Source organism: Rattus norvegicus, chromosome 2 (assembly GCF_021556685.1).
Source record: "Rattus norvegicus strain SHRSP/BbbUtx chromosome 2, alternate assembly SHRSP_T2T, whole genome shotgun sequence".
Taxonomy (NCBI): domain Eukaryota; kingdom Metazoa; phylum Chordata; class Mammalia; order Rodentia; family Muridae; genus Rattus; species Rattus norvegicus.
In genome coordinates, this window is record NC_141535.1 from 223,554,471 (window position 1) to 223,842,828 (window position 288,358).

General features: G+C 42.0%; 4 protein-coding genes, 2 long non-coding RNA genes and 1 pseudogene across 24 annotated transcripts in view; 4 read left to right on the top strand and 3 right to left on the bottom strand.

Annotated features, from left to right (window-relative positions):
- Positions 1 to 10,113: 10,113 nt before the first annotated feature.
- Npnt (nephronectin) lies at positions 10,114 to 78,343 on the bottom strand. Of its 4 annotated transcripts, XM_087634104.1 has the most exons (14): positions 78,139 to 78,343; positions 76,246 to 76,346; positions 59,916 to 59,966; positions 47,567 to 47,659; positions 44,242 to 44,334; positions 39,791 to 39,910; positions 37,999 to 38,118; positions 36,630 to 36,764; positions 36,253 to 36,375; positions 33,717 to 34,103; positions 20,126 to 20,212; positions 19,499 to 19,597; positions 14,210 to 14,466; positions 10,114 to 12,879 (listed from the first exon to the last, which is right to left on the bottom strand). In XM_087634104.1, exons 1-14 carry the CDS (start codon positions 78,207 to 78,209, stop codon positions 12,796 to 12,798), a joined length of 1,821 nt encoding a protein of 606 aa, XP_087490230.1. In that variant the 5' UTR covers positions 78,210 to 78,343; the 3' UTR covers positions 10,114 to 12,795.
- A 122-nt stretch (positions 78,344 to 78,465) lies between these two features.
- LOC102548236 (uncharacterized) lies at positions 78,466 to 154,701 on the top strand. 4 transcript variants are annotated; one of them, XR_015676951.1, is made up of 4 exons: positions 78,466 to 78,656; positions 92,249 to 93,680; positions 116,053 to 116,151; positions 117,550 to 117,685. It is a non-coding gene; the product is annotated as an uncharacterized LOC102548236 (long non-coding RNA). The 4 variants fall into 4 exon arrangements; XR_015676952.1 differs by lacking the exons at positions 116,053 to 116,151; positions 117,550 to 117,685 and adding an exon at positions 152,290 to 154,701; XR_015676953.1 differs by lacking the exons at positions 116,053 to 116,151; positions 117,550 to 117,685 and adding an exon at positions 121,366 to 122,285.
- Meak7-ps1 (MTOR associated protein, eak-7 homolog, pseudogene 1) lies at positions 78,905 to 82,956 on the top strand (annotated as a pseudogene).
- On the bottom strand, positions 118,278 to 210,397 carry Gstcd (glutathione S-transferase, C-terminal domain containing). Of its 10 annotated transcripts, none has more exons than XR_015664937.1 (12): positions 210,193 to 210,397; positions 204,101 to 204,538; positions 202,842 to 203,309; positions 193,413 to 193,664; positions 191,666 to 191,759; positions 134,151 to 134,266; positions 133,953 to 133,997; positions 132,214 to 132,342; positions 127,800 to 127,933; positions 125,906 to 125,936; positions 122,075 to 122,188; positions 118,278 to 119,099 (listed from the first exon to the last, which is right to left on the bottom strand). XR_015664937.1 is itself a non-coding variant. In NM_001395013.1 (12 exons), exons 2-12 carry the CDS (start codon positions 204,515 to 204,517, stop codon positions 118,963 to 118,965), a joined length of 1,893 nt encoding a protein of 630 aa, NP_001381942.1. In that variant the 5' UTR covers positions 204,518 to 204,538; positions 210,193 to 210,364; the 3' UTR covers positions 118,278 to 118,962. The 10 variants fall into 10 exon arrangements, 7 of the variants coding, with proteins under 7 accessions (NP_001381942.1, NP_001381941.1, NP_001381940.1 ...); XR_015664936.1 differs by lacking the exon at positions 210,193 to 210,397 and adding an exon at positions 209,902 to 210,139; XR_015664938.1 differs by lacking the exon at positions 210,193 to 210,397 and adding an exon at positions 208,331 to 208,494.
- Ints12 (integrator complex subunit 12) lies at positions 210,250 to 227,602 on the top strand. Of its 3 annotated transcripts, none has more exons than XM_087620591.1 (8): positions 210,250 to 211,404; positions 214,270 to 214,317; positions 214,866 to 215,030; positions 215,674 to 215,826; positions 217,828 to 218,012; positions 220,061 to 220,220; positions 224,306 to 224,452; positions 225,473 to 227,602. In XM_087620591.1, exons 2-8 carry the CDS (start codon positions 214,309 to 214,311, stop codon positions 226,055 to 226,057), a joined length of 1,404 nt encoding a protein of 467 aa, XP_087476717.1. In that variant the 5' UTR covers positions 210,250 to 211,404; positions 214,270 to 214,308; the 3' UTR covers positions 226,058 to 227,602.
- Positions 227,603 to 228,316: 714 nt separating this feature from the next.
- Arhgef38 (Rho guanine nucleotide exchange factor 38) overlaps positions 228,317 to 288,358 on the bottom strand; it is a 131,263-nt gene continuing 71,221 nt past the window's right edge. The window contains 11 exon segments of one of the 2 annotated variants that reach the window (NM_001427634.1): positions 228,317 to 233,103; positions 240,606 to 240,847; positions 240,962 to 241,160; positions 242,224 to 242,367; positions 254,175 to 254,486; positions 257,358 to 257,474; positions 258,802 to 258,906; positions 263,123 to 263,256; positions 264,505 to 264,704; positions 272,596 to 272,613; positions 279,251 to 279,398. In NM_001427634.1, the coding sequence (NP_001414563.1) occupies positions 232,918 to 233,103; positions 240,606 to 240,847; positions 240,962 to 241,160; positions 242,224 to 242,367; positions 254,175 to 254,486; positions 257,358 to 257,474; positions 258,802 to 258,906; positions 263,123 to 263,256; positions 264,505 to 264,704; positions 272,596 to 272,613; positions 279,251 to 279,398 (1,805 nt within the window). In that variant the 3' untranslated portion in view covers positions 228,317 to 232,917. 2 annotated transcript variants of the gene reach the window in all.
- LOC147996557 (uncharacterized) overlaps positions 282,484 to 288,358 on the top strand; it is a 20,823-nt gene continuing 14,948 nt past the window's right edge. Inside the window, exons 1-2 of the long non-coding RNA XR_015676954.1 lie at positions 282,484 to 282,549; positions 284,397 to 284,551. This is a non-coding gene — a long non-coding RNA (uncharacterized LOC147996557). The remainder of the gene's footprint in view (positions 282,550 to 284,396; positions 284,552 to 288,358) is intronic.

Consider the following 288,358-nt stretch of genomic DNA (forward strand, 5'->3'; position numbering starts at 1 on the left):
ATAAAAGAGTAGAAGATATTCATCCAACTGTCCCAAATCCTTACAACCTACTCAGTACTCTGCCACCCACACATACTTGGCATATGGTCCTAGACCTAAAAGATGCTTTCTTCTGCCTCTGGCTGAGCCCAGAAAGTCAACCTTTATTCGCCTTTGAATGGAAGATCCAGATTTGGGACTTTCGGGCCAGTTGACCTGGACTAGGCTGCCACAGGGGTTTAAGAACAGCCCCACACTTTTTGACGAGGCTCTACATCGGGACTTGGCTGATTTTCGAGTCCAGCAACCCTCTCTCATACTCTTGCAGTACATAGATGACCTTCTTTTGGCAGCTGCCACCGAACTGGCCTGCCGCTTGGGGACAGAATCCCTCTTGCAGACTTTGGGGCATCTAGGCTACCGGGGCTCGGTGAAGTAGGCCCAGATATGTCAAACCCGGGCCACTTATCTGGGTACCAGCTAAAAATGGACAGAGGTGGCTGACTGCAGCTCACAAACAAACTGTGGCAGGCATTCCGGTCCCGAAGAGCCCCCGTCAATTAAGGGAATTTTTAGGTACGGCAGGATTTTGTCGCCTCTGGATTCCAGGGTATGCCGAAATGGCCGCTCCCCTGTACCCACTCACCAAGCAGGGAACACTTTTTCAGTGGGGACTGGAACAACAGGAGGCCTTTGACAACATCAAGCGGGCCCTGTTGTCCTCCCCTGCCCTTGGTCTTCCTGACATTACCAAGCCCTTTGAGTTGTTTGTAGATGAGAGGCAAGGTTATGCAAAGGGGGTCCTCACACAAAGATTGGGGCCCTGGAAATGACCAGTGGCCTATTTGCCAAAGAAGCTAGACCCCGTTGCCCCCGGGTGGCCACCTTGCCTAAGGATGGTAGCAGCAATTGCTCTCCTAACTAAAGATGCTAGTAAACTGACTCTAGGACAGCCTCTGACTATCTTGGCGCCCCATGCGGTTGAGGCCCTGATAAAACAGCCTCCCGACCGTTGGCTCTCTAACTCTCGCATGACACATTACCAAGCCTTACTGCTAGATATGGAAAAGGTCCAGTTTGGACCGGTGGTGGCTCTGAATCCGGCCACCCTACTCCCCCTGCCAGAGGAAGCCGAACAACATGACTGCCTCCAGATTTTAGCAGAAACGCATGGGACCAAACCAGACCTGATGGATCAGCCTCTCCTGAATGCTGACTACACTTGGTATACAGACGGCAGCAGTTATGTGATGAACGGGGAGCAGAGGGCCAGAGCTGCGGTCACCACCGAAGACGAGGTAATCTGGGCAAGTGCCCTACCTGCAGGCACCTCTGCACAACGGGCCGAGCTCATCGCCCTGACACAGGCACTCAGAATGGCAGAAGGTAAGAGGCTAAACGCGTATACCGACAGCTGTTATGCCTTTGCTATCACACACATTCATGGAGAGATTTATCGAAGGCGGGGACTGCTTACATCAGAAGGAAAAGAAATCAAAAATAAAGCTGAGATCCTAGCTCTTTTAAAGGCACTATTTTTACCAAAAAGACTGAGTATTATGCATTGCCCAGGACACCAGAAGGGACAGAACCCGGAAGCCCGGGGAAACCGGTTGGCGGACACCTCGGCCCGGGAGGCCGCAGAGGGAGGACAAGTCCTGACTCTGACCAGTACAGATGACAATGAACGAATTTCCCCATGGCCATATGATCAGGAGGACATAAACCTCCTAAAGAAAATGGGGGCCATATACTATCCTCAGCTGGAATGGTGGGTCTATAATAAAAAGATTGTCATGCCTGCAAAAATGACGCTTGAACTAATATCTTACCTGCATAAATTAACCCACTTGGGAATCAAAAAGATGAAGACCCTCCTAGAGCAGGAGGAAGTTGGTTTCCACTTCCTGAGACAGGACCAGGCCCTGCGTGAGGTGACTGAAAACTGTAAAGCCTGTGCCCAGGTTAATCCAGGAAAAGCAAAGAATGGCACCGGGGCCCGTCCAAGAGGGCATCGCCCTGGCACCCATTGGGAGATTGATTTTACTGAAATTAGACCAGGTATGTACGGTATTATCCCCTGGTGTTTGTAGACACCTTCTCAGGATGGGTTTCCCCACCAAGCATGAGACTGCAAAGATAGTCACCAAGAAGCTTCTTGAAGAAATCTTTCCCAGGTATGACATGCCCCAAGTATTGGGGTCGGACAACGGGCCTGCTTTCGTCTCCCGGGTAAGTCAGTTGGTGGCCAAGTTACTGGGGATTGATTAGAAATTACATTGTGCATATAGACCCCAGAGTTCAGGACAGGTAGAACGTATGAATAGAACAATTAAGGAGACTTTATCCAAACTTACGCTTGCAACTGGCTCAAAGGATTGGGTTTCCCTCCTTCCCCTGGTTCTATATCGGGCCTGGAACACACCAGGCCCCCATGGTTTGACTCCTTTTGAAATAATGTATGGGGCACCACCCCCATTTTATTGACTTCTTTGATTCAAACATTGCTGATTTTGCTAATAGCCCTTCCCTAGAAGCTCATCTACAAGCTTTGCAAATCGTGCAGAGAGACATCTGGAGACCCCTAGCTGCTGCCTATCAGGACAGACTTGATCAACCGGCAGTACCTCACCCGTTCCAGATTGGGGACCTCGTGTGGGTACGCAGACACCAGACCAAGAATCTCAAGCCACGGTGGAAAGGACCCTACACCGTCCTCCTGACCACGCCAACAGCCCTAAAGGTAGACGGGATCGCTGCTTGGATCCACGTGTCTCACGTCAAGGCAGCCTGACTGGAGGAAAAAGCTGACCAAGGCATCGCACCCCAGACATGGAAGGTTCAACGCACCCAAAACCCTTTAAAGCTACAATTTACACGCTCCTGATGCTGATCACTCTGGGCCTGTGCTGGGAGGGGGCTGACGGACAACCAAGTCCTCATCAGGTTGTCAACCTCTCTTGGGTCATAGGAAACCTAGAGACCGGGTGGACGCAGGTGCTGGCCAACGGCGTTCACTCTCCCGGCACTTGGTGGCCTACTCTAACTTTTGATTTATGTCAGCTGGCTAAAGATTCGTAGGGGTGCACCGAAAGGTCTCCCCGCAATTCCTACCCCCCCTGCTGACATTCTAGCTGGTATATCTGCCCTGGAGGGAAAAGGACTGCCCAGTGTGGGGGGCCAGAGACCTTTTACTGTACTAAGTGGGGATGTGAGACCTATACTAATGGGCATTGGAAAGCCAAGGGGGGAGATCTTGTGACCTTTACCGGCCCAATTGGGGAATCTAACATCCAAATAAAATTCACTGAAGCAGGAAAGAGACATGATTGGGAATCTGGGGTGCAGTGGGGTCTTCGCCTCTATACCCCTGGGCAAACCCATCCTGGCCTGTTATTTTCTCTCCAGTTAGTTCGAGAGTGGATTGCCCCAACAGTGGGACCCAACTTGGTCCTTAAGGACCAAAGACCCCCCTTGCTCCTAGCACCAGCCTGATTGCCTAGACTCACTCAAGCCCCTGACGATGTCTCTGTGACCCCTTCCTTCACAAGTGGGGGTTTCGCCTCTCCGACCCCTCAACCACCAGGCACAGGAGACCAGCTACTCAATTTGGTGACTGGTGCATATCTAACCCTCACTTATTCAGATCCATTTAGAACCCAAGAGTGCTGGTTGTGCCTTGTTTCTAGCCCGCCTTATTATGAAGGAGTGGCGGTTTGGGGAAATTACACCAATCAGAGTACGGCCCCGGACAGCTGTTCTGCCAGCCTTGGCCATAAATTGACTCTCCCTGAGGTCACAGGACAGGGACTCTGCATAGGAAATGTGCCTCTCACTCACCGGGCACTCTGCAATGCCACTAAGAGAGTCCCCACTGGAAAATATTACTTGGCTGCTCCGCCTGGTACTTATTGGGCCTGTAATACTGGTTTAACCTCGTGTATTTCGGCCATCGTCTTCAATCAGACTTCTGATTATTGTGTAGTGACAGAGATCTGGCCCAAAGTTATCTACCACGAGCCCGAGTATGTATACTCTTATTTTGAGGGACAGACTCGATTTAGGCGGGAACCCCTAACTCTGACTCTGGCTTTACTAATTGGAGGAATCACCTTGGGAGGAATGGCTACAGGTATAGGGACAAGAAATACCGCCCTTATAGAGACAGGCCATTTCCGCCAGCTGCAGGCAGCTATGAACGCAGATTTAAAAGCCATTGAAGAATCTGTAAGTGCATTAGAAAAGTCCTTGACATCTCTATCGGAGGTGGTCCTCCAAAACAGAAGGGGGCTAGATATGATGTTTCTCCGTGAAGGAGGACAGTGTGCCACCTTGAAGGAAGAATGTTGCTTCTATGCAGATCATACAGGAATAGTAAAAGACACCATGGCTAAGCTTCGAGAATGCTTAGCCCAGAGACAAAAGCTGTTTGAGTCCCAACAGGGGTGGTTCGAAGGGTGGTTTAATCGATCCCCTTGGTTTGCTACTCTGCTGTCAACCTTGATGGGACCCCTAATTATTCCTCTCTTAATCCTCCTTCTTGGCCATCTTAAAGAGATTGGTGCAGTTTATAAAGGACAGACTCTCAGTCATTCAAACCTTCGTGCTGACACAGCAGTATCAGATGGTGAGACAACAGGAGACAGAGTACCTTAACCAGGTTGAATGAAAGATTCCACTCAACGGTAAAAGAGAATGGGGGAACGAAAGACCCTCCTTCCGGAAAGGGAATTGTACAAGACTAAGGCCCACAACTATAGAAGTAAAAAGTAAGTTTTTAGATACACAGACTCAGAATTAAAACAAGCCTGGAAAAGTCCAGATGTGTCCAAGCTTTGTGGGACAAGCTGACCCATCATTTAGACAAAACAGACCATAAAAAGAAAACAAAATGCAGAGACCAGATTAAATTATTGGTATCCCTTCATGGCCCACCTGGCAAGAGAAGATAAGCCCCTGACTTCCCGGACACCCTGACCAGCGTGAACTCTTCTGCCAACTCATTGGTATGATTATAGCCAAATTAGGTAACATACACTTGTGCCTCACTTAATCCACCAATCAAGTATCTGTAACCATGCATTTGCTTCTGTAAGCCTGCTTCTGCTCTTCAGAATCCTATAAAAACCCGTCCCTAGCTATGCTAGGCGCGCCAGTCCTCCGAATTGACTGAGACGCTCACAGATACCTGTGTATCCTGATCAATAAACCCTCTTGCAGATTGCGGCCTGTGGACTCGGACTGGTCACTGGGCTTGAGGATCTCCCTCCTGAGGGAAGATTCTCTCTGAGGGTCTTTCAGATGTGCCTTTTAAATTTGCAAGTTGCTTCACAAAAGGCTTGAAAACAAAAATGCAGAAAAGGCACAGGGTCTGATCTCCTTGGGTACACAGATAAATGCCAGCCATTCCTTGAATTTTTGTTTTTCAAAGTAAAGTTGCTAGCGTTGTGTAACAAAACTCCTAAATCTTTATTGTGAGCCCCGAGACCCCTCACTGATACTAACATGGAGCCTATGAAGTTTCAGATTGTAATTTCCCTGAGTCTTAATTGATATAAATGTCTCCAATTAATTTACCCAAAGATCTAAAGACACCCTGTCACCAGAACCTTCTACTTATCGCTGAAACACCTGGTGGATCTTTGTGAAATTATCTGATGGGGTCTAGGAGGCTCTCTACCCTTTAATATTCACTTGTTCCTTAGCAAGCCACTCAATCTCAAGTCTACCGTGGGAAGCAACAATTTCTATGTCCTTAGATTCCAGTCAGGGCTAAATAAGACACTATGGAAGCCAGCGGACACATTTTCAGAGCATATACAAATGTTGCAAGTCACGTGGATGGCAAAACAACCCAGGTTCTCCTGATACAGAGGTAGCCCCAACTCGGTGGTGAGCCTTCTGGCCTGCAAAACACTAGGTGCAGAGCTGGCTGGGAAAAACCACTCCACAGACTGAGGCAGGACAGGGGATTCACTTTTGTTTGAAATGCACAGCGGCCATCTCCAAAATGAGGTCCCTTTAGATGTGGTGGTCATCAGCGTCGGGACAGCTGATAGGCGGTGAAAGCCAAAATGCTGCTGAGCTCCAGGGTCTGACTCTCGGTCTGGGCTGAGCTTGAGGATCTTCTAACAAGTTCCGAGGTGGTGCTGACTACAGGGATTCAGGCACTGGCTTGGGAAAAGATGGTGGGGCTTGCTCCTTGGGGGACTCCATGGGGGACTTTCTGTAGGAGAGATCGGGCTCTGTAGAAACGTGCTAAGGAGACTCTTTCAGGGTAACGAACATAAGGAGGGCAGCCTCGTTATGGAAATTAGCTTCAACTAGCCCTAGGCGGGCTGCTCCTCACAGGTGGGACTTGTGTGACTGAGCACAGTAACTGGAGAGGCAAAAGTATTCAATTGTTTCTGATGATTGTGAAAGTCCAAGCTTTTCATCCCTTCTCAGTCACCTATCCTGCTCTTCAAATGATTCAATGACTTTAGGTCCACAAGAACCAAGGTGTCTTCTGAAAAACAAACAAACAAACAAACAAACAAACACCCAACCAACCAACCAAACAAACAAAAAACTATCTCATTTAACAATAGATTTGAAACCGTGCACCAAAATACAGTCCTACAGAAAGATAACAGAGAAACTAGTCTGTGCCAGTGTGATAGCTTTTGCTCTGTTGTGTAAAATGCCTGGGTGTTAAGTCACCAAGAGTTCACTCTTTTATCTCCAAATTGAAAGTAGTGTCATTCACAATACTGTGCATTTCCACACAGAGGAGGCAATGCATTTAGAACTGTCAAAGACTGGAATAGATAAGAAAAAGGAAAATAGAAAATGGGCAGGTTTTGAGACCCAATGAAATTAATAAAGGAGCATTTTCGCCCAGAGAAGGAAGGAATTAGGGAAGTGGAGGTTTGTGGGTCGACCACCAATAGTTGGCTGTAACTCATACACTGGGGCTAAAGTAACCTCACAGTCAGTGACTAGGTCAGCCAGGGACTGGCTCATAGATGCCATGGGAGAAGCCTCAGGGACGTGAGAAAACACAACTACCAAATTCTACCCTGGTCCTGGTTCTGCTCGGTGCGGATAGAGATTGCGAGAAGGGTACTCGGGTTTCCTAAGTACATTTAAGGAGCTGTAGTAGGAACTGGGGCTGGGGGTGTGCTGACGTGGAGTCACCTCTGTGGGTGATGAAAGTACAGATGTCAAGTAAACCTGATTCTCAGGCTAACCTGTGCCAGGGTGACCTACAGAACTTGCTGTGGTGGTGCTGGGCCCACCTCAAGCTCTGCCTCCCGTAGGTCTGATGTGGATGGAGGTGGAGAAGTTTCATTTCTAACACATCCCTGTATTAATGTTGGTTAGGAAACCACATCTCTTGTGTTGATTTAAGCATTTAGGATAATCAACTTAAAAAGTAGAAACTTATCTGGGCTCAAATTTCAGTCTACGGTCCTCCGGCAGTGGTTTGCTTAGAGCCTGTTGAGGGGTAGGGAGCCAGTGGTGGGCTCCCTTCATGCTCACTTCATGGCAGACGGGATGCAGAAGGAGGGAGACAAGCAGGGCAGGGATTCCTACCGTCCTACTCGAAGACACACCCCAAATGACGTAAGACCTTCTGCTGGCCCTGCTCCTTAAAGTGTCTCCATCACCAACGGTACCAAGTGGGACCAAGCCCCAAACACCCCAGCCTCTGGGGGACAGTGTAGATTCAAACCAGAGCACTTTGAAAATTTCTTTTTTAGATCAGGTTTTTTGTTTTTCAACTTTGGCACTGCTGCTCTTTGAGGCCTGATAATCGGTTGCTGTGTAGATCTGTGTCCTGTGCTTTGCAGGATATTAATAGAGACCAGGTTTCTGTTCATGAGACACCAGTAGCGCCCAAAGGTGCGATAACCAAAATAAATTCTCCAGTCTCTTTAAATGCTCCGTGAGGGTCAACACCACCCACAGCTTTAGGTTAATATAACGCACAGGGTGAAACTCAGCAAGGCAATGCAGGGTGTGATCTTGAGTGAGGAATAGTGAGTCTCAGCCTACAAGGTAGGGATCTATGTGCTGTAAACTGAAGTGGCCTGTTCGTGTTAAGGCCTCATACTTTGGCTTCTAAAGATCCCAGAAAAATCAAGTTGGAGCTATAAATTCCAAATTTCTTTGAAGCTTCTGCATCCTGGAATTCTAAAATAATAAAATAAAATAAAATAAAATGCTAAGGGCTCTCTCCTACATATTTCCAGATCATTCATCTCTTTAGAATGTACATTTCCTGAATCTCTCTCTCTCTCTCTCTCTCTCTCTCTCTCTCTCTCTCTCTCTCTCTCGTGTGTGTGTGTGTGTGTGTGCACGCGCGCATGTGTGTGTGTGCATGTGTATGGGGGCGTGCACGTGCATTAATTCTTTTAATTTTTTAAGACAGGGTCCTTCATTATGTAGTCTAAGCTGCCTTGAACTCATGCTCTCCCTGCCTGCACACCCCACTTGCCCCACACTGATGCCACAAATCTGTGCTGCCAGCTTGGTTCATTTATATTTGTGTTTTCAATTATGAGTTCCTGCTATCTGTTCAAACAATGTTCTGTACCAGGTAGGTGTGTGTGTGTGTGTTGCTCATACTTTTTCAGAAAAAGTATTATTAATATGGCTTAGTGGTTTATTAATGTAGATCTTGCAAACACTGACCTTCAGCCCATCCAATACTAAACACTAATGAAGTCCCCACCCAGTTCACTGCCACTAAAGCCTTGTCACCCACATTATGGCACCTGGATCAACAGGGCAGGCATCACCTAGAATCACATTAGAAATACATTAGAAGCAGAGAATCTTGAGCCCCATCCCTGCCAGGCTGAACTGGGAGTTTAAATATACCTGCAGGGGATCCCCAGGTGCTGTGACACTCAGAAAGCTCAAGTCCTCAAGTCCCCTCAGCCTCAGAACCCTCAATGCATATTTCAGAATGCTAATTCTGCTTCTGTGTTTTTGAAAAATGTCCCTTCCCATCTCTAGACCAAAACACCTCATGGGAAATTCTTCTCAGCATTGGTCCCCAGGGCCACACATGTTGCTCAATTGTGTGTTACCACTACACCCCGATCTCCCTTATACCTGCTTCCCCCAACCTTTGAGGGCTCAGCAGAGCTTCAACTGGATCTTGAAGGAGTTAGAAAGAATCCCTGAGATAGGAGAGCAGACATGAATTGGAGGACTTGGGTTCCAGCAGTTAAAGAGAACTCTTGAGTATGGCAAAGAACGAAAACATTCAGCGTTGCTGGAACATGGTCCAAGAATGAAGTTGCATGAGGGGAATTCTTAGTGCTTTTGAGAAAACAAGTCTTGTGACGTCAGCCTCTTCAAAACACGGAACTGTTCTTGGAGTTTTTGTGCTCCTCCCAGGTGTAGTGGACCGGAGTGCTTACCTCAGATTACTCATTATTGTTGGCTACTGTTACTCAATTGTATGTTTAAAGTATCCTTGTGGAAAACATGTTTTTGCCATGTGCAGATTGTCATGGTGATCATATACACCTTGGACTCAAGAGAACGTTACTCATGGATTTCTCTAGAGCAGTGATAAGTGTGTTCTCCCTAATTCTGTGTAAAGACTTCTATTCCTGTATGTCTTCATCTTGTTCCTTTACAGTTGGTTTTCTTTCCACTAGGAAGTGCTTGGGGGATGAAGTGTTATAAATTAACAAAATCACTAATAAAAGGTTTACGTGATTCATAATATCTACCTAAGTATTTACCTATAGCCTATCTTGGCATATAAAGCAATGTTTTCAGTAAATTACAAAATGTAACTAATTTACTGGGGTAAGCATGGGTCCCAGTGGCCCAATCTCTCTCCTGTCTGGGCATGTGATGGATGGGCTTCATATTTTTTTTTTTGGTTCTTTTTTTCAGAGCTGGGGACCGAACCCAGGGCCTTGAGCTTCCTAGGCAAGCACTCTACCACTGAGCTAAATCCCCAACTCCGGGCTTCATATTTTTATGAAGAAACTTTAGTGATATCTGTGTTTGCACACATCCAGGTGGTAAAAAAAAAATTTGAGCATGGCTTTGCAACAGCAGTGTGTTACCTCGGAAGCCCAGTCACAAAAATCAAAAGTCAAAACGCCAGGAAGAGACGAGTAGCACTATTAACAGTGTTTTATTTACAAAGATTGCTTTTGTTCGTCCATTTTGAAAACCACAAACATTTTTCACTTTAGAAAACATTAAATAATAAACAAGATGTTCTACAGTACTTTGGATAACTTCTTCCACCAGTGCAATGTCTTATTGGCACCTAAGTGTGAACTTCTCAATTACTTTCCCCTTTCTTCTTCTGCTGTGCAGTTACATGACCAAACAGGAAATGGATCATGAAAAAATGGACCTAAGAGCATTTTAGGTGTTCTTCTACATCAGAAACTCCAACCCTGCCTCTATTGAGCTAAACGGCCAAGTCCCTTGGACCTGTTCAGAAAGCATTACCGGCTTGTGGAACTTGGAAGGCTCCCAGTGAGAAAGTGAGCCACGGGAAGAGGTGACGGGGAGGGCTAACGGTGCTGTGGTTGACACGACCTCAGTAGCCATGTTAACTTGTCAATGCAAACCAGAGGCAATGCACCAGACAAAATCTCTCAGTCATGTTTCTTGGGATCTCTGAAGAACAAGTCTAAGCACCTACTCAACAAACCATGGGGGGTTGCACCTTACCCTGGAATAAAACACTAGCACCGCCATATTAGGACATCAGTGAGAGAGGACAGCACCTGTGTGACACAACCTCTCCAGGAGTAAATAATTTGGGGATTTGTTCTTTTAATACTGCTAGGTTGGCTGTTGAGTGAAGAGCATTTTAGTGAGCTCGACCTTTCCTTTTGAACCCTTCCCAGCAGGAGGTCAAGAGCCAAAAGCCTAACTTAGAGCTCAGCCCAGACCACTTAGTTTCGTTCTGAAGATTGCCCTTGTTATGGACAACTGTGAGGACCAAAGCGTCTTCTAGATCCCACAATTCGGTAATTTACCTTGAAATAAGTGCACCTTAAATACATAAAATTTTATGTAGTTTTGTTTCAATGGAGGGAAGGGAGAGAGAAGATGGAGAGGAAAAGAAGAAAACAGTGAGGGGGGGGAGAGAGATGGAGATATAAGTAAAGGGAAGGAAGAGAGAGAGACGGAGAGACTGAGGGAGAGACAGGGAGAGAGAGAGAGAGAGAGAGAGAGAGAGAGAGAGAGAGAGAGAGAGAGAGAGAGAACAAATATGACTCACACTTGTTTTTTGTAAAGGATTGGGCTCAGCAACTGTCCCTGCCAGGAAATGCCCCCTCACACTCTACCCTAACCCTGTTTCCTCTGGTCCTATTCTCAGTACACATGGAGAACGGCTGCTCTCCAAGCTCTCGGTGCCAACCGTTCGCAGCCTGGAAGAGCACCCATGGTCTGCCCCTCAGTCTTCTCTTCTCCAGGCGGAACATTCCCAGTTCCTTTAGCTTTTCACCATAGATCTTTTTTTCCAACCCTTTAATCATCTGTATGTCTCCTGGCAAAGACAGCAGAAAAATATTTCGATTACTTAATCAGAAATGAGAGAGCTGTAAGGAGAAAGTTGACTCGTTAAAGTTATGCGTTTTTAATACAGAGAGGTCTGACAGGGAGGAGACGCAGTTGGAGCTCTGTGGATATTAAAATTCCAATCTTGTTCTTTAGTGCGTGAGTGTCCTTCCAGCATTGCGTGCATCGCCTCAGTGCACAGACCGGCTTCCCATCCCAGCCTCAGGTAACATCGTGAGCTACACTCGTGGAAACCTTGCCAATTTAAAGCTCATTAGAAACTCCTGTCTCATGGACCTTCCCCTAGTTGTCCACTCCCCCCACACAGTATCTTTACAAAGCTTCTTACCAATGGAGGTGAGTAACAATGGTAAAAGCTGTTGGTTTATAGGGGTTTTATATATTAACTGCAGGTCCTCTCTTCCCTTAATGGTCTACTCTCTTCTGCATAGATCAAGCTCAAGGACATAGAAAGAAAGCCATTACTCCACTACCAGACAGTTGCACACCTCTGCTAGTTTTCTTGCTGCCAGTTTAAGGTCATAGATGACAGGTCACCATTTATTTTTTAACTCAGGGGATCATAAGCTGCCTTTGACCTTGCAACTAGAGTCTGTGAATATTTAGGAACACGTAAATACTTATATTAATAGCACATTTACACAAACACAGTACTACTAATCAGAAATTCCATGCCCACCCTATATAACTGTCTTTAATAGAAAGACACAGTTTACAAGAATAAATGTATCTTAATATGTTGTGCACCTTCCGTTAAAAAGTGTATGGCAGTAAAAGTCAGAGTTGAGGTCAGGCCAGAAGTAACTTAAGTGAAAAGGGTACACTAATTTCACAAGCACGCTGCACATCGTACTGTAAGCCAAGTCAATACTACTCATGGTACAACACTGGACAGATCGCAGAATAGCATTTGCACAGAATGAAACGTCTCCCGTAATTGGCTAGCAGGCCCACTCTGTAATCCCGATGAAGGATGGCACGGGTCACACACACCAAAGTCCTTCCTAAAGAAGACACAGGTAGAAGGTACCACCCCAGAGGGGCCTGGAGGTGTCTCCAGATGCTCCTGAACTTCGAGAGTGTCACCGGTCACTGGGATTGCACAAAAACAGGCCACCAAGACCTGAGTCACCAAGCAGCCTTCCTCCTGATCCACTCCTGCCCTGGGCCTGATCAGAGGGAGATGAGAAGGCAAGCATTGGGAAACAAGGGAAAGCGACAAATTCACTGCGAGCTGGGGCGCTGCCAATGGTCTTCTCAGCAGCGACCTCTTTTCAAGCTCACATCATCCAATCCAATCTCCCCCGTGTGACCACGCCTTTTTTCACCTTTGAAGATGACCTAAGGAGAGAACGCATACACTGGTCAGGCCTCCTCTGCCCCTTTCCCAGTGCTCACTCTTGGAGCGTGCTAAGGCAACCCTTCCCCCAAACCGGAAGTTCGGAGTTCTATGGCAAACAGAAGCCCTAGAGCGCAAGGGCGCCTGGTCCTAGTTCCGTATGCCCTCTGACCGATCGTCAAACAGCTCACCGGACCCAAGTACCCGGAATCAGTTACTCTTCAAACTGGCATTCTCACTGTACACTAGTTTACTGCAGGAATGCTTGCAAAATGGACGATGGTCAAAGATTGCCGAGGTTTAGAAGGAAGAAGAGTGGAGTGAGGGGTAAAGCTGAGAAATTAAAGCTAAAGAGCTGCAAGGTGCAGGTCTCTCAGCCTGTCTTGGTTTTCTCTCGATAATGTCCCCTCACCGCCCACCCTGTGCGACAGAGCCATAATCGAAGTATACCAATGCTTTGATTGTGTAACTCTCAGCTCCAGGAGACCTCACGCTTTCATAGTTTATCCTCTGTAGGGTATCCCTACTCCCTTAAAACCAGACAAACCTCCAATACCATGGCTTGGAGCCATGCGTTTTAAGGAAACAAAGGCAAACGGCACACACAGACCTCTAACAGCACCCCCCCCAAAGCTGTAATGGGGTCTCTGGGTCTAATGTGGCCTCAAGAAACTCTTAAGAATGATGTAGACACTTCAGGGCACAATTGTATAAGCATCTACGTCGAGATGACATTTTCTGAAATTCGCCCATATTTGCTGGGATGTGACAGATCATATTCTCACTACCCAGAACTTGGTTACTGGAAATAGAATTTAAAAATTAATACGATTTATATCCCCACTCAATGCCTCCACTATAGCCCACCCTGAACAACACTGTTCAACCCCGGATCTGGGCTCCTCCCTGGAGCTGTTTAGCTCTTATCTCTGGGCCAAAGGGGTAAACAAACTTCAAAGAGGAGTTCTTAAACCTAGAAAGAAGGGCTACCTAGTTAAAGTTGGGAGGTTAAGGAATCGAAGGTAAAGAAGAAACAGGCACTGCTGATCACAGCACTCGAGACCCTGGATGTGTTTATCAGCTTCCTCTTTCAAGTTTTCTATTGCTAACTTTCTCTCAGTGAGAAGAGTTGGTCTTCAGGATGGGGTGTGAGTGTGGGGGTGAGGAGATTGCGATGAAGAAGGATGGAGAACTAGAGAAGAGTCTCAGGAAGAGAGGATGAATGGAGCTCTCCAGGAAAAGCCACACAACGCTGGGCCTGGGTTGTACAGAGCCAGGCTTCCTGCTGGGCTCTCCTAAGAAAGCAGAGCGCCTGCTTCGGGGTCTACTTACGCTTTTGACGTCAGCCCCTCGCAAGGTGATCTGGGTTTGCCTCCAGCCATGGCCACCATTTCTTCCCCACAGGGCTGATCCGTGGGTACCATGTTTTCTCACAAACACCTGCAGGGCGCCCGAGTGCAGCCCAGTCACCTTGTGCCTAAAGGACAGGCACAGGTCCCCTGAATGCATGAGGTGGCCGAGAGGTAACACCAAGCGGGCAGCCTTTCCCCCCGGGGCTTTGGCTGCAGACACTGTGAGGTACTGTCCACCTGGAACGGCAAAGGAAGCCTCTTTCTAGCATAAGCTGCACCGACAGGAGGTTTTTAATAAACTTCACACTGTAACGTTCATTGATAAAGGATCCCAGCTCTTTATGAAGGAAAAACAGCTCATTTCTGTGCCTGGTGCACATGCTATGGTGTTTACGAATAACGCCCGCGTACTTTACCCAGAGAGAACAAAGACAACATATCAGGATTTCATGATTAGGACCCGAAACTGGCTGTTTCCTTAGCATAGGGTCAGACACCCCTAGGTACACACATTCACTGCCTTCTGATCCTTACCAACTCTGCTGTCAGGCATCCCACACTGGACAAGTGGAAATGACCCAAAATTTCCCAGATAAAATTTACTTGTGGGTAAGTAATCTCAGGGCAATAAAACACACAGCATTATATCTCCTTATTCTCTCCTCCCTCCACTTAAAAGCCTAGTCCTAAAGTATGGAAGGATAACTTGAAAAACTGTTTGCTATCCTTCTCACACGGGGACACAGCTAACACACAGCTAACCTAGGAAGACACACAGGTAGCCTAGAGAAATTCTCTGAACCTTCCTGGGGTATCAATTTTATTTGGAGGTTATGGCCTAAAAGACACAGACACAGACACAGACACACACACACACACACACACACACACAGACACACACACACAAATTAATAACTATATATCTGTTTGTGCACACACACAAATTAATAACTGTATACCTGTGTGTCTATGTGTCTGAATGTCTGTTTTGTTACATCTAAGAGAACATAAAAACTTAATAAATAAAAGCCCTCCACTCTTGACAAGTCACCTTCGCCAACCTCAGACTCCAACATCAATAGAACTTTCATCTCTCTTTTGCTAGAAAAGTGCAATTAAAAAAAGTGTTAAGCACCAGTAAAATGGGGGCTGCTGCTTTGCAAAAGGAAATTATGAGTGTTTCGAAAGTCAGTGCTTGTACCGATGACAATCCCTTCAGGCGTTGTTTTGTCACAGGCCATTGAGAGTTTCAACACTGACTGGTCCACAGCAAGAATGTGGCTGGAAGATGTATCTGCTGTGGGAAAAACCTTATTTCCTTCTCAGTTCAGAGACAGAACTTAAGCTTTATTTCTACAAGACATGAACAGAGACTTGGGATGTCTTCTTATTCAAGTGTGTTACACTTATTCTCTATCAAGCTCCTGTTGGCACTCTCCTAGCTAACAAAGGACTTTGAGAACCAATGCACCCTTGCTCTGTGCTAAGTCCTCCCTGTAGGCTGCAAAAGCTGAGGCTGGCCAGTCCCAGCCACACCTCAAACCTCCCCACCAGCATCCTAGGACGGAGTGGGTAAAATTAAAGTTATTTGTTGGATAAAGGGCCGATGTTCCAAAAAAAAAATAGCAAAAAAAGTACCAGGAATTTTCTGACTCATGTACCCAAGTCAATAAAAACACAAAGGTTTGGTTCCCTCCTTCCTTATCTTGGCTCCCTTTCCTCACATATTGACACCCCCAAATACTGGGCCAAAATTTTTATGTGCATGTTAAGGGTCTAGCTAAGGCTGCTTCTGTGGTCGAGACTGGGGTAAGATTATTACAGTGAACCTGCAAGGTTTAAGAAAGCAGGGATTATCTTAAGCCCTATGGAATGTCTGCTAATACCATTTTCGAGACACTGCATGCAGACAGCACACCTAAGGAACCAAGGTGCCCAAGATTCCAACAACCCTTTTCTACACATATTCAAAACTCTGAACAATGTAACAGTGATGAGTAAAGCTGCTTCCCTCCTTCCTCCACACAGCCGTGCTGACTTGGGTTTACGTTTTCTTTAATTTTGTTGCCTGGGTGACTAATTGCCGGGAGGAGAGGGGACGTCCACATGCCATAGGTCAGAGGTGTATGGTCAGAATTCCCCAGCATACTCTGAGGACCGATTCCGAAGGGCATACTGACGTGAGCTGCTCACCTGCTCCATCCCCCGGCTCTCCGCCACCTTTTGGTCTTTCCACCCTTTTCTCCAATCTAAAAACTTGTTTGCCAATTCCCTCGGGGTTACACGGCATGTTTTCTGCAGAACCACAGACCCTTACAGCCAGATTAAGAGGTCATCTCATCTCACATGACACTTTAGTCCTTTAACCACATCTTAGCAGAGGCCACCCCACCAGATCTCTCCAGCAGAAAGCCTTTCTTTCTAGTAGCTCTACTGAAAGTTCTTTTTTGAGAGTTTAAATCCATCTACTTTGTTTTCTGGCACAGGTCCTATTTCTTATGCCCGTTTGAATCACAAAAAAACAACTGGTCGACCTTGGGTCAAATGTTTCAAAACAGTACGCTCGATTTCTTCCTCTCCAGGTTAAACATTCTGGCCTTCACCCACTTTTCACAAGTAAAGGAAGATACATCTTGCCGTCCAGACCATTTTTTCCTGAATGGTGTGCAACTAAGTCTCAGATGAGAAAGGCTCCCCAGAAGTGGACCAATCATTTCACCATAGCATATTTAACACTGTGGAAAAGGACCACACCAATAGGCATAGTTTTCAAACAACCGTCATGGGATTCGCCCCTGCCTTCCTTATGTCCTAAACTCTTTTTTTTTTTCCAGAGCTGGGGACCAAACCCAGGGCCTTGCCCTTGCTAGGCAAGCGCTCTACCACTGAGCTAAATCCCCAACTTGTCCTAAACTCTTATGACCTTCACATTTAGGGCTTTCCACAGTTGTGGTTGATTTCTAGAGCTTGAGTCATGCTTACCATCAGAGTTTATCCCTGGGTGTAGCCCATTAACCTAACTTCTTGGATGATGGTGGTTCTGTTATCACACACAATGGCTTTCTCTCCACTCTTGAGTCGGTTTTTTGTTTTATAAAAACTAGGAAAACAGCCTCTAGGAGGCACACTTGTGCTCAGGTGTTAGCCCAGCTAAGTTGCTGCCATGGTCTTTCCATTTGCTCTGCTCTAACACAGTCCGATTGACCACTTAAGATCTTCTCCCCTATTGTTCAACTTTCCGTCTGTCTCCTAGGAGAGGACAATCTGACCCACAACCTGAAATGCCTGAGAGTGTGGTAACAGCAAAAGGCGCTGAAAAGAAGTACATGGTCCTAAAAAAGTGTTCTGAAAGTCAGTTTAGTTTGCTTTATGAGGACTGTTACAAACAGCCCGTTTCTACAAAACTAATGGATTCTTTTAAACTTAGCATGAATGCATGCACCTTCGTGCTTGTATCTTACCCTTCATGGTGTACCTTACTCAAACAAGTTACTCACTATGGCAGTGAACATTACTGATGCGCTCCTCACCCAAGCCTGCAGATGATCTTTCTGTTGTGCATCACTACAAGTCGGCAGTCCGACCCAGTTGCCCTTAGAGGCCTGATATACTAACTGTATCAGGAACTGGCTCACGGGTGCTGCTGCTCCAGGCACCGAACTGAGTCTGCATCTAATACATTTCTTTAGCTTTGTGGCCTGAGGAGGCTTAACATTTGCCTCAGGGGATCCATGCCTCTCTTGTGAGATAGAGACAGTATGACATGATTCACTGGATGGAGACGAGGATTAAATAAAATTAGTAAGGTGAAGAGTCTGCAGGCATAGCAGGCATTAACCTCTGTTGAGTCTTTATTTATAGACACTTGTGACAGTGACATTATGCTTGGAGTTTACCCTATGAGTAACTCGAGACATAGAGATGAGTGCAGTTAAATTATATGTGGTAATATATCACTTTTTATAATGAAAACAGATCTCGTGTGTGTGTGTGTGTGTGTGTGTGTGTGTGTGTGTGTTTTGAAACAAATTCCTCTGTATGGCCTTGGCTATTCTGAACCTCACTCTCTGTAGACCAGGGTGGACTTAAATTCAGAGATCCACCTGCTTCTGCCTGCCAAGTGCTGGGATTAAAGGCATGCACTCCTGCTACCAAGTTACAACAACAAATCTTAAAAACTATGTCAATTTATTGGGCATTCACATCTTAACAGTTTACCTCAAATATTTATTCTTAAATATCTTTTGATTTTAATTCCATATTTTTTCAATTATATCTCATTCAATTTTAGAAGCTCTAGTGAAAGTAGTTTGAACTAATTATTTGAAGCAGAAGGACACTCTAAGCACTATTGGGATCCTTGGGGGAACCAACTGCCATCCCTCAGACCTGCGTGCCACAAAGCCCCACTCACCCGCACCACTGTTAGATTAGATTCTAAGTGCTCACAAACTAGCTTTTCTGTATTGTGTTCTGAAGACACTGTGGCATATGAAAACTAGGCTTTAGATGCACATACAGTGGCACTTTCCCTTCATACCGTGTGTGTCTTAGTCTCAGACGTTAGAGCCAAAGGAAAAGCAGAACCTAGATTCTCACCCTTCCGTTAAGTTGGCTTCACTCACAAAAACCATGTAATTACAGAGGGAAGGAAGAGTCCAGTGTGGTGCCCTCCTTCTTGAAACAAAGCAAAATACTGAATGAGCGCTGAGTGCTTACATTAGTGAGCACTGAACAGTTTCCAGGTCCACCGCCTTCCCAAGAGCCTACATCTGAACTCAGCTTTGTAATAAGCTTCTCTCGGGAGCAGCATGGCAGCCTGGACTCTTCCCCCTAGGATGTGACTTACAGCAAGTTGTTTCCAGAGGGCCACTGCGCTGTGTAATTTTCACACTTCAGTTTCAATTTCTCCATCATCTACAGCTCAAATCTTCATTAACAAACCAAGGGGCATAACTGACCAAAAATACACGGTAGGAACTGTTGGCCTGGGGGACAGGCCACTGTGTTACTGATTTTGCACAGAGGAAATGGGTGTGGCCAAATATTTTGAAAATCCTGATGCTAGGACAAGTCTAAATGCTATTTACCAGGCTTTTTGAGGCAAACCATTTGGCTTCCTGATTAACTACCGGCGTCCCATGCTATGAGTCTACTGGACAGTTAACAGATCTCCTCTCTTAAAGAAGATGGGTACATAATAGGGACAATTTTTTAGTGGTCAGAAGAATCAAACAGAAACAAGAGGTGTTACGTTATGTGGTTTTACCTGCTGGGTCCCTGGTTGGCTCCCAGTGCAAGTCGCTATCCTTTTCTCTGATCCATCCACAAAGTCCATGGTCAAAATTACAGCTGTGTATGAGAATGCCTGCAAGGAGGTGGGCAGAGAGACAAAATGACAAACTTAACAAACCACAGCCGGCGACAGCAGACAATAGGTATTGGTACAGCAGGAGTTTTCTCCCATCCAAACTTAACATCCCAACAGAACACCTTGCCCGGAGCCCAAAAGGAAACGATGTGCCTCTTTTTGACAGCAAATCTTTTGCCAGCACAACTGGAATAGATGCTCAGCTGAGAAAACAGAACCAAGAGTGCTCCCAACTCATGACCCCGTGGGGTTGTCACTGTGAAAATATGACTTCCGTCTCACAACTCAAACAGCGCTTGAGTGTGATTTTAAAAGAGAACGATGACTCATAATTATTTTTGCTCGAGTGATTTAACCAACCGAGTTGTTAAATACCACAGAAGAGAAGATTCGCCTAACTTCCCTAGATGTGCCTGGTGACCCACACAGTACTTCCTCAGACTGAAGAAAGCCATTATTTTGCATCCCAGCAGAAACAAACAATTGAAAGTTCTTTTCTTGGGACTGGAATACAGCGGTGTCTACCTGGGTCGTCCTTCGCTTCCTCATCAGCGCTGACTCCTCTTTCGATTTCAAATATTTCAAACAGGTCATTCGAAGGCTGCCTCGGAACTGCAAGAGAGAGGGCGATGGTTGGCTGGGCTTTTGTAAATAGACCTTGCAACGATACCACATCTTTAGCAGGAGCAAGGAGAAAGCCTACGTGTTTCATTTCATTTTATATGAAGAGTGATACAACTTGCTGTGCACAGATTTATTCTCTAACATTTACCTGGATATAAATGAAACAAAACATAATTTGCAAAAGGTTTAAAATTCTAAGCAAGGACAAGTCAATGGGCCAGGGCGACGGCTCATTTGGTAGAGCACCTGTTATGTTTGAGTTCTGAGTTTGGATCCCTGGCCCCCATGTAAAAAGCCGTGACAGGGGAACACACCCATAACTTCAGTGCTGTGGGTCCGAGACAGGAGGATCCCTGAAATTATTTGACCAATCTGCCTGGCCAGTGAGAACTTCTGGTTTGGTTTTATCTCAAAGAACAAGGGGAAGGCAACTGCTCGCAAATCTTTATTACTGAAGCCGCCTGTTTGTCCTCATTGCTGGTGTGGCTGATGTTGCTGAGTTTAAACTCAAAGATGCTGCTTCGCCTTCACTCAGCTCTACCTCCATGCCAGACGTAAAAGGCGTGGCTCCCTCTTCTCCTCAACTCCCTCCTCCCAGTGGCCGTGGAAACATATAGCTTGCCTGCCTTGTTGTTTCTCTCTCAGCCACTGATAAAATTATCCTCGAGCTTCAAAAAATATAACTGAATGAATAAACAAAAAGGAAGGGGACAGTAACAAAAAGACACCCATGTTGACCTCTGTTTTCTCTATACACATATACTCACGTGTATGCACACACATGGACACATACATATAACACACACGGAGAGACATGGGGGAGGGGAGAACGAGTATTCATTCAGAAAAAAATGATATGAAACAACTTCTATGTTTTAGCAAAAATTGTGAAGTTCATCTCTGTGAAAGAGGCATTAGTGGATAGCTTGGTGTTTTCTCGAAGCACCTACTTCCCTCAAAGGAACTCTGCACATCAGTGTACACTAGTCCACACTTATTTCCGCAGCCTTCCTGATCTCAGCAGGTTCCCCAACTCCTGTAAGATCACATACAGGAGCTTTCCTGGTGAGCACTAATCCTCCACACAACAAAATACACAACCCTTCCAAGCATGCCGTTCATTTCCACACCCGACACTGGTTCTCTTTTTCCTGCTAATTAACCTGAAGGAGTATCCCCTTTCCTTCCAGGCCCAGCATAAATCTCAGAGAAAGCTGAAAACTTCCTACCCTTGGCAGAATTAAATTCCTCTCCACCAATCACCAGACCAACAACTCACCAATAGTCCCGTTTGCATATTTCCATTCTGTGCATTGTAAGGAGCTGCAGACACACACACACACACACACACACACACACACACACACACACACACACACACAAACACACACCCATCTCTCTGCTAGTCCCTGAGTGAGGTCCTCAATGGCATCAATCACATCCAATTCACATTGGCATTTCCAGGACTCGACCTGGTGATCACTGAGGAACTGCAAAGAACCTGTCAGAAACCCATGTTCTCTGTCAACTCCCTTCACTAACTGTCACCCGTGGGTTACGGCTTAAGAATGCACTTCAAAAGGACTGACACATTTAAACCCTTGCTTATGCATTGATTCAATGTATATTTGATTCTAACCCAACGCCAAGCCCCACGATGGGCACCGACCGACCAGACAGTGAGGAGAGTGAACAAGACCCACAAGGACCCGGGTCCTATGGAGCTGGAATTCTAATGGCAGACACTGACATCAAGCATGGAGATGAACAAGCATCAAAAGCTTTGAAAAGGAGCAGGAAAGAAAAGCATGCCGGAAGATGCCATGAAGAACAGCTGGTCAGAGAACAGAGAGCGCCTTGGGAAAGCTGTGGTCAGGAGGGGAATTCTTGCCCAGAGGCCAGGGAGTCCTTACTCCCCTCTCTTTGCTACAAGTTTAATTAATACTTTATTTTTATAAGACAAGGAATAAAAGACATAGACTACCATAAAACGGATGACATTCAAGTTATGTTATTCTTGTTAGCCAGCACTTTTAAAACTGACGGTTTGTAACTATTTGCAACTGTTTTTAGCTCACTACATCTGGACCGTCCTCCGACTTTTGTTTCAAAAGTTAAAGCGGGAGTGACTTCCTATTTCACACCACACCACACCACACACACACACACACACACACACACACACACACACACACACACACACACTGACAGGGACGACAGAATCCAAAGAATAAACCCTGTGGATAGGCTGCTCACTGGTCCCTAGGGCTGCTGAATGACTGACAGCAATTCCGTCCAATGACAGCTTTCCTTTCCTCATTTTCAGACTCTTAGAGAACACCTTCCTTACTAGCCACAGCATTTTAGGTAAATGTGCTTCACTTCTCATGACGGCGGAAGTTATAAAAAACATTAGGACACAATTGTCTGTTCTCTCCAGTTACATAAATGGAAAAGCTCAGCCCCTGTGGTGTAGAGTCTGAGGGCATATTATGACAGCTCCCCCATGGCACCCCCTAAAGGCTTGTCCAATGGCATTTGTTTGTCTCGTGCTGTGTCCCGGTGCTCTGACCCGTGAGGCTGTTTTATCAAGGACGATCAGGTTTTCTCCAGACAGAACTGTGCAAACTGAAAGAGAAACAAAAACAACAAAACCAGGGTGATGAAGATGATGCTTTGGGCACACAGTGGTGGAGAGAGGCCACGGGACGTGGATAAAGAGAGAGGGACAAGATGAAGCGTTTGCAAAAGGGCACTAGCAAAGCCTCAGGTGGCTCTGTAAGACTTCAGACCCTCCCAACAATTATTTAATTAACGGTGATGATCACGGATACGCATTCCAGAGGATTCGCCTGCCCAATGTGCTCAGCGCCCGTCTATGCTTACAGCGAGCGTTGTGGGCTGTATTTTCCTCACCACATCAGTGTGACTCACTAGGAACGTCACATTGAAGTGTCAACAGAGGCTACAGCACCCTGCCTGGCATGGCGTATGAAAGTATCATCTGAAATTAGCATGGAAACTTGAGTAGTGTCTCAACAACGTATTAAAAACGTTTTTGTTAAAGACAAGAAAATAGGGTCATCAGGAATACGTTAATAATGTGGTAGTCTGAACGTTGAAAGTTAAGTGACTCTTTATATTTGCTGGTTCATTTAGTCTTTTATAACTTTCTATTTTGAGGTCGCTAAAAAGAAAAGGTTTTAATATGAACGAACCCTAAAAGATCCGAAAAAGGAGGTGTTCGTAAGGACATCGCCGCACATCAACAACGTATTTGATGTTTGTATCTTGATCAAAGGACGCTGAGGAGTGTTGCTGTCCGGTGTAAGCCAGGTTATAACACTGAAGTGTCTGTGAAATCCAAATGCTTTCTTTGATTCAAGGGAGCAATTTTAATGGGTATAGAAAATACCAATGAAAAATCTGAGAACAGGCGAGCGATGATAGATACGGTTTCTCATGACTCTGCCTGACTTGGCATTTTGGCTAGTACTTGCCTTAGATATACAACCCGCAGAATCAAATCTGATACTGTTTTAGACCCAGAAGGGTGTGATATAAACATGAAAAAGAATAAAAGGTGTCAACAATGTCCCCGTGTATCCATTTTCTTCCCCTCAAGGGCCCCCACTCACTGGGTGATCCATCAAAATGCAGTGTCCATGAGGTGCAGGGCACTGGGCTAAGCATCTTAAGGCAACGGACGTATTCTACTCCTACCTTCATCCAACCTGCATTCCTGAGGTGAGGATCACATAATGGGGGCTTTAATGGAAGAGGGAAGGATGGTGCTTAGGTGCGGGTATGACAGGTAAAGTCTGGCAAAGCTCACCCAGGAAGGGGAGATGCTGAAACTCTCTGAGAAGTGATGTTTGTGCTAAGATCTGAAGGAAGAGTTTTATGATTGAAGGCCCTGGAGAATAAAGGGCGGGACCCCGGTCAGCTGAAGAGCTTGGAGGAGGGGCAGAGCACAGGAGGAAAAGCTCAAATGAACGGCAGCCGCACAAGGACTGTTTAAAGCCTTGCTGAAACGTTGGAGTTCATCTTGGTTTTACAGCGGTGGCTGGGGAAGGGCTGCCTGGTAAAATTATCATTCTGCTGCAGCCTGGAGACAGTGCGAGCAGAAAGCGTCTATGACTTACTATAAAGAATGCCCACGTGCATAGAGCACTCTCCAGAAGTTTTTCTGACATTATTCAATACTGCACCAATAAAAACATTCTTGTGGTGGGGTGGTAGATGGCTTTAATCCCAACACTTGGAAGGTGGAGGCGAGCAGATCTGTATGAGTTCAAGGCCAGTGTGGCCTATAGAGGGAGTTACACGATACCCAGCTACATAGTGAGGCCCAGTCTCAAAATGGATGGATGGGTGGATGGATGGATGGATGGATGGATGGATGGATGGAAGGAAAGAAAGAAAGAAAGATGGATGGATGATAGATAAATAGAGCAGCCTTGCTTATTGTTGATAGATAGGTAGACAGACAGACAGATAGACAGACAGACAGATGGATGGATCTGGTTTGTTGTTTCTGTATAACTAAAAGAAAGAAGGTACTGTCCCCATGTATGGAGACTGTGGGATACAGAGAGTACTAATCCCAATATAACAACTGTGGGATATAGAGGGGACTAAGCCCAAAGCTGAAGACTGAGGGATGTCAGTATGATCTCAGTGGGCTAAGGACACAGGACTGTCTCACGATGGCTGCAGAGTCCCGGTGCCCATGGGGAAAGCAGCTCTGAAAAGAAGCCATCCTCACAAAAACTGCTGTCCTGGTAAATTCTACTATGCACGGTCTCTCCAGGGCCGTCGTGATCATACCCACATGTAGTCTACATTGATAAAGAAGGTTTCGCAAGCAGTCAGCTGCAGTTTTTACCCGGTAAAACCTTAAGAGTCAATGCAGAGAAGAAAATGTAAACATAATGGGTCGTACCTCCCACGGCCAAGCTGCTCGCAAACCTGTAAGTATTATTCCTCAAGGGCAGGTTTTCATTCTCAGCTTCTGTTGAAGGTGGTTTGTCTGACACGGCCCAGGCCAATTCTGGCATTTGTTGTTGGACTAAAGATAACAGATAACCCTGCCTTGAATTCTTTCTGAGCGTAGAGGTTTGCTGCACAAAAGAGAGGTTTGGATGTTATCCAACCCTATTCTAACATCTTTTAGGTCGGGGAGGAACCCACCTAGATATTTTCAAAGCCAACAGGGTAAAGGATGGAAATAAATGGTCAAGGCTTTATGGGGTATTATTCCTTCCTCTTCCTCCTGCTCCTGCTCCCAGTGTAGAACATACTCAGCAGAGAGAAGAACATAAAAAGATCAGAAATGAGTTTGCGATCTCCTTATTCTCACCTAAGAAATGTCTTAGGCAAATAATGGTTGCTGAGCCCCTACAGAAATAGGATCGTGCTTGCCGGCACTTTATCTCACAGGGAGGACCTGCAGGTCAGAAGACAGCCCGAGAGCAATGAACAGAACTGGCAAAATTTACCTCCCTGGTGAAAGGTTGGGTGTGCCTTTTAGATATTTCAGAGTAACGCAAAGGCACTACCCTAGGAACTCCTAAGAAGACTGAGACTCTAAATCTTGGTTCTCCACTAAGCATGGCTATAAGAATTAAGAGACTATCCCACAGGCCAGATCCTCCTGCCCTCTTCAAAGCCAAAGCAAACCATAAAGGCTACGCTCCCCCAGGTCAGCGTGCACACCACACAGGTGTTGAGAAAAGGCCCAATAGGGCTCCTGGAACTGAGCATAGCACATGTGAGCATGGAGCCCGCCTACTGTACAAGACGGGTGTGGCTTAAGGAGAGGGGAGCTTCTGCGTCTCCCGCCTCATCAAACCTTTCATTTAAGCCAGCTGGACAGATTCATCTCTCGGGGGACAACTATCACTATATCCACAGTGAAGAAGCCGGGGGTGTGGTCTCTATTTTAACAGCTGTTTAACCTTGCATGTGCTATGAATACCCGATCTATACACTAAGTTCTGGTTACTTGGTATAGACCAAGTACATGCAAAGTAGCTAGCTTCTATTTTCATTTTCTCGGCTCACACTTGTAAATCAAGTCAATTCGTTTGGAAAAGATAGCGTTCGTCCAAAATAGCATTAAAACTGTAGTGAACCGGAAAAAAAAAAAGCATCAAAAAATTAGTCCTCACTAGAATGCATGGCTTCTCTTATGAACTATTAGAGAAGGCTGTTATTACTATACAAATGAATCCAGTATCAGCGGGCATAGAAACAGCTAATGTTCTTATGTGATAATCACTGGGACATATGTTTTGCATGGACCTTGGAATCTAACTCACAAAGCTGCCCGGAGAAGTGCATATTACAGCTACCTCAATACTCAGATGCAGAAACAGACAGAAGAATTCAGCAACGTGCCCCCAAACACGGTCCTTTTAATTATAACTCTAGAAGCAAACGTGCACGGAGCTTTAAAAACTTCTGATCTCATCGTTCACTAAGAACTCAATTTGTACTTCCTGAGAAAAGCCATTTTTTTAAAACCAGTCACCACAGGATCCTATTAAAATACAAATCAAAAAATCTTGAAAACTCTCAGAATCCACAGCACCAGACCCTGACCTGTGAGCAATGGCAACTCGCTTCTCTAAAGAACTGGCAGATTTCGTCTTGGAGAGACATTAGCATCGTTATGGGGTCTCTGCAGGTCTTGCAATCTGAGGACCTTCTCAGCCCTCTGCCGAAACAATCATTTACTCAATGAACAGTCAGATGAGAAGAGAGACTAAAATAGGTCCATGGCTAAAAATGCTAGGATCTACAGACTACAATATCTGTAGAAGAAAAAAAATAATAGAAAGAAAACAAGACAAAACAAAAACCCCAAAGACAGCATGGCACAGCACAGCAGTCAGGAGAAGGAAGCGATTTTCCACTTTCCGTTTGCTACTTGGGTGTTCAACCCATTTGTCAGTTCTACAACAGCGCCAGCAACAACACTGGTTCACGGACATGGCCACTTAGGACAGAATTCGGTAGAGGTTAATTATATTATATTCTATAATCTTGAGTCTATAACAACTTTCCCTGTGTTTTATAATGGTACAGATGGTAAATGTCTACTTTGCAATTATTGTATTTTGAACATCCTACAGCTGGCTAATTCTGTTTAGGCAAGATGAGGTGGAAAGGGGTTGCCACTGGGGCTTAGAGAGCCCTGCCACACAGTCCGGCCTGCAATGTACCAACAGCGTACCTGTGTGTGTGGGGGAAATGCAGTCTGAGGTCCTATCGTAGCCCCATTGAATTAGCATCTTCATTTCACTAAGACTCGTATATAATCTGTACATACACTGAAGACCCGAGACAGTGTGCATGAGTGTATAGTCCCCAGAGAAGCCTTAAGTAAGTATCTTAGTTTATTCTAGTTCAACTTGAATGCTGAAAACACTTTTTTGGGGGAAAAGTATGTCCGCTGGCCCAAGTGATACTATATTCCTTTTAGTAATCTGAGTCTTTTGGCTGAAATTGGCCAGTTACGTCGCATTCTATTCTAAAGACGTCTTTGAGGAGTTTGAAGTTAATAAAACCCATAGTAGATTTTGGAAAACTAGAGATGTTTCAAATGAAACTGGCATGATTAAGAACCAGAATCCCCTGGGGTACTTTCTTAAAAACTACAACCCCATTCCTCACGCTTCCTTGGGGAGAGTAGGAGTGTATTACCACTACCCTCTCCTAACGAGTCATTGTTACCGTAAATCACGGTTATCCTTAATGACAACAATGGAGAGCTTAAAAATCACTGCATGGGGATAACAAGAAGGCAATGAAAATCACTCAAAGCACCAGAAATATCATATATCCGTGGTTATTACATTGGAATTTCTTTCTTCCAGACCATCATATACATATGGAGCCATGCATTTTATATCCAATTCGGGTAAAATGGTATATATTTACTTTTTTTAGTTAGCATATCTAAAACATGGATCCTTTTCCAAGTAACTTTTAAAATGCATGTGTCTTTCTTTCATTTGCTTTGCTATTGCATCAGGATCCATTCTCCTGCAACTTCTTCTGCTAAGACCTTTATCATCTTTGTTCTTACACAGCTCTACCTCTGTGGACAGAAGGGTCTTGCTTTTGTGTTTAGTCCCAGTTTCCTAGTGATCCCCTGAGTTCAGAGAGGCACACTACCATTCAAATCTGTTTTTCTGCTCTTGTCTGCTTCATACATGACTCTCTCCACCACACTATCTAAGAAGGGCCTCGTTAGTCTCGGCGTGGCCTTCAACGCAAGCTACTTAGTCAGGACTCTTGGTTACCGTGGTGAGTGCTCCCCAGCCTGCCTAGTTCAGCCAAGACAGGAGCAGACAACTGGTTGCAGAGAATTCTAATCCAAGGAGTTAAATAATCCCATAGTTAAATCTATCTGAAGATGTTACGCCCTGTAAGGAGGCTTCTCCTAGAGACTTACAGTGACATTAGCTCATTAAAGTTTTGAGGAACCTGACAGCTAACACACCTAGTTAGCGTAGCTAAACTTGGTGTTTCTTAATGCATTTGACCTCGGAACTTGCACAACATTTCAGGTAGCTAATGGCCCATGAAATACACTTAGAGAAACACTGCTTGTCCCAGTGATGGAAGAACAACGTCATGCTTTGTCAGGGACATTAGTGCAGTTCAAACCAGCCTATTAGCTAGTTTGCAATTAGGTCTGAAAACACATCTGCTTAGCTTTCTAGTTCTATTAACAAGAAATCTTTAGGATCCCTTAGGTTTTCGACCCTCAGCCTGTGGGTCGCAACCCCTTTATCAACCACATCAGCCAAAAATATTAGCATTAGGATTCTTAACAGTAGCAAAAGTAGGGTTGGGGTGATCACAACCTGAGGAACTGTATCAAAGGGTCATAGCATTAGGAAGGTTGAGGACCACTGCCCTAGCCTATTCTTATTCTGAAACAGGTGCTTAATATTTCATATCCTACACGAAAGGTGACTTTTTAATATGGTTCTTCTCCCCACCACAGTTAAAGTAAATAAGTACAGTAAGAGGTCATTGTTCATACACTTCTTACTTGAATTCCCTCTGACCTTAAACCCACTCGGTGCAAAAGAAGGCCTGGCTCTCACCTGTGGAGGCAGTAAACAGAGCATTTGAGCAACTCTGCAAACCCGTAAAATACCAGAGAGATGAAGCAAAACAAGGCTTCCTGCTTCAGTGTATTTTAAAAAGAGTCCTGGAGGGAATCCATTCCAAGGGCCTCAGCCTGCCTTCATATTCTTTTTCTACAATTTATACTAAGTCTCAGCATCAGGCTGAAGATTTAAAAGCACACTGGATGTAGAATTTTCTAGAGCATGTTTATTGCCAGTGGCTATGCTGCCCTAGTTGAGGTAAAAGTAAATCTGTGATCTGAAATAACGGGTCATTTGGAAGGCAGAACCAAGAAGTAGAATATAGCTGCAATAAGATAGACGCACAGAACACATGAAACTCAAGAAGGATGACCAAAATGCGAACGCTTCACTCCTTCTTTAAAAGGGGAACAAGAATACCCTTGGCAGGGAATAGGGAGGCAAAGTTTAGAACAGAGGCAGAAGGAACACCCATTCAGAGCCTGCCCCACATGTGGCCCATACATATACAGCCACCCAATTAGACAAGATGGATGAAGCAAAGAAGTGCAGGCAGACAGGAGCCGGATGTAGATCTCTCCTGAGAGACACAACCAGAATACAGCAAATACATAGGTGAATGCCAGCAGCAAACCACTGAACTGAGAATAGGACCCCCGTTGAAGGAATCAGAGAAAGGACTGGAAGAGCTTGAAGGGGCTCAAGACCCCATATGAACAACAATGCCAAGCAACCAGAGCTTCCAGGGACTAAGCCACTACCTAAAGACTATACATGGACTGACCCTGGACTCTGACCTCATAGGTAGCAATGAATATCCTAGTAAGATCACCAGTGGAAGGGGAAGCCCTGGGTCCTGCTAAGACTGAACCCCCAGTGAACTAGATTGTTGGGGGGAGGGCGGCAATGGGGGGAGGATGGGGAGGGAAACACGCATATAGAAGGGGAGGGGCTAGGGGGATGTTGGCCAGGAAATTGGGAAGGGAATAACAATGGAAATGTAAATAAGAAATACTCAAGTTGGTTGGGGATTTAGCTCAGTGGTAGAGCGCTTGCCTAGGAAGCACAAGGCCCTGGGTTCGGTCCCCAGCTCCGGAAAAAAAAAGAAATACTCAAGTTAATAAAGATAAAAAAAAAGAAACAAAGTTCAAACTACTTAGAAAGAGGTGATTCATTTTCTGAAGTATGTCTTGAAGGACTTGGGAAGTAAATCTTAAAACAAAAGCCTAGTGCCATTACCTCTGAGTCTACAAAAATATTATGATTTCATAAATTTAGGTTAGATATAAGGATGTCTCAGCTATGATCTGGGCTATGGGAAGGAACAATGGAGATAACAGGGGTGACTTGGAGCATCCCCATAAAGCTGATATAAGAATAAGACTCTTGGATACCTAAGTAATGTTACTTTAGTACTGTTTCTAGGCCCCTAATTAAAATTCCCAGAGACTCCAGCGATTATCACAAGAACCACTTATTTGAAGTTTAAAACAAATGTTTGCAATCCTGTATCCTTTTCCCCTGTAGCGATAGCAAAGGAACAAATGTTGGTGTTGACGGACTCTTTGCAAACCCACGTTGTTTCATAAGCCTTTTTTCCATTCAAAATAATTATGACTTTTTAAGCAGACAAACTTTATATGATAAAATTATAAAGTAAATTTCCTTTTAACAAACTTGGAGAGCTAGGAAACAGACACATGCTTTGAGATAACTGTTCGAAATGGATAACATCTAAATGATGTTAACACAAAAACTTTCCTGTTAACATCAATACATTTTACCATGGACAGAACCCTTCATTGTGTAACATACAACACCAGCACCTGATTATGTTTCTAAAAATCTGGAAAGTACTTCATTTCATAAATCATCTAGATTATGGATATATGATAGATTTTGGATCTATAAACCGGGAGAAAGAAGACTTGGTCTAGAGGGCACAAGTTTGTGGCCAAGAAACAGTGATGTCTTACAGTGATAGTCATTTTTTAAATTAAAAAAAAATTAGTTGAGCTAAAAATGTGCTAACATTTCTTTTTTATTTTCACAGTGAATAGATAATTTGTTTCTTTTTTCTGAATAAAAAGCTTGGTTGCTTTTTCACATTTTAAGAATATATGTAATAACCACAAGAAACCAAGTTAAGGTGTCTCCAGAATCCTCTCCCGTGCATGAACCAAACTGAAGAGATTGCTGGAGATGAAGGGAGAGTGAATTTGCTCCTGCAAGGCTCTGTGTGGTATGTGACAGCCTTGGCACAGGACCAAGGTGCTCTCCCAGGGCATGTCCTTAGGATCCACCATCGCAGACAGTGCTCTGAACACTCACTGGAGCTTTGCCCCTCCCCCAGACCCCTGAGTCTTACACCACTGGGTCCTACAGGTGAACTATTTTTAATTCATGTATGTGTATCTCTATGTGAAGACTAAGAGCATTCAGAAGAACTATTTAAAAAGAAAAACTACTAAAAAGAATAACCAGAAAGACACCCTCTCTATTAGTGTGCATATTTATGTTGCCAACTTTTCATGGCCAATAAAGTGAGCAAAATAAAGCACATATCATACTTGACTGAGACATGAGTAAGACCACATTATGAGTAAAACAACGATCGCTAAGAAATAGGAAAGTTCAAAGGGAGGAGAGAGAGAACACAGAGAGAAAAATCATAAAACCAATTTTAAAAAGAGATATGCACTTATGAAATGTATATTTTGAGAGCTACCATCTAGTTCTCCTAAAACTTATGAAGATTTCCTGAAACATGTATGACCACAATAGAACGAATTTCAATCTCCCTTTAAATGGACAACAGCCAAAAATCAACAACAACAAAAAACCCAGATAATCTTAAGTAGGCAAAAACCGCTTACGTCCTGTCTTGTGAGGAATAGCAACTGTCACAGGGGACTGGGGAGATGGTTCAGTCAGTACAGTGCTCAAGTTGAACCTGGAAATCAGGTTAAAAATACAGGGGTAGGCCTGGTGATGTACACGTGTAAGCACCACACTGGAGAGTCAGATAGAATCATGTACGCTGATAGCCAGCCAGCCTAGCCTACTGGGCAATTCCAGACCAATGAGAGACACTGTCTCAAAAGACAAAAGTGGTTGACTGAACTTAAGAAATAACACCCAAAGTTGTCCCATGGTTTCCATATGCACACACACTCAAGTGGATATATACCTGCACACACATGTACACACACACACACACACACACACACACACACACACACACACACACACACGAAAAAATTATAAGCATTCTATTTATGTCAAAAATATATACAAGGTCGTTTAATTTAATAAAATTTCCTCATCATGGGGGGAAAAGCATAGAGCAAATTGATAATAAGGAAAGAAAGGTAAAGGGGGAGGTACACCTCATGACATGGTAAGCTAATCATAAGTGAATGGAAACATGGCAAGGGAACAGAGTAGATGGTATGAATATGCCGATCTTAGTCTGGGATGAGAAAGCAATCTTTTCTTTCACACTTGCTGGCCCCCATTGAGGGTTCTACCCTCTGCTCAGTACCTGTGAAGGCCAAGGAGTCTTAAATGTGACCCATCTCCATGCTACACCAGCTAACAGCCAGTATGAGGGGAGACGCTCGGCCCCATCCCCTTGAGGTAACCCTCCAGTTGGCAGTCTATACTGCTTCCTGCTCCAGTGTCCTCTTTGTTCTGCCTTCTTTAGCCTCTCCTCCTTCATCCCCTGTCCAGTCTCACTCAGGAAACCATAAAAGTTGCATATCACAAACCTGACCCCTGCACGCCACTCCTTTAACAGTCTACGGAAATCCCGTTCACTGACATAGTACCCCAACCTTTGCAAGCCCAATATCTAACACAGTCTATCACCCCCAAAAAGATGCTCAAACAATTTTCCCTGAATGAATGGACAGTTAGGTTAAACACCATTAGACGTAGTAAGTTTCCCACAGTTGAACATTGAGAATCCCCCACGTTGGAGCGATCTGTGCTCGCTACCTGATGTTTGTAAGAGTCCTTCCTGTCTACACACAGTCATTCCGACTTGCCCGGTCATACTAACTCTTCACATGGCTTTCTACCACCACACGCCAGTCACCATGAATGAGCCTCAAACACCTAACTCTTTTTAGAAGTTGGTTTTACTAAAAAAGATTGCCTAGGGTTGAAGGCCATCTTAAAGGGTCTACTAAAAAGACACCACCAACTGCAGTTCCAGTTCCGGGAAATCCAATGCCCTCTTCTGACCTATGCAAGCTCCTAACATGGGCAGGGTGCACATTACACATGTGTAGGCAACACTCATTCACATAAAACACACTGAATAGAGCTTTTAAAAGGAAATGATTTATGCGGCTTACTGAACACATCTCCTCTGGGTTTCTGGGGATCCGTCTGTATCCTGTTGTCGACGGTGACTACTTGTGTAGCAGGTGCCACAGTGGTGGGGCTGGTGGCTGGCCTTTCTGGGGTTGGTGGTAGTGGGGTTGTTCTGAGCTCTGTTGGGAGGGGTGGCGGGGGTGGTGGAGTAGGCTGTGGTGTTGGGTTTGGTGTAGGTCTTGCTGTTGGCTTGGAGGTGGGCCTGTTGGTAATGACAGGAGGAGGAATATATGGTGTCTTCAGGGGCCACCTAGTACTTCCAGCATCGGGAATCCTATTAGCGTATCCTCCATCACCCTTTAAGATTGTACCATTTCTCTCTGGCATATGAATTGGACCTGAAGGTTCAATCATGACTTTCGGGATATCTGAAAAAAAAAATCCAAAAACGTAAATTAGTATGTAAACACGTCTCTCTAAGAGCTGCGATGGGAACGTGTGATGAAAACACAGGCACAGAGACACCTCATGGTAATTGAGTCCTATTTTCCACAGTCTTGTCTATGAGAAGTCACACTACTTTCTTAATAACAAATGTGTGTGTGTGTGTGTGTGTGTGTGTGTGTGTTTGGTGTGTGTGTGTGGTATGTGTGTGTGTGTGGTGTGTGTGTGTGGTGTGTGTGGTGTGGTGTGTGTGTGTGTGTGTGGTGTGTGTGTGTGTGTGTGGGGTGTGGTGTGTGTGTGTGTGGTGTGTTTGGTGTGTGTGTGTGTGGTGTGTGTGTGTGTGTGGTATGTGTGTGTGTGTGGTGTGTGTGGTGTGTGTGTGTGGTGTGTGTGGTATGTGTGTGTGTGTGTGTGTGTGGTGTGTGTGTGTGTATGGTGTGTGTGTGTGGTGTGTGTGTGTGTGTGTGGTGTGGTGTGTGTGTGTGTGGTATGTGTGTGTGTGGTGTGATGTGTGTGTGTGTATGTGGTGTGTGTGTGTGGTGTGTGTGTGTGTGGTATGTGTGTGTGTGGTGTGTGTGTGTGTGGTGTGTGTGTGTGTGGTGTGGTGTGTGTGTGTGTGGTGTGATGTGTGTGTGCGTGTGGTATGTATGTGTGGTGTGTGTGTGTGGTGTGTGTGTGTGTGTGGTGTGTATGTGTGTGTGGTGTGTTTGGTGTGTGTGTGTGGTGTGTGTGTGTGGTGTGGTGTGTGTGTGTGGTATGTGTGTGTGTGGTGTGTGTGGTGTGGTGTGTGTGTGTGGTGTGTGTGTGTGTGTGTGGTGGTGTGTGTGTGTGTGTGTGTGGTATGTGTGTGTGTGGTGTGTGTGTGTGTGTGGTGTGTGTGTGTGTGTGGTGTGTGTGTGTGGTGTGTTTGGTGTGTGTGTGTGGTATGTGTGTGGTGTGTGTGTGGTGTGTGTGTGGTGTGTGTGTGTGGTATGTGTGTGTGTGTGGTGTGTGTGGTGTGGTGTGTGTGGGTGTGTGTGTGTGTTAGGATATATGCAAAAACATATTGGTATTTCCATAATGAATATGTATTATTTGACACACAAAAATGTTTCAATATTTATAAAGCAGTAGCAACAGAAATCAGTAGTTTTCCAAGTTATGGAAAGAGATCACTTTTGAGAGAAGTGAGTCTGTGCTGTGTCCTCTCCTGCCTGTGTGTTAGGTAACGGTGCTCAGAGATCTACGAGCGAGGGAGAGGCTTTCCTCACCTACACTTTAGATGTATTAACTTACGCAAAAAAAAAAAAAATCAGTCTTATAGTTGGCTTTGCATCACTGATTTATATTTGCTTTCTAAAATGACACTTTTCCGAAGTTAAAAAAAATTATCTGCGGAATATGTCCCATTGATAATCTTTACCAAAGAGAATCAATATTTAATCTGCCTGGAATGACAGCCTCCAGAGTAGGAATGACTTCGCCACACTCCAAACCCTTTCAATCCACAGGATTTCATGCCCCGTGATTTTTCAGTAAATATTTTACTCAGGAAATTTTTAAAAATTATCTAGTGTTACATGAAACGTGTGGCAAATTATGGCGTTCGGTTTGTCGAACTTTCATCTTCAAGGGCATGCGTTTTTCATGTTTGTCTGGTAACCCACTACTCTAAAGATAACTTAGGAAAATTTAAAAGCAAAGCAGTTTTAAATGTAGAGAAAATAAACATTGGGATTACTTTCAGTAGTAGAGTTAAGAGGCACCAAAGCAAAAGAGAAACACGTAGAATATATCCAGTTATCACAATGCAACACTAACAACGGTTATTTACTTCAGATTCAACACACTTTAATTCCCAGGGAGGGCTCCATCTCCCCCCACCACCACTACCACCAAAGGAAGCAATTCCTAGACTTTACTCAGGAAATTCTAAAGATTTTATAACCAGACTGCATTAGAGTCTTTTTAAAGAAGTTTTCCAAAGTTACCCAATAACTGATTTTACTGTTTATAGAAGACCAGGCTAATACTAGTTAGGTATGAAACACTGTGCCTTCAATAACCAACTGTGTCCCTCATCTTCCTTGGTGATGGCCTTTATGCTACCCCGTATTTCCTGAGGAAATGCTAGTGGGAGGGGGCGTTACTCACACACACAGTTCAGTCCGTCCCCCTCATATCCATCTTTACATTGGCACTTGTAGGAGCCATGTATGTTGTAGCATCGAGCATAGCTGCTGCACTGGTGTTGTCCAAGGGAGCACTCGTCAATGTCTGCGACAGGGGCGGAAGCACAAGCAGAGGGTCACAACGGTGGCACGAAACACACAGCATTACAGAGGTCCCCAGAAAAACGGCGGTGAACAGACAAGTACCAGTGGCTCCAGAATGACTGGTGGGTTAAGGTGACATTGTTCCTTCAATGCCTCTCCCCTCCCCTGTCCCTGACAGTCCAGCTATGACCACACCTGACGACTTCTCAATGCTACGGGAAGTAAGAGTACACAGGGATGGGACAGTTTCATTACCGTGACATTGATATTTGCCTCCAATGTACATGAGGTCGAAACCAGTATGACACTTGCAGATGTAGCTCCCAAACGTGTTGACGCACTGCCTAAACCGGGGGCAGGAGACTCTTCCAGTCGCACACTCGTCGATATCTAAAACACAAGTCAATCACATCTTAGGAAGAGCAAAGACGGGCGCTCATCAAAACTGGGATCCCCCGCTACCCCTGCAACACATTCCACATCCGAACGTCCCCCAAACAAAAAATTCCACACCTCCAGCTTTCACCTCACCCTCCTCAGCTGAACTCGTCTGTTCTCACAGCCAGCAGCAGTAGATGTAACGCCGTCTACTCAGTTGCTTGAACTGGAAGCCTGCGTGCTAAGCCTCTTGCCAACAACTCCTAAACCACCACGAAGTCCTGCTATTTCTACCTCTGAAAGATTGCTGGAATCGTCTAGCATCTTCCACCGTCCCATTCCTACTCAGTATCCCCCAACTCAGACTCAAACAAGTCTTCAAACTGGGCTGCCAATCTTATCTCCTCCAGTCACTTCACCTCTCCACAGGCTCCTTAAATTTATTTTAAATTTCCTCTGTATGACTGCTTTGACTGCACGTAGATGTGTGCACCACGTGCCTGTCTTGTGCTTAAGGAGGCCAGAGACAGTAGGATCCCCCTAGAACTGGAGTTGCAGATGGCTATGATGTGCTTTGTCAGTGCTGGGAATCCTGGAAGCCCATGCTCTTAGCCGGCTGCCTCTCCCGTCCCTTGGCACGTTCTTTCTATAGCTAATAGCCCCGGTCTAACTTTAGGAATTCCCTAAGGATGATTTTCTTAGACAGGCCTTTTAGTTTTGTTTCTCTTCCTACCTTCTGCTAGCACTTAGCTAGGCCAGTCATTTTATTGAGTATTATTTATTTTCCGTCTTCCCCACTAGGAGGTCAACTTCTTATGGACCAAAACCTCATGTGCTTTGCCCAATGCTATGCAGCCAGCCCTTAACAGAGTCTTGAATAAAGCAACGACTTAACAAATGGGTCTTAATGTGAATAGCTCCATGCAGGAGACTCCGGCGAGCTCTTCTGAACTCGGAACACATGATCTCATTCACCACTGTAATGGTTTTGTGTGCTATTATTTACATTGCAAGAAAAGGGGGACCCAAGCTCCAAGAGGAGTAGTTCTTTTCCTAAGTTTACATAGCTAGTCTGCAGCTCAGCCAGGCTTAGAAAGTCCAAACTCTGCCATAATCTAAGCTGCGATCTTAATGCTCTAGGGGAACGCTAAGTATGCCCTGTGGTACAACACACGTAATGGCATAGCCTTGGTGATCTGCTCAGCCCCACAGTATCTCCTGACAGATGCTTCATGAGTGCACTCACCCACACAGGTCCTCCCATCAGGAGCTAGCTGCAGGCCAGGGGAAGGACATTGGCATCGGATTTGGCCTTTGATCACATCACAGCCATACTGACAGTTTGCCATGGAACACGAGAGAGCACCTGGGAAGAGAGCGAATGAGCAGCTGCCTCCAAGAGGTAGAAGGCATCTGTAACTCCTGCACTTTGCTCACGTGTCCAGCTATAGGTGGTGAGGGGGTCAGTTAACCAGCCTTCTAAGAAGGGCAAAGCAGGAGAGAAAGACGCTCTTGGACCAGGGGATGATTGAAAAGTAAGCCCGACCCATCATCACCCGGAGCAGCCCTTTGATGCTTTAGAAGGACTGGCAGGTAGAGATAAAGCTCTCTCTGACACATATTGTTCAGGTCAAGCTGAGGTCTTTCTCCAGATTACTTTAGTCGAGGGCTCTTCCTAACCAGAATATGGAATTAACTGTCTCCGTTCCATATTCAAATCCTCTATAGGACAAAAGAAGATTCCCTATCGAGCCCCACAGTGTTAGGGGACTCTGGAACCACGGTCAAATGCCACTAAAATATAGTTTCATCAACCAAAAGTTCCAGTGATATGTCTGTATAGCACTAAATAAGATTAGGGACTGTTGTTTTCTATATCAAATTCAACTAAATCAGGCCACTACTTGCTGATTATCGTAGAAATGTAAATTTTTGGCTTACAGAGAAGTTTACAGTAGGGACGATCTTAGAAATACATTCCAATGCTAACAGAGACCGTCGCACAATTATCCCTGATAAAGACACATGTGAAATGGACGCCTTCAGGCCCGGGGATGTAGCTCAGTTGGTAGATGCTCGCCCAGCCCGCAGGACATCTCCAACTCCAGCAACACATCAAACCAACTGTGGCAGTGCATGCCAATGATCTGCACTCGGGAGGCAGCGGGCTAAACACACACACACACACACACACACACACACACACATACACACACATGCACACATACACACACATACACACACATGCACACATACACGCACATACACACACATACACACATGCACACACACACATGCACACACACACATGCACACACACACAGACACACACATACACAGACACACACACAGACACACACATACACACACATACACACACATACACACACATACACACACATATACACACACATGCACACATACATGCACATACACACACATGCACACATACACGCACATACACATACACACACATACACACACGCATACATACACGCACACACAAACACTCACACACATGCACACACACAAATGCACACACACACACACACTATGTTCAAGGCTGGGATATGTGAGACCATACTTATAAAAAAATCATTTTTTTCCTAATGTTATATTCATTTCCACTTAAAACAGTTTTTTTTGGATAGTTCTCAAATCCTATAAAAATGAACTGAGAAATATTTATGAACAGACTGGATGAATTCTCTGTAAGCAATGCCCCCAGCGATAGTTAAAATTCTTTGACCTGGAGAACACTGGGTGGGGAAGCCCGATGAAAAAAACATTAGATGTGATTCCTGCTCTAGATAGGATTTATAACCCCATTTAATGTTGGCCTGCACAATAAGAGGAATGTCATGTATATCAATGTGCACCTCTGGCTTTGATTCTTAGTTCCTTGGGCATGCACACAAACACATTCACGCATCCTGTTGGGTAGAGATGAAGAGGCAGCTTCCCTAAAGGCAGACTACGGAAGCATGTCAGAGATCAAGCCCAGAGCGCTTGGAAAACAGTTAAGATTCTTGACATACTTGAGCAGGACCCGTCCGGCATCAGCATGTATCCGTTGAGACAGTAGCACTTGTAGCTGCCGAAGGTGTTCATGCACCTGTGCTTGCAGGGCCGAGGCTTCAGGCCACACTCGTTTAAATCTGTGAACAGTGAGGAGTTAAAGCACACACATCACGACCTCGGCACTGATGGAAAACGTTCCAAACACTCCTCAATGGGGAAGATGAAGGTGAAGAGTGGGTCAAGACAGTGAAATTATCACTTCTGTGACAGATAAAGTCCGTTGTGTCATCTGAACTCGAATATTACTTTGGGAGCAACCAGATGTTGCTTGGGACCAATGGGTCTCTGAACCTTAGGGACAGTTGGGAGCATTCTCCTCGCAGACCTGCAATTCTAATTATAGACCTGTCTGTAGTTCCTACAGAAAACAGCACACTCAGCCCCTGGCTAGAGCTGCTCTGTTGTCTGGGCAACTGCTACTAAGCTCACAGTATCTATGCTCTGCCATTAGAACCACTCCTGCTAATGGAACTCCTGCTAACGCTACTAAAAAGGAAACTACGTGACACGTTCCACTTCACAAAGAATGTGCAAAATGTTAAAACATCAGAATGATCTGACCTGTTCAAAGGGCAGCTCTGCTTCCAAAAAACCTGCATGGATCAGACTGACTGCTAGTGTGGTTTTGTTTCTTTTCTTGTTCAACTTGAGAGGTGCTACACGGACTTCAGATGGGAGAAAATTCAGCTCCGTGTTTGCTAATCCATTCAAGTCGCAAAACAAGCTTTTCAAAGCTTTTCAACGTGTTTTTGTTCGTGTGGCAGTTAAGCGGAGCATGTGGGGACACTAAGGGACAAAACGTCATTATGTATTTTATGTTTGCTGGCTTAAGTATCAATGGGAAATTAATGAGTCCCACAATATAGAAATTTTCCAGCACAATTTGTACACTGCCTCAAGTTAACATAAAATTCAGTGACATAAAACCATGAAATAGTAATGCCCACCATATAGACCTCATTAAGGAGAAATGCGACCACATGTTCACTGTGTCTGGGAACAGCAGCCTAAGTGTATGATTAGCAAAAATTAATTATCAATGTATCCATATCACCAGAAAGAAACACAGATAATATACCTAGTTACAAAGCTGTTTCCTAATTGAATGGAAGTTAAGTCTAATCTACTCCTTTACCTGAGGTCTGAGATATTTCACTGAAACCTGCAGTTAGACTGGGTGCTAAAGTCACCGAATGAATAGTTCACTTCAAAATATTTTTCACACTTACTGAGTCTCCAACTTGGTCTTTTTTCTGCCCTTACTCCAGTGTAAGCACATTGGCAGCGGGGCAAATTCTAGAAAGGTTAGACAAACACGGCAAAGACCTTAGCCATTTCCTGTGCTTTCTGCAGTTTTTCATCTTATTATCTCTTGCCTGGTCCGAGGCTTTCAAAGCAGAACCACATTTTAAGTGTTTTTTTTTTTTTAAAAAGAATCCCCCTTCACAGAAGGTACTGTGAAGATTTCTGTATCAAAAACGTTGACCTCTGGGTCTGTTGAAAGCTTCAGGAATGAACATGGCGGCCCGAGGTGAAATTCTCCTGCCTGTTCATCCTCTTCTGCCTTGTCTTAGAAAGGATATTAATCATTTGCATCAGGAAAATCTTTCTTAGTTCCTAAAAGTTTTCTTAGCATCCTTAACATCAATCCTATTGAGTAATACAGGCCTTTATGGCTCCCTGGAGACAACTTAAAAAGCTGAGTATGAGAGAGAATCTTTTTCTTTCTGTGCTCAAAAGCCACAAAATAGAGTACGATATGACTCTGTATTTCAAGGGAAGGCTATTGATGGCTTTTTATAGTGTCAATTAAGAGTCCCTAGTTTATTTTTAGAGAGCAACAGAAACTTCTGGGGGTTCCTTACTGGAACCAATAGCTGTTTATAACCAGGGCAAGCAAACAAGCCAGGAGGATTGGAAGCCTGTGGGAGTCTCTCTGACACCCACCCCAGCTTAAAGCTGAAGCCAACTGGAGGCAGCACAACCTGGTCTAGTGCTGGTCAGTGAGGCCCTTCCCATGCCTTTGGGATTCTATCCTGTTTGCCAGAGGTCTAAAAGGTCTTTAATCCATATTTATCTCTTCCTTCCCATGGGAAAAGTGCTGTGTGGTTAGGAATCATGAAACTGGAAGGATATGAAAACTAACCGTTGTGTGAAGGATGCCAACAGGTAACTCTCCAGAATTGAGGACTCTGGTGTGGTACGAGTGAGGAAGGACTCAGTTTTCTTTAAGTTCATTGTCACTGAGAGTCTGACAATGGACTTGGTTTTTCTTCTTCCTCTTCCTCCTCTTTCCCCTCCTTTCCCCCTCTCTCTTTGAGGGTGGGTCACAAAGGTTGGAGGACTGGGAAGTGAGTGTGATCAGGGTTCATGAAGCAAAATTCCCAAATAATCAATAAAAAATAATATGTAAAAAAAGAACAAACTTTCTTTTGTCATGGTTTTAAAAATTCTGAAAATTTGTTCTATGAAAAAATATGGAAAAAGGAGGAAAACAGAAAGTATCCAATGGGTAAACATGAGGAGATATTGGTTCTGTTAGCTGATATTAAAAGCTATGTAATAACTCAGGCATGTGGCAACAACTTGAGAAATTGCTCCGGCAGCTGTTAAAGGACTGCATGGCATTCCCTTGACAGGTGGGTGGTGTAACGTCCCTGATGACTGCCTGGCCCCATCTCCAACACAGTCCCCCTCAGCAGAACCACTATAGACATAGCAAAACAGGGTCCAGCCTGTGAGGAGGGAACATCAAAGCTCCTGGCATCTTGCTGAAGAACCTCTTTGCCCTCCATGTTCTTCAGGGTTTTTAGTCTACAATTATCCCACCTTATTTCTGTGTTGACCCAAAGCCGTACAAAATTGAGTCGACGTGTGATAAATGTGGTACTCACAACTGTATTTTTATCAAATCAACTCTGAAAATTTAAATGACACTTTCAAATTACGGTGGTAAAATGTCCTTAGAGCAAGCACGGAAGACTCCCCTTGGTCCTCACTGCCTTATAGAAGATTAAAAGCTGGTAAATGAATCTAGAAAATAAACCTTAGTGCTTCTATTTTAAAGGTTTCTTTAATCTTACCCTGGAAACATAGTATAGATCTATAATAAAATTATAATGAACTCTATCATTCACATGTCTTATACGAAAGGAGCAATGTTATCCCTTATATCCAAACACTTTAAATACTACGCATGTAATTGGTGAACAACGTTATCATCACAGCTACATTTAAGCAGGCTGGTGGATTCAGGAGCGAGGAGCGGGAAGGTTGGGGGTGAGAAGGAAGCTGGTCTAGAACAGAAATGCAAGCTGCATAGCATCATTATTTGACTTCAGGACAAAAAGAGTCAGAAACTGTATTAGCACGCAGACAATGAAAGGTACCTTGAAAAACCTGGGAGAGAGTCCTCAAACAAAATAGCCTCTCAATTTTTATAGAAAGCCACCTTCCATCTGCTTTAACACATCTGGACTTTCCTCCTTTGATGCTTAAATTGCATGATGTTTCAGAAATCTAACCTTTGAGACTTTATCCCACTAAAGTAAGGTCACAGGTGAATCGATGTCTAATTATCGACAACCTTAACTCCCTTAATTATGAGCAACTTTGAAGTGAACACCATTGTTCTGGCCTCTTGTACAGAGCAAGTACAAATTTAGCAAGTTGTAGAGACCACAATTTTTTTTTTTACCAACTATTTCAGTTATTCGAAGTTAAGCATATGTGTGGGTAAAGATAAAATCTAGAATGAGAAAGTGATCCTACCACCTTACTCCCCTTCAGATTTTTTTCATCCCAGTGGAGACTCTTTCTGGGTGAACAAGTTCATAGCAGCCCCCCAGACAAGCAGGTCAAGAACGTCCTTCCTGTTCCCCTACAACAAACTGGCGATAAGACTGAGATGCGTCCAACAGCAATCTAACTAATGAACAACTAATTAGGATCAGAACTCCACTCTTTGGCCATTACAGTGTGTACACCAAAAGAAAGAGGCCACGGTGTGGTCTGATTTCTCAACAAACCTAAAAACCCCATATCCCAGACTGTGAGAGAAGAATTCCTTTTAAAATCTACCTGGGAAAAGTCACCCAGACCTTTGTAGAAGAACTGTTGATTCCTCCTGCCTATGAAAGAAAAAGCTGTCTTGAAATCTGATTTTTGGGGAAAGGTTTCCAAACTCAGAGAGGAGGAGGAAAGTAGCCATTCGTGATACAGGAAGAGGAGAGAAAGCTCCCTGGAAAGCAAGGAGAATCAGCAACAGGTGACCACTCCCAACAGCCTGCTTCACATGCTCAGGCTGAAGGCTGGGTGGCCCTGCACCAGTCTTCATTGCAAGACATCACAAAACCGCAGGAAGCCTTGCAGGTAGGAGCAGCGACCACCTGAGACAACGTACGCTCACCCCTTGAAGGTACACTTGTGGCTTGATGATCCGGGGGTTGGAAAAGAGGCTGTTCACTGCCTTGGTCAAGAGGAGTTGGGTGGAAGGGCTCGTCTTCACGGCAGGGAGAAGGTAATAAGAGTCAGCTTTGAACTGATGTCAGTTTTAGCCCTAAAAATCTTCACAAGTATATATTACGCAATTACAAAAGGTTGGTGGAGCTTAACAGGGCTCTGGCTACTTCATGACTCATTTCCAATTGTTCTCTCTCATTATTTTCCTCTCTAAAAGTTTATGATAGTTTCCTTGCCAAAGAAAAATTATAAATTAATAATCCACCATTTTCATACCATTAAAAAACAAACAACAAAAAAGATGGCGTATGACCCTTATCAACAGGAGCTAGACAACAAAACCACATTATACAAATACTGACATAACCAACTAACCCTGTGAAATATTAAAGTTTAAATGACCGGTTTTAAGACCAATCTTATCTTGTTACATCGCTAATAGTAGTTTAAAATATTCCCAAGCAATGCACAAATGCTCATTTGCATATGGGTTTTACCTAAATCATAACATAACAGACATCATGCTTTTATTCAAGAATAAAAACAAATGCCAGGTTTGGTTCACGTTGAACTAGAGTGCTTTCTGCGTCACAACCCACTCTGTCTATGGACCACTTAACCTCCTAAATCAAAGGCACATTTGTTCCTGGGGTTGGAACTTTTAGAAAGCAAGGTTGTTGTTGATAACACCATAGTTAGGGTGAAAGCGCTTCCAAGTGTGCTCGGCAAGGCAATCGGCCTTCTGCTGTTCTCAGTACACCCGGACTTAATGTCTGCTTCTACATCGGGGTTCTATGCTGTTCTTTCCTTGGGATGAGGAAATAGACACATGGAACAGAAACCAGCCCAAAACTACTTAGTAATCAATGCTTATAAAGCATTTCTTTTGAAATTAATATGAAAGTCCATTTAGAAAAATGTCTTAATTTCTAAATATATATATATATATGTATATATATATGATGACATGATATGTTTACATGCTAAGAATCTCCAGGTGATATAATAATTTACATGCCAAAAGGAATTCTCCAGTGGGCCAACTGTAAAAGGATTATTTATAATAGTTTTCTCTCTTGGATGGGGCAGATTTGTTGGGTAGAAATGCTTGAGGAGGAAATGGGCATGAAGAGCATTACTGAAGAATAACAAGGAGAGAGCCAATGAGTAAATAGAATCTTGACAGAATTTGAGTTGGAATTCCACCCACTGTAACAGGCAGTGTATGTCTGATAGAGTATTCTAACGATTTCAAAACCCTAAGTTCATATCTGATGTTAGAGCAACAAGTCCAAAGAAGAGAGACCCCCCCAGATCAGCCTGTGTGTGCAGACTGTGAAACCCAGAGCTCCAAGGTCAGCCTGTGTGTGCAGACTGAAACCCAGAGCTCCCCGGTCAGCCTGTGTGTGCAGACTGTGAAACCCAGAGCTCCAAGGTCAGCCTGTGTGTGCAGACTGTGAAACCCAGAGCTCCAAGGTCAGCCTGTGTGTGCAGACTGTGAAACCCAGAGCTCCAAGGTCAGTCTGTGTGTGCAGACTGTGACACCCAGAGCTCCCAGATCAGCCTGTGTGTGCAGACTATGAAACCCAGAGCTCCAAGGTCAGCCTGTGTGTGCAGACTATGAAACCCAGCCAGTTGAAAGCATAGCTTGCCCTGTCATTCTGGTCACACGAAGGCATCTCTTAAGTCCGAGTGTCTGTCATTCAAGAGCTTTTTTTTTTTTTAATTCCACCAAGCAGGTTTCCAAGGCTGCTTCTGAAGCGGATGTGACCTGTAGTGAGATTACCTTACCCCAGTGCATAACTAATCACATGCTAATTTCCAGTTATGTGAGATTATTTCAAATTTACTGCTTACTGACACTTCTTCCCTTGAGGAAAAAAAACAATCTTTTGATTTCCTGTATCTCTGAGGCATACTTTATGAATATGTGTAGGCCCAGATAAAAAGCGTTAATTTATTGCATGGTAAGTCTGCACAACTTGCTCTAGTAAGGTTTATGGGGACTCCAGGCTGAGCTCACACTTACCCAGGTCATTACTCCCAGCTTGTAAGGGACAGGCTCAGTCTATGGGCTCAGACTACATAAGATGTGATACCAGAAATCTCCAAGGGACTCTCTTACATCCCTGTGACTCTTAAGACCAAGAGTCCTGTGTGACTCTGCCATTCAGTTAGTGAGTAGGTAATATGCACTTAGCAAATAAGAGTCCATGCTGATAGTCCTCAGGAACCCAGAAATCAAAGAGGCTGCAAAGTCCTTGCTGCCCGAGAATGAACCATGCATTTTGGGATGCACCCTGACTGCTGGTTTTGCAGGGTTGCCAAACTCACACACATTTGAAAAATGTGAGCTTTTTTATTTGTTTGTTTGTTTGTTCGTTTTTTGTTTTCAAGTAAGCATAACTCTTATCTCTTCAAGTGAAAGTGAACATAAACTTTTCTTTCTTTTTAGCTTTTTAACCCTAACAGTTTGAGTTTGCAGGTACAGTTAATTAAGAAGAGGAGCCTTGTGTGGAAGGCTGTGGAGGAAGAGTGGTGTAATCGAGTGTACAGTGGTAATTTTTCACTGAAAATTAGCCCAGCAAAACGAATACAGACTGTGTAAGTCAGAGCTCAAAGCCAACCCAGCTTTTCTCAGCTGGTTCTGTTTACTCAGGCAGGACACCTAATATCTCTGACCTTTGGTCTTTTCAAGTGAAAAATGCAATCAGTTTTGTTATTACCTATATAATTAAGTATAACAAATGGTATTTCACTTCCTCAAAGGCATACCAACTCATCAGAGGAGAAAGAAGAAATTCTAGAATGTAAGACTTTTAAAATCATATGTATGTATGTATGTATGTATTTTTGTTTTATTTGTGTGTGTGTTATGAGTTGGTGGGGGTCCATGTGCCATGGCACATGCATAGAGGCCAGGGGACAACTCTGTAAATTAATTCTCCCTTCCACCTTTATGTGGGCTCTAAGGCTCAAACTCAAGTCACCAGGTTCGCCCAGGAAGAGCTTTTATCTGCCGATCTCTCTCGCAGCCCCAGAATAGAAAAATTAAGTTACAGATATCACCATTTGCTTCTTCACAAACAAATTCTAATGAGTATCCAAGAATACAAGTAAGGGGACATCCTTTTGGAAAATGTATTTACCTTTTATGCTTAACTCTTTCACAGTTGGGAGTAACAGCTAGGAAAATGGCTGGGGAGGGGGGAGAATTTGGAATTCTTTGTGTCAGGGAGAGAGGTGCCAGGGCTTCCACAGGGTAGGCCTACCTTGGTTGCAGGTTTTCCCAGCAAATCCAGGGTGACATTTGCACTTGTTTGGCCCGACGCACTCTCCGTGTTTGCACTGTGGTTGGCACACAGCTGTGGAAAGAGGACAGTGTGTGTCAATCCTGGGTCAGCAGTGCAGCCCCCACAAAACACTAAGGTCAAGCCCAGTGTGATGATGTGAAACTAACACCCTACAGTGAAGTAGCAAAAGTTACGAAACCACTGTTTCTTTCTGATGCCTACACCACAAACATGGATATAAGAACTTATCGTATATGTATCACTTGGGGATGAAAAATTTTGTCACCTGAGTATACTGCTTAAATAATAAAGGTAAACACATACCTTTACAAAAATATTCACACACAATTTCAAAACTTACTCTCCCAAGTACACGTCAACAAAACGTTTAGTCTGCACTTATTAGGTTTCTATAAATCAATGGAGTCTTCCAGGATGTGACTTGATAGCAAAGCGCTGTCCTAGTATGTAGGAGACCCTTGGTTTGATCAACAATATGGTCAAAACCCAAAAACACACAAATTTCTTATTAAATAACAATGTATTATTTTATAGGCAATGATAGCCTATGAATAAAGTGGTTAAAAATGAAACAAACAAAAATGAAGTTCTTCATTACTTCTATTCACAGATATTCTCATCATCTTGATCCTTCTTAACCCTGGCGTGGATTACAGTGTATTTGTTTTTTTTTTTTTCCAATTTATATTGGCTCGTTATCTAATCACTATTTATATAGTGGCTTCTCGTCAAAATTGAAGGTTCCCTGTTTAACCTTATTCTTCTCTTAACAACCACATTCACTCTCTCAAGAACGCAAGTCTTCTCCCAGCTGACAAGTTGTCTTGTATCAGTGCTATTTCATGGGGGATCCTTTGCATACTGGGGGCATCCGACAATGGCTAAAGACATTTTGCAGTTTGCTGGCAGATAGGGCATAGACAACGTCCTATGTTCAGATGTTCTACCCACAAATAAGTTATCTAAATGATACCAGAACATCATGGAGCCACTCATGGGAAAGACCGCTCTAGTATACCCAATATGCTCATGATGTTATTATAATAGATTCTCTAATATGAAAAGTAACAGCGTGATTTCTGACTTCAAGGAGCTGACAATCTATTTAAAGACAAAACTATTCCATGTTCCTTTTAACATTTAAAGTGTGTGTGTGTGTGTGTGTGTGTGTGTGTGTGTGTGTGTAGAGAACATCAGATCCCTTAGAGCTGGAGTTATAGGCTATTGTGAGCTACCTAACATGGGTGTTGTGAACCAAATTTGGGTCCTCTACAATAGTAATCCACACCCTTAAAACACCGAGCCATCACTCCAGTCTCGTGGCACGTTCTCAACTCAAGACAATAGTTATTCATGGGCATAATGGTGAGCAAATACCCAATGTGTAAAGACAGCACCACACATGGGCTCGGACAGAAAGCCTCATAAAAACAAGTGAGCTAGACAGGGAAGCTTGGGAACAGCAAAGAAAGAAGATCAGCCACAGAGAGGAGAAATGCACAGCAAAAGTCAACCCAAGGTGAGAGAGGTCAGTCGAGAAGTCTGGGTAGCTAACAAGACGAGCGAATGCCCACGGAAGAACTAGAACATGTGGTCTAGAACTAGACCAATGGAGTACTACTCAGCTATCGAAAACAATGACATCATGAAATTCATAGGCACATGGATGGAACTAGAAAATATCATCCTGAGTGAGGTAACCCAATCAAAAAAAAAAATCACACGTGGTATGCACTCACTGATAAGTGAATATAAGCCCAAAAGCTCGAATTAACCAAGATATAATTCACAGACCACATGACGCTCAAGAAGAAGGATGACCAAAGAGTGGATGCTTCAGTGCTCCTTAAAAGAGGGAACAAAAATATTCATCGGAGAGGATATGGAGACAAAATTTGGAGCAGAGACAGAAGGCATTGCCATTCAGAGCCTGCCCCACCTGGGGATCCAGCCCATATATATACAGCCACCAAAACTAGACAATATTGATGAAGCCAAGAAGTGCATGCCTAACAGAGCATGACAAATACAGAGACAAATGCTAGCAGCAAACCATTGAATTGAGAACGGGTCCCTGGTGGAGGAATTAGAGAAAGGATTGAAGGAGCTGAAGGGGCTTGCAACCCCATAAGAACAATACCAACAACCAGAGCTCCCAGGGACTAAACCACTCCCAAAGACTACACATGGACAGACCCATGGCTCCAGCTGCATATGTAGCAGAAGATGGCCTTGTTGGGCACCAATGGGAGGAGAGGCTCTTGGTTCTGCCAAGGCTGGACCCCCAGTGTAAGGGACTGTCAGGGCAGGGAGGCAGGAAGAGGGGTGGTTGGGGAGGGGGAACACGCTGATAGAAGAAGGGGAGGGGGATGGGATAGGGGGCTTATGGCCAGGAAACTGGGAAAGGGAATAATATTTGAAATGTAAATAAAAATATCCAATAAAAATTTTTTATAAAGGAAGAAATATCAAGAAGGAGGAAGAGGAGGAGGAGGAGGAGCAACCCATCATGCTTCGAATGAGATGACAGCATTCCTAAGCTACCAGCCCAACGAGTGATGCTTTATCTGCAGGAAATGGGAAGTTTCTGACTATCAGGATCGGGAGAATTACTGTATAAATATTAATGGTGTGAGGGGTGGTGAAGCGTTCAAGAGGTAAAGGGAGCAATCAGGTCCGAGAAGTTCGAGTTCGGGCAGGACTTAGGCAACCATGATTTGTGTTCGTGACAGGAAGAGATGAACTTTGGTAACCAGCAAGAGCAAAGCAGATAGGCCCTGAGCTAGGGCAATACCATCAGCCATGCCTCTGCCTTCTGAAGCCTTGGGCACCACTTCCTTCTCTGCAGCCCATGCTGTGCTCCACTCTGGGATGTGCTTCTGGTTTCCTCAGACAATTCTCAAATACTCCCTTTGACACTCCTGCAACCGACCTACACTGTAGGTTTGTTTTGGACATTCCCTGGCTGAGCTCTCCCTGGTATTTCGCAGGGCATGCTCGCCCTGTCTCTGTCAGCCTATTCGTTATGGTAACTAGGTCTGTACTGCAGCTTCAAAGCCCACAGAAGTGGATGGACAGAATGAAGAGAAAAGAATGTGGAGGTTTCTTAATCTCGGACTTCAGACACGGCATTCATTCAAAGGGGAAGGCCAGTGTTCATTTCTCTGAGAAGCCAATGAACTTTCTAGAAAGCTTTCTAGTATCACTTCCAGTGAATGGTAGATTTACTGAATGAAGATTTTTTTGAAGGAAGTCCTCCAAACATGGCTCTCTGTAATATTTTGGCCTCATCATTAAGAAATGCAACTTCGAAAGACTTGATTTAGAGAGAAAATATCCTAGGACTGTTAAGGTGGATCAACAGGTAAGGGTGCGTGCCACCAAGTCCAGTGACCTGAGCTCGGTCTCAAGGACCTATATTTTAGAAGAGAACCACCAACTCCCACAAGCCGTCCTCTGACTTCCACAGGCACCACGGCACGTGCGCGTGCACATGCATACCTGAATAAACAAATACTTTCTAAAAAGTAGCACTTTTTAGAAAGTAATACTTTCCATTGATTATGACATTTTTATATCTGAATATCAACTACATAATCAAGTCTGTTGAGGCCCCCAGAACATTCTATTTTCCTTAAAAATTAACATTGTATATATGTTATATGTGAGTCAAAGTGATAACTCCCTAGGGTAACTAGGATGTGAAAATATCTGAAGATATGGAAAGGTAGCTTTAAAACGACCTGTATACATGGAGGACACTTGAGGGCACAGACTTGTGGCCTCCAGGTCGGTATTGACCTGGGACCAGCTGATGGCCATCCATTCATGGTTTTGGGTGCCTTTTACTCACAAAGGGTCTTTTGTCCTCTCTCCTGTTTTATTTGCTCTCAGCAGGATGCCCTAATCTTAGAAGCATCAAATGCACACATTCCAAGAGGTCAGGCTGTTAATGGTTCTGCTAGGTTTGGGGACTCAGCATTTTAAAGAAAATGGCTGATTACATTTCTACCTGAAGTAACCAGTGGTTACAGATTACCCAGAAGCTATTAAACTGGAGAAAACACAGAGAGCTGACGCAATTACTTCACAGAAAATTAAAACTGTTTACAAAACTTTTCATAAAAGGACTTCCCCTCCCCCCACCCGCACCCCACCCCCAACCCCATCTCCAGATCTTGATTCTATCAAGATCTATCCAGGTCTGGGATAGAAGTTGGTAAGTAGGCATCAAACATTTATTACACTCGATACACACATATGGATAGGTGGGGGAGTGACTAATTTTGTTTAGGCCATGCCAGAAGCCAGGATTAGAGAATTTCAAAGCGGGAGAGGAATGTGGACAACTGCTGTAAGCACAGAGCCTCAAGTCTGAACTAGGACCATAGAGAACAAACGTCCAGAGGAAGTTGTAGTGGAGACTACAGGCAAAGACTTCTCTGTGTGAACAGGCGGGAGAGGGGAAGGCAGGGAGGGGATTCTCACCAAGTGGGACTTGTCCTTTAGGCTATCCCCTGAAGTGCTTAGCTCGCAGATGAGAGGCGAGCCAGCCCCAGAAAGAATGGGCCAGCAGAAGGCTTTGGATCCCCGCCTTTCCGTTTTCTTTTTGCCTTACTACAGAATGTCTTTTGGCTGTTATTTCATAGCGTACGGTAAGTTTACAATGGAAAATTACATTTTCCATTCTCCTTGGCAGATAGGAGTAACCATAGGACTCCATTCGGCCTAATTTATAATATAAACAGAAGTCACTGAGTGGAGTCATTAGGATGCTACTTAGGGGAGCTTGTCTGTGTTCCTGCTGGCAATGGAGCTACAGCTCTTTTCAGTGATCTTGAAAATGAAAAGAAAGATAGAGAAGGATTCATAACATCTGCCCATTCCTTCTGTCACTGTCACACCCAGCCAAATACAATCCTGACTGGTCTTGAACACCAGGCTCTGGAATATGAACTTAACAACCTACTCTTACCAAGGGTATTTTGTTCTGCTTTTGTGATAACACAGTCAGAAGTCCTGTTAGAAACTTCTATATAGAAATAAAACACACCATGATTTTTATATCTACAATGCCACATACGCAAGCTTGCAAAGAGCTTCATTAATATGTATAAGTAACCAGACAGCACACGCCCACTTCAAAAACTACACAGAAGTGGCTCCCCACTTGTGTAAACTGGCCTGCCTTGTGATAACTAATTCCATTGTAATGTGGCTTTAGGGACAGAAGAAAACTGCATGCATAAACTCTGCTACTCAGTGAATGGAGGTATCCGCCTGACTGAAGAGGGAGGTGACCCAAACCGTCAACAGGAGACAATGCACGGAGCCTGGAAGAAATAAACTACAGATAATCAGAGAGGCCTAGCTGGGCTCTCCGCTCTCTGTGAAGCTTGGGAACAGGAGAGAGGGTCCACACTTGATTCAGGGACAGTAAGTAAAGGTCTCATAAAGATCACTGATCTGATAGATTTTTCTCCCTTCAAGATCAGTACACAGAGGTACGTCACACTCAAAACATGCCCCAATATTCCTGCCACACAGTTCTTCCACATCCCCGAGTCCAAGCTTCTCACCTTTGAGCCTACTCTAAAATTTTACTCAGAGTCATCCTGACTGTTGCAGCCAGGATTCTGAAAGCTCAACAGTGCATGCGTTCTTGTTCTGACAAAAATTTTTCATCTATCTTTCCAAAGCTAGGTTGACAATCTCTCTTACTAATCATAAATGTTTCATACCCATGTGACTTACACTGGCCATCAAAGGGACACGGTCTGGATTAATAAGGACAAGCTGAGATGCTAAGAGGACAGCTGTTCTGGAAGGCGGTGAGGACAAAGCCAATCCAAGCTCTATCCTTGACAAGGATTTTCTTAATATAAGAAGGCCTTTGAGTCCTTGAGTGCCATCTGTCATCTTGACATGGTGCCATGCCTTCTCCTCCAGGTCATTCTCCTTAGAAACAAGGTGACAAAAGACATTCAAGAGCAGAGGAGAAAGAACAACTGTAGAGAGCTCCCATAATTCCCTGTTACTCCATGGACTGGATTGGGGTAGATTTGGGGGGGAGGGGTCCAAATATGAGGAAAATCTCATTTTCAAAGCACAGTTGACCTTGGAAGAGAAAACGCTGCTAAAAGTGATGTGAAATCCCTCACTGCTTATTAATAGAACCTAGAAGGAACGGAGGCAGAGTCTATAAAGATCTACTGGAAAGGGCCCCAAGCCATCACATCACATGCAGAACGAAACCCACCCAGCAAGATCTCCAGAGGGAAACAACTCTAAGTTTGTCCCAAATACCGTATTCAACAAGTTCGAAACGTTAAATTCCTCCTGTAATTAAAAACAGTGTAAAGTACCCCTAATTCTTATCTAAAAGGCTATCTAGTAAATGTTCTCTTGAACACTAAACTAAAAACCGTTTCACGTGGCTGAATTTCTCCATGTAATGCCCGTATAAGGCAGGAAAGATGTGGCCATTGCCACTGACTCGGCTCAGACCAAATGAATTGAACCATGGTCTTGGTTCGGGCCAATGTTTAATCTACTCCTCTGGTGGATTCATAAAGAGGAAGGCCAGCGTGTGAGGTAATTTGGACATAGGAAAGAGAGGTTATGATAAAGCACTAACAGAAAGGAATGAGAGCTGAGTATGGTGTTCCAATGTTCAAAAGGTTCACTGACATGTGAGTCAAGCTGCAGATGCACTGTTTCAAAAATTAAATCAGCATTAAGACTGTGCCTAGACTAATATGATGTGAGATATTTGTAATTTTGACTATTTGGGTTTCTCTTTTAAGAAAATTACTAGTTGTTCCCAACTTGACGGATAGAAAATCTTAGGCAAATGTTGATGCCCTAAATGTCCATTAGTACGAAATTGGTTAAATAAGACAGGGGCTGGGGATTTAGCTCAGTGGTAGAGCGCCTGCCTAGGAAGCGCAAGGCCCTGGGTTCGGTCCCCAGCTCTGAAAAAAAGAACCCCCCCCCAAAAAAAAAGACAGGGCACAATGGTCCTTTTCCCTCTAGCATGTGGACTTCAATCCAGGCCTAAGCCACCATTAGAGGCCCTCCCTAGACTCTGATTTTGGGGTGGTGTTCTCTGTATATTCACTCCTTGACTCCCTTCATTTGGCTTGCCTAATCACCCCTGACTGAGCACTTGGGGTAGCACTGAGCACTTGGGATAGCATTCAAGCCACATTGTATGTCTGAATTCTTCCCGGACCACACGCGTTTGACTGAGGTTCCCAAGAAGCAACGCTCTGAAGACTCTGTGCTGTACCCTGAGTGCCACTCTCCCCTTGTCTGTTAGGCTTACACCTAACACTCAATTCTACCCTCACTATCTACAAAGCTTGCTTTAGCCTCTTGTCCTAAGTCCAGCCCTCCTCGGGACTCTTTTGAAGCCTCTACATATATGTCTGTTATAAACCACAATATAGATGTTTACATATACATATTTCACAGTATATTTTAAGAATTTCAGAAATCTGGCTCCCAGACCTTGAGTTCTTTAAATATATAAAAGTTCCTCTGAAACACAATGCAGTCTTCTGACAAAGACAGCCGTGACAGGTACACAAAGGTGTTGAAAGAAGACAGCAGAATTTCTCTGCACGGAGGTGGAAGACAGAAAGAAGCCAGGGGCTGTCTTCAGGATTGAGCACTGAATCCGAACGGAGTAGGAATTTATCATGTGGGCGGGGGGGGGGGGGGGGGAGGGGACTCAGAGTGAGTAGCAGAAGAGTGGTCAGAAAGGCATAGGCAGCAACAGAGATTCTGCACCCAAAGGAGCAGTGCAACAGGGAGAGAGAGAGAGAGAGAGAGAGAGAGAGAGAGAGAGAGAGAGAGAGAGAGACTATGTATGCTCAGTAGAGTGAAAACATGTAAATCAACTTTCTTTTTAAACCTTAAGAGAGAGTTAACGCAATATTAAGTTGCAAGAGAGGCAGAGTAAAGATGTTTATTTTCACAGTAAATTGTCCTTCCTAAAAATCTGCTCATGAAAATTATATCTTCTTCACGTTTGTTGTCTTTGGAGACAGGGTCTCTACGAAACTCTGCCTGGCCTGGAACTCGACACACAGATCCACCCCTGCCTCCCAAGTGCTGAAATTAAATGTGTGTGTGCCACCAGGCCTGGCATACTGCACTGACTGGACGGCACGCTGCAGAAGCTACTCCACTGGGTGTACTGGTATCTAAAACACTGGCTCGCTCACCTTCAGGGGCTGACACTACAGCAGAAGAAATAATGTTGGTCCATAAACCACCAGAATAGCCAAGGGTGCATGACCCAGGCTCCATGCAAATGTAATAACAATGTAGAGAAGGGACCGAGCTCAGCTTTAACCGTAGGGACAGCATACAAAAGAAAGAGGGGTGTGAGCTGAGGCTTGACTGAGTCAGGAAGACACACAAACTCCAAAAGCAACCCCACCTGTCCTTCCCAGCAACCGTTCACTTTCCTCCAAATATCCATCTATAATTAGAAATGCTAGTAACATAAAATAGAAAAGGCCAACCAGGGGAAAGACAATCTGCTTATAGAGGATGACTTTTTCCCCCCGCCCTTGGAATAAAGAGATGCTGAATCATTGCTTCCATTCAAATGCAGGCCAAGGGGTGAACTAGACGGCACTTTCACACCAACCCAACAAGAGCTTTTAGGAAGCACTTCAGCAAATATGATCTTGCCTGCAGCACATTCTTCTACTTCAAGATGATCCTCTGCCAGGTATCTGTGACAATTAACAAGTTGGCTGGAAAGGTCCAAGAGCACAAAGGAAGATATAAGTAGTCAGCGGTGGGGGACCCAGAATCACCCTGTGCCCACCATACTCTGGAATACATTAAACTTTTCCATTTCAAAGTCTCACAAGTGTTCCACACACATTGAACACGACCCAAAGTGGTGTCAACATCTGCACCTTCTCCAGTGTCCTCCAGTTCACCAAAGAACACACAGGAAACTTTTGAGTCCTTGATTCCATTCTTCTTCATGGTCTTCCACAACAGCCACTTTGTTGGAATGAGTACGCACCAGTCCCTGAGCTAAATGCTCTGTAAATATCTTCTCATTTAATCCTCGTTTAAAATTCCAGCATGGGAGGAGTCTGATCTGCCTTTTTGCTGAAATGACGTTGTACTCAGAAAAGATCCTCAGGAAACGCCGCCCCACCGCTGCCTTCAGGCTGTGAGTCCCCATCCATTCCATTCGGTCTCAGGATTTTTCAGTGCCTTACTATCTTTTCGATTCCACTCCTTACAACCAGGTCTAACTTTTCGCCTCGCTCCGTAAAACCGCCAGCTCTGAACCTCAAATAGTTAGCCCTTAAACTGCCAAAGAGGAAGTTCCAAAATTAGCCCCAAACCTCAAATGTCTGCAGGAGCCAGGCATCTGCCCTGGAGGCAGTGAGCCTAGGTAAAATGGAGAGCGCAGGCTCCTTCCGTCTGGGCTGCTTAACGCTCTAGCCCACGGGTTCCCTGAAGCGATGCCAAGTTACCAATTTTCAACACTGTCTGTGAAATCCACATTTCCTGTGGAACACTGACAATTTCAAAAACAAGCTAAAACACCCTGACCAGAAAGAAATTCACCTATAGCTTAGGTTTGGCTCATCGGCACCAACTCCTACCCTCTAAAGTAGTTACAATTTCCTTGATTGAAGTCTTGACTGTGGTCCTGTATGACCCTGTGGTCAACGCTCATCTTCTTAGTATGACGTCAAAGGCTCCTGAGACATTCCTACTTGCTTCTCTTACCAGCATTCTCCTTCAAGCATTCACCCTAGTGAACTGGGATGTTTACGCTCCCTGGGATACGCTCATTTTGGCTTCAGAGACCTTTGTGCAGCTTTCTGTTTTCCAAGAGTGCCCTTCACTTGCCTTATCCAAGACAACTTAGCTGGGCCGTCACAGCCTGTCACTCCTGGTCTACAGTGCTGTCCACTGAGAGGCACGTTCACAGTGTCCAACGTCATTTACATAGCACTACAATACATCTCTCTCACCCAGTGCTACCACGGACCTTAACCACTGGTGCTGAGAGCTTAAGATCAAGGGTGTAATTCTCTATTGAACAGGTGAGTTGACTGAACACCATGGAACCTAAGGACTACTAATCGCTCCTACTCAGAAGGGATAGACTCTTCCCTTGAACTTCCTCAACTCTCCTTCAATTGTCATTTGTTGTTATTGGGGGAGGGGAGCCACACATGTGAGGGCATGAGTGCCGCGGTGTGCACGTGCAGTCAATTCTTTCCTGCCTACCTTTATAAAGGTTCTGGGAGTTGAACTCAGGTTACCTGCCAGGTGGCATGTGCCCACAGAGCCATCCCATCTGCCTACCCTCAACACTTCATCCCTAACTTCTTTCCTATGTTAGAATTATAAAAGGAATGAAGACTGAACCCTTATCTGACTGAGGTCCTTAAGAGCAAAGATTCATGCTCTGTTCATCTCCGTGCAGAGATGGCTCCTAACTTTAGCTCCTAGTGAATCACGGTAGCTGTAAGTGCTAAGGTTCCAGAGGGCAACTCTACTTCCTTCTATATATTTAAGGGCAAACGCTGTGAGCTAACCAAAACCATCCCACTGAGGGCTTCATGCAAAGACACTATTCACAACAGGGGAAAGAAGTGGTACGAACCAAAGGCAGCACTCCAGCAAAGGACTTTATTCTAGCAATGAACAACTAGAAAAATGTCCTACTTCCTATTAACTCTTGCTAAAGATGAGCATGGGAAATAAAAGGCGATTTAAATGTGATGCTCTTCACCGTACAATGCTGGGAGGGAAAGACAGCTCGGAGCTCTGTTTGTGATCTTTGTTTGGACGAACACATTCATCCAGAACTGTTTAAACATTAGTTGACATATCAGTGTGGATGGGGGAAAGTCACAGCACTCACCCCTAGATCAAAAGCTGCAGACAGAGACTACTACGGGGAGAGAGAGAGAGGGAGAATTAGTCCTCCCCAGGGAGGAGCTCCCTCAATAGTTATCCAATATCAAGTGGTCAGTCTTAAAACCATGCACATAAAAGCAACCCTAAATGGACCCCGTAGCTTGTTTTTATATGTTTATTTGCACATACATATGTAACCATAATTAAAGGTCCATCAATATGGGGGGAGGGGTGAGAGAGGTTCAAAGAAGGAGAGAATAATGTAATTATATTGTACTTAAAGAATTTTAAAAGGAAATTGTTCTTAAATGTTGAATCTGGCAGTCCACACCTGTAATCCCAGTCGTTGGGGGCGGGGTGGGGCTGTCAGGGCAGGAGGAGTCAGAATTTGACGACAGCCTGGGCTATTTAGAGAGTTTATTTAAAACTGACCAGGGGTACATAGAGACACCTGACTACCAGATAGGGAAGGGGGAAGGAGGAAGGTAGGGGAGGAAGAAGGGAGGGAGGAAGAGGAGAACAGAAAAGAAAAAAAAAAGGAAAAGGAGAAGAATTTGTTCTATAGCCAGCAGTCTACTGATGGCTTGAAACCCGCCCAAATAAAGAACTATTAATTTTTTCACCAGATGTTCTTATTGAAATCCTACCTTCCAACCGTCTCCAGGGACGTGGGACACCGCCAGCATCCATGTTGTGGTGCCTCCTTAGAACTGACCACACACTGAAATCTGGTATTACCTTGCCCAAATTGTTCACTGACGTTGTGAAGGTCTTGCTAAGTGACCTTACTCAGTACACAAAGGTTTTAACCAAGGAACACTCTTGCGCCGAAGCAGCAGGAGAAAGGTATGGTCAATATACAACTTGTTTGATACAAGAAAAATATTTCTTACCTGAATTGTTCCACAGAGAATTAATAAACAGGAGAAACATAATTCCCACAGGTTAGTGGTGGGCTGGCATTAGTAATTTCACTTGGTAGACTTTATATACATACATACATACATACATACATACATACATACATACATACATGCATGCATACATAATACATACTGCATACACACTACATACATACATACATAATACATACTGCATACATACTACACATATACATACTACATACATACATACTACATACATACATACATACACATGGAATTCTTAAAGTATTAAAAGTTTAAACTGTCTTTTAGGTTAGAGTGGAGGTCAGTTTATTAAGGAAAACACAAAGCAAAATAGAACATCCCACTTCTCTGGGAATAGAGTTTCCCCCAAGAAAGACACTCAAAACCAAGTAATGTTAAGTCTTTATAAAGAATCACTTAGATGTTATGGCCTTCAAGACATGTATTAGCCAAAATTATGTCAAGAAATATGTTCCTCTAACCTTTGAGCTGGCACCTTATCCTTGCTAGTCTCTGCCTTAAGACGTAGAAAGCTGCAAAACAAATGGCCAAAAAAAGAAATTCCAGATCTTTTCTCTGTAAGGAGGCGGGGCTCGGGTATGACCAACTTGTTACATTCCGGGAGACTTACACACATTCAACTTTCAGTGCTTTTCTGAAACAACAACAAAAAAAATCTAGGACATGTTTAAAATAGTAATATTTTAGTCATCATTTTGTTATTAGAAAACATTTTGTAACAAAAATATTAAGGCAAAAATATTAAATATTCGACCTTTTTTCAGTGTGTGTGTTGGGGGAGGGGCATTTGCAGGTGCACCACAGTGCTCATGTGGAAATTAGAAGTCAACTTGTTGGAACTGGTTCTCTCCTTCAGCCCCGTGGGCTCCAAGGATCAAAGTCAGGTCCCCAGGGCCAGCAGCAAGTATCTTTACCCAATGAGCAACAGGGACAGTCATCTACATTCCAAACTCTAAGGAACGATTTCAGAGCTTTTACAACATTGTATCTTCCAATAGTTTATTTTTTAAAACACTGATCGAGGATTTCTAGACTCAGTATCCTTTTATTTAAATGAATTTTGGATAAAGGAACTGAAAAAAAAAAAAAAAAAGACCAACGTCGACTCAGTCGGTCCCAGGTTGGTAGTTCGTACGTCGCCATTGTTCACTTACCTTTTCCTCATTTACCGCACGCTCCCTTTTCTCTCCAGCTTTGGGAAAAACACAGTAAAGTTTGTCTTCTCCCCTTTCACAGCACTGTCTCCTTGCACGGCTGCTTTGGTTGTCAATAGCAACAAGAACTAACTGTAAAACCCCAGCCATTTCCCTTGGAGATGCACAAACATCCAGTTCCATGAAAATTAAGGGAAGAAATCTAAAACGTTACAAACAACGGTCAGTGTTGGCCCAGCCTAGAGTCCTGGAGTGAGAGAAGAGATGGCTTCTATTACATCTCGTTTTGGATGAATGCTTTAAAACATAAAACATCCACTTTAACACATGATCGTTTTGTGTGTTTGTCTAATTTGAGGGAGTCTTTTGGGGGGATAATAGAAGCAAAATTTACAGGACAGATTCGATTCAATCAATGTAATAACTTAGTCATCCATCCGGAATGACTGCAAAGTATCATTAAAGGAAAACGCTGCATTTGTTTGCTGGTTTTTCGGTTTGTTGTTTATATGTGGTTTCTGCACATGCATGTATGCATGTAGGCATGTGTGTTGTATGCAGGAGTATGGGGGTTTGCATGCCAGCGTAAGCACATGTAGAGGCCAGAAGAGGACACTGGCTGTCTTCCTCTACTGCTCTTTCTCTGCCTTACTGCCTTGAGATAGTCTCTTACTGAACTGAAGCTGGTCTTTCTGGCCATGCTGACTGGCCATCACACTCCCTCCTCGGATCTGCCTGTTTCTGTCTCCTAGTAATGCTGGAGTTATAGGAACTCACCATCAAGCGTGGCTTCTTGTTTTAATGGGTGCAGAGGATTCAAGCTCGGGCTCTTCTGTTTGTACTTACCCACCGCTCTATCTCCCGGCCCTGGGTTGCTAGATCTCTTTCAAGCTGGTTGTGTTTATAACTTGCATTTTGTTTTTATTGCCTTTAATTTTAAAAGAGTTCACCATATGTTGACAGAGACCTATTTGTTTAAATAGAATAATTCGATGCATCAAGTATCATCTAAAGAAATACTGAAAATAAATCAAAGCATTGAGAACATTCTGGATGGCATATTTAGAAGCTGGGTTTATGGCCATGATTATGCATGGGAAAGAAAATGTAAGAGAATACTATTTCTTCAATACATTCAATAACCAACTTTGAATAATTTATTTGCAAAACTATTTTAAACCATTTTAAACAAAAGAAAAAAAAGAGTCACAAAAGGCTAGAAAACATCATTATTTTCAAGGTAGCGTATCAGCACCACACAGCCCAGTGGTTCCGTATAGTCTATTTCCCTATAGTAGCTCAAGGCTGGGTCACATTTTTCTTAATTAACACAAGGTAACCTGGAAGTACTTGATTTGGTAAATTGATTGGTATTGGTACGTGGACCTCTTAAGGCTTCCAGCTTAAATCTCAGCCAATGTCCCACATTCTAGAATTCACATTTTCAAAACCACACAAAACTTCTTTTTAAGTTAAAGAAATATTAGACATGGGGTAGATGGCTTACAGAAAGTTTCTGGGTTCTAATCTCCCCTGATAGACAAGGACATTTTTTGTAGGCAACCTACAGCACAAGTTTTGAAAAGTTGCCAAAAATGCATCCCCTGCCTGGGCTCCGTGTCTTAGTGCTGTGTGAGAAGCGCTCAAACGGAGTTCAAATGGAGCAGGCCGTAACACATGGGAAACATGTCCCACTTTCTCCTGATAATTTGTTCCTCCACAGCTATTGTAAAATGGCCATGGGTGAAACCGGATGTAGCTCTCTCCTGAGAGACACAGCCAGAATACACAAATACATAGGCAAATGCCAGCAGCAAACCACTGAACTGAGAACGGGACCCCCATTGAAGGAATCAGAGAAAGGACTGGAAGAGCTTGAAGGGGCTCGAGACCCCATATGAACAACAATGCCAACCAACCAGAGCTTCCAGGGACTAAGCCACTACCTAAAGACTATACATGGACTGACCCTGGGCTCCAATCTCATAGATAGCAATGAATAGCCTAGTAAGGGCACCAGTGGAAGGGGGAGCCCTTGGCCCTGCCAAGACTGAACCCCCAGTGAACGTGATTGTTGGGGGGAGGGCGGTAATGGGGGAGGATGGGGAGGGGAAGCCCATATAGAAGGGGAGGGGGAGGGGTTAGGGGGATGTTGGCCCAGAAACTGGGAAGGGGAATAACAGTTGAAATGTAAATAAGAAATACCCAAGATGATGATGATAATAATAATAATAATAATAATAATAATAATGATAATAATAAGCAGTCAACATGGCCTGCAATGCCTGGTTTGTATTTCAGGACTCAGTAGTCTTTCCTACCTCCATTCATCTGAGACTTCTGATAATTCACACTTTGCTACAAACCCTTAAAATCACTATGCACGTGGATGAGTTTATGAAACTGTTATGCACTAAATAAACTATTACGTGACTGGCTCTTCTTGCCTGCTGAGCACAGCTTTGTGGATTTGGAGACCGTCCTGAGGTTCGGGCAATGTTAAAGAGGAAGGGGAGACAAACTCCGGTGGTAAAGTGTGTACCTAGCATGCGTGTGAGCCTTGGGCTTGACTTCCAGCAATGTAAGACAATCTTCGAAGGCATGCATGCTCCGAAGCATTCGGGGGGAAGATATAGAAGGATCACAAGTCTGAGGGCAGCTTCGGCTCCATGGTGGGAGTAGTGAGGACAGAAAACAGAGAGACCTGAGAAGAAGCCAGACAAGGGAGAGGGCACAAAACCTGAACTCACACTCACAGCACATATCTGCTTGTTTGCAGTTTGCTTTATAGTAAATAATTGTGAGCCGTCCAACTGCTAGGCTGCTTAAAACCTTGGGAAGAACAATTAAGTACTATACATGAGGTAGACTGAGGCACAGAGCCTCTTAAACATGTGGCCCAACGGGCCAGGTGCCAACTGGGACAAGCATGAGAGGGAAAGGAAGACAGGTCATGTCACCCTTGAGCTACCTGCCAAATCTTAACCACCAGCCACAAAGTCTACATGCTCTCAAAAGCTGTCCCTGCCCAGCCTTAAGTTGTAGCGTTCTCATTGTCAAAGACTTGGCAGGAATCTGGGGAAATCTCTTCACAGTCTAACAGTGATCTTGGCACAGTTTACACGCAAACACGCAGAATGACAGACAGCAGAACACAGGAATCTAAGAACCCAGGAGAGTGCAGCTTTCAGGATGCTTCGTCGTGACTATTAAAGATAAAGAATTCATTAGCTCAGAGAACAGAGCATTTAGCAACCCTACACATCATTTCTTTGCAATTTTATACTTTTCTTTCCTAAAAAAAAAACTGTTTTAAAACCCAATTTAAAAAAAAATGAAACAGCATATATTTTAATACCTAGCCATATGTAGATAGATATTAAGGGGAGAATTTAATGCATTGATGAGCTTTAATTCCAACCTGAAAAAAAAAAAAACCTCTCAAAATACAAAATACCATACAATGTAGAAAACTCAAGTATCCAGTAAAAAAAATTAAGTAATGTAAGTTTATCCTAGTAGAGAAGATACTAAAGAATTTTGGGTTATAGGAAATTTATGTTTAGAAAGTCTGGGACTGGAAGGATAGCTCGGTGATTAAGAGCACATGCTGCCCTTGCAGAGAACCCGATGGGCCCCCAACATCCACGCTGAGTTGCTCACAACCACCTGCAACTGTAGTTCCAGGGCACCCAGCGCATGCACCTCAATGTGCACTCATGTGCATGTACCCACCCCCTGACTCTCCCCATCCCCATACACACTTTTAAAAATTAAAGACTGGGGCTGGAAAGATGGCTCAGCGATTAAGGGCACTGGCTGCTCTTCTAGAGGACCCAGGTTTGGTTCCCAGCCCCTCACGACAGCTCACAACCTTCTGCTACTCCAGTTCCAGGGGATCTGATGGCCTCTTCTGGCCTGCATGGACACCAGAATCTGCATGTCCTCCAGAACCAAGGACAGGTTGCTTAGTCATACGTGCATGCAAAACACTCGTGTATGTATATAATAAAAATAAAAGTTAATTTTTTATAAAAAAAGAAAATTTCTAAAACAATGTAAAGTTGGTTGGGTAGATAGGACGGATCTGAGAGTGACTGGGGAAAGAAAATTCATGATCAAAATAGACTGTAGAAAAAAGCTTCTCAGTTAAATAAAAGAAAAAAACTATACGTAGAACAGTTCCTGTCAATTTAGCAGCCCCTACCTTTTAACATTTAGGAAATTCATTAAAACTGGGTTTGATACTTAGAACTTATGAAAATAAGACTAAAGGTTGTTGGTGTTTGTGTTTTTGTTGTTTTGACAACAACTTGCTGTGTGGGTCTGGCTGTCCTGATCTCACTCTATACATCAGCATGTCCTGGAATGCATGGAAATCTGCCTGGTTCTGCCTCTCGATTACTGGGACCAATGATGTGCACCCCCATGACTAGGAGAAATAACACTGACTTCACAAAGTATACGTTAATCTAAGAACTGCTGGACATTTTTCTTCCTTTTGTGTACACTAGCACACATTTAAACTGGGATGAAATAGCTCATAAGGTTTCAGAGCCCATGAATAATATCTATGACGGATATTGGTCAAGGCAAGCAGCCCTGACCAACCACAGGATCTGACCTCTGATCGTGTTTTAGCAGGGAAGCAGCCAGAGAAACTGGACAAAGTTCTGGAGAACTTATGCCGTTACTCCACAGAGTGGGGAGAGAGAAATTGACTTTAAATTTCACTGACAAAAGTCATCTATATCAACCTCTTAGTCAATCCTCATTTCCCAGAGTGGGCACCTACCCATGCTAGCCCTTGGGGGGCTGGAGAGATGGCTCAGCGGTTAAGAACACTGACTGCTCTTCCAGAGGCCCTGAGTTCAATTCCCAGCAACCACATGGTGACTCACAATCATCTGTCCTGGGATTCCATGCCCTCTTCTGTTGTGTCTTTAGACAGCAACGGTGTACTCAAATACATAGAATAAATAAAGTCTTTAAAAAAAAAAAAAGCTCCCTTGGGAAGTGATACTATTTGTTCTCCAGAAGCAGTACCACATTCTAGACTAAGCTCTAGTCTCTAGGAGACAGTCCTTGTTCCTTATTAATCTCTCTAGAAGTGTCTAAATAGTTTTAAGATTTTTCACTTTTTGTATAACAGCAGCATAAATTAAAATTCTTCTGTACAAATAATTGTGATATTTGTGTCTACCTTCCAGAACGATATTGCTTTAGCAATTTTATTGAAACTTAAATCCATTATAAAAACTATGAAACGATATGGAATAAATGAACAGAAGAAGTATGTGAGCATTTACCACACATCATAATAACTCTTCTGGGCGGTAACATATTCCCTTTGCTGGCTTTAATGGGAACTTTATTATGACCATAATTGTCTCTTTAATTACATATTAATAAGTGAGGACATAAAAAAAAACCTAAAACAATGTTATAGTACATTAAAGTAGAAAATTATACTTGGGATTACTTAACCAAATTGGTATCACTTAACGAAATGCTAACAACATGTACTTTTTCAGTAAAGTAAAATTGCTTTGCTTCTTGTCCTGACATGTTCCTAGGAAGGACTAACAACCACTTTAGACCAATGCAACTGATTTTTTTCTTTCTCCCAATCCAAACTGTCTTGGCTGTCTACTGTTTTCGGAGGACAAACCTTTCATTGGCTGTCATAAAGTTCTCCAGGGCTGTTGGAGATGAGAATCCAAGCAGCTCGGACTGCTGCTTCGTGTCTGGGGAGCAGAAGTCTCTGCTTCCTTCCTGGATTAGTGCCCTCTCAGAACACACACCATCTTTTTGTTATTATCTGGGCTTTTATGATGATGGGTTTCAGAGAGACAGAAAGACTGAAGGAGGGAGAGAAGGAGGAACGGGGGAGAGGAAGAGAAATTCTTAAAGGGTGTCTGTGCACCGGGATTTCAGGTCCCATTGTCAAAGGAGCTTGGTGAGGAGTCCGTGGGAATCAGCCTTTCCTCTGGCTGCAGTGAAAGGGGAAGACTTAAATTTGGGCTCCGGATTATCCTACGCTCAGCACGTTCCTCACGCTGTGCTTCTACTCTAGTCAAGCCTAAGTGGTTTAGATGGAGCAGCCCTCTGTCAGGTCCAGCAGACAGATTAGAAGATAGAGTAGGCTTCGTGAGAACTCCTGTATGAGGCTTCGGAGAAATGAGCACAGGCAAGAAACCAGCACTCAGGGGTTGGGGATTTAGCTCAGTGGTAGAGCGCTTGCCTAGCATGCGCAAAGCCCTGGGTTCGGTCCCCAGCTCCGGAAAAAAAAAAAAGAAAAGAAAAGAAAAGAAACCAGCACTCCACTGCTTCCCTGCCATTAGCCACTGGAATAAGGCGGGCAAACGGTGCCCGGATGTAACGTCCATGTTTGTCTCTGTATCCCAAACCATCATTTGTGTGGACCTGATAGGTGCACGTGAGATTGGGATGAGTTTATATGCTGACACCTAGTGAGTACAAATTAATGTGAGAACTTCCCACTGATTTCTCTCCAGAATCTGCAGTGCCCCTGGTCACCTCCCTACCTTCACCCACAGAGCTGGCCTCCTCCTCTCTGTCTCCCACCTTTTACTTAAACATTTCCTACTCTTAAAAAAAAAGATGACCTAGCAAGCGCAAGGCCTTGGGTTCGGTCCCCAGCTCCCAAAAAAAAAAAGATGAAAAGGATTTGAAAAGCATCATTTTCCAAACAAGAGAGGACATAAACATATTGGAATAAGGAGATCAGTCTACTTCTGTTTCAAGACATCATCATCAAAAGGACCAAAAGTAGAAAGTGACTAAGTAGAAAAAAAATCTCCTTATAAAATCGGCCATGATTTATTCTCCTTTTAATTATATTTTTATAAAGAAAATGCAGAGTAAAATTAAGGCTCTCTTAATGTCAAAACAGGCTATCGCTGTAGAATTTCCCCATATTTAGTTGTAGAGGACGGCGGTGATGGCAGACGTCCAGATGGACATTGTCACGTATCTTGTAAAAACACGACACTGAAAATGACCTTCCTGCATATAAGCAGGAGCTTATTACTGTATGTCCGTCTGATGGCAAACTGTGAAGCCATTTAAAAGACTGAGTCAGGTTTACCTCAGACCTGTAAGGACTGGTCCTTAACCACTTTTGTAAAGGCACAGAGAGTTTCCATTTATGCTACATCTAGGCAAAAAGTGAAAAATCGTAAAACCATTTAGACGTTTCTGCAGAGATTAGTAAGACAACAATGGTTGTCCACCAGAGACAAGAGCTTAGTGTCAAGAGAACACAAAGGTAAGAAATACGTACGGCTAGTGCAGCTCCAGTGGGCTCTCCCTCCCTCCCTCCCTCCTGCCCTTCACATCTCCTTCTCAACTTTTTACTTAAATATCCATTTCTTAGCTTTTCTTTTTAAACAGAAGCTGCAGTATATACAGAACTTAACAGGATGAGGCAATAGAAAAAGCAAAGCCTGTACTCTGTAGCTTTAGAAGCGTCTTGAACAGTGCTTTCGGTCTTTTTGTCACACTGTGTCCCCAGACAGATTCCACTCCCTGATCTACATCACGGATCCAGTACACCAGCACTCACCACAGGCACACTGGATTACGGCCGAAGTTGAAAGATAGTAGGCTCGATTCTTGAAAGAGAATGTGAATCCTTCTTACGGGTAGAGAGAGGCTCTATGCTCATAAAACTAAACTATATAAATGGCTGCAAACCAGGAGGAGATTTTGGCCAATGGACAAATTTCAGTCCATGCTGCTGCCAACGGTCAAAAGTCACTGGCCTAAGGAGAAACATTAAACTGGGATTAAACTAGGATCAGACTAATGCCAGGCTTCCTTGGAAGAAAGTAGAGAAGAAAAGTCCTAAGAGCAAGCGACAAGCAACAGGTCAGCCTCTGGATCCAGCGTAACCACTGAGAAGCCACTCTCCAGCTGACCGAAGCTAAGAATACATACATGGTTTTCGGACACACACGGAAAACTGCCTACGTACTAGGAGACTGAAACTCAGCATTCCTCAGCGTTATGACCAAGTTATTGTAGAAGCGGCACATGGATCTAGCAGGAGGGGACTGCTTAATTAATTACAGGACAGCCACACAAAGGAATCCTTCGGATCCACAAGAAGGAGGCTTTCCCCATACAGATGATAAGGAAATGGCTTTAAGACGTTCTTCGAAGAGGGCACAGGGCAGTTTATCTACTAGGCTGAATTTGTACAAAGCGGGCAGGTGGTAGGGGAGACAGGGAAGTTACCCAGAATATGAAAACTATGTCTGAAGGCTACATAGGGTCACCTGATAACACTTACGTCTCAGAGGAATGGTTATCTGAGGAAGCGAGTACATTTTCCTTTCTAAATAAATTAAGATTCTTTAAAAAAAAGTGTTGGGAAAGAAGTAAAAGCCTACGTACAACGGAAAGGAAAAGGCACACTCTGTTTTGTAGCTCTTACACTAAAATTGGAACAACACAGGAAAGACTCGTGTGGCCCCGTGCAAGCAGGGCACACACATTTGTTAAGTGTTTTATCGTTTTTGCATCAACAGCACTGATCACCTCAAAGCTTGACTTGAACTGCCCAGAGCACCAGGCACTCAAGGAGGGCATCTGGGGAGAAAAGCACAGCTGCTGTGAACAGAAGAGTCAGTTCCTAAGTAGCAGGCACCACACTGCTCCTTGGTCCCTGTGTGAGAGCTTGTGTTCACCCATCAGCGTGGCCCCGGTGTGTGAGGACAGGCTTGGCAGATGACGTTCAAGAGTCTTACGCTGCTTTCCTTTCACTCAGCCTGAGAAGTACTAAAACTTCTCATCTGTAAAGGCCAGAGCCGCCCGAATCCCCTGTAGGAAGGAGCTTGGGAAATCGGTGGCTTTTAATGGTATTACTTCAAAGATCAGTTCTAGTCGGGGAAAGAAGGGAAAGAGGAAAGGCGTTTCTTTAAAACCAAACACTGAAGACTCCACACACTCAAAAACTACCTGTTTAAAAAGGTCAAGATTCTTCAACAACCGCTTTGTGCTTGGAATCTGCATTCCGAGACCACTCGAAGCCACTCAAGAACAAGGCGTTCCTAAATAGCCCTTCCAGGAAGTGGTGGGTGAAAAACCTTTGACGAACCCAGATTCACTTCCTAAGGATTTGAGGGCTCAGGTTTGGTGACATAATTCTAAAATTGCCCCCAGCCTTGTTTTTTATTCCTCCCTTAAAAGCAAACAAAAGAGACTCTGTGACCTAACCTCGTAATTGGGAGAGGAGGGTAATGAGCTCAGGTGGGATATGCTCAGCTCCATGAAGCTGACAGAGGTGCCTGCCAGCAGTCTCTCATATAGCCCAGACAGCACCCCCACCCCAGGTCCCCAGTTATTCCTGGAGTCCTCGTGATTGAACAGTCGTAAACTGTTATATTTGTAAGATATAATCCACGCTCGGCAAAGTTCTTTCATTTGTTAGCTACCAGTGGAAAGGTGTTTGCTAGGAGCAATGTGGGCATTGGGTTCTGTGTGGGCATTATGAGTTTGTGCACTGTGTAAAGTTTACCCTTGTGTCATTCAAACGGTGATTTCTCTGCCCTCATATCTTGTTTTTTTTTTTTTTTTTTTGGTTCTTTTTTTCGGAGCTGGGGACCGAACCCAGGGCCTTGCACTTCCTAGGCAAGCGCTCTACCACTGAGCTAAATCCCCAACCTCTTCGTATCTTGTTTTAATCCGGGCATGGCATTGGGATGTGTATACCAAGAATCTCCTGCCTCAAGTTTATGCAAACAGTTTTCTTACCATTTATTCTCTGCCTTGTCAATAAATGCTGACCATCCAATGGCTGGGCAGAAGAGAGAATAGGGCAGGATGTCCGCTAGTGGGAGTGAGAAGGGCAGATATGCTGGGAAGAAAGAGGATTTGGAGTCATGAAAGGAGGGTCCGAAGATCCAGATTAATAATAACATTCAAGTATCATGGGATGGGGCTGGGAGGGAGCCAGATTGGCACAGAAGGTAAGGATGGATCATTTAACTGCTCGCTATGGAGGTACAGTTTTAAATAAATCTTGGTTTCTCTGTGCAGTTATTGGTGACTGACATAGGGTAAATAAATACAGCCACTGATTAATTCACTGTTTACATTTATATTAAGAATGATCCTTTAACGGCTCTGGGTGGCATGGGCAGGAAATATGCGGATGGCTCCCATGTCCACAGGGCTGTGAGGGGAATAATATGTGTAACTTTCCAAAGATGGCTTTTCATTTAAGGACCGCGAAGTGCTGCTTGGTGGCAGCGTACTTGCCCAGCCCGTGCAAGACCCAGGGTTTTATCCTCAGGGCTGAAAAGAAGAATTTTCTAATTTCTAAGTTTCTAATTTACTCCTAACTATCTTAAAGAGGGTGTCCGAAACCTAAATTACCAAAGACACAGTTTATGGAAATGTAGGAATGAGGACAGCAAGTCAATGACCTGTGGAAGGATCAAAAAAAAAACTAATAAATCATATTCTTCTGCCAAGACTCAGTTTCTGAGCAAAGACCTAAGAAAGTAGCAATCACAAAATTTAAGCATCTCCGTTACTGTCTCACAATCCTGTGTCTTCATCAAACGGCCTCTTAGCTGGAATGCGGAAACAGTCCAGTACTGTGCTGCTCAATCTTCCCTGTACCCACAACCACTGACCAGCAACACATCCCCTAACTCCGATAATTAGAAAACCTCTAACGGCTTCAGCTTTGCTATTCCATGGTGGGTGCCTTCTTTATTAACCTTAAGAAGTCTTCGCGTGAGCTCCCTGTGACTAGAGACATGCCAGGGGGATGGAGTCTAGAACTAACGGCAGTCTGTCTGTCTGTGGGTGCAGGTGTTTCGTCTCTCCCAACTCGCCAGTGGAAACACAGTAAGGAATCCGCATTGCTCTGCTCTTAAGGATAAAGGATACAAAACCACTTTAATCCACGTCATTGCCTTTAGTTCCCTGACAGCTGAGGACTCTGAACCTGGAATGAGCTGCACTTTGAACCTTCCTTTGCATCTTTAGAAAGCATACTCGAGAAAAAAAATACTACGCTCATAAAATGAAGAAATTGAAGCGCTTAGTACCAGACACTGTGTTCTTTCTCATCATAGAAATTCTCTGGTGGAGTTTACAGGAAGTCTTCCTTGGAGATCTGCTAATGGCTAAGCAGGTACAAAAGTGGGGGTTTGAGCTCAAGGCCCCAACGTATCTAGTGCGTTTACTTGTGTGTACTGCATGATGAGCCTTTAAAGTGAGATATAAAAACCCAAGAAACCTCAACTACAGAAGTCGCTACTTGGCAGAAGGAGAGAAAAAGTTGACATAATTAATATGAAATGTGCTTTTGAAAGGATGGGGAAGCTAAAGTACAGGAAATCATAAGCGAGAGTCAAATACGTTGTGACAGTAACTGAGAGACCAAGTTCTGTGCCCTGTAAACATATAGCCACCAATACATAGGTGACCGCAAGAGAATTTCATTGGATAAGAATGAGCCCCGTAAATATTCAATGCATTTGAAGCCCAAGACAAGTAGAAAATCAAATGTGTAATTTTCAATGTGGAAGAGATCTATTTATGAGCCAAGAACACACACACAAAAAAAAGGAGTCAAAGAAGAGAAAGACGCCAAAGATCTAACCCAAAAATGAACTATGAAAACACAACCTGCCTATTTCTGGAAACTGCTGTGCCTTTTCAGCATGGCAGGAATGCTAGGATTGGACTCCGGGTGGCACAGGGAGGGGATATGAGGACAGACCCCATGCCCACTGGGCTGTTCCTCTACTCTGTCCTTCAATAGTCCTGGAGAGGAAGATAGCCAGTCCCTGTGTCAACTGTGGTTTTGTGGCTAATGGTAGGAAGCCAGACAGGAGGTCAGACAATTCCATGCCCCTGCAATGTGAATCTCTTCAAACAAGTTCAGGAAAGGAGAGCAAGCAGGACATGCGGAATGTTTTGTGTAGAGCATGGGACTCAGGTGACGGTTGGGTCAAAACATGTCACAAACGTTCAACCGAGGGGAGTAGACACTCACTGAAGGGCCTCTGCACAAAGGCCATAAAATCCAGTAGACAACATAATGTGGGTACCACTTTCCCCCACTAACACGTCCACCTAGAGATAAGCTGAAAGGCTCTGTGTAACAACACAGGTAGTTACGGTTAGCGTAAGCCTTTTGAAAGAAAATTCCAAAGTGAGATAATCAGAGGAGAGCCAAGGCACCTTCGATAAGGAAGTAACGTGGAAAAAGAACACTTAGATTAGTTAGAGGGTCAGAGAGTCCAAAACATTTTTCACCCCAGAGTGTTTTAGAACGAGGTCAGAAATCACAGAGGTTAACTGACAACCAGACTTATTTCAACCGAATTTTTAATGTAAAGGTTGTAAAGGCGTGTGAGACAGTCAGAGCTGTTCAGACACTGCATTCGTCCCACAGTCCTCTTCCTGGTGCTGCTCTGCCCCATCCAGCTGACCTCTTGCCCTCACATTCCTCTCCCTCAGATCAAAACAAAGGAAGGCAGACTCAGCAGCCGACAGGAGACATTTGGACCATCTAAGATTTGGCAAAAGAAAAACAAACAGAAGAACACTTCTACCCCTGGGTTCATCTTCAGAGTCTCACCATCTTTACTGCTAATGGCTGAGGCTGCTTTTCAATGTAAAGGGCCTTCATTTCACTGAACCAGGGGAACTTGGTTAAACGTCTTTTCATCTGGCCAGTACAAGTGTGGATTTTTCCTGATGGAAGAACACAGAATCTGATAGCGTGTGTGTGTGTGTGTGTGTATGTGTGTGTGTGTGTGTGTATACATATACATATATACCTTTCCCTTGCCCTCCGGTGCTGTAGTCACCATTGACCATGACCAAGTGGAACTGTAGCATTTGCTCAGGCCAGGAACAATTCCTGGTGCTTTACAAACGATACCTCATTTTAGCGTTCTGTGTCGTGAAGGTACGTGAGACTTCAGAATGATTTCAGAGATAAAGAAAATGAGGCGGAAGCACAGGGAACGAGTGAACTGCTCAGCCTGGGTGACACAGTCAAGAGGGCCAAACTGGAATTTAAAACCAGGCTGTCTAGAATCGGAGTCTATGCTGGCCTCAGATATGCTGGCTCCCCAACTTCGTCACACCTCAGATGACCCATGACACGTGCAAGACAGTCTAACACACACTCAACGTGGCCACTTCTGTCTTCCGTTTCTATGTTACACTTTCCTCACGTTCTCGGGAACAACAAAGAGGGGAAGGGGCAGACTGAATGCCGCCACTTTGCATTCTTGTAGGAACGAAATGACGATTTGAAGCTGACAGTGTCCCCAGTCTGTTAGGAAAGGCGTGGGAGACAGAAGAGTCTAGGAGATCTCTCAGATGATCACACTTCAGAATACGCTGCGACTTTAAAGGGCCTCTGTGCTTGTTCAGATGCAGATTTGCCAAGCCAGTGCGTACTTAAGATACTTTAATTACTTCATACAGAAAAATAGAGCAGCTCCTAGTGTGGCTTGGGGAATTCCACAACAGGACGTCTCGAGAGCCCATGGGGTTTTTACCCTAGAATTATTTCGACACACCTGGCATCGAACCTACATTCTCCCAATCTCTGCCTCCAGGGCAGGGGCGAAGGCATCACCCACTGCTGCTAGGGCATTCTGCCGGGGCACGCCTCCTTGACCTGGGTAGGGCTGGGCGACAGCATGGACCTCGAGGTCCTTCAGAGTTAGAGTAGCCCGTCTCCCGAAAGCTATAGCAGAGACGGAGGCCAATGAGCTTCTTCCTGCAAGGAGGTTGACATGCTTTCACCTGGGATGCATTGTTTCCCTGTTGGGCCAAGAGAGATGCTCCTTCCTCTCCACCTTCTGGCAATTCAGCCTGGTGACTCAGCAGCCTTTATACCTGCGAGCCTCTGACTGCCAATCCTTCTAACACTGCCGTGCGTTTGGCAGAAAGCTACTTCCTACCCGGGTGCCAGTCCTGTCTTGGACCATCTTCCCTCGGAAACAATGCTAAACTGACTAACCAGTGAGAGCCAGTGACACTGCCTGGTCTTTCCCTGTGCTAGAAACTAGAAACTCCATCTCTCTTAAGCGGGAAGCAAAGATCTGAATGAGCCCAGGGCCAGTGCTCACAAGTAATAAGAAGTCAATCACTAGTTCTCTTCTCTGCCTATTCTCAACCAAAGACAACAGCCTGAATGTCCACTAGTCAACCTGTGGCAATCACCCTCCTTCCTCAGCCAGGTCGAACATCGGTGGATTATGGATAGCAGCTGAGGGGACTCTTTACCTTTTTGATTCCCCTCAGTCAGCCAGTCCATCCGTAGGCCAGGCTCCTCCATTGCCCTCTGGCTTTTACAATCATCCTTCTCTGTGACACTTCATGATTGACAAGGTGGAAGTCCCACCGGAGACCCCACCTCAGTCCCCCATCATCTCAACAGATGCTATGCTCAACAGATGTCTTAGAAAGCCACTTGATGGTTTAGGTGGGATGTGCCTCTTTTTGGAGGGTGAAGGGAAAACAGGAAGGCCAGGATAAATTTTTGAGATCCAGATCTAAGTAAAAATCTGAGAAATGTGCTAAATCCCTCAAATTTTTGTTGATGACTAGGAATTTTATCATTAAAGTATCTATTCTGATTGCGAATAAAGTAGAAATCAGTGCTCTGATTTGGCGCCTGCTATATGTATGATTTTGATCAATTATGGAATTTATAAATGTTTTCCAGATGTTTCCTAACTTCTCTTCATAAGACTTGAAGGGGCTGGAGAGATGGATCAATGGTTAAGAGTGCTGACTGCACTTCCAGAGGTCATGAGTTCAATTCCCAGCAATCACAAGGTGGCTCACAACCATCTGTAATGTGATCTGTTGCCCTCTTCTGGCACAAAGGTGTAAATGTAGATGGAGTGCTCATACTACAAATTTTGAGAGAGAGGGAGAGAGAAAGAGAGAAAGAGAGAGAGAGAGAGAGAGAGAGCGAGCTCTTGAAAATGGCAGATGGCCACCTTACACAACAGCGCTGGTGGAGGGTTTTCAAGGACTCTTAAGTTCCCGGTTTATTTAGTGTAAATATTGTCTAGACTCACTATCTCATCGTCATCTCAGAGCTTGGAGCAAAGGAAGGGAACTGAAAACAAAAGTTTAAGTGGGCAGACCGAGGCTGGAGAGATGGAGAGATGACTCGATGGTTAAGAGCACTGACTGCTCTTCCAGAGGACCTGGGTTCAATTCCTGGCACCCACACGCTGGCTCACAGCCATCGGTAACTCCAGTTTCAGGGGATCTTCCAGCACCAGGTACTCAAGTGGTGCACATGCATGCAGTCAAAACAACCGTACACATAAAACAATAAAATACGTCGGACAACACAGTAAGAGGCTCTCTGGAAAGGCAAAGCCAGCACTACAACACAGGCGCCTCTACTTGGAAAGGAATAAAGGTGTGGGTCAGATCTGCACAGCTAAGACTTGTTCAGTAATGGCAGGCTCTCCAAAGTAAAGTCTAGAACCATGGCAAAAAGACACACCCCATACCCCTGTAAACCCCCCGCCCCCGCCCCCGCTCCCGCCCCCGCCTCCGCCCCCGCCCCCACCGTGGAACAGGAGCCTCCAGCCCTGATACTCACGTTGACACTGTCCCCAGGACTGGCGAGCCCAGCCCCAGCAGCAGTCAATCCTGCCACCATAGCGACATAGGCCAATGGAAGATACTATTTGCCTGGGCCACCTATCAAACAAACAAAATATTTAAAATAAATAAAGACACTTGAGATTTAAAATAATTTCTTCTTTGTTTTATTTAGGAAAAAAAAACAATTCTTAAGCCACACCCAGCAATTTTCTACAAACTCTTTACTGCCTGCAGGAATTTGAGGAAAAGACACCTTCTCAGTAATAGTTCTACAGTGATCTAACTTCTAATTGCAAAATTAAATGTACACACACCCAGCCCACAGGAGGAGGGAGAAGAAACCGTGTTGGCTGCAACCAAGAAACCTCAGGGCACTGATGGTTTCTGAAAACTTGGAATAAAACAGATTAGCCAGCCTCACAGCTGCTGGGGGTGGGGCGGGGTGGGGGGCAGTTTTGATTAATGCACCCGAATGTGGAAGCACGCTGAATAACAACAGATCTGTCAAAGCCGAAAGAATTCTTGCTTCGTATAAAGGGCAGATAAAGAAATGGGCAAGAAAAGGAGATTTATTGAAGAATCAAATGCAACCAAGCTCTTTCTATACAACTGCCCTCTCCCACCCACTGCAGCCGCACGGAAGCCTGAAACCAAACCGTGGAGAGTGTATCAAGTGTCCTCGTGTTTTACAAGCCGTCTGCATCAGCAATTTACACTATTTCCCTCTCCAGTGTGAAATATACCCAAAGAGACTGCAAGTTTAAGATGCACATTTATGCGCCGGTTCACACTTAACACCTGTGACTGTTATCCTGTTTAGATTCACACCCACCGGACTTTCTGGACCCAAAACCGAACTGTTTTGGACGCCTTTAAAAGCTATTACAAGTGCGTGTGTGCTTCTTTGCAAATGCGTGTGCCCCACTGCAAATCCAAATGTGGGCCAAGAATTGCTTTTGGAAAATAAAAGGCTTAGCCTCTGGCTGCTTTCCACTTTTCTTTAAACTCTTTATCTTTTCTATTCATCTTCGCTTTACCCTCAGGCTTGAAGTACAAAACAACCCCAACTTCTATTTCCTCCGACCAGGTGGTGAACCCGAAGCGGTGCCTTTTGCTTCTGCGCGCTCTGTGGCTTTTCCTCTGGTCCCCTCCAGGGGACAGGAAAGCCAATCAATCCTGGAATTGATTCGTTCCAAGATTGCAGGTAAAACAGGTGTGGCATCTTCAAGCCAGCACTGGGATAAGCTCTGAGGGATGGGGACAGGGCTGGGTGGTGGTGTAAGCCAGCAGGACGCCTGTCCAACTGAGGCTTTCAGTGGGGACTGAGGGGAGGGACCCTCGTGCAGAGCTCATGATCTCTAGGGAAATCGCGCGGCGGGCTGCCTTTGGGGGGGGGGGGGGACAAGCTGAGTGACAGTAGAGGTTGCTGGGACCTGTCAGAGCATGCAGCAGTCAGGCCCCGCCAGGTCTGAGAGTGGTGCTGCGTGGTACACACACACACACTCAAGGAGAGAGACAGAGAGAGAGACAGAGAGACAGAGAGACGGACGGACACACGAAGCGCCTCCTTCCAGTACTCATGTTGAGCTTCTGTACCCACACGCCCCCAGAAACCAAACGGGGAGCCCTCAGGTGCCATTTGTTCCCGAGACGGTCCTCGCCGCCACCCTTTGTCGAACAGCCAGGTCACCTGCAAGTTTCCCCTCCGGACACAGTCCACCCTGATCACTGGCTTCGGGCTATAGGGACGCTCTACGCATCACCTATGCCCCGGTGCCTGCTCGCGTTCAGCACACACGGGGCACGAGCCTCTCTCTCCCCAGTCTCGAGCCGGGCTGAGCGACTCAGGTCCCTGCGGGAAGAGGAGGGCGCCCGGGACCCGCCTTACCTCCCGTCGAAGTCGGCAGCCACCTGCAGGTAGAGCGAGGACGCTAGCACCGCCACTAGGAGCACAGCCATGCCGGCCGACCAGGACGCCAGGGCGCTGGGGGGGGTTGCGGGAAGCTGCGCGTCCCGGGATCTCTCGGCCGCCTTCGGCGCGGCACCCGCGGCTGCTGGGACGCACTGGGCGCGGCGCGCAGCCGGGCAGGTCTGCGGCTGGCTGGCAGAGCCCCTCCGGCTCCCTCCAGGCAAGGGGAGGCGCTGCGGCGGGAGCCGCGCCGCCCGCGGGGAGGGGCGAGGCGGGAGGGACGCGCCGCGCCGCCCGCCGCCCTCCCTGCCCCGCCGCCCTGGTGCCCTGGGCGCGCGCTGGGGCTCGCCCCTCCCCGGGCCCCCAGGGCAGGGGCGGCTCAGGGGCGGGGATGCGGCGCGCAGGCAGCCTCTGCCACGAGTGGCGCTTGCCCCCAACTGAAGAAAAGTTGCGAGCAGAGCAAGGGAGAGGGAGTGCCGGGTGACCTGCCTGAAAGGGTGAGCCCAACCGCCACAGGCGCCTTCTGCGGGGTAGACAGGTGCCCCCCCCCCACACACACACACACAGAGGCAGGCTACAGTGGAGAACCCAACTTTTCCTGCACCTACAAGGGAGAGGTTCCTGAGCAGATTAATGGAGGCAGACCCAGATTGCTTCTCCTATGGAGCTGAAATAGCCCGTGAGCCTTTGAACTGAAAAAAAAAAGGGGGGGGGGTCGGCTCTCAGATTGGATTCTGAAGAAGAAATGTGGAAAACTGTGCAGCTCCACTCCGTGCACCCTGTGGGTAGGACAGGTGCCCCACCCCGGGGGAAGGGGAGTCAGTCACCACTTAGAACGCCTGTGTAGCTGGTCTTGAGGGGACCTCTTTGGAATCATTTGAAGTAGTTATTGTGCTATGGTTGCGGAGTAAAAAGCATTATACCAAAGGACTGAAAATACGCGATTTTCATAAAATATACGTTCAAACTTAAATCCTTCCTGTTCTTAAACCATACCCTCAATGGCTGGCTATCCTGTCCTCTCTTCTCAGTCTATGGTCTCCTGGTCTGGCACCCTCTAGGCATGGCCACGCATTAAAGACATTGTCTGTATAACCAAATCTCACTTCCTGGCTCAAAAATCCCCCGAAAAGCCAAACATGAATACTATTTAAAACTCTTATCTTCCCTTTGCCCCCCTGTATGAGACTTCTCTCTTACAGCACACTTTGTTTATCTATGTCTTCTTTCTGCCTACTATAAACTCTCCAAGAAGAGCTATCTTTGTTCAGCGCCTACCACATTTGCCTGGCACACAGTAGGTGCTTAGAAATGTTTGTCGATAGTATTTGCTACCATACATTCAAATGTCACCCCAACCTCGTCTTTTTTGAGGTTTCTGCTACTTCAAATTGTTAATGAGAAGTTCTGGGCCAGTTTGGTTACACTATCCTGATTTATCAGTATGTGTAAAAACAGGAGTTTTCTGCAAGAAAAGGAAAAATAATGGTTCTTTGATTTCCAAGTTGTTTCCGTTAGCAAAACAAGTTTCTATTTTAATCTCAGAAAATTATCCCGGCCAGTTCAGGCTTGGGACATTGTTTTAGGCAAACAGCTTGGTGTTATCTATTTCAGACGCTTCTAACAAAGTCCAGAAAAATGTTAAGAGTCAAAATATTTTTTTTTCTGCAGAAAAGTCAAATGTTTGTCAATGTAATGTAGGCTTGCTTCCGGACCCCACTGGCTACTCTGGACCCCACTGGCTACTCCTTGGTGGCCTGCATTGATTATTGGCTCCTGTCAGGTTACTGAAGGAGCTCCATCTGCACAGTGGATATTTGAGTTAACCTACAGGCTAAAGAATAAATACACAAGAGGGAAAAAGAGTGACAGGAGGAAATAAGATAGCGTCTGCACGCTTCTCTGATATGGGTAGTTTTTTTTTGGTCAAGATAACCCTCCATCGTCCTTCACTTAAATAATCTCCACTTATACATTTTGGACTCATGGTTACATATTTTTTGCTTGTCTTCTATTATATGGACTTCTGTAATATTACACTTCTCCAAGAGCGGCTCTTGGTGAATTACTTTGTAATTGCCTCTCTGCCAACAGGAAGTGCTTCCTGGGTGCTCAGCACACTGATTGGCACAAGGCTTAACTAGGTCCGTGGGGTTGGACTGGCAGGCTACTGCCTGGTGCGCATTAGCTCCTGCCTTGAGGAAGTGGTTATTGCATCAGGGTCTTGTATCACGGTTTGAGGACACCATAGAGGATTTCCATGGTGTATCAGGTCATTGTGTTAAAATTAACGAGCACCGGTGATTGCGTTGTGCCAGGAAATATTTGAGAGCCCCAAAAATGCTATCAAGGAACCGATTCTGATGCACTCACATTAGGGTCTCTTTAATCAGGCTCCACCCTGGACCACACCACTATCTCTGATGCAGGAGAATGGGAGTCTCCGAGCCCAGTTTCAGGCAAGCATTTGTAGAGGCAAGAAGAGGGTGTCTAACCTGGCACGCATCTGACTGGGCGACCATTATGGCCTTTAACATAATTGACTGGTGCTGGGAGCCAAACCATAAACTTAACTTCTGTTTTCCTCCTGGTTGGTGGTTGTTAGGAAGTGAAGTGTCAGGGGCAGACTTGTAACCTGGGGGTGCAGATTTGTTGGGGTATAACCTGGAAGCTGGTGCTGCTCGCAGGTTTTGGGGGGGTGGGGGTAACCTGGAAACCGGTGTTAGGCACAGGTCTTGTTGAGGGGTAGCCTGGAAACGGGTGCTAGGAAGCAGCCAGTCAGTTAACTTGAGTTCAACCTGAGGTCAGGTTTTCTAAGATAAAGTCCAAAAGGTCTCTCCATTGAAAGGGGGAAAAAAAAAAAAAAAAAACAATGGGATTCCCGTGTCACTTCACCGTCTCGGTCATTCTTGTTTGTTGAGTATTGGAGATTAAATCCAAGGTTTCATGCATATTTCAGCCTTCAAACGCACTAGCAAGAATGACATCAAATGTTCTGCTTTGAGCACTTAACCTGCAGGGCAAACCTTTGGTTAGATTTCCCGACACTCCTTACAGGGAGCAATCCCAGCTTCCTCACGTACACATAGATATCTGCCGTTGGTGGCCCAGTGATAGAAAAGACTGATGAGAATCAAATATCTAACTTTCAACCTCCTGAAATCCATTATTTAGTCCTTTTATCCCAACAAATATTCATCACAGAGTCTACGAACAGTCATTTCTGGGTACAAAGATTTCAGCTGGAGACAAGATCAAGTTTGCCCTGAGAGAGTTTATAGCCCAGTGAAGGAGCAGGGAAGGGGTTCAGTGAAGAGAGCAGGAGGGTGGAGGGTCTATGGAGGGGAAGGGGATGGCATTTGAAATGTAAATACATAAAATATCCAATAAAAATAAAATAAAATGCTTACTTACCCCTCTTACTCTTTGTTCTTCTCTGTTCTTGTCTCCTTCCCACTTCCCACCATGTGCCTTTCCTCTCCTACTCTCCTCTCATTAAACCTCTCCGTGTGGAAAAAAAATTAAAAGAAAAAAATAGCCTTGTCAAGGAGGCTCTATCCCCAGCGATGGCCACCAGACCATACCACAGCATGTGGAGGCTGAAGCTGACCAACAGGGCACCTGGGAGTTGCAGGAGCATTTCCAGGGAGCACTTCCTGTCCCACCTGCTGAAAGGGAGCCGTGAGGAGAAGAGCCTTAAGGTTATGAAAATGATCTCAGCTGCAGAGGCTCCTACAAAGACCAGAGATGTCCAGGAGTTCACAGAGGACCTTGTGACCTCTGTGGTACACGTGCTGACCCACCAGCATGAGCTTCGAGGCTGAACCTGGAGGAAATCCATGATAGTTGATGGTTGCCTAGCTGCTCTCGGAGATGAAGTTTCAAGATGGCCACAAGTTTCTGGGCCCTCAGCGCCCAGACCAGGTCTGCGATCAAGCCACGATCAAGAAATGGGTGTTCCAAGTCTCTTGCCTGGGCATGTTTCTGAGTATTGTCATTCACAGGGGCCTATGCCTCCTGGGCTCATCCTTTGACTTTTCCACGCTGGTCCCTGAGTGCCACATGGACCAAGAGGCGGGGTGTGTTGGAGAGCATTCTGGATGTGCTGTCCGTCATCTACTTCAGCTCCCACCTGGCCATAGAGCATCAGCACAGCTGCCGACTGCTGTTCGCTCAGCTCCACTGGCGAGCGTCTCCCAGCTGTGCTAGGGTCCCAGCCTGATTGTCCTTGAGAACAGGGATGGCTATGTCTTTGGTGGTTTTGCCTCCTGCTCTTGAGAAGTTAAGCCTCAGTTCCAAGGGGACAACAAATGTTTCCTGCTCTCCACCCCCTGCCTCAGACTGGCCATGTACATGCACACAAGCTACTATAACCACTTCTGTACTTGAATTACAGACGGCAGACCATGCCCAACGGATTGGGCGTGGGTGGGCAGCACCATTTCTTTGGGCTTTGGGTGGCTGCCGACTTTGGGAAAGGACACAGCAAGGCTAAGCCCACATGTACCGCCTACAACAGGTCACGGCTCTCTGCCCAGGAGGACTTCCAGTTTCATTAAGATGAAGGTGTGGAGACTTGGCAACCTCTTAAAGACCCATCAGGGCAAGAACAGGAAGAGCACCCTGGACTCAAATCCTGACAGCCATAGCCTGTTGGGGATCAGTGGACAGGCTCGGGACATTGAGAAACCACAGGAAGTCCCCAAGGATGAGGACTGAAACTCCTGGACAGAGCTTCTGGGAGCAGCGGCTGGGACTCCCCAATGCAGACTCATCCCTGCTGGGTGAGCAGAGAGAGCTCTTCTTACCCTTGGTCCTCACTCCTGCTTAGCCTTAACACAGCCATATGGTTGCACCCAGGCCATCGGGGACATACTTAATCAGAACACAGCGATGCCAAGAAAGACCCCTCTGAAGCCGTAATTGATGGGTGTTGCCCCTCAGGGCCCCTGAGCACAGGTTAGAACCTTGGTCTTAAACTTTGTTTTTTGGGCTGGGGAGATGGCTCAGCGGTTAAGAGCACTGACTGCTCTTCCAGAGGTCCTGAGTTCAATTCCCAGCAACCACATGGTGGCTCACAACCATCTGTAATGAGATCTGATGCCTTCTTCTGGTGTGTCTGAAGAGAGTGACAATGTACTCACATAAAAGAAAGAAAAAAAGGAAGGAAGAGAGAAAGAAAGAAAGAAAGAAAGAAAGAAAGAAAGAAAGAAAGAAAGAAAGAGAGAGAGAGAAAGCAAGCAAGCTGAGCAAGTGTTGGAAAGCAAGCCAGTAAGCAGCATTTCTCTACTATGTCCTTTAAACAAATTTTTTTTGCTTTTTGTCTTCTGTCTTTTGTCCATGGTATTCAAAGACAAAGAGGCTTGAAACCTGCTGGGACTGGTGGTTGGTTGTTGGGGCACACATCCTTGCCTTGTGAGGAGGCACCATGCTTGGCCTTTGCTCTGGGGTCCCTGTAAGTGTCCCCGATGGCCATCATGAGTGGAAAGACACGGGGTGCTTAGCTGAACATCTTGGTACTCTGTGAGAACATCCACACTCCCCCAGCATGGAATTTCTGGGTTTGTAGCTGAAGATCTGAAGGAAATGTCTCTGGGGCTTCCCATAGGGGTCCCATCTAGCTTTCTCAAAACGTTTAAAGTAAATCTGATGAACAAGTGGGAAAACCCACTATTTACCCAGAAACCAAGACTTTACTGTGCTGCTAACCCAATTATGGAACCTGAGACCTTTGGGGAGACTTGAAACCTGTGTGCTTGCCTAATGTGTGAAGAAGAGGCTGATGTCAGTGGTGGGTGATGTCCAGCCCTGGCTTCTCAGGAGGAGGACGGACCATGGGACAGCATAGGCTCACTTCGGACAGACAGGAGATGACTCAGATGGCCAGGCTGCCCATGTCACTGTGAGTGATGGCTGCCCAGCTCCATCTACCCAGAGGAGCTGTGGGCCTCTGAGACCTCTATGTTTTGTTTTGTCTTCTGTTATAAACATCAACCTTTATGGAGCTGGCACAAGTTTGACTTTTGCATATACAGTTTGCCTCAATCAAAAACCAAAAGCCACAGTAAAGTCGGCTATGCACATTTTTCCTGTTCTGCATTTTAGCCTACGAAGCTCCTGAAATACTCCACATAGCAAACTTGAGCATGACAGGAGGGCTGAGGCCAGACCTACCAACAGAAGTGCCACTTCTATGGGCAGAGGGCTTGGCATATGGTGCTGACAAGGGCTGGGCCAAGTTCGTTTTCATGGTAAGAAGCCAGTTGTCAGTGGGATGTGGGATAGAGATAGAAAACACTAGAATCCCCAGACAAAGCCAGTGTAACGTCACAGAACTGGGTCCCTGTGCCATGGAGTGTCTTTTGTTTTGCTCTGTTTGGGTTGTTGTTATTTTGTTATTTTGCCCCCCACTCCCATCCCCCGAGACAGGATTTGTCTGTATAGCCCTGGCTCTCCTCCAGCAAGCCAACAAGTCAGCCTTCAACTCAGAGATGCGCCTGCCTCTGCCCGCCAAGGGCAGGGATTAAAGCTGTGTACCACCACCCCCTGGCAAGTGGCAAGTGATCTTTGTTTTAAATAAAAATGTAGTCATGTCAAAAAAGAGGGGAAAGAGGAAACTCTCTCACTCACCGCCCTCCTTCAACTGGCACCTCATTGAAGGCTTGAGCTTTTGTGGCTTTAAGGAATTCAAAGGGAACAGACAACGGTTTCAGGCCAGATTCATGGATTCCATGGCAACTAGGCTTCCTTAAACCCCCATAAGCCTGGGGTCTAGTTGCTCCCAGGCCATTTCTTTGTGCAGATAACCACAGCTAACAGCGAATCTAGGCCTAGTCTCTCAGCCTCCGTCCATTTCTTCCTTCTACCCACACCTTCCTCTCTCTCATCTGTATAAAGGCCACCTTGAGGCCGGCAGACACACAAGCTCTTTGGGAGGACAGCACCCTGACTTGCACCGTCCCTTTATTTCCATTAACTTTTAAGGCATAAAAGTAACGCTTCAATCTCACAGACCCCAAACTTCTAGCATTCCCACTTCCTTTGCTTTTTGCCTATAAAAGTGCTCGGTTCCAAGCTGAACTTTCCTCCGATGCCTTACCAAAAGCAATAATGAACAACAACAACAACAAAAAAATCACACTAACCACCTCATTTTTGTTTTTTAGATATGTACTTGATACATCTGTACCTTGATCTGGTGGGAGACAGAATCAGCTCCTCAGAGCTGTCGTTGGGCCTCCACACATGAACACAAACAATAATAATGGAATTGTTTAAAAACATTGATATCCAAACATGGTAGAAAAACTTTCTCCCACGTACATCTAATCTCAGATATAAGCCTCAAGGCTAAAACACTGAACCCAGGGTGGGCAAATATAGTCTAGTAACATATTGGAAGAAGCCATTTCTTAATTATTTGTTTATTTTATGTATATGAATACACTGCAGTTGTCCTTAGATACATCAGATCCCATTATAGATGGTTGTGGACCACCACGTGGTTGGTAGGAATTGAACTCAGGACCTCTGGAAGAGCAGGCCTAACCACTGAGCCATCTCTCCAGCCCCCAGAAGAAGCTATTTTAAGAAAGTTAATTTCTGTGTCCCACGTGGTCCTTGGTTCACAAACTACCTTCCCTCCTGCATGAGAATTTGACCAATGCTCGCATTCTAGCTCCTTTCCTCTTTCAACCTAAAAAGGTAACACCCATACTGCCCATAAAAATGGCTTCATGGAGAAGTGCATCCAATGAATAGTACACCGTCACATTGGGCACGGCTTACGTGGCTTTTCTGTGCTGACTCCATGGAGGGACCCTGGACATCATGCCTATAATGTTGTCTCAGAGATGCTCCAGACAGGATAAGGTGCTTACGCCCAGGCAGTTACACCTATGTAATGATGCTTTTCTTTACATTTTGCACCCGAGATCAACTGCTGTGTGAGCTGTATGCTGAAGAGGAGCGCTGGGTGCTCCTGTGCAGGCACAGGGTGGTCCCCACCCTTTATCCTTCAGAGAAGGCAGGTGATAGGTGTGGTCATGATAGTCTCTCGGGCTCAGCTGTTTACTTACCTAAGAAGAACTCCTGAGAACATGATGCAACCCATGGAGCCATGTAACCTCATTAAGGATGGTTATGTTAACTATCTGTAGAACAGATATGTATTTGAACAGGATGGAGTCATATCTCAAACTAAAGCAGAAAGACTGTATACCGAAGTCCCGGAAAAGGTTTTATTGATGTTAAAAAAAATGAGGGAATGGGCTTTTATCTTTCTTTTAATTCTGGGATTTGATACAATTAGGGAAAATACATTTTGAAGGCATAAAGCCATTTTCTCTTATTTGACAAATAAGTGACATGTTGTGATAATTATTTAATCTGTCACAGGTTTCCACGGGTTCCCACCCCCACCTTTAATCATTCAGTTCCCAGATAAAAGACGCACAACTCATATTTATAATAAGCCTTTAATGCCCTAGAACCGGCAGTTATCTACCCTCTAAGCTATAAGAATCCACTTGCCCTTCAATCACCCTGTTATAACTCGCCATGTTCTATCTGAGCAGCTCTTAACTCCAATTGGCCAGCCCTCAAGGCCATGTTTTCATGACTCACCTAACCCATGGTGTCTTCTCCTCCCCTTTCCTTCTCTCTCTCCTCCTCATGGTCTCTCATCTGACCACAAGCCTGGGAACCCAAACCTTACCTACCTCTCTTCTTCCCCACTATAGGCTGTAGGCATCTTTATTCACCAATCAGGGATAACCTGGGGCGGGTGTTACATAGCATCACTTGAGTCTACCTGCAGGTTCTCTCATCCCTGGGGCATCCAGGCCTTGGGGGTCAGTACTTAGCACTACCATACATAGCAAAAGCCCAAACCTGGATGGTGACACGGTTATGGAACCAGACCAAAGGAGTAGGGGCTTGAGAGGGTGGAGAAAACTTCAACAAGCAAGATGTCTTGATGCTCTTCCAGACAACGGAATTCTATTCCCAGCACACGTGTTTGATGGCTCACAACCACCGCCTCCAACTCCACTGCCAGGGCTCCAGTGACCTCTTATGACCTCTGCAAGAACCTGTGAACACCCAGCGTACACACACACACACACACACACACACTCACACACACACACACAGAGACACACATACACATACACAGAGACACACACACAGAGACACACACACAGAGACACACAGACACACACACAGATACACACTCACACACACTCACACACACACAGACACACACACATACACACACATACACATACACAGAGACACACACACAGATACACACTCACACACACACACACTCAAACTCACACACATACACACACACAGACACACACATACACAGAGACACACACACAGATACACACTCACACACACACACACTCAAACTCACACACACACTCACACACACACAGACACACACATACACAGAGACACACACACAGATACACACTCACACACACACTCAAACTCAGACACACACTCACACACACACAGAGACATACACACACAGATACACACACATAGACACACACAGATGCATACACACAGACACACACAGACACACACACAGATGCATACACACACAGACACACACACACAGAGACACATAGACACACACAGACACACACACACAGAGACACACACACACATACACATAGACACACACTCACACACACACACACTCACACACACACTCACACACACAGAGACACACACATTCACACACACACAGACACACACGCACACTCATACACACACTCACACACACTCACACACACACATTAAAAAGACACTTTAAAATAAAACGAATCTATTATAGTTTGATGTCATGGTACATAGGTGTAATTCTCATGTCTGAGGAAGCTAAGGTCAGAGAACTGCTTGAATTCAATAGAACTCGGGCAACATAATGAGACCCTGTCTCAAGACAAAAACAAAATTGTGGGAAAATAATATTCTATTAACTACTTAGTTATAAAAATTAGTAATATGAATAAACACATATATAAGCATTAAAATATAATGAAATCATCAAAATTTAATAATCCGAAGTTTTATGTTTGTTTTCTCCTTATAAGCCAAAGCATTACTCTGTTAGCTAATAAACAAATGAGGCATGGTTATTTCAAATTCCAAGTAGTTCTCATCCATTTTCAAAAAATTGCGAGAGGTAATAGAAGGAAGGCTTTATTCGCTGTCCTCTGGATTCTACTTGAATTTAGTTGGAATCATCAAAGTAGCTGGAAACACGGAACAACACATTGTAAAGCAGCTCCCGGAGCTCTAAGATAGTGTTCTACTCCGTTTCATACTCCTCGGCCCCTTTTTGTGTCACAGGTGTTTTTACTCACAAAAAGCAAACAAACATGATTTATCTTGTTTACTTATAAAGAAGGGAAGATTGTTCTATGTTTATAAGATGCGTTTCATATCCCAGAATTAGGCATGGTGATGGCCCTTACCTTCTGTAACGCACTATCCTTGGACCCACAGTAAAAAATTCTTTTCACTTTAGTAAGTTCAGAGCAGACTGGGCAGGTCTCCTGAACAACCTTCTGCAATCTACCGTGAGGGAACATGAGCCTCCTGCAAGTCTCTTGCCTTTGAAACAAACTCTTATGAGAGTTGTCTACATAGTAGCATTTAGAATTACCTGGGAGACAGGCTTCTGGGCGTGCCCCCAGGGGATTGTCTTGATTACGCTAATTAAGGTGGGAAGATCCCCACACCACACCATTGGTGGGTGGTACCATTTCCAGGCCAGGAGCAAGGGAGCTGAGCAGAGGCATGAATTCATGACCTTGGCTTCCTGATTGTGGATGTCGTAAGAACAGTTGCTTCGAGCTCCTACCAACTTGGCTTCACTGACCTGATGGACTGTGCTTTTGAACTTTGAGTCAGAATGAACCCTTTCTCCCCGTGTCATTCTTGTCAGGGTGTTTTACTCCGGCGGAAGGAAAAGAAAGTATGCCACCCTGCTCACTTCATCTTATTTTATCTTGCCCTGTAGATGGAATGATAGACGGATCAGGGATGCATCAGAAATAGCTTTATGTTGGGCCCCAAACTAGCTGAGACTTGACAGAGATGCTAAAGCTGTCAGACCTTGCCAAGCAGAGTTTGTCAAAAGACCAACATGAAAAAAAAAATTAAAAAGACAGTAAATGCTAATAGATGCCAAAGGGAAGGCAGTGCCACGCAGCGCCTGTCACTCTTCTTTACCAAGGAAAACGGAGCATTGGAGAACAGGGAACATGTAAAGTGAGTCATAAATTTTGCAACTCGGTTTTCAACGAAGGAATTGAATTGGAGAGTATGATGGCCCGACTTTCTCTGAGGCGGCATATATCTAAGTTGATAGTGTAATTAACATCGAGCTTAAATGTCGGCAGACTCAGCAGCATGAGCACAAATCTTGGGATGAAGTGTTTCAAGGAAGACGTCATCCGAAAATGCTCCCTTGCTATGGCTGCCCTTACACACGTAGGACTTTTAACATTTAACAGCTTCTGTCTTAGGTGTATCTAATCGAAGCAAGCTTATGATGGTTACTTAAAGGAAACTTACTTATGGATCGTGAGGAGTTAGAGTTGGGAATGGAAGAGTCTTCAGGAACTGGTGTTTCTTTCTCTGGGGCTACACATTCTTGTGCCTGTGTTTTTCTATTGTCTCTACTTCATCCCCATCCAGTCTGCAAACTGGCTGTCCTCATGGCCCTTCAAGGCTCTGCCTCCAGTCACTCTCCTTCTTCTGGGCCTTGGGTTCATGTCTAGTCACATTACAATCCAAAAAGGGACTCCAGCTCTCAAGAGAGAAATACTCAGCCTTGCCTAGTTTTCAGATGGGTGCCTATCTTTTGCCTGATCAGAGAAGATTGATTTTATTTGGTATTACCATGAGAAGAACTCAAGCCTGAATGTAGGTGAGGAAGGTCTAGAAAAGCAGAGGAGAAACCTAACGTGTACCTAGAGTGCTGTGAGCTGGACACCATGTTTGAGAATATCAGAAAAACATAACGAACACATTCATATACCACGGCACCAGGGAAAACGGACACATTAAGGGGAATATTTGCTGTATTTGTGAACGATTCACCATTAAGTTATTACAGTATTTATTTTATGCAAATGTGTGCCTGAGTGTTTATAAGTCTGTGCCCCACATGAGTTTCTGGTGTCCAAAGAGGCAAGAAAGGGACATCAGATTCCCTGGAGTTACAAACAGTTGTGAGCTGCTGTGTGGAAACTGAGACCTGAGCACAGGTCCTCCTTAAGAGTAGCAAGTGCTGGGGTTGGGGATTTAGCTCAGTGGTAGAGCGCTTGCCTAGGAAGTGCAAGGCCCTGGGTTCGGTCCCCAGCTCCGAAAAAAAAAAGAACCAAAAAAAAAAAAAAAAGAGTAGCAAGTGCTCTTAACTGCTAAGCCATCTCCAGCCCCACTGAGTTTTATGTCAATAAATTTATTTCCATTAATTATGTGACATGCTAGATATAAAATGTTAGTAGCTTTGGATGTTAAGCAAAGGTTTTCAGGTCAAATGCTGATAAAGTTTTGTATTTAAAAAAATCACTTGGTGTGACAAATTTTTGTAGATAATGCTGTTAGTACTCATGCTGGAAACAAGTGTCAAACCATGGTTTTATTTACTTATTTTAATTTTAATTAGTTTACTTATTTAATTAAGTGGCACTGCTGAGGGGCCCTGTGTCTGTGGAGGTCAGAGGGCAATTTGCAGGAATCTTCCTTCTTTCTACCTTTCAGGTCCCAGGGGTCACCAGGTTTTGGGGCAGGCACCTTTACTCACTTAACCACGTTGTCAGCCCTCAACCCATGATGCCTCTTTACTGTGATGTACCCTAATAGAGGCAATGTGAAAAACCTCAGAACTCTGAGTGGAGAGACCATTTTACATGTTTCCTCTGATACCTTTACATCTGCCTTTGGCATAAACTAGAATGGGCCTAGCTCAGGAAGTTTCTAGAAGCTGGGCCGAGGCATAGGTGTTCAGTTTCAGTTACCTAGGAGGTTGAGGTGGAAGTACTACTTGAGATAGAAAGTTCTAGACCACGCTGGGCAATGTGGTAAAACAAAAAAGCAAAACCAAACCAATCAACCACACGAATGAGAAGAACCCAGTCAGGCGCGGCAGCCCACAACTGTAGGCCTGCACTTCCAGCTCTTGGGAGGTGCGGGTCAGTTCAGGGCCAGTTGGGCTTTATACCAAAACCAAAAGCAACAGAAAGTTCCTAGAGAAGCAGCTCCTGCTGCCACCATTGCCCTGAAGCAGAGCAAACACTGCTCAGTGTGCAGGCCTGTCCAGCCCCAGTTTGGAGGCCTCAGTGGAGTCAAGGAATGTAGGCAGCTGGATTGACTCGCCCATCCCAAGATCACCTCTTCAGGATCAGAATCCATCTCTGGGACAAACAGTTTCACTGAGATGACATTCTCTAACTTGAATAAACAAAACTTGAATAAGAAAACCTGGATTTTTTTTTTAAAAAGACGAAAGTCAAATCTTTTTTTTTTTTTACCTTTTCCGATAAACTATAGAATGTGAAATCTTTTAAATATTAAAATGATTGCATCCATTTTATTTTTTTTAAAGATTTATTCATTTATTATATATAAGTACACTGTAGCTGTCTTCAGATACACCAGAAGAGAGAATCGGATCTCTTTACAGATGGTTGTGAGCCACCATGTGGTTGCTGGGAATTGAGCTCATGACCTCTGGAAGAGCAGTCGGGTGCTCTTAACCGCTGAGCCATCTCTCCAGCCCAAAAGATTGCTTTTTTTTTTTTTTTTTTGGTTCTTTTTGTCGGAGCTGGGGTCCGAACCCAGGGCCTTGCGCTTCCTAGGTAAGCGCTCTACCACTGAGCTAAATCCCCGATTGCATCCATTTTAAAAAAAATAAATGGTCGCCTATCACACGGTAGTGGAGAAATAATTTACGTGAGTGTACAGTTGGAAATGTTTTCTGAAAGTTTTAAAACTGGGGTTTTAAAGAACATATCTCCGATAAGGTTTGAAGTTAATCCTACCCATTATTCTGCCTTTGTAGTCTGTTTGGAGGCGTGCGTGATGGATCTGTCTGCCGTCCAGTCAATGCCCCCGTATCACCCTGGAAGCGATTCATGTTTGCATCCTGCACATCTAATGTCCACAGAGTACTTTGCGGCTGTCATCTTCAGCTAAAGAAAATTGTGTCCTGTGCTGCTCTCACAGTTGAAGACGTCTCATTCTATATTCAACCGCGATTTCTTATGAAAGATGATTTTCCAGAGGGAGGAACAAAGGATCTGGCTGAACAGTAACGCTAGGCATACACTCCCCTGACCTTTACTTGGAGAGAAGGGAAGGGAATTGGGAACTTGAGCAGAACTTGCAGTTCATTTTCAGAAAAAAACCACACTGCTAGTGGTTTGGCATCCCCTGGTTTTCAGGGGAGGGATCTTGGACCCAGTGAGCGAGGTTCAGTAAGTCATCCAGGTCGCTAGCCAAGAAGAAGGAGAGACTGGGCTGTAACTCGGTCTTGACTCATTTCAAAGCCCTGTGCAGGGTGCCTTGTTCACTGCACCCTGTGCTGTAGTGATTTTACAGACTGTAGATTCATAGAGCAAATGTGTGTCTGTAACACGACTATGGAAATACTTCATCCTGAAGTGTGTATATACTAGCGTGGTGGGGTGATAGAAATGTCCTTATTCTATCAGTACAAAACCGCATTCTCGGTAATACTGGGACAATCCACTTTCTGCTGTAAAGGAGGAGATAATAAACTCCACTAAGGCCTGAGTTAGCGATGCTAACACGGACCCACGGGCACTGGAATGTGATCACGTGACACTATCACGGAGGCGTCTGCGCATCCTCCAACTGACAGGGCTGCAAAGGTCTGCTCAAAGGAACATTGTTTTAGACTTTGGGGCTCTGCAGGCATTCTTACTGGAGAAAGGAGACTCGAGAGTCACAGTTAACCGACTGGGTGAAACCTAAGAGCTAGGGGACGTAGAGATCAGTGCTTAAAGGTGCTTATGGCATAGGAGGATTCCCACTGGAGCAAACTAGTTAGCTAGGGTCACCCTATTAATGAGCCTGAGTTCACCTGGGAGAACCTGTCTCAGTTAATAAGATAGAGAGTAATGAAGAAAGGCTTCCGACACTAACTGGCCCCCACGCTTAGCATGTAACTCTACACGTGTATATACAATACATATGAACACACATATACACAAGTAAACACACACCATACATAGTGGTTTAAATACGTTTGACCCAGGAAGCAGCACTATTAACAGGCATGACCCTGTTGGAGGAAGTGTGTCACTGTGGGGATAGGCTTTGAGGCCCTCCTCCTAGCTGCCTAGAAGCCAGTCTTCTCCTGCGTCCCTTCAGAACAAGATGCAGAACTCTCAGCTCCTTCTCCAGCCCGATGCCTGCCTGGACACTGCCATGCTCCCGCCTTGATGATAATGGACTGAACCTCTGAACCTGTAAGTCAGCCCCAATGAAATGTTGTCATTTATAAGAGTTGCCTTTATCATGTGATTCTTCACAAGAATGGAAACCCTAACTAAGACACCACACATTCATACATGTAAGAACAAACAGAGAGTGCTAAGAATAGACCCAGGAGTGTCTTTGCCTCAGATCAGCTCTCGACTACTGAAAACCAAGGCAGGTTTTGATTAAGTTTATGAAGAAAGAGTGGGCAAGAAAGTGGTTTGCTCAGCACAGTAGAAGGCCTCTGAGTCAGAGGTTAGCATTATCCTCCTGGTCTCTGTCTGAGCCAGGCTCTCGGACCTTCCAGGTACCTTATTTATAAGGGAATTTCCTTAGAGACAAGTGCTATTCACCTTTCATTACAAGGCCAAAACTGGCCCCGAAGATGAGAGAGATACTGACATAGAAGATGTTTTAGAAGTGTTTGCACAAATATTTTTCTTAAATACTAACAAAAGGACATATTTCTAAGGCTAATAAATCCATGATTTTTATATTTGTGTTTTAAAGTGGAGAGGCTAGTCAATTACCTAAGTATTTTCAGTGATCTTATTGTGGTTACTCAATGCATATCCCTAATTGTATTCATGCATAAGTGGGATGGAAAAAATAGGAGAAGGGTTGCATTGGAAAAGCATTGGAAAATTTCTTTATTTGTCTTCAGACAAGGATTTTTTAGTTAGTTAGTTAGGGTTTCACACGGCCCAGGTTGATGTCAGGCTTCCTTGTGTGCTACCTTGAGTTAATTGTGACCTTGAACTTTTGATTCTCCTACCTCTACCTCCAGAGTGCTGGAAGCAAGAACAAGAGTCACCATGTCAGGGGTACGCAGTACTGGAAACTGAACTTAGGGACTCATAGATGCTATGCAAGTACTCTAACTGGGCTGATGTCCTAGACCAGATAGCAATTAAAGATATTTTTAGAGCTATTGAGTACATGTATGCCCAGGGTGTACATGTACCAGTACACAGACCATGGCACATGTGTAAAGGTAAGAGGAGAACGTTGTGTGGTTGGTTCTAGCTTCCCACCTATCTATGTGTTCTGTGGATTGAACTCAGATCATTAGACCCACATAGCATCTTTACCCACGGGACCATCTAGCCCAGCCCAGATAACTGGCTTTTGAAACTCTCCATTTATTCGAATATTTGCTTCAGTAAATCTAAAGTAGGGAATAACAACAAGGTGGCTTTAATGAAGACATCTGTGACAGTATGTGACGGGGTAGGCGCTGGGTTGGAGCTGCAGTGAGTAACTGTTATAGCTCTCCCACTTAGGAACCTTCTCAGTGAAGGTCGTGTAGTAAGACCGTCCTTCAGACAATGCTGCTAATCCCGGTGTGTTTCCCAGTTGTCACTGCCAATCAGGACCAGGACGTCTGTTATTTGAGGTTGCTATTTTTTCCATGCTGTAGTGACAGGTGCCAATGTCTGTTCAGTTCCTAAACCCATGTAGGGGAATCAAGATGCTCAAGATAGGAGAGCTTTAAGGAGAAATGAGAAAGAAATAGTGGATCCCCTGGGATAACTCATCCCTAGGATGCTAGACTAGAATGTTCTGAATGAGGTTTATAGCCTTTCTCGTGGGTTCATAGCTGTGGATTGATGTTAGCAGGGTGGCTCCTGGTAAAAGATGGAGGACTTTCCCGGCTCGTGTTCTGTGGCTCTTCAGTTCGTCTTCCTCATCCCAGCCCATGAATCTACCTGGTAGAAATAGCTATGGACTCATGGCCTTAGATAATAGAGCCAGCTCTTTCTGCTCATTGCTATTTCAGAATGAAACTCAGGGACATGGAGTGATCACTGTAAATCACAATGGATACTAAAAATCGCCATCTACAAATGTAGCTAGGGAAAGGAATCTTACATTTGCAGTGCTTAGGAGATGAAAAATACTCGTGAACAGTTCACTTGGAAGGAAACAGGAAACATGATAGTAAAACTCAAAAGTTAACGGCTGCCTGTAATCCAGGCAGAAGCATCATGAGTTGGCAGCCAGCTTGGGCTATACAGTGAGCAGCCCTGTCCTTAAAGAAGAACTAACTGCTCTGGGTCCCACTCCCTAGAGGTAAATACTGCAACTGTATGCTAACTCCTGAATGTATGCATGACATTCAGGATTAGTGACAAACAAGAAACCAGCTGTATTCAAAGTGTGTCCATGAGACCACAGTTCATTGTCATGGCACAGCTACATAGCTCTGGGCAGGACACTTTCAAGTGACAGCTTTCTAAGCAGGAGGAAAGGGAATGGGACACAATCAACACAGCCATCTCCTTCTCCTTCCCAGAGGCCTAAGCAGACTTCTAAGATCTCCCTCAGGTAAAACAAGTAAATGGTCATTGGTTAGGCAGATACCAATTGTTGCCTCAATATTAACCATTGTTCAGAAATTGAGAGACTACACGCACACACACACACACACACACGCACACACACACACACACGCACACACACACACACACACACATATATATATATGTATATTCATGCATACTTGCCTAACTATCATATTTGTTCAGACAATTGTGACGTAATGATTGCCACACAATAACTTCTTCACTTTGCTTATTATATTATTGTTATTATGATTATGATTATGATTATATTTTTTGAGACAGCAGACATTTTCAAAATGAGAGTTATTTCCCAACAGCCACTACATTTTGCTTGACCAGTCCCTTTTAAACTGACACTGTCACACGAAGAGGTTATTTCAGAGTTCCTTTGAAATGATATAAGAATTATTGTGGGCTGAAGCAAATTCCATTTAAACAGAGTGAGATGGTTCTGGAAATAACAGCTAGGTGAATAAATGTTTGCCTTCTGATGAGTATCTAGCCACAAATATTTTCTAATCATGCTAATATGCGGGCAGAAATAAGAGGGTTGGGTATTAAACATTTTTGGTGTATTTGTACAAAATATCATGTTAGCAAGTGAATTTTAAATTGTTGACAGATTTCTGGAGGGAAAAAATGGCCTCACTGATTGTTTCCTGGCTTGAGCTGCCCTGAGGAGGAGGGATATGGCAGGCGAGGTAATGTAGATGCTCAGGACATTTCTTCTCCTCTTAGGCACAAATGCATGGAAGGCAGTACAGGAGAAAGAACTCAGAGGAGGAAGTCCTTTAGTTCCCTGTGACAGGGTCCTGAGCCAGGACCTGAAGTGAACAGACACCGCTGGGAACCCAGCCCTCATAGCCCTTTGCCTGGTGGGGCTGGCTGTTCCCAGTCCCTAAGGCCAAGTAGTGAAACAGTTTGCCTTTTTTGGTTAAAATCTCTATCTTTCAGTCTCATTTTCGCATTGTCATCATTAATCTCAAAATGTGTTGCTAAGTATGAAAATATGATTATATGTGACAAGTTATTAACTTCCCAGACTTTATGTCCTTTAGTTGCCAGACAAGGACCGGGAATGAGATGAGAGCTAACATCTCTTCCAGATTTGAAGTGCTGAGACCGGCCTAGGTTTCTGGAATTAGCTGATCACCAGAGGCATCTGGGGGAGGTTAGAAAGCAAAATTCATGGGCCACCTCTCTGGTTTCGATTCATTCATTCAGCTAGCAGTCACTGAGGGTCTTGGGTTAAATGCTGAGGACACAGCCATGGAAGACAGCCTGATCCTGCCCCATTATTTACAGGAAGGGCAGATGAACCCAGTTTTGAAACACAGCTCTGAAAGCTACAGTTCGGAGAGGCAAAGTGTCAGGCCAAAAGTGCACACAAAAGATGCTTCTAAGGATCTTCTTTTTCTTGGCCTTTAGTAGCTTTATTATCTGAAAGGCGCTTCTACTTTTTACTATAACTTCTAAGTAGTTTCTCTAAAATATGTGTGTGTGCGTGTGCGTGTGCCTGTGCGTGTGTGTGTGTGTGTTACAAACGTAAATGTTAACCAGAAGAAAGCATGCAATAGATGTAGATATATCAGCCGATATTAGGAGTGGTTTTAACAAATTAACATTGGTTCTTGATTGGCTCGCTATAGATATCAGCATAAGTCGAAAGAAAATTATATTTGGTTTGCAATGAGAGTGATATTTTATTTTAGATTTTTTTTATACAAATAAACTAATTGTTGTGTAACTTGAGTGATACTAAATTCTATTTCCTCCTCGGTGAATTGTATAATTTTACCTATTTCCACGTGTCTCACAGCCAGTGTTTTATTTGTGAAGGGACACCACAGCCACGGCAACTCTTATCAAAGAAAGCACTTAACTGGGGATTGCATACAGTTTAGTCTATTCTCATGGTGGTGGGAAGCCTGGTGGCACTCAGGCAGACACGGTACTGGAGAAATAGCTGAGAGTTCTCCATCCAGATCTGCAGGCAGCAGGAAGAAGGAGAACTAGGCTTAGCATGGGCTTTTGACTTCAAAGCAGGGACCCACTTCTTCCAACAAGGCCACACACAACTACTAACCCTCTCAAGTAACACCACTTCCTAAAGACCAAGCATTCAAACACGTGAGCCTGTGGGGGCCATTCCCATTCAAACCATCGCACCAGATACAATACTTTGAATTAAGATTAAATATTTTACCTTGTGATCTATGTTTCATGCTTGCTGAGTTATTCAACTTTACTTCCTTTTAAATGATATTAGTAATGTAAAACAAGTGAAAAATATTTCTTTTTAAGCCTCCCAAATTACAAATTGAACAGGAAAAAACAACTTGACCTAGTTCAGGGAGCGAAACTACAGGAAACAGTAAAGTTAAATGCCTTTCAAGGAGCTGTCACAAGTGAACCCTTAATTGCTTACCTAGCGAATTAGAATCTTTATCATAATTTCCCCATCGATACCTATATTCCAATATATTCAGATGAAAAAAGAGATAACTTTTAAACAGTCTATAGATGTTCAAATCAAGGCTCCAGTTAGGTGGTGTGCCTTACCTCATTATTACTGTTAGAGCCAAGCAGAGCCTGGATGATTTACAAAGAAATGTATTTTCCCACAGTTTTAGAGGGTAAGAAGTCCAAGACCAAGTGTTTGGTGAGGTCTCCTGTGTTGCCAAGATGTTGTTTCTTGCTGCTAGAGAATCTAAGGCATGGTCAAGTCATGCATCAAAGACACGTTCACTAAAGCAGGGAGCAAGGAGCCATAATTATACTCTCTTGTACTTTCTGCCTTCTGATTTTCTCCTGATGCTTCCTCAGCTTCCTGGGGTCAGGGACACTGCAATGTGCCCACCTTGATGATAATGGATGGAACCTCTGAACCTTTAAACCAGCCCCAATTAAATGTTGCCTAAGCAGGGAATAGAGAGGCAAAGATTAAAACAGAGACAGAAGGAACACCCATTCAGAGCCTGCCTCACATGTGGCCCATACATATACAGCCACCCAATTAGACAGGATGGATGAAGCAAAGAAGTGCAGGCCGACAGGAGCCGGATGTAGATCTCTCCTGAGAGACACAGCCAGAATACAGCAAATACAGAGGTGAATGCCAGCAGCAAACCACTGAACTGAGAACAGGACCCCCATTGAAGGAATCAGAGAAAGAACTGGAAGGGCTTGAAGGGGCTCGAGACCCCTTATGAACAACAATGCCAAGCAACCAGAGCTTCCAGGGACTAAGCCACTACCTAAAGACTATACATGGGCTGACCCTGGACTCTGACCTCATAGGTAGCAATGAATATCCTAGTAAGATCACCAGTGGAAGGGGAAGCCCTTGGTCCTGAACCCCCAGTGAACGTGATTGTTGGGGGGAGGGCGGCAATGGGGGGAGGATGGGGAGGGGAACACCCATAAAGAAGGGGAGGGGAGGGATTAGGGGGATGTTTGCCCGGAAACCGGGAAAGGGAATAACACTCGAAATGTAAATAAGAAATACTCAAGTTAATAAAAAAAAAATGTTGCCTAAGAGTTGCCTTGGTCATGGTGTCTGTTCACAGCAGTAAAACCCTAACTAAGACAATCCCCTTCTAAGGAGAACACTTGAGACCTCACACCAGAATCTGAGAATCACAAGGTGATGGACTGGTCACTAGTTTTCAAAGTGATAAACTAGCAGTTTTAAAGCAGAACATCTAAAAACGTCCGATTTCCATCTGGTTGGCTCATGTGAGAAAGTCAGCAAAAGTGTGAGGCAGGAGACTGGTGTTAACTCTTATTTTTACTTCTAGTTTCTGATTTATGGTAAACACCAACCATTAGTGTGTTTGCAGTTATTTTTGAGATACTAGGATCATCTTTATTCGTCACAAATTCTATCATATACAATATATGAATAACTTGAGGATTAGGAGGAGACTAGTGAAACGAGTATAAGGTGTGCTTCTGCATTATGCCACTAGCTGCTTTTCCGTCACAATTCCTAGAGCATATAAAATCACCAACAGCTTCAAGTCTGGGTGTATTTTCTTTTTGAGACATTTTGTACCTCAGGATGCCCTGATCTTTGGCCTATTTCCATATCTATCAGACTATCTGTCCTCATTTGATAAGACCACTGGAAATACTAGCCTCTGCCCCTAGTGACACAATTTACATTTATTTTGTTGTGAGATAGCCAGTCTTGATTTTAAGTGTGCTACAAACACTCAGAGTTTTTCCCTTCTCTTCCCTCTCCTCCCCTTTCTCCTCACATTTCTTCTCCTAATCCTAATTTTTACAGTCTCCCCGTGTTGCCTAGGTTGGCCTGGAATTGCTGAGGTCAAATGATCTCTTGTCTAGGCCTCAGTAGGTTAGGCCTATAGACATGCACAATCACTTCCCACATGAATAATCTCATTTCAGAGAATGGTACTTCCTTTCTATCACTCTCCTCTGAGAACTGGCTTCTCCCTTCAAGACTGTTATAGGATACTATTTTTATTAGAAATGACTTTATGGTATTTGCTTTTGCTGCAGTCAGTGCTAAAACAGTGAACAAAGGCGACATGGAGAGGGAAGGGTTTATTTGGCTTATAGGTTACAGTCATCGTTTGGAGAAGTGGAGGCAGGAATACAAGGTAGGAACCCAGAGGCAGGAATTGAAGCCAAGACCAGAGAGGAATACTGCTTACTGGTTTGGATTGGATTCCTCTGTATTGCTTACTACCTTGTGTGTGTGTGTGTGTGTGTGTGTGTGTGTGTGTGTGTGTGTGTGTGTTGTTGTTGTTGTTGTTGTTGTTGTTTTAATTTTTTCTTTTTTACTTATTCACTTTACATCCTACTCACTGCACCCTTCCCGGTCACCACTTCCCACAATCCTTCCCCTATCTCTATTCCCTTTCTCCTCTGAGCAAGTGGGGGTCACCCTGATTATCCACCCTCCCCTACCCTGACACTTCATGTCTCTTAGAGCCTAGGTGCCTGCTTTCCCACTGAGGCCGGACAAGGCAGCAGAGCTAAAAGAACAAATCCCACAATACAGGCAGAAGCTCTTGGTATAGCCCCCACTACAGTTGTTCAGGACCCACATGAAGACCAAGCTGTACAACTACTGCATATGGACAAGAGGCCTAGGTCCAGTCTGTGTATGTTCTTTGGTTGGTGGTTCAGGTTAATTGACTCTGTTGGTCTTCCTGTGGAGTTCCTATCAGCTTTGGGACCCACAATTCTTCCTTCTATTCTTCAGTAAGAATCTCCAAACTCCATCCACTGTTGTATTGTGGGTATCTCTATCTGTTTGAGTCAGCTGCTGGGTGACCCTCTCAGAGGACAACTTGCTCCTGTCTGCAAGCATAACAGAGTATCATTAATAGTGTTAGGGATTGGTGCTTGTCCAGGGGTTGGGTCTGTAGTTGGGCTGGTTATTGGTTGGCCATTCATTCCCTCAGTCGCTGCTCCATTCTCCAAGCCTGCACTACTTGTTGACAGGATACACGTGGGGTTGGAGTTTTGTGGGAGGGTTGGTGTCTCTCTACTGGGCTTCCTGCCTGGCTACAGGAGGTGGCCTCTTCAGTTTCCTTATCCCAAAGAATGTTGTGAGTCACAGCTAAGGTCAACTCCATTGATTCTTGGGAGCTTCCCTTATTCCACCTTTCTTATGCAGCCTAGATCCACAGTAAGCTGGACTCTTCTATGCCAATTATCAGAACATGCCGCAACGACATGATTGCAGAGCGATATGATCTAGATAATCATTCAGCTGAGGTTCTCTCTTTTCAGGTGACTATGCTTGTGTTGACAGCTGAGGTTAATTATGAAAGTTTTCTTTACTCGTTTTGCATTTATTGTTCTCACTATTACCACTTACAGTGTGTGTGTGTGTGTGTGTGTGTGTGTGTGTGTGTCTAGTATATAGTAGTGTATTGCTTTAAGTGTTGGGTCAAGGTGTTAAGACAATCTCATTTTCTATCTTTATAAAGTCTGACAACATTATGCATCAAGGACAAGGTCAGGGTAGGCATGGACAAAGCAGTGAATTCTGAAAAAGGCTACAGGCAAGATTAAACTTTTCATTAGATTTAGGGAGATGGGCGACTTCCATGAGGATCAGAGTCATGTCTTCTGCTCTACGAGAGGTATGGGAGGTTCCAGAGGAAAGAGCTGTCCTTGGGCAGTGGACTGCAAACTTGAGGGTCCCCATAGACTCTTCTAAATTTAAAGATGGCATTACGTTGCCCAACTAGATATCATGGACAACTTCTCAAAATATGGGAAGCTTAGGCTGGAGGCTCTGTCTCAGGAATGGGCTCAATTTTACTTTCCTATAAGCAATATTGGTTAGGATGAGCCATTGATACTTAATCGAATATCAGTAATTGATGAGTTATCAATAGTTGATTGATAAAGGTACTACACCTGTAAAATGCATGATCAATGCCCATCAGGAAAGCAGTGAAAATAAGAGACCATGGATACCATGTGATACTAAAATTATAACTAGAGACTAATGAAACTTACATCTAAAATTTTTTTCCTGAGGGCTGGGGAGACTGATCAGCTGGGTAAAGGCAATTGCTGTCCAGGCCTGACAACCTGAGATGGCTGGGTTGCTAGAACCCGCATGAAGGTGGAAGGAGATTCTACAACGTTGTCCTCTGTGTGCACGATCTGACACGTACGCTCTGCTCCAGCCTAAGAGAAATGAAACAGATTCCTTGAGTATTTACCGAATTTCCCATTCTTTCCACAATTCTTTGGGTCAGTTTTGTACACTTTCTATATGCTTTAAAACCTAATGCTCACGTATGGCAGATTAGTTCTTAAATCTATGGTCACAAAACTCCCGAGAACCTGTTGGTAAAATGTGTACCCTCTTAGCAGCAGAATACAGGCATACGATATGGGATACACAGGTGGATCCTGTGTATTGAGTCACAGGATAAGGGCACTCTAGAATAAGATATTCTCATTCTTGATCAGTGACTTTCAATTAACCATTTAACTCAGGTCAGTAAACAGTTTTGTGAAAATTGCAACACTTTACGCACTTTTACATTTAGTGTGAGATCTCCATGGAAACTACTCAGCTCTGCTTATGTAGCACAAAATCACCCATAGAAAGGTCCAGTGGGCTCCCAAACCCCGTGGGAGAGAGAGTTTACCGCCGAGACAGGTGGGCACTATTGAGACTGCAGAGGGGAAGAGACCACCAACACTGCCCACCCCTGCCCACATCCCTGGCCCAAGAGGAAACTGTATACTGCCTCTGGGTTCCCTTGGATAAGGGCACAGGAGCAGGAAATCTGCTGCATCTGAGACACCTCCAGAACCTGAAGGGACCGACCGGATAAACAGTTCTCTGCACCCAAATCCTGTGGGAGGGAGAGCTAAACCTTCAGAGAGGCAGACACACCTGGGAAACCAGAAGAAACTACACTCGGCCCATATCTCTGACTCCAGAGGAAAACACCAAACGTCATCTGGAACCCTGGTACACGGAAGCTCCGGGAAAGGCGGCGCAGATCTTCCTGGTTGCTGCCGCCGCGGAGAACTCATAAGCAACACCCCACGAGCAAACTTGAGCCTCGGGACCACAGATAAGACAAAACTTCCAGCTCCAAGTGACCTGCCTGGTGAACTCAAGACACAGGCCCACAGGAACAGCTGAAGACCTCTAGAGAGGAAAAACTACACACCCGAAAGCAGAACACTCTGTCCCCATAACTGGCTGAAAGAAAACAGGAAAACAGGTCTACAGCACTCCTGACACACAGGCTTATTGGACAGTCTAGCCACTGTCAGAAATAGCAGAACAAAGTAACACTAGAGATAATCTGATGGCGAGAGGCAAGCACAGGAACCCAAGCAACAGAAACCAAGACTACATGGCATCATCGGAGCCCAATTCTCCCACCAAAGCAAACAGGGAATATCCAAACACACCAGAAAAGCAAGATCTAGTTTCAAAATCATATTTGATCATGATGCTGGAGGACTTCAAGAAAGACATGAAGAACTCCCTTAGAGAAACACAGGAAAACATAAATAAACAAGTAGAAGCCTATAGAGAGGAATCACAAAAATCCCTGAAAGAATTCCAGGAAAACACAATCAAACAATTGAAGGAATTAAAAATGGAAATAGAAGCAACCAAGAAAGAACACATGGAAACAACCCTGGATATAGAAAACCAAAAGAAGAGACAAGGAGCTGTAGATACAAGCATCACCAACGGAATACAAGAGATAGAAGAGAGAATCTCAGGAGCAGAAGATTTCATAGAAATCATTGACTCAACTGTCAAAGATAATGTAAAGGGGAAAAAGCTACTGGTCCAAAACATACAGGAAATCCAGGACTCAATGAGAAGATCAAACCTAAGGATAATAGGTATAGAAGAGAGTAAAGACTCCCAGCTCAAAGGACCAGTAAATATCTTCAACAAAATCATAGAAGAAAACTTCCCTAACCTAAAAAAAGAGATACCCATAGGCATACAAGAAGCCTACAGAACTCCAAATAGATTGGACCAGAAAAGAAACACCTCCCGACACATAATAGTCAAAACACCAAACGCACAAAATAAAGAAAGAATATTAAAAGCAGTAAGGGAAAAAGGTGAAGTAACATATAAAGGCAGACCTATCAGAATCACACCAGACTTTTCGCCAGAGACTATGAAAGCCAGAAGATCCTGGACAGATGTCATACAGACCCTAAGAGAACATAAATGCCAGCCCAGGTTACTGTATCCTGCAAAACTCTCAATTAACGTACATGGAGAAACCAAGATATTCCATGACAAAACCAAATTTACACAATTTCTTTCTACAAATCCAGCACTACAAAGGATAATAAATGGTAAAGCCCAACATAAGGAGGCAAGCTACACCCTAGAAAAAGCAAGAAACTAATCTTCTTAGCAACAAAACAAAGAGAAGAAAAGCACACAAACATAACCTCACATTCAAATATGAATAGAACAGGAAGCAATAATCACTATTCCTTAATATCTCTCAACATCAATGGTCTCAACTCCCCAATAAAAAGACATAGATTAACAAACTGGATACACAATGAGGACCCTGTATTCTGCTGCCTACAGAAAACACACCTCAGAGACAAAGACAGAAACTACCTCAGAGTGAAAGGCTGGAAATCAACTTTCCAAGCAAATGGTCAGAAGAAGCAAGCTGGAGTAGCCACTCTAATATCAAATAAAATCAATTTTCAACTAAAAGTTATCAAAAAAAGATAAGGAAGGACACTTCATATTCATCAAAGGAAAAATCCACCAAGATGAACTCTCAATCCTAAATATCTATGCCCCAAATACAAGGGCACCTACATACGTAAAAGAAACCTTACTAAAGCTCAAAACACACATTGCACCTCACACAATAATAGTAGGAGATTTCAACACCCCTCTCTCATCAATGGACAGATCATGGAAACAGAAATTAAACAGAGACATAGACAGACTAAGAGAAGTCATGAACCAAATGGCCTTAACAGATAATTTTAGAACATTCTATCCTAAAACAAAAGGATATACATTTTTCTCAGCTCCTCATGGTACTTTCTCCAAAATTGACCATATAATTGGTCAAAAAATGGGCCTCAACAGGTACAGAAAGATAGAAATAATCCCATGCATGCTATCAGACCACCACGGCCTAAAGCTGGTTTTCAATAACAATAAGGGAAGAACGCCCACATATACGTGGAAATTGAACAATGCTCTACTCAATGGTAACCTGGTCAAGAAAGAAATTAAAGACTTCTTAGAATTTAATGAAAATGAAGGTACAACATACCCAAACTTATGGGACACAATGAAAGCTGTGCTAAGAGGAAAACTCATAGCGCTGAGTGCCTGCAGAAAGAAACAGAAGAGAGCATATGTCACCAGCTTGACAGCACACCTAAAAGCTCTAGAACAAAAAGAAGCAAATACACCCAGGAGGAGTAGAAGACAGGAAATAATCAAACTCAGAGCTGAAATCAGCCAAGTAGAAACAAAAAGGACCATAGAAAGAATCAACAGAACCAAAAGTTGGTTTTTGAGAAAATCAACAAGATAGATAAACCCTTAGCCAGGCTAAGGAGAGGACTCAGAGAGCGTGTCCAAATTAACAAAATCAGAAATGAAAAGGGAGACATAACTACAGATTCAGAGGAAATTCAAAAAATCATCAGATCTTACTATAAAACCCTATATTCAACAAAACTTGAAAATCTGCAGGAAATGGACAATTTCCTAGACAGATACCAGGTACCGAAGTTAAATCAGGAACAGATAAACCAGTTAAACAACCCCATAACCCCTAAGGAAATAGAAGCAGTCATTAAAGGTCTCCCAACCAAAAAGAGCCCAGGTCCAGACGGGTTTAGTGCAGAATTCTATCAGACCTTCATAGAAGACCTCATACCAATACTATCCAAACTATTCCACAAAATTGAAACAGATGGAGCACTACCGAATTCCTTCTATGAAGCCACAATTACTCTTATACCTAAACCACACAAAGACCCAACTAAGAAAGAGAACTTCAGACCAATTTCCCTTATGAATATCGACGCAAAAATACTCAATAAAATTCTGGCAAACGGAATCCAAGAGCACTTCAAAACAATCATCCACCATGATCAAGTAGGCTTCATCCCAGGCATACAGGGATGGTTTAATATACGGAAAACCATCAACGTGATCCATTATATAAACAAACTGAAAGAACAAAACCACATGATCATTTCATTAGACGCTGAGAAAGCATTTGACAAAAATCAACACCCCTTCATGATAAAAGTTCTGGAAAGAATAGGAATTCAACGCCCATACCTAAACATAGTAAAAGCCATATACAGCAAACCAGTAGCTAACATCAAACTAAATGGAGAGAAACTTGAAGCAATCCCACTAAAATCAGGGACTAAACAAGGCTGCCCACTCTCTCCCTACTTATTCAATATAGTTCTTGAAGTTCTAGCCAGAGCAATCAGACAACAGAAGGAAATCAAGGGGATTCAGATTGGTAAAGAAGAAGTCAAAATATCACTATTTGCAGATGATATGATAGTATATTTAAGTGATCCCAAAAGTTCCACCAGAGAACTACTAAAGCTGATAAACAACTTCAGCAAAGTGGCTGGGTATAAAATTAACTCAAATAAATCAGTAGCCTTCCTCTACACAAAAGAGAAACAAGCAGACAAAGAAATTAGGGAAACGACACCCTTCATAATAGACCCAAACAATATAAAGTACCTCGGTGTGACTTTAACCAAGCAAGTAAAAGATCTGTACAATAAGAACTTCAAGACTCTGAAGAAAGAAATTGAAGAAGACCTCAGAAGATGGAAAGATCTCCCATGCTCATGGATTGGCAGGATTAATATAGTAAAAATGGCCATTTTACCAAAAGCGATCTACAGATTCAATGCAATCCCCATCAAAATACCTATCAATTCTTCAAAGAGTTAGACAGAACAATTTGCAAATTCATCTGGAATAACAAAACACCCAGGATAGTTAAACTATTCTCAACAATAAAAGGACTTCAGGGGATATCACTATCCCTGAACTCAAGCAATATTACAGAGCAATAGTGATAAAAACTGCATGGTATTGGTACCGAGACAGACAGATAGACCAATGGAACAGAATTGAAGACCCAGAAATGAACCCACACACCTATGGTCACTTGATTTTTGACAAAGGAGCCAAAACCATCCAATGGAAAAAAGATAGCATTTTCAGCAAATGGTGCTCGTTCAACTGGAAGTCAATATGTAGAAAAATGCAGATCGATCCATGCTTATCACCCTGTACAAAGCTTAAGTCCAAGTGGATCAAGGACCTCCACATCAAACCAGACACACTCAAACTAATAGAAGAAAAACTAGGGAAGCATCTGGAACACATGGGCACTGGAAAAAAATTTCCTAAACAAAACACCAATGGCTTACGCTCTAAGATCAAGAATCGACAAATGGGATCTCATAAAACTGCAAAGCTTTTGTAAGGCAAAGGACACTGTGGTTAGGACAAAACGGCAACCAACAGATTGGGAAAAGATCTTTACCAATCCTACAACAGAGGCCTTATATCCAAAATATACAAAGAACTCAAGAAGTTAGACCGCAGGGAAACAAATAACCCTATTAAAAAATGGGGTTCAGAGCTAAACAAAGAATTCACAGCTGAGGAATGCCGAATGGCTGAGAAACACCTAAAGAAATGTTCAACATCTTTAGTCATAAGGGAAATGCAAATCAAAACAACCCTGAGATTTCACCTCACACCAGTGAGAATGGCTAAGATCAGAAACTCAGGTGACAACAGATGCTGGCGAGGATGCGGAGAAAGAGGAACACTCCTCCATTGTTGGTGGGATTGCAGACTGGTACAACCATTCTGGAAATCAGTCTGGAGGTTCCTCAGAAAATTGGACATTGAACTGCCTGAGGATCCAGCTATACCTCTCTTGGACATATATCCAAAAGATGCCCTAACATATAAAAAAGACACATGCTCCACTATGTTCATTGCAGCCTTATTTATAATAGCCAGAAGCTGGAAAGAACCCAGATGCCCTTCAACAGAGGAATGGATACAGAAAATGTGGTACATCTACACAATGGAATATTACTTAGCTATCAAAAACAACGACTTTATGAAATTCGTAGGCAAATGGTTGGAACTGGAAAATATCATCCTGAGTGAGCTAACCCAATCACAGAAAGACATACATGGTATGCACTCATTGATAAGTGGCTATTAGCCCAAAATGCTTGAATTACCCTAGATGCCTAGAACACATGAAACTCAAGACGGATGATCAAAATGTGAATGGTTCACTCCTTCTTTAAAAGGGGAACAAGAATACCCTTGGCAGGGAAGAGAGAGGCAAAGATTAAAACAGAGACTGAAGTAACACCCATTCAGAGCCTGCCCCACATGTGGCCCATACATATACAGCCACCCAATTAGACAAGATGGATGAAGCAAAGAAGTGCAGGGCGACAGGAGCCGGGTGTAGATCTCTCCTGAGAGACACAGCCAGAATACAGCAAATAAAGAGGCGAATGCCAGCAGCAAACCACTGAACTGAGAATAGGTTCCCTGTTGAAGGAATCAGAGAAAGAACTGGAAGAGCTTGAAGGGGCTCGAGACCCCATATGTACAACAATGCCAAGCAACCAGAGCTTCCAGGGACTAAGCCACCACCTAAAGACTATACATGGAGTGACTCTGGACTCTGACCTCATAGGTAGCAATGAATATCCTAGTAAGAGCACCAGTGGAAGGGGAAGCCCTGGGTCTTGCTAAGACTGAACCCCCAGTGAACTAGACTGGTGGGGGGAGGGCGGCAATGGGGGAAGGGTTGGGAGGGGAACACCCATAAGGAAGGGGAGGGGAGAGGGGGATGTTTGCCCGGATACCGGGAAAGGGAATAACACTCGAAATGTATATAAGAAATACTCAAGTTAATAAAAAAAAAGAAATGTATATAAGAAATACTCAAGTTAATAAAAAAAATAAAATGTAAAAAAAATAAAAATAAAATAAAATAAAAAAAATAAAAAAAAAACTCAGGGGACAGCAAATGCTAGCGAGGATGCGGAGAAAGAGGAACACTCCTCCATTGTTGGTGGGATTGCATACTGGTACAACCATTCTGGAAATCAGTCTGGAGGTTCCTCAGAAAATTGGACATTGAACTACCTGAGGATCCAGCTATACCTCTCTTGGGCATATACCCACAAGATTCCCCAACATATATAAAAGACATGTGCTCCACTATGTTCATTGCAGCCTTATTTATAATAGCCAGAAGCTGGAATGAACCCAGATGCCCTTCAACAGAGGAATGGATACAGAAAATGTGGTACATCTACACAATGGAATATTACTCAGCTATCAAAAACAATGCCTTTATGAAATTCATAGGCAAATGGTTGGAACTGGAAAATACCATCCTGAGTGAGGTAACCCAATCACAGAAAAACACACATGGTATGCACTCATTGATAAGTGGCTATTAGCCCAAATGCTTGAATTACCCTAGATGCCTAGAACACATGAAACTCAAGACGGATGATCAAAATGTGAATGCTTCACTCCTTCTTTAAAAGGGGGAACAAGAATACCCTTGGCAGGGAAGAGAGAGGCAAAGATTAAAACAGACACAGAAGGAACATCCATTCAGAGCCTGCCTCACATGTGGCCCATACATATACAGCCACCCAATTAGACAGGATGGATGAAGCAAAGAAGTGGAGACCGACAGGAGCCGGATGTAGATCGCTCCTGAGAGACACAGCCAGAATACAGCAAATATAGAGGCGAATGCCAGCAGCAAACCACTGAACTGAGAATAGGTCCCCTATTGAAGGAATCAGAGAAAGAACTGGAAGAGCTTGAAGGGGCTCGAGACCCCAAAAGTACAACAATGCCAAGCAACCAGAGCTTCCAGGGCCTAAGCCACTACCTAAAGACTATACATGGACTGACCCTGGACTCTGACCCCATAGGTAGCAATGAATATCCTAGTAAGAGCACCAGTGGAAGGGGAAGCCCTGGGTCCTGCTAAGACTGAACCCCCAGTGAACGTGATTGTTGGGGGTAGGGTGGGGAGGGGAACACCCATAAAGAAAGGGAGGGGGAGGGATTAGGGGGATGTTTGCCGGGAAACCGGGAAAGGGAATAATATTCAAAATGTAAATAAGAAATACTCAAGTTAATAAAAATAAAATAAAATAAAATAAAGTTCCAATGGGTGTAACTGAGCATGGCAACACATATTATTATCTGGGGGACAACATGAAGAGTTCAAGGCTTCTGATCCTTGTCTATTGATACTGGGTCTCAATCTCTTTTAAGGCGATACAGTAATGTGGATCAGTGGTAGAGTGCTTGCCTAGCATATGCAAAGTCCTGGGATCAATACTCAGCACTAAAACAGACAGAAGGGAACAAATCCAAGTGCAGACAGCTGAGGGGTTATTTTTTAACCAACTCTTGTTAGTGAGGAAGTAGCACAGTGTTTGCCTGTGGCGTTGTGGCTGAAATGTGGGCACCTACTATTTCATTCTGTTCAGACTGGTTACAAGTGGAAGGTGCTTCCCCCCTGGCCCACAGGGCTCTTGTGGAACAAGAGGGCAGAGAGGAGAAAGCCTCATCTTTAGCATCTAAAAGGGATGTGCCCTACAGTGTTGCTTTACTGACCGTAGTAGGGAGTCCGGTCTGCAGTTCTGCCTGTCTCTCCATTACACGGAGCATAAATGAAAATCAGAAGCAACCCTGAAGGTCAGGTAGGGGATGTGGTTTTGGTTCAGCTGGAACTCTGCTGTCCTCTTTTCTCAGGAACCACAAAGATCTTTTTAAAATTTCCTCCTCCTGCCTCCCAAAGCTACATTCTACAGACTTTCAACACCAGGGCCCTGCATGGTGTGGAGGAGGGGGAGCACTGTGCCTTTGCAAAGACTTTGTTGTGTGCACATCTCTGCATTCCTTGGGGTGCGGTGGGGTCTGTCCATCTTAGTGTCTGGTTTGATAGAGTGTGATTTAGCCTTTGATTATTAAGTACTTCTAGTTTCTTGGGACTCCCAAAGAAACCTGTACCACGCAAAACAGGGAACCAAGGAGTTGACATTGCTTGATGTCTTTGCAGGTCACTGATGTATCTATCTTCCTACAAAATATAACAGGCAATAACTTGTCAATAAAGCATTCCTTTGGAGGAGAACCCACTTCCATTTTTTGGTGTGTCTTTAGGATAATGAAAAAAGAGTGGGGAGCAAATGCACCATTCCTTACTCCCATAAACCATGGCTTTGGGATGGGGAGCTGGTAGGGGACAATAACATACAAGTCCCAAGTTTTTGGTGTGCATATAAAGGGAGAGAACTGTGTACAAGCTGCATCTCTGTGTGAGACCAGAGGTGCGAGCCAGGCGTTCAGTTAAGGAGCTTGCCGTACATTGTCAAGACTGATTCCGAGGAAGGGGTTTGTCCCAGTGACCATCTGGTTTTGCTGAGAGGTTGGGTCTGAAATGTGGCGAACTGAAAATCTTTGAGAGTACTGTGGACTCCAGCAAGTGGAGTAAGTAGAACCAGGGAACACTTCAAGGGCTCATACTGGGGAAAAGCAACCATATCCAGGAACTCACCTGGTGGAAATGGGCACTGGAGAGAGCAGCATCTTGAGTCCCACCTAGAGAAGATAGTTACTCTAGTGTGCAATAACCCTTCCAAGGAATCTGTAGAAGGCACGATCTGTAGATCAGGAGTCATGTGCAATGGTGAGCAACTGAAGACTCTTAAGTGCTTAGTCAACAGGCCAGGTTGGAGTTGTTGGCAAGAACAGAAGGGCTGAGAGAGTCAGAGGGAGATCAAAGACTTGGTCTGTTGCATGCACACCTCTGCTCACCTTTGGGGTGAGATGATGACTGTCCATCTCAGTGTCTGGTTTGATAGAGTGTGATGTATCCTTTGATTATCAAGCATTCCTGGTTTCTTTGGAAACTTTCAATACTGCACTTCATACTGGATGAGTCCAGATGGCAGGGCAGCAAGTGGATCTGTGCTAGGAAGTCTGAATTTACCCTAGGCTACGTTGGAAGGCAGTCTCATGCACTGGAACCATTAAGCAGATACTTTAAATAATCCGTGGGTAAGAGACTGCCTGTCAGGCTTTGTGGGTTCATGGTTGTGTTATGGACCCAGTCCTCAGACCTTTGTAGTTGTACCTTAAGGAAGATGTGTTCCTCTAAGCAACCTTGGTTGTAATAAAATGAGGTTTGCTGAAAATCTTTGAGAGTACTGTGGACTGCGGCTAACGGAGTGAGTAGAGCCAGGGCACATTTCGAGGACTCGTACTGGGAAGGAGCAACCATATCTGAAATAGGAATGGGTGGTGGAACCTCTTAATCAGATAAAGGGGTAAGATAAAGTACTTACCATTAAAGGCAAATACGAGAACCCCCTCAAATTCTTAACCACTGCCAGCATTTACCAGAAATCTTCCTGTCATACACACTCTTAAAGATTGGTTCTTTAGCCACGTGTGGTGGTACATACCTTCAATCCCAGCATTTAGGAGGCAGAGGCAGGTGGATTTCTTTTGAGTTTGAGACTACCCTGGTCTACAAAGAGAGTTCCAAGATAGCCTGGGCTACACAGAGAAAACTCATATCAAAATAAATGAATTATTAAAGTAAAAAAAGTGGAGAACTCATAAACACACACACACACACACACACACACACACACACACACACACACACACACTAAACCATTGTAAAAGGGCAGCAGTTACGAGATCTCCTGAGTGCCTATGGGCAAGGCATACCCTAAGATGCTCCTTTCTGTCAGGTTTGGCCACAGACTCTCAGTAAACATTTACTAACCATCAATAGGCCTTCCTTCCGGCTCATCCTGAGAGAGATTCATGGTTGTTTCTCACCAGTAATACAAATTTACAGCACGCGTAGGAAAACACAGAGAATTGAGTATAATTTTCTGTGCACCCAAATTCTCCAAAGTTTTAGTTCATGGCTCATTTCTGAGAGAAGGTCTCACGATGTAGCTCTGGCTTAGAATTCATGACATAGAAGAGGCTTGCCCCGAACTCACAGAATTCCATTGAACTCTTCATCCCAAGTGCTGCGAATAAGGGTATGTGTCACCAACGCCTGATGGACTAGTGACTTTTCTATTGCTAAGATAAACCATCACAAAAGAAAGGATTTAGTCTAGTTTATGATTTCAGATGGATAGAATCCATGATAGCTAAATGAAAGAATAGCTGAGAGCTCACATCTTGAGACAGCCATGGTGCAGAAAGAGAGCACTAGAAATCTTTTGAAACCTCAAAGCCTGCCCCCAGTGACGCATCTTCTCTTGAGGGCCACACCTCCTAATTCTTCTAAAACAGTTCCAGCAAGCAAGTATTCAAATATATGAGCCTATGGGAGCCACTGTCATTCAAACAGCTGACATGTACTGCATATTCTATATTTCTAAAATTTGTTGTTGAAAAATGCTTTTTGATATGTACAGCAAAAGCCTCCAAGAACTACAATAATGTGTCAAAAATCTATATAGTGAATATCTATACATTTGAGATGTCGAAAGATAAAAGCTTGTAAGTACCTTGCTGATGGCTGCCAGCAAAGTCTTCATAGAGAAGAAATATTGTCAGTTTAACCTTATCTATTAGGATAGCAGTCCCAGGAAAACCAAAAGGAGATCTCATTTATCTTGGCTCTAGGACGTTTAGGTGATTCAGTGTATTAGGTAATAAATTTAGAAAATATGATTCAGACAGTGTAACTATTGGATACGAGCACAATTACCTAGAGGGTAAAATAAAAAAAAAAGATGTTTTCAAAGTCAGCTAGCTGCCTAGCTTTAAAATTTATGACTAGTCTAAGTCAAGAAATGAAGAATCAACCCAGAAAATCTCTAAGAAAATGCAACTTTAAACAGAAATGGAACTTTAAAAAGAAGTGGAAAACCCCAATATACCAACAATTATCAAGGAAAAATACAGCTTACCTCTAATTCCTATCCTTCTAACCTAAACATATTAAAGAAAGACAGTTCCAGGCTCCAGGGATGATTCAGAGGTTAAGAGCACAGACTGCTCTTCCACAAACCATTTCAATTCCCAGTACCCACACAGCAGTTCACAACTGTCTGTAACTGTAGTTCCGAGGGATCTGATGGAGAAAATGTATCCTATGACAGTATTGTGAAATAAAAGTAATAATATATTAGATTTTTATTTAAAGCCACCCACTGTAAGAAAATCAGGCTGGTTTAGAGATAGAAATGTAAAGACCAATACCATTAAACAATTAGAAGTGTGTGTGTGTGTGTGTGTGTGTGTGTGTGTGTGTGTGTGTGTGTACAAGAGGGTCAGGTTCCATCTTGAGCTGGCAGAACTGAGCACTGCTGTCCATGCGGTACTGACTTTACAGGCACGGGAATGAGGGAATTGTGAAAACATGCGCTAAGGTTCACCAGGCTGCTGAGCCCAGGCACGGTTGTGGCAGCGGCAAATTCTCTACAAGGCCTGGAGGAGCCACTGCATAGGTGAAACCTAAATTGCAGTAAACCCAGGACATGGGCAATGATAATCTATGATGTAGAATTATGAGCTGAAATAAAGTATTTCTTCCCCGTTGGTGTGTGTGATATTTTCTATTGTGAGTTTGTGGTGTCTGGTCAGCTGCAGCACTGACTGTGACTAATGAGACCAGAATAAATGGAACAAAACTTTTGCTCTCCTGGGACAATGAATGTTACTTAGCTGGGGCTGAGAGAGGAGTGGTGATTAAGAAGAGACCAGCATCACTGAGACGAAATCTTCCGGGAAGGGTTTTCTCGGGGTCAACACACAGAAGCTGCGCTCCAGAGGGGACTAAGGCTGTGCCTGCTGTGGCAGCTGAGTTGTTAATCTGTAAGTTTCACAGGTCACAGTAATATCGGCGAAAGTCCAGCCTTCGCAGTAAAAGCCCTAGAATTAGAGGTCGTGTTCAGAAGCTGAGACTTGGCACCATGTGGCAGGGTCGGAATCTCCAGAGTCAGCCCAGGGGAGGCAAGTGAGGAGAGCCGGCCCAGTTGCGGTGGCGATCCCAGCATTTTGGGAATGACCGTACTGCGGGGTCGCCAGCAAGGACAACGGCATGCAGAGTGGAGCTGTGAGCTGTGGGTGGCAGACTCGGAAAGGAAATAGCTGCCCAGCCATTAGGAGCCCAGAGGGTCGAGAGTGGGTTCCGGGCACCAAGTCCTTAAGTCTTCACACCGCTGAACTTTGCCTTGGTTCCTCCCTCTTGGAGTTAGGAAGTACTTCACTTATTTTGACTTTGCAGGAGCCCACAGTTGATGGCTGAACTTTTGAAGAGACTCTGGAGTTTTAGGATGACTGGGCATTTTTAGAGAGACTGGATATTTTAGAGAGGCCTGAGCATTGAAAGTGGTTGAATTTTTAAATAATGCGGGGCTTTTATCTTCACAGATTTCATATTACAGAGAAACCCTGAAAACGTGAAGAATGTAGCAAAGCTTCTTCGACCCTCATTGGACTCGTTTTTAACTATATTTCTGCGTGCGTCTGGTACGTGTACGCAAATGCAGGTGGTCTCGGAGGGCAGAAGAGGGTACTCTACTCCCGAGGGCTGGAGTTACTGGTGTTACTGAGCTGTATTTTGATCACAATGTCGAACTCAGTTCCTCGGCAAGAACAGCATATGCTTTTAACCACCGAGCCATTTCTCCAGTCCTTTATCACTAGTTAGCATAACTACTTTTATTGGGAAGTTCTGATCGTTGCAACTTTCTTGACCCATGAGACTAAATATTTAGTTATTAGCTCATTATTTTGTGTATGAGTCTTAAGAATACTTTATTTTCTTGAATGATGGGAATTCGCCTGCCCAGGTAAGATGAAGTAGCCCAGCTTTACTAAACCCTTTTCCTCGTCAGCCTGAGAAGTTAATGAAAGATGAGTTCTGGTGGAAGACACAGATAGAGGGGAGCCACGTTGGGGTGAGACCAGATTACCTCCTGAGATTACTGTCATTGAAACACTCTTCCCCTTGCTTCCTGTCCTTTTATGTGCGAGTGTCTTGGCCATGTTGTTTTAAAAGAGCAACTGCGGGCACCTGCATCTATTACCAACCACACCACCATGCCTTGCTGAGAACATCTGTGGGAGCTCATTGGACCCCCTCCCTGGCTGTCTCCCTGCCCCATAACTATTACACAAGCTTTCTGTCTGGAAGAGAGGGCTGCTTAGAGTCATCTGAGGACTGAAGAGAACTCTACAGAGGGTTTCTCAGTCATCATCCAAGAAGCCTCCTAGTGCAGGAGATGGGAACTAAGACAGAGACCCATAACTGGACACCGACAGATTTTGGAACACTCAGTCCTTAATGGGAAGTCACCTCAGACTCCTTGTCTCTGGACTCAGGAAGTCAGGAGAAGAGGAGGTGGGAAGACTAAGAAGCAGAGGGGATGGGTAACTGCAACAGAACAATGTCTTCACGACCACAGACTCCCATCCCTAATCATAAGTTGTCTACAATTGACACTCATTTTCAAAGGAAAAATTTGTTTTCTCCAGTAGAGTTTCACCGGGTATATTAACCACACTTAACCTACACCCAGTCATAGATAGCCAACACAACACAAACTCAATGGTATTTCTGTAGACATTTTGCCTTGTGTTGCTTTGTTTGGACAGTCTCTCTCTCTCTCTCTCTCTCTCTCTCTCTCTCTCTCTCTCTCTCTCTCTTTTGAAATTGTAAGTTGATTACAATCCTTCCTTTTCCTCCCTCCAAATCTTCGCACACCCCTCTCTGTTCTCCTTCATGTTTTTTTCAGTCTTACTAGTCTTTTGATTGTTTATTATAGTTTCTGATATTTTTGTGTTTTTACATTTTTCTGTGTTTCTTTTTTTCCCCTCTGTGTGTTTCTTTTTTAAAGACTCTAATATTTTGTTTCCTTTCTACAGAGAGAGAGAAATAAAGGGTGTGGAGTTGACTGGCTGAGGTGGGAAGGATCCGAGATGAGTCAAGGGAGGAGAGCCATGTCCACAATATATTGTATGAAAAGTTTCTTCAATTAAATAAAACGGGAATACAAATCTATGTATTATATTGTATTAAAATCAAATCTCAATTTAAAAAGAAGTGGAGCAGGATGTAGTTAACAGTACCAATGGATGAAATACTTATGTCTGAGGACCGTTTCTCATCTTGAATCACCTCATGAAAGGACGAAGCTCCCTCCCCATCCATGCTGCCTGTTAAGTCATCTGTGTATTTAAAATAAAGCATAGTGGCAGCTTGATAAAATCCTTAGTTTTTCTTAAGAAATGAAAACATCAAGATAGAATAAATAATCTTAACGCTAATACGGCAGGACTTATAGTTAGCAGCACACAGGAGATAGATGTCTGCATCCGTAATTGAAAAAGCTGGCTGCTGGAAAGAAAACGTGGGCAGGGAGTGCCGACCAAATAAGCTTGAGCGTCTCCACACCTCACACCCAAACACAAGGCTATCCATGATGGCATGGTATATAGGATGGAACTGGCTGTTTTTTTTTTTTTTTTTTTTTTTTTTCTGGGTTTTTCTTTCTAGATCTATGAGATCTCCTTTGGTAGGCAATGCAATGTACCTTAATGTAATTCATTCTTGTATTTTCAGTGAAAACAAGGCCAGGGTTCTGAGAACAGTAGACTGCTAGCATTTGTTATTTACTTGTTGTAACTAAACAGAGCATAAATTTACTGTTCAGTTAAAATTTATATCTAAATTCCACTTTTAGAATGTATAATTTAGTGCAATTGACTTATAAATTTTCATGCGAAGTCTTCAACCAGCAATAAACTTATTTGTTAATTTATGGGACATATATTTAAAGGAGGATAGTACATGATATGCAAATTCAACCAATCTCAGATTTAAAAAAAGGAAAAATCACATCGAATTTACCATCCTAGATTTAAAAAATCTATACAAAAGATACATTGTTAAAACTATAAAAAACCACAACCACCTCGAGTTTAGTTTTGATCACCAAGTATGAATATCAAAAGGTTATAAAATGAAGGCTGTGAGCGCATGGCTTGAGTATCCCACTGACACGATCAGGAAAAGGTCTGAGGAAATGGTTCTGCTGACGGAATCTTGGCCACTGAGAATGATTCTTTTGGCAGCTAAGGCTTCAGGGGATTCCCTCGAGCAAGGCAGTCATCCTTCTGCACACAGAGCCAGAGCATCCCTCTTCCAAGATCTTCCTGTAGCTTTTTCAACAGGCTCAAGACACTCAGCGCTGCTTCCACTAACACACCAACTTCCTGAATGCCCCTGGGCGCTCCTCATGAAGCCCATGGCAAAGCATCAAGTGTGTGTGCCCCATTCTACACGGGGACGCCCACGATCATGTTATTTTTGGGAGAGCAGCTCTCTGGCTCCATAGAAATCACTTGGACAGAGTAGCCCTGTTCTTCTGCTGCTGTTGCACGGTCCAGATCCACCAGGCACATACACTGCTTCCCTAAAACAAGGAAACACAGCTTGAGACACTTACACGCAATGTGACTTTCATGCATACACAGGAATCTGCAGTGACAGTACCCGTCGGTGCTGTGGCAAAGGCCATGTTCCCGGCAGTACTGTATCCTTAAGCTTAGATTTGATCAGTGTGAAGACACGCTTCCCAGACTTATCTTGGCCAACTTTTTAAAATGTACTCATAAGTGTATTTCAAATTGCAACTAAACATTCTACTTTATACTTTGGTCAAAAACCCATTTTAAGACCAATGCTCTCCATTCCTATAAAGTGACATTATTAGTAATATTCTTTAAAAAATCTGTCTCTGAGGAAATCTAAAGTAATACGCTGACGAATAGCCATCTAAAAGACATTTCACATTTCTACCTGTAGTTTTATAATATAATAAAGAAATGCAAAGTATCTGAGGAGACTCGTGACCATGTGCTCGTTACTGCAGGCAGATATGTGATGCTGAGTGTAGCGATTCTTTTCAGCGCTTACCTCATCATGCTGCTGGCTTCCTATTTCCTTTGCAATGTTCAAGAAACAAAAGAGGAAAAATTCCCAAAGTAGATGAGGAAAAACTGAGTTGAGGCTTCCTATACTGAAGCATTACCTGCTTTTATAATCTGAACTGTTGTCCATTTAATATCTATGTTTTTCATTTTCTTGAGAGAGGTGGCTGAGTGCAGTGTCTCATTCCTTCCACTCTTCTTTGATAATTACAACAGTGCTTAAACATCACTTTCCCATGCAGTAGCTTACGGGAGCCTGCTGAAGTGACGTCAGCAGTCAGGGTATATCACTAAGACAGAAAACCTCTTGTGTGAAATGTGGGACACTTAGAGACAAAACAAAAGCAGGAACAGCTCAAATCAGGGAGCAAGAATAAGTCAGAGACTCAGATTCACAAGGTTGGTGTTATATGCTTCCTTAAAAGGACTTGCAGCATGACGATCAAACTGTGTTAGAAACTGATACGAAAAGAGGTATTTAGAATGCCATTTAGAAAGGAAAACAAAGCCATCTCCTCACCAACAGCTAGGCAGTTGGTTTCTCTCTGCCCAGAACACTTCCCTGGAGAGTGTGTGCTTCCCATCTGTGTCTCAGTTCAAATGAAACACTCGGTTAGAACGGTTAGAACGCATGCTCCGCATTCCTTCAGGACCCACCCTGGGTTTACGAGGCAGCTCACTGACTCTTGGCTTGGGTCCCAGTGCAGTTAGTTTTTCCTTTTTATTCTGTAGAAGAACCTCGTAGTTTCCCATGCTAAGTGTTAATACAACTGAAATCCAGTTGTTGGCAACCTACCTTTTGGGTAAATTTTCTAAAAATGTTTATCAAGCATGGAAGTGGCAAGAACTATGACAAACTCTGGCTTTGTTTGCACCCTTACCCTCCCCACTTCCCTTTAGCCATCTTGCCAGATGGGCTTCTGCTCCAACCCTGACAATATCCCTTCAGTCACTGCTCCCACTTGACACTGAAAACTGACATTGATTCAGGACAGCAACCGCGACTCTATTGATCTCTATGGTTTGAATGCCACAGTTAGGCATTAGCATGAGGTAGAGGTAGGCTGGTACTGTGGGAGTGGGTTCATCATTGGGAGTGTGGGCTTCTTACAAAGGGACAAGCTTGGTCACACCTCAGGAAAGCATTCCCTTGCTTGACTGTGCTTGCTCACCCACTCTAGGTCTGCCTTTCTCTTTTGGCATTTGACACCTTCTACAATGGTGTGAGTCACCAAGAAGACTCCCGTCAGATTTAACCCTTTGACCTCTAGAACAGTGGGCCGGATCAATGTCTGTTGAGTATAAAGACGGAGCCCTACAGACTAAGATAGGCATCTAGTGGAATTATAATAAGCGTGCATCACGCCGACTTAAAGAAATCAGAAATGGAAAGTCAGAAGGAGGAATAGGAAAAGAAACCAAAATGAGACGCTTCAGGCAAGAGATGGCCGTTGTGGGCAGGGTGGGGGGGCAGGAAAGGAAGACCCTTAGCTGTAGGTCTCTGCCTTTCCTAGTGTGAGCACCTCACTATGCCGACTTTAGAACTTAAAGGTAATTATTTATCATATAACATCTTCTCGAGTACAAACTACTTCAGTAGGGCTCAAAAAAATGTCAATCCCCTCAAGTACAGATAGCAAAAAGGAGGCCATGTTGGAATTCTAGAGAGTAGGACAATGCCCACTGTGGAGTTTCTGAGAAAAAAATTGAGATTCGATCTAATCCTTACCTGCTTATACTCTGTTTTAGACCCCAAATATCTAGTGATGTGAAGGAGCTGAGAGTCGGTACTGCAGAAGAGGACAAGAACTCTGTGTCTGGACCCAGATAACCTGCAGGCACAGCGTGGCTGTGGCACCTGCTGATGAGACTCAGCCCTGTCACTGTGAAATATAAACAACTGTGTCCACCTAACTCATTTCCAGTGTTAGGTGCATGACAACAGTCGCCATTATTCTTCTAAACAAAAGTTTACTTTTCTAAAGTCAAGTCTTTGATGGATCTATTCTTTGAAACAGTCTGGGTAATATACAGTACTACAAATGATGAATGTATGGGGCTATGATCAATAATGTGTACGTATACTTTTATTTAAGAAAGACACACTATCAATCTTTATACATTCCTAGTTAATCAGCTTTGGCATATGGAGTTGACATTTACATTTTTGTTATTTTCTTTGTGACTCTGGATAGATCCTGAAGTTCATAACAGTAGGAAAGATTTAATGTGAAATCTATTCATTAGTATGACACTGAAATGGATTTAAAGACACAGATGCTAACCAAGATGTGACAAGTTGTCATAGTTATAAAACTGTCAATGTGCATTACAGTTCCTGGGAAGAAGTTGTCTTGACGATAACTGGGCCAGGGTCTTCCCCAAACAGCCCCTAAGCATTCCCTGGCAGGCACCCTGGGCAGATCCTCGTCAGCAGCTGCTTGGTGACAACACATACCTATGAGTCTCCGCTGGGGTGGCAGCTGCATAGCTGTCTGATCTGCAAATCTGCAGAGGAGCATGTGTTCCTAAAAGGAGCATCAACAGCATGTGGGTTTATTCTGATTTAGTGCTTCAGAGTTAGAAAACAGAGAAAGCAAAAACAAAATGAATACACAACTTCAATTATTCTGGAATTCATTCAATAAAAAATGCTGTACAAATCCAACAGCTGAACAGAGCAGTCCTAAGACTATTTACTCAGTGACTTCTTCCCTTCAAGCTGACTGTGTTTCAGATCTATTTAAGAACAGATACAGAGAGAGACCTCAAGCCATATTACCTAGCTGTTCTTATCCTGTAAACAGGACCAGGTAGTTACATTGTGAAATTATAACGTGTTAAGCGAAAAAAAATCAATTTTCTTAAATTTTCCTTTCTAAAGGTCCTCTGGATCTCTTGCATGGGTCTTTAAGAAGAAGCATGATGTGGCTTCTTATGTCACCCAAAGACAAAGAAGCCAGTTGCAGCAGTTTGGATGGAATTAGACCCCATAGACACTATTAGGAAGTGTGGCTTCATTGGAGGAAGTGTGTCACTGTGGAGGTGGGCTAGGAGGTCTTAAATGTGCTCACGCCAAACCTAGTGAGACAGTCTCCTGCCTACAGACCAAAACGTAGAACTCTTAGCAATTCCTCCAACACCATGTCTGTCACATCTGCTGCCATGCTTCCCAGCGTGATGATAATGGACTTAATCTCCGAAACTGTAAGCCCTAATTAAATGTCTGCCTTCATAAGAGTTACCTTGGTCATGGTATCTCTTCACAGAAATAACACCCTGACCATGACACAGTTATTCTCCAGGACTCCAGCACAGCTCTGGCTATCCTCAAGGATATTCCTTTTTATTTAGGACCTGAGGGGATGGGAGGGAGATTGATTCTGCTGTATAACAACTTTAGGAAAGGGGACATCAATGAAGAAAAAGAAGCTGTAAAAGGACAGAGGCAGGGTTTGTGCCGTACAGGCAGTATTGTACAACTGTGCATCCACAGGCAGCTAAAGCTAGTCATAAGCAACAGTACAGGCCCTGCTCCTTTGACACCTAGAGCAGCTGTAGAGCCAAAGTGAAGCAGGGTGAACGCAGATCGATCATCTGTATTCTTAGTACTCAGGACTTAAAATTCAAGGTCCCTCCTCCCCAAGACAGAGTCTCCCTAGTAGGCTGGCCTAAAACTTGTAATCCTCCTGCCTCAGCCTCTAAGTATGAAGTCTCTATTTTTCAATCAGGTAAATTAAATGATTTTTTAAAAAATAATAAGGGTGCCTTTGTTCTGACTTTTATGTATTAAAACAATTTAAGAATTACTATAAAATTTAATGGTAATGCCCCAGAAATTAATGAAGTAGTTTGAATAAGTAAATTTTATAAAGCCCCTGAAACTGGCTAGCATCTAAATGGAACAAAAGATTTGAGAATTCTACAATCTGAAAAAGCAAGAAAAAGTATTTCCTTTGTCCACATGGGTTTCTAAACAGAATGTCAGTATAGGTCATGCTGATGTAATCAGATCTTTAGGTGGGGTCCACTGCACTGTGCTAATCGAGCTCGATCTCTCTCTCTCTCTCTCTCTCTCTCTCTCTCTCTCTCTCTCTCTCTCTCTCTCATTTTCTTTACTTACATTTCAAATGTTATCTCCTTTCCTGATTTCCCCCTGGAATCCCCTTATCCCTTCCCCCCTCCCCCTGCCTCTATGAGTGCTCCCCCACCCACCTGCCCGCTCCCTCCTACCTCCCCACCCTGGCATTGAGCCTTCACAGGGCCAAAGGCCTCTTTTCTCATTGATGCCCAACAAGGCCATTCTCTGCTACATATGTGGCTGGAGCCATGGGTCCCTCCATGTGTACTCTTTGGTTGGTGGTTTAGTTTCTGGGAGCTCTGGGGGGTCTGATTGATTGATATTGATATTTTTGTTCTTCCTATGGGGTCGAAAACCTCTTCATTTCTGTTCTCTTTAATACAAGGTTCTGAAAGTGCAAGGCACATGTACGTGTTCTTAGTACCTGCTGGCTAACTTCACATGGAGAATAAAACCACCTAATTAGTTCTCAAAATCTCTAAGCAGTAAGTAATGAAGCTCTAGGAAGTAAGTGGATACCACTTGTCATGGTGTCCAAGAAGGAAAGACACCTCTAAGACATTACACCTGACCTTTTGAGGGCTGGCTATGCTACTCGAGCAGCTCCTGAGAGTGCTGGAGTGATAGCCAATACATCCTGTTCACTAGAGTAGGGGAGTGGGGGGCCTCTATCCTCTGGGCCAGGGTACCCCACGTCTCTTTACAGTTGTGTAAATTATTTCCCAGCCCAAGACCAAGGTAGCCTTTTTCACCTCCTGTCCACACTCCCCGAACTCCCAGCATTTTTATAACTAGAACCTTGTGAGTGAAAGAAGGGGAGTCCTAATGTTTGCCCTCTAGACCTAGTAGTTCCCTAGGATATGAACACTGTAACCTGGCCAGCAAAGGCTGGCCATGTTCTGGTTCTAGATGAAGGCATGAGAAGAGAACCCCCTCCCCCCTCTGTGGGTCTCTATGACTGCTCATATGAGGCAGTGAGGAAGGGAAGTGCTGTAGGAGGTGGAAGATAGGGCAGGAAGTGGGCATTTAGGAAGCACAAAGACATGCTTAAAAAGAAAATGCTGTCAGGGTGGTAGAAGTGAGTGTTCAATGAGACTGCATTTCATGGTTAGAGGAAATAAAAGTACTACACTGTCAGCCTGGCCCATAAAGTGAAACAACGTTCCACAGTGTTTATGTAAAAAGTGGGATTAATTAAATTAAAATTCAAACGGATTATGGAGCTTTAACAGATCTTTATATTTAGCTCAGACACTGCTTCTTATATTATGCTTGTCATGCTCTTTGGCAGTTGTTATGGGTGATGTTCAGGAGGGTGGAAACTGCTCTGCTCAAGTTAGAGCCTCAAAGCTATCTCACTACTTCTGAGAGAAAGATTTCCAGGATTTCTTGAGTTTCTGTAAGCAAGAACCGACCGCTTTTGTTCCAGGTCAGGGCCTGACAAACTTTGGTGCCATCAGACTGGGAACTACCTTTGGGCAGCTCGTACCTGAGAACATGAGAACAACACAAAGGACAAGGACACTGGAGAATGCGTAGGGACAGAGGCAGGCGCAGACAAACACATGACTTTTTATAGAAAGCCTCCCTCTATTCCAGATTATCTTTCAAAGCATGTCAGTCGAGTGAATGGCCTTTCCCTGTGAAGTGAGGGATGGCCCAGGCTGGCCCACTTCCTGAGAGGCAGGCCTCAGGGCATCAGCATGAAGACAGCAGGACTCTGGCTCCTGCTCCTCTATAAGCAACAGCTGGCTCTCATCCCTGTCAGGAACCTTAATTCTGTCAGATTTACATGCCAGCTAACTTGTAAACTTGTATGTAAGCAGGGGAGAAAAAAATATGACTCTCAGACCCTTTCCAAATCTCACTCACTCTTCAAAGATTTAATCTGAATTTAAAATAATTTAAAGCCATATTAGATATTTTTGAGTCATCCAATATATCTATAGATTTAGAAGACAAAATTTGGGATGGAAAATATGAAAGATCAAAAGTTGTATAGGAAGGAGTCACAGTGGTTCATGTCTGTAATCCAGCATTCAAGAGGCTGAGGCAAGAGTGCTGCTGCCATGAGCTGGAAGCCAGCTTGGTTTTGCAAATAATGAGTTCCAGAATACAGGGTAAAAGCCTGTCTCAAACAAAATAACAGAACCCTGACTGCACAAACAAGTATAATCACAGGACACCTAGATCTGTTAAAAAGCTTACCTTGTATGATAAAGTGTTCTTGAATTTTTCACTAGAATGGGAAACAAAAAAAGAATTAGTTATCATTTTAATGTAAAGAATGTCAAATAACCTGAACTATAAATAAAAATATGTATTGTATCTGAAGAATATAAAAGGCTATCCCAAATGCAGAACTACTTCAACCTGAGATGTGTTCATGGAAAGATAAGATCAGGGTACCAGAATCTATGAATTCAAGAATTCATGCCACAGGTTGTTAATTCTGCAGAGAACACAACCACTTTTGACTTTTCCCACACACACAGGCTGTGCTGCTGTGCGGTGTGGTTCTAGTGATTCACGTGATGCGAGGCCAATGGATCAGGAGGCAGCGCCATTGAGAGATACTCTGTTCCTCCTAGCTCCCCAGGAAGGGGTAGCATGCCAGGCAGTGCGCTGTGGGAAGAGCCCTGCCATGAGGCTGAGGGAGGGCAGTGACAGAGGCAAGAGCCTTTCGTGCTGCTTGTGTGGGAAGGGGTGGGCAGAGTTGTGAAACAGACAAAGGTGAGTTTAATGGGCTCTGGAATGCAGAGCTGACCCTAACTGCTTGGCCCTGAGCAGGGGATGCTCCATGACTGTATAAAGCTTGACAAAGAATGTGGTCAAGATAGGGCTCTCTCTCTACTGGTTGGTTTGTATAGGTAAGTTGTAGACAGACTGTTTATTTAAATGTCAAACATCAGAAAAAAATTAACCAGAAATCAAAGCTTTTATAACTGATAAAGGTAACATGCGTTTCACATGGTCTATTATAGTGTTCTAGTCCCACTCCATTAACTCAACAAAAATAGGCTTGTTTATGATATGAACTTCACTAGTATCAATTAGTCATTTGTGATTTTACATATTTTAGAAACAAACATCTATAATTCATCCTCTACCTTTGGAGAATCGGCTAGTTTTTATGCATAAAGAAATAAATGTCCTGAATTTATTCCGAGTTCTAAGGACACGGAGCAAAATGACAGTAAATCTACAAGGCTATAAAAAAGGTGACATGAAATTGAGATTTTTAAATCAGTAAAACAGGGATATAAATCTGAGTAGGTCACGTTAATATTCTTATGCTGCTGTTAGATTTACATATTTCATAATGCACTAAAAAGCCACACATTTTATCAGATTACATATATAAATATATTATATATACAAATATTATCTATCAATGATTTCTTTAATTTTTTTCCCTCAGCTTGTGAACTAAGAACAAAATAATAGAATAGGAAAATATCTGTTTCATACTGTTACTTATACTAGACATCTTAATTCTAATAAAAATTTCTATGGTTCCTAAAGATAATTATGTGATTGATTTTGTGTCCTACAGAGCTGCTCTGATACAGGGCAGAAGTTCCAAAACTAATGTTTTTAGCTTCTGATTCTCAATTACTATGAACCACGAGACTGAAATGTCACACATACGTTAACTCCACTGTCTCTTATGAAGTGTGGTTCTAGTTTCATTAGAACACAGGGAGGTGAGGAAGCCAACAGACTTCTATTGGTCTGGCTCCTAGACAGACTTGTTTCTAACAGTATCTAAAAGAAAAGGCAGTGACAAGACAGGAGAGCTATTCTTTTTAATCCTGTTCATGAATTCAAATCTCACTGCAACCTTATTTTTTTTATGTTTTGTCTTTTTTTTTTTTTTTTTTTTTTGAGACAGGGTTTCTCTGTGTAGCCTTGGTTGTCCTGGAACTGGATTTGTAGCCCAAGCTGACCTCAGACTCACAGAGTCTGCCTCTGCCTTCTGAGTGTTAGGATTAAGGGCGTGTGTTGTCATCACCTGGCTTTCACCGCAACATTATTTAAACAAGTCTTGTGTACCAACTCACACCCATATTGGTGTCTTGTGTAAAACACTAAACTTTACCTTTTTGGGAAATTAAACTTTGATGTGTTCTGAATGAACCCGTAACAGCAGGGGCACGTGATGAAGGAAGCTCGTGTTTGGATGCAGCGCTGGATCACCATGTCTGTTGCCACTCCACAAGCGTGCAAAGCCACCTGGAGAACAGAAGCAGACCTTAGCACACAGCTTCCTCTCAGTACTTAGACGGAACCTGAGCTCAGCTCACAAGACCTTCAGTGAGGCGAGACGTGAGTAGGAGGAGGCGAACATCTCACAGCAGAAGGGGGCGTGCACTTGACCACTGCCCAGTGTTTGCCAGAGGAGTTCAGAGCAACCTAGAGAGGGCGTCACTGAGCAAAAGTGGGCATATTTGAGCATTCATGGAAACAGACATTGATTCAGTATTTAAAATATCAAATGTGTGAGCCAATAATGATACTTCAAAAAGAAAGCCAACAGGTTATTCATGGTAGAGAGCCAGCCCCTTTTGATAACTGGGAAATATTGAGAAAGAACTATTTTTTACTACATCCACCATATGTGCGGGTAACCATTTGTTGATAATGGAATGGAAAGGACAGAATGATAAAGTAGACTAATGCCATTCTGGGTTTTTAATTTATAGAAGGCAGGGAGGGTGAGTGATTACAAATGTGGCTAATGTAGAGACAACCAGACACACCACTAGTGCCCGTGATATAGTCTAACCCCTAACTGAGGCAGAGTCTAATTACACTTATGGCCAGGGTAAGAGGAGAGCCAGGATGTGCGGAGTAGCATCCACAGGGGGAGAACTAGAAGGATGTGTGACTAGGCTCTGCAAACAAACTGCAGGGAAAAAAGTGAGCCGGGGCAGTCCCCTAAAGACACCTAGAACTTACATAAAATGACTTTTGCAGCTGTGACTATGGTTACAGTTCAAGGACTGTCTTCAACAATATGGGTGGATTCAATCTACTTACATGCACTCTTAAGGGCAGAGAATTATACAAGGGAGGGACCCAGGGAGACAGTGCAGGAGGTCAGACAAATGTAAACCAAGGCCTGGACAGCACCACAGCAGGGTTCCAAGAGAAGAGAACCAGGGACCATGAGTGGCTTCCACAGTTGAGGATTCTTACACACAGTCAGGAGGAAACCATGGACCTCAGGTATATAACTGCAGGAAGCCAGGTGCTAAGTATCTCAGAATAAAATATAAAACAGTGGCTCTTATTCAATGCTCTGTTATAGTACCAATCCTGGTATAGTACCAGTTATAGTACCAGTTATAGTACCAGTCCTGGAATAAATCTAAAATTCTGGTTATAACTAATGTGTAGCTCACTGTGTCCGACAACACATAGCATGAACAGAAACAGAACACTTTACAAGCAAAAGCACAGAAGCCCTGTATAAGATCCAGTAACACATGGTGGAATGTCTGTGTCCTTAGAATGCAGAGCCCAGCATGGAGGTGCATATCTGTAAATTCCAAGACTTTGGAGGGGTAGGTAGGTCAGGAGCTCAAGGCTATCCTTGGCTCTATAATGAGTTCAAGGCTAGCTTGAGCTATACATGACTTGTCTCAAAAAAATAAAAGACAAGCAAAAATAAAGAAGTCTAGACAGAAAAAGGTGGGGAGGGTTATAAGATGAGGTGGCATTTAAGGAGGGCCTTTAAGAATAGAAAGGATTAAAGAAAGAAGAAGATGAAGACTATCACCTAGACTGGTCAAAAAGCAGGAACTACTGAGTGTCTAAACCCAGTGATCAATCTGTATACAATCTGGGCTCAGGGAACACTGTGGACGCTACAGCGGGAACATGAAGAGCCACAGAGTAGGCCAACTACTGCGAGGTAATGTCTTCTAATAATGACAGCCAGGGGCACCCAGGAAATCTTAACAATGTGGCCTTCTAAACAAGAGCCATGCAGTAGGAGCAGCAGCTGATATGACAACATAGATGGGGAAAGCCTCGCAAATCCTTACTCCTAGATTAAGAGCTGTTAATGGCTGCTCAGGGAGGGAGAATCTGTCTTCTCCAAGGAGCAGCCTCTGCACAGGTATACAATCCCAAGTGGTCGTCCTAAAAACATATACATGCAAGCAATGACACTAAACGACTCAGCAGGCTGTAGTCACATAAACATACATATGTATATATGTCACAATAACCCACAAGGAAGAGGTCACAAAGTTGAGAAGGATTGGGGCCGGCATGGAGGGCATAGAGGCTATTATGGAAATAATGTAAAATACAGTACTCAAAAATATTAATACATCTTAAAATAACATAGCACTAATGTTATACTTTAACAAATAATTTTTTATTAAAAGCATTCTTTAAATGTTTAATAATCAACATTTATTCAAATCAGGGATCATATATCTCAAAATAATAAAAAGTTTACAAAAACTGTTTTTGGATGCTTCTTATTTTAGAAAAGAATATATTTTTCCTTATGTCATATATGAGTCTTTAAAATCAGAACCAGAATTAATAAAATAGTATTCATATAATAATGAAATATTTGTTTTGAAGGGAAAATACAAATAATCTATGGCTGACAATGGTTCCATTTGTTTATTTATTTATATATTTATTTACTTACTTATCTTCTTTATGGTGGTGCAAGAGTGATATGCATTCAGTGACCAACACCATGTTTGAAGGTGAGCCTTCCTGGGCTAACAGTACACACACACAAGGAGCCTCTGTGTTGCTAGAGAAGCGCAGTGCAGACCGTAAACAGCGATGTGATCACAGAGCACATGGCACTCCTTACAGATTTGCTATAACAATCTATGACACTCAGCCGTTGAGTGTGTCATGTGCATTTCCTACTTATGGCAGCTCCATTATTGGCTTATCAGGATCTAAGTCCATAAAAGTCAAGGTGCATATGCCCGTGTCACATCCAAAGAAATACATGTTTATAATCTTTTAACATGTATTTCACATATTGATTTCTATATGGATTGCTTAGATATTTGTATATATAAGAATAGTATATTAAGTGTAGTCTCTTAAAACAGTAAGACCAATAAACAAGAAAATCATAAAGCATACAGGGGCAGCCAAAGTAATCATAGAAGGGAAAAATATCCATGACATATATAACAATGAAATATAGAGAAAAATACTTATTTTATAAGAACACACATATTTTAATTGATACTGCTATATTATATACTTGGAAATTATAAAAATATCTGAATGACTTCACAGCTCTACCCCAAAAGATAATCAGAACCAGGATCAGTGAGGTGAAAATGCCCTGCTGGAGAGGTGAGTGCAGGGTCGCAATCCCTGTCACCTCAAATATTTACCACATCCATACAGGACATAAGTTGTAGGCCTGTTAGGCTGGAAAAAGGGACATCACACCTTCAATATTTTCAGTAGTCAGTGTTTAAGATGTGAATTTTAGTAACAAAAGTCAAGCACCGCCATTTCTGAACTCCAGAAGTGGGTCACAGGTCTATCCAGTAAGACGTGAACACACAGTAGGATGAAGCAGTGGCCCAGCCATACATCAATGTGCTTTGAGAAACATGGAGGGGTCTAGCAAAGTTACATGCATTACACAAATAAGAATATGCTTATAACTAAGAAAAAATTATTACAATGTTCAGGCAAAGAAGGATGTAGGTTGTACTGGCTCCCCAAGGCTGACACAAGCATAAACCAGCATTTGTGTGTGTGCATAAATAAGTAATACAGGCCAAAAGGCATTTATAATACTCATCCCTCTAGAACACAAGAATAAGTATTCATGAGACAGCTTTTTTCATATTACTATTTTGAGCATGTATTCATATTAAATAAAACTTTTTAGACCTCAATGAAGAACAAATTCCACAAAAATCCAAAACCCGAAGAATAAGTCAGCTATGAGCTGGCCTCTGAATTATTTTTACTATAACTTAGTCTAATGATTCAAAACTAGAACCACAATACTTGGAAGAGCAAAATAACATGCAGTTATCAAATCCGCGTTAAAGGGCCACTATATAAAGGTAATTTAGTATTTACAGGTTATTAACAAGTTATCTTCCCTTATGGCTTTCACTTTGTTTTATGTTCTTCTGCGAGCTCATCAAGAATGCTAAGGCTGTGCTAACACTGTTCTCGGCACCGAACACTTCTAGGGCAACAGATGAAGTTCTTGTGCAGATATTATCGGCCACACAACGGAGAAGGGCTGTGAGCGCAGTAATGAGTGTTATGTTACACCCTACACCCGATAGGTAAGGTATAAGATATTATCGGCCACACAACGGAGAAGGGTTGTGAGCACAGTAATGAGTTATGCTACAGCCAATAGGTAAGGTATAAGAAGCCATGTATCTCTTTGTTTAGGAAAGAATACAAAATTGACTTTTTAGTTGATTTAAGGAACAAAATTATTATTTAGGTAATTAGAGAAACTGGAATTATGGACTACTTACCCCAATGTCAAACACTCCTGTAAAATACTCCATATTTGCTTGAATGAACCAGATATTGCTTAAACCAAGTTCGTCACTTCTCTTCTTAGCACGAATTAGTGATATTTCCTTGTTCTCTATTAATGTGACCTAGATTTTATGTAGAAAAAAATTCTGTATACTCAGTAACACAATTCAGACATTAACATCCAGCATTAATACTATACTTCATATTTTAAAAATATAGAATGTCTTTACTAATTCTCTATCCTGTATGACAGTTCACCTGGCACAAAAATGAGCAATGCATTGAAGTCTAAAGTTCTGCATGGAATGATATGTGTGAAAGAAAGAGAAGTCACAGTGTGCTGTGTGTTCAGTTAAGACACGAGGGTGAGCAGAGCTCATACTTGATGACTAAGGCAGGCTGTCATGGAGAAATAATTATTAATGGAGGTCTCTAGAATGAACACAATTAGCTAAGGGAATGGCTCACCCTAAGGAAGCTTATGGTACATCAGTACTTAAAGAACTGAGAAAACAAACAGTGTTTGGCATGGTACCAATGAGACTGAGAAAGAGAGGCAGCGGGTAGGGATGGAGATGAGGTGGAAGAAGGGTCAGAGGGCCAGGCAGTGTACTTAAGATAAAACAAGGCTCCAGTGCTGCGGTGAACAGCAGGCTTTGGTGGGGAAGGCCAGAGCTGCCAGGAGCTTCCAGCGGTAACCACAGGTAGTCCGTACATTGCTGTTACGGTCGTTAATCATTTTGTTTTTGCCTTGTGTACATTCTATAGAAAAGTACTTTGTCACTTTACATAAAACACCTGACACACAGATACACTTTCTAGTTTTATCTACCTGAAGCCCTCTCCCAGTCAGTCTATCTAAGTTTCCAGAAGAATCACTAGGAAAGGGGAACAATTTTCCTTCTACCCACACTGCTTCTCAGGACTCTGCTCCACGAGCACTTCCTCTCAGCCAATCATAATAGTGAGCGCTTCCTCTCAGCCAATCATAACACTGTTTCTGCAACAGTACAAAGGCTTGCCTCTTCGCCTCGGACTTTCATTTTGTTCTTTATTCTCTGAGGCAGTGGCTGTCAAGCCTCGCTAATGCTGTGACCCTTTAACACAGCTTCTCATGTTGTAGTGACCCCAACCACAAAATTATTTTGTTGTTACTTCATAACTGTAATCCTGTTACTGTTATGACTTGTACGTAAATATTTTTGGAGACAGAAGCTTGCCAAAGGGGTTGCGACCTGCAGGTTGAGAAGGGCGGCTCTAAGGAAAGAAAACAAACCCACCCCAGTCGTCATTTTCCCGTCAGGCGTCTGACTACCTGTCAGCTCTCTACCTTTTTCAGTCGTTACAGGGACTGAAGAGCTGAAACTGTGCCCCAGTTGAATTTATATATATTTAAAATGACACTTTTCACCAAATAGTTTATGTTAAAATGTGGTCCTTGGAAACATTTCTAGTTATGATTGTGTGTATCATATGCTTTTTATTCAATAACGTAATAGGTATATCTTTTATTTAACACACACTTTTAAAAATACTGATAACTCTACTGTGGTCTTACTTTCCTTCTGCCCCCAATTAAGATCCTAATCTTAGGAGTTCCGAGGAAAATATGTGGCACATAATTGACTTGGTGAGTAAGTAATTAGAAATGCAAAGAGTTAAGATTAGGCAGACGTGGCCGAGTTGTGCTGAGCTGAATGAACTGCTCCATGCTGTGCATTATTAACCTTACCTGGCACAGGGGCAGTACATGCGCGAGAACAATTCCAACATGGCCCTGAAAGTAAGACAGAACAGTTAGCTTCGGTCCCCACAGCTTCTGTTCACTGTTAGTCAATGATCTTGTCAAATAAAATCATGACCTTGAATGATGTAGCAAGGTCTTATGATCTCGGGAAGGCTAAATAAAGGACAAGAGGAGACACGATACCCCACCACTGCAGAAATCCACAATTCTGTCACCAGGTTTGGCACGATCGAGCACCAGATAGGCGAGGTTGTTTAATTGTTGCTGCTTCCTCAAAGCTCGATCAGTGGACATTTTACCTGGGGGACATAAGAGATGGAGAAGACAGTTAGCAGCATGAGGGACCGATGAGACAGAACGGACATACTGCTAGGACAGAGAGGAGTATCATATGTGTGTGGGTCCATACGTACATCACACATATGTCATATGTGTGTGGGTCCATACGTACATCACACACATGCAAGAGTGAACTACAGATTTCAGGTGTTAATGTGAGAGAGCTAGAAAAGCAGAACTCAAGAGATTAGCTCTAATTTTGATATTATTTTAATTAATAAGTACTTGGGTGTTTGACCCGGGTTGGTGGAGGTATTTGGAGAGGTCTTAGTACATTTAGGAGGGGAGCCTTGCGGGAAGAAGTATGTTGCTGGGAGGCAGGGAAACCTTACTTAGTGTTTACAGCTCTACCCCACTTCCCATATCACTCTTTGCCTCCTGTATGTTGATGGCGCTGTGACTGGTCTGCTGCCTGTCCCTGCTGTATACTTTCCGAGCCGTAGTGGACATTCCCTCTGGAACTAAAAGCAGAAATGTACTGTTCCTTTTATAGGTAGTTCTTGGTCCTGGGATTTTGTCTCTGCAACAGAAAAGCCACTAATGCTATCTGACTTTTCTTTCAATAAAGACAAGACTCTTCTAAAGAGTACAAGTAATATCTGAAACATTACATTCAGAATCATAAAGGGCTTAATCTATTTGAATGCATGAAGAAACTTTAGTCCTTCATTGCTCTCAGAGATATACTGTGAAGACAACCAACTTTAACACTGCTTAAATCTCCTTATAGAGTTGTAAGAACACTAATTATTTTATATCCTTGAACTCTGATTTCCTTTGGTGGAACCCTGAGAAACCAGGGAACATAGGTGTCACACAGTCAGAACTGTATCAGTGGTTACTGTATTGAGAGGGAAAATGGATTTTCTTATTCCCACATCAAAGCTTCCTTTCCTCATGAGTCAGACATCAAAAGTTAATGCAATTAGGGACTAAACATAGGCATTTCTGAGTACGGGGCCAGCAATAGTAGAACACTGTAACTTTTCTTTCGAAGTCTATTGTGGGATCCCAAAACATCCCTAGAAGATGAATGGCACTGTTGCTTGTTTTATGTCTAAAACACACTCCTTCAGTGTGGTAACATACATGTAAGATTATCGAGACTTTCCTGCTCCGCTTTAACAGAAAAAGAATTTTTTCTCTTATTTTCCTTGTCCTATTTTACGTCTTTCTTGTGTTATTAAATCAAATATTAAAATTAGGAAAAAAAGGAAATTATAATCTTCAACATCAAAAGTAACATTCACATGCATATATACACACCTCAAATTCTTAACTACATGTAGGTTGATGTTATTATGCAGGTGAAGGCAGACAAGATAAAACGAGGCCTGTCATTGAACGAATGGAAGGGAGGTGGAAGGAACAGAGTTTTAGAAGGAGAGGAGAATCTCGAGAGAAGGAGCTGGGAGAATCAAGACGGTGATGGAGAAGGATGACCCAGATCCTGGTGGGCTTGAATCTAGGTGGGAGGTTTATATCCTTATCAATTGGTTGTGAGTTTATTGTGTGGATGTATTGTGGATTGAGAATTTAAATCTGACTGTTGAGTTACACTTTGTTGAGTCCTGATTTCACTGGGTTGTTGGGAGTGTGAGTAGAGTCTGTGCCAGGGAGCCATGATAGGCCAGCCCATGCTGGACTTCTAGAGTCCCGATTTTACCGGGTAGCTGGAACCAGAGTTTGTGGCTAGCAGAGAGCCGAGGGAGAGATACTAATCTGAGATAAATTATGATTAGTTCCATTTAGCCCCACAGGTGCTGGAGCTAACTCTAAAGACCAGTGTGGCAGGTGCCACTCTGGAACGGTTCTCGGACCACCTGGCTCAGAGAGTACTTAGGGGCAGCATGGAGCGCTGAGATAAATTAGCGCTGGTTCCTATGGTGTGACTTCCCCGGTGAGAGAGAGCCTGGGAGAAAAGCGCAGAGTGGTATGAGAGAGAACAAGTTGAGCCGCCTAATTTTTTTACTGCAACAACTACACACACACACACACACACACACACACACACACACACACACACAGACACACACACACAGACAGACACACACAGACAGACACACACACACAGACACACACAGACACACACACAGACACACACACACAGACACACACACAGACACACACAGACACACACACAGACACACACACAGACACACACACACAGACAGACACACACAGACAGACACACGCACACAGACAGACACACACACACAGACACACACACACAGACACACACACACAGACACACACACACATTAAATGTTTATGTATGCAACATGGTTTCGAAAACCTGTGTTCTTTTTGACAATATGAATTTTTACATATTCTTGATTTTTTTTTACCATATCTAACTTGAATCTCAAACAGGAGTTTGACAATCTAGTGACCTCATTTGTGAGGACAGTTTAATGTGGCTTTTTATTTTAAAAGAATAATCATTTCCCTCTAATAATGTAATTATAAACATTTATACACACAATAAATAACTACTCTTGTAGTATTATCCGTCATGAAAAGTGTCCAAGCTTTATCAGGACAATTTTCAAACACACAGCACAACTGAAAACAACTTAACAGTGAACACTCTTTGCATTAGTTCTCATTATTGCAACAAAATACCCAGGGCAGGCTTACCTCTGAGGGGAAAGTAGTTCACTTATCATTAGAGGCTCAGAGTCCACCATGACAGCACTAGCTGTTGTGAGGGACCACAGCAATGACAGAATAAAAGAACACAGGGGGAGGCAGAATGCTCCAGACTCAGATATTGCGGTTGGGCTGGCTTCTTAAGCAGCAGCAAACAAAACTCATTTATCAACTGATGGGTTTACTGCAGCCATGAAATGTTAAGAGGTCAGAAGACAACTGGCTTGGGAGTCAGTCTCTTAGTTTCTGATGTGAGTTTTAGGGGAAGAACTTAAGTCATTAGGATTGGCAGCAAGCATCTTTCCTGGCTTAACTATCCTGCTGGCCCAGGCTCAGACTTTTGTAACAGCTTTTCGTTTTTAGAACTTACCAGAAGACCAGCACATTCATCTTGGAGCAACAGCGTAATGAACTATGACCTCCCATTAGTAATACCTGCTACAAACAACGTCAAAAGCATGGCAGACTCTACGCCTTCCACGTAGCTTCTACCATTAACAATTCATTGTACGTGATGCACCATACTCCTGTCTACCTCTCCCGCTAACCATCCCAATTTGGTTTCGTTTGGAATAAGAGAGTAAGAGTATGGGAATGAAGGTTGGTAAGAAGGGTTGGTGGGTAAAGATGCTGGCCTCCAGGCCTGACAGTGACCTGAGTTTGATCTTGAGACTCAAGTATGGAAGGAGGCAAATCTTCTACACTGTCCTCTGATTGTCATGTGTACTTCATGGAGCACACATGTACGTGCACACACATAATTAAAGTAAGAATAAAGGAGAAGGAAAAATGGCAAAATCAGAAGACAAAACACAAGTAAATCTACTTTGAGCTTGGTTGAGGGCTGGAGTTCCAACTAAGTGGCCACAGTGAGGCAGAGTGAACACAGACAGTTATGCCTTTGTCCTATTTGTGGAGCTTCATAAAACAAAGTCAAAAGGAACCATCTTTTTATTTTTTAAAGAATTACTTGACAGAAAAGATGAAAATTAAATAGAAAGTCTAGCTGTGAATCATATAAAGTGCTTCTAGGAAAAACATAGAATGGCCTAACTCCTTCCTCATGGGTGTTCTAAAAACAAGCTCTTATGAAGATTTGTCTTTGTAAGGCTGTCTTTGCAAGTAAACATGTCTTTGCCACAATGAAGTGACGACAAAGCACTTTCAGACTTGTGTTTAGTGGAGGGACTACCAAGTACACACAGTCTTCACAGAGGCTGAGCCGAACCACAGCAGCCAGATCCCCAGACACTTTAAAAACTGCCTCCCATAGAACGTTCTCTCTTCTCATTCCAGATTTATAAATATTAGGACGCTCTTGGAAATGTGAACAGGATCTCACGTATATTCTATTCGGTATTAATTTAAAAACCAAATCCTACTTTGTATTTTTACTCAGTGTCCTTGTGTCTAAAAATTATAAAACTGTAATCTACTTTTAGCTTCGATACAAATGACAGTCCTGTCACTGCAGTGGAACAAGAATCCAAGTCGATGACGTTTGAATACTCATGATGTCATGACTCTTCTGCACTGGGCTCTTTGTCTCTCTCACATTAGGATGTGTTCGACCATTTAGACAATGTAATTCTTTCTATCTTGTTGTACAGTGAGGAAAACAAGGTTTCTAGGTCAAGAAGAAGACTTGTTTAAAAAAAAAAAGGAAAAGAAAAAGAAAAAGAAAACCAAAGCAAGAAACAGGCGAAGGGATTGCCCTGGGTGGATGCCCGCTGGGGTCTGGGACATTCTCGATGTTTTCTTCCTTGGCTTGAAGCACCAATGTACCCTGCATGTTATAACTTGCTTATATAAAAAAGTTCAGAAAATGGTTGGGTTAAACACATATTAAACTTCACTAAAGATTCTTTTTTTGTTTTGTTTTTGAGCATTTCTCTAAGCTACAGTGAAATCACATTGTATCAATCTAAAAATAAAAGTATTCTGAAGAGAAAGACTGAAAATTAGTAGTTTAGTGACTTTAAAAACACACCTCTACTTGAGAGACTATACAACCAGGAAAGCAAAGTTACTCCACGTCTCTGCGTGGGGCCTCTCTAGAGAGCCAGGAACCAAATGAAGAACCTTTGGTGATGGTGGCAGGGGAGACAATCAGGACTCTCCATGTTTCCCCAAAGGCCTGACTGATAAATAGTGTTAAGAAAGTCTTTATCATGCTGAACAGGGAGATGGAGTGAAGCCCAGGTTTCTGCTTAGGTTAGCTATGGCTGCTCTGCCTGGAGCAGTAACCTCCATCATGCCTACTACTCATTATATGCTGAGCCCAGATCTTCTCAAAATGTACAAGACACAGTATCTACCCTTAAGGTACAACCTAGGACTTAGCAAGGTTTATGTACTGAAGAGAAACATCAATGCTTGATGCACTAAAAGAAGTCTTCACAGAGACCTAGAAGGACAGAAATTTGTAAGTGAAGGAGGAGGCCTGCCAAGAACAATCCAGCTGCTTTAGTGGAAATCCACAATGAGCTAAGCTGGGAGGGAAGGGATTCCCAGAGGCCTGAAGCTACAAGCAGGGCGGGGGGGGGGGGGGGGAACCGCTGGTGATTTTTGCCCTTTTCCATCCTAAACAAAACCTGGCCGCCCAGTCTTTAATATGCCATGTGCTTAAACGTTAAGGCCCAAGTCTGCCTTAATAGACATACTATTATTCTTGAAGGTATACACTAAAGATGTTCTTTAAAAATGCTAGCCTGAAACATTTTTATTAGAGATAATATGAGATTTCATAAAAATTCTGGAGCATTCAACCTCAACTGTTATTCACTGTCATAAGTGAGAGAATTAAGAAATCAGAATTGATCAGATAACCCACTGAGTCATTTTGAACCATGGAGTTGGAGACCATGAGTCTCCTGGGCTCCCTGCTGGACTTTCCTTCTTCCGTGGTTGCCTCCTGCAGTGTTACATTTTGTCTGTGCTCAGTAGTAATCAGAGAGTGAGCTCTACCTGGATGTGCTGACTGAAAACTCTTCAAAACTACCCAGACATTTCTCTCCTTTGTTTAAGTACTTTCAAGGCTCCCCTCTGCTTTAAGACAAAACAGAAACAAACCAACTAACCAAAACCTTACTTCTTGGTAAGAAAAAGCCTTTAATGGCTGGGTACTCAAAAGATTAGCCACTGTCACCTCTGCCACTTCCAATGCATCCTCCTGTTTTAGCTGCGTCACACTTGATCTGCTGCATCAGTCCCTTTATGCTATGATCTTTTGTTTTAAGTCTCTCTGTTTCATTTTGGACTTCAGGAGCCTCATCCCTTCCCTCATCCCACACTATATTGGGAGTACACTACTTTCGAAATAACATGTAAAAGACAATAACAAAAAGGTTATTTTAAAAACTTTTTGCTAGTATTCAAAATAACTAGTACTGTGTACTATAAAACATACTGCCATTAACAGGTGAATGTTAGACATCCTTAGTCATCAGGGAAATGCAAATCCAAACAACCTGAGATTCCACCTCACACCAGTCAGAATGGCTAAGATCAAAAACTCAGGGGACAGCAGATGCTGGCGAGGATGTGGAGAAAGAGGAACACTCCTCCATTGTTGGTGGGATTGCAAACTGGTACAATCACTCTGGAAATCAGTCTGGAGGTTCCTCAGAAAATTTGACATAGTACTACCTGAGGATCCAGCTATACCACTTCTGGGCATATACCCAAAAGATGCTCCAACATATAACAAAGACACGTGCTCCACTATGTTCATAGCAGCCTTATTTATAATAGCCAGAAGCTGGAAAGAACCCAGATGTCCTTCATCAGAGGAATGGATACAGAAAATGTGGTACATTTACACAATGGAGTACTACTCAACTATTAAAAACAATGACTTCATGAAATTCATAGGAAAATGGATAGAACTAGAAAAAACCATCCTGAGTGAGGTAACCCAATCACAAAAGAACATGCATGGTATGAACTCACTGATAAATGGATATTAGCTCAAAAGCTAAGAATACCCAAGATATAATCCACAGACTACATGAAGTTCAAGAAGGAAGACCAAAGTGTGGATGTTTTCATCCTTCTTAGAAGAGAGAATAAAATATTCACAGGAGGAAATTCAGAAACAAAGTGTGGAGTAGAGACTGAGGTCATCATCCAGAGATGGCCCCACCCGGGGATCCATCCTATATACTGTCACCGAACCCAGACAATACTGTGGATGCCAAGAAGTGCAAACTGACAGGAATCTGATATAGCTGTCTCCTGGAAGGCTCTGCCAGAGCCTGAGAAATACAGAGTCAGATGCTCTCAACCAACCATTGGTTTGAAAATGCCCCCCACCCTCCAATGGAGGAGTCAGAAAAGGACTGAAGGAGCTGAAGGGGTTTTCAAACCCATAGGAAGAACAACAATATCAACCAACCAGAAGCCCCAGAGATTAAGCCACCAACCAAAGAGTACACATGGAGGGTCCTATAGCTCCAGCCACATATGTAGCAAAGGATGGCCTTATCAGGCATCAGTGAGAGGACAGGCCCTTGGCCCTGTGAAGGCTCAATGCCCCCATGTAGGGAAATGCCAATGCAAGGAGGGAGTGGGTAGGTGGGGGAACACCCTCATAGAAGAAGGGGGAGGGCAGAAGGGATAGGGGGACTCCAGAGGGAAAATTGGGAAAGGGATAACATTTGAAATGTAAGTAAAGAAAATATCCAATTTTTTTAAAAAAAGTGGACATTCCCTGTTAAGTGAAGAAAAAAAAAGGTGAAAACTTAGATATAATGGTATCTAGTCACAACTTAGTTTTATAATGCGGCAGAAAAGAGACATTAGTCAAAACTGCTTCTGTCTCTCTGAAACATAAATGGTTCTTCCTGCAACTGTATGAACTTAAGTCTCAATTGAATGAAAAGACTATTATGAGATTGACAGGCATGTAACAGATACTTGATAATGTTTTTAAGTGTATTATTAAATGCTTTAATTGCATTTCAATTTAGTGTGCTAAAGTTTTCAAGTTTTGTGTATGAAAAAGTTAGGTATCGATGCTCTGATTGTATTTATTGAGACAGCAAAATCAATCATGGAAGCGTTTTAAGTAGGAAAAAAAATTTCAGAAAATTCTTGTGAGAGAATGAGAGTCACACTTACATTTGGAGACAGCATGCCAGAGATCCTAAGACTTTAAGTGGTCGGTCCTTTGGGCTAAAAAGTTATTTGCATGCTGGCATCACTAATCCTCCTGGACACATAGACCCCAGTGACCATATCCTCCAGTAGTGTGTTCTTAGTAACCGTCTCATACCTCTGTGCCCACCCGCACACCCTACAGCTCAGCCTATGAGATCATTAACCCTACTTGTGTCACGGGACCACGGTTGCATCATGTGATCTTCACTAGTATAATTTTACTGCATATAAAATTAAGAGTACTTGACAATTATTACAAAAGACGGAGATGGAAATTCATAACCTCAAGAGAGGCCACTTTATACTTCCTAAATGAATAATGCTTTTGGAAAGGCCACACAATACACAGGTCCGGCAACCAACATGGCCTGTACAAAGAAAACTATTCCAGAAAATGCTAGGGATCCAAGCACGTACAAGGAATGGGTCTGCCTTGATGAGTCTTACTGTAGGATAGCTCGTTGCCATAGTATAGTTACTTCCTATAGGATACCCCGAGAGCTTATGAAATGTACGTTGTTAATGATGTATAACGTATACGTAACAACAACAAGCATATGCATAAACCTAAGCATGGAAATGTTTATAACACTTTCTACTGCAATCTCGGGAGCCTGCACATTTAATGCATCATCACCTAGAAACTCTCGGATTGCCAATGTGAAGGACAGTCCTGTAGTTTACAAGCGAGGACAATGCACGTCTACAGGACAATTAGCAGTTGCTACAGTCACAGGCTGGGGCTCGATGAAGGACCTCTAAAGTCAGTTTCAACCTTCTTCCCAACATGCCGCATTCGTCATCTTAAACGGATGAAGGACTGTTAGAGCTCAGCGCATCATCACCTTTCCTCGTGGGCTAGAGCTCAAAAAAACGAGCTGTGTGTTTTACTCGAAGTAGGTAATTCCTCTAGAAATTACATATTAGGGAGACATTTAATTCTTCAGAACCAGTCATAAAATGCATTTTATTTCAGTATTCTTTCTAAGCAAAAATTCATCCAGCAGGGTTAACAGCAAGAAGGCTCAGTTCATGTTGTGAAAGTCAATTTAGGAATAAAGCATTAGCGGCCTCATAAATCACATTTAATAAATTGACCTTGTAGTGTAACCATTTCCAAAAAGCCATTTCTCCACCTTGGGACTTTAGTAACCTTTTGGATTTTATAGAAAGGACACAGGAGGTTGAGCAATCAATTTGTAGCAAAATCGGATTATTAAGGAAGAAAGAAATGAAAACAGATTGAGAAGATCTTGAATGGTACAGTACTGTGGATGCAGACTAAAAATAGCGACACCCTCACCTTTTCAAGCCTGTCTCTACGCTATCTTTTAGAAGGCTGAGAGCGAGAATGTTTAGGTGTACTGTTTAGGTATTCTTTTCAGTGTGCTTATAACAAAATCATTTATCTGAGATATTTTTATTCTTTTTAAGTTAAAACCACAATATATTTCAAGTTGTTCACAAGACCAAAACTTTTAGAATTAAAAAGTTAACTTTGGAAAACAGTTGCTCATTTTTCATTTTAGAAACTGAAGTTAACAACATAAAAGTATTTTATTTAACTTCTTAAGGCCAAATAATTCTTACTTAGATTCCAACTTGTAGCTAGACATAATCAGAGGAAGTGGTATTCTGGTGACCCCGAATGCGGAGTGCTAACTTTCTCAGAATCCAGTCGTTGTTTGTTTGTTTGTTTGAAAAAGTATCCAGGAGTAATTGAGATTAGGTAGTTGGGGAAGCTCTCAATGAATAAGTAACCAAACTGAGTTCTGAAGACTGCAAAGAAGTAAGAAACAGGGGATAAGAAAGTTGTCCTAAATCCTGGGGAGGTATCTAGTTTGGGTATTATTGCTGGGAAGAGACACCATGACCGAGGTAACTCATAAAGGAAAACATTTAATTGGGGTTGGCTTCCAGTTTCAGAGGTTTAGTCCGTTACCCCCATGGTGGGAAGCCTGGCACCATCCAAGCAGACATAGTGCTAGAAAAGGAGCTGAGAGTTCTACATCTTGGCAGCAGAAGGGAACTGTGTTCCACACTGGGAGAAGCTTGAGCATCTAGGACTTCAGAGCCCATCCTGACAGGGACACACTTCCTCCAACAAGGCCACACCTACTCCAGCAAGGCCACACCTACTCCAGCAAGGCCACACCTACTCCAGCAAGGCCACACCTCCTAATAGGGTCACCACCTACTGGCCAAGTATTCAAGCACGTGAGTCTATGGGTGCCATATCCATTTAAACCACTACAGGATGTATAGATACAAGTCTTTGAGTGGAAGAGATCTGGAGATGCTGTGAGAAGCCATCATGACAATTATAGTGTATGTAACATTAATGCACACACTATACAGCCATGACGTGGGTATTCTTTTTTTTTTTTTAAAGATTTATTCATTTATTATATATAAGTCCACTGAAACTGTCTTCAGATACACCAGACAAGGGCATCAGATCTCTTTACAGATGGTTGTGAGCCACCACTTGGTTGCCGGGAATCGAACCCAGGACCCCTGGAAGAGCAGACGGTGCTCTTAACCACTGAGCCATCTCTCCAGCCCGACATGGGTATTCTTATGTGCCGGTACTGGAAACAGCAGTGATCACATGGTGCTGAGCATGCTGTGCTGCCCACTGCATTCTCCCTCACAACAGCTCACAAAGCTGCCTCTGCTTTTTGACGTTTGAGAGGCACGAGTGTAATGAAGATAGTTCACATTACTTACGACTGTGATAATTTAATAGGATTCCGACCCTGACAGACCAGGACCTACCTATGTATGCTCTTATGTATCAGATATGGAATCATACTCTGTATCAGCAAAGTATTGAGTAAGGCTTAAATATACACAGACCTATGAATATGTTTGCTATATAGTGGGTTTATTCTCTTTACAAACATTTCTCTACTTTTGTATATTCTATATTGTCTCCCCTACAGATTGTTACTATGTTTAATCTGTATTTTTAAAACCAGGTTAAGTTTAATCATTAAGTCTAATTCTTTGATATTTTCATAATGAAATCTCATAATTAGCAGGAAACATAAGGTCTTTTTTTTTTCTATGAGACCCATGTGGCAGATGTTGAAATGTGTGTAAACAGCATTGATTTAGTTAAAAATCAGAAAGATTAGTTAGAAGTTTCCTTGGTATTATTCTATGTAAAGGGTGTTGTCTTCTTTGCACCATGGTGTTAATACTGCTTTTATGACTTTACTGGTTGGATTTTTCAAAAAGATTCATTTTATTTTTATTTATGTATATGTATATCTCTGTGAATATATGCTGTGTGTGTGTGTGTGTGTGTGTGTGTGTGTGTGTGTGTGTCACCCTGGAGTTCAGAAGAAGGTTGGATTCCCTGGAGCTGGAATTGTGGGTAGTCGTGAACTTAATACAGGTGCTGGGAATGAACGCTGGTCATGTGGAGGATTGAGGAGAGCTCTTAACCATGGACCATCTTTCCAGCTCCATGAATCACCTTTTAACCATATTCTTAGAACATCTCTCCATCCACTTGGTGACCTCAAATGAAACATGAACAAAACCTAAAATTATTTATCTTACATTATGAAATCTTTTTTTCCCTTCTGGTAGTTCTTGTTTGATTATAGGATTGGATTGTTATTGGGTAATGATGTGTATCTCAGTCCACACCTTTACTAGTCATCACTCACACTACTGCAACAGTCTTCTGGGTTTTTGTTGTTGTTGTTTTGTGCTCTGAGATTGGGTCTTACTACGTAGCCAGCACTTGAAGTCCTGTCACAGCCCCAGAAGGCTGAGGTTACAGGCATTCATCACCATGACTGGCCTGCAATAGTCTTCTAAGTAAAATGGGTCCTATATTTTCATCCTTTCTTGCTCATTCTTTCTATACACGCGGGTCACAGGGCCGTGATTCTCTGGTACAGCTCACTCCCTGCCACTCCTTTAACTCTCAAATACTTATTAATTTTTGATGAGATGTTTCTAAACATTTAGACCTTTAAACATGGTATTTGTTTCTCCACGACTATCAGAATTTCAGATATTAGAAATCACTTATGAAACATGAGTTTCTCGAGGTATTAAGAGACAGTAGCTAGGGAGAGTCTCAGGTTAAGAGCACTTGCTACTCTTGTAGAGGACCTACGTTCCCAGCACCCACACGGAGACTAACAACTATCCTTAGCTATAGTTCCAGGGGATGTGGTAACCATTTCTGGCCTCCTTGGGCACTAGGCACGCACATAGGCATGCACACAAAACACATATGTACATGCATTTATGTAAAATTTACAAATCCTTTAAAAAAGACATTGAGAAGAGAAACATAATGAGTTTCACCGTGAAATGCATGTAGTCTCCTCTGCTTCCTCTGGAGAGAACCTTATTCAAAACATCAAATAAAAATCCCAGAAAGAAGCAATTCATACGTTTTAAGTCGCATGCTGTCTGCAAGAGTATGAGAAAATTTATGCCACACTGGTATGTCTTACTTAGGATAGGAATTATTCTTTTGTTTAAAGTCTCGTCTTGACGCTGTATATGCTAGCTCTCTACCTGTCCTTTGCTTGGCATCTCACTTTGCAGACAGGCTGTCAAGGTCTGATACCTGAGTTCATAATTTACTTTACCTAACAATGACCACACAGATCAAGAGTAATGATGCTGGCAACTTAATCATAGCAGTATATGATTATACTTGTTATATTTCATTACTAATTATTGTTAAGGACAATGTGGTTGTTTGAATATTCTTGGCCCAGGAGTGGCACTATTTGGAAGTATGGCCTTGTTGGAGGAAGTGTGTCACTTTGGGTGTTGGCTTTAAGACCCTGCTCCTAACCAAATGAGAGCCAGTCTTCTAGCAGCCTTCAGATGAAGATGTAGAACTCTCAGCTCCTCCTGCACCATGCCTGCCTGGATGCTGCCATGTTCCCTCCTTGATGATAATGGACTGAACCTCTGAACTTGTAAGGCCAGCCCCAATTAAATGTTGTCCTTATAAGAGTTGTCTTGGCCCTGGTGTCCATTCACAACAGTAACACCCAAACTAAGACAGGCAATAAAAAAACTCAAACAGTCATCCTGAGTGAGGCAACTTAGACCCAAAAGGACATGCAGGGTATGTTCTCACTAATAAGTGGATGTTAGCTTAAAAAAAAAGTATGGAATATCCAAGATACAGTCCACAGAACTCAAAAAAGTCAATAAGTTGAAGGGCCCAAGTGAGGATACCTCAGTCCCACTTGGGTGGGAGAAGAAAGCAACTATGAGACGGGAGGGAGGGAAGAACAGGGGAGAGAAAGGAGATGGGGCTGGGAGAGAGGGGGAAATGATCTGGTATTGGGTGGGGGAAAAGGACTAAAGCTCTGAGGGCCAGCAGAAAGAATGGAAACAGGTGACCTCTGGAGGAAGGAGGTTGGGAAGACCCTCTAGAATGTACCAGAGACCTGGGAAATGAGAGACTCTCTGGACTCAAAGGGTGGGACCCTAGATGAAATGCCCTACAGTGGGGAGAGGGAACTTGTTGAACCCATCTTCAGTAGAAAGACAGGGCATCAAGTGAAGGATGGGGTTGCTATCCCACAGTCAAAACTCTGACCCATAATTCTTCCTGTCTGAAAGAAATGAAGGGAAGGAAATGGAGAAGAGTCTGAGGAAAAGAAGATCCAGCAACTGGCCCAAGTGAGATCCAGCTCAAGGGGAGGTCCAAGACCTGACACCATTACTGAAGCTGTGGGGCACTCACAAAAAGGGACCTATCATGGCTGCTCCCCAAAAGACCCAACAAGCAGCTGAAAGAGTCAGATGCAGATATGTGCACTCAACCAATGAACAGAAGCTGTTGACCCCTCTGGTTGAATTAGGGAAAGGCTGGAGGAAGCTGAGGAGGAGGGAAATCCTGTAGGAGGACCAGCAGTCTCAATTAATCTGGACTCCCGAGGTCTCTCAGACACTGGATCACCAACCAGGCAGCACACACTATTTGATATGAGGCTCCCAACACATATACAGCAGAGGACTCCCAGGTCTCGGTTCAATCAGAGAAGATGCACCTGACCCTCAAGAGACTGGAGGCCCTGAAAGTTTAGAAGTCTGGTGGAGGTAGGGTGGGGTAGGGACATCCTTGTGGAGAAGGGGGTGAGAGTTGGGAGGAGATATGAGATGTAGAACAGTTGGAAGGTAGACTAGGAGGGGAATAAAATCTGGAGTATAAAAATAAATAAAAAATTAAAAAAGTCTCAAACATAAGGGGAAGGAAAGGGGAGGAAGTTAAGGGAGAGAATATGAGGAGGGAAGCTAACAGTGAGGGCCACTTGAGAGGTCATAAGGAAACCTACTATAGTAGAAGTTCTTAAATATGTGTATGTATATGAAAGAAATCGGCAGATAATGGGGAGACAAAGCTTCCATTAGACATGGTTACATCTAATTGACCTGTTAGCTGGAGGTGCCCCAAGGAAATCCCCAAACAACTCAGGCTACTGCCAAAACAACTACTGCTAAATGCAACAAATATACATCATTGAACATGGCGAGGCTGGGCTGGTGTCTCACTAGAGTCTTCACCCCTACTGACTAGTGTGCACAGTACTGGAAGGTACTCCACACGCTACTAGAGAAGCGTAAACACAAACCCTGCTGAAAACTGTGATCTGCCATGGTGACCTGCCTGCATGATACCGTGGACACTAGTGCACCCAAGTTGCAGGAGTAACCAAACACTATCTCCCTGGACTTAAGACCCACTCCGTGAGATGGAGCCCATGTCTGACAGAGAATAGAGATGGCATGGACCTAGGAAAAAACCAAACACTATTGTTCTGCTAAAGGAACACAGCAATATGACTGCTATTCCTATACACCAATGCCTCATTCAGCCATCATCAGAGAAGCTTTCCACTGCACACGATGGGAACTAACACAGAAACCCACAACTGGACAATGTGTAGAGAATGAGAGACCTTGAAGCACTCGGTCATAAATGGGATGTCTTCGTCAAATCCCATCTCAGGGCTCAGGGAACTTAGCAGAAGAGCAAAGATTGTGAGAGCCAGAGACAAAGATAACCAAGAAAGCAGTGTTTTCCAGACACAACAGGGCCAGTTTACATCTGAACTCAGAGACGGAAGCAGCACGCACAAGGCCTGCACAGACCCCAACTAGAGGGCAGCCCGGGGCTGAGAAGGGGAAGTGGACAAGAAGCTATCTCCAGTTAGCAACCACTGGCAAAGGAAAATTAGTTTCTCAGTAGGGGTCTCACAAACCATAAGGGCAGGCCATAGGAGTGGCAGTAGGTGTCCAACACAAAATAAACTCAAAGGTATTGAGTTGTCTATATTGTTTTATCACTTTTAACCATACCGGTTTTTGTTTATATATTATTGTTTCCATGAATTTCCATGGGTGTGAAATGAGTTACATGTCTGTGAGTCTGGGTTTCTCCCAAGCTCTTCTCAGTTCCTTTTGATTTTCTTTTATTTGTTTTTGTTTTAGCCCTGTTTGTTTGTTTTTTATATTTGCTTGTTTGTTTTCTAAGAAGGGTATAGGGAGGTGTTGGGAGGAGATGAGGGAGGGAAACTGATCAGAATATATTGTATAAAAATAATTTTATTTTCAATAAAAAATAAAAAAGTCAAATATATTACTAATTTCAGTATTTCTTCTTAGATAGTGACTACAAAGATATATACATAATGCAATTTTAAAAAGTATTCTGAAAATATAGAATTGTAGGGCTTACCATATTCAATATACATTTAATGTTTAAAAAATAGGCTGTACTTCAGAAGTATATTTATGATAATATAATGCTTAACATTTTCCCTTCCTGGATATACAGAAAATACAATTTAAATACGTTACAATCTTTAAAATCTGCCATCAAATGTTATAGATTAGCATGACAGTATAAAGGCATTTGTACTCACACCCACATATCTAAAAACATTCAGAACCAGCATAACAATCTCTTTAGTCTGAAACACAGAACAGTATTTTTGTGACTGCTAAGGAACTTCTAAGATGTAAGGTATTATATACTTGTGGTTCTTTATTTCCACAGAGAATCCAAATAAACAGAAGAGAAAGCACCAGAAACATGGCAGTTAGTCAAACACTTCTGTCAGCTTCCACAATTTTCATCTTACCATCCTGTGATTAGTTTTCACTTGAAAGAAGAGAAAAAAAGGCTGAACTTTCTCCCTTTATAGTTAATACAAAATAAGCATTAAGAAGGAAAGCAAAATAAATATTACGATGAAACTTTTAAAATTAGTAAATTAATGACATTTAAAAAACTGTATTTTCACTTATAATAAAAAGCAACAACCGTAAGTTAGTGTACAGGACTAAGGGATTGCCTTTTAAGGTTTCAGAACCAAGCAGTGAGAAAGACAGATAGGATTAATACTAAGAAGCGAAACTATGAATAACTTACTGATTTACACAACCCATAAAAGCACCATTTCTTTGCTAACTTGTGTAATTGAAAATTTGGAAGCAATGTTTCATGAAGAAAGAACATCAATCATAAAGTTAAAAGACTTTTTGGAAGGGGGAAAGGCTCTTTCTTTACATCATTGTGCGGGACAGTTTTATGTCAATGTGACACAAGCTAAAATCTTCTGAGGACAGAAACTCGACTGAGCAAAGGCCTTTGTAAGACTCCACAAGCCTGGAGTGCATTTTCTTAACCAGTGATTGATATGTGAGGGGTGGGGGTTGGCGGGGGAGGAGGCAGCCCAATGTGAATAGAGCCATCCCTGGGCTGGTGGTCCTGGTTCCGTAAGGAAGCAGGCTGACGTGGCCTTGAAAAGTGAGCCAGGAAGCAGCACCCCTTTGTGGCCTCTGCATCAGTGCCTGCCTCCAGGTTCCCACCCTGTTTGGGTTCCTGCCTCCCTCAGTGATGAGCAGCACTGGGAAGTGTGAAGTGAATAAGCCCTTTCCTCCCTTATTGTCATGATGTTTCACCACAGCAGCATAAACACTGCTGCCAGGACAAACATTAGACAAGACTAAAAGGGATTCAAACCAGTAATTCAACAGATGTTTGCTAAGTGAGCACTGTTGTCAAGGCTGGTATAATGGCTCCTGGTGACAGAGGTCACACATCTACTAGATATACAAAACCAAACACATACACCACGGCGACGAGTTGAAGAACAAAGGAGAGGTAAGGAGGAGACTTGCTGCATATATGGCGATCTGAGAGAACCTGTCTGATGACATACAGCATTTGAATGAAGAATGTGGGGGATATAAATTATCCGGGGAACAAAGGTGGTAAAGAGGAGGCTGGCACAAAAGAAGGCTAAGAAGTATCTGGGGTATGGAATATGCAAACCTTTACAATCTACGAGGAAGCTTTCGAGTTTACACAGAATTAGATGCATTTGGGAGTATATAGATATATTAAAAAGATTTCTGTAAGCAAGCAAGAGGAGGAAAAGGAACTAGAAACGGTGCCAAGTACTATAAAGGCGGCTTACCCGTAGGCCCGGAAGACAGCAGTGCTGAGAGGAACACAGACACCTGAGGTGCGAGCTCCCGAGGCTTCAGTGAAGAACAAGGACTCTTCGTAACCAGGCTGCAGGCAAAGCGAGACTCTGGCACAGAACCTTGTCTGTATTTTCCCCATGCCTTGAGTATTTATACAGACTAAACTAAAAAGCCATTCATGCCTTGGGGGCTGGAGAACTGGCTCAGGGGTAAAGAGCAGGGGCTGCTCTCATAGAGCACTCGAGTTTAGCTCCTAGCACTCACATGATAGATCATTCAGGTTACTGGGTGACCTCTTCTGGCCTCCTCAGGCTCCGGGCATGCACGCAGTACACATGCTAACATACAGGCAAAACACTCATACACGTAAAATAAAAATGCATCACTGGAAAACAAAGTAATGTACTCATCTGTTTACTAGACAAGTGCCTCCTTTGCATAGAAGAGTAAGAAAGGAGCTGTGTGGGCAGAAGCCCACCCAGGTGACTGGTGAAAGGTGAGCGCCGGAAGGGTGCATTCCCTGCTCTTCACAGAAAGCTGCTGCTGTTGTGATCCAGACAGCCAAAGGTCCACCCCAAGCTGGTAGCTGAACTTGGCATCGCTAAGTCATGTGCTCACGGTTTTAGAAAAAAGAGCTCTAAGATTTTGGGAGTCATTGACTTTTCCTTCATGATTTCAGAGAACTGCCGAGGCCAGGCAAAGTGTGGCAAGGCTGGAGTCTCCTGCTACCAGTCACCAAGAGGCCATAGCATGGAGTTGTAAAGATGATACATGGGCCGTGGTGGAGACCTCAAGATGCTGGAGATGCCAGGATCATCTGCCAACAAAGCTACATGAAGGGAGTATAACCAGCCTGAGAGAGAGGAATATTGGAGACAGCAAAGCCGGAGGCGGGAGACATTGTGAGGCCGTGGTAGATTCATGCTAACTGAAATAATAGGATGTTTAAGCCGGATGGCCCACTAGTGTTTTATTACGTGATGTACATGATTGAGATAGAAAATAAAGACTACTGAAAGCACGAAAAGATAAGAATAGTGTACAGTGAAAGGCTTGTGCTCAAACAGGAACATGGCCAGAGGGCCCATTAGGTCTGCATACTGAGGCAGGCGTGTTGGTTTCTGACAGAAGCATGTAGAAACTCTAATTGTTTCTATCTCGGTGAATTAAGATGGAGAGAAGTATAGAAAGTTTAAAAAGAGATAATGTAAAAGTTATATAATGTTTTGAACTGACTGAACAATCTGTGTGTAACAATCATTACTAAGTGTTGGCTGGTGTCATTATGCAGGTGAAGGCAGACAAGATAAAATGAGGCCTGTCATTGGATGAGAAGGGAGGGAGGCAGGAACAGAGGTTTTAGAAGGCAGGGAGCAGGCAAGAGAGGGGGCAGGAGCAAGGCAGGAGTTGACAGAACATGGCGGCAGATGTTAAGATTCTCTGTGTATAGTTACAGGTTGTTACGACTATTTTTAAGGGATGGGTGTGTGCAGGATTTTGTGTTGTCTATATGGGCAAATTATACCTTATCAGTTGGATCAGAGGATATTGTGTGGTGTGTTCTTTCATGTGCTGACTTGATTGAGTTTCAAGAGAGTGTACGGTGGCAGGACGCACTGGGCCTGCCTAGGATTGAGATGGCTATGCCCGGCGTGGTGACAGCCCTCCCTGGGAACTAGATGGGTGGAGAGATTGCTGCCGGGGTCAGAGAGTACTTGGGAGCAGCGTGGAGCCACTGAGATGAGTTAGTGCTAGTGCCCATGGCCCGCTGGAGCCGTAACTAGGGAGGGCCTGACCGACCGCCAGGGTATGCGCAGGAACTGGTCGCGCCATTTTTATTTTTTACTGAAGCAACTAAAGCCTCTCTTCCTTAGACAAAGATCTGCTTCTTGATAAAGATGGAGGAAACCTTAGAACTCATTTAGCCAAGTCAGTTATTTTATAGTGAACAAAAACCACCACATGAATTCCTCTTATAACTAATAGGTTTGAGAATAAAAGTTATATGGAAATAATGAATTATTGAAGTGACTAAGGATGGAAATATTACTAAGGATCTCACTGTGTATTGGAATCCTGTGAGTAATATGTTAGACACATTATCCACTGTTAGTCCTGAGTGCTGACAATCCCCTATATAAAACCACATAATTGAAGGCACTGAACCCCCACCGTACAGAGGGAGGGCTCAGAAGTCTGTTTGCTGTCCTCACAGTAGCACGGTTCTTCCATGAATGGGGAACAGGATGTGGGTAATGAAGTTTTCTGAGTTAGCCTTATTTTAAAAACCTCTCAGTGAGACTGAAAACGAGGATACCCTATCCAACTCTGTCCTGCGTGTGTACTGGTTTGTGTCCAGTAGATTATCTGGTATGGTTATTGACTCAGACACTTCAGTTAGACTACGGCCTAACAAGAAGGCTCCTAAGGGTATAGTGCCGACAGTACCAGACACCGAGAAAAGACCTGAGCTATACAAGGGAAGAAGGAACACGGGCAGGGTTGGGGATTTAGCTCAGTGGTAGAGTGCTTGCCTAGCAAGCGCAAGGCCCTGGGTTCGGTCCCCAGCTCCGGAAAAAAAAAAAAAAGAAAAAGAAAAGAAGGAACTTGGGCAGAAACTGAGTACTGAAGCCAACGGGACTCAATGCTGATAGCGAAGGTAGTGGGAAAGTGTCTAGGAAAATTTTGCACCCACAGATGAACAACAGGGGCTCAGACGCCAATGTAAGAAACAGGAAGCAAAAGGAAGGGGTCAGAATTAAGCAGCAACTTATGAATTCTCAAATAACAAGGGGAGTGTAAGAAGTGAAGCTTTCCCTGCTTCTTCCCAGGGCAGGGCCCATCTTTAATCCCCTCCTGACCCACTTGTATTCAGCACTGAAAAGCTGGCATTGTTTGCCTGGAGAATTAGCTTTTAAGGAGATTAGCTCCAGGAAAAGTAAAAAACCAAAAAAAAGCATATAGTGACTCTGATATAAGGCACTACTTTGTATTCTGTTCATAAAGTATCTGTTTCAAAAGATGCCCGCATCTCTCAATCAAATATTCTGTATGTTTCCAGAATTATAAGTAAAATTAAAATTATTATATGAAAAATCTTTATAAATGTCCATGTGCCTTAAAATTCTAACCAATGGGAAGCCGAGTCCTCTCATTCATTTGCAATATATAGGAAATGAAAATTACTATATTTCCTTTATGCTCTGAGATGTCAGCATTAAATCATTATTTATAGATTATAATGCAATGAGAAGGCAAACACAATGGGAGACTCAGAATATCCTAAATCTGCACACAGGCTTTCTTAGAGTTGAATTAACCCTTTAGGAAAGTCTTCCACAGAAACCTCACAGAGGCACAAATTAGCTTTTCCTCAGCCTTGCAAGTTTTAGCACTCCTTTTACATAACAAAGTTTTGGTAAAATTCTTTGTAGCTATACGGAAATGAAGTTCAAAGTTTATCTTATTTACCTGTGCAAGTAAAAATAAACACAATTATTTAGTCATAAAGGATAAATCATGTTTTGCAGCAGAACAACCCCACTCTGAAAGGATGCTGCTCATTCATGATGACGAGGGAACAAAGATGGTCCCAACCCCACATTTCTACAAATTTCCCAGAGCTCATAGTTAATGTTTCCTCTAGAATTTAATGTAGTATGGTTACTGTAATTATGCTTTTCACTAATCCTAAGAATAACGAATTTCAGATATGTTACTGCATAATATCTGAAATTAATAGCATAGCATAATTTAGGGAGTTAGACTTCTATTTCATAATACTGCACATACTAAAAAATTTAATATAAAATTTTCCTTAGAAAAATGAACACTGTTTCAAATGTGCTTATTTTATATTTTATCTGGTAATAACAATGATGATAAGTCACCTATCTAAATATCTTTGAAAAGCTTCTCTAAACATTTAAATATTTATGATCAGTACAAATAATAATATTCTTTAAACATTTAAGTATTTCTAGATAACAAAAGCATACCAAACGTGACCCAAAGTAGTGTTAAACATTTTAATACATAAACATGCATATTAAGCACATGTAAGTCATACACAATGTAAAATGGAAACGGAGGTATCTAGTAATTAGTTTATAAATAGAACATTATTAATTCTTCTGTATTACTATGTGTATGCCCCTAACAATAGGGTTCTCCTTCAATTCCTGCCTTTGAAGAATTACTATTCTACATTTGTGTTCACCAATAGACTGGCTTCTCTTAACTGCTCCTGTCTAGCTACTCATCTTAATACTGTTACTATTTAGCCCAGGATACTTGTAAGTCTTATAAGGATCCTAAGGACACATTGTGCAGCTTGAATTCCTCATTTAGTATTATACTCCCAAGTTCTATCTATGATGATATAGTAAGTGAAACTTTATTTCAGTACGTGATTTTATTATAGAATTATTTGCCCATCTTTTGTGACAATCATGTGGGATGTTTCTTTTTCTGCTATTATAAAAAATTCACCAAGTATTTTTTACAATTTGAAACATTTACATTCAGTTATATGTTTTTAGACACCCTGGAGGTCAACTTGAACACAATCTAGGCTTTCTTTGTGTGTATGCACTTTTCTGTGCAGATTACCTGAATTCACATGAGTGGAGGCCAAAGGCTAATGTTGGGATGTCATCCTCAACTGTTTCCTCATTTCATTCTCTTGAGAAAGGATCTCTAACCTAACCTGCAGCTCAAGGAGACGCTGGCAAACAAGTCCCAGGAACCCACCTGTGCCTGTGACCCTCTCATCACTGGGTCATAGGGAGGGACACTACTACTGGTATTTACATGGGAACTAAGATTCACACTCAGGTCTTTATACGTATATACATTCATATGTATACATATTGCCCCCTGAGTCCTCTCCCTAGCCTCATAATTTAGTCTTTCTTTAATGACTCTCACTATATTTGTAAATATTATTTATGTACAACACAGCATTATAATAAAGCAGCCACTGAACTATATTTACTAATTTATGAGAATTGGTCTATTTAGACCGATTTCTCTATCCATTCTCATGCTACGCTTAAAAACAAGTGTTTTTTGTTTGTTTCCATATTTATTGTAAAAAAAAAAAAAAACAAACCTCCACTTTCAGTTTTCTTTTTGTAGGCCTGGAAGACAGCCAATGAAATTTAAGAGCAATGCTAAGAAAGGAAAAACAGACGCAATTGAAAGGTGGAGTGGGGCCATTTCTTGCAGAGAGGTGGACTACCATATGGAATGATACACTACTACTGAGGAACGACAGTTTGGCATTTCATGTCTGGTTCACGCATTCATTAGCTAGTTGACCTTGTCAAGTTACTAATCTTCAGAGTGTTTGCTTTCCCTCTACAATTTAGATAAAAAACTTTCCATATGAATAGTGAGAAATAATTACAATCATAGCATACATATTATTGTAGCTTTCAAACTTATAGAAAATACTTCCTTATAAAATACTTCCTTACAAAACAGGAATGCTGTAACATAAAGTCTAGGCAATAAGTTAAGAAACCTAAATATCAGGTTGAGAACAAAAGAAAAATAAATTAAGAATACTGAAATATGAGGAGTATGGAGAGCGAGACAATGAAAAGTTGTCGACTGAACATGAGTATACATGGAGAAAAATACAGAATAAGTGGAATAAAAATTGTATTTTAAGGTATTCCTATGGAAGACAAGGTTCTTAGAAAGGAAATGGGTATGGATTATCCTGGGAGAGAAGCACACTTTCCTTCTGCAGCACAATGATCAGAAAGATACTACTGACTGTGTTGTATCACCCCACCAACTGAACTTAAACAGGCTTTACTGGGACGCGTACTCCTGAGACCATGGCATCTAGGCATGATAATAAGTTGTCTACACACAGATAGAATGGTTAGCCAACCATCTTCATCACCATATGACCACCATACAATGGAGGAATAGAAAAAACAGAAAGACAACGTGATGAAAAAGAAAAAATGAGATGTAGTAAAGCAGCGTATCCAAACAGAAAGTGTGAGCAAAACAGACGTTCACAGCTGTTACCAAACTAGACAGCTGTCAAAGAATTTATAATGTCATCAACAATGTAAAGGGACTAAGTGTTTGAATTAGTCAAATGAGCTACAGGTGTGTGTGTGTGTGTGTGTGCGTGTATGTGTGTGTACACGCGTGTGCATGTAAGTCACTACCTAGAGCTGACAAGGGAGCACTCTCCTAAGAGTATGCTATTGAGTATAGTTTTAAGCTACCGCCTTTTTCTCTGGAGGGGGACGTGATCCTGCCTACTAAAAATGCAGGGTGGAGGGTGGAGTAAGGACTGAGGGATGGCCAACCAATTACCGGCCCAACTAGAGACTCATCCCCTGGGCAAGCACCAATTGCTGACACTATTAATGATACTCTCTCGGGCTTGAAGACAGGAGCCCAGCATGGGTATCCTCAGAGAGGCTCTACCTAGCAGCTGACTTAGACAGATGCAGAGACCCTCAGCCAAACACTGGATGGAGCTTGGGGATTCTCATAGAAGAACAGGAGGAAGAAGTGCAGGCCGAAGGGGTAGAAACTTCACAGGAAGACCACACAGTCACTAACCTAGATCCTTGGGGCTTTCAGAGACCAACCAAAGAGCATGCACAGGCTGGACCTAGGCTTCCTATGTAGGAGATGTGCTGCTCCGTCTTCAGGTGGGTTTTGAACAACCGGAACGGAAGCTATTCCAAAAACTATTGCCTGCCAGTGGAATCCTTTCCCTTAATTCAGCTGTCTTGTCTGGCCTCTGTGGGAGAAGCGCCTAACCCTGCAAAGACTTGAGGTGTCAGGGTGGGGAGATACCTGGCAGGAGGGTGCCACCCTCTCAGAGGAGAAAGGGAGACCTGGAGTGGGGACAGTGATCAAGTGTAAAGTGACTAATAATAAAAAAAGTTAGAAAGAAAAAAACATTTTACCCCTGAGGATAAAAAACAGTCCATAAATAACTCTTGGATGAATAAAATAGTCAAAGCCAAACTACACACTGTTAAGAAATGAACAGTAATAAGAACTATAGATTAAAGTTATGAGGTACAGATGTAGCACGTCTTGGAAAGTCTACAGCCTTAACTAGAAATGCACTCATTGGAAAGCAATAAAGAGAAGAGTAAATGATTTAAACATCTAATCAAACAAGTAGCCATAATATAAATGAAAGAAAACATCATAAAAGCAGAAATAAGACACAGAAAGGCAAACAGAGCAATGTAATCTGAAAACCCCAGCTTCAACTGTGGTAAATTTCTGTAGACCATGCTTTAGTGGGAACGTATGGCTTTCAATGTTGATGTTTTATAGAGTTAATAAATATCTGGGTAACTCTTTTTCCTCCCCAACCCATCCCCCCACCCTGTAGTGTGTGTGTGTGTGTGTGTGTGTGTGTGTGTGTGTGTGTGTGTATGTTTACAGATCTTATGGTTTATAACCATTTTAACTTCAGAGAATGGAGCAAATCATGCAAAACTTTGTCATTTAATTAACCAACTTCTAGTTCCCATTTCCCCCATGAACAGCACCCCAAACCACAGAGGTCCATCTAGTTACTGAACCCAGTTTAAAGGAAGGTTGACTCTCTGTGGTGCACGTCCTGCGGGACTGGACAGTGCATGGTGTACATGCAGTTACAGTGCCATGCAGAGGGCTTCCATTGCAAATCTCCTGAGCTCTATTGGTCTCACCCTTCCCCACTGAACGGGAAGCAACTGGTCTTCTCTTTTTGTCTTTTCTCTAACGTCATACAGGGAAGACTTGGCTACAATGGTGTTTCCAGGAAGTGGTTAGAGAAACATTATTTTGCAGACCAACAGGCATTGGCATACCTGATGAGACGCTGCTAGTGTTCATATCTCACAGGATCTCCACAGTATCAGGCAATGACTGTTTTCATTTTTCTGACACAGAGGGAAAAGCAGCTCATCTCATTTCATATTAAATTAACTCATGGCCATACTTGTTCCAGAATATAACATATACTCTCAAATTCTTTTGTAATGGATCTAATCCTATTAAAACTAAAAATATCTCAGCTATGTATTTTCAGGAGTCAAGTTTTAAAGCCTTATAATTAATGGGTACACCATGCTTAGTGAGTTCTCAATTCAACTTCAAAGGGCACAGCATAGCTCTGTCAGGGTGGGCTTCATACTGTACTCACATGATTTATGCAGATAAAAAATACCCAGAAACCTAGTAATCCCCTCTACCCATTTGTGGAAAAAGCCTGGATTTGGCGGAGCAGCCAAGCTAAGGAACAAACTCCGTGCTGTGTATAGTACTGAGGCCCGAAGGGCACCCCCCTTAATTATGCAGTCATTAATGGTGGTAGGCTGGTAGAAAATGTAAATAGAAAAGAAAAAGTTAAATTTAGAATCAAAGTTAATCTTATGCATAATACATTTTATTTGAGCCTGTACAAAAACGTTAGAATGAATTTAGTTTTAGTCTTATAGTTCTTCTGTAATTATTTTAGCATGTGTTCTTAAAGTGTAAGACCTTTTTCTAACATCACAATCTATGGTATCCATCCAACAAAATTAATAATGATTTTTTTCATTGGTCTCACCAAAAATACTGTGACCAAAGACAGGGCTTTATAAAGAAACTAGCAACACGAGAAACCTTCACAAAGACTTTCTGTGAAAAACACAAGCAGGTATGAGCCTTTATAAATGGTTTAGGTTAGGGATGTTTCTACTCCACCTACTTAGAACCAGCCAATTAGACAAGGGTTAGAATAAGGTAATAGTTGCAAAGTACAGAATATGGCAAAATGTAGTACTCACTAGTAATACTCTTATGCTTTTAAAGTATTCATCATAAGCTAATTTTCACAAACCGTAAATTTGTTAGGACACACATTAACAGGACAGACTTGCTTCTATTGCTGCAACACATTACGAGTGTTAAGTTACAAACCCACAAGGTCTTATGTTCACTGAAAGCAAGTTCATTAAGCGCCAATGACTGCCTGGCCTTTGCCAGTTTTCATTACGGCTGGCACAATTTAAGGAGGTAGTGTTAGCTTTCTCATAGTGCTCACTTTTATAAGTCTAAAAGCTGCTACTTCATATATAACAGAAGATTCATATGGGGTCATATAGATCATGAAGTCCAGAATCATTCAGGGCAGAGAAACTGTGTTTAATATAATATAATATAGTATAATATTGCTTAATAATATGGTTTTGAACTAAAATCAAATCACAGATGCCTAGTCTGTTATAGCTTAAAGGTCTTAATATGTGGGTCAGTTTGACTCTATCCTGTTATTTCTGCATATCCCTTAGTTTATGTTTTAATTACTAATGCAATTGATTGTATAAACTGTAATATGACAATATGATCCTGTCATGTAGACTGTTCCCTGTACCTCACTGCTTGTTTATTTTCCTAGCCTGTTCTCTGGACATAAAGGCTTTCAACTTTTTTTACAGAAAAGTGAGGCAAATTTAAATAATTTAAATTGTAATTATCATAACATTGAGGAACATTTTATATTTGTGCAGGAAGTAGCTTTGATTAACATCTTTTCCATACCACACAAAATACAAAAGAGACAATTTATAGTTTAACAACTGAATGTACTGCGTTTGAGTCTTCGCTACTGTTCTAGTGCTGTGAAGACACATCATGACCGTGACAGGTTAGAGAAGAAAGCATTTAATTGGGGACTTGCTTACATTTTCATAGGGTTAGTTCATGACATCATGGTGGAGAGCCTGTGACAGGTCGGCATGGGACTAGAGTACTAGCTGTGGGCTTAGATCTGATCCACAAGTAGTAGGCTGGGGTAGAGGTGGGGTGGAAGGATGGGGAAGGAAGGAGGAAAAGATACAAAACGGGAGAGAGAGAGGGAGAAGGGGAGAGGGAGGGGAGGGGAGGGGGAGGGAGAGGGGGAGAGGGAGAGGGAGAAGAGAAGGCGGAGGGGGAGAGGGAGGGAGAGGGGGAGGGAGAGGGGAGGGAGAAGGAGAGAGCCAATCCACCCTGGCACAGTCTTGAAACCCCAAAATCCACTCTACAGTAACACGCTTCTTCCAACAAGGGCCCATCTCTTCCAGCCATGCTTTCTAATTCCTTCTAAAAGGCCATCAAACATTCAAATATATCAACCTATGGATCCATTTTCTCTGCTGCTTCATACCTGTCGTTCAAGATCTGAGTGCTCAGCGTCCAGCTCCAAACATCACATCTGCCTGCTGCCTTCTAAGCCATTATGGGTCTAACCCCTTTGTAAGCCAAAAACCAAACCAAACCAAAACAACAACAAGACAAAACAAAGGCAAAACAAAAGCAAAGCAAAGCAAGGAAAATCAAAGCCTCTTCTGTCTATTGCCCTCGTCATGGTGCTTTATCTTAGCAACAGAAAAGCAAACCGAGACCCAAGGCCAACCTGCCTTCTCTCCATCTTTCTCCAACTGCAGGATCAGAATTAACCTCACGGGCTGTAAGGTTATGACAGAAGAATCTCATGGGCTGTAGGGTTATGACAGAAGAATTACCATTATTCAAAGTCATCAGAACAGTGAATGGAAACTGAGCAAATGTTACTTGGCTACTAACAGACTCTGACTTGGGGGGCATCGAGATAGCCCCAAAAAGATCCTTTCTACTGCATTCATAGCTTTGTGAAATTTCCTCCCCTCGACTGTGGTCCAAACTTAGTGGCTAACTAACCCTGAGAAAAACACAGTAAAGATGACGCTATGCCACTTGTCAGTTTTAGTCTGAAAGACGCATGGCCTTCCCCTCTCTGCCTTGTAGCTCCGGGAACACTGACAGATGCTGGCTGCCATGCTGTGAGCTGTCCTATGAGGCGCACAGAACTAAGGTTCCCAGCAACCATCAACAGAGCATCGGAGACTCATTCCAACAACTCTTGAGGGCAGGATCCTTACAGAGACATGTCAAGGGACTTGGGAGCCATCTAGGATGGGGAAGGATCACAGCACAGCAACCCTGGCCACCAATGGAAGAGTCTACCTTGGCCATGCCTGGATTCTGAACCTCAGAAACCTGACACTGAGCTCTGCGGTAGCTTATATGCACCGACAGAAGCCTCGTTCAGGCTGGGCTTCCGCTCTTGTTCAATAAAACCCTTGGATTAAATGAGCTTTTGAGTAGTCTATGTTGATAGGAAAGATATAACATGGGCTCCAGCTTCACATTCTCATAATAAAGTTCAGTTATAATGTGTATATATTTTGAAATAAGGTTCATGCTTTTGGACACTTGCCTTTGGATATATAATGGCTCAAGTCTACCAGCAACACTGCAATAAGAAGAAAATCTTAGAAAATCCCTCTGTAATAAATAAAGCATGTGTTGTTTATAGGGATGCTAGAAAGCATAACCACCATCCTAAAAATCTCCTTTGCCTGCATTAAAAACTTGGCATATTTGGACTAAGCAATATAAAAATGTTTGGTTTCCTTTTCATTAAAAATAATCAGAACTGGATATAAAAGGTTATTTCCAGCAATGCTATCATTTAAAAATTGATGGATAAATAAGAGTATTACAAGAGCAGTTCGTGACTAGTACTGCTGAAAACATGTAGAGTAATATTGTGCATAAGGAAAGACAGTTCCAACCACGAAAACACAGGAAATAATAAAATTAATGAGACAAGAGGCCGAGTAAGGAGAGCAGAAGAACCTTTCATGGCCAAAACAGTAAAAGGTAGAAGGGTTGGCCAGGATATCCTGGGCTCTTGCTGTCTCTAACTTCCCAGCATTGTGATTACAGATGACCACCACTGTAGCCAGCTTCCTACATGGGTACTGGTGATGTGAACGTAGGTCCGCATGCTTGTGCGGTAAGCACTTTGCTGACTGAGCCATCTTCCCTGCTCCTACTCTGCTTTTAACACTACTGCTCTGAAATCTAATTCATGACACCCCTAGCCCTGCTCGTCCTCCTTAGGACGAAACAGGTCTGGCTTCCACTTGAATGTTGTTTTTTCCCTAGGACTGTGAACAACGCAATTTGAATTTAAAAAACGTATTATAAATTATATTAATAATATTCATTAAAAATGAGGGAGAAATGAAGACACTCCTAGAAAAATCTTAAAACGAACACTAGTGTGGGGCTGTCACAAAACTAGAAATGTAGGCCACTGTCTTAGTAAACTAGAACCGACAACTACACAAAAGAAAATCCTCAGAGCTTACCTAATTTTTGATAACGCTTTCAAAATTAAACATTGTGGAAAAAAGTGTCTTTAACAAATGGTACTATGAAAACTGGGTCTCCATAAAGAATGAAGTGGGCTATCCTCACAAAACTGAAACCAGAATACCATAGAATCTTGCTGTGTCTCTCTTGAGAACACACCCCGAAGCCTCTAAAGACAGCGGATCATAGATACCTGCACACTTATGTTCACAACCATTCTATTCACAACCCTGAGGAAATGGAATCAGGCCTGGGCACCCTTCAATCAATGGATGAAGAAAATGAGGTTAAATATACATAACTAACCTTATGCCACATGCTGGTAACTGTGGTTGTTTTTGTTGTTATCCTTTAAAAGATTGAGTTTCTCTTCCTAGTCTTTTATGTGCTTTTTCATGTAAGATTTGTCAAATGCCTTTTTAATGTATACATTAGGAAAAATGAGTTTCAAAATAGGTAATGACTAATAATATAATGCTCTGAATAAAATTAGAATCCATACCATAAATATATGCACTTACTGCTTTGTGCTCTATTGATAGGACATATTACGTTGACTTTTAAGAATATGTATTTCCTATTTATGAATGCATGGGCAAGTGCCTGCCACAGCTTGCATGTGGAGGTCAGAGGACAACTTAGAAGATTCTGTATCCCTCTTTATGACGTGGGCATCAGGGGTTAAATTTAGGCCTCTAGGCTTTACCTACTACTCTTTACCTACAGATCCATCCTTATTAATTCATTAATTAATGTTAAACAAGCCATCTCACCCTGGAGTATATCTCATCTTGTTTGGTATATATCTCTTATATATCTGTTGTTAGATTTGGTTAGGTAATATTTTGTTTTAAAAACTGTGCCTACACTTCAAGGGATATTGGGTCTACTTTTTGGTGTGATGATTTGAGTAAGTCTTTCTAAAAGAACACTATGGATTGTCAACTTTGAAAATATGTGCTGCTACTCTTCAAATAACTGAATATATTAATTGTAGTGGAATTCTCAGGTTTTTCATTTTTGGAGGTAGGAAAATGCAAAATTAAGGAAGGAGAGCAAACCAGGGGAGGGCTAGAATATGTCTGCTGCTGGGGTTGAAGTAACTAACCTGGATCCACACAAGCATACACACACGCACGTATACACACACACACACACACACACACACACACGCGCACACACACACACACACACACACACACACACACACACACAGAGTTACTGTGTTTATTGAGATGTCCAAGAAACAGAAGCATCCAAAGAGCTGTTATTGAACTTTCTATGCGGATTGGGAAACATGATTTATCCATTCAGAGAATGTTTTGTGACATAAGAAATTAAGGAGGCCTTCACAATATTATGGAACATTTCAAAACTATACAAACTTAGTTTGAAAGGGCACTTACTGGCCAATCTTGAACAATTTCAGTGTTAAAATGAGTAATAATATATAAATCATTGGAAAATAAGTATTAATTAATCCAAGATTATAGAGAACAAATATATCATTAAGTAGAGAAGAGAAAGCTTTCCTTAGCTCACCAAAGAAGGAATACAGAAAGGAGTATGGATGCTAGAAAATCACCATTTTGAAAACATGAGTTGTCAGTCACTGATGTGAGCAAGAACCATTGAAGGATTCTAAATTAAAAGTTAGTGAGAGCATATATGGATGTCGTCTTTTGGTTCTAAAAGGAAAGAGCAGTGTCACAGGAGAGATGCTTGGTCATCTTCAGCAGCAGCAATAACACCTGACCTCCAACACACATGACATCACACGTTTTGTAGTAGCACAGTGCTGCTCTGCTGCTTCTGTCCTGGCTCTACAACCTAGATCCGATCAAGAAATCCAAATGGACACCAGATAAACACAAAATGATGGGCATACATATTTTTTTTTTTCGGAGCTGGGGACCGAACTCAGGGCCTTGTGCTTGCTAGGCAAGTGCTCTACCACTGAGCCAAATCCCCAACCCCAATGGGCATATCTCTTAAGGAACTCTTATATGTATATTTTAAATTTTTTAATATTTAAATTTTTAAAAAAATATTTTAAAGAAAATGAAAAAAACTATGGTATATGATCTGGAAATGGATGCAAATCAAATAAAGATAAATGAGATGGTATTGGGTTAAGTGGTCCTATTTAAATATAGGCTATGGTGGAGGGCAGTACTGTACCAATACCATTACCAAAGCCCTGGTTTTGAGCACGTACTAAGGCTGTAAAAATAAAATGTAAGGGGCAGATGTCTACAACCGACTTTAATCACTTTAAAGAAAAGATGTGTATGGATTATGTATGGACACAGAGGCAGAGGGGTACAGCTTTGACATTAAAGAAAAAGAAAAAACTTACTTGAGAGTAGACCAAATTGGAATAGTTACATTTTATAGACAACATATACATGAAATATAGTAGTCCTTTCATAGAATGAAAAAAATAAAAACTGTCTGAATTTATATTAAAACCTGATTGGTGTGACTAAAGCGTTTGGAAGTAAGGACAGCTCCTACATACTGTGAAGCCATAACGATTCCTCGTCATAAAGGGATGCCACCTACCCTAGAGAAGAACCAAGATGCCGTGCACCTGAGAGAACCACATAGATGCCACTCACGTTAGGGGCTGAGATGCTAGAAAACAACTGTGATGCCATGCACCTTAGGGACCTGGGCAGGACAGCGGTGGGAAGGTTCCCTTCGACTTACAGCTGTTGGCATTATCATAGAGTTATGAAGCCAACAGACAGTTATTAATGACTACCTACATTCAGAAGAATTCTCATATTTCCTTGTTTAACCTGCTCTGCTGTACAATATTCCTTAAGAATGCTAATAAATTCCTGAACCCATTCTTTTTAGGATTTTTTTTTAATGCATATGAGTTCACGGTGGCTGTCTTCAGACACACCAGAAGAGGGCACTGGATCCCATTACAGATGGTTGAAAAAATTACAAAATAAAATGTAGCTGATAGACACATCTCTGACGCCAGAGGAAAACACCAAACGCCATCTGGAACCCTGGTGCACGGAGGCTCCCGGAAAGGGGAGCGCAGATCTTCCTGGTTGCTGCTGCCACGGAGAGCTCGTAGGCAGCACCCCACGAGCAAACTTGAGCCTCGGGACCACAGGTAAGACCAACTTTTCTGCTGCAACAGACCTGCCTGGTGAACTCAGGACACACAGAGGCAAAATTCCTCTAGGACCGGGCACTTCCGGTGTTTACCAGGAGTCCCAAACCCCAGGATACTGGCCCGCAGCACCTCTCTGCTCCCAGACCCCGTGGGAGAGAGACCTAACCGCCTAGTCAGGTGGGCACTCCTGAGGCTGCAGAGCGGAAGAGACCACCAACACTGCTCACCCCTGCCCACATCCCTGGCCCAAGAGGAAACTGTATATGGTCTCTGGGTTCCCGTGGGGGAGGGTCCAGGAACGGCAGGACCCCTGCGCCTGAGACACCGCCGGAACCTGAAGGGACAGACCGGATAAACAGTTCTCTGCACCCAAATCCCGTGGGAGGGAGAGCTAAACCTACAGAGAGGCAGACACGCCTGGGAAACCAGAAGAGACTGCACTCTGCACACATCTCTGACGCCAGAGGAAAACACCAAACGCCATCTGGAACCCTGGTGCACGGAGGCTCCCGGAAAGGGCGGCGCAGTTCTTCCTGGTTGCTGCTGCCGCTGAGAGCTCCTAGGCAGCACCCCATGAGCAAACTTGAGCCTCGGGACCACAGGTAAGACCAACTTTTCTGCTGCAAGTGACCTGCCTGATGAACACCAGACACAGGCCCACAGGAACAGCTGAAGACCTGTAGATAGGAAAAACTACACACCCGAAAGCAGAACACTCTGTCCTCATAACTGGCTGAAAGAAAACAGGAAAACAGGTCTACAGCACTCCTGACTCACAGGCTTATAGGACAGTCTAGCCACTGTCAGAAATAGCAGAACAAAGTAACACTAGAGATAATCTGATGGTGAGAGGTAAGCTCAGGAAACCAGGCAACAGAAACCAAGACCACATGGCATCATCGGAGCCCAATTCTCCCACCAAAGCAAACACGGATTATCCAAACACACCAGAAAAGCAAGATCTAGTTTCAAAATCATATTTGATCATGATGCTGGAGGACTTCAAAAAAGACGTGAAGAACTCACTTAGAGAACAAGTAGAAGCCTACAGAGAGGAATCGCAAAAATCCCTGAAAGAATTCCAGGAAATCAATAATAAACAAGTAGAAGCCCATAGAGAGGAGTCACAAAAATCCCTGAAAGAATTCCAGGAAAACACGATCAAACAGTTGAAGGAATTAAAAATGGAAATAGAAGCAATCAAGAAAGAACACATGGAAACAACCCTGGATATAGAAAACCAAAAGAAGAGACAAGGAGCTGTAGATACAAGCATCACCAACAGAATACAAGAGATGGAAGAGAGAATCTCAGGAGCAGAAGATTCCATAGAAATCATTGACTCAACTGTCAAAGATAATGTAAAGGGGAAAAAGCTACTGGTCCAAAACATACAGGAAATCCAGGACTCAATGAGAAGATCAAACCTAAGGATAATAGGTATAGAAGAGAGCGAAGACTCCCAGCCCAAAGGACCAGTAAATATCTTCAACAAAATCATAGAAGAAAACTTCCCTAACCTAAAAAAAGAGATACCCATAGGCATACAAGAAGCCTACAGAACTCCAAATAGATTGGACCAGAAAAGAAACACCTCCTGTCACTTAATAGTCAAAACACCAAACACACAAAATAAAGAATATTAAAAGCAGTAAGGGAAAAAGGTCAAGTAACATATAAAGGCAGACCTATCAGAATTACACCAGACTTTTCGCCAGAAACTATGAAAGCCAGAAGATCCTGGACAGATGTCATACAGACCCTAAGAGAACACAAATGCCAGCCCAGGTTACTGTATCCTGCAAAACTCTCAATTAACATAGATGGAGAAACCAAGATATTCCATGACAACACCAAATTTACACAATATCTTTCTACAAATCCAGCACTACAAAGGATAATAAATGGTAAAGCCCAACATAAGGAGGCAAGCTATACCCTAGAAGAAGCAAGAAACTAATCGTCTTGGCAACAAAACAAAGAGAAGAAAAGCACACAAACATAACCTCACATCCAAATATGAATAGAACAGGAAGCAATAATCACTATTCCTTAATATCTCTCAACATCAATGGCCTCAACTCCCCAATAAAAAGACATAGATTAACAAACTGGATAAGCAACGAGGACCCTGTATTCTGCTGCCTACAGGAAACACACCTCAGAGACAAAGACAGACACTACCTCAGAGTGAAAGGCGAGAAAACAACTTTCCAAGCAAATGGTCAGAAGGAGCAAGCTGGAGTAGCCATTCTAATATCAGATAAAATCAATTTTCAACTAAAATTCATCAAAAAAGATAAGGAAGGACACTTCATATTCATCAAAGGAAAAATCCACCAAGATGAACTCTCAATCCTAAATATCTATGCCCCAAATACAAGGGCACCTACATATGTAAAAGAAACCTTACTAAAGCTCAAAACACACATTGCACCTCACACACTAATAGTAGGAGATTTCAACACCCCACTCTCCTCAATGGACAGATCATGGAAACAGAAATTAAACAGAGACGTAGACAGACTAAGAGAAGTCATGAGCCAAATGGACTTAACAGATATTTTTAGAACACTCTATCCTAAAACAAAAGGATATACATTCTTCTCAGCTCCTCGTGGTACTTTCTCCAAAATTGTCCATATAATTGGTCAAAAAACAGGCCTCAACAGGTACAGAAAGATAGAAATAATCCCATGCGTGCTATTGGACCACCACGGCCTAAAACTGGTCTTCAATAACAATAAGGGAAGAAGGCCCACATATAAGTGGAAATTGAACAATGCTCTACTCAATGATAACCTGGTCAAGGAAGAAATAAAGAAAGAAATTAAAGACTTTTTAGAATTTAATGAAAATGAAGGTACAACATACCCAAACTTATGGGACACAATGAAAGCTGTGCTAAGAGGAAAACTCATAGCGCTGAGTGCCTGCAGAAAGAAACAGGAAAGAGCATATGTCAGCAGCTTGACAGCACACCTAAAATCTCTAGAACAAAAAGAAGCAAATACACCCAGGAGGAGTAGAAGGCAGGAAATAATCAAACTCAGAGCTGAAAGAACCAAGTAGAAACAAAAAGGACCATAGAAAGAATCAACAGAACCAAAAGTTGGTTCTTTGAGAAAATCAACAAGATAGATAAACCCTTAGCCACACTAAGGAGAGGACACAGGGAGTGTATCCAAATTAACAAAATCAGAAATGAAAAGGGAGACATAACTACAGATTCAGAGGAAATTCAAAAAAATCATCAGATCTTACTATAAAAGCCTATATTCAACAAAACTTGAAAATCTGCAGGAAATGGACAATTTCCTAGATAGATACCAGGTACCGAAGTTCAATCAGGAACAGATAAACCAGTTAAACAACCCCATAACTCCTAAGGAAATAGAAGCAGTCATTAAAGGTCTCCCAACCAAAAAGAGCCCAGGTCCAGACGGGTTTAGTGCAGAATTCTATCAGACCTTCATAGAAGACCTCATACCAATATTGTCCAAACTATTCCACAAAATTGAAACAGATGGAGCACTACCGAATTCCTTCTATGAAGCCACAATTACTCTTATACCTAAACCACACAAAGACCCAACAAAGAAAGAGAACTTCAGACCAATTTCCCTTATGAATATCGACGCAAAAATACTCAATAAAATTCTGGCAAACCGAATCCAAGAGCACATCAAAACAATCATCCACCATGATCAAGTAGGTTTCATCCCAGGCATGCAGGGATGGTTTAATACATGGAAAACAATCAATGTGATCCATTATATAAACAAACTGAAAGAACAAAACCACATGATCATTTCATTAGATGCTGAGAAAGCATTTGACAAAATTCAACACCCCTTCATGATAAAAGTTCTGGAAAGAATAGGAATTCAACGCCCATACCTAAACATAGTAAAAGCCATATACAGCAAACCAGTTGCTAACATTAAACTAAATGGAGAGAAACTTGAAGCAATCCCACTAAAATCAGGGACTAGACAAGGCTGCCCACTCTCTCCCTACTTATTCAATATAGTTCTTGAAGTTCTAGTCAGAGCAATCAGACAACAAAAAGAGGTCAAGGGGATACAGATCGGAAAAGAAGAAGTCAAAATATCACTATTTGCAGATGATATGATAGTATATTTAAGTGATCCCAAAATTTCCACCAGAGAACTACTAAAGCTGATAAACAACTTCAGCAAAGTGGCTGGGTATAAAATTAACTCAAATAAACCAGTAGCCTTCCTCTACACAAAAGAGAAACAAGCAGAGAAAGAAATTATGGAAACGACACCCTTCATAATAGACTCAAATAATATAAAGTAGCTCGGTGTGACTTTAACCAAGCAAATAAAAGATTTGTACAGTAAGAACTTCAAGACTCTGAAGAAAGAAATAAAAGAAATCCTCAGAAGATGGAAAGATCTCCCATGCACATGGATTGGCAGGATTAATATAGTAAAAATGGCCATTTTACCAAAAGCGATCTACAGATTCAATGCAATCCCCATCAAAATTCCAATCCAATTCTTCAAAGAGTTAGACAGAAGAATTTGCAAATTCATCTGGAATAACAAAAAACCCAGGATAGCTAAAACTATCCTCAACAATAAAAGGACTTCAGGGGGAATCACTATCCCTGAACTCAAGCAATATTACAGAGCAATAGTGATAAAAACTGCATGGTATTGGTACAGAGACAGACAGATAGACCAATGGAACAGAATTGAAGACCCAGAAATGAACCCACACACCTATGGGCACTTGATTGTTGACAAAGGAGCCAAAACCATCAAATGGAAAAAGGATAGCATTTTTAGCAAATGGTGCTGGTTCAACTGGAGGTCAACATGTAGAAGAATGCAGATCGATCCATGCTTATCACCCTGTACAAAGCTTAAGTCCAAGTGGATCAAGGACCTCCACATCAAACCAGATACACTCAAATAGAAGAAAAACTAGGGAAGCATCGGGAACACATGGGCACTTATGCTCTAAGATCAAGAATCGACAAATGGGATCTCATAAAACTGCAAAGCTTCCGTAAGGCAAAGGACACTGTGGTTAGGACAAAACGGCAACCAACAGATTGGGAAAAGATCTTTACCAATCATACAACAGATAGAGGCCTTTTATCCAAAATATACAAAGAACTCAAGAAGTTAGACCACAGGGAGACAAATAACCCTATTAAAAAATGGGGTTCAGAGCTAAACAAAGAATTCACAGATGAGGAATGCCGAATGGCCGAGAAACACCTAAAGAAATGTTCAACATCTTTAGTCATAAGGGAAATGCAAATCAAAACAACCCTGAGATTTCACCTCACACCAGTGAGAATGGCTAAGATCAGAAACTCAGGTGACAACAGATGCTGGCGAGGATGCGGAGAAAGAGGAACACTCCTCCATTGTTGGTGGGATTGCAGACTGGTACAACCATTCTGGAAATCAGTCTGAAGGTTCCTCAGAAAATTGGACATTGAACTGCCTGAGGATCCAGCTATACCTCTCTTGGGCATATACCCAAAAGATGCCCCAACATATAAAAAAGTCACGTGGTCCACTATGTTCATTACAGCCTTATTTATAATAGCCAGAAGCTGGAAAGAACCCAGATGCCCTTCAACAGAGGAATGGATACAGAAAATGTGGTACATCTACACAATGGAATATTACTCAGCTATCAAAAACAATGACTTTATGAAATTCGTAGGCAAATGGTTGGAACTGGAAAATATCATCCTGAGTGAGCTAACCCAATCACAGAAAAACACACATGGTATGCACTCATTGATAAGTGGCTATTAGCCCAAATGCTTGAATTACCCTAGATGCCTAGAACAAATGAAACTCAAGACGAATGATCAAAATGTGAATGCTTCACTCCTTGTTTAAAAGGGGAACAAGAATACCCTTGGCAGGGAATAGAGAGGAAAAGATTAAAACAGAGACAGAAGGAACACCCATTCAGAGCCTGCCCCACATGTGGCCCATGCATATACAGCCATCCAATTAGACAAGATGGATGAAGCAAAGAAGTGCAGGCCGACAGGAGCCGGATGTAGATCGCTCCTGAGAGACACAGCCAGAATACAGCAAACACAGAGGCGTATGCCAGCAGCAAACCACTGAATTGAGAATAGGACCCCCGTAGAAGGAATCAGAGAAAGAACTGGAAGAGCTTGAAGGGGCTCGAGACCCCATATGTACAACAATGCCAAGCAACCAGAGCTTCCAGGGACTAAGCCACTACCTAAAGACTATACATGGACTGCCCCTGGACTCTGACCTCATAGGTAGCAATGAATATCCTAGTAAGAGCACCAGTGGAAGGGGAAGCCCTGGGTCCTGCTAAGACTGAACCCCCAGTGAACTAGACTGTTGGGGGGAGGGCGGCAAGGGGGGGAGGATGGGGAGGGGAACACCCATAAAGAAGGGGAGGGGGGAGGGGGATGTTTGCCCGGAAACCGGGAAAGGGAATAACACTCGAAATGTATATAAGAAATACTCAAGTTAATAAAAAAATATAGCTGATAATATATATATATATAAAATATATTTTATTCTTTGTATCTCAAGGAAGACAAAGTACTAAATGAAAATTACATTGTGTGTTAGCCTTATTTAAAATAAAATTCTGATTTATTATGATTTTCTTTTGAGAAATATGATTAATAATTTAGACAACCTGTCTGAGATAGCTCTACAGGTAGAGGACTCAGTTTAAACTCAGATACACTTGAGAACTAACTTTCACTCACACTGTACGTTCAGACTCTTTTCTTAAGCAGTCTATATTTGATTTGGTTAATCAACTAATTTTATAAATCAAATATATACTATAAGGTAATCATTTGTAACTGAGAACATGCTCACATCCGAGTCACTTGTGAGAATTATTACAGAATAAAGCTTAAGAGAAAAGGTACAGTGCATTTCCTCTGACTCCTCAGTGAAAAGTGTGTCCCTCAGAGTGACACACTTAGGTATTTCAGTTCTATGTGGCTCAGACTTCTTGTTATCAGTCGAGGTAACAGATGCAGTAACATCTCCTGGACACTTTATTCTAGTAGGTGCCGAGCCACACAGTGGCATGTATGTTAGCAAAGAGACATGTTACAGATCATCATAAACACAGCCCTTAAGGGAACGTACTGTGCCACGAACGAAGGAGCTGAATACTGCAGGGCACTCTTGCCCAACCTGGGAAGCTCACACCAAAATCCCCAGAGACCTCCCGAGTCCCAGACTCCATCATGTACAGCAGCTCGCACAGCTGATAAGCTATGGGCAGCCCATGTGGTCAGGACGCCATGCTTGAAATATCTCCTCAAACTTAAGTATGCCTCATGAGAGATGGCAGAGCTCCTTTTGTGTGCTCTAGCTAAGCAAAGTGGACTGCTATTAACATGCATTTGTTAGCAAGGAGCACTATGGAGCACACAACTCAATCACTATGCGCAGAGCAGGCTTGCACTATGGAGTACACAACTCAATCACTATGCGCATAGCAGGCTTGGTAATCAGGCAGTACTTGTTTCTCTCTACAGGGGAAAGACCTTATATAGACGAAGTACGTATTTATCTCTGTATAAAGTATTGTTAATTTAAAAATAGTTTTGACCTAACAAAATATCATCCTTGAAATGCTTAAATGTTAACCCTATATTATTTAAACACAAATAGGACATGTCTAAATCCTTTTACTGTCAGAAGACAGAAAACATTTGGCATAACAGATCTCTGAAATCCATTACCTTCAAGCTCTCTGTTTACACTTGTCAATAGACACTGAGGGCTGGAGAGCAGCTAAGGGGTTAACTGTTCCTACAGAGACAGGTCCTATAGTCGATTCCTAGTACTGACAGGGCAGCTCACAACCGTATGTAATTCCAGTACCAGGGAATACTCTGGTACCAGGTATCAGGCATGAACACAGTGTAGAAACATTTATGTAGGTAGAACATGCTTATACATAAAATAAACACATATCACTTAAAATAATTCTTGTACAACAGTCCATTTCATATCAAACCCATGTCCTCATTAAATGAGGTAGCATGTACTCTGCGTATAGGACAAAAGCTACATGCTGGCCACATCATTCTGGACTTCAAGAACTGAGAAAATAATAAGTTGTTATTAAATCTACTCAGCTGGTACCTTGTTACAGCAGCATGGGCAAACTAATGTGTCATTTCTTCACGATATAGCCACTCATAAATAAATGAATTATTACAGAGTCTAAAATTAGTATTACTTACTGGAGATGTACAGCAATATACATTAGTAGTTGTTGAACCTACAACAGTAACAAATTATTTTAAAGCTATTGAAAGTCACTTATCATATGACAGGTTTTATATTTTATCAAAATATCTTCTTAGTTGATATGTTTGTCTTGTTCATTCTGTAAATATGGGTAATATGTTAGGTACTCAGTCATTAATTTTCTGGAGCTGGAGACAAAGCTCAGTAATTAAGAGGACCGGATGCTCTTTCAGAGGACCTGGGATTGATCTCAGCACTGACAGACACTAGCTCACAACTGTCTGCAAGTCCAGTACCACAGGATCCCCTGCCCTCTCTTGCCTCTACAGGCACCAGATATGCAAGACGTATATAGCTATACACACAGACGAAACATCCATACACAGAAATAAAATAATAAAATAAAAATAACCGTGCTTGTCTTGTGTGAGTGGTTTGTTATTAACCAGATTTAAAGCAAATGGACTGACTAATCTTTCAAAATTGAAAACATGTTTTACATATTTTTAATGGATTAAAATATACATCAGTCCCAAAAGGCAGCACACACAAAACTAAACCCTCACAGGAGAATCCAAGCTTAAGCAAAAGTATGAACCAGCTTAAAACATGAACACATTTTACAAAGCGCACGTGGGTCTGGAGTATAGGAAGAAAAAAGTCTATCAGCAGAAACTGGCTGCTGTAAATAGCAACCGGTTCTGAAATGTCAATTTTATGGTGCAATAAACACCGTCTACCAAAAATGACCAAGCCATTATTTGGGAAAATATCAACACCTGCTTCTGTTTTCTTTGAGGTATCAGGGCAGACACATCAGCAGGTCAGGTATATAACTACATCCTCTTAGACCTGCCTACCAAAGACATTTTTCCTGCATTTCATCACCTTTAAATTAGAAGCTAACCGACTCAGAACCAGGAGCTAACGCTGAATAAACTATCGTTTGCCTTGGTATTAAATATGCTAATATCCTTAAAAAACATCAAGGATAATCTTAGTTTCAGCATACATTTAACTAAGATTTCAGGCTAATCTATTCTTAAGCTGTGTCACTAAGATGCCCCCTTAGTCAGGTGCCTACCATGGAGCTGACAGCTCTATGAATACTTTATTAGGTGACAGAAATTATGCAGGTGAGATTGACAGATTCCTTTGGGAAAACACTTGAAATCTGGCCTCAGGGAATGAGGATGCAGACATTTCCAGTCAAAAACAAGGCAAAGAAGTGTATCACTGTCTTCCTCGAGCGCTTAAGGTAGCGAGACTCACCCCTACCTACGCCCTTGGTCTTGAGTGGCCAAGCCCATGTAAAGAGCAACACTAGGAATAGACCGCTCAGATTCACAGACTTCACAGGGGTGACAACCACAGACACAGACGGGCAAGTGACATCAACTTCAGGCACAGAAGAAGGCTACCAAGCAACAACAGTCACAAGTGACTCACTCATTGCTTCCAGCAAACTTCTTTCCACAGTGTATTCCTACATTGCTACACTTCAGGAAGCAAACGAGTCAAAGCACACCAGTCAGCAGCTAACTTTGCGGAAATGCCACACTTTTATATTATGAACAAAATGGTGGTCAATGGACTCAATAAGAACAAATGAAAAAAAGAAAATCTGTAGATGAAATTTCAGTCAAATAATTGTTTATAGAATGAAGAAGCCAGCAAAACAGTGCTTTATGCTCAGTAAACAAAGTAAGTTTAGAAATGGGCAGAGCCCTCTCCTACAGAATAACCAATGATAAACCAACACTCACAATATTTTAGAGCCAAAACCTGCTTGGAAACTTGCCAAAACATGGACCAAGTCCCCTTCTTTCTGGCCTCTCATGGCACCCACTGCCAGTATCTTTCTGACACTGTAAAACCAAAAGAAGCAAAGGACACAGCCGACAAAAGCTGGTAAGATTAGTCTCAGCAGAGTATCATAAAACAGGTTTTTTTTATTTCTTTAAAAAGAAAATTTCTAAAAGACACCAAAGCAATGTGAGTTTACTGGAATTGACGTTCATGGGGGTCCTCAAACAGGAAGCCCTACTAAGGCCAGCTGACTTAGCTCACCGCATTTTAGTGAAATTCTCTCTTGTCTATCTGCATCCCCTTTCCTCCTCATCCTCTCCTTCCTCCCTCTTCCCTTCCTGCCTCCTTCTCTCCTGCCCTCTGCCTCCACGAATTAGCAACTGCATCTGCTGTTAGCTGACTAAACCCCTTGGTTGCAGGTGGACTTGTCTTCAGTTATCAGTGTAGAGAGCACACATGCGCCCTATTTAGACTCTGTTTCTCGGATCCAAAGAGATGATCGTTCAAGAGCTTAGGCAACGGTGGCCACACTCTGCTATCTCACTATTTTGGTAAATATCAAGCGATTGCTTAAAGATTAGTTTTGAGTAACTCATGTACTGTATTTGTGGTTCTTCCCTAAAAAAGAAACTCGAGTTTCACTATGATAATGAAGTCAATTTTGTTGCGTCCATTCAGTGCATATTTAGCACTCAGAGCACAGCTCTAAGGATCACACCTCACAGATAACTTTCAGCTCTTTACTGTTTTCTTCCTAGCAGCACTCAGAGTGTACAGATGGATCGAATCAGGGCTGGTCACATGGACAGACATGAGATCTACAAACATGAAAACTCGGTCGGAGGCCCCTCATAGCTCAGTCTGTTTTCAGGAGAAAGAACTCAGGTGGAATCACCTTTTTAATTGAAAATAAACACAATTACTAATGATCAGCCATCTAGGAGGAAGAGCCACTGGGGTTTCATTTTCGCAGTGGGGTTCACTTGACATTCAGGCTCGTTTTCAATAGGCATGCTAACTTCCTTCAACATCTACATGAGATTTCTTTGACTGCTGCAGTAAAATTGAAAACACACTGGCATTTGCATGACTTTGCTGAACAGGGACATAAAAACAACTTATTAGCTCTCCGGTAGCTCAAAGGCCATCCTAGCCTACATAGCGAGTTCCAGGACAGCCAGAAATACACAGAGAGACTGTCTCAAAACCAAACAAAACATAATAAAACAAAAGCAAAAACCTGGCTGGGATATAATAAATGCCAGAACGTGAAGTTGGACCCCAGCTGCTGCTCAGACCTCCACACCAGCTATCACCCCTGCACCCCTCGTCCAGGGCCTCTCAATACTGGGCGTGCATCCCTACCCCCCAGAGTCCTGGATGTCAGACCTGATCACTGGCACCTGGCGTGTAGTGATCACGCTGTATGCTGTATCCTCTCCGAGGATATCAATTAGAACTGCCAGAAACTAGCTGCTAATGCTGTGGTTTTCTGTATACAGGGGAAATAAAACCAAGTTTATGAGTTGACACTATTTTGAGAAAAATAATTTAACTGAAACTGAAAAGTCGAACAATATTCTGAGAAAAATGTCTTTAGCAAGTAAATATGGTCCCTGAACATATTCAACCTTGCTATGATTAAAAAAGAGTGACCATTATTAGTTGTTTTCTTTTCCTCTTTTTAATTCTGTGACTTAATGCCAATGGAAGTGGAATTAAGTAAAAGCCCTTGGACATGTGTTATGGTAAAATTAAACTTGCAGAATTGCTTTGAAAATTAATGTCTATGTACAGCAAATTTACTTACATTTTTGAGCAGACTGAGGAATTACCAACACAGAAAATCTACATACAGGATGTTTGCACTGTACGCCTGTACTTGGTATTGATAATTACAGAATAACTGTATACTTAACTGCTGATAATCTGGCAAAATATATTAAATCTACTTGTGGTACACTATAGAAACATTAAAAATTAAAAGTTATATTACATGACTGTATTTTCAAAAATCAACTACTTTTTCAGGAGTAAATACAACACAGTCATATAAAGACGCTAAGTTATTTAACATAGTATGACTTTGAGTGACAAGTTCTAACAAAAATGTATACGAGAAAATGTAAAGATCTAGTAAAACCTTTTATAAAGTCAGTATATGTTCTTACAATTAGATTTTTTACTATTAACTTTTAAAAGAGAAATGCTGCATTTATAACTGACATTCTTAAGAACTACATTCCTTTATATTGTACATGAATTCACATCTAACAAGGGTTTCTCTTTCACAGATGATCAGGAAGATGGAATGAAGCCTTTTCAAGTAAACAAAGTGTTCACGGATGCATGTAAAACTCAGGTAGTAGTGATCATTTCTACTGTAAACAAACACATGCGTTCACATACAGGCATGCACACACACAAACAAAAACCAACTAACATAGCAAGAGTTGTATATAAAGGCTAAGTGGTGCAGGCCTTTAATCCCAGCACTCAGGAGGTAGGATCACTGCAAGTTTGAGGCCAGCCTGATCTACACAGTGAGTGCAGGCTAGCCAGGGCTACACAGTGAGACACCATCTCAAAAACCAAAGAACCAACAACCAACTAACCATCCCAACATGGAACCTACATAAACAGAGCTGTTTGGGTTTAATGGCTTGCTTATTATTTCTAATAATATAAGCTGTACAGAAAAAAGGGGAGACCTACAACGAAAGGAGACCATTTACTTGAAAAAAATATACAAACTTATTTGTATGTCATGATCTTTAACTGCAGAACAAGCACTGTAATTAAATATTTCCAGAATGTGAGCTGTGTCAAGAGATACTCCACGATCTCCAGTCCTCCCCACAGTTATAAGTTAGGTACAGTTAACAAACGGGAATTTCCTTGGTATAGTATGACCTGCTAATATTTGCAGACTAATAAAACACAATGCTGGAAAACAGAGTGAATCATTTGCAGTAACTGTATCCCAGCAACAAAGGCCTAAATTTGTCTTGGAAATGAGAAATTCTTAATAGAATCATTTTACATTCTTTTGATCAAATTATTCCAAATTTCAAGCCTTTTAAGCAAAGGCTTCAGTAATTGGAGGGTTATTACAATTTCTTTCCCTGAACCTTCTTCCCCACACCTCTATCGTTTTATGAACGATCCTAATTAGTGGTGATTATCAAGAGAAAGCATGATTACTAAAAGTAACTTTCAGAGAAAGTTCTGTATGAATATAAGTAGCTTATAGAAGATGAACTGTTTTTCCAAAACATTCTAATGCTATTAGACTTTCTTTCCCTGAGTTACTCAATTTTAGTTTTCTTTGGGCAGTGGCAATACAGTTCAGTGTAGCTCCACAGGCGGGATCTGCATCTGTAAGTGGTGACTGTTATGAAGCAGTATGTGGAGACCTTGAGTCTTCATTCGGTTGATTGACAGACATGTGTCTGTCTGTGTGTCACATAACAAGTGTCAGTCACTTAACCTCTCCATCAGCTTTCTCACCGCTGGTGACGTCTAACATCTCTGAATTTACAGTTTTTCTGCTAGCTGTCTTCAGCTTGCCACTGAAATTCGACCTCTCTCTGCTTTGAAGGTTTACTGCATGAACTCCTAGACAGGATTCTTCACTCTCTGAAGAGCTATGGTCTCTGCCCATAAAGATCTCCTCTAAGATCTTTCTGAAATGCTAAGAGGTCATATTATTAGTCCATAAGGAGCAGAATGTATGTGTGTGTATGTGTGTGTGTGTGTGTGTGTGTGTGTGTGTGTGTGTGAGAGAGAGAGAGAGAGAGAGAGAGAGAGAGAGAGAGAGAGAGAGAATATAGCCCCAGGGAACCTCTAATCAACAAATACTTTTAATGTCCAATTTGGTAAATGTGCATACTGCCACAAAAATACTTTTATTTTAACAACATGCCAGAGTACAGTCTTAACAGAAAATAACTTCTCTTTAAGATAGAGAAGTGTCCTGGAATTAAGTCTGAAATGCAGTCTGTATGATCATATATAACATATCTACTTGTGCCTAGACAACATACAAAATTTTACATTTATATATAAAGAATCTGGTCAAATTACAAATGTGAGTATAGGTTTCTGCATAAGAACAATTTCTCTACCAACAGGTTTATAAAGTTCATATCTATATGCACTATAGGGTTCACTATTAGTTCTGTGTAAATATGCCATTCAGTAAAGCTTTCTAATTATAACTACATCTTCTATCCTGTGCTTAAGGATATTTTTCTTAAACAATTACATTGCTTCACCTTTGTGAGATACTGTTTGCACAGCTCCTAGCCAAATTTCCTTTCTTTGGGTTTCTCTGCAATGGGAGCTGGCCTAATTAAAAAAAAATAATAATGAGTTTGGGCACTGAGAGGAAGTAGTTTAAGACAGAAGAGAACAGTTCATTGTGCACAGAGCTGACTTTATAATGGTGCTCTGGAATAGCACAGAGCATGCCAACTTAACTGAGAGACCTAATGCTCATTACTCTTTATAAGCAGGAAAGTAACAACACTCATTGTTAATGGGCTCATCTCCAAATATAATTATGACCCTTAGGTATACCAAATAATTCTTGAACATTCAACCATATTAAGAGGTTTTAAGTTTAAAAACTATGTTATTTACTATGAAATGTTTAAAAATTATGTAAAGAAATTTAAGAGTTAAATTATGTGAGATAATACTTAAAATAGCATTAGCTTTGTTAATTAGGAACAGAAGTTGCCTTTCAGAGCTTTCTGGAAAGTATATAGAGTTGACATATACCATTGCCAGTATTTTCTGCAGCCAGCTCTTTTATCTTCAATGGAGTGGTGCTGGCAGCTGCAAATGAACACTTTATTACAAGTATCTTTGGTTTAGAGCAGAAGGTTTTCCCTATTTCTTATTATGCCAATGCGGTAACTTAAACACCATTAAAACCAAAATTTAGTCATTTCAATATTTGTGAATTTCCAGCAAAAGCTGCCCCATTATAAAACATCAAAGCCCAAACTATGGCCCAATTATTTGTGATGATAGGAAACTAGTAAACAAAACAAAACAAAACAAAACAAAAACCCAACCCTCTTAGTACAAACTATTTTCTTGAAGTGCACACACATCTTTAGCCCTAAATAAAGGCAAGTGCTACTGTCACACAGTAAGACAGGAAGACGCTCTGATGTCCCAGGAAGGTCTCTAGATGACGGTTTCCTCCACAGATAGTTGAGCACTAACTAGGGAAGGATCAGAAGCCTTGCACAGGGCTGGGATTCAAAAGCAAGAATTTCCTCACTCGTGTAAAGCCTACTTTAATTTTTTTTTATGCAATAGAATCTCTGAAAAATATTACTAGCAGTATTCATCTTTGGTTTGTAATCTGAAATTCTTTATCCATGAATTCATAACTTACTGCCTCGTGCATAACAAGTGAGATACGAGTCACCTTCACTATTCAGTAAAGTAGGCTCAACAGCCAGCTTGTACACTGCCTGTCTTAATGAAAAGAAACCAGACAAACGTGTATAACCATGTAGATATTTCCTCAAATAAAATACTACTTTTTAAACAGCTAATATCATCAAATCTAAACACTGGCTGTTGAAAACTTTTCTGGGAAAAAAGCCACACTCGTCTCCACTTATGAAAATCTATAAAAAGGGTTCTTGCAGGCTATCCCTAGAAGACAGAAGAATGTACAACACCACTGGGAAGAGTCACAACGATCCGTCGACAGCAGAGAAAAAACATACATGTTTATCTTTTTACTCGTTGATCACATATCACATTTAATACAGCTTTAAAAAGGAAAAGAAAAAAAAATCTAGTCCACTATTTTACAAACAGAAAAATAAAAACAAAAATACAAAAGATACATAAACTGAGCCATAGCAAGGTACAGTGGCCCTTGTAATCACAGCACTTGAGGCAGAGGCAGAGAGGCAGAGAGGCAGAGAGGCAGAGAGGCAGAGAGGCAGAGAGGCAGAGAGGCAGAGAGGCAGAGAGGCAGAGAGGCAGAGGCAGAGGCAGAGGCAAAGGCATCTCTGTCAAATCCAAGCCACCCTCAGTTCACAGACGTTCTAAGCTAGCCAAGGCTACACAGTGAGGTCTTGTCTCAAAAAGTAAAATAATATAAAGTTGAATAAAATAAAATGAGCGAACACACTATGTGATCTTAAGATTTTAAGCTATGTAGGGTGCTAGAGACACTGAATAACTGAAAATTGAGTCAAGACAGATTATTTTTAGAACTGAATGAAAATGAAAGCAAAATATACTCAAACATAAGAGACGCCATGAAAACAGATCCACACTGAATTCATTGTACAAAACTCAACTCCGAATGGATTAAAGACTTCAACATAAACCAGACAACATAGATCTGATAAAGAGAAAATGGGAACACATTGGAATTCAGTGGGACAGGAAAATTCTAAAACATAAAAAAGAACTTAAAATCGAACACCAAGAATATAAGTAATACAATTATAAGTGCAGTAAAAATGGAGAGTTCTCAAAAGATGAAACACAAATGCCAGAAACACATTAAAAATGTTTAATATCCTACGCTGTCATGGAAATTCAAATTAAAACGACTTCGAGATGTCATCTTACCCTAGTCAGTTAACCAACATTAACAAAATATATGACAGAAGATGCTGGCAAGGATGAAGGGAAAAGGGAACACTTATTAACTGCCAGCACCAGTGCAAACGTGTACACTATGAAATCAATCCACCACAAGATCCAGCATAACACTCCTGGACATATACCTAAAGGACTTTACATCCTACTACAAAAAATACTCACTAATGTACACTAAAGACCCTTTGAAAAGATATATTAAAAACCTACTACCATAGAAGCTGCCTAAAATATATACATATATGAAAGAAATTTAAATGGAGTCACCATATAACGGGAGAGACAAGTGCTCCAAAAAGACAACTTACGGCACTAGGTATAACCCCTGCTCCAGATTAGAGCTCGTTGAATCACTGACTAATGGAGCTCCATAACCCCTCCCCTGAAACACCACAGGCTATGCTGAGCTAGAGCTGACCCTCCACAGACAGACAGTAGCGCCCCACTGCTCAACACAACGCTTCGTTATGTCATCACACACGGAGAAGCTGAGCTGGTGCACAACCCAGAGCACTGGCCATATTGACCAGGATTCCTGGAAGTGCAGTGCAGGAAGATACTCCTAATGCTACCGAAGACAGAAAATGGTTTCGCTTAGCTACAAACCCTATGGCTTACAACAGTGACGCTGAGAGACACGCTGCTGCCATAGTGGAAATACCTATTAAGAGAATCGCCGACAGCCTTTTGCTTTGATTCAGGGCCCACCCTGTGTATAACCCATACTGTACTGTTAATATGGCCAATAATAACCTGACAAACCTGGCTCTGAGGGAGAAACTCACAGCTAAAAATGTCCAGGGAGTGCGAGACTTTGGGGCACTCAGTCCTAAACAGGGGGTCTTTATCAAACCCTTCCCTCAAAGCTCAGGGACGTATACAGGAGGCAGGACGCCATCAGACAGAAGCAGTGGATAACTCCAAAGAAACAGCGTCTTGTGGACACAACAGGGCTGATAAACATATGAACTATCAGAGGCTCGACAGACTACGTAAGACATCACAAAGTCAAGCGAGGCAACATTCCAGCACAGAAGGAGCACGACCACCCACTCCTTACCAAGAAGCCATGTACAACGTTACACGCTGAGGGAAGAAAAGTCAGTGCTCTCCAAAGGAGTGACGCTGGGTAAGCCAACCAGACTCCAGGGTAGGTCCTCTGACCAGGAGTAGCGGCCAAAGGGACTCTGTTTTGTGTGCTTTGTTTTTTGCTACACTTAGGCTTGGTATTTTTTCTTACTGATTTTGTTTGTTTTGTTTTTTTCTCCTTTTTCTTTTTGAGAGGAAAAAACATGGAGTTGTATGCATAAGGAGGTGGGGAGGACCTGGGATGAGTTATAGAGTGAAAAGAATATATATGATCAAAATACACTATACAAAATTTCAAAAATAAAATTAATTAATTAAAAAAATAGAAACTACCAAAGCATTTTCCAGGGTGACTACATTTTATATGCCTATTAGCAATGTTCTCTCACTGAGTCAATACAGCTAGACAAATAAAAACCCTTTTCATTGCAATCAGATCTTCTAAATGATTTCATGAGAGTTTTGTGTTTATTACTATTTTTGAGGCACTTACCTTCACATAATAAGACAAATAAAGTTAAGTGTTCGTTGAGAACTTTATTTTGAACAATAGAAAACAGTAGCAAATTTGGAGAGTTCTGAGTTAAATCTGCCCAGACTTTTTTTTTTTTTTTTAAATTTCAGTTAGGTATGACTTAAAAAAATAAAAAATAAAAATCCATTTATGTTAGGGAAGTTCTTCCCTGTAGAAACAAACAAAAAAAAAAAAAAACAGCTTTGATCTCAATTTCTTGGTATGTTTCTAGTTTTTTAAATAAAAAAGTTTGAGATAAAACAGCATTATAATTTTAAAGGTATTAAATTATAAACAAAAATGTCAAGAAGTTTTTATATTCTGACATTGACAATCTTCTTAAAAGAAACAATATATATAATTAACATATATATGCTAATTTGGAGTCATATCTAGTGTGGTAAAGTAGAAAAATACACTAGTATCTCAGAAAAAAGACTGTTGAAAGAAAATTGTTTTCATTATGTGATTAGGAGACTTCTGTCCCTGTTTATACTTTCCAGTGGAACTGCCCTCCAGTAAATTTCCATAGCGGGCAAGTGCCAAGAGGTGTGCATAGGTGTTGCATCTGGCTTATCCCACAATCAAAATGGAAAAAGAATTAAGTTGCAAGAGAGTTTTTACAAAGTTTTGATGTTGTCCATGTTATTTGCTGAAGACTGAAGCAGCCGTGTATTGTGACAACTTCTGTCAGGCTATCACTTCACGCAATGAGGTCCCCAAGCAACAGAAGAAGCAGCAGCTATAACATCTCAGAAAGCCACTGTAGCACTCTCCCCAGGGCCCCATGAGGAACACTGAAGTAGCGATCTGTTTTAACATCCTTCCCAATAATGCAGGTGGATGTCCTAGAGTGAGAGGCAAGGGTTACCACTAGAAAGAAACAGTGCACTCTACCTAAAGGCCCTAGAACCAGATTCTATAGTTGGCAATCTCTGAGGAAGGGCATTACTGACCTATGTCGTTGGAAACTTTTGTAACTCCTGACTTTCTGACAAGTCTTTAGAACATGTCCAAGTATTTGGAATAGTATAAGGCTGTATTTCCACACAGTAGAGCCTCATATCCACAGGGAAAGACTCCTTCTAGGCCTCCATCCTCACTTCAGCTCTATCTCCACCATCTCCCCTTGATTAACCAGATTCCGTGTACAAAAAAGGAAGAGTGTGGGCTGGAGTGCTGCCCTGTGGCGAGTGCTTGCTGGTGCACAGGAGGCTGTGGCGGTGAACGGTCCACTCAGTCTGCAGAGGCATACAACACAGCAGCTGGGATGACGACAATGACCTTACACTGAGGCCTATTATAACTTGTTTGTCTCGTGTGTCAGTTCCTTCTGTAGGCCTCAACTGCTCTAACAGAAAGCAGGTGGGGAAACTGAGTACTTACTTGTCATCATCATAATACACTTTCAAAAAAAAACCTTTAGTCTTCTTCAATAAACACATACAAACATGGATTTCAAATATCTTGCTAGGAGGTGCTGACGTGGCTGTAGGCAGGAATACCTGCCTAGCATATTCAACAGGAAGGAAGAAGACAGAAGACCAGAAGCAGGAGGGAAGCGATGGGATGAAAGGGTTCGTCACCTTTATCATCTTTCAATACTTTAGGGTCTCTTCTCTGCAACGACTGATAGAATTTCCTAGAGTTAGTAGCTACTTGTAGGAGAGGACTGATCCATCTAAGAACTACTGGAGACTGGAGAAAGCTACAAAGGCAAGGAGTTTGCGGGACACGTGGTATAGGAAACCTTTATTCTGGGTTTTAAGAAAAAGACCATATCCATCCCCATGTCTGAACTCAGAAGATAAAAATCCATAAGGGAAGAATAGTAGATGATTCTGGGCTTGGGCTCGAACTGCTCATTCTAGTTTATCGTAAAAAGTATGAAGTCACATGGTATTACTCTATCATAATGGTATATGTAATTGTGTGAACATTCTGCTGTAGTTGATGTTGTTGGTTGACTATTGACATTTTCACCAAGTCTTTCGCTAGCAGAGTAAAATACTGTAACATGATTAAAATAACTTAAAACATTCCTTTTTTAAAACAGAATTTATCTTGTAAAGATTATCATTATCTTCATGAGAATTCTGATGACGTATCCTGTTCATATACACTATAAACTATATGGATGTCAAGTTAGGCAAAAGTGTCATATAGATAGGGTTAAAGTAATTCTAAAGTTTGGTTTTATATTATAGGACTGAGCAAATGAGCAAACGTAAGGATACACTGGGGACTGATTAGTCTGAGCAAACAGCAGACAAACCCAAATCCAGACAGTCAGGGGAAAAAAAGCTGCAGCTACCAGAAACCACATTGTTATAAAAAACAATGTAGAAATTATTATTAGATAAAGAGACATAAAATTAAATGTGCTGCTTCCAGAAGACTATAGTTTAGAATATAACATAGCTGACTTAAGTGCCCTGCTTTGGTAACTGCAGTATGGCTGTGTATAGAAGTCCCTGGGACGAGTTACATATTCAGGTGTAAAGCTGAAGGAGTCAAAATTTATTCCAAGGGTTAAAAAAAAAATCAAATCTTTAGCTCTCTTTTCTTTAAACTAAGTATTTTGAATTATTACCCTATGTTTAAGGAGAATTGGGATTAACAGAAAAAGAACTGTAGATTAAATTTATTCAGTTTAATAAAATTGCTGTATGCTTACCCAAAGGACTTCTAGTTTCAAACACTGAGAATGTGTTGAGAAGAACACACATTCATGTGAGTAATTATACTGGACAAGAAGCATGATCCAAAACCCCAAGTTGAAGTATAAGACACACCGGGGATGGGGTTTGGGAAATAGTTCATCTGGTAAAGTGCTTGTCAAGCAAACAAAGGGAAGTGAATTCAGATTCCTAGCACCTTTGTACAAGCCAGGTGTGCTGGCACACATCTGCAACTCCAGCACTGAACAGAGTGAAAACAGATGCCTGGAGACCCCTGGCCAGCCATCCTAGCCAAATGGATGAACTCCACGTTCGGAGGAGAGAAAGCCTATAGCAGAAAATAAGACATAACTGTGGAGAACAAGTGAGGAAGACACCCTTCATGTGTATACATGCACACACACACACACACACACACACACACACACACACACACGCACACACACACACACACACACACAGTACCAGCGGAAGGACTAGCAAGATGACTCAGCAGGTAAAGGTGCTTGTGTGAAAGCCTGAGTTCTGTCTCCTGCTCACTGAGGTGGAAGAAGAGAAGCAACTTAAGGTATCTGCCTATGACACACCACGTGTGCACCACATGTCCACACATACACCATGGTATGCACACTGAAACGCAAGCATCACACATACACATATAACAATAAAATTAAAAAAGGTTGGAGAGTGATTTATTCCAACTACTGTACTAGCTAACATTTAACATTTACAATTTACTTAGGCATTGTACTGAGTGCTTTACATATTAATTCACTGAACGCAGAAATAATCCTAAAAGACACTGTCACTATTATCTCTTTACAGATGCAACTGAGGCAACAGAAGTACAGAGAGGCTGACTCTGGCCGCAGGCTACCTGTGCAAGCGGTTGCCCAACTAGGTTTTGAATCCGGGCAGGTGACTCCATGAAACATGGCTTGAATAAATGAAGTGGCATTTGAATCAATTCTTAAAGGGTGAGTATACTTAAATAGGCAAAAGATAATGAAGGTATTTATATGGGTTGAAAAGGAAAATTGAGGCTATAGAGATAATTAATATAGATTAAAAGTGAAGCCGAAAGGTGATAGGTAGTGTAAGATATGAGGCAAAAAATAAACTAGAGAGTGGTAGATTGAGAGAAGAGATTCTAAGGATGAATATAGCCTCTGTTAGCAAAATAAATAAATAAATAAATAAATAAATAAATAAATAAATAAATAGCATGGTTCTTACAGTAGCCATCAACTTTTTTATACAGTTCAATCAATGAAGTAGAAAACATCTAAACTACCAGACAATTCTGTGTATCCAACAGTGGGCACTTTGTAGGCACTAGTCAATGATTGCTATGTGAGTGACCCACAGCGATCTGCTGTGCAATCTTATTTTTCACACTATTTATAAAAACCAGGTGACCTAATAAAAGGGATGTAAGTAGGAATGAGGTTTGTAGGTCAGCAATAGCTTCATGTCTCCATGTTCTGTGACTCGAGTACATGGTGTCTCACTGTCAAGTTCTGGACGGTAATCAAGGGCAGTGGCAACAGGTTGTATGTTCTGGGTTTGAGCTCTCACTGGCCAACAACTCCACAAGGAATAACAAAAGGCTCTGGCCTTTGTTTTAGGTTGATTTTCAAGATTATTTTATGTGTTTTGCCTGCACGTATGTATGTGGTATATACCCAGGTTCAGATCCCAGCACACATATGGTGGCTCACAACTGTGCAAGGGATCTGATGTCCTCTTCTGATGTTGTGAGCATCAGGTGCACCTGTGTCCCGGGGCTGAGCAGTCATCATTCTCTTGTTCTCGGCACCCCTGCTTTCCCCGTCTTCCACCCCAGTTCCATCTGCCTGCTCAATTATTCTCATTTGATCCTTTATAAAACTTCTAAATCATCTTCTAGTGAGATGTTAAGTAGTGACCCCTAACTGGCCAAGATGCAGAGGATAAGAGAATGTAGGATGCTCAGTCCCATGGAATACAAATACCTCAACTCTTCCTCTCACACATTGCTGATAGGGCAGGAAGAATGTGAGAGCCAGAGGCAGTACATGATTTCGAGGACACTGTGTCTCCTTGCTTATGTACAGCGGGGCAGCTAAACTTAGGAACTACAGCAGTTGTGACAGGAAGCACAAGACTTATGCAAGGCCAAGAAAGACCAAATCACAGTGTGGAGAGAGGAGCTGGGCATGAGGTCCCAGACCAGCCAATGAGCGACTGGTGACTGTCAGCACTGAGAGGGAGAGTCCTTTTTCTCTGAGGGGGCGGCCCGTGGTAAGTGGACAACACTCCAGGAGAAGGCTATACAACTAAGAATATCTGGGAAACACAAATTGTTTTCTGATGTGTTTAAAAAAAGAAAATCCAATGCTGAACGAGCAGGACACGGGGGAGGGAATCTGGGAAAATGTGGAGGATAGGGTTGAATATGATCAAAAGCCCTTGAACGGAACTCAGAGAACTAATAAAATATTTTCTAAAACTTATTTTTTGCAGCAAAAATAAATCTTATGAACAAGAAAATAAATGAAGAAATAAATCTTTGATCTATACTAAACAATTTCCACCTAAAAAAAGCACCTTAAATGGTATTTAAAAATCAAGTTCCCTTTACATGATTAATAGAGTTTCTGAAAGGAAAATCCATAAAGTCTTATAAGAGGATAAAGGGCTGAAAACGGGTATAATAACCTTGAATTGGCACCAAGCCTGCCCTTAGGTTAGGTCTACCTATGAGAGGCCTGCACTGGGAGAGCAGGATGGAGAAGGGAAGCTTGTCCCAGGCAGTCTCTGCAGAGCTGGGACAACCACAACTACGTAAAGGCAAGTCCTTTCGAAAGCTGTGGTCCTGCGAAGACACACACAAAAGTCCCAACAACAGAAGAAGATGACCTCAGCCACGAGGACAGAGAGACAGAACCATAAGCTGAAAAGCTAAGGGCAATGGTTCTAAGTTCTACATTGGAGATGCTTTAATGAAGAACTAGAAATCTGTGAGATTACCCTAACCCCAAACTGGTGAGAACCACAGATTAAGGTTTCGCCAAACGGAACTTACGCTGTAACATTATAAAATCCGCAGGCAGTAAGTAATTAGAAGTGCATTCACCAGAGGAAATGAATGGCAAAATTAGAACCCCATGAATATCAAGTACCAGAAAAAATATCCAACATAAAAATTATAAAATCAGGAAACTGAAATAAACAAAAGCAAATATAATTATATAACTATAATTAAAACAAAGCAAATATAATTTAGGGTAATAAAATATAGTTGTTCAAATAAACACTAAGCAGTAAAGAGCTACTTCTTTAAAATAAGACTTTGGACAGTTGAGGGAAGAAGTATAAATTACTAGATGATGAACGAATTTTTAAATTTTTATTATACTTGATAAATAGAATTGTAGTTATTTATGATATCACTTGTATATTCTAAATAAAACTCAACATTTGTTTTAAAATATGTCACCAAAGGGGGGGAGAATTTAATGAAGTCATTGTAAGAAAATATGGAAAGCGACAAATCTGAGTGATATGAAACTCTAAAACTAAAACAAATACTCACTGGATATTACTAAAATGTTAAATACGCCAATGCGACATTGCAAGTCTGGGAAGATGGCTCTGAAGGGAGTATCCGGACGGAACACAAAGCTTACACCAACTAGCAAAGCAGAGCTCACCTTCCTTCGGGCTGACGGCGGCAGGAAGGCTGCTCCAGTCAAGGGTCCAAGCAGGACAAGGGTGCGGAGAAAACATGGCTTCAATGCCCTTTTCCTAGGAAAGGAAGCAGGTTCCAAGCTGGTGAATTAATAAAGCCCTGTTTTCAAAGGCCACATTTCTACTTTCCACACTGATAAAGACAATTAAAAGTAATCACACTTGCACCAAGATATTTACTTATATAAAAAAAACATAAAATGTTAGATAAAATACAAGATCTTACTTTAAAATCAGCACCTTGCTATTATTTTTTAATTGTGTAATAAAAAGTAATGCTGAGGACATTTAAAAGTAATAAGCCAATAAACATACAAGGCAGACCCTGGAGAGATGGCTCGGGAGTTAAGAGCATTTGTTATCTTGCAGAGGACCTGGGTTTGGCTCTCAGCACACACAGGTCGCTCACAACCATTGTTAACACTAACATCCAGGGAATTCCATGTCCTCTGATCTCCTCTGGTACCAGGCAATCATGGTGCTCACATAGACAAGCAAGCAAAATACTATATACATAAAGTAAGTGGTGTAACAGAAAAAAGTCACTTGAAAACAAAACTTTATCAAAATATATTCATAGACTTAAAAATTCTGACCTTCCATTGTCCATTAATGTCTATCTTTATACACAAAAACCATCTATGTAAACTGCAAGCTACATCTACTGTACTTTAAAACTGCCAACCTAGCTCACACGTCAGAAAGATTGTAGGACACAAAGGCTAGTATATTTATTTCAAGATAATGTTTAACATATATGGCAAAGAAATTGTACTTGTGAAGTCGGAACAGTTTGATAACGTAAAGAAGATCTGTGTAATGACAATCAATTGACAAGCCAACCACACACAGGAAATACCACAAGGCCCTATCACTAGAGGGAAGCCCACAGGCAGTTATGGCTGCTGAGAGAGAATCCATCTCCCCAGGAACAAGTTCCCTATTGGTTATCCAATCTCAAGTGGACAGCCCTAGACATAAACACATATAAGCATCATTAAATAGATTCAGTGAGGTTTTGGTGTGTGTGTGTGTGTGTGTGTGTGTGTGTATACACACATGTATGTAAAACAAGAGTAAAGAAAAGGCCATCGATTTGAGAGATGGAGGCAAACACACACACACACACACACACACACACACACACACACAATTGAAGAAGAAACAGGGAAGGCAGAAATGATGTAAATACAGCACTCGTGTATAAAATCTCAAAAAAAAAATTAAGCTCGAAAAAATGAAACCATGACACTTGTATGAAAATGGATAGAATGGAGACCATCATGTTCACCAGAATAAACAAGACCAAGAAACATTAACTGAATAAATAACCAAAATAAAGACTGAAATCAAAGTTCCGTGACACAGAAAAGGTAGGTTAGAATGACCAGATAGGACGTTCCATTTGGTTCATACCATGAATATTATAATTCTTTAAAAAAAAAAATACTACTTCTAAACCCGACTTGAAAACAAGACTAGCAGAAACATTATTTGGTAAATAAAGATCTGAATAGCTATAAATAAAATACATAATTGATGAGGCCAGAAAATAATTATTAGTTGAGAACGTATGCTCAAAGGGAATTTTTTTTAAAAAGGAAATAGCTTTTTTTCTCTTCTTTCTCTTGCCCCTTCCTCTTGTCTCATTCCCCCATTAAATCTCACCATGGGAAAAAAAAAAGGAAATTATAATAACAAGGTAAATACCATTAACTTGGTCATAGTTGGCCTTGGTCCTCCTACAAACAAAGGGTCACTCTGCTCGTCTACAGAAGCTGTGTCACTGGAATTCACAGGCTCTTTACTTTCAGGGGTCAGCAATTCTGGTAAATCCAGAAAGCAGATTCCACACTTAAAGGCTGCTGTTTTGACTTTTGGCACTTCCTGAATCCTCTGATACCAAGAGGTGAGGAGTGGGAACTGTTCCAGCTTCTCGGAAAATTTCTTGCAGATCATTACCTGTTTAAAAAAAAAGGATATTTTAGAAATATATACATATATATACATATATATATATATGATTTTTATGACAATGTTAATGAAGTATCACATATCACAAAACTCACACATCTCAAAGGTACAATTCAAATGAACATTAGGAAATTCAAGTAACGGTGCAGGTACCACAGTCTGGTTCTAGGACACCATAGCACTGTGACCGTTGGCCGTAAATGTCTGGGCTCACAATTAGTTGCAGGTAGCCAGTGGTCTGTTCTCCAAGTTTATAATGTTGCTTCTTATATAAGTTGATAGAGTCATAAAAAGGATTTGTGCTTTTCCATTCAGCATTATGTCGCCAACATTCACTCACACAGTTAGGCTCATTTGCGCCTTGCTTTCTTTATTAATAGTCATTGTGAAGAGCCACTCTACTGTACTTAACTGGTAATTCAGTAGCTGAGGGACACGGGCACGTATCTAGGTATTGCCTATCAGGAACAGAACTGATATGTTAAAACTCTGCAATTATTCTCTACGGTGAGTGTGCCAACCTACATTCCCATTGTGAAGATTCTAATTCCTTCATGTATATTTTTAATTTCTATTTATTGTTACTGTTTGTGTATGATAGTTATATGACCTACGTGTCTGAGTACAGGCATTTGCTTGTTACCCAGGGCAGATGTGTAGAGGGCAGAGTTTTTCCTTTGCACTGTGGAATCTGGAGATGCGCGCAGGTCATCAGGCTGGTGTGGCTACTCCTTTTTCCACATGGCACATGTTCTCTCTTACTGAGCCACTGTGCTGGCCCAGATCTTCCTCATCTTGCCAACATTTGCCGTTGCCATGATACTCTGGGCGTTGAGTAATTCCTCATTATAATGTTCGTTTTCCTTTCCTTATGATTACTGACGGTGAACACCTTGTAATTATTTGTCATTTGCATATCTTCTATGGTGATGTCTTCTAAGGTTTTAATATTCACTACTGTAATATTGCTGAAGACATTAATTTGTCATCAAACGCAGAGAAACTGAGGTGGTACCTAACAAGATGCTTCACCTCTACTGACTAGCATGGTGATAGAGTAGATGCTGAATGCAGCCAAAGGGGGAAGCCCTCAATTCACCCGGCTACAAATCCTGTGACCTACAAAAGTAATCTGCTAGTACAATAGTGTTATGGGAATAACCAGCAGCTTTTACAAAGTGGATGTAAGGCTCACTCCATGAGATGGAACCTCCACCTGACCTGACATTACTAATGGGACTGAGAACCTGAGACTAGATAAGTCACGGTATTGTTCTGCTAAAGGAACATAGCAATAAAACAACTACCAATGATAAATTGCTATACCCACAGATTAATGCAACCACGAGCCGTCACCAGAGAAGTAGTAGATGGTAATTAGCACAGAGACCCATGACAGGACAGTGGCAGACAGTGGGAGACTCTGGAGCACTCAGCCCTGAACAGGATGTCTTTGGCAAACACTCCCCTCAAGGTTCAGGGATCTATGTAGACAGGAGGTGGAAATATTGTAACAGCCAGAAAGTGTAGGTGACTCCAAGGAGACAGCATTTTCAGAAATGATAGTGCTGAGGCAATTATGAGTCACAGAGTCTGTGAGAAAATATGTGAGATCAGCACAAATTCAAGCCCGTTGTAACCCCAGCACAGACAGAAGGAAGTGAGCACAATATCTCATCCCTAAACAAGATGCTATTCCCTGGAGTGAGTGATGAGAGCTTTTTCAAACAGCCTCCAGGGCAAGTCCTATGACCAGGAATGGCAGGCCAACACAAAGAGGATGCCATAGGTTTTGTGTGCTTTTTGCTTATTGTTTTGTATTGTTATTTTTGGCTTTTTGATCTTTTTATTTGTTTTGATTTTTTTTTTTTTTGACAGAGAGAAATAAAAAATGAAGTTGGGGAGGTAGGATATGGAAAGGTTCAGGAAGAAGTTGGGGGAGGAAAGACTATGGTCAAAATACATTGTATGGAAAAAATTTAAATGCATTAGAATAAACTTATAATAAGGAAATAAACAACTAAACTACAAAGTGGACAAGTTTCTAAATGGATACCTTACCCTAAAAGTTGTATATAAGATTATAATATATATATATATATATATATATACTAATTATCATATATCACTCGACAATTTTAAGATGGCACCTCTTAGATACATACCTGTTAATATATACCTATTAGAACAACAAAATTCCAAAGCAACACAAGAGAGGGTGAGGGTGTGGAACAACAGAAAGTTCGTGGAAAGGCAGCTTGGCGGTTTCTTACAAAACAAGCTCGCTATACAAACCAGCGATACTGTTATACAGAAAGTTAAACATAGCTTACTCATAATTTACAACTCATAATTTCATCTTGCATATTAATCCTCTCTCTAGTCACCTTCTAAACTGCACACATTTTCATCTAGAAGTCATGGCTAACAATACATCCCATTGTCTCTGGCCTTCATTACATCTGTGAGGGTCTCGACACACTAAGTATAGAATCTGTGAGGGTCTCAGCACACTAAGTATAGAATCTGTGAGGGTCTCAACACACTAAGTACAGAAAGCTAAATGCACAGCTAAAAGCTATATGAAAACCAGATATATTAATATATACTCATAAATATCTCTAACTGTTTAATGGAAAAGACAGTAAGTTGAGCTTTAAACAGATTGGGTAATAATTTAAATTTATCACAATTTTATGCCTATAAAGTGTCCACAGTCATGGTATTTTTAGTAGTGAAGGAAAATTTTTCAGCCCACTAGACAAATACAGAATAGAGTTTACAGTCCCATGGACATGCTTGATGAGTGAAGGAGGATATTTCACTGAAGCAAAAATAAAAAAATAAAATGATAAATATTAAGAATTGAAAAAGGTAGCTATAGCAGTCTCTGCACCCATATTTTATCCATATTATGATTTTGTTTTTCAAGGTTTCCTAGTCAATCATAATCTGAATCAAATGGAAATTTCCAAAAATAAATAATTCATGAGACTTGAGGAAAATGTGTGCTAGTCCTCAATACCTTATAAAATGTATTATTCATTTTGAATTGGATTAAAATGTTTTTTTTTAAAAAATGCTATCTATAAGGCATTGTGGGAGCCAAAAAAATGTATAGTTCTTTATAAAATCCATAACTGCCTGGAAATAAATTAGGTTCTAAGAGAATTGAACTTAAAACACAGAAAAATACCTCGACCCTTTCATAAACTCATAACTCCCAAAGAATGAGAACCAAAGATAGTGAGAACACTGAAATGTCAAAGGACATCAGCCTCACATTTCAAAGGGTCAGTGACCATGCAGAGAACAAATAAGCAGATGAACAAGGCAAGAAAATCAGTTCAGGACCCAGACAAGGAAGTAGCCCAAGTACATGAAATGGGTAGTAACTTGGAGAAGAAATGTAAAAACAACAGAGAAAAAAAAATCAGCAAGAGAACTGAGACTCTAAATAAGAACAAACAAATTCTCAAAATGAGAGGATCAATTCATAAAACACATCCTTACAGCCCCCAAAAAACAAAAAACTGCAGAGAACTTCATCAGGGAGTAGGGAGATGATGGTTTAGTGAGTAAAGCACTTGCTACACAAGCAGGAAGATGCAAATTCAGTCCCACAATACCATGTACAACACTGGGCACAGCAGTGTGTGCTTGGAATCCCAGCACTGGGAAGACAAAGACAGTGGATGTTCCTGTCTGACAAGCCAAATTCCACTGAATGTCAGGCTTTTGAGACTGTCTTGAGAAAAGTACAGTGACTGAGGAAGACACCCAATGCCCATACCTAGCCTCTATACTCATACATACATATGCGCATATCTACTCATATGTTCCCAGGAAAACACCACACACACACACACACACACACACACACACACACACACACACACCATCCTCCTCCTCACCACCAACAACAAGAAGAAGCAAGACAAGGTAAGAAAACAAATTTCAGGGTTTCAGGGACAGAGGACAAATCAGGACAATGATAAATTCTAATGTATGAATGTGACCAAAGCTTCTAATATTTATAATGAGACCAAACCCAAGAATAAAGATGATAAAAGACTCTAAATATAAATGCATAGAAAACTTATTCAATAAAATTGTAACAGATTTGTTAAACACAGAGAAAGAGACAGACATCAGGCATTTAGAATTCCTTAAGAGTAATGACCTGAAAAGAATTTCTATGTAATAGATGTAATAGATCACAGTCAAGATTTCTGAAAATGCAAAGCAAAGAAACAAAGGGGGAAAGTGCCAACTCACAGACAGAGGCAGAAACATCAGAGTCACGAGCAACTCCACAAGCCAGGGAAACATGGAATGATCTATTTCAAGCCCCGAGAGTAAGTAACTGTCAACAAAGACCTCCATAAATAGCAATATTATCTTTTGGAATGGATGGAGATATGAGAACAGTTCAAGAAAAGCACAAATGAAAGCAAATCATGTCAAGCACACCAGCACTGTGTAAGTCTCACTTACACAGAAGGAAAAGGAAGACGAGTTCACACGAGACAGTACAGGACAGAAGAAAGACAGAAGAAAGACGAGTTCACACGAGACAGTACAGGACAGAAGAAAGACAGAAGAAAGACGAGTTCACACGAGACAGTACAGGACAGAAGAAAGACAGAAGGAAGACGAGTTCACATGAGACAGTACAGGACAGAAGAAAGACAGAAGGAAGACGAGTTCACACGAGACAGTACAGGACAGAAGAAAGACAGAAGGAAGACGAGTTCACACGAGACAGTACAGGACAGAAGAAAGACGAGTTCACACGAGACAGTACAGGACAGAAGAAAGACAGAAGAAAGACGAGTTCACACGAGACAGTACGGCGACAGCAGATGGAAGAATGAGAAATCAATTGCGTCGAACACAGCAAACAGTCTGAGCAGCAGAGAAGACAACCAAAGGGGACAACCAACTGTGTCACAGGGATAATTCTCACGATGACTTCATGTGCAAATGGATTCACCTACTAAAGAGATGCAGCGTGATTAGATTTAAAAATAGTATATGTTATCTTCTTTTCTTTCTTTTTCCAAGAAACACACTTAGATGGCAAAAATGTCCAAACACCGAGTCAAAGGATGGGACTGGACTGACCACGCAAATGAGCTCTGAGGACTTTACATCTGATGATGTAGCTGTCAAAGCAAAGCTTACAGAGATAGGAAGGACAAATGCATACTAACAAGGGATAAATAGTTCGTCAAGAAGATGTAAGAATCTTAAGTATTTTGGCATTGAATCAGAGTTTCCAGTTTCATGATGAAGAGCACCAATGGGCACTAAGGTCCTGATGTAATGACAGCGGGAGACTTTAACATCCACCTTTATTTAGATAGCTATTCCCAACTAAAATCCCGCAAAGAAACATTAAAGCTCAACTATGCCATAGATAAACTGGTTTCAACAGATACCTATAAAATATTCCATCTAACAAATAGGGAGCACGCACTCTTCCCAGAGGTGCATGGAACCTACCCTTAAATTGATCACATTATAGGTCACAAAGCAAAAGCCCATAAATACAACAATACAGACCACAGTGAAATAAAATTGGAAAGCAACCACAAAAGGAATCGCAGAAACTAGACAAAGAGTTGGAGACTCAACATTACACATCTGAACCAACAGGATCGTTGAGGAAATCTGGAAGATATTAGACATTTTTTAGAATTGAAGAAAATATATCACAATTTGCCAGAATTTCTTGACATTTCCCTACAAGGAAAGCTGACACCTACAAACATGAGAGAAATCTTAGCTCTAATCATCCAACTCAAGGTTTTAGAAAAAGAAGAAGCCAAACTAAAATGCACTAGCTGGCAAGAAGTAATAAGGTAAGGGCAGAGAAAAACGGAATAGAGACTGAAAACACAACATACCGAAACGACCCCATTAATTTCTTTCTTATCCCATTTATCATTTGTATAGAGGAAGGCTACTGACTTGTTGAGTTAACTTTATATCCAGCCACTCTGCTGAAGTTGTTTGTCGGCTGTAGAAGTTCTCTGGGGTACTCTGTAGAATTTGAGGACTTGATTATTTACACTATCATATCATCTGCAAAGAGTGACGCCTTCACTTCTTTGCCAGTTTGTATCCCTTGATCTCCTTTTGTTGTCCTATTGTTCTGGCTAGAACTTCCAGTGCTATATTGAGTAGATATGGGGAGAGTGGGCATCCTTGTCTTATTCCTGATTTTAGTGGGATTGCTTCAAGTATCTCTCCATTTAATTTGATATTGGCTGTTGGTTTGCTGTATTTTGCTTTTACTATGCTTAGGTATGGGCCTTGAATTTCTGATCTCCCCAATGATCTGATCTCTCTTCTTTTAACATGAAGGGGTGTTGTATTTTGTCACATGCTTTTTCAGCATCTAATGAGAGGATCATGTGAGGCTCCCAGGCCTCTTCCATGAGCAAGTACCAGAGCACTGGAAATCAACTGTATAGCTTAGGACCCACTCACTGTGAAGAGTGGAGGAGGTTTGTGGCACACCACTGTCTTAAACCCTTTACAGCTTCTGTTTACCAAAACCTACTTCACTAATCCTTCTGAACTCTAGTCATCCAGACCTTGACTTAGCAAAATCAATCTCATCTTTCATGTCCCAACCTTATGTCCGGGGCTAATTACCCTGACCCTGGCTTAGCTTGACACTCCTAATGCAAATTAATGTCTTAGTTACTGATCACAAACTTGATCCAATGGTCCAGTGTGATTCTAATGGTCTGTACTCACTCCAGCACAAAGGTCTGGCAACATAATCGCTCTAAGAAGTGATGGATACATCACTCAAAACCACTCATGGGAGGAAAATACGAGAAGTAACACTAGGGCTTTGGACAAGGAAAGATGAAGTCCTGAAAAAAGGGTGCAGATTAGGGAAAATACAAAGGAATGAAGGAAAATAGGTTAAATGTCATTAAAACAATGGGCTGTGGATATAGCTCTGATGACAGTGCTTGCCCAGCATACATAAAGTCCTAGCTAGGGTAGAGTCCTTCACTGCATACTGAGGTTTAGTGGTACACACTGGTAGTCCCAGTATTTGAAAGGTAGAGGCAGAAGATCAGAAGTTCAAAATCATCCCCAGCTACATAGGAAATGTGAGACGAGCCCCGGCTGGTGAGTCTGTCTCAAAACCGTGTAATAGAAAAGGATAAGTACATGTTTTCACCTTGTTTCTTGACAACTTTTTTTTTAAACTTTTCTTTCCTTCGAATATGGGTGCCATGGATGGAACACAGTTTGTCTGGCCTGCACAGGCACATGAATTTATCTGCTAAGCCATCTCACTGGCCAGTATTGCTCTATTTTAAACCTAGTGTTCCTTTGCAACATCAGAGCTACTCAGTAATAGTCAAGTTGATATCCTACCTGATTAGAGATGGAAAAATCCAGTCAATTAGAAATACTTCGGCTTTGATTAATCCCAATCAGGTAAATAACATTTAAATTTATCTAAAATGAAATGCAAATCACCTGAGATGAATAGGGCCACCTGGAAGAGCTAAAGTCACCTTCACAGGTGAATCCAATTTGTCTTTTGCTTTCTTGAATTAAAAATCAAATACTCTTATTTTCTCTGTAGCACTTACCATTATTTTATATAAATATTATTTGTTTGTTTACTTGTTCATTTCTTCATTTCCCTAACTAGGAAATTAACTCCAGTGAAGTCTAGGATCTTAACTGCCTTGATCATCACTGTACTCCCGATAAACACGCCTTCAATAATGTGTACAAATAATGAGTGCCTCCATGAACTCTTGAGAAATTAGAAATCATGAATACCATGTCTCTCATAATGTATGAACACTCTACAGACTTTTATAGTCATAAAATGGAAGAGTCAAGGATAAATGCACCAAAAATCATTTGACTGGGAAAGACAGACATAGGATATTTAAAATACCAATTAAAGTCTAAACAGTTCCCAATTCTGTCCCTTCCATGCTGTCTAATTCTGAAATAATTTGCTTGTCATTGTTGTGTTATTTCACTTTGGACAACAGAGACAACAAAAGAGTCCTTTAGAAAGTAACAATTTCTCCACACTGTACCAATGCCAATGTACAGATTTTCATTAGAAGTCTAATGATATATAAACAAAATGATATATAAACAGACTAAAATCTTGTATCTGGGTCACAATTAGGGGAAAGGGAACATGCTTGAAATTAGGAAAAATGCAGCTACTAAGAACCAATGGGAAGGCTGCAAAAGCTAGCCTCTTATGTTCGTGAAAGTATATCAGATAGATAGATGGATGGATGGATGGATGGATGGATGGATGGATGGATGGATAGATAGGCAAATACATTTTACTAGGAAAGAAAACGTTACTAGGAAAGAAAACTTTCCATGTGAATTTTCCCAAATCATTGAAAAGCATGCAATCTTACAGAGAAGTATTCGAATAAGAAAAAAACAATTTGATTTGATAATACCCAGTATAACGGTTAGCATTTTAATTGACTATTTTATTATAAAATAAAGCTGGCCAGTTCTTAATTTTTAGCCATTTTTTTCCTCATTGAAATTTATTTTATAAGGATAATTATAATAGCAACTTAAAATTAACAATATCAATTACTAACATTTAGTAACTCAAAATTAACCATAATTTTATTCATTCCTTACATTGATCACACTATAGAGTATGTTAATCAGATTTTCACCACTATGAGAAAGTTACTGAGATGATAAACTTAATAAGACAGAGGTCTATTGACCACACAGTTCCAGAGGCTTCAGTCCATGGTCACGTGAGCCTGTTCTCTTGAACCTGTAGTGCACAGACCGCTGCAGCAGGAAGGTGCAGGGAAGGAGACCTCAGGCGAATAAAGACGCACGCGGAACAGAAAGAAAGGCCACGAGGCTGCACCGGCTAAGGCGCACAGCCATCGCTACAGCTTCCTTCCAATGGCTCCCACCTAAGAGCTCCCTCCTCCCGTACGTTACAGGCCGGGGCCCGGGCCTCTGACACACGCACCTTTGGAGGAAAGACAACCAAGAGCTTAGGAACAGTCTCCACTTCACAGACAGGCGAGTGGCTGAGAACCAAGCGCAAACCCAAGCCATTTAACAAACTGAACCTCATAGTGACATAGACTACAGACAGATCCTTACCAAAAAGTGGTGAACACAGGGCAGAAGCACGATGTCTGCCAGAGTGAAGTACAGCCCTTCTGCAAACACGTGCTCCAGAGGCGGGAGCTCAGAAGCCGTTGCTTTCCTGATGTGAGAAGGCTCCCTGTTGGTAGCTTCTGCATCTTCCTGCACCGTGAGCTTGGAGAAGGCCACCTTCAGCTCTAGACTCTTGGACGAACCAGCCACATCTTTGGGTGTCTTGTGTGCACGCACCTTGGTCTTCGCTTTTCCCTTACCAGAGGGAGGCTCACTGCTAGACGCCTTTTGTTGCTTCAGCTTCTGTCGTCGGAGTTTGTCATCATTGTGTACTCTGACTGGCTCGCTGAGCTTTCTCTCGAGCTCTAGTATTTCTTCAGGGATGGTTGGGGGATCGTCAGAGGACTCTTGGAGAAAATTCTCAACAGCCAAAGGGATGGTGAGTTCACATAGCCTGGTCCACTGACTAACCTACAAAACAAACAAGATGTGAGCAATTCTCCCCTCTCAACACATCTTCAGGAAAATTAGCTACTGCTGGAAAGTAAGACTGCCTCAAATAATTTAAGGAGTGGGCTAAAGCATCCTTGGGTGCTCAGATTCTGTGCCAGATGAGAAAACAGATTACAATGTTAGGAAAATGCAGCTCCTGTGTTCCTGCATACTCACTGAATAAGTCATCACCCCGGTCCACAGGCTTTATGATATGGCCCCAGGTCTGTGAGGTTGAAGAAGTAGAACCTGGTGGTTTAAGTAAGAATGAACCCTTTTGGCTCATATATTTGAATACTTGATCCCCAGATGCTGTAACTGGGAAGGCTTAGGAGGCTTGGCCTTGTTGGAGGAGGTGTGGCATTGTGGCAGTTTTGAGATTCCAAAGGACTCCAGCTATTCCCTGTGAGTTCTCTGCCTCATGGTCATGTCTCAAGATGTAAGCTTTCAGCTACTAATTCAGAACCATGCCACCAAGACACCCCCAAGGCCTTTAAAACTCCTCAGGGCTTACAAGGCCCTACTCCTTGAGCTCTTCTCTATTTATGAACATTTCTTTAAAAAGGTCCTCAATATAGTGGAGGAAAGACATTATTTCAAATCATGTATCTAAACTTCATAAAGCACATTTTACATTCTCTTTAGTATTACCCTGTAGTGATGTCATGCAAAGGACTCAACTATCCAACAGTTACCAATGGCAAGGTAAAATCGTGTTGGAGTAAATGATATTCCTTGAAGCTTTAAACAGCAGGAGGCCTTATACTTACTTCAGCACAGGCCTTCAAGCAAGTCTTTTTAAAACCCAGAAGTTCCAAAATTTCTTTTCTCGAGGGCTCGGCTTCATAGGATTTTTGGATTATGTGTCTCAGGACAACAGCAAGACCTGCTCTACAAAAAGTGTCAGGCTGGTTGACCACGGCGGGCAGACAACAGCTCTGGACTATCGGAGGGAGGGCCTGCTTTGAGAGAACCTGTGCCTCCACGTCCTGGGGCAGGGCCTCTTTTAGGAATGAAGTGTCTGCACCTTCTTCAGTAGGGACTAGGTAAACGTTAAAGACCTTGCATTCACAGTACGACAGTAAAAACAAAGTTACAGATGTGTGGAGAGGAAAGATGCACCCTTCTATTTGGTGAGAGTACTCCAGGTACAGAGATTCCACAGCGTTTTCCTTAATGCCTTTCATTTTCTGTTGTCATTGGATCACCTAGAACAAGAATCAATATGGTTAGAGGCCTTCAAAAGGAATAGTTTATAAGCTAAAATATAATATTTTAAAAAAATCAGTAAGAATTTATACGTAAGAATTTTTACCTCAGGGCTGAATAATGGATTTCAAAAGAAAACTTTCCCCATGCTGCACGAGTACATACGTTTAGGGATGGTTTTAAGACGAGCAGCCTTGGCACTGTGTAGTAGGAAGTGAGTACTCCTTTACACCCACTTCCCAGGCCATCATTTCACACCCTTTCCACTGATTCTGAGTCACCACTTCTAATGGCCTCTGTCCCTCCTTCCTGGCAACTGTTGAAAACAAGATTCTGCCACCTAGCACATGTCCTGTAGTATCTTTCCATCTTACTGAAATAAATGCCCGGTCTTCTGCAGTGCCCTACCTTGATTTAATCCTTCTGTTTCCTGAGTTTATCTTAATCTTTTTCTCATTGCTTACTGCATCCTCAAAGGCGAATTAAGACTTGCTAGAATTCTAACTGCGGTCCAACTTTACACTCGTTTCCAGAGCACAGAACACTGCCTCCAGGTACTTAATAATACTGTCTACTTTTTATATTACAGAACCCATCTATACACTCCCTTTACACTGCCTTCTATATTTTAATTGACTGCACAACGCTTAGTGCTACTATAATACATACACTATTCTTTAGCAACTACCAGAATGTTCTGTAAGAGAATGTGGTTAACGGCAATGCTTAAAATAGAGCCTACTAAACACTTGTATGTAAAAAGTATTTGCTGAATAAATGCATGGACAAGCTATCTTGAGGTCAAACGATTTCCTTAAGGCGTTTGTCAATTAGGAGCTTATACTTTTTGAGTCCCTGGTCCAGTTACCCACATTCTAGTCCATAAACCACAATTCAGAATCGGACACTAGATGGCACTCTTTAAAAGCATTTAGAAGTAGGGACTAGAGAGAGGGTGTGGTGGAGAAAAAAATGTTGGTCTGTGTTGTGTGTGTGTATGTGCGTGTGTGAGTGTGTGTGTGTATGTGTGTGTGTCTGCATATAAGCTATAAGCTTATTGTGAATACTCACAAATGTTAAGTGCCAACAAAATAATAGAAATAGCTGCCCATGGTGAAATCTGAGAAATTAATGAGCTGTCTAAGAGAAAATGAGAAGTATACATGACTCTCCTTGGAGATCAAAAATGTTGGTCAATAACTGGAATTTAAAAGCATTATTTTCCCTGGGCAATATCGCCCCAATACTCACTAATGTAATTATTACTAATCATGTAATAAACCTGTACAAATATAGTGAGGGCTTTGGTTTGCCCTCTGTTTTTAGGAGTAGAACAGTTTTAGCTCAAAGTTTACAAGTAGCAAGAGAAATTCCTTTCCCCCTTCTTCTTCTGTTTTGACAATTTCCTGGTTATATCTATACTTTAATGAATTGACACCCCGGAGTCAAGTCCAGGGTTGCCAAGGGTTCTGGAGAACAGCAATGCTTCAGTTTTGTTACTCAGATCTTCAAGGATATTTTTATTTTAAATGGTTATATTAAATCATAGGTATAAATAATCATAGGTAAAGACATTTGGCTATTTGCATTTTTATAGAATAAATATAGCTTGGTTTTGACAAAGCATTTTACATAAGACAAGAGAAATCAGTTTTTTTAAAAACCTGAAATCTTTTTTAAAAAACAAAGCTGCTGGAGTTGGTGGCATACGCCTTAAATCCCAGTACTTGGGAAGCAGAGGCAGACAGATCTCTGTGACAGAAAGAATCATGATGAAAAGAAGAGAGGGTGCAGAGAAAGAGAGAGAGAGATAGAGAGGAGATTATAAATAAACATACTTTTTTGATAGAATTTTAAAAAGCAATTTGAATGTTTTGTGCTCAAAGTTCAAGTCAGGATATTTCCCAACTGGATATTATACAATAAATTATGATTTATATGATAGAGCAAATATGTTATGCAACAAAATATTACTGAGTATTTTGTTTTATTTTACATTAAAGATTATTAGCCAACCATGGTGGCTCACTCCTTTAATCAAAGCATTCAATGCAACAGGATCTCTGTGGGTTCAAGGCCAGTCTGGTCTACATAGTGAGTTCAAGACAGCCAAGCCTGCAGAGAGAACCTGTTGCAAAAAACCAAAATATTAACTGAATCTAAAGGAATCTATTTTGAAAACACTCAGAAATTTTTCCAGAACAAATAATCCTATTTGCCCTCTATAATGGAGGCAGGAGAACCAGGAGTTTAAAGTCATCTTAAAATACATAGTTTGAGGCCAACCTATGTTAATGAGAATGTCTCAAAACTCCATAATTTAGAAAATATTAATAAGGTCAGAATATACTCTAAATTAAAGCACCTTTTATTGTAGTAGGAACAATCATATCAAAGTAAAAATAATCAGAAAGTATGTTATTAAAACATTTTCAGTACAGATGTCAACAAGTTCACTGCATGAGATGATTCAGGATGGGTGCGACTGGAGGCCATCCAACCATGCAAACAAGGAAGCAAAGACATCATTACTGATATTCAGACAAATTAGGAACCCTAACTACTGGAGTGCCTACATACATGTCTAGCAGGCAGGATTTTTATTTACTCAAGAATTATAAAATGATGGGGAAAAGCCCAGGGTCTTAAACAAATTAACTGGGTTTAAACCCTGGTTCTGATTCTGAAGAGGATGTACTTAGTACTGATGGACTGGATGTCCCAGGAAGGTTGGTATCCAAGAGGGGCCTCCCCTTCTCTGAGGAAAAGGGGAGGGACTAATGAGGGGAGGGATTTGTAGGGGTGAGACTGGGAGGAGTGGAGGACACCATCAGGATGTAAAGTGAAGAAAGAAAGAAAGAAAGAAAGAAAGAAAGAAAGAAAGAAAGAAAGAAAGAAAGGAAGGAAGGAAGGAAGGAAGAAAGCCAGCCCCAATGTTTCCTTATCTTATTTTCCTCCGGTATGGAAAGAGGGCAGTAATAGCACTGCCTCCCACATCTGTGCCATGGTAACAGACAATGGCTGATATAGGGAGCCCTAGGTAAATGTTACCTCCTTTATTTTGTTTTGGGTGGTGCTACAGCTCAAACCCCAGGCCTCACTCATGCTGTGTAAGCACTCTGTCACTGAGTTAGGCCTCACCCCCTACTATTCTATAAAATTCATAAATTCCTTATCTAGTGACACTTATTAAGATTATTTAATGGGAAAGATCCAACTCGCAAGTTTTTATTTGAAAACTTCTCAGGAAATGTGTGGTCTGTGTCGAACTTAAAAGTGCTTTTCCACAAACGCTGAAAAATTTGATACTGAGGTTTAAAAACCAAGGAGTCATAAACTGCTGTGCGAAATTCTTAAGCCAAAACACATTATCAGCAGACTGTACTTTATAAAATAAAAAGTTTGACATAATTAACAAGTATGAACATTTACTTATTTCTCTTAAATTTAAAATCTAAATTTAAACCTGCTCAATTCTCTTCATCAGACAACCTTCAACATTTTGAATGTACAACTTAGCTCATGTTTTAGACACTTAACAAAGCAGCATTATTTGGTTACAAACCCCACTTTATTATAGTACAGATTTTTAAAAAGTTGCTTCTTCATAGATCATAGTCAATGACCTCTAATTAAAAGTCAAAGAAAGAAAAACAGCTTTTAGAGTTCATCCTATGTAATAATGTAGGATTATAATCCAGGGGCAATTAACCATGATTAAAATTAGCTATTGGCATACCAGAGCAAGAAATTTTTATGAAATAAGAAAAGTTTGGAAGTGAAATGCTTACTGAAATCTTAGTTATAGAAGAATATATAATCTCTCATAATCTCTCTGGAGATTCACAGAATTGTCTGTTGCTGTGAAGCCATAATGCTTGCAGCTAAATCTGATCTTGTGGTTAACAGGGAAGGACAGCATAAATATGTAAACATGCTGAAAATATCAGCAAGCCTGAAGAAAACAGTTTTATCAGCAAGTAAGACTTCTTTTATGATTACCAAACAAACTCCTGCATCCCATTCATGTCCATAGAAGAAACCAGAAAGTTACTTTGCATTAAAGGATAAAAACAACACATACCAGCTAACAATCTATAATACTGATTGACACCTGGGTAAGTCCCAGATGTTTTAATTCTGCTAAATTATTATTAATAAGGCCAAATAGATTATGTGTGCTTATTTCAAACCATGTGCTGTTGAAACAAAAGCTAGAAAGTGTAATAGGCTTAAAACAAAACTTTGTAGGTCCAAGACCACAAAGCTTTAGTTTTGTTTAAAGCGGGGAAATACATAGTATTCTTCCCACACCCCCTGCAACCCTCTGCCACATCCTATCTCCTCTTCCTTGACAGCCCACCCCTCCATGGACCCTTCCTAGTTTAATGGTGTTTTTTATTAATAACATAAAACGTTCAAACATCAACTTATTTTTGAAGTTAGGTCCCTTAAAATGATGCAACTAAAACAATTTCAATCGCAGTGTACGCTCCTCACAGTGCAGTTAACACTCATATAGCTTAAAGTTTGATCTATTAAATATGACAGCAAATCAGTTGTATTGTAACAGTTTATTCTCATGGCATTTCAAGACCATATTTTCATGTTTAAAATCACTTCTAGTTCTTGCTTTTTTAATTCTTTCCTCTAGAAAGCACGAGCGAAACGTGACAAAACCTTAAGCAGTAACGTGGCACGAGATACATTCGTCTATTTTTCTCTTACATTAAGGAATTTAATGTCACAAAGAATTTGGGGGTGGATATGGCGGGGGATGGGGTCGTGTAAATCCCAAATCAAAGTTGGAGAGGTTTGTGTTCCATTTTTTGAAGCCAAAGCAATTCTCACGCAAGCTTAAGTTTTCTGTTCGAGTTAATAATGGAAGATTTGAAACGCTGCTTTGATGGGGATAAGCAAATGTCCCCAAATGTGGCAAATCGTAAACTGTAAAACAGTATTTATGTACAGCGTCCAATCAGGAAGGGCTGCAACGGAAAGCGTGTCTTTGGGGAAAGTTAAACCGTGCTCCAAGTGGTCTCTTCCTTGCTCTTAACTCCAAACGATCACACAAACCCCCGCTACCAGGCAAAGCTGCCCTGTTGCTCTACCCACGTAGGAAGAAGACTAAAGGAATGGCTCGCAGACGAGTGGCCCACGTGTCCCTCAGCGGAACGGCGCGAAGCCTTCCATCTGCACCAACGCGAAAAGTCTGCGGTGAATGTGGGGCTGGAAAGACTTTCAAGGGCTGGGAGCCCTCACCGGTCCCACCTTGGCCCCCACGCCCAGCCCTGCCGACCTCTGAGGGCGAATGCGGTTCTCAGGAGGTGGCGGGGCCGAGCAGCCCGAGCGCCCTCTTTACCTGGTCGCAGGGGCGCGGCCAGGCAGGGAGGGCGCGGGAGCATGCGGGCGACGCGGGCCACCGCGCCTTCCCGCCCAGCTCGAGCCGGGATTCCGAAGCTACTTCTGGAAGCCGCGGCCTGAGGAGGAGCACTCGCTTCCAGCGAGGACCTGAGCTGGGGAAAGGGCGAAAATAAAGAAGAGGCAGTGTGTCTGCAAGTCCCCCTCCCAGTGTCATTCATAATGCGGCGGACCGGAAGGAGTTGTCTACGTCACTTCCTGCTGTCTCACTGGGAAACGTTCCCCTTCCGACCTGTTGCTGGAACCTTTGTTTCTCTCTTCTTAGGCTGGTTAGGGCGGGGACGGATTCGAAGAGAGCTACTGGGAACCGACCGAGTGCCGGGGCGGAGCGGTGAGTTGTGACGAGGGTCCCCGCTTCCTGGAGCCTCCGGGAGGCTCGAGACCCCGCGAGGGGCACCCGGAGTGGAGCTCCGTGGGGTGTTGGTCTCCTCCGTACTGGAGAGTAGACCTCATAATTTGCGGGTGGTTGCGTGACTCCGCCTGACCGCTCCTCCTGTTTTGTAAGGACTGTGAGAGAAGGGTACTGAGGACTGTGGTCCCGGGGACTGGGACCGTGGAATTGCCTCAGACCTTTGACAAAGGGTTCCGGAGATCTCCCTGCAGCTCCTGTTTTACATCTCTTTTCTGGCCTCCTTGGAAAGGACTTTTAACTATTCGAGGCCGTCCTTGTGTTTTGATTCTGTCAAAGGACTCCCATTTCTAAGTATCTCCTGACTCTTTTTAGCTTCTCCAGCGCTTGGGTTTGTTTTGAAATTCGGGATCTTCTTGAGTTCCCAGACTTCCCCGAAGGCCAAGCATTCAGTGGAAAGGGGGAGGAAAAGTTAATTGGAAAGGATTACAAATCTTGCAGAGACAGGAATGGGATGGCGTCTCAGTGTTGTAATGAGAATGAGATAATAATTCTTGTATTGCATCCTCGTGAATAGTTACCTCACGCACTAGCAAGTGATCAACTTGGAAGTTTGTTTGAAACTAGCAGGCGGGGTGAAAGAGATCTGAGAGAAAGCATCTATGTAGCTAGGGGTGCTCAATTTTGTTTGGGGACATCACAGCAGCCTTGAAAAGGGCCATTTTGGCAAAAAAAAAAAAAAAACCAAACAAACAAACAAAAAAAACCCAGTTAATTCAATAAATATTTAAAAACGCCTGTGAAATTCTACTTGCCCGGGAAATATCCCCCCCCCCTCACCCCACACAAACTCCTGCTCTCATGAGAGCTATAGCTATCCTCTACTGAGATTAATGAATTAAAGACAGACGAAAGAGTAGAAAGTGAATGTTGTAGGTCAGAACACTGTACAGATTCCTACCCATAAAAGAGATGACTGTCTTGCTTTTTTGAGTTTGGGGTTTGTTGGGACGAAAAGACAGTTGAATTCCATTCATGCCTTTTGGTGAAGTGATTAGAACTGTGTAGAGTGAAAGACAAGAGTATTGGACTTTGGTGAGTTAACCAAATAACAGTCTAGCCATTGTTTTCAGAGTAACAGAGAAATAAGAGGAAGTGAGAGAAAACCTGGAGATGCTAGTTGACAACAAACCATGGTGGCCGAAGAACAAATTGGCAGTGAAACTAAAGCAGGGAGCCCAGGACAGATCATTGGAAAGTAGTAACAACAGGAATGAGATGAGCCAGGGAAAGAAGGCTCAGAAAACAACTTAAATGTAAAAATACAAAGTATCTTTCATATATTTACTTGGTCTTAAAATAGGGTCTGCGACTCCTACTGAGAGAGTGGCTGGAGATAGAAGGTGACTTGTAAAAGGGAAGCTGGACTAGAAAAATAAAGGTTCAAGTGACTCCCCCCAGGTCATGTTCAGTATGGTACCAAGTTAAACCTGCCTTTTGCTCTTGTGGAAAGGGGTGGGCCAAAGAAAAGTCTGGGCTTGAAAGAGAAGTGTCTGACCGCTGGCAAAACGAAAATTGTTCAGAGCAGCAGCTCTCAAATTGCAAATTAAGTCTGGATTTCCTAGGTGGTTTGATAGAATGGTGGACTGGCCCCCAGGGTTTCTCTTCTGTAAAATAGGAAGTGGAAACCAAGGGTTTGCACATCTATAATGTTTGCAGAGGTACCTGTGCGCTTGTGCTGTTGATCCAAAAGAGATTTGTGGGATGAAAACACACCCAGAACCTGACTCTGAATATCTCATTTTTAGTCCATACAGGGGAATCTACAAAGAACTGAGAACTGAGTAGAAGGGAAATCTGTATCTTTTAGATTTCTGTTTGACTAAATTACCATGGTATAGTGTTTTCATAGGATTATGGGAAGAAGGCCTTAATGTATGAAGTGCAGCATTAATTAGGGGTGGAAAACGAGGAAAGGGTAAGTGCGTGGCAGTTTTAAAGAAAAACGTACTTGTTATGTCCAGAAAGATGGGGAGTGAATTGGCCATACAAACACCATAAGAGGGCTAACTGAGGCATGCCAAGATAGGACTGATAACTTGGAAGAGAATATGGCATCACGCTCAGCGGCACTTGTTTGGGTGCAGACGGGAGAAGGTGCCAAACAGAAGCATGTTTGCAAAGTAGGCAAAGCCAGAGAGCAGTGGGTAGGGATGGAGAACTGGAGGAGAGTTGCTGAATGGTGTGGACTAGAGTGAAAGCTGAACAGGAAGGGAACAGCATGCTGCCGTAAACAGAGGTGAGCAACACGGGGTCATTGTTCAGAGCTGGCAGTTGCAGCCTGACTTACATTTGCAGCAGATATTTCCTAGTGTGCCCCAGCCATTCACCCACCAGCACCATCGCTGCCACGTCACTAGGTCATCCATCGTGTTAAAGTAATAAATATTAATTTTTTACACTTTGTTTTACATTTTAAAAATAAACTCACGCTTAACATATTCTTTCATCTATCTTCCTGTTCTGTGTTTACATGCACATTTTAATGCCACCTACTCCTTCCGTTTGGTTTGAGAAAGAAGTTGGAAGGAGAGGGGAGGAATTAACCTTAACACCCCAAATATGTTCTTGAGTTAAGACAGTGGAAAAGGAAGAGAATGGAAGATATAATTTGCAAAGGAGGAGGTTGTTGATTATAGTCAAAGAGCATGGTGTAGCTTTTGTACTTTAAAGAAGCCATGATGTATAAGGAGCAAAGGGAGATTGGAAGTTGATAGGTAGTTTAGAATAGTGGTCTCCAAACCTTTATTGCACACGCACCACCACCACCACCACCACCACCACCACCACCACCACCACCACCACCACCCCCCCCCCACATTCCACCATGTGCAGACCTGGGTTTGAAAGATGTCAGTAATCATGTCAAGTCATTATAAAAAAACGAACTCTGAGGTTTCCATTCAAATATTGCTCTTACCAATTTTTGTAAACTTACACCATAGGCTACCTAATTTATAGGCATTTCATTTGTGCTGACAGAAATTCATAACAGTAGGAAATATGAAGCAGTGCTTCTGTCACTGTAAGTGATTGTGTAGGTAGGTGTGGGCTATTTGCTCAGTGTCCTGGAAACAGACTGCCCTGGGTTAAATAAACTGGTATGTAGCTACATAAATTTAGGTCATAGAGAGATTAGATGGTGTTGTCTTATAGAATCTGAAACAACATGTTTACCTCTTTAGTCACAGAAATTACATTAAATAATTTTTCCTCATCAGTACATTTTAAAATAATCCTCCTGAACCTATCATTCTTTGGAGCTAATACATGTAATGTATTTAAAGTAGCAATAGAGCCTATTTCATTTTCTTAAATTCTCACTAATATAACTCTAAGGTATGGTAATTCAGATAGATGATATTCTAGTAGAACGTAGGATTAGCAGTAATTTTTAATTATCAAATACTTTTTAAGAACTTATAAAGAGCCTAGAGAGAGAGTTGTCTGTGTCTGTCTGTCTGTCTGTGTCCTGTTGATCTTAGGAAGGTATGAAGAGAAGAATAGAAGGAATAAATAAAATCTATTTTCAGCCTGTGCTTTCATATGGCAAGATTCAATGTACAGCAAGTTTTAATGGTATTGTAAGCCCTTGAAAATGAGAGCTTACTGTGGAATTGGTGAGAGATCTTTAACTGTAGCCCTGTAGCTGTGTTTCATTACTATACCTTTAAACTTAAGGATAGAAGAGGATTTAAGACCTTAGTATATTGATCAAAGGATTGGAGACCAAGGGTATATTTTTATTTTAATAATTCCTTGCCTAGAAGGTATTTGTAAAAAGGACAGCCAAAAATAGAACCACATGATAACATTGGTATTAACTGGAGACAAAACTTGAGTGCTGAGAATTTTGCAGACCTTTGATGTGTGGCTCCGCTGTCTGGCCTGTCGTTTCAGCTTCTTAGTACGTCAAGTGTTGTCAGACCCAAGGGATCCATGCAGTTGGTAAGGATCATTGTTCAGAGACCTTGCTTTTGAGAAATAGCTTAATGTAAGAGATCCCTCCATCTAAACGTAATATAGTAAGACTACCACTAATATGCTTTCTGGGATATTAAAAATAGTAGAGAACTGAGGAGGAGGGAAAGTTGTAAAAGCTATACAGTGACTGCTATGTGGACCGGTTCTGTGATCCTATCCTTGTCTGCCCCTGCACTCCAGGACATGAAATCTCTATTTTTGTGGTAAAAATAGGATGTGAAAAGACACCTCCAAACTCCAGTGCAGAGGTGGGGCAGGAAGATCAAATTATCCAGTCTGAGCATATAGTGAGACCCTGTCTTAAAAGTGTGGTGGGTGTAGACACCTAGAAAGTGGGTAACAGCCATTGTTTCAGAGTGGAGAAGGAAGTCAGTGATGCCAGTCCTTACTTTGCCTCTAATGACCTTTCAGATACTTTAACATATTAAAGCAAGAAGACAAACTGAATAAATGGTGGGATATACAGTTACTCACTGTCTGGATTACTCCCCTCCTGCTTTTCTTTTCTTCAGGTGCTTGCGATGGCTGCCACTGTGAACTTGGAACTCGATCCCATTTTTCTGAAAGCACTAGGTTTCTTACACTCGAAGAGTAAAGACTCCGCTGAAAAGCTGAAAACACTGCTCGATGAGTCTCTGGCTCGGGGCATCGACGCAAGTTACCGTCCAGCTCAAAAGGTACCCTCCCGAGTACAGAGTTTGGAAAGAGTGGGAGCTGTTCAGGGATGACAGCACATTGTCCTGAGACTCTGCCATGGTTGTCACTCCACGTGCTGTGTAAAAACACTTGCAATTTAACTTCCAGTTCTTTATAACTTTTTAATTAAGCTATTAGAGGTATTCAAACTTATTTCTAATTACCCTATAATGTTTTAAAGATAAAAATATAAATAACAGGGATTTTTTTGACAAAATGAATTAAATATGGACAGACAATATAAGGGTAAAGGTCGCGGATGACGGAAACCATTACAGAGTGCAGACCAGCACAAGAGAGTCGGGGTGATCAGTGGATCTGTGGTTGCGGTGGTTGTCCCCTTGACACACACACTAGGAGAACATCAGATAGTTGCTGCTTGTGTCTCAGTCTGTCTTAGTGCGGCCATGGTAGGAAACAGTGTTACATTGATTATAATATGGTATCTTGGTTTTTAATTGAAAATTGTTTAAATTATTACCTTTTGTGCTTGTTTCTTTCCCAGTACTGGAGACTGAATATAGCACTTCCTACTTGCTAGTCTTGGCACTAACAATAGACCCAGCTCTTCTGTATTTGAATAAAATGAAGGCAAGCTCTTAACCTTTTTATTTCACCCTTCAGGATGTGGAACCGCCCAAAATTTCAAGTACAAAATCGCTTTCTATTAAGCAAGAGCCCAAAACATCATCCAGCCTCCCTTCTGGCAGTAGTAACGGCAAAGTCCTCGCGGCTGAGAAGCTAAAGAAAGAAGCCGAGAAGAGACCTGCGGACAAAGTAAGCTTTGCTTTCAGTTTAGTTACGAGACGATAAACAGTTTTCATACGCAGGAAGACTGTCTCGTGTCTGCTTCTCTATGCAGCAGGGGGTGCAGTTACATCATGATCATTCAGTAAATATGTGTTCATAGTTGGAGAGGTTGAACTTTTAAAGAATGAGTAAAATCTAGAAAAGGATTTAACCGTGATTTGAGATAGTTGTCATCAAGGATTTGCACCGCGGGGAAAGTAATAAAGACTTTACTCCGTAACTCTGGCTGCAGTAGCTGCTGAGAAGTAAAACAAAGAACCCACGCGTGCCCAAACTTGATCTTGTCACAGGAGAAGGCGACAGGTGACAGGTGGTTTGTACTTAGCAACTAATAAAAAATACACTAAAAGGATGTTCAGTAGGCTTGCCCTCAGGTAGGCATATTATCCCCATGCGCTCTCACTAATCACTAGTAATCACTAATAATGGTGGTTATTAGTCTAATACATTGCTTTATCTTTGCGCTTCTGTATTTACACAGCTGTTACTATAGTGTGTATGTGCATCCTGTAGTTGTTCTCTTCACTCAACAGTGTTTTGTTTTTAAGTTTGCTTTACATTAATATATGTGTGAGAGCGTGAGCACATGTGCCGCAGGCGTATCTGGAAGGCAGAGAACAACTTGCAGGAGTCAGGTCTCGCATTCCAGCCAGGGTGTCTTGGGGATTGAACTCAGGTCATCAGCTTGGTAGCAAGCACATTCATCCACCAAGGAAGGTCTGGGGCCAAACTGTTTTTCAAATTTATGTTGGTATATGTCGGCCTTAGTGTGTTTTTGTTTTTGTTTGTTTGCTTGCTTGCTTTTTGTTTTTTACCATTTGTTTGCTACCATTAACATTGATTCTATGAATAAATAAATTTACCAGCTTCAGTGAGCTATTCATATATTTCTCTGACCATGTAATTTTTGTAAGTTATATACTAATAGTGGATGTGAAGATAATTATATTTTTATCATTACTATAACCAAATTGCTATCCAAAATTATTATAAAAATTTACACCTTTACCAATAAAGTTTAAAATTTCTAAGTTCTCTATGTAGTTTCAGGATTTAATTTTTGTGAATCCAACAGATTTAACTATAGCTTTTATACCTTAAAATTGCCAGAATTAGCTTTGAAGGAAATACGGTAATGTACTAAGTATAGATAGGAACAGAGCTCATTATTTACTTTTTCAATATAGTTTGAATAACTAGTCACAATTAAAGTGGTTTTTGCATATAGTTTATATATATATATATGTGTGTTCCTGTGTATGTGTGCTCATGTATATAGGCAGTGTATGCATATTTACATGTGTGTAGATGCGCAAAGCCAACAGTAAATATTCCATGCATTTAGTATCTACTCTATTTACTGAGGCAGGGTCTCTCGCTGACCCCAGATATCACTCGTTCAAGCTAATGTAGTTAGCTGGCCAGGTGCTGCCTTCGTGCCTGCTCTGATGTGGGTTTTAGGGATCCAAACCCTGGTTCTTCATGCTGGCACAGCAGGCACCTTACTCAGTCAGCAATGGTCCACACCCCTAAAGTTTTGGTTTGTTAAGGTTGTTTTAAATAACCATATTAATCCAAACATCTTAAATAAGAGAAAAAATTGAATTTCAGAATTCTTTAATATGGATAATACAAAGAAGAATACAGATATTAATTATACTATTCTAATTTATTTACATCTTGCTACTTTATCATACTAATTGCCAACTACCTTACTTAATTTTTTTAAGAACATGAGTACTGTATTTATATAATTTCTCCCCCTTCCTTTCCCCCCGTTACTACTCCCATGAGTCCAACTCAAATTATAGTTAAGATTCTTCTTCTGGTCTTCACAGTGTACACTCTCCCTGTGCGTGTGAAGTGTCTGTAAAGTGACTTTGCTATATGTTGCCCCTCATTCCCCTCAGTGATTTAGACTGTGTCATGTTACTTTCACGATCATTCAACATCTCATTCTTTTCATAGATGAAAGATGCCACTGAAGGAACTGATGTTCCAAAGAAACCTAGATTGGAGAAACCAGAGACACGATCCTCTCCCATCACTGTCCAGACCAGCAAGGACTTAGCTATGGCTGACCTCTCCAGCTTTGAAGAGACCAGTGCTGATGACTTTGCCATGGAGATGGGATTGGCCTGTGTTGTCTGTAGGTAGGTTAAACACCTTATCACAGAATGGTTTGTTTCTTTAGAAGGGGCAAATACTCTCCTCCTACTCTGTTTATTCCTGCCACCCCCCAACCCCAAATTCAAATAATGTTTGGGAATTTTGTATTTATTATGTGGTGTGAGGAACAAGTAAGTAGACTGCAGCTTGTAAACTGCACATCTAATACCTGAGTACCCTGAGTACTCCATCAGCCAGCTCATCTCTCAGACCTAATACCTGAGTACTCTGTCAGCCAGCTCATCTCTCAGACCTAATACCTGAGTACTCCATCAGCCAGCTCATCTCTCAGACCTAATACCTGAGTACTCCATCAGCCAGCTCATCTCTCAGACCTAATACCTGAGTACTCCATCAGCCAGCTCATCTCTCAGACCTAATACCTGAGTACTCCATCAGCCAGCTCATCTCTCAGACCTAATACCTGAGTACTCCATCAGCCAGCTCATCTCTCAGACCTAATACCTGAGTACTCCATCAGCCAGCTCATCTCTCAGACCTAATACCTGAGTACTCCGTCAGCCAGCTCATCTCTCAGACCTAATACCTGAGTACTCCGTCAGCCAGCTCATCTCTCAGACCTAATACCTGAGTACTCCGTCAGCCAGCTCATCTCTCAGACCTAATACCTGAGTACTCCGTCAGCCAGCTCATCTCTTCTTTATCTGTTACGTTACAGTAGCAATCTCTGCGTTCTTGACTCCTAGAGGAAGTGTAATGCGTTTTTTAAAGTGAGGAAGAATCTAACAGAAACGTCAGTTTCATCTTTTTTTAAAGCTCTCTTTGTTGCTTTTTCTTTTGTCTGAATTGCTGATGACACTTAAAAAAAATAAACTAGTACTTGTCATTTCTCAACACCACTACATCTTTTCCTAAGAATAGTGAAAATGAATGTAGGCCGTCTTGAGAGACATTTTAAAACTAGCACGCATGTAATTCTGTTTAGTAGAAGATCCTTTGGGGTTTTTTGTTTTGTTGTTTTGTTTTTCATAAGTAATTTTTGTGGCTATTCTAATAAAAATGTTAACTTCTACTATTCTAGTATATTAGAACTAAGGAAATACATGCTTTGGGAGCCTTACAGAAAATGACTTGAGTGGCTTCTGCATAAAACTGTTTGTTCCCACATATTTTGTATTTTTATCCCAATCTGCTATGGAATGAGCACCTTGAAATCAATATTGTAAAAGTGCTAACAGGGAGAGACTTAGTGACTGTATTTAATGAATATTGTAAAAGTGCTAACAGGGAGAGACTTAGTGACTGTATTTCCTTTTGTCAGGCAAGGCACATGTTGTAATACGCGAAGCCTCTGGTGATCACTGTCCTGTGCTGTGGGCATGTACACCTCTTTTTATACAGCTGCTGTAACATTCTGTTCAGATTTATATACATTGATCAGATTTATACCAAACACCTTGTATTAATTAGAATAAATGATTAGAGTAGGTTCTTGTCTTTAGGTAACATTTGGTTTTTTTGTTTGGTTTGGTTTGTTTTTTTAACTAAGTTTTATGAGACAGATCCTTACTATATAACTCAGCCTGGCCTAGAACACAATATCTAGCCTAGGCTATGCTTAGTAAACTCACAGTGATGCCCTTCTCTCAGTCACGCGTATGCTGGAGTGACAAGTGTGAGTGTCCACACTCAGCTTACCTAACTTATCAGTGATGAAGACCAAACACTCGTAGTCACCACCTATGAAGGGATGTGGTAGAGAGTCTAAGAAAGCGCCATCGTTAGTATAGTCAGAGCATACAACCTTTTGAGAAATAGAAAAGAATAGCAATGATAAATGACTAAAAATAGAATTAAACTTAATTTAAGTGTTGTAACTATTGACTAAGTATAATCTATCAGAAATGAAGATCTTGTGTGGGCTTTATACTAGGGTTTGCCATTCTTCTTACTGTGGATTTATTTTTCTGAGTTTCTTCTCTTCAACATAACAAAGTACCAGAAGAATGTCAAAATAGCTTGAAATTGTATGCTGAAGAAACTGACGTGTTTAATGCACTGTTTTTCTTAGACAAATGACGGTGGCATCTGGAAACCAATTGGTTGAATGTCAAGAGTGTCACAACCTCTACCACCAAGACTGTCATAAGCCCCAAGTGACAGACAAAGAGGTCAATGACCCTCGCCTGGTGTGGTATTGTGCCCGATGCACCAGACAAATGAAGAGAATGGTAAGAATCATACTTTACATTTTAACTACCGTCTGATGCTCTTCTGTCGATACATGATTTCAAAATGAAAATTAGGACATTTAGCATACTGAAAATAGTACTGAAAAGTAAGCTAAGAGTCAAGTGTTTGCATATATACTATCTTATAGATTTGTGTTGCTGTGCCCAAAGACCAGACACATTATACACGTCCTCCTCCATTCACCTTTAGCCTACCCTAATTTAAAGAAACAGGATTGAAGACACATAGAACAATGTGTTTTTCAAACATGACACTGTCATTACAAACATTTTGTAACACCATGAAACACAAGTTGTGAGAGGCCACAGATGTTCAGAGGTCACAGATGTGTAGAGGCCTGTGTCTGTCTCTCTTCCCGCCTGTGTGTCTGTCTGTCTTCCTGCCTGTGTGCCCATATTCATCAGCTTTCCCTTCTCATTGGCACTGTGTGGCTTTTATCTCATTCTCACAATGTCCTTCCCTTGGTGTGTTTACACTAATTACTTATACTAAGACTTCACAATGTTATTAATTTAAAATTTAAATAAATAATTTTATTTTATAAATTTATTTTAAAGAAACCAAGAAGTGGCTATCTACTACAGTGGTTTGTCATTTCTTCCTTGAGTGTCACTTCCTATGTCTTAGATTAAGAAGTCTTAATAGAAGCATCTTTTTGTCTGATATTCAAATGAATTCCTGTATGTTTGACCATATATTTTTTTAAGATCTAAATTTCTCAAAGTAAAAGTCAGGAGGTCCATTTTGTTTAATAGGATAAAGCAGAAATTAAATGCTTTATTCTGTCAAAAATAGTAAAAGTTTATTAGTGTATTTTCTTTTTCTTTGTAACAAGAAAAAAATCTCTGTATTTAATTTTTTAATTTTTTAGTTTCTTACTAAAATTAGCTCTTCAAGACTACAACCAAAATTATCTCAGATGAGCATTTGTTATACAGCAGACTTTTCCTCAGTAGATGGAGTTCACGCACATGCAAGGCAGGCACACATGCACATCCAGCACACACCTGCTTGAACTCACACAACTATTCACTCTAGAAATGACCAAAGGCGTCACTGTACGAATGTGCAGTTGGTGAATGAATGAGGTTTTATTGGGGTTACTAACAGGAACATTGGCGAGGCCACTGTGAGGGACGAGGCAAAACAGCTCCCTTACCAGCAACACGGTGACGACCCCTGGATCCTGCCCCACAGCTTGAAGGCTCTGTGCAGTCCGAGGGTCAGTCTCCATCCCACCAACAGCTCACCTGCCTCTGTGCTGCGGGGCGGGCTCAGGGTGCCTGCTCGACCAGCACTTGAGTATGAGTTCCCTCCTGAGGCTCGTGAGCCTCCCCTCCTCCTGCCAGTCTGAAGGGGATGTTGCACTTCAGAAGGGCACCACACACAGCAGCATGATACATTCCATAGCACGACAGCCACCAAAAATGGATAATTTTAAAAGAAATAACTTGTGAAAGACCTAAACTTCGAAAATATTTAAATTATTATTTCACCATGATTCTTTCATTGACCAAAGTTAAATGCTATTTCCCCAAGGTTTTCTTCCCTTATTTTTTAAGTTAACTTACATCAATCTATGTACATGATTTTAATTCCTTTGTACATGATCCTTTAAATTTAATATCCTTAAATTAAAATTCTTTTCTACTTTAGATCTCCCTGGCAGTTGCCTGACCTAGAAGTTATGCTTGATGTCTTTCATGGTTCTCGCAGCTTTGTATAAACTTAATTGGGCACAGGGCATGTATTCCTCACGTCCATTCACTTCGGTCTTGCTACCCTATTCTGCAGGCCTCTCAGTACTGGTCTATTGCAGTGGCCTGTGAGGTCTCTTCACTTCCTCCCATCTGTTGTGCTCACTATAATGTTTATATTTATTAATCTAGGGGTGTGTGTGTGTGTGTGTATAAAATGAGGTTGTGCCACTTTAAAGCAAGTATATGGTCCCTCTGTTTCACCCATGTCTGCCTTCTAAGTCATCTTTTCCTGCTTCACCAAGCACAGAGGAATGCTGCTTACTGGCTTCCTTTCCAGTTCATGTGCAGCTGACTTTCTAATGTAGCCAGACCCTCCTGCTTAGGGATGGTGCTGCCCACCCTGGCCTGGGCCCTTCCATATCAAATCATTAATCCAGACAGTCTGTCCTGGGAATTCTCAGTCGAGGGTTCCTGTTCCCAAGTGACTGCAGGTTGTGTCAATTTGACAATAACAGCACAGTAATGTTTTCTTTTGTTATTTTTTGAGGTACAGACGATCAAAGCCAGGTCCTTGCATATGCTACATAATAGTAACTACATCATCAGCACTTAACATTATGAGATCCTAGGTTAAGCTCTTACATAACCACAAACGCACAGGAGAAAGGAGTGAGGCATTCGTGTTGTACCTGAAGTCACACAGCTGGGGAAGTAATGAGCAGGGGTCAGCCCTGGTTCTGTGTGGCACTAAAAACTGTTTCAGTCATGGCTCCATAGCACTTACATAGCTAGGATTGTTCATACCTTAAACACTAAGAATCTGAAAAGGGATTAAAATGTATAGGAAATTTAGTAGCATGCTTGGTCAAGTAGTTATTGATCCAAATAAAAATGCTTGGGAAGAATAAATAAAATTCTTAGTGAATAACATGGAAATTAATATTTATAAACTTTCCAAGGATTTGATTCACTAGTATGAAAAACCTCGAAAATTTGTTATTAATCCATGAATAATTCTTCCCTTTTAATTCAGTGCTTAAAACCATGTAAATTATCTGAGTTGTAATTTTTACTTTATTTTTTTAATCTATTTTTAAATTAATTTTAACTCCTCAGTAACTTAAAAACTTATACCTGAACCCCGAGAACGAATACTTCAGACTTTGGCTAACCGTAAAAAGTAATGAGTACACTGTTTAATGAGTGATGCTCATTGGAAGCTTCCGTGACTGTCCCCTGGTTCTGTGAGCTCAGCATCTATGTATTCTGCCCATTCTGCAGTGAAAATATTTGTTGGGGGAAAAGGACATGAAAGCATCAGTGCAAAGCAAGGACGGGCTTGTTTCCCTGCTATGATTTCAGTATTCGATATTTCAATAGAACATTTGCATGGCATTTACATTTAAAAACTTAGAGATGAGTTATTGTCTACAGAGGTCTTCTATAAATACAGTGTTTCCCCTAGTGCTTTAGATGGAACTCTGGGGCGTTACATGCTAAGTAGGCTTTATAGCTGAGCAATATCCCCCAACCTTTAAGAGTACTTTGTATGAGAGGGGGTGGGTGTGAGAGAGACACACACAAACATACAGAGGCAGAGGGAGAGACAGACAGAGACAGAGAATGAATTTGATGGAGATGGTTCTGTCCCTCTCCCTTTACCTAGGTTTCAGGAAGTAATCTCAGGACACAGCCTTGTGTGGCAAGCTTCTTGACTCAATGAGCCCCAACCCTTAGTGGATTTGCTTCTCTTGTTTGTGTACTTGCTTTTGAGACAAGGTCTCTATTTGTATCCCTAGCTGTTTTGGAACTCACTGGGTAGACCAGGCTGGCATTGAGATCCCAGAGATCCCTTCTACCTTCCATAAGTTTTTAAGACAAGGTCTTAGTGTAGAAATCAGGTAGCCCAGGCTATCCCTAAACTCGGTGTCTTCTTCATTAGCCTCCTGAGAACTAGAGACAGATGTCACTAGGCCCACATACTATGCCAGTTATAGCTAAGGCACTTGATTGAACATCCACAGACTTTGGTATTTACCAGAGGTTCTGAAGCCCATCCTGCATAGATAACAAAGGGTAGCTGTTCCGTAGTTTAGGGTTTTCCTTTATTGAAAACAGAGGGTTATCTTGTTAAAATAGTATTTAACCAACTCTAATTTGCATAATTGATGGTATCATTAATCTTTAGAAACTAATAAAATCTGTAAAACTATATGTTGATAATTTTTTTGATATTTCAGTATCATCACAATATTTTTTGAGAACTGTTGTTACTACTCAATGTTTATAGTTCTTTAATATACTTTGAATTTTATGTTATTCAATAAAAATTTATATGTATAATTTTCCATTGTTTTTTATAGGCTCAGAAAACTCAGAAGCCACCACAGAAACCGGCACCCACTGTTGTTTCTGTGGCTCCGACTGTCAAGGATCCATTAGTTAAGAAGCCAGAAACCAAACTTAAACAAGAGACAACCTTCCTAGCATTCAAGAGAACTGAAGTTAAGGTAAAGTGTGTTTGTTTAAACATTAAACCTCAGTGTGGCTGACTGAAGGGTAGGCTCTCGGAAAAAGTTTGGTGAGAAACTTTATTATTTGACTGACGTTGGAAGTGAAGACCATTAATTATTAATTAGACAGGAAGGGACCAGTTACATCAGGATTTACTTTCTACACTGAGGTATGAGGTAGTACGAGGTTCCCACGTCTGTGCTGTCCGTGTCTGTGTCCTGGTCCTGTTCTGCGCCATCTGTGGGGCATAGGCCACAGCAGTCATTAGAGCCCAGTGCCTAGCACATCCACTTGCTTTCCTGTTTGTCCTTCATTGCACACTGCTCTTGTAGTTGCTTTAAAGACGTTCTCTTCGGCGGAGATTGATGAATGCTCGCCACGGCAGATGGTTTGATGTTTGATAGAAAGGAAAGGAGAAAAATGGATTTTTCAAACTGAAAATTAAGCTTGCCACACTGTGTTTCTTTGCTTTCATGTTCTGTGTGTGTCACCAGCAGTGTCTGTCCCAGGAACCTATGTTTTGTAAGATGGTTTCCTAATCAGGATATAATGAAATTATTATATGATGATATTATAAAAATGTGTGACTTTTCAGAACATGTGAACAAAAATTTCAATTTCTCTTATCAATAAAGGCCCCAAAGCACACTTCGATTACTTTTCTGGTGCTTAAAAGTGCTCATATACAGACTATTGAAGGAACTAAATCTGATTCTCTTCTGTGGTTTGTGACTGAATCTAAAGGCAGTTCCCAAAAAGAATTTTATATATTTTCTTTGGAGTCATTAAAACAGTGTGGCATTCAGGAACTGCATGTTGTGTAGCAGTCTCCCTGACTACAGAAACTCCCGTGTGTTTTCCAATTCAGCTTCGCAAGAACCTAATTTTGTTGTATTGTCCACATTATCCACATTGTTGCTTCTTTATATACAAGTAAACATTATATTCAAAGATACACAGGTGTTGATTATATTTGGCTCTACTGTAAAACTTGTATTTTTTATTTTTGTTTTTAGCCGTCCACAGTTATTTCTGGAAATTCTTCTAGTAACAACGTGTCCTCTTCAGTAACTAGTGGCCTAACTGGATGGGCAGCTTTTGCAGCCAAAACTTCTTCAGCTGGTCCATCAACAGCAAAATTGAATTCAACAGCGCAAAACAGTAGTGGAAAACCTGCTGCCTCATCTGCTAGCCAGAAGCCTGTGGGTTTGACTGGTCTAGCAACGTCATCCAAAGGTGGAATAGGTTCCAAAATAGGTTCTAGTAACAGCACTAGCCCCTCTGTCCCGTTGAAACCGCTTCCTCCTCTAACCTTAGGCAAGACTGGCCTGAGTCGCTCAGTTAGTTGTGACAACGTCAGCAAAGTGGGACTTCCTAGCCCTAGTAGTTTAGTTCCTGGAGGCAGCAGCCAATTGAGTGGGAATGGAAATAGTGCCACAGCTGGGCCCACTGGAAGCATCACCAGCAAAACCACATCAGAGACCAGCAGCAGCACCTCAGCGTCTCTTAAAGGTCCAACTTCCCAGGAATCTCAGCTCAACGCAATGAAACGATTACAGATGGTCAAGAAGAAAGCTGCCCAAAAGAAACTCAAGAAGTAATATGGGCAGATAGGTTTTTATATCCTATTACTATAAAAATTAAAATCTTTACTGGGACAAAAGATGTAACATACTGTAACTTAATAAAACTCTTGATCAAATCTCTATTGTTTGTTACATTAAAATGCTAATATTTAGCCAAACTTGGATCTATTTATTTCAGTCTATTTAGCATTTTTAGTTTCCATAGTGTGTGAAAACAGTGATTATAATGACTGGTGACGAGAGCTTCAGAAAATTGATGGCACATGCAAATGTAAAGAAATGGCTCTCCTGGTACCTTATGGGTGGCAGGGACCACTCAGGAGAAAATGTCCCAGTGTTTTATAGTATCTGAAATGTTCAATGTCAGTCATTGCCCTTGTGTCAGCTGATCTCTCTCTCCAATTACTTCCTCTTTTATCAAAATTAATTTTGAAAAGTGATTTCCCGTAGCTCTCAATCATGTCTTTAGCTCTCAATCACCCCTTATCAGTTACTTAGGGAGTTATTTCTTCCAGTAGATTATGAATGCTCATGTCTGCTTAATACTTTCTCACGTTCCCCACTTCCCGTACCTGACCAGTATATGGATATGTGCACATATGTACATTTAATAAATGCTGACTGGACTCATCCTGGTTGCACATTCTGAGAATTAAGAAGAGTATCCATTTCCAAGAGGTTTTGCAGATGGGAATTTATGACTAGTTTATACACCTTCCAGTGAAAGGACAGGCTGTTTTTAATACTTCAAGAATGTAATAACATTTTAATGTGGCTTAATTATCTTTGTATGAAAGAAGCTCCTACCAAATTCTTGAGATTTCTATAAGAAAGTGTTCATGTTTTGAATATTGTTAGGATATGGATTGTCTCCTAAGGTTTCATGTGTTAGAAGCATGATCCCCAGTACAGTTGGAGTTGGTGGTTGACAGGGGGAGCCTGTTCGGGGGTCAGAATGCCCTTGGGAAGGATTAATTAGTTCTCATGTGCCCACTGACTAATTCGGGCAAGAGTGGGGTTATAAAAGGCTATCCCAGAGTTGACTCTTGGGTTACTGTCTTACGGCAAAATCTCTCCTCTGAACTGTTGCCATGATGCAAACCTATATGAGGTTGCATCCAGATCATTGTCTTGTAAGCTAACGAATTAGCCATTAGTTTACATATATATCCCAACAGAGAACAGAATGCTTTCCGTATCTGACCAATAAATGTACTACAGCAAAATGGCATCCTTTCTTTTTTACAATCAATGAATACCTCATTTTTTCCCAAAACTGAATCTTGTGATTTCCTATATTCGTTGAGTTGAATTGTTTTAAATCTAATCTCAATGTGTCTTTTTCCCTAGGTTTTCTAACATCATTATCCTAAAATAAATTGATAATTGTTGTAAAGTTAAAATTAATTAACTTTTAAATTAAGTGTGATCTTTTTCTATGGAAATATTTTAAACTGTAAAATAGTGGCATTAAATTGTTCACAATAAATTAGAAGCCAATATTGAAATAAATTGAAAATTTAGAGATGGAATAAATATCTATTTATATACATAAAAAAAGCTGCCTGTAGATGTTTTTGTTTTGTGAAACTCCTTTCTGTTGATAAACCCTGGTTTGGTATAAATTCCAAATCCCCTTTATAAAGAGTTCAGAAGAGTTTGTTGTTTATAGTTCAAGTACAATTTTGACTTAACAAAATGACCTGACACCAGTTTACATCAACAGCTATTACGGTTATTGTAATTCACTTCCTTGAAGCCATTAGAGAAATAATGCTTAGTACAGATTACACATTGAAGTAAAAAATTTTAATCCCATCACAGAAAGTGTGCTGGGTCTGAGAAACAATTGTCTTGACATTTGTGGCACTAGTCAGAAATTTTAATAAGTTTAGGAAGTAATTTATCTTTCAATGAATATGATTCTTTGTATAGGTGTGTGTGTCTGTGTATGTATGTGTGTAAGAGAATAATTTTGGTGTTTTTAAGATACATATTTGATATTAGAAATTATCTGAAATAGCTCTTAGGCCTTTATTTTTTCCTCATCAAGTGTGCTACATGAAGCAGTTATGAAAGCAGCAACAGTATGTTTTTGTTTGGCTATGTATAACAAGGATTTGTAACACTTAGGTTATGTGAGCCATAGAGAGCTTGTTTTTTTCTTGAATAGCATTGAAGTCTACAGCTCTCCGTGTTGGCGCGGTGAATGAGTGGACAAGTGAGTAGGTACCTTAGTTTTCTGTTGTAATAAAATACTCTGACAAAAGCAACTTTAGGGAGAAAGGATTTATTTTGGCGTACAGCTCTCAAGGGATACCATCCATCATGATGGTGAAAGCATGGCGGCAGGACCATGAGGCCAGTTGATCAGCTTGTCTCAGCTGATAGGAAACAGGACATAGAGCCAGGCTATAAAACCTCAATCTAGCTCCCAGTGAAGGCTTCTTCCAGTAAGTCTTTACCGCCTCTAGGTCCCATAACTTTCCAAAAAGCACCACCAGATGGCAACAAAATGATGAAACACAGGAGCCAAGGGGAAACAGCGCAGTAACAACCACAACAGCAAGTGTTCTTGTATAAAGATTTAGGATTGACGATTCAAACTATTTTGGTCAGTATCCTTTTCCTGTTTTTCATATTGTAATTTATGAGATTAACCACAGAGTTTAGTGACTTGAAAAAATGAGACAAAATGACACTGAAAGAATGCTGGTCTTTCAACCCTTTTGTGTTAGTTTCCCACTTTGTAAAACACAATTCAGTCAAGATAAAATGAAAGAATACAAATGACCCCTGGTTTACAGTGCTTTTGTTGGTTTTTTTTTCCAGTAGTGTGCAAGTCATATCCATTTAGTAGCATCTGCACTTCAAGTCATCTTCCTGAAGCACTCACACACTCTGTAAGACTATTTCAGATCATTTCCAGGTAGGGGCAACAGATTGCAGCTCCCAGTAATTCACGTGATCGTGACACCAAGCAACTGCTACTCTACATGTAGTACTGACTCGCTGAACTATGATAGAGCAGGGTGCTTTAGACCCATGGTGAGTGTACCAGAATGTGACTCCAGTATAAAGCACATCTGTATTTAAAAAATTAGATTACTCCAGGTCTTCACAAGGGCATGGTAGTGCTTTTATTAGTTACAATTATAAATTCTTAAGACCTACAGGTTTCACAGAAAATACATCCATTTTAACAAAATGAAATTTTAAAATCACAAGAAATCAGAAATGCGATGGATACGCTCAGATGCCTCGGTGGAATTTTAAGCAAAACAAAACTAATTTAGTAAAAGTATCTTCTCGGGGATTTCCAAACACGGACATCTTGATTCTAGAGTGTTTTCTAAAGTGTTGAGTTCTTTCAAAATATGCAAATTTTACCTGCATCTAACTAGAGTATACAACTGTGAAAACAGTAGCTACAATAAGACCTCAACTTGAGATCCAGTAGACCTGAAGAGCTGTAGTTTGGACATTATATATAATTTTATATCTGTGTGTATATAGAGGAGGAAGCAACTACAGAATTAGACTTGTAAGATTTGCATTCTTTACACAGGATCTATTCCTACAGAACTCCAAGTCCAGTGTCTGTCTAGTCAGTGACTGAAATCACAACCTTATTGGCCATGATATACTGTATAGGATCATTTGGTCTGAGTTTTGAAAGGTCTAGGATTTTCACTAGTTAGCAATGCAGTGCATATATTAGGAAGCTATAGTTACTACAAACAACTTAAAGGGTTTTTATGTTTTATAATTTACTCCTGTTATTCATACAGCTTTGTAAAGTCAATGGGGGAGGATAAAGATCCAAGAAGTGACAATTCCATGTCTCAGTAGTTGAAACAACCGTTTTTGAAAACCACCCAGACTATGTTCATCTCAAGTAGCATCAGGCATTTTAAAAGTGGTTTCTCAAAAATCTGAATTGTATTTTGGAGCGATTTAGAATGCTCCAGCATTTGGCATCTGTTACCCATTGCTTCATTGCTGTGACTAAACGTGCATTTTTATCTTTTCTCTGCCTATCCTTCAAAGTCAATGTCTTTCTCTTAAGTATAAGGTAAGTTCAGAAACAGGCTTTGGGACTTTTTCATGATTGTGCACCAATGATAATTTTATGTTACTAGATGAATATTTCACACTGTATATTATGTATACTAGAAGTTTTAACGTGTGCATTTCAAAATAAAATGTAAATAAAATGCATATATTTTTATTTATTTAGAAAAATAACTACAGAAGCGTCCTCTTCATCTTGGCAAAAAATATCACCCACGTCAGAGGATACTATTCTGTACAATTTTAATTTTAAAAGGAATAAAAAAACACACTAGCCTGCATATATATACATATATATATGTACATATATATATATATATATATCTCCTATAAACTATAAACTTTCTTGGAAATTTATTTCTCTGGGGTCTATTAAAACAATGTCTAATTGCAAAATTACGAGTTACTTGATTTTAAGTAAAAAAGTTTTTAAAAAAAGTAGAAAATGAAGGTATTATATAATTTTTCAGAGCTCATTTCTAGTAATGGGCACATCATGTTAGGAAAGCCGCAGTTACTGGCTTCATAACAGTTCTCTCTCAGGAGCTGAGTGAAGGATTGATTTTCCAGGCACAGGTTTTTCAAAGGTCAAACAGGAAGCATCACTCCTAGTGTCACATCAGTAGACAAAACTCCTGCATCTAATCACTGATTTCAGCCAGAAAAGCACAACTGTGCTATTGGTATAATCCTTCACTGTTGTGTAAAACCTTGAAGCTTGGTGTGGTGTGCAGGTGTGCACGTGCACACCGCCATGTACCAATTATGCCTCTTTGAACCGTTTTCATAGTGTTCTTAAGTAGCAACTTCATATTTCTTTTTGCTTAAACTTAGGCAAACAAAGTCATGTGTTAAAACTGAATTCAAAGGGAAATTAACTTTTTTAAAGTCTCTAATATCTTTTAGAAAGTCTTTTGTTGCCCTACAACAAAACCAATGTCATGAGAATGTTATAAAACAACTTTAATGTTCTTAGTAGTAGTATAAATTGTTTCTTTCATGTAAAAATCCTACTTCTGCTTTGGGGAGAAGGTATGGTATTCAGTCAGCTACCCTGGGAGAAATAGAACTCTTTATTTTGTTATGGATATTGCTCAGTAATAAATGTAACCATATATATATGTATATATATGGTTATCATATATATGATATATTGTATATATTGAATGGATCAAATCTTTCAAAGTAACAAATCTTAAAACATGTCATTAGGAATTTTATAGGCAATTAAAATCTACTGTAATTATAAAAGAGTAACCACTGGAAATTAAACAAAATTAGAAGCCTCCCTGTTCCATGATCCTAAACACACTGTTTCTCAGTAGGCATCACCGTGGGTTTTCTTCTATAATCCCACTGCTGTCCTCTTTAGACTCTAAACTTTGCATGGCCGGGTACTGCATTGATTTGCACTGTGCTAAACCCCTCAATGTTATCAGAGTTCCTGATGTACAGCAGCTATTTGAGAATGCTGACCAAGGACACACATGCCAGGCATTTCGGTCTTCATAAAATATTCTCTATGGAGTTGTTGCCTCCAACTACTTTAGTTCTCCTTCCCTCCTCCTGAGCGTGTTCTCTGGTTCATTTCATCCCTGCGTCTGTCCTGCTTTCTCTTTTTGAATCCATTAATGTCTTGACTGAATATGCCTGAAATTTTGGAGGACAGTTCTCAGGGGAGTCGCCAAATTTAAAGCACAATGCCCTACCATGGTGCTAATGCAGTCCTCCACACCTCGTCTAAGTACAAACTGGCTGCTCAATGTATTTGCACCCTGGCTCTGAAGTAGGACGTGCACTGCTCATGTACCTCTAAATCAGAGTGATGCCGAACTGTTTCTTCATTAAAGCCTCGTCAGTAGTCGTTTGTGACAGCTTTAAAACCATTACACTTCCATAGTGCTTCATCACAAAGATAAGAATTACAAAGAATAAACTTTGACACTTCATTCTTCTCTCCCCGGCTCTCGTGGAAGCCCTTAATTTTGAAAAGCTGTTAAAGATTGAAATGTGGATCTGATTTCCTCCAGGCCCATTGTTCACATCTCTCTTTTGCACTCAAGGCGTGTCCGGTGTACTCAGTAGGAACAGACGTCGGAACCATGCTGCCTGTGCTCGACCCCCTCTACCTTTGCTAGCAGTGTTTACTCTTTACACTGCATTAAATCATGACCTAGAAATCATTGAAAGCAAGGGGCATCATGGAGTACACATTGAGTAAGTTTTTAATATTACTAATACCTTATGGTTTCCCTTTCATTAAAGATGCATTTAAAATGGAGCCCTATATTAAAGACTTCTAATTGCCTGTCGTTTTTCTGCGTAATTAGTTTACTCTGTGACTTATACATGCGTGCATAATCTGTATTGTGCTCATGCTGTATAAACTGCCAAGTATATTATGTGTGCATGTAAACAGGTACATGTACAAATAAGAAATGTGAAAAACAATATGTCTGAGGCAAAGTACAGGAAAAAAATTACGATAAAGTGGAAAAACCTTCCTTAGATCCACTCTTTGGTGATGATCAGTGAAAATATGTCTTCTCAAAAGATCTCTGCCTTTATAAATATAGTCAGAGCCTAGGCTGTTTTACCTGCTGTTTTTGTTGGTAGTATTTCTGTCAACCATTATTCTTTATACATCGGTGAAGGTGTCCTATTAGGAAGCAAGATTGTCCTCAAAACGTGGTACGCTGTTCATGCAGTTCCGAGGTCTCTTGCTTTCGGGTTTGAAGTTTCGTCGTCGGCTTCATGAGGTAGTCAATAAGCAGCTTGCCGGGGAAATGTCGCTCATTTCCTTAGGCATACGTCATCCTCCCAAGGTAGTTAGCGGGCACATACCCTTTCTGACCTTGAGTCTCAGCTAACCACCACTCTTTATTCCCACTTAGATCGCAGAACCTAAGTATATGGACTCTCTGGTACTCCTGAAGGCTGAGTTCATGGTCGCTCCGTGCTTGAAAGGCATGGACTGCATAGAAGACCTAGACCAAAACCAAAAAGACATATTGGTAGCAGAACTTAAAGCTTTGGAGAAACTTAACATGTTTTCGCCTTTCAGAAGCAACACTAGGTGTTCTTGGTTTTTGTTTTCATTTTTTACAGTCACATGGTCCAGCTCTTCCTGATGGATTTGATAGGATATGGCCTAGATTGGAAGGGAAAACAGGCATTTGTTTTCTATCGGAAGGAATGTAGATTGCCCATGCTTGAAGGCCATTTGGCATTTCTGTAAAATGCTTTTGACTGTTCATTCTTTGAATCAATCTCTTAAGATCTCATAAGCAGAAACACTGACAGACACCTAACATCTGTACGACAATGTTTCTGTCTTAGATATACGGACAGATATGGGGATGCGGAGAAGGGTTAGAAAGAGTAGATTAAAGACAGTCCTATTAAGTAAATTTGTAGTCATTTAAGTGGCATCTTGTGAGAATAACAATATAGAAAATATTCATATTAAATATTTTTGAAATGTAAAATTATAGGCTGGGAGATGACTCAGTGATCCAGACAGCATAAAAGGACCCGATCGAGACCTCAGTGCCCACTCATGAGCTTCACAACCAGTGGCTGGAACTCAAGTTCCAGGAAATCCAGCGCCCTCTTCAGACTCTGTAGATAACTACCCTCACAAGTACACAGACATGCCGGTGGGAACTTAGATACCTAGAATCACTAAATCATTTCTTTGATTGGTAGGACTATAAGTAATTCTCCCTGTTCCTTCTAAGTTCTTTAATTTTCTAAATCTTTATAAGTGCATCGAATAAAATGTATAACTTTCCAAAACTAACTGACCTTGAAGAAACTAATAAATTTCAATTAAAAATTTCTATGACCTCAGAAAAATACTTGATAGCTATTAGATAGTTATTAGTTAATTGCTGTTTAATTCATCTTTCAGTAAAATCATAAGACTGCTAAATTTAAAAAAATGTTTCCTTATGATATGAAATTAAGCAACTAACCAACATTTCTATAGTCATTTGAACAAACTTTGCAAAATACGTTATTGGAAACCTTAAAGCTCAGCTGAAGAAATAACAAATATTGACAAGACAAAGCCACAAGACTGCCACCACCACCAAGCTACACTTAAACAGGGGGTAGAGTTTGAAGGTAGCCTTTCATCAGGGAGGGGTTGATAAAGGAGTTAGTATGTCACATCCGCAAAGGTGGATGCATGAAAAGAGATAAGGGGGAGAAAAGGAAGGAAAATTGAGGACAAGTAGATCAAGGTTCCATGAGGCATGAGTTGACATCACTAAGAAGGAGAAGAGACTAGACAGGACAGTGAGACTTTTTCTGTAAATCTTAAACCATTACTCGGCTCAACAAAACTCTGATTCCATTGCCTGGTACCTTCTTAACAAGGAGCCTGAGGTATTATCCAAGAAAAGGAACCATATGAATGAGATCTAAATGTGTCCCCCTTAGTCCTAAAGTTATAATAATGAGGTAAAATTAGGAAGAAGTGATCAGGTCTAAAAGACAGTGCCTTCAGGAGTGGGACCTATTTTTATAAAATCAGCCCAACACCCTCATCTCTTTTAAGTGAAAATCTCCCCAAAAGGTGCTCCCCATGAACGACAAAGTTGACTTCATCAGACAACAAAAACGGTGACTTAATCTCAAACTTCTCGTCTCTACAACTGTGAAGATTTGTTGGAACGTCACTTGGTATATGCTATTTTGTTAATGGAAACTTGAATGGATCAAGGTAGGCCTCACACCCCTCAAGGGTCATGAATGCCATGCTACATGATACGTTCAGATGTTTCCTTGACCTAAAGGGTTTGGATGTCGTATAGGGGATTGTGGTGCATGCATGAAGACAGACCCTTGGAAACGGATTGCTTTGTTTGAAAGTAAAGAACAGAATGGGGGAGCTATCAATTATTAATTAAATTTCAGCAGTAATAAATACTTTTTTTTTTACAGAGCCTGTGATGGTTTATGTCACATGGGCTGTAACCTCAATAACCCTCTCAGCTAAGGGTTAGAAACATTCTCAACCACAATGCTAACCAGTGCTGCCAAGACCCCCATCTTCTAACTCCCAACCCTGTGCTTGATCAACTTCTTTTTAGGGTTTTAGGACTCAAACTCTTGTTCTAAGGGGGATACACAGTGTATGCCTGGAGAAAGGGTCTGGAGTTTCTCAAACGTCACCACCATTTGGTAGGTTTTAAAGTGACAGTATTGAATAGATCCACAAAATTAGTGCATGGTTAATTTGGTTTGCAAAATAATACAGGAGAGTGCTGTGCTAAATTATAGTCCCCAAGGAATCTATAAGAGCTGGAATCAGCAGCTGTAGCCATCTTTGTAATTTGAACCAATAAGAAATATGCTTTCTCAGGCATGGATTTTTCAGAAGGATAGCTTAGCTACTGTCCCATACCTCAACGCCCGTGCAGTCTTTCACCTTGGCACAGATTTCCTCAAAGGGAAAATAAATTTCGATTAGATATATTCATTATTATGTTTTTTATTGATGTTTTTTGACACAGAGTTTCACTATGCAACCATTGGCTGGCCTTAAGTCACTCTGTAGGCCAGGGTCACCTTGAATTCATAGAGCTCTACTTGCCTCTGAGTCTGCACTGTGGGAATTAAAAGTGTGTCACCATGCCTGGATATATGTGTGTGTGTGTGTGTGTGTGTGTGTGTGTGTGTGTGTGTGTATGTGTGTGTGTGTGTATGTGTGTGTGTGTGTGTATGTGTGTGTGTGTGTGTGTGTGTGTGTGTGTGAAACAAATATAATTCTCATGAGGCCATAAATTTAAAATTCAAAATTATGCAACACTTGTAGATTGTCGCGGTCCAGACTTATTTCAGATAGGTACTTACTAATTCTCATATAGCATGCTATCTAAAGGCCTTCTATATGCAAAATGGAATTAAGTCTGCTTTGAAAGAAGAGTAGTTTTTCTGGTCTTCTAATTCTTTGTATTTCCTTTGTTGTTAGAAGGAAAAAAATGGAAGTTTTCAAATTGTGGCAAATTGAAGAACTGAGGAATTTTTCCTTTTCAAATCTGAGTCTATGCTTTTCTAACTTTAAATGTGCTCGTGCTTTTTCCAGAAACGTTAATTAAAATGATATCAATATGAATCACAGTCACGCATTCCCTTTTTCTCTTGTTATTTTTGAAACGTTTCACTGTTTGCTCCTTTGCCTGTTGTAAATCTGCATTTCCTTTTATGTATGATAACCTGGCCATCCAGCTTAGCTCTCTGTGCATTTGATTTAACATCACCTATATAATGAGTCATCCACAGATTATTACCCATAGGCGTCGTACTGTTCCCTGTGGCGTCATTGCCACTTCTGAAGTCTCTTACTCTGTGTATTCCTGCATTTAATTTTTATTTTATAACTTCATTGCATTATGCAATCTCATTTTATTGATTTTATCCGAATTCTCCAGCTATGAACAATAAAATTCATAATGTATTTTAATTTTCCTTTCCAAAACTAAAAAGCTTTAAAAACCAGCATTCACTGTATTAGTTCCAAAGCCAAAGTGATTACATTGCATGAAAAAAATACCCATTCTTCTCTCTCGCCCTATAGAAGCAAGCTTTTATTTTCTTCATTCAACGATTATATATTTTCACCAATACGTAGGTTTTTATGAAGTAATCTGGGAATTTAATAAAAATATTTAAGAGGTTTAAACATGAGGCTTAAGAAAAGATTGTTTCTCAGACACTAAAATACACCTGAGACCTGGGTATGGACTCCCTAAGAGAGTCTCCCATTGTTGACATTAGATTAGTCATATATATGTAGCATTTGGGTGAATTTGAAGCTATTATCATAAAAGGATGGTTAAGAAACCAAATCACACCACAGGATGCCTCCTGAGGCATGTTTGATACCATTAAAACTAGTAAGAATAAAGGGAGCTCACAGGCGTGCAGGGAAGAAAGGACATCTTCAGTGTAAACAAGTAGTTTTAAGGAAAAGGTCTCAAAAGTACACAAAGAAAGTCAAGTGCCTTTTACTCTTTTTTCTTCTCCATCTTGTCCTCCCTCACTCCTCTTTATTCTGAGATAGTAATAAAAAGGAAACTGCATATTTTTGCAAACTATTTTGCTTTTAGAGCATTGTAAAACATCTTTCCATATCAAATATTCTCTTAATCTTCATTTTAATAGATTACTTAAATACCTTAGAATCAGCCTCTTAGATTGTTGGTGAACTTGGAAACACACAGCATAGTCAACATGCAGTATCATTATCATAAGTGATAATAAAATATAGGGCAAAGACCAGATCACAAGCTTGAAAAAACAACAAATCTGTCTGAAAATGTGCTTTCAATTGTACCTTATAGGAAAGACCAGATGCAAACAAGTACATTTCCAAAATAATTGAGGAAACTCTCTGAGGTGGTGTGGATGAAAATGGCCACCCAAAGCTCATGTTTGAATAATAGGTCTCTAGCTAGTGGAATTGTTTGGGAAGGACTAGGAGGTGTGGCCTTGTTGGAGGAGGTTTGTCACAGAAGCCAAGTCTGCCCATCTACCTGCCCTTGTCAGGGTTCACTTGAATCCTCAGTAACACTACAGGACAGCCTACAACTCCTCTTAGGATGTACTTCTGCAAGTCTGGAGGATGACAGAAAGAATCACCACTGTACAAAAGAGCAGAGCAAGAAACAGTGGAACCAAGCAATGCCTGGCTAAGCAGTACAGACGACAGCTGACTGTTTTTTAAAGTTTAAATAGCTATGCAAAAAACTTCTATTGGGGACACATAAGATATGAGATTTGACAAAGATATGATTTTCAACCATCTTCAGTCACCTACCTGGACCTCTATGCTATATCGGTCTTAAACTCTGACCCATAAATGCAAGTATTCACATACTCCCTGAGAAATGACAGAATGGAAATATCAGCCTGTGGCGAACATGAAACTATAATCCCTTCTCCTCATTTCCAAGGATGGAGAGCAGCTGCACTAGGAGACTGAAAACCGCCAGTCCACATGCCATTGTGGTCAGTGGTAAAGCATCAAAGGAATGGCTCCCTCCTGCCTCTGAGGTTTTCTTTCTCCTTCTGCTGGAGCCCCCACGGGGGTCACAGATCTTTGCTATAATGAACTGAGGCATACTCTCTGCTTGCAAGGGGGGAAACCCTCAACGTGAATGAGATCATTTTAATCTAAGTGAAGTTATCAGGGATCCCATGTGACCATTGATCCAAGATGTGCTTCTCAATCCAAATTATTACTAATAATGCCAGTATTTACCCAAGGCCAGTTGTCTATATTAACTAGTTTCCAAATTCAGAGGAAACAGAGAATAAAATGGATTTTATAAAAGGTATTTCCTAATTTGAGAAAGAGAGAATTTCCTCCCTTCCTCTCCCTTCTTATTAAAGAAAACATGTAGCATATAATTCACTTGAAAAATGATTTGGTATTTCCTCTAAAAGTAAAACATATATTTACCATGCCAGGGCACAAATCCATTCCTGGATGTCTAAGAGAAGTGAAATCCACATAGACACATACATTAATGTCCATAGAGACATTATTCACAATAGCATCAAAATAGACGTTGCCGAAATGGATTAAATGGCAAATTGTTAAAATGCTGTATCTATGCCATGGAATACTATTAGGTGGTTGAAAACGATGCAAAATACATATATTTACAGCAAGGATGAATATTAAATACATGCTGAGAGGAAAAAAGCCAGCTACAAACCCCATATACAATTCCATCCATGAAAAATATATAGAAAAGGTATAATAAAGAATGGAAAATAGATTAGTGATTTTCAGAAACTGGGTGTGGGAAAAAGCAGGGACTGCAAATGAATCGAAAGGATCTTTGGGCATGAAAAAAATGTTTGAAATTAGTTTGCACAATTTAGACTAAATATACTGTAGCTATTCTAAAAGTCACTGGATTTTACATTTAAAACGAGTGAATTCTATAGCACATAAATAAGACTTAAATAATGTGATTTATGAAGGGCAGCTCTGTAAAGATTTTCTATATATCCTGTGACCCCTCAATACATTTTATTAATTTTCCTTACAAATATATTTATAAAAGCATACAAAAGGAGATGAAGAATATGCCTGGAATTATTGTTTTACACTTTTAAATAAATAATATTGTTAGTGTCTTTGACTGGGTTAGTAATTATGTATCTGACTGATTTTATAAAATGGGTGTGACAGTATGTGCCCATAGTTATGCCGCTGAGGAGGCTGAGGTGAAAGGACAGCCTGGGCTGTATCATTAGATTCTGCCTCAGCAAAGATATAAAAATGTAAAGATACTTCAGAGAATTGTTTTAAGAATGAATGAGTTATATAAGTAGAGTGGTATTTAAGTGTTAAAAAGGTAACACATATAATATGTTTTTTTGTGTGTATATATATATATGCATAAAATTTATCTGAAAGACAAGGTGTCTTTGAGGAATAGGAGAAAGGGGAAAGGAATGAGCAATTTCCATTTAGTTTATCCATATCATTCATTTCTACATTCTGAAAATAAATGTGTCATCCCAATGGGAAAGAAATTTAGGCTAATGAAAATTAACTGTGTTAAAAAGGTGGAAAATTAGGTGGTCACTACTTGGAGATTAATAGTTGAAAATACTGATACTTTATGAGGTAGCAAAAACGAACCTTACATTATAATTAGCGTGCCGATTTATGAAGGGGCCATGCCAGTGATCTTTGCATTGGCACAACCAGCGAAAGGCAAGCGGGCAAGCTTCCGTGGTTAGCAGGCGGCATTAATAAGTGTCCAAGTCCTCCCCAGTTCAATGAAGACATTGCTTCTAAAGCAGTGGCTCTCAGCCATCCTAATGATGCAACCCTTTAATACAGCTCCTCATGTGGTGACCCCCACCATCAAACTGTTTTTGTCCCTACTTCATGATTGTAATTTTACTACTGTTATGAACCATAGCGTAAATATTTTGAGTTTTTGGATGGCTAGAGTGACTCCTGGAAAAGGGTCATTTGACCCCCACCTCCCCAACACACACACACACAAACACACACAAAGGATCGTAACGCACAGGTTGAGAAACACTCTTCTGGCTGATTCAGAGATAAGTGCCTACCTGATATTGATGATCACAACTGAACAGCCTTTCTCCAGCGGTGGAGCGTTAAAAAAGAAATTTCTGACTACGATGAATATTTACCAGTAGATTAGTGATCGCTATGATTTGGACCTATTCTGGGTCGAGAGTTCATCGTGTGCATCGTTTCTAGTCAAAACAACAACTCTGCAGTAAAAGGATTTTCTTTTCTTTTCTATTTTGGAGGAAGCGAGTTTAGAGAATTTAATTCTTCGCTCAGCAGTCCGCAGATGGTATGCGCTAACTGGCCTAGGTCTCTTCAAGGTCAGAGCTGGCAGATTCCCTATCTGTATTTCCGCTCCATGTGAGCAGTTTGAGTGGCCAAGCATTTTAACATGAAGGCTTAACGTCTTACCTGTTCGTCTACCTCTTGAAAATTATCCGCATCAGCACCATTTGTTTCAAACTTCCCGCAAGAGCCACTAAGAGATGAGCTGCTGTCGCTTATGCTGACACTGTCACCGGCCGGCCGGCAAGACACAAAGAGACTGATGTTCTCGAAATCGTCGTCACAGAATCTGTTCTCTGCATCCACCTTCTGCTCTTTCCCTGGATTGTAGGGCCTCAGGAAGGAAGAGTACACGTAGCCTTTTACAACTGGTAGAAAGAGGAAGAAAGCACCAGGGTTATGCGAGGACCATCCCCAAACACGCAGAGACTCCTGGGAAATTCTCAACCTGAGGCGGGTTAGTCTGTGGGAAAGAAACTTACATCCGGTGTCAACAAACCACCTGCTTGTACTCCCCAGGGGATCCTTCTGCTCCAGAACAGCTACCAGCTCCCCTTCTAGAAGACTGACGTCATGTTCTTGTGTGGCATTACACTTGCGCTTAGCTCGGTAGAGTTCCTCTGCTCCATATGTGGATAGAAGTTTGGAGCGGTGAACATCAGTTTGATGTGGCACTTCTGGCTGGGAACAGTAAGAAGCCCTGATTCAGATGGACGTACAGGGAAGTCCTCGTTGAGTCCATAAAGATTTTCCTTTAGAGAATTATTTCACCGTATAAGTTATACACCAATCTGGACACATGACAAGGTGGATGCTTGGGTCGGGCTGTTCGTATAGTCAGCGGAGATTTTCAGTTTTAAAATCTCCAGTAAGCACATGAGGGCAGTGTTGTAGAAAAGAAAGAAAATTCAATCAGGCATAAGAAGGCAGAGGCTCAGGGGCTGGCAAGGTGGCTCGGAGGATAAAAGCAGATGTCCCCGAAGCCTGGCCTGCCCACTTGAGTTCAATCGCCAGAATCCACAGAGCAGAAGGAGAGAACCATTCCTATAAGCTATCCTCTGACTTCTAAATGTATCCCCCCACCCCGTGCCTGTGCGTGTGTGTGTGTGTGTGTATGAGTGTGTATGAGTGTGTATGTGTGTATGTGTGTCTCACACACACACTCACGCACACGTACCATAAATAAATTACATTGAAAATTTAAAAACAGGTTCAAAGATGACAGAAGTCCTAACAACTCCTGACTGTTGAGTGATATTTTACTATTTTGTATTAATTTCTTGCATGGTGAGTACTTTGTAATTTTAATTCAGTAAATTGCCTATGTGCATCTTTTCCTGGGTTAACAAGGAAGGAGTCACGAAGGGATGCTTTCCAAATGCTGGCACTAAGTGACGTTGAACAAGAAAAGAAAAGAAACTATCTCTGGAGGCTGGAAATAAAGCAGATTGGAAATGAGGGGCTACACTGTATGGTTCGTCTCTTTAAAACCCTAGACAACAAATGTGAGTATCCACTGTGTGTCAAGGATGTTTTGGGACGTTAGGGAACTGTCATGAGTAAAACAGAAACGAGCATCGCTTTCCTACAGAGTTTGTAATATACAAGGTAGAAACACTAAAATAAACACGGAGCATGTTGTTTGGATGGTGGATGGTATGGACAGTGTGGGGGATCGATGTGCTACAATTTGGACAAGGCAAAGAGATGATGTCTTCACAGCCATGGGCAGTGCTCAACTCACCAGAACCTGTGTGGGCTTCTTCTTTTCAAAGCTAAGTTTCCTCTCAATAAAGGTGGCACTGTTGTCCTTTACAAAATTCAAGCTGTGAACCTCTTCCAGCACTTGATTCTGAATCTCTGAGATGCCCAAGACTGGCAGTGGCACCTGTGGGAGAAACAGTGTGGTGTTTTCAGATAACCAATCACACTAGGTATTGACTCTGCCGGGGTTGTGGTGGTGCTGGGGGTAAGACAGAGCCACAGTGAAATTTCAGGGCAACTTGATAGTGTCTGTAAAGATGGGCAATCTGGTGTTACTGAAGCCCCACAAAATGGTAGAGGTACTTATTAAAGCTTCAACACTACATAGGAGAGCAAAGCAGGAAAGAAGCAAGAAAGACCCAGGAGTAAAGTTCTGGAAGCTGCGGTGTTACCAGCAGCCTAGGTACATCAGCAGGAAGATAGGAGAGGCAGGCACCGGGGATAGCAGGGGAGTACAGGGAATGAGGCTACAAGAGGCGTGGCTAAGAGTGAGCGAGTGTCTGTCTTGTATGTTTAACATGAACTATGTATGGACGCTAGAAGCTAAAACTGAGCAGTTGTTGCAGGGTGCATACCAGGAGGGGAGTTGACGAATATAAATGAAATGGCAGTAGAGAGGGGGAAGCTAGGGGTCGAGGCAGGGGGATTTGAGCAGGCTAGGCAAAGGCTTAAACATAATAAAGAGGCTATTTGGGACCTGTGTCCTTACTATCATATATATCATATATACACATAAAACTTAGGTGGTTTGGCCAACAGAGAGAGAATAGCAGTAGCTAAATGTTGGAGCAGGATAGGGGGCAGGTAGGTGAAGAAGGGGGAGTAAGGAATATTTTAACCAAAACTGAAAAAAGAAAGAGAGAAAAAACAAAAGAAAGAAAGAAAGAAGAAAGAACGAGAAAATGAAAACTTCACACAAACCCATTTAGTCTGTCATTTAACTGAAAATACAATTTTTAAGAGTGAGTTGAATGACAGTATCCCACATCTGTGAATGACGCTGCTCCCAGAAGACATGAATCACTAAATGAAAATCTCACAGTGAGGCATAAGCCCCCCCCCCCCTTTGAGCTTTTGGTCACAGAGACCCCAAAGCATCCAAAGCAATGCAGGCTACTGCCATTGCTCTTTGCGGCCTTTAATAGGTGCATGGTAAGGCTGCGTTCCTAAAGACACCATGGACTTGTGCTGCAGGACACAAATCTCGAGCTGACAGGAAATTCTTCTTCATGGTTAGCTTTCATAACCCTGAGAGGTACCATACAAGCTGCTGACGCGAGAGAAAAGACACAGTGGTACTGCCCAGTACTGGACCTCCTCCTCCCTGTCCCACCCCTGTGCTACAGTCCTGATTTGCCAAGCAAGGTACACCTACTGTAGGAATAATGGCAAGAGGGTGTATTGGGTAACCAACGACTCTCTTGATCACAGTTAGGGCCTACTCCCTAGGAGGAAAGTCTATTACTGAAAACATGGTTGGTCAGAAAAACATGACTAGGAAAGTCATAGGCAGGAGGAGAAACCCTGTTTATGTTTCGCCAAGTAGTCACCTTGTCAAACTGCCTCCTAATGTTTAGGTACACATCTATAGATTCGTGCCCCTTACAACCTTGGTGAGAGGAACTTCTTACTGTAAGGGCGGTGTTAAACAGGCAGAGATGCGGTACCGTTCAAAGTGTGGAGAATTAACAGCCATGGCTGTGTATGGGGCATCTGTTTCGACCCTACCCACACCCGGTGCTCAGAGAACGTTGCAGAGGGGGTGGAAAGAATCTAGGAGCTGGAGGACAGGGAAGAGTGCTGTGAAATGCTGTCCCCTGCACATGACATTCCTGTGACACACATGAAGTCACAGCTGCTGTGGTTAACTACACAAGAGAGGCACAAGATCACGCCAGTTAAAAATTCCAGCATGGATTGGGGAGAGACTGCCAAAGCCCCTCCCTACCTTGGAAGCTATTAATGCAGCAGAGAAGGGCAGAGGGGTGGGGAGGAGGAGGAGGGAGAGAGGGAGAGAGGAAGGGAGGGAGAGAGAGAGAGAGAGAGAGAGAGAGAGAGAGAGAGAGAGAGAGAGTCATTTTCTTTAGGAGTGTGGCCGCTGGTTGGTTTCTAGTGCCATGCATATATGGGCATCACTATTTGGACTCCATAGGTATAAACCAACCAACCAACCAAACAAACAAACAACAAACAACAGTGTGCCAAGATACCTCACTTCCAATCTGCCTTTCTTAGTACCTATTAAGCAATCTATGTTGCCACCTAAATATAGGTACAAAGCAATAATAATAACAACAATTACTACTACTACTACTATTACTCCTACTCTTACTATTACTACCACCACCACCACCACCAACAATAATAATAGTAATAGTAATAATAATAGTAATAATAATAATAATAATAATAATAATAATAATGCTTAGCATGAGATATGGAATAGGAAATGAGAGTCCACACAAAAGACAAGTGATGAAATTCTCCAGATTAAGAATAGAGTATAATCTCAGGATTACAGTGATTCATCGATAAAAGGGAACTACCTCACAGTGAAGCAGATCAGAAAGCTCTGGGGGGAATTTGAGCAGAAAGACACAATTGATAGAAGTGTGTGTGTATGAGTGTGTGTGTGCATGAGTGTGTGTGTATGAGTGTGTGTGTACAGGTGTGTGTGTATATGAGTGTGTATGTGTGTGTATGAGTGTGTATGTGTGTATGAGTGTGTATGTGTGTTTATGAGTGTGTATGTATGTATGTGCATGTGTGTGTGTGAGAGAGACAGAGACAGAGAGACAGAGACAGAAAGACAGAGACAGAGACACAGAGAGAGACAGAGACAGAGAGACAGAGACAGAAAGACACAGACACAGAGAGAGACAGAGACAGAGAGACAGAGACAGAAAGACAGAGACAGAGACACAGAGAGAGACAGAGACAGAGAGACAGAGACAGAGACACAGAGAGAGACAGAGACAGAGAGACAGAGACAGAGACACACAGAGAGAATATATGTATACACATGTCTGTTCACATAAGAACATGCACGTGGGCTGCCGCTGCAGAGAGCCCGTGGGGAGCACCCCACGAGAGAACCTGAGCCTCGGGACCACAGGTAAGACCAAATTTTCTGCTGCAAGAAAGCTGCCTGGTGAGCTTGGGACACAGGAAAGCAGAATTTCTCTAGGACCGGGCACGTTCTGTGTTTACCGGAAGTCCCACACCCGCGGATCCCGGCCTGCAGCAGCTCTCTGCTCCCAGACCCGGTGAGAGAGAGACCCAACCGCCTGGTCAGGTGGGCACTCCTGAGGCTGCAGAGCGGAAGAGACCAACTCTGCTCACCCCTGCCCACATCCCTGGCCCAAGAGGAAACTGTATAAGGCCTCTGGGCTCCCGTGGGGAAGGGCCCAGGAGCGGCAGGACCCCTGTGCCTGAGACACCGCCGGAACCTGAAAGAAACAGACCGGATAAACAGTTCTCTGCACCCAAATCCCGTGGGAGGGAGAGCTAAACCTTCAGAGAGGCAGACAAGCCTGGGAAACCAGAAGTGACTGCTCCCTGCACACACATCTCGGACGCCAGAGGAAAAAGCCAAAGACCATCTGGAACCCTGGTGCACTGAAGTTCCCGGAAGGGGCGGCACAGGTCTTCCTGGTTGCTGCCCCTGCAGAGAGCCCGTGGGCAGCACCCCACGAGCGAACCTGAGCCTCGGGACCACAGGTAAGACCAAATTTTCTGCTGCAAGAAAGCTGCCTGGTGAACTCAAGACACAGGCCAACAGGAACAGCTGAAGACCTGTAGAGAGGAAAAACTACACGCCAGAAAGCAGAACACTCTGTCCCCATAACTGACTGAAAGAGAGGAAAACAGGTCTACAGCACTCCTGTCACACAGGCTTATAGGACAGTCTAGCCACTGTCAGAAATAGCAGAACAAAGTAACACTAGAGATAATCTGATGGCGAGAGGCAAGCGCAGGAACCCAAGCAACAGTAACCAAGACTACATGCCATCATCGGAGCCCAATTCTCCCACCAAAACAAACATGGAATATCCAAACACACCAGAAAAGCAAGATCTAGTTACAAAATCATATTTGATCATGATGCTGGAGGACTTCAAGAAAGACATGAACACACTTAGGGAAGCACAGGAAAACATTAATAAACAAGTAAAAGCCTACAGAGAGGAATCGCAAAAATCCCTGAAAGAATTCCAGGAAAACACAATCAAACAGTTGAAGGAATTAAAAATGGAAATAGAAGCAATCAAGAAAGAACACATGGAAACAACCCTGGATATAGAAAACCAAAAGAAGAGACAAGGAGCTGTAGATACAAGCCTTACCAACAGAATTCAAGAGATGGAAGAGAGAATCTCAGGAGCAGAAGATTCCATAGAAATCATTGACTCAACTGTCAAAGATAATGTAAAGCGGAAAAAGCTACTGGTCCAAAACATACAGGAAATCCAGGACTCAATGAGAAGATCAAACCTAAGGATAATAGGTATAGAAGAGAGTGAAGACTCCCAGCTCAAAGGACCAGTAAATATCTTCAACAAAATCATAGAAGAAAACTTCCCTAACCTAAAAAAAGAGATACCCATAGACATACAAGAAGCCTACAGAACTCCAAACAGATTGGACCAGAAAAGAAACACCTCCCGTCACATAATTGTCAAAACACCAAACGCACAAAATAAAGAAAGAATATTAAAAGCAGTAAGGGAAAAAGGTCAAGTAACATATAAAGGGAGACCTATCAGAATCACACCAGACTTCTCGCCAGAAACTATGAAGGCCAGAAGATCCTGGACTGATGTCATACAGACCCTAAGAGAACACAAATGCCAGCACAGGTTACTGTATCCAGCAAAACTCTCAATTAACATTGATGGAGAAACCAAGATATTCCATGACAAAACCAAATTTACACAATATCTTTCTACAAATCCAGCACTACAAAGGATAATAAATGGTAAAGCCCAACATAAGGAGGCAAGCTATACCCTAGAAGAAGCAAGAAACTAATCGTCTTGGCAACAAAACAAAGAGAATGAAAGCACACAAACATAACCTCACATCCAAATATGAATATAAAGGGAAGCAATAATCACTATTCCTTAATATCTCTCAATATCAATGGCCTCAACTCCCCAATAAAAAGACATAGATTAACAAACTGGATACGCAACGAGGACCCTACATTCTGCTGCCTACAGGAAACACACCTCCGAGACAAAGACAGACACTACCTCAGAGTGAAAGGCTGGAAAACAACTTTCCAAGCAAATGGTCAGAAGAAGCAAGCTGGAGTAGCCATTCTAATATCAAATAAAATCAATTTTCAACTAAAAGTCATCAAAAAAGATAAAGAAGGACACTTCATATTCATCAAAGGAAAAATCCACCAAGATGAACTCTCAATCCTAAATATCTATGCCCCAAATACAAGGGCACCTACATACGTAAAAGAAACCTTACTAAAGCTCAAAACACACACTGCACCTCACACAATAATAGTGGGAGACTTCAACACCCCACTCTCATCAATGGACAGATCATGGAAACAGAAATTAAACAGTGATGTCGACAGACTAAGAGAAGTCATGAGCCAAATGGACTTAACAGATATTTATAGAACATTCTATCCTAAAGCAAAAGGATATACCTTCTTCTCAGCTCCTCATGGTACTTTCTCCAAAATTGACCATATAATTGGTCAAAAAACGGGCCTCAACAGGTACAGAAAGATAGAGATAATCCCATGCATGCTATCGGACCACCACGGCCTAAAACTGGTCTTCAATAACAATAAGGGAAGAATGCCCACATATACGTGGAAATTGAACAATGCTCTACTCAATGATAACCTGGTCAAGGAAGAAATAAAGAAAGAAATTAAAAACTTTTTAGAATTTAATGAAAATGAAGATACAACATACCCAAACTTATGGGACACAATGAAAGCTGTGCTAAGAGGAAAACTCATAGCGCTGAGTGCCTGCAGAAAGAAACAGGAAAGAGCATATGTCAGCAGCTTGACAGCACACCTAAAAGCTCTAGAACAAAAAGAAGCAAATACACCCAGGAGGAGTAGAAGGCAGGAAATAATCAAACTCAGAGCTGAAATCAACCAAGTAGAAACAAAAAGGACCATAGAAAGAATCAACAGAACCAAAAGTTGGTTCTTTGAGAAAATCAACAAGATAGATAAACCCTTAGCCAGACTAACGAGAGGACACAGAGAGTGCGTCCAAATTAACAAAATTAGAAATGAAAAGGGAGACATAACTACAGATTCAGAGGAAATTCAAAAAATCATCAGATCTTACTATAAAAACCTATATTCAACAAAACTTGAAAATCTTCAGGAAATGGACAATTTCCTAGACAGATACCAGGTATCGAAGTTAAATCAGGAACAGATAAACCAGTTAAACAACCCCATAACTCCTAAGGAAATAGAAGCAGTCATTAAAGGTCTTCCAACCAAAAAGAGCCCAGGTCCAGACGGGTTTAGTGCAGAATTCTATCAAACCTTCATAGAAGACCTCATACCAATATTATCCAAACTATTCCACAAAATTGAAACAGATGGAGCACTACCGAATTCCTTCTACGAAGCCACAATTACTCTTATACCTAAACCACACAAAGACACAACAAAGAAAGAGAACTTCAGACCAATTTCCCTTATGAATATCGACGCAAAAATACTCAATAAAATTCTGGCAAACCGAATTCAAGAGCACATCAAAACAATCATCCACCATGATCAAGTAGGCTTCATCCCAGGCATGCAGGGATGGTTTAATATACGGAAAACCATCAACGTGATCCATTATATAAACAAACTGAAAGAACAAAACCACATGATCATTTCATTAGATGCTGAGAAAGCATTTGACAAAATTCAACACCCCTTCATGATAAAAGTCCTGGAAAGAATAGGAATTCAAGGCCCATACCTAAACATAGTAAAAGCCATATACAGCAAACCAGTTGCTAACATTAAACTAAATGGAGAGAAACTCGAAGCAATCCCACTAAAATCAGGGACTGGACAAGGCTGCCCACTCTCTCCCTACTTATTCAATATAGTTCTTGAAGTTCTAGCCAGAGCAATCAGATAACAAAAGGAGATCAAGGGGATACAGATCGGAAAAGAAGAAGTCAAAATATCACTATTTGCAGATGACATGATAGTATATTTAAGTGATCCCAAAAGTTCCACCAGAGAACTACTAAAGCTGATAAACAACTTCAGCAAAGTGGCTGGGTATAAAATTAACTCAAATAAATCAGTTGCCTTCCTCTATACAAAAGAGAAACAAGCCGAGAAAGAAATTAGGGAAACGACACCCTTCATAATAGACCCAAATAATATAAAGTACCTCGGTGTGACTTTAACCAAGCAAGTAAAAGATCTGTACAATAAGAACTTCAAGACACTGAGGAAAGAAATTGAAGAAGACCTCAGAAGATGGAAAGATCTCCCATGCTCATGGATTGGCAGGATTAATATAGTAAAAATGGCCATTTTACCAAAAGCAATCTACAGATTCAATGCAATCCCCATCAAAATTCCAATCCAATTCTTCAAAGAGTTAGACAGAACAATTTGCAAATTCATCTGGAATAACAAAAAACCCAGGATACCTAAAGCTATCCTCAACAATAAAAGGACTTCAGGGGGAATCACTATCCCTGAACTCAAGCAGTATTACAGAGCAATAGTGATAAAAACTGCATGGTATTGGTACAGAGACAGACAGATAGACCAATGGAATAGAATTGAAGACCCAGAAATGAACCCACACACCTATGGTCACTTGATTTTTGACAAAGGAGCCAAAACCATCCAATGGAAAAAAGATAGCATTTTCAGCAAATGGTGCTGGTTCAACTGGAGGGCAACATGTAGAAGAATGCAGATCGATCCATGCTTATCACCCTGTACAAAGCTTAAGTCCAAGTGGATCAAGGACCTCCACATCAAACCAGACACACTCAAACTAATAGAAGAAAAACTAGGGAAGCATCTGGAACACATGGGCACTGGAAAAAATTTCCTGAACAAAACACCAATGGCTTATGCTCTAAGATCAAGAATCGACAAATGGGATCTCATAAAACTGCAAAGCTTCTGTAAGGCAAAGGACACGGTGGTTAGGACAAAACGGCAACCAACAGATTGGGAAAAGATCTTTACCAATCCTACAACAGATAGAGGCCTTATATCCAAAATATACAAAGAACTCAAGAAGTTAGACCGCAGGGAAACAAATAACCCTATTAAAAATGGGGTTCAGAGCTAAACAAAGAATTCACAGCTGAGGAATGCCGAATGGCTGAGAAACACCTAAAGAAATGTTCCACATCTTTAGTCATAAGGGAAATGCAAATCAAAACAACCCTGAGATTTCACCTCACACCAGTGAGAATGGCTAAGATCAAAAACTCAGGTGACAGCAGATGCTGGCGAGGATGTGGAGAAAGAGGAACAGTCCTCCATTGTTGGTGGGATTGCAGACTGGTAAAACCATTCTGGAAATCAGTCTGGAGGTTCCTCAGAAAATTGGACATTGAACTGCCTGAGGATCCAGCTATACCTCTCTTGGGCATATACCCAAAAGATGCCTCAACATATAAAAGAGACACGTGCTCCACTATGTTCATCGCAGCCTTATTTATAATAGCCAGAAAATGGAAAGAACCGAGATGCCCTTCAACAGAGGAATGGATACAGAAAATGTGGTACATCTACACAATGGAATATTACTCAGCTATCAAAAACAACGAGTCTATGAAATTCGTAGGCAAATGGTTGGAACTGGAAAATATCATCCTGAGTGAGCTAACCCAATCACAGAAAGACATACATGGTATGCACTCATTGATAAGTGGCTATTAGCCCAAATGCTTGAATTACCCTAGATCCCTAGAACAAACGAAACTCAAGACGGATGATCAAAATGTGAATGCTTCACTCCTTCTTTAAATGAGGAAAAAGAATACCCTTGGCTGGGAAGGGAGAGGCAAAGATTAAAACAGAGACTGAAGGAACACCCATTCAGAGCCTGCCCCACAGGTGGCCCATACATATACAGCCACCCAATTGGACAAGATGGATGAAGCAAAGAAGTGCAGACCGACAGGAGCCGGATGTAGATCGCTCCTGAGAGACACAGCCAGAATACAGCAAATACAGAGGCGAATGCCAGCAGCAAACCACTGAGCTGAGAATAGGTCCCCCGTTGAAGGAATCAGAGAAAGAACTGGAAGAGCTTGAAGGGGCTCGAGACCCCAAAAGTACAACAATGTCAAGCAACCAGAGCTTCCAGGGACTAAGCCACTACCTAAAGACTATATATGGACTGACCCTGGACTCTGACCCCATAGGTAGCAATGAATATCCTAGTAAGAGCACCAGTGGAAGGGGAAGCCCTGGGTCCTGCTAAGACTGAACCCCCAGTGAACTAGACTATGGGGGGAGGGCGGCAATGGGGGGAGGGTTGGGAGGGGAACACCCATAAGGAAGGGGAGGGGGGAGGGGGATTTGCCCGGAAACCGGGAAAGGGAATAACACTTGAAATGTATATAAGAAATACTCAAGTTAATAAAAAAAAAAAAAGCTATAAAAAAAAAAAAAAAAGAACATGCACGTGTCCATATGTCCACATGTGCACTTGTAGAGGCCAGAGGGCACAGGCGTTCCTCAATCCTTTGTCATCTTTCTTCATGAAGGGTATCTCACTGGACCTCAAGCTTACCAAATGGCCACACTACTTGGCTGAGTGGCCTCCTAGGATCCTTTTCTCTAACTCCATCACTGAGGTCACAAGCGTGTGCTGCCATGCCTGGCTTTTAGGTGGGTGCTAGGAGTATGAACTCAAGTCCTGATGCTTGCATGCTACCCACTAAACCACTCACCGTCTCCCCCAGTCCCCTCCGAAATCCACAAGCAGTGATTTAGACAACAGGTAAAGGCAGGACTGTACAGCAAAGAAAAGTAAGTATACGCTGTTGTGTGCGGCTCGAGTCCAGTCAGCATTCCCACTGCAAGCTGCCTACCCACGCTCACTCTCATTTGTTGTTCCTCCCCTTCCCAACTCCCTTGATACTTCACACATTTGGTTAGAAAGAAGCATGGCGACAGTACTTTCCCTTAGGCTCCCACAGTGGATCAGGAGAGAGAAATGAGTTGAGGTCATTTATTTTATGATTTTTTTCTGCAGGACAGACTGGACCACACCTCTCTGTCATATTCCCCTCTCCATAGGTCCTCTCTGACACATTCTTGTTACCACCCTCCCCTCATCCCTCCAACCTGCCTGGCACATGCTCCCTTCTTCTGCCACATGGAAGGCAGTGTGTCTCCCCTTAGGTGCGCTTTTGTACACGGTCACTTCGTTTACTTGTGTCGAAAGCTCAGCCTCGAGATGTTATTATTCCTCCTGGTATCATGGCTCATAAACAAGTCAAGTAGTTTATACTCTGTGTACGCCTCCAAATTTATGGAGTAACTGTAATCGAAGGAGCATCGTTTGAATAAATATGTTGCAGAGGCACAAAGACAAAAAGTGGAATCTCATATTCATCCGGAATGCCTTGTGCTTAAAGCTGTGAAACAGCTCAATGACAACACAAGAGTGCCAGCTAGTATATGACGTCAAATGCCAAGGTTATCACCTAAGATATCAGAGTAGTCCCTGATGAGAGAGAGATAGAGCTCTAATATTGAAGGACAATTATTTCCCTTGGCCAAACATACTCAAATCTTTAAATCGTGTGCCTACACAATGCTAATTAAAAATTAAAAAGTATAATAGAACTTTGATCTTTTAGGAAACATTAAAATTAAAGTTATTGTACGATCCAGCAATCCCACTTTCAGGTGTATGTCCAAAGGTACTGAAGTCAGGATCTTGGAGAGATATCTCCATTGTCATAGCATCACTGTCAGTAGCTAAGAGATGGAAATGACCAGCTAGCCATCAAGAGAGCTGAGCAAACAGGCAGTGTGTTCTGCACACTTATGGGAACACTGTTAGCACTTAGAGGAAAAACCTTGTCGCATGCCACGTGGGAAGCTGATAGTTTTGTACTAAGTAATACATGCCAGTCACAAGTGGTGATTTCTCTTACACGGAGGATTCAACGTAGTTAAAGAGAAACAGAAAGGAGAAAGGGGGGACTGGGAAAGGGCGACGGGGCATTTGTTATATTAGTGTACTTTCTATTCTGTAAGGTGAACGTTCCTGGCCATCTGCTGTCCAACAATGTAAGCTGTGAGTATTCCTAACACTTTGGAACTGTTTACTTCAGTATGATTCAAAGGACAACCTGCTATATGTTTACCACAAAAGATAAACACTTTTCACTGTAGTCACATGAGAAAAATGTAGGCAGGAAGGGATAAAGCAATTTGCCTAAGGTGATATGGTAACGGGTGGGTATTAAGACAAGGTCTCCTCCATGCCAGAGTCTTCAATAATCAGCATTTGATTTTTTTCAGAGCTTCATAGTCATGCAAGGTATTATCAGGGAATTGTGAAGGACACACAGTGTCTCTGTCTTACTTCCTACAACTACTGCATGTGACCACAGACACACCAGAACACACTATAGACTAGAATCATTTTATCGAAGATAATCTTCCTCAGGGTGACTTTACTTCACTATTTTAGCAATTTCTCAAAAACGAAGACTCTCTTTTCTCTTCTTCTATAGTTAGCTACATGGTGGAGGTTTTCCTTTTAGATATTTAAAAAAAAACCAGAAGGCATCTTTAAAACTCTGTGATTCAAGATGCATAGGGACATCTGATCGACTTCATACTTAAACGAAAACAGACAAGGGTCACACGCATGCACACTCTGAATGATGGGTAACGTTGAGGTGACCAAGGAGTAGCAGTGTGCTCACCGTCTTGACTGTGGAATAAGCCTGCAGAGCCACCAGCATCAAGTCCCGGAGGAGGGTGACGAAACTAAGCAAGCAGTTCAGCAGGATCTTCCTGGCCGCCTGGTTGAATGCCTGCAACTCTTCCACGAGTTGGGCGTTGAGGGCCTCATACTCTCTCTTGGCTAAGTCTGATTCAGTGGTTGCTGACCGAGGCAGGGAGCTATTACAGTCCAGGAGTTTGTCGTAGCGTTTCTGGATGAGCTTCTGGGGCCCTGGGAATAAGGATAGCAAGGCGGACAGGGGGCTCAGGATGAGTCTCTGAGAGCGAGCTGCCTGCAAAACAAAAATACAGCCCCATTAACAAGAGAGGGACCGCCTACTCCGTGACCAGCTCAGCCTACCCTCTCTAGTCTAAAGCTCAAAAGAAACAGGACAGCACCCAGTTATCTGAGGAGCTCTCACTTGAGAAGGTCTAAGTTTATTTGTTCAGGCTTTAAGCAGCAATATGGAGCCTGAAGATGAGCGAGAAGAGAAGTTTGCTCGCCCGCATCGCATCGTAGCTCTCCTGTCTGAGGTGTCTCCTGCGGGACCCTCCCTAACCCCAGAGCCAAGCTGAAGTCATCACATCAGGGACAGGGGAAATGTCAGTATGTGACAATGACTGACCATCTCAGCACCGGCACCTCTTGCGGTCAGTGAAACTGACACAGTCTGAGAAGAGAATCCATCTCACTCTTCCCCATTGGTTTCAGACCGATTTTTTAAATCTCCAGATGTGTTTTGGGTGGAATTGTGTTCCCCATGCAAACATTGATTCTTTATATGTAGATTTTATTCCTGTGGCAGAAATAGACCAAAACTAAATATATTTATATCCATAAAAGGGTGAGGGCTACTCACTTCGTGTCTGAACCTGGTATTACTGTAGGTCAGAAACCAACCCATGCTGGCACTCAGAAATCCTGGATTTGATTTCTTTTCTTCTTGTGTCTTTCCCTGTATTCTGAAAGGCACTTTTATCCTGTGTCTGATGACCGCTGGCCTTACCCTTCCTCACACATATCATAGTAATCTGGATGTAGCTTTATCTTTTGTGACCTCAATGGTATTCCGGGAAATCCAAGCAGCAGTCTGTATTAATTAATGTAAATGGTTCCCGCTAACTTTGTCTGAACTCATGGGAAACTTAAAAGAGAGGGAACTCCATCTGGAAGTGGCACAACTTATTAATTTTAAGATTACGCTATGATTGTAGCATATGCCCACTACCCCATAGATATAAACTTTATTTACCAGAGGGACAGTAGTTGAAACAGATAAGCATATTCTATCTTAAAATTTTGTCCTACACAATATTTGAGGAAAAATATCATTCATAGATATGAGTAATTTCTCTGTCTTGGGGTCAATTTTTGATTTAATATTTCAATTTCGAAGCATTCAGCATGTCACCCAGTAAAAAGCTACTTTTATATCATACTTTCTGCTGACTCCTTTAACTTGGCAGATCTGATATTACTTTATCGAGTTAGACAGGACAATTTCTTCCTTCTTTCTGTCAAACAATGGAGCAGGTTTGCTATGGACAAGCTACGTAGCAGGTGCTTAGATAGTTTTAATAAATATTTATCAGCTTAATGAGTTTAACTTGGTGTGAATAGCATGACATTTATGACTTTCTTAAAATATCCTTTTTATAATTAAGCCCTGAAAAAAAACTCACCAAGAACTAGTCATGGCTCCTCATTAAACCCATAGATATAAAACTTTTGTCTATTGATCTGTCTATGCACTTATCTACCTACCTACCTGCCTACCTACCTACCTACCTACCTACCTACCTGTCCATTCATGAATGACTTTTGTCTCTATCACTTTATTTGGAATGATATGATACTTAATCTTTCCAGCTTTTAATTTGTATTTATCTCGTGTTCCTATTAGAGGGCATTCTTGTTATGGAGTGCATGTGGAGGTCAGAGGACAACTTGCAGAAGTTGGTTCTTTCTATGCCCTGTGTGGATCCTAGAGATCAAACCCAGGGATCAGTCTTCACAGCAAGAATCCACTGAGGTACCTCCCAGAGTCTTGGAAATAATGCATTGAAGCTATAAATTTTGCATATATGTGTGTACGCATGGTAACGGTGAATTTTGATTATCAGCTTGACAGGATTTAGAATTGCCCACGAAGACTAGCTTCTGGGCTTGTCTGTGAGGATTTGGGCACTCATCTTTAGTCCCAGGACTTAGGCGGCAAAGGAAAGCTGTGGTTTATGAGTTCAAGGCTACCCTGATCTTCATAGCAAGGTGAGACCTTGTTCATCAAGAGCGTAATCCCAGCTTTCCCTTTCATAATGCCCAACACAGCTGTATATTCTGAGTAGTTTTACAGCAGGATGTGGGTGTGGTCACTTCTTAGGGTTTGGAATTATTTTGGGGGTCACTGGTTGAAGATTATTTGAAGTGGGGGTGTCGCTGAGATACTGAGCCTCCTGGGTTGGGTGAATGCTAGAATCAAATCACCCAACACAAGGGTCACTGGTGAAGACGGTCTGGCCTAATGCTAACACAGCCAACACAGATTGGTGGTCTGTTGTCCTTTGCTCAATAGATTCAATACTGCTATGAAATAATACGAGACTCAAAAGTAAATTAGCATTACCCAGAAAACCTTACCACTGGAACATTTTATTAGTTAAGAATGTCTCTATGAGTCTTAATATATATTATATAAAACTCTTAAAAGACAAATAATTTGGGCCGGGGGCATGGCACACTGGCAGAGTGATCACCTAGCACACACGGTTCTTTGGTTCTTTTAAAAGAAACTTACTTTGCTGTCTGGTGCACATCGTGCTAAAAACCACAGACAAAGAGCATCTGTTCTTCAATAAGGTCTCGGGGCATTTCCATGGACTCCTTTAAGAAAACCACAGCTTTATAAATGTATATATTTTTAATATCTCTCACAGAGGCTTAAATGGAATACTGTTTTTCATCAGGCACTGACTGCCCCAGAAACAGAGTGTGAGACTGTGTTAAATTTCCATTACACTTCAACCCACTCTAAACATGTGTTTTAAAACTTCTGTTTCAAAAGCCTAATTTTGACATTAGTATTTAGTGCATATTTTATACCTCATTCCAGAAAGTGCGTGTGTGTGTGTGTGTGTGTGTGTGTGTGTGTGTGTGTGTAACTTACAAAGTCGTGACAGGGGTTTGAAGCTTGACTCTGGGGTTCCATGCAGTTTTTCTCTCCATCCTTGTATGAAATCTCACAGAGCGCTGCCACACTATGCAGAGTGAAGGGCACGGCTTCCTGGAACAGAGAGTTACAGAAAGGGTCAGTTCTCAGTGAAGACAGCCCAAGTAAGGTCTCCCCCATGTAAACCTCAACTGTCAACACAGCACTGTATTTCCCTTTGAGATAGGAAACAAACTACAAAACCACCACGGATTCTTTCAATTAGGCCACTTGCAGCAATCCATCCCCCCCACCCCCACCCCCTGCCCATTCACAGACTTCAATTCTTACAGACTTCTTATTTCCTTTGATTTATACAGCTTTTCTTGGTGAATTTGATGTTGTCTTCCAGGGGCAGCAGGGGGTTGGGGGGAAGGTGCTCACATTTTTGTGGATTGTGGATTCAATCCGTGAAAATGCCAATGAATGTTCCCCAGAGGCACTCACTCCCTGAGCCATATCCAAAGGGTGGGGATCCCATTGCCCTGTTGGGACAACTGTGTTTGGGGCTTGCTTCACACAAGGTAGATTTGCTAACCTGATATGGAAACGGGTCCTCTGTTGTGTCAGACAGTAGGGATGGATGATGCTTACCCCTCTAGAATATAGAAGCTTGTCTCCTAAACAGTGTGCTGGACACGTTAATGCTCCGTTAGTAGGATATTTTATCTACCTGTGCAGGCACTTACCTCTAAAACAAATACCCAAGAGAAAAACTTCTGGGAAAGAAAGGGTGCGCTTATCGACTGATTAACATGTAACTGCTAACTTGCTATCCTTCAAGGCCTAGCTGCTGTCAAGTTGCTTTCAAGGACACTGCGTCCTCGGTGAGAGCCATTACAAGAAACTCTCGGCCAGCCCTTCCAAGGAGTGTAATTGCACAGCATCTCCCTTCGGGTTTGTGGAAGCAGAGATTCTCGAGTAGGTCAGGACAACCTCTGAAGAGGCTAGAAATTTGTGAGGAGTCTTTTGTGGCCCCCTCTACTTGTAGGAGAGCATTTGCTTATAGCAGTTTATCTTGTTTTATAGCTCAATTTATTTCCCTCTGCTCTGCATTTTGTCCTTACTTTATGAATTACAAGAATTACGTGGGTAAAATCGGGCAAACACAGTTTCTGCTTCACTCATGGCTCACGAGCCTTGCAGATGGACTCATGGGCTCATCTTTGTTATAAGGAAGACAGGGTGGGGGTCCACCTGACAGACACCTGAGCAGAGATCCAACCAAATGGAGGGGACTGGGGCAGGAAGCCGGGCGAAGAAGACCAAGCCTCTTTGTGAGAATGTTGTAGTCTCCCATGTTTGATGCAGTTGGTATCGCCACGCAAGTGAAGCGTTGTATCTCCTCACAACACCCATGGGGGCCAGAACACTCCTGCAGACGCATTTGAGTCTCACCCACCTCTATGTGCTGAAGGCAGGATGAAATGTTCTTCACGCAAAGTCTCACAGTCTTTTCGAGCGATCTGAAAAGCTTTTCTTCTCTGTTAAAGGTATTGTCTTTCACCTAAAACACACGAGAAATCACTTCATTTCACAGCTCAAAGGCATCTAGTATTTTTAAGTGGTACGAAATAAATTTTAAAAAATCTAAATGGTATGATAACATTGGCCCAGCACATTACAAGAAAAAAAAATCCTTTGCTGTATGAAAATACTCTGTGCTATGCTGACTTTTAGAACAGAACGTTTGGGGGCTGCACATTGCATGAACCTAAAGTCCAGTTAAAGTCATGTGAAGAACTGAAGTTGCTGGTTATTTTGTACCTTCTCACTGAGGTCAAAGGGGACTGTAAAACTTTACCCCGCACCTTCTTTTGTGTGTATGAGTGAGTGTGTGTGTGTGTGTGTGTGTGTGTGTGTGTGTGTGCGTGTGTGTGCACGCGAGTGCAAATTAGAGACAGGTCATGTATACCTGTCTTTAGAGAGGACATCAGGTGTTCTAGTCTATCACTCTCTGCCTTTCCCCTTTGAGACAAAATCTCTCACTGAACCTGGAGCTGGAGAGGAGCAGCTCCACTGATCTTATGATTTCCTCCTCTCGCAGTGCTGAGGTCATAGGAGCAGGTCAACATTCATGGCTTTTTATATGGGTGCTGCAGGAATTCAGACTCATGACTGCATGCCTATACATGACACCTCTCTATTTTTTTTAAAGATTTCATTTTTCTATTATGTGTATGTTGGGGGAGTGTACACCCATGTGTGCAGGAGCCCATAGAGCACAGAAGTATCAGATTCCCTCTGAAACGGGAATGTCTGAAGCCAGGGTTACCAGAGCTTGTGAGCTGTCCCACGTGGGTGAGTGGAGCAGAATTTGGATCCTCTTCAGGAACATCAAGTGCTCTTCATCACAGAGTCATCTCTCCAGAGCCCCTGCCCCTGTAGTCCTTAGTAACATATGCTGTGCACTCAAATTATACTGTCTATTGGTTTGCTCATAGAACTCATAGTCTACCTTATCTCACAAGGATGATTTAGAGATATTCTTTGGCCTACCATTAAAGAAAGGTGGTCATGTCACCTCAAACATGGAAGATGGTATATAACCTTAGTTCTTCTGCAAGAGCACATTTGCAGAGTTAAGATAGTTGTCACATAGGTTCCTGTGACACCTTACATGCAATATCTCGAGCATTCAGAGGACATGCTTTTGCACACACCTAGTAATCTTTAGAGATCCACACATCGCTACTGAGGGTGAACTTTATTTATTGCAATGAGAATGCCTAACAGAGCCACACCATAGTGGTGAAGCTGTCTGAACAGGCATATGAAGGTTACCTGGAGCGGAGTGTCTATAGTACATGATTATAGCTGGTGATAATTTTACCCTTTTCTGTGCTTCTTAATTTTACAGAGTTAACTTCAGAACTGAGTGTGTGTGCACGTGTGTGTGTGTGTGTGTGTGTGTGATTTTTTGAATTCCCTAATTTTACTTGTGTGGGAAAGCATTAGTAAAATAGGCAAAATTCTTCGCAAAATACACATAGCCCAGTATCCTGGGCCTTATGTCTCTTCTTTAACTCTGTGTGTGTACCGATATGCTTCAACAGTTTTTTTTTTCTCAATGACATTTTTAAGGATCGCACTTCCTGATATTTTTTTCTGTGGACCTAACTAGGACCCTGATAATTTTGAAGTCGGTCCTTAGGATTGCATTGTGAGAAATGTGTCCCCATAACTAAATCTTTCTCATGTTTGAATGTGTTGTTTCTCCTTCTCTGTCTTTGAATTCTGTTTATTTGTAGTGCCTAGACCCCTTCTGTGAATCCTACTTTCATTACTGCTTTTCCCATTGAACAAAATTAATTTCTCCTTCTTATGTGCTTTTATGACCTTCGTTAATTATTTAAGCAATTTTTCTCCACTGATGCATTCCAAGTATTAAAGATTAAGAAGTTTGTCTTAAAAATAACAATAGCTAATGTGCACTACCCATTAATTATATTCAGATGCTGTGCAAGAACCTTTCATTCCACTTTATCATTTTAATTCTTACACAACTGTATGGGCCAAGAATTATGATTAAGTTGCAAGTGATATGGCTGCCCTGCCAGGGACCACATTTCCCAGAATCCATTGCAGATAGCTCTGGATTTCAAGGAAGTGTCTCAATTCTAAGTCTTGGCCTCCTAAGTCTTGGCCTCGTGACACTGTCTGTGGGACTTGATTAGAGACGAAATCATGACCTCATTTCCATCAAGCAGCTAAAGACATTATGTTTATGTATAACATTGCCCAACACTTGACAAGCCGCGTTTCTAGAAGATTTTAACGAAGCAGATCCCATCTGCTCACAACTCGGATTATTATTAGAGATGGCAGAAGTGGTTACCGGACTGGTACCCTGTACTTTATTTGCTATATTATGTTCCATTTGCTATGTTGTGCTACGCTGTGCCGTACTCGAGAATCTCTTTGTGACACATGCATAGTCTTTGCCCTAAAGTGGCAAGTTAGAGAACCTTCCGTTTACAGATATTGCTGGGATTAAAAGTAAGCAGTCTGGGGGCTGGGGATTTAGCTCAGTGGTTAGAGCGCTTGCCTAGCAAGCGCAAGGCCCTGGGTTCGGTCCCCAGCTCCGGAAAAAAGAAAACAAACAAACAAAAAAAAAACCCAAACAAACAAACAAAAAGTAAGCAGTCTGAATTCCGAATCTCTACCTGTTCGTCTCTGTATTCCCAATCTCTCCTCACACAGTGCCTGGCATACGAGAATTCAATACATACGTGATGGATTGAATAGAATCTTCCTCCTGGGTAATAGCTTTACACCCTAACTCCACTAATATTTCACCTGAGCTGCTGACAGGTACAGAATTGACTGATTTGAGATTTATCTCTTCTCCAGTCCAGCCTAGGCAGCTGATTTTCTGATTAACAGTGAAATGCTTCACTGCTGACAGGCCGTCCTCTATAAAGATTAAGAGGAAAAATCTAATTAATATCCCTCCAGGCTATTTGAGCTACAATTCACTTTTAGTTCGCAGTTTAAAAAAAAAAATGAAAAGCCAATGATAAATATGGGAAGGAACGTAATGGCCCCACAAAAGTCTGCCCCAGATTAGGAGCTGTCTGCTCCATTCCACAGAACTGTCTTGGGTAAGAAGCAGAAGGGCAAAGCCCGGAAGAGAATCTCTACACCACATTTATAGATGCCTACGGTGTGTGTGCATGTGTGTGTGTGTGTGTGTGTGTGTGTGTGTGTGTGTTACTTTCTCCTTAAGCTCATTTTCAATTTGAGTTTATTATTGTTGTCTTTAGATGAAATGTCCCAATTATCCACTTCACGATCAGTTACCACCCGGTGGCCCAAATTTTCCCAAATATACCATCACATCAAGCCTCTTTGGGGGATGGGCCTGGTGAATCCCTAGACAGTTATAAAGAAATAAAACAGCAATGTTACCAACTACAGGGCCCACAAGTGGTAGCACCAGGCCAGTACAGCCACAGGTTAAATGAGAAGAAAAAGAGGACAGTGTAGCCTGTCACATGGCCAGGCCAGGAACTTGTGCTTTCGATTCATTAACCTCAAAACTCCTGGGATGTCTGTATAAATACAGGGTTCTAGGTCGAGCCAGATGGGACTCTAGGCCCTGTCTTTTGAAATTAGCTCATGTGGTTCTCCTGAAGCAGATTAACACTGAGAAGTCTTTGAGAAAAAAATTGGTCTGTTATTTATAAGAGGTTGAGATTAACGTGTAAGCTATGCTAATGGGCTGGCTAAGGACAGCACCCAGTAATATACCGTGCGTCTAGGGAGCCTAGGGGGAGCGAAGGGGGTTAGGGCATCAAAATCATCACTGAACTATGCATCTAAATACTAGTTTAGTTATTAGATTAAATAAAGAGAACCCCAGGGGAATAGAAAAACTTTTAAGCAGAAATAAAACTGAGATGGAGGAAGCAGTTGGAACGACATGCTGAGGAGAGAGATTGTAAGCGCTGAGTGCCACGTCTCCCTTGGTCAGTGGCACTGTCCCTTGGTCTCATTTCTCCTCTGACTGCTTTCCCAGTGGAAGCCCAAGGACATGGCGTTAGAACCTCTAGGCCCCCAGTTACGCACAAAACTAAGATCTTGGGGGCACTGGCTTGGTTTTGTGTTCTAGACAAATTCACAGGAAGAGCAAAGTCAAGCCCCACCCCCACTCACCTACCCAAGGGTGGCAGGGTTGACGCTCCCTGAATAAATGAAGGCGGCCCAAGAACAAAAGTTACCTGAGAGTCTCCTCTGGTCAGGATCTTCAGATGATTTGTGACTCTTTTGGACTTCTTGCTAATTGAATGAATATTTAGTCTAGACAGTTTGTCTTTGAGGGACTCCTCCTCCTCGTTCTTCTTATATTTTAGAACTGAAAGGGAAGAGAGCAGTGGGAGATGTGACTGGGTGCAGCCGAGTGCACATCCACTGGAGTTTCCAAGACCAATATTTATATGGAGGACAGAATTTATGAGGATCTCAAATCTCTTCCACAGGGGCGGCTACCCCATTAACCCTATTGCCTAGAACCCCACCCACTGACCTCCAGAAACTCATCCTTTCAAGGACATGGCTACTCAAGGCTACTCAAGGTCAAGATTAACTTACCTCTCATGTTACAGAAATCCCTAGACAGGGGAAGATGCTGGGTTTAACCCTCAGTTCCAGAGAAGAGAGAAAAGAAAATTCCTTGTGTTAGGAATATTATATTGGGGGTCTCTGGAATAGGGACTTAGGTCAAGTAATGAGCTGTACCCATCACACGAGAGACTCAACTCCTGGGCTGGTTTTCCAGGAGCTCTGTGACTTGCGGTCAGGTGAGTGTCGCTCTGAGATTTACTCGTCTTTAAAATAATCATTATCTCTCACCTTCTTCCAAATGTGGATGCATCCAGTGTGGCTAAGGGCATAGATGTACAGTCACAGGCAGGGCTGATGAGGATTAAGCCAATGGTGCATGTGGAGTTTTACAAGACATACGATTTACTGTCTTCAAGTGTTGTGAGAATGGTAGCATTTAAAGACTCAAGACTGAGCCAAGCTTAGTGACTCACATACATAATCTCGCACTTGGAAAGTGGAGGCAGGAGGACCAGACTTTCAATGCCAGCCTGGGCTATACAGTGAGCCTGAACCCATCCTAGGCTATGTTAAACCATGTTTCAGAAAATAAAACAAAACACCTTCCCAAACACTTTTGTGATCAAAGCAGTTGCTACGAATATTTTATGTCATTGATTTTTAATCTTCTCATGGTATCATAGTGTATAATACAGTTTACTTTCTGTCATTTATTATGTAAATCTTTAAAACTGTTTTTGGACATTTTCCTGCCTTGAAGACCAAGTGTAGAAATGTTATTGACTAGTACTGGCCAGTGGCATGCATTCGCTGGCCCCGGAGACTAAGCGTGTAACTGTGATTTTTAATTTTCATTGTCCCATATACTGCCATACTGCCCAAGCTTTCTGGGAGTTGTTCTTTCTTCTCTCTCTCTCTCTCTCTCTCTCTCTCTCTCACACACACACACACACACACACACACACACACACACACAGACACAGACACAGAACACTCCTCCTATCATGAGGAATAGTCGGCCCCTCACGTTTCCCCTTACCTAGGTCCTTCCTTCTTTTCAGCTCATTGATGTTGACATTAATGTCCTTCACAGCAGCGAAGGCTTCCTCCAGGGCTCTGTAGTCTGGGTGGGAGGGCGGGGTCGAGTTCCGGAGTTCGCACAACAGCAGGGGATATTTCATCACTCGCTGAATGGGTTTGATCATCAAAGAACCCATGTCCAGCAGGTTCGGCTTGCCCCTGCAACAGACACCGTTGATATCCATACATTCACTTACTACTTTTTTTTTTTGCTTCCTACCTACCCATAAGCACTCATGTGTGCTTTACTTACAGGCCAGTGTGTACACCAGGCTTCGAACCAGCTTCAGGGTGTGTTTTTCCACAACAACCAGGAAACATGAACATTTTCTCATTCTACTTTTTGCTAATACCAGTGAGAAAAAAATCAACTCTCATAGAAAAACAGGCGACCTGAAAAACGTGTCAAAACTAAACACTGTCCTCTCTTTTCCACCAAGCTGAAAAGCTCTTTGAACAGGGGTCGTACCACAGACTTCAGAAGAAATTTGTAAGAAATGGAATAGTCCTCAAATTATTGCTACCGTTGGTTCTCCAGTCCCTGTCACGTGATGCCTCCCCATCACTTTTGTACAGGTGAGGTTTTAGCAATAGCTCTACGTCACTGCGTCACTGTGTCACTGTGTCACGGTGTCATTGTGTCACTGTGTCACTGCCTCACTGGGTCACTGGGTCACTGTGTCACTGGGTCACTGGGTCACTGTCGCTGTGTCACCTCGTCCTGGTGTCACTGTGTCACTGCCTCACTGTGCGACAGCCAGCCAGCGTTCACACCTGGCACTCCTACAGGTGCTTCAGAGACAGGATGGGAGCCTTCACACCGGCCTAGGTTGTGCAGGAGAAAGAAGCCACCTGCTCAGTCAAACCATTGTCTAAACCTCTGCCTCTGACCTTACGGCCGGCAGCGACTTCTAAAAATGAATTTAGGAACAGTGATGTGATGATGACAGAAAATAGTGACTCTTTTAAGATGCGGACTGGTTGATTTTTTCATACCTGTACTTAAAAAATACTAGTAAGGACAGACAGACACGTAATTTAAAAATAAAGTGAACATAAAATGATATAAAAGGTGGCCTGAAGGTATCTTAGAAACCATTTAGTTCAATTCTTCATTTGACAAATGAGAAACTAAGGGACTTTAATTGCCATGGATATGTGCACACATGCACGTGTGCACACATGTGTACACACCCACATGCACACCCACATGCACACACACATGCACACACACATGCACACACACATGCACACACACATACACACACACATGCACACACACATCCACACACACATGCACACACACATCCACACACACATGCACACACACATGCACACACACATGCACAAACATCTCCATCCATCCCCCTATTTTATGTTCATCATCTCTCTTACCACTGTCTGCAATCATTTCGTTTCCCAATTCTCCCGTTTACGACCAATTTCTCTGTCACCATTTTATCTGCACTGTGACTACATTTTATTAATGCTCGTATTTAGACAAGGAATTACTGAGTTTTCAGGCTTTCTGCCATGAGCTTTAATTTTCTTTTGAAAACCTCCCCCCCCTAAATTCCAAAATGGATAAATCAATTACAAAGGGAGGAGCTTATTTATAGCCTGAAAAAAATATACTAGCCTAATAGGTACAAATATTACAACAAACAGAAAGGTAAAGTTTTTAAAGGAAAACCAAAATAAATAGTAAAGGTTTGCAAGAAAGTAGAACTGCTTCAGTAGACTTTCTCTTGAAGTCTATTAAGAAACAGGAAGAAAAAGGAAAGGGGAGGGGATGACAGAGAAAAGGGACAAGAGACAGAAAAGGAGGTCAAGGTCGGGAGGAGAGATACACCACTGGTTTCCAGGAGAACTGAATGAGGTTGATGGAAGATGATCAATTACACCGAAAACCCAACTAGAAGCATTTTAATTGCTGGGGTGTCGGTAGCAGGCAATGTTTTTTAGTATAGCAAAGGAGGTATCATCCCTTCACGATAGTTTATACATCTATGGAGAAAATTCAATGAAAGAAGAAACGAGTCAGGAGCAGCATCTAGGGGACTAGAGTCAGAATTTCTTGTGAGCTTGTTCTTTAACTTTTTTCCAAACATAATGTATTTAATCATTCAAAGGCTACTAAAAATAGCATCCAGAATAAGTACAATCAAATACTTTAAAATGCTAATCATTTATTTACATAATCATATATATGAAAAATAAAGTGAACATAAAATAATATAAAAGATGGCCTGAAGGTATCTTAGAAACCATTTAGTTCAATTCTTCATTTGACAAATGAGAAAAAAAGATATATGTATACACACACACATGAAAGGAGAGGAAGGGAGGAAGGGAGAGAAAGAGGGAGGGAGGGAGGGAGAGAAAGAGGGAGGGAGGGAGGGAATGACAGAAAGAGTAAACCAATATCAAGAAGCACAGACAGGAACTGGTAGAGTTGTTTAGTGAGCTACCCACTCCTTCTATATCTCTATCGGTCACACACCAATCTGAGCCGTAATTGAGTTCAAGTGTTATCCTTCCTTTCCCACCAGTCTCCAGCATTGAATTTCTAGTGCCTTTGTTGTATGTTTCAAATGATAATTAGAAATGACTATTGTTTCTTGAAAGCATCAAACATGGAAATCTGAGAGGAGAGTGACAGAGAGTACCCAGGCACTTCTGCCTCAGAGATTTTTTTTTTTTTTTTACAGTTGCTCAAATGATAATCGATAACGTTCTGGTATCTGCATCGGACAGACTACAATATGGAAGAAAAGATACAGGATGTGTTGTTAGATAACACACGCCAGGCACTCGGTGTCACAAAGTTCACTGCCATTTCTAATTAACCCCTCCTGGTGAGATTAAGTCTTGCTCGTGGTGAAGGCAGATGTGTCCTGTGTCATGATGTCCCCATGTCAGCCAGTTGTCACCTGCCTGCCCCACAGTAAGGAGGCAAATGTTTGACAGTACTCCACAGTCTCGAGCCAGACTGAATGCAGCCATTAGTGGTGACACTGTTTCAGCTGCCTCTTGTATCGTGAATCGCTTGGCAAGGATTCAGTTACAGACGCAGCTACACTAGCATCTTCACACATCACTGCTGGGCTTTTCCAGGTTATGCCAACACAGCTTTGCTTTTTAACAGTATCCAGTTTTGCTATAAAGTGGTTCCAATAAAATGTAGGAAAAGATAATATCTAAACAATGTAAAAAAAAACTAGAGTGGAAAATAGAAAAAAAATATTCTACGTGAAAGATACCTATGGTTTTAAGGGGAGGGATAATAGAAGGAAAAACATAACTTCACGACTGACTATAACTTTTTTAAATTTCTTCTATTTCGTGTCCACAAATATCCTAAATTTTATATTTATTTTTATAGAAACTTTAAAAAATTTCACCTCCTTATGGAATGTTTAAATCACTTAATAAAGAAAACTGTGGAGAGCTACATAACAAATAACATTGGCCATAAGAGATGGGAACTTAAAATAATATAAAACTATTACGTTTTAGAAGAATAAAGGAGGAGAATGAATTATAACTCGTGCAGCTAAGGATAGAGAAGCAGTAATGATGGGAAAGACATACTTAAGCATTCCAGAACATTTATCCTCAACAGTTTCTGGGTACCTAAAGGACTAGGGAGCAGAGGCAACTTGGGGATCAAAACAGGAAGAATCAGTTGAAAACACCTTTTTCTTTTTTTGAATGACTGAATGAAAGGATATATAGTGTTCTTTTATTTGACTTTTCTCTATAATTTGATTTTTTGTTTTACGTTTTATTAAGTTATTTATTTACGTTACCTCTTGATCGCAGTTCCTCTCCTTCCTCTACTCCCTTCCCCACAACTACTCCCTTTCCCCTTCTCCTCAGCAAAGGGGAGGTCTCCCATGAATATCAACCAGTCTTGGCATATCAAGTTGCAGTGAGACTAGGCACATCTTCTATTGAGGCTAGACATGCAGCCCAATTAGGGGAAAGGGATCCGAAGGCAGGCAACAGAGTCAGAGACAGCTCCTGCTCCCAGCTGCACAGTTGCTACATCTGTGCAGAGGACCTAGGTCCATCCCACGCATGCTCTTCGGAAAACACCATTTCAAAAACTGATTGTTGGGCGTGGGGCAGTTAAAAAAAAAACCTAGGGGAGGTCATTTGAAGAATTCAGAACTCTTGGAAATTAAGACTAAACGCAGAAATAATGGCTAAGTCAGTAAGTAATGATAAAATTCCTAGAATCAAACATCAGAACACAACTGGAGGAGGAAATTATCATGTAGAGATAATCTCTTGTGTACTGTGTGGCAGCATTGCCTGTCAATAAAAATCTGATGGCCACTAAACTGAGGCAGGATTAGAAGGTGGGGCATCCAGCAGAAAGAGAGGAACTCTGGGAGAGTCAAGTCTGAGAAGTCCTTGCTGGGACTCAGAGGAAGTCAGACTTAAGAACCTGAGGAGAGGTAGCTAGCCACACGGCAGACATAGAACAGTTAGTATATGGGGTTAATATACGTTATTAGCTAGTGGAACAGGCTTAGCTTATGGCCTAAGCATTGTAAATAAATGATAAGCCTCCGAGATGCTGATTCAGGAACTGGGACACAGGTGGGAAATCTCAAGGTTACATCACCAGGAGGAGATTTTTTTAAAGTTAGCAGGTGTCAGAACCCGCTGCTCAGAATGAGAGTTGGAACAGCCACACTCTGCCACCCACAAAACCACAGCCACTGAGGAGAGAGGAGACTCTTAAGCTAATCAGAGGAACAGCTTCTCACGAACCAGTGTAAACTAGAAAACCCTGAGACTTTCAAATTCTGACATTTAGTATAGAATTCTAGAGCAAGCCAAAATATTAATCAAGAACGGAGGAAATTACCCAATGATGATTGTCAAAATTGGGGTGAAGCCAATGTTGGAGAGGGCAGAGAGATCTCCGGTTTGGCCCGAGGGAGGCCATGTGGGTATTTGTGCTGTGTCAGCAATTGTGAAGAGCCCTGCGAGAGGCTCCCGGGGACATAAATTGTTCTACAGATCCGCGTCTATTTGTCTTGAAACATGACTTGGCTTTAAAGAAAGTGAGTTTGGTGTGATTAGTACAAAGGAAACTAAAAAGATGAAGAGGAAGAGGAAAGGACGCCAGAAAATAAAAAAGGATGATTGCCACCTGCTGACTCTTAGACCAAAATCAGTAGCGGTTTACTACAAGGTTTAATGATTCAAACGCTGATTAACATTTAAGTAAGTTAACTATATAACTACATAAAGGGAAATGAAGAGACGGGAAGAAAAGGAGGGAGAGAGAGAGAGTGAGAGAAGAGGAAGAAAGAGAAGGGAAGGAGAAGGGGGAGGGGGAGGATCTTATATTCCGTAGAAGAAATTTGATATAACCTAAGGAACTGAAAATCTCAACAATAATTTTAAAGATATGAAAACTAACACAATAATCACCTAAAACATGTGAAACGCTCCAGTGAGGAGCATCTAAAGCCCGGTAGGCGCAGGCAGACATGGTGTTGAAGATACTGAGCGCTTAACATCCAGATCCACAGGCAGCAAGAAGAGAGAAAGCCATACACCCTGAATCGCACTTTTGAAACCTCAAAGCCTCGTGGCACACCTTCTCCAACAAGGCCATTCCTAACGGTGCCACTCCTTGGTGACCAAGCATTCAAATGGGGGACATTCCTATTCAAACCATCACATTTTACTTCCTGCTGTTGCGGTAAATATTAAAACTAGGTAACCTTTTATCCCTCTCTAGCACCCGCACCGTTGGGCCACAAGGCACTGAGGGGTGTCTATCTTTATTTCAGCGGAGGCTAGTTCCAGTGTGTCACACCGCTCTGTGATGGCCCCAAGTACTCTCTGACCCAGGCAGTCTATGAGCTGTTCCAGCATGGCATCTTCACCCTCATAGCTTCATGTAACAATCTCAGTGGGACCCTGTGCAGGAACACTCATGGTGTATGCCTGGCCTCAGCAGCTTTCTTAGTTACCGAGGAAGATTGTGTAACCTCTTTCCTGTATCCTTGACTCTAAAGCCAGAGGCAAACGGTAGAAACTGCCAAATTCAGCTGCTTGCGGGAGCTGGAAGATGGCCCCTTGTTCAGCTACATCTGCATTGGCTTTCTGATGTTGATTATTTCCTTTACTTCTTAAGCTTTTCGTTGATTCCTTTTTACAGATTGGAAGCTTAGGTGGGCGTGGTCTTGCCCTGAAGTCATCATTCCCTGGATTCCACTTAGGATCAGGATTTTCTTTACATTTTTTATTTCTTTGAGCATTGGACTTAACACTAATATACATCTTGGTGCTATTTTTCTCCTCAAACTGTACAATAGTGTTTTTCCTTGCTCAGCTTGCTCCTTTTCATTGTTGCTATGCATAAGATGGAGTACTAATAATAACACGACACAGTCAATATTAGGCGGTCCTAAAAATCTCCTCTACCAATGTCATTAATCCAAACCTCTTCAATTTAGCCTCAAGCGGAATTTTTCTTGGACAATGATCAAAAGCAATTATATTCTTTGCCAAAATGTCACAAGAATTGTCTCTAGGCTACTTAGGAATATTCTTTCCTCTGAAACCCATTGAGACAGGCCCTCACTTTCTACACTGCCCTCAGCACTATCATCTTTCTTGCTTCTATTGGTATGGCTCACTAAGTCTACTTAAAACATTCACCTACTTTCATAATCCAAAGTCTCAAAATCCTCATTCCTCTAACAAGAAGCATAGTCATCCCTGTCAGAGCAACACCCCACTTCTGGTACCAACTTCTATTTTAATCAAAGTACTACTGTTGTAAAGAGACACCATGACCATGACAACTCTTATAAAGAAAGCATTCACTTGTTGCTTGCTTAGTTTCAGAGTCCATTATCAGCATGGCAGGAAGCATGGCAGCACATGGGCAGACATGGTGCTAAAGAAGGAGTCAGGACTTTTACATTTAGATTTATAGGCAACAGGAAGAGAGAAAGCCACTGGACCTAGCTTGGGCTTTTGAAACCTTGAAGCCCACCACTAGTGATACACTTCCTCCAGAAATTTCACATACACTCCAGCAAGCCCATTCGTCCAAATAGTGCTACTCTCTATGGTCAAGCATTCAAATCAATAAGCCTAGGAGGGGAATTCCTAGGCAAACTACCATCCTAAGGCAATGCATAGAAGGAAGGAATTGTTTGGGCTCATGGTTATAGAGGGATAAGAGTCCATCACTGTCACTATGGGGATTACAGTCCATGATGGCTGGAAAGCATGACAGCAAGTGGCAGGCATGGCAAATGGAAGAGCAGTCTGAGAGTATCCGTCTTGAATAACCACAGGCATGAACAGCTCAAGTCTTAACTCTCAAAGCTTATGCCTCAGTGACATTACTTCCTCCAGCAGGCCACGCATTCTAAACCTCCCCAAACAGAACCACCAACTGGGACCAAGTATTCAAATGCCCAATGGGGGGGGGGGAACGCCTCATTCAAATTACCACAGAGATTGACGAAGAGATGCACAACTGGCCAAGGTACAGAAAATGAGACTGCAGAAGGTTCCAATGCTAAATGGAACATTTATAGCACACTTCCTCCCAAGACTCAAGAACCATAGACTAAAAGGAGGCATAAAGAATGTAAGAGGTGTCAACAGGAGGGGCGCTGTACATATCAGCTCACAGCAACAGTGATAGCATGCACAAGCCCCAGGCAAGTTCAAGCCAGACTGGATATCACAATGAAGAGGGGAAGAAGATACCACCCCTAGCCAAGGAGCTATGCAATTGATAAGTATCAGTATTCTTTAAAAATGTTGCCCATGGCGAGCCAACCATGCTTCAGTGAAAAGCCATACACCCATGAATATATGTGCAGCACGAAGGGACTTGGTGGGTGGAGAAAGAAGATTCAGTGTTGGATGGAAAGGTGGAGTGGAGCTTGGAGGATCTGGGGAAGGAGGCAAATAAGATCAATGCATATTTTAGAAATTCTCAAAGATCTAATACGATTAAAAATTGAAAAGAAAAAAATTAAAAAGGAGTACTTACTCTTGCATATATATAGTTCTGTAAAAGAAGAGGAGACAGTAAATCAATAAAAATTCCCATATAGAGGATAATATGTAACATTTCAAATGATCCAAATTTTACTGTATTATATCAAGCAGTGAGTTTCATGAATGACCCATTGAATCAAGTGTCTTTGTTTAGTAATGTGTTCTTAAATGATGCTTCAATATGGCTACCGTTCTTGCTTGATACCACACATAAAATCCAAACTAGTGATTCAGTTAATAAATTTAAATAATTTAAAGTTGTATTCAAATTTGTTTGTGTTTACATTTTGAAAAAGATATCATATACAACCATGAGGTAATCTCTTTGCAAATACAGGTCTGGGGACTGAGGAAGCACATACATAGGTACATGTTAAATGTTTTACATAGGTAAAGGTCGTACATAGGTAAATGTTTTCTGCATGTGCAAAGAAATGGGACATTTTAAATTTATTAAATACAATCTGGCACAGGTATTTATCATTACATTTTATCTTAATCACTGAATATAAAAAGGCTAGGCATGATCCCACAGGCCTTTAATTCAACACTCAGGAGCCAGAGGTAGGAGGATCTCTGTGAATTCAAACACAATCGTAATCTACTGACCTGTAGAATAATGTGATCAACTTCTCTGCACTCTATGTAGATTTAGGAAAATAATTGTTTTACAAAGGGGTCATCATATATCTTCCCTTACAGACAAAGTTGACTGGCATTCTCACAGGTTTGGCCTTCCTAGTGTTGGGATTACAACTGTGCACTCTGTGGTTGGTTTATGCACGGTATTAATTTGCTAAGTGTTCTCAAAGATAGTCCATGCAGGCCCTGCTCGCTTTGGTGGCTGCCCCTTTGCTTGTGTAAAGCAAGTACTTCCATAGAAAAGCACACGGTCTGTGTCTCCTCTCACTGCCTCTCTACCCCATTTCCTAGAACGTGTTTTTCCACAGGTGCAACCGAAGACCTCATGCTCCTAGTAAAGTCAGGCAGGCATGTGTTAGCTGTGTCAGCCTCCAGGATTTTAAGCCTGCTATTTCTTTTGTGCAGATTGCTCTCCATTTAGATCTCTACATACCTTCCTCCTTTATCCCTTCCGGGCCTCTGCTCAGATGCCCTTTCCCTGAGAAGCCTTCTCTGGAGAAACTTTGCAAAGTTCACCCTGCTTCTCACCATCCTGGTTGTCCCTATTCTCTGCTTCTTTCTCTCTCTTTCTCCCTCTCCCTCCCTCTCTCCCTCCCTCCATCCATCCATAATGGTTGTTAATGTTTCATATTATATACCACACTTCTTTAATTTATCATCTATCTCTCCAACTTGGGCAAGGACTTATGCATGATGTGTTCATTCCTGGGGCACAAATCTAAGAAGTCACACGTTTGTGTTAGGGGATCAAAGTACGTGTGAAACTACTTAGTCCTAAAAAACTATGGAAATCAGTTAGTCAAACTTAAGAAATAAAAGAGATGAAAGTTTTCTCTTAAATGTGGCAGGTAGCTATTACAAAGTAACATGATGACGTCCGTTTATCATGAGACTCATGGTCTCCCTGTGCTTTTTAACCTTTTGGAATTCAGTGAATATTTTTAATATAAAAAGATTCCATGACATCATTCTTCAGTAGTGGATGGTCTTTGTTTGCTTGTTTGTTTGTTTGTTTGTTTGTTTGTTGCTTGGTTGTGACAGTGTAGTTCTGGTTGTTCTTTAACTTGCCCTGTAGAGCAGGTTGCCCTTGAACTCAGAGATCTTCCTGCCTCTGGCTCCTGAGTGCAGAATTAAAGAAACCTGCTATCATGCCTAGCCTTTTTATATTCAGTGATTAAGATAACAACTTAATGATAAATACCTCTGATGAACTGAATTGAATTTAATAAGCTAAAGAAATAGTCCCATTTCTTCACACATGGGAAAATGTTCACATGTGTGAGAAGCAAGTGCTTCCTCTGTCCCCAGACCGTATTCGTAAATAGATTCCTAGACATCTTGGGAGAACTGGGTTCTGCTGAGTCTAAAACTTTCAAATGAAAATCAAAGACAAAATTACGCTGTCTTTAAAATGAATGCCTGCTGTAATTTTAGGCAATTATTGATTGTTGACATTTAAAGAATTCCTAGTGAAATGAATTGGCTGTCTTACACCCAGTCCTTTATATACCCAGTCTTTCAATAATTTATGTCTTCTGCTAATGGAAAATTGCGTTTGTTCTAAAATTTGGCTTTTTCTTGTTTGGTTCTTATTGTAGATCATATAATATATATGTAATATATAATATACAATATTATATACATAACATAATAATATATAATATAGATATATGTAACAATATAAATACACTGAAATTTTAAAAATTGTTTTTTAAGTCCTGAAGGAAACATAGAACTCTTTTTCTTCTCTTCTTTATTTCATTTACTTCAACAAAACAATCTAAAATTATAATAAAAATTAAGCATGCACTTAATGTAACATACCACTGTATATAAAGAACCCTGGCATTGTTCCAACAGAGGAAGCCATGTTCTGTAAGGAGCGAGCACTGCGTTATAACTTCACCTGATTTTCTCACCACTAAAGAAGAACCACTCTTCTTTTTTTCTTTTTCTTTTTCTTTTTTCTTTTTTTTCCGGAGCTGGGGACCGAACCCAGGGCCTTGTGCTTGCTAGGCAAGCGCTCTACCACTGAGCTAAATCCCCAACCCCAGAACCACTCTTTTTTTAAGATAGATTTTGCAGCTTTTCAGAAGGTGATTCCAGCCATGAACAGTCTAGGGAGAAGTTATTTACAGGATGAAATAATTTCCTCCCTCTCCTGCTATGCTCATTATAATTTGACTCATGAATTAAAGGTTTTATATGGCCATCCCTTAAAGATTATGGTCCGTTTTCAACCAATGTCATACCGCAAAGAGCTGGAAGAATTTCCGAAAGTGGTTTTGATTTTTACCTGGGACCCTTCCTTTAGAATGAAAGGAGGAGGTGGTGGATGAATACGGGCACCGCCCCTTAGCCTGTTCACTGCATGGGATTTTTGCTGCTTCCCCAGGTGGGAAGGCCACAGGAGCCGTGTGAGCAGAATGCCTAGAGAGTTAATGCCTAGAGAATGCCTCCTGAGCACGGGACCTTTGTTAGCCAAAAGATAAATACAGATTAATTTGTAATACTAAGAGAGGAGGCTAGAAATATGGACTTCAGCCACCAAAGCACTCAGAAAAGTTCTTATTTCCTCACAAACTAAAGACTGTTAGGACCATTGACATATAGCAACGGCCTTAGTAACATTTCTAACTAGAGAAACTGAAAGAGGCAACAGACAGGGTTCTACTCTAGCTAAGCAACTGCCCAGTTTTACCATCTTCAGTAATGGTAAAGGCAAAGTAATGAGGCCCTCAGAAAACAACTTCTAGACCCTTAGAGACATATTCACACAGCATTGCAGGTAATCCTGGGGGTCCTTCCTGCTACCCTGCTAAACACCCCTTGCTGGATAAAAAGAGCTTCCAAATGTCCAGTTTCTAGATGGCAGGTGCAAATGCACATGCATTTCTGAATAATTCTAATTAAAAATATTTAATTTATATGTATGACTATTTTGTCTACGGTGTGTATGTGTACCCTAGAAATGTGAACGCCAGATGTCCATAAAGGTCAGAAGAGGTCATCGGAGTCCCTGGAATTGCAGTACAGATGGTTGTGAGCCACCATGTGGGCACTGGGAAGCACACTCAGGTCCTCTATAGGAGTAGCCAGTATTCTTAATCCCGGAACCCTCGTTCCCTTCTTTTTTAAAAAAGTTACTCCCTGCTAACACACATCCTTGGTGCATCTGGCACTTGCAAACTTACACACTAACACTTCAAAACTAATTTTCTGGATTCAAATACAATTTTCTCTTATAAATGATAATGGGCTTCAAAGAATAACCAAGGTTCCTAAGCTTGAATCTCATACAGACCCAGGCACTATGTCTGCCACCCCTTTGGAGGTTAGTCTTGACCTGAACTTACTGAGATAGTAAATAAATCAACTTTGTGTTGCTGGGTAAGCGTTCCAGCTGGTGTTTATCTCTGAGTAGAGTTTATGCTCCTGGGGGGCGAGAACCATGAGTATATATTGAAAAACATTTTCAACATTATCCAGTACTCGTAATAAATATTTATGAGGCCCTCCATAAACATACTTTAATTTTAGCTAAAATGTAACCTAAGTCGCTTTAAAAAAAAATCCACTTTAGCTTCTGAGGCATGAAGCTACCTCCCACGTGGCTGTTTTGCTTCAAACCCTCGTTTCAGTGTCCCTCACATTGTTGGAAATGGAGTTTGTGGCTAATGTTCATTAGGAAGGGCAGCCGCTCCTTCATTTAGCCAGTAGGAAAAGGCAGAACGACAGTAATAGCTTTGACCGATTACTTGGTGAGGGAAACCGGGGCCTGGGGGTGTTCGGGACTCTCTTTGGCCTATAAACCTGTTTGAAAACCTGTTTCTCAGAATTTAAAGCCTTATCTCAGCTGAGGTCAGTATTATAGCAACGTCAATAATGCTTCTGCACTCAGCCTGCAGGCAGACCCGCGCCGTTCACCATTGACTTTATTTTCACGGAAAGGCTGCACTGGGGAGAACAGCTCTAATTTAAACTGTTTTATTTTGATTTTTCTTTTCCTTTAAGAAATGGCTCTGCCAATACCATTTTATTTGGATTTTGTGCATTTTACACCTTAACAGAGTTGGGCAGGCCAAATTATTTCTAAAAGTCAAAATGGTTCTGAGTACACAAAATTGAACTCATTGTGGGATAATAATTTTGAAGCTCAAAATAAAAAAAAATCACCCAAGTTATTAATTAGGTCTGAAGGCAAATTTGAGATTCTAAAATTCCCTCCGTCTTTAACTGTTTCTAAAGAAAACCGTATTGAGCTGTGCTACATAGAGAATTCTATAGCAGTCTCTGTTCTCTTAGGAATCAGGTTATTGAAGGCACATATGCTTACCCTCACCAGAACGGCTTCTGAGAGGCAGGCAGTCAGAATGACTATGGGCCCCAGCTCCCTTTCTCTCCAGGTCCCTTAGGCACTGGTGTTAGACCGAAGGTAATCAAAGAAGCCAGTTCTTCATGTGTTAGGTGATTTCTTTCCCCCTACTATTCTAGAACCTGAAGGAAAGTGACATCTATTGGATTAGATCTTTCCTCTTAGTTAAGGCAAGAAGGCTTTCTTTTGGTAAGCAGGACACCATTATCTTACGTGAGGATAAAAATACATATCTGTGGAGAGGACTTTTTCTTCACATATAAGCTTATTTAACTTTTCTTCAGTCTGATATGGTAACATTGACCTACACTGAAATAGTCAAAACTAGCCAGAGCTGCTCACTACACACATGCACGAATTATCTGTGAACGCTGACTCCTGGGGAGTATAAAGTTTTATTTATTTCCATTTCTGGCATGTAGATGTATACACCTCATGACACAAGCCTTCAATAAATGTTCTTTTTCTTTTCTTTAGATATGGAAAAATGTTGAAGACCTACAGTGTTTGGCCAGTAGAGGACAATAAAGTTGAAATTATATCAAAGGGTTTTTGTCTGCTTGTTTTGTTTTTGTCTTGTTTTGTTTTAAGCCACGAGGACCAAATTAAACTAATTTTCAGTTTTGAAGCCTGGAAAGTCGTCCAGGGTGGTCTCCTCATTGTACCTCAGTGCTGCTACAGAGTTCTATCAAAGCGGGAATTCCCTTTCCCTTCCAAATCCCACCCAACAGAACACACAAAGGTATACTAGAGTTTCAGACTGCTACATCTTGACTGGGACACCTCAACTTCCCGAAACTGGTCAGTCCCTAACCTGATGCAGCCCAGTACACAAAATACAGCCCTTTTGACAGTATAGAGTCATTAAGAGGGTAAAGGCCATAGGAAAATGTGACAAGATGAGAAAAAGGAGGGTGAGTTTAGCTCTAAATGCCATACGCTAGGAAGCGATGCTTGCAATATGAGGCTGGCTTCATCTGGAAAGTCAGATCAAGCACAGGCTCATAGTCCCCTTTTACAGCAGATAATATCAGTGATTATTAGTTGCCTGGGGATTAACAAGAGTTCTAAGACTCTTATTCAAATGGATAAGTTCAGATTTTATAGCGAATAGGTATTTATTTTGGGAAAAAATAATGCATATCACATACACCGTCATGCGATACCCATGCTGCCCCTCGCATGTTTCCGGTGAGGGCGGCAGAGTGTCTAGTCGCCGCGAAGCTAAGTTTATCGGTGTCCTAATGATCCTCGCAATCTCACCATGGTGAATCTGGGCAGCACGGAAGACTATTCAGGAAGTGCACTATGTATCCAGCCCGCTCCCCATTGGCTCTTGAGAATGCATGAACAGCGGGTTTATTTTATAACTACTGTTTGACAGTATAGCATCCCCACCCCCATCTCTACAAGGCCTTCAATCTTTGTCTCCCGTGTTATTTTTAGTCATCCTGTCAAGGAGGAAGAAAAACTGATCTTGGCTTGTAGCACATCAACTTTTCATAACGCAGCCATCGGGGCAAGCCCTGTAAAACATTGGCTCTATGTGACCTTTCAATCCGGTTCTTTGCAAGTGACCCCCGGTAAGCAATCAGAGTAGATGGGAATTGCCGATTGAAAGGGGCCTTACTTTAAGGACTGGATACAGTGGCTCAAATGTTGCTTCAGATCCTCTTCCTTTTCGTAGGACTCTAGAACACTGTGCGCTTCATCATGGTGATAGCAGTAGATCTTATAAACATCCTCCAGCGGTCCTTTAATCTGCAAGAATACCTCTCCTGAGCAATATAAACAAAGACAAAATGGTCTCGTCAGACCAAAGCGGCACTTCATGCGCTATTACTCAAGGTTGAGTATCGCAAAAAATCGTCTGTCCCCGCTGATCCCCACTTTATTTGGAAAGAGGCTAGGCATTGAGTGGACCGTTCCCTTTTCCTCTTCTTTCTCCCAGCTTCCCCCACTTCTTCTTCTCTCCTTCCCTTTCTTCTTTTCTGCCTTTTATAAAGCAAATGGTGAAGAGCTAATGGGCTGGAGCGAAGAATCACTGTTAAGAGCAGACGAGATTAGAGTGGTCTGCCCATGTTTAAATCAAGCTGTGCTACTGACTGCCTTTGACAGCTAAGAAAATGATTTCGATGCTCTGTTTCCTCATGTATAAATTACCAGCTACAAGAGACTCAATTTCATTGAGATATAATTACAACTAAGACATGTAGTGTGTGCAAAACTCAGAGTAGAACATATACATAATAAATGTTGAAAATGGGAAAAGGTTTTTGTTGACTTATCAAAACGATAGGAAATATAAGGTATGCTGCTTTGTTGATATTTAGTCTACTAACAACATTTTCTAAGATTCTGTGGAAGGTAAACAGAATTTAGAGAAAAGACGAATAGGGATGTGGATGTAGAAATGGTTCAACAGTTCAGAGTGCCTGCTGATCTTCCAGAGGACCCAAATTTGATTTTCAACACCCATACCATACATGGCTCACATCTGCCTTTAACTCCAAGTCAGGAGACTCAGCGCCCTCTTCTGGCCTTTGTAAGCCTTTGCACACATGTGACATAAAACTAAATCGTAGAATGAGTTTAGACACACAGAACATTTCTCTACATATAAAAGAAGAAAGGATGGTCAATTATTCCTTGTAAAGTTCAGTTGGATAGCATTGTGAAGCAGTGTTAGGAGAGTACCTTCATGAAACAGCTTAGACCAACTGTGTCCAGACATTGAATGAATCCTCTTTGATACGGTGATATAATTAGAAATATAGTGGTCCTTCTAGATACCAAATGCCAGTCTGATTTAATCACTCATTCAAGCACTTAAAACTGAGTCTAAGCATTAGATGTTAAGGGTAAGGTACAGGAAACATGAGACAGGATCTATTGCCCAAAAGCATTTTAAGCTTGAGATCAGTAATTTGGAGGCTGATTGACTTCAATAGCCTGATTGAATGGATGGCAGTGATGTAGACATACTGTCTATAGTATAGAAGAAAGCCAATCTCCCTGTAGCAACAAGATTGTCTTGAGCAGGTTAAACATGTTTTATACGTCGAACTGCTCTTTTCTCTCCGTGCACAAAGAGATAAGAGGCTCTTTGTACAAATTCAGAGTGGATAAATCTGAGTTGGAAGCAAATAAATGATTCTTCTCAAGTCCTTCTAGGAGGTGACAGTGCTGGGCTTACAGGCCAAATAGTGTCCCTGGCTTTCAGTCCTCACACTCCAGAGCTCTGGTGAATGCTGGCTGAGGTGGGAAGACTGTTAAAGTCAGAATTAGAAACCAGGGCTCGAGTGGTGATTTCGGGAATAGTTTTGTTGTTCTCTTTATTTATTTTTACACCTGTTTTCTTTCATATCGTTTGGGATATTTCTAAAGTATCCCACTCATTTATGGCTTTCATCCAGATTCTGGACAGAGAGAGAGAGAGAGAGAGAGAGAGAGAGAGAGAGAGAGAGAGAGATTTGGGTGACCTGGAATTAACCCAGTGAACTGTACATTTTTACAGCTGAAGGGATGAAGGATTCTTGCTATTTCTGGGATTTAACTGGGCTGATCCTTCTCCTAGCATAACTTTTGAAGATCTGCCCTTTAAGATAGCAGTCCACACAGAAAGAAAGGAAGAGAGGAATGCAAGTAAATTCATGGAGGAGGAGGAAGAAAGATAGCCTGACAAATGCATATGGCTAAATCAGAAAGTTAAGAAACAAAGAGAATACTTGCTTTCCATGCAAGTGAGCCATCGCTTGCAAATGCCCCTGTCTGTTCTTTAACAGAAGTGCCCCTGAATAGCTAGCTCTCCCCTTCATAGCGAAAGCTATTTTTTTTTCTTTTTGAAATCTCCGAGTCAAATTCTGTTGGGGCTCTAATAATAATTATTGAAGTTAAAATACATTTAAGTACTCTAATTGAAAGTCATTTATTCACCCAGAGGCCAGCTATAGCACTGGTGGGCAGAATATTTGATTTCCCTCCCAGCCCATTCTGCTTCATAATAGTGCTGATGAAGCCAGGTGTCTTGCAGCCAAAAGTGATTCTGTTTCCACGGTAACGTTAAGTCTTGGCTGCATTTCTTCAGTGGTGAAGGACAACTGCTCAGTCTAATATATGTGTGCTGGAGGGATGATTAAGAGGGGAGAAAGGAGTGAACCGAGACCAGGGAAGGTAATTTCACTCTGGCAGCCTGACACAACGGCACCAGCATCCTATGAAACAAAACTACCATCTTCGTTTTTCATAAATTTTACAACGGAAGCCTTTTTTTTTTTTTTTTTTTTGCAGTAACATCTCCTTCAAAGCAACTATCCTGCAAAGGAGAGAAACACACAAACACAAACAAACAAGACTCAACTGAACACTAACTCTATTTTAAATGTCTTTAGTCATTGCCTTTAAAAGCAACTTTCCAAACACAGTCTGTGTCCTGACGTCATTGTTCCTGATAGGCTGTTGCCCCTCACGGATGTAAATGCATTCAGGTTCTTCTCATTTAATGTTCCTGTTGATTTGTCTCTTCTCTTACAAGCTCATGCCTCCCCATAAGATGGCTCACACTGTGTGGTGTGGAATCCATAGGGCTCTCTCTGTATTTCCTCTGTCAGTATGCAAACTCAGGGGGAAGCCCCGATTTTCAAGGAAGCAAGCGGCTTATCCCAGGCTCTGTATCAAAAGTGGCTCAGAAAGGAAAGAACGTTTTTTCTTTTCAGTTCATCTTTGTTTAACAATGATTTTCCTGGATGGCTGTTTTGCACTGAGCACTACAGTTTGTACTGCAGACACAAAGCACCAACATTTCATCCGAATAGCTTATGTAAGCCAGTGCGGGTGAGGGAGAAGAGTAGGTTTCCATTCGCTGGACCACGTGACCATGCAAAGCTAGAGTTAAGCAGCACAGACTGGAAGTGTTCAGCCCAGGGAGCTGTAAGTGAGTGTAAAAGCAAGGGGATTGTGAGAGGGGTAACGTACATGGAAAATCTTGGACCGCCCTAGGACAGAAGAGATTGAAATTTGGGGTTCCATATTGTCTTCCCCTCCCCCACCTGGGTATATTCCTATTTTCTTTTTTCTTTTTTTTCAGAAAGCAATAGAAAGTTTGGTTGTTCTGAATACTTTTGGTATAAGAAAATGTGCTTATTTCTCTGTGGTGCAAAAACTGAGGGAGAGGCAAAGCTGTCACCTGCTTGAGCAGCTAGACCGGGAGGCTTTTGTACCACAGAGAAATAAGCATGTCTTCTTATGCCACAAGCGTTTTGTTTTTGTTTGTTCTCCCAGATGTGCTCCACTGTATTTCTTTTCCTGTTTTGAAGGAAATATTTTAGGAGAAATACTGATTAATAGCATTTTGTTTTTAAAATGTGTGAAATGTGACACCATTAGTCATGGAAAGTTTAACGCAGGGAGTGAATTGTAACATAACCAAAAAATTTACAAGTTCAGCTCTAAGCTCCAGTTGAGATGACGTTTTAAAAGAACTTCAGTTAAAGATTAAAGATCTGAAAGAGCTGTAGGGGCTTGAGACCCCATATGAACAACAATGCCAACCAACCAGAGCTTCCAGGGACTAAACCACTACCTAAAGACTATACATGGACTGACCCTGGGCTCCAACTGCATAGGTAGCCTTGTTGGGGCACCAATGGAAGGGTAAGCTCTTGGTCCTGCCAAGGCTAGATACCCAGTGTACGGGATTCTTGGGGGAGGGGGGCAATAATGGGGGGTGGATGGGGAGGGGAACACCTATATACAAGGGGGAGGGGGAGGGACAGGAAACCAGGAAAGGGAATAACATTTGAAAGGTAAATACAAAATACCCAATTTAATAAAAATGGGGGAAAAAAGATTAAATTAACTGGCTGCTGTGTGAGGGAGAAACAATCTACACGGACAAGCTCCCTGAGAGGTTTGGTCTATATTTTAAAAGTTGAGTTGCAATAGCTACAATGAAGTATATTTCTCAACATATTTTTGGTAAAGGTATCTTTAGACATATGTAAAAAATGGTTTTTTCTTTAATCACTGAATTGCCATTAAATTATTTTTAGAGAAAAAAAATTAAAGGTCTGAGTTATGTCTCAAAAGTTTTCTGTGGTCCTAAATAAAACTTGCTTGTGGAGCCTGAATATTTGGAATAGAGAGCGGACCAGGATGGCCCCAGAGCATGGGCAGATGTAGCCACTGTCTGAAAGAGAGATTGGGGGTCTGGGTATGACGGTATCACTTTCCTGGATGATGAAGCTGAGATAAGACATTCCCAACAGAAAGAGCCTTGCTTGTAGCCTGCAGAAGATCCAAGGTGTGCTTCCTATAGCCTGGTTATCCTCCTTTGGGTGGGAGCCCAGCTGCTTGCACTAAATAAGGCTGTTTAGCCAGCAAGTGTCAACTCATTCATCCACTTCCCTAGATTAATTCTGTTCTCTGAGACTGGAGAGTATGGGGGACTGGTGAGAGGGAGTTGAAGAGTAAACACCATTTAAAGAAGCCACAGTCTGTTGCCTTTAGTCCAACCTCTCCTGGAGACTGCTGAGGGTACCCAGGGGTCCCGGTCAGAGCTTAGAGTTCCAAACAAATACAGGTAACACGTAAGACGTGCCTCCATGGCATCAGAATAGCTGTATCCCTTGAGTATCAGTATTATTGCAGTATTTGAAGGAAAACACTGTTTTCAGGAAAGTAGGCTGGGAAACTACATGAATTCTTAAAGTAACACTTCTTGTTTGTTTGTTTGTTTGTTTGTTTGTTTGTTTTCTTGCCTGGAATCATGACTTCAGGTTATTTCCTGGAGCTCATGATAAGTCTCTTCGGATTTCAAAATTATTTTAATTGAAGCTTCTCAAAAGCAGCAGCATAAGAGATGTTCAGAAGAAAAATGTGTCCATTTGGTTTATAATTCTGAGGCCATGGCGAGAAGGAACCTCATTGGCAGGTGAGTGACAGAGATAGGTGTGCAACTGGGACCAGTGATGGAAACTGGACCATGAGGAGGAAAACAAGAAGAAAGGAGATGGGAGGTGTGTCCTACCTGTAACATCACCGCATCCAAAACTCTGGAAAGCTGGCATGTGGGGTCGGGCTGGGCACTTAAAGAAGAGCCTTTCGCAACTGAGGGGGCACCTTCCCAGAATTCCCAAACACAGGAGACAGCCTAACAGCTGGGCAGGACAAACCAGGGTTCATTCATGGGGCATGCAGACAGACAGAAAGTGGAATGGAAGGAATTTTGCCCTGGGCTCCTTTCTGCTTGTGTCTAGAGCTTGTAGTATAGCGTGGGCAAATCAAACCCTTACCCATTTTTGTCCCAACAATGGGATGCGTGCTCGTTAAATATTGGCCCTGCTCTGACATCCAATCACCCAGCTATTGATTTTGGTGGCAACTCAGGATGTTGATGTGAAACCTGCTTTCTGAAGACTTTCATGGCGGGACGAGAATCCTCACAGTTGACGTAAGTCAGTATCCTTTCTCTACTCAAGGTTCATGTCACAGAGAATGCCCCCACTCTCAGTTCAGTCCATGATTCTCCCACAGCTCGCTCTAGTAAATGTCTATGACACTTATCTGCCTCTAACAATAACGCTGGTCAAAACTACAGGCTGACTTAGTAACCTCTTAGCTTTCTCATCGTTATAGTTCTTGCTGAACACAGCCCTTGGGGAAACAGTGGGCCAAAGCTCTTCTAATGGAGCTTACGTGCTGGGGGAGGAGGGAGTGTGCCTTAGAGCCCATGTGCTTCAACTGTGCAGGGCTTCCCATCCTCAAATACAAACAAATGGATGTAGCGTCCTTTGCTGGTTGTGAACCTGTTCTTCCGGGTTCTTCCTCCAAATTTGTAGAATTTGGATCGACAGTACACCCAGTTGAAGCTAGAGGTCTGGTAGTTCTCAGATTGCTAGTAGCTATGAGCTATGAGTGGCAAAGTACACCTTCAGAAGCATGTTTGCATGTGCTTTGTGAAATAAAACCATGGGTAAAGTACTCCCCTGAAGTGAAAAATGCTAACAAGGAAGTAGTTTTTCTACTTCTTACTGGAAGCAATGCCTGGATTTGGAACAGCTATCAGGGGGCCTCAATTTCGAAGCAACAGGCTACAGGGTTTGTAGGAAGAAGCTATAAAGAGCTACACAGATCCTGGAAGAGAACAATGGGGAATTCTTGTTTCGGAAAAAAAAAATGAGGCCATTTTAGCTCAGTGTGTCATTTAGTTTTCCACTCAGAACAGGCAAATGAGGTCAGCATCCATCCAAGTGGTCTTCCCACAGCTTGAGCTGTAGCGATACAGCCATGATAAAGTCCCAATCTGTCACCTCCAAGGCTGTATTATGCCCTGACCTTTGTGTACCTTTCGGTCTTGCCCCGACACTGTGCTCAGGACGGATGTACTCAGGCCATGCTCAGATGCTGACGGTGCCGAGATTGAGGGCAAAGTTCCTGTGTGTGCAGGGCATAGCGTCTGACTTCACCCTTCCAGGGCTCCTGCTACAGCTCGGCAATCACTCTGCTTAGCCACCAGCACAGCATCTTACCTGTACTCTTCTCAGAGATGAGAATCCTAGGACTTCCGTTTCATTGATCCAACTTGTTTATTATTGTTAGAGGAAATAAATCCTAGCATCCTCCAAACCTATCCTGATCTCCCTTAGGAGACTGGGGGCCCAACCCTAGCACTTCAACCTAGTGACCTCTTCCTTACGAGTCTTGCTTTTCTGTGTGGACTTTTGAACCCTTGACCATGAAAACCCTATATTTGCATCATGTTCTCTGGAATTGACAGCTTTCCTGTCATTGCTTATGTGTGAGAAAAATTGTATGGTTTTCCAACTCTTCATCTGGATCTCTCCCAACACTGGCTATGGATACTCCAGTAAGTTGCTGGCCTGTTTATGAATGCATATATGTATATGAGCATAGGTATGTGTACATCTATATGTATGTGTGTGTGTGTGTATACACAAATATCCCTTCTTCCTCTTTCCCCCTCTATCCCCCCTCCATCTCTCTCTTGGAAAATTCATTCAGATGAGGAACAGTTACTGCCCAGTTCTTTTTTTTTTTCATTGTTATTAACTTGGGTATTTCTTATTTACATTTCGATTGTTATTCCCCTTCCCGGTTTTCCAGTTCTTATGTGTTAGGAGACAAAGTTTTAAGAGAACCCAGAACTTCGATAAAAACAACAGTAGCTAACCTATGAACCTCAGACACAGGGAACTCTAAATTATTTTCCTCTGAGTATAAACTCACCCTCCGAAAAGAGTGTATGAGGAAATACAGTTTCCTTTTCCTGAGCTTCTTCCAGTCTTTTTCTATACACTGTAGGTGTGAGGTGGGTGTGTAAAGCAGACTGCAGTATTGTCTTGACAGTCTTCTTTAAAATACTTTGAAGCATCACAGCATGCAAACACATCTAAGACAACACGATCACTAGTGTGTTCTCTAATGCTATGTAACAAACCAGGTTTTCGATGTTCAGTTACGGTTTTATGTGCACACTGGACTCAACTGGATGATTCTTCTTAGACTTTGTGTTCTCTGGGCATGCAGTTGTGGGAGGACATCACTGGACAGTAAAGGCCAAAATGGCTCATTGTTAAGTTTGGTCCTTTGACAGACAAGTGGCCACATGGCTTTGCTGGAATACTAGGATGGCTGACTGTATCTCTCTGTCTCTGTCTCTGTCTCTGTGTCTCTGTTTCTGTCTCTCTCTCTCTCTCTCTCTCTCTCTCTGTGTGTGTGTGTGTGTGTGTGTGTGTGTTTGTATCTCTGTCTCTCTCTTTCCATGTGGTTTCCCTGCATCATCTTTCCATCAAGAAGGAAAGACCTTTTAACTGGCATCATTACAAAAGTAGACATCAGTCTACATTCTTGGGGCTTAGCCCAGTTACTGTCCTAGGGTCATTTCCATTGTACTGAGTCAATGTGAGTCTACCCAACTCAGCCAAGCCTAGAAGAAGCACATGATTGGTTAAACCTCCCTTCTTACAGTAAAATATATCATTGTCTATATGAATTATAAAGACCCCTAGATACCAGGAGGAACAGAGAAACCACACAATCTAAATCTAATTTGTTTCTAAAAGTTCTGAAAAGAATATTTATTACACTTATTTCCTACGTAAAAGAAACCAGGCTTTATAAGCTGATGTGTATAATTAGCTTGGCCTGGATAACTATGATAATAACAATTTAGTCTCACTACATATTAAGGACATGCCCCATGTCTTCTTTACACTTGATTTTATTGAATCCTCATAAAACTCTTATGAGGTAAACACCACTGCCTTCAATTTCCTGATATGAAGCTGAACTTCAGTGAGGATTCATAACGTGCCTGAGATCTAGCAACAGGAAAGATGAATCCAATTCAACTTGATATTGAAAGATGTTATTATACCCTTAAATTCTACACCATCTTTTATTTTCCCTGTGCTTTCCTGCTATTTTCGTAAATTATCCTATAATATATTTAATGTAAATATAAATAAGAACCAAAGCTCAACTATTTCTCTCTAGAGATTTTAAAACACCTTCCATACGTAGATTTAGTCTAGATTTTTAAAATCCACTTTGTGTTTTGGCACTGGGATCCAGAACACTCCTTCAGAGCTCTCAGATCTATTTATAAACTTGAACGTCGTCCAAACGCCAAGGTCTGTTGAGTAAATTTCTCCTCCTCATTTATGGAGGCACCCAGAGGATCTGGCACTACGGCTGTGACTCACAAGCTTTTATTTGC

Bases quoted from the DNA above. Each gene is read 5' to 3' on its own strand.
- Npnt (XM_087634104.1), bottom strand. From the start codon at position 78,209: ATGGCTGTGCTCCTAGTGGCGGTGCTAGCGTCCTCGCTCTACCTGCAG. The intron at 76,347-78,138 runs GTAAGGCGGGTC...TTTGTTTGATAG, and splicing joins GCTGCCGACTTCGACGGGAG to GTGGCCCAGGCAAATAGTAT. The intron at 44,335-47,566 runs GTAGGCCTACCC...CCTGCCGTGAAG, and splicing joins TGGGAAAACCTGCAACCAAG to ACGAGCCCTTCCACCCAACT.
- Gstcd (NM_001395013.1), bottom strand. From the start codon at position 204,517: ATGAAAGGCATTAAGGAAAACGCTGTGGAATCTCTGTACCTGGAGTAC. The intron at 127,934-132,213 runs GTAAGTAGTCCA...TCTGTTCTCCAG, and splicing joins CAGGAGTGTTTGACATTGGG to GTGGCTTTGCACGCTTGTGG. The intron at 125,937-127,799 runs GTAAAGTTTAGT...TTCCCATTCTAG, and splicing joins AAGTTTAATTTCCCAAAAAG to TGAAAAATTCAAGAACACTT.
- Ints12 (XM_087620591.1), top strand. The intron at 218,013-220,060 runs GTAGGTTAAACA...TGTTTTTCTTAG, and splicing joins TTGGCCTGTGTTGTCTGTAG to ACAAATGACGGTGGCATCTG. The intron at 224,453-225,472 runs GTAAAGTGTGTT...TTTTGTTTTTAG, and splicing joins TCAAGAGAACTGAAGTTAAG to CCGTCCACAGTTATTTCTGG.